This window comes from Amblyomma mixtum, chromosome 6, assembly GCF_055824585.1.
Source record: "Amblyomma mixtum isolate Tamu chromosome 6, ASM5582458v1, whole genome shotgun sequence".
Lineage (NCBI taxonomy): Eukaryota > Metazoa > Arthropoda > Arachnida > Ixodida > Ixodidae > Amblyomma > Amblyomma mixtum.
This window is the reverse complement of record NC_143017.1, coordinates 2,437,812-2,726,169: the sequence shown is the minus strand read 5'-3', so window position 1 is coordinate 2,726,169 and position 288,358 is coordinate 2,437,812. Positions and strand designations below refer to the sequence as shown.

Below are 288,358 nucleotides of genomic sequence, written 5' to 3'. Positions count from 1 at the left end.
CGTGAAGCTTTTCGTACAACACGCATGCTTCAGCAGAGCAAAAGAGATGGTTACAAAGCCTTTTAAAATGCGTTGTCATACCTGGAAACAAACAATTTGCTTGTCGTGCACAATAGTAAAACAAGAGGCCATGCATTTAGCAATTGACGCAAATGTGACTTTAAAGCATCCGACATGTGTTCAGAGTCATCCGCATAGGAATTAAACTTATCTATTGCAGGCATGCACGGTGCTTTAATATTAATAAATGTGTCACCATTTGTGTAAACTGCGTTTTATAGTTAGTGGCTCCAAGTGTCGGAAGTCACGCGGACTTAAAATGGTGCTTGCTATTAAAAGGGTCTGGAAACCATAAGTACGAGATGCTAAAAATGTAGCCGCTTAGTGCTGGTGATGCTTTATATGCCGAAAATAATTATATAGTTCAGCACGGGCCTACGTACATCCACTGGGGATTCATAATAAATAAACACCGTTCATATAGTAATCACTGCTAAAGTCATGAAAGCAGTAGCACACAAGCAACGTCTCCATGTTGGTGGGCTCAAAATTGTGCCTCTTCTCACTGAGAACAAGCTTGTAAGCTGAAAAGGAACGCTCCACACCAACAGATGTTACAGGAGTGTGCTTGTAGGAAACCATTTCGATTGAAGGGTTGAGATAATATGACATAGGAGTGACGCCAGAAGAGTGATATTCATACAAGCATCAAACATTGTTTGAGTGCATGAATGTGTTCCATATGCACGCACGACTGGCACGGCTCTCAGCTGTCCAGTGCGGCCTGCTCCAAGAAAACTGCCGCCAAAGGCTATTTGATTAGGATGACATGCAGATGAGGCACAACGAATGATCATAAGGCAGATTACCAATATGGCAAATTTTATCCAGTTAAACTTTATCCAGGCAGCTTATGGGACAATTTGAAGTCAACTTGAACCCACTGGGAATTATGTGGACGAAACTTACGTACTTCATGTACTTTCGAAAATGTAGCACCATCTGGTCAACTACCATTTTAACGGCCAGAGTTTACAAGCTGTAACTACAAAATGGCAGAAACAGGAAAAAGGTTATTTCGATATTTTTGGCTGATGTGGTTGACATTGTCTACACAGTCGGCGTTGGAGTAATGTTCACCACACCCAAGTGACGAAGTCATTTAATGTTGCCATGTGTGGGTTCAACTCGAAACCGAAATGGATTCGAAAACAAAGAGAATCTGAAAACAAAACCACAACGTATATCAGGGCCATTTTCTTCAAAATAGCGCATTTTTGGCACCAACGTTGGAAATCGGCATTTATAGGACCATCAAATGTGTATTAAACATGTCGTGAACGCCTAATTCATGCTCATATGTAAAAATGGTGCGCCTATGATGCCTTGAAAAAAATAGGCATTTGCCTAAAATCTGGTTTCTAGACATAAGGATATACCTGGCCTTGCAGCCTGATAGTATGATGCTTTGTCATCCTTGTTTTTTCATGTGTTTAAAATGTTTGCTGCTTTTAAGTGTAAAGAATAATGCACGTTCCTGTCCAACATTTATTACTCCCTCTGCTTTGTTGTTGTGGCCTAGTGTGTGTAATAAATCATGTTTGTAGATCACATCACATCACTTTATTTTCCTTAAAGACCCTTCTCCAGGGTGTTACATAAGGGGTGGGGTTTACGAAATGCAGCAATCAACAGTGCTTGAAAATGATGATGAACATGTTATGGCAGCAATATTATGGGGAAGGCCGTTCCAGTCAGCTGCTGCACGAGAGAAAAATGAGTTGGCAAAAACAGTGGTACGGCCTCGTGGACGCAAAACTTGGAAGAGAATGATCGACCGATGCGGTGGGAGCTACGTTGTGGAAGTGCGCAAATGTATGGTTCTTGTTTTAGTGGTGAATAAAAGAACTTGTGAAACAGGACAAGACTGGCTATGCGACGGCGACTAGAAAGATTAGCTAGACCTGACTACGATTTGAGGGATGATATGCTGACGTCCTACTAGTATGAGGAGTGCATGAATCTGATAGCCCTGTTTTGAACAGATTCGATAGCGTGTGTTAAATATTCTTGATAAGGGCTCCAGATGGGTGATGCATATTCAAGTTTAGTTCTAATGAATGAGATGTACTCTTGTAGTCTTACGTGTTGTGGGGCTTCCCGTAGGTGACGTTTTAAGAAACCTAGTGTTTTATTAGCAGATGATATCAGGTTAGTCACGTGCAAACGCCAAGATAAATCATTAGAAATGGTGACTCCTAAGTATTTATATGACTGGACGAGGTCAACTGGGGAATTGCAGACTGTGTATTTGAAAACAAGAGGATTTCGACGGCGGTGAAAGGACATGCACTTGCATTTGTTAGAGTTGAGCATCATCATCCACTGCGAGCACCAGTCTTGCACATGGCGCAGGTCTGCCTGAAGGGATTCTTGGTCAGAATGGTCAGTCACTGAGCGATAAATGACGCAATCATTAGCGAACAAGCGGATGTGACAGGAGACATGCTGGGGTAAATCATTAATATATATGAGGAATAACAAAGGACCGAGAACAGAACCCTGTGGGACGCCAGAGGTTACTGGAAGCGGGTTGGAAAGTTGGTTATTAATGACGACGGACTGAGAGCGATGCGTGAGGAAAGCTTTAATCCATGCAATTATGTTCGGATGTATACTTCAACTGGTAGAGTTTAAGAAGCAAGCATTGATGAGGTACTTTGTCGAATGCCTTAGCGAAATCTAGGAAAATGGAGTCAGTTTGCAGGTTAGTATCAAGGTTGCCGTGAATATCATGTAGAAAAATGGCTAGTTGAGTTTCGCAGGAGAACCCCTTGCGAAATCCATGCTGTGATGGATGGAAGAAATTATTTGAATCCAAAAATTGCATGATTTGAGAGTAAATGACATGTTCCATGATTTTGCACGGTACACTTGTTAATGAAATGGGGCGATAATTAAGAGGTGAATCAGTACTACCTGATTTGTGGACGGGAACGACCTTCCCCACTTCCCAGTCGTCTGGAATGGTACCTTCGGAGAGTGATTGCGAGAACAATCCTCAAAACCTCAAAGGCTCAAAACTGGCTGCACTTATTTTTGATGCAGCGTTACATGTTCCATGGGTGTGTTCCGGGAACCAAAATTCTGTTACTGCTGTCAATTAAGTTGCCGTATACCCTACAGTGATACGAAGAATTTTTACGCAAATGCCTTTCAAAGAAGGTCCTCCAGCCAGTGGAGCTGGCCAGTTGGTGTGATGTGATGGTTAATCCCCATTCACTTAGTGTGACATACAGGGGGCTGGGAATTAACTGCATAGGGATCATGAATCCAGCGTCAAGGAATATGTTCACTTGACATCGCGGTGCTAGGTGGGCGAGTTTAATGTTTTCAACGATACACATCGCCAGAAAGAGTGAGACTCTTTAATGAAATACATAGAATATAGCCGGCGTTTCAATATCGCTGGCATGCTACTCTGCGTAGGGAGGGGAATTTGGGAGATAAAGACTGAAGGAGAGCCGCACATGAGTTGTGCGGCTTCTCATGACAACACAGATGCCTCGAGGGGACTTCAGTGTACTCACTGCGCTTGGCTTCAACAGTCAATGCAAGTGCAGGGCGCTTTCCTGCTTGGTGAAAATTATTTAAACAGAAACGTCGCGCCATGGAAAAAAAAATATTTGCGCTGTCGTTCAGCGCGAGCAATTCGCTGCACGTCTTTGCCGCGCTTATAGCGCTGTGCGCTGCATTCAGTCACCTTAATCCCCCACTGAAAGGTGCGCTGGCGTATGAATTCCTCGTGACTACGAAAATCGGTGCGGGCACGCGCCCCCGCGTAGAATATGGGCACTGGTTTCGTTGCCCGATCGAGGAAGCTCTGGACGATCGAGCATGCATGCAGCGTCTCCACCTTGCTGAAAGGATGATCGAGGATCGAGGGAAGGCTATGCGTAGTAGAAAACGTTAATTCCGACTGGCGCAGTTCCTGGCCGGTGTATGCCGCACACAAACATGCGTACGTGTACTGGCTATCAGATAGGCAGATCTGCCCTGATAGCGGGCGGGTTCACTGCACGCGGTGCGCAGCATATGCATAACGGAAAGGTCGAACCTAATCAGTTTTGAGTATGAAGTATGATCGACGTACGTACCGATACCACATTTGCTCTACTTTTTGCGCGCAACGCGCACAAACGCGTTAAGCTATAGAATTAATTGTGCAGCTATAGCACCTTTTAAAAATTCATTCGCCTCAATATATGGTTCTCCCTAGATTAAAATTAACTGCGCATCTAACACACATTTTTTTTCACCTGGCCGTAGTTTATGCCGTGCGCCTGGAATCGTCTGCGCCGAGGACGAGTGAAGAAAAGTCAGCAAAGCCGAACAGCGGCCGGCCGTCTTTGCATGGGTGGCCATATATATGCTTCGCACGAAACGCAGAAGTACTTCAGTTATGCGAACCGCTTGGTTGTACGCATCAGTTGTCAAGTTCACTACAAGACAACGTTTACCGTACAATATTGATATATGATATGTGTACATCTTTGCCGAAAATGAGCCAGGATCGAGTGAAGCCGGCCGGATGATCCTTGAAAGCTAAGCATATGATTGAGAGCGCGAGCTCTACAGCGATTCATGGCCTCCGTGCAAAGAATTTTCAGGCACTATCGGAAGGGCGCGCAGCTCATTAATGCGTGCTTGCAAGAATCATGCAATTTGCACGAATATTGTATATGTTTGAGCATACGTACGTGTGTTTCAGATATGTCCCCGCTAATTTCGTAAGCTGCTTTCTGGCCAAATAAATCTCCACCGGTGAGCGGTTGTGCTGGTACGTGTGCTACACAAACCGATTAAAACGTACAATTAAGCTTCTTGCCAGTATTATAACTTTCCCGAAGCGATTCGCAGCTATACCGGTGACGGTCGAAGCTCGTCGCCCGCAGACAGAGCAGCGCTGCATGCAGATTTCTGCAGGACCGTCAGAGCCACGCCGGCCGGTAAACAGAGCTGCTAATGGAGATGCCTTCAGCACCGTCAGAGTCGTGCCGGTACAAACAGACGTGCTGACGGAGATCCCTTCAGCACCATCAGAGACGCGCCGGTGCAAACAGAGCTGCTGACGGAGATGCCTTCAGCGCCGTCAGAATCACGCCGGTACAAACAGAGGGGCTGACGGAGATGCCTTCAGCACCATCAGAGCCGCGCCGGTGCAAACAGAGCTGCTAATGGAGATGCCTTCAGCCCCGTCAGAGTCGCGCCATTGCAAACAGAGCATCCATGCAGATTCCTTCAGGACCATCAGGTGCATGTAGAGGTGACAGTCAAGAATCCTGTTGGCTCCCTGAAGGAACTTTGAAGGATTTTTTGACCGGGTAGGCACCGAAGTCCGCCAAGACGGCCGCACGCAGCTCATCGTATGGCCGGCAGCCGAAGGCAGAGTAGGTGAGCCGACGCAGGAGGTCGGGCGGGAGGATGTCGCAAAGGACTGCGTGTTTAAACGGCTGGATGGTGATGCCGTGCAGGTACATCGAAGCCTCTAGTTGGGCGAACCACCCGCCGACGCCTGCAGGCCGGAACACCGGGAGCGGCGGGTCGAAACTTGGGTCCTGCCAGTACGCCATTCTGATGAAATCCAGCGACCGGTCTCGGAAGCTCTTCCTTCCGGCCATCCTCCAGCTCCCCAGTCAAAAATTCCTTCAGCCTTTCGGTCTGAAGGCTGAAGGAAACCGTAATTTGGGCCTGTTGGGCCTGTTAGTGATGGGCCTGTTGGGCCTGATGGTGATGGACCTGTCGGTGTCAGACCTGTTGGTTCTAATGGCGTCGGCCTGTTGGCACAGATCCTGCTTGCAGGTATCGGGATAGTGTTAGGCCTAATGAGGGACGCCAGTCCTAATGGCACACCATAGATAGTCTGTAATGCCCTACGATATATATACTGACAACCAGATTTAGGGCAAACGAAAGCTTTATTATAAAATAAAGAAACCTGTAAAGAGAAAGATGATCAGCAGTCAGAGCCGCAGAACCGAGGCGAGGCGCGAGACGAGAAGACGACGATCGGCAGCTGAAGCAGCAGAGCCGATAGATAAGTTTTTTCATCACTCAGAAATGTGTGCTGCACATTGCGCATGATGACTTATCTTCTTCGATTAGTGCATCGTAAGCTGATGCAAAAAGGCAGCGCCTGCTACTAATATTTTAAAATTAAGCTGGCCAAAAGGGTCTGTAATGCCCTACGATATATATACTGACAACCAGATTTAGGGCAAACGAAAGCTTTATTATAAAATAAAGAAACCTGTAAAGAGAAAGATGATCAGCAGTCAGAGCCGCAGAACCGAGGCGAGGCGCGAGACGAGAAGACGACGATCGGCAGCTGAAGCAGCAGAGCCGACGCGCGGCGCGAGACGAGAGCGTGAACTGTTCCGGGACCGGACCTGTCCTTGTCCGCTCTAACCGGCCTTCACAACTGTCAATAAAGGCCCTTACATCTTGGTGGAGGTGCGGGGTAGCGGAGAGACGTCTTTTCGGGTGATTTTGTTGAGGCGCCGGTAGTCAACGCAAAAGCGGATAGAGCCGTCTTTGTTGGTGACAAGGACGACGAGGGAAGCCCAAGGACTCTGTGATGGTTGTATGATGCCACGCTGCAGCATATCATTGACCTGGGTGTCGATAACCTGGCGTTCGGTGGCCGAGACGCGATATGGGCGTTGGCGCAACGGCGAATGGGCGCCAGTGTCGATCCGATGGGTAACAGCTGAAGTGCGACCAAAACGGTGGTGAGAGAAGTCAAACGATGACCGAAACTTATCTAGCAGGGCCGCAAGCTGGGTCTTCTCCGGTGGCGAAAGATTTGTGTCGATTGAGCCCACAAAGACGGCCTCGGGAACGGGATCAGGAGACGGTGAGGAGGAAGTAAGTGAAGACACTAGCAGGCGGCAGGAGTCGTCCTCAGAAGGGTCTCAGGCGACGACGGAACGAAAGGCTGGACACATCCCAAGCATTTACCACGAAGAAGAGTGGAGGGGCACAGGAATGGATTCGTCAGGGGCAAGGCGCTGCAGCCGGCTGAGACAGTAAGCACGGCGAATGGCAGGGGTAGACAGTGGCGAGAAGCAGAGGAGTCGGACGGGATGAAGATGACAGGGCCGTTGGATCCAGAGTCGCAATTAACAGAGGCGAGCACAGCAGAGCACGGCGGGATCATGACGTCATCAGAAACAGTCAGCTTGGAGCACAAGTTAGTGGAAGCGTTCACAGAGTCGTCGCCGAAGGGAAGAAGGCCGACTTCGGAACGAGCGCAGTCGATGACAACGTCATGTTGTGAGAGAAAGTCCCAGCCTAAGATGACGTCGTGAGACGGCCAAGGGAAGACGATGAATTCAACAATATACAGAACGTCCTGAATAGTAACTCGGGCTGTACATGCCCCCAAAGGCGCAATAAGTTGCGAATTAGCGGCGCGAAGCATAAAACCATATAGCGCAGTCATCACTTTTCGTAACTGGCGGCACAATTTCTCACTTAGTACAGATAAAGCAGCACCGGTGTCAACAAGCGCGAAAGCATCGGTGCCCTCCACAGAAACCGCGATCAAATTTGTCGGAGAAAGTCGAGGTCTTGAGCTTGGCGACGAGCAAGCAGTTCTTGCCTCCGGAACTGCGGGCACTAGTTTTCCGAAGGGGAAGAGGGACGACGGCGCATCGGGGAAACCGAGCGACGACGCGGAGATGGAGCACGGCGGCAAATAGACGGCCTGAGATCGGAGGAAGCAGTGGTCTCAGAAGGCGAAGTGCGGTGAAAAGGCTGGGGAGGGGCGTAGGCGTAACCTCGAGGGTCAGTATTGGGAGCAGGGGACAACACTTGGTGGCGGCAGGGACGCATCACATGGCCAGGAATGCCGCAGACATAACAAATGGGTAGGTTGTCCTTTGTCCACCATGGACGGAAACGTTGCGGTGGTGGCCAGGCAGGACGAAATGGTGTCGACTGCGGTGGATGCTGGTACGAAACGAACGTTTCTGGGCGGGGACGTCTGACGGCTTCGGCGTAGGTAAGTGGCAAAATAAATTTATACATCATGACCTCCAATTTTTCGTTGCACGTGCCCCAGCTTCTGTGAAAGGTGCTTGCGCACGGCTTTCAGTCTCTTCTCTGCAAGCTCCTTTGGTAGCTCTCCCATGTAGACATGAAACAGAGCTGCACAATAGAACACAAAATAGGCCACATTTGAACACAACTAGATACATGATAAATGCAAAAGTGAGATTCACAATTGCGACTCTCATTGTAAAAACACAGAAACGAATGTTCACCATTAAAAGGGCCATGAGGCCTATTTTCGTGCATACCCTTGTTGTAGCATTTAATTCCCAACACATTAAATTACAATACCCAAAACCTTCAGTTGATTCCGTGCGGCAGATATCTTTAAAACGATTTTCATTTCCTTTGCGAACTGACTGCTTGTCTGGCAACCTCTGATTGCTGATGACACATGGGCCTACCCACTCCGCGTCTGCTGTGTGTTGTTGGATGCATTGAGATGCTTGCATGAAAACCAAACACAGAGATTACTCGAAACAACGGGCAATGCTATTTATACATTCTGTGCAGATATGTCAATTGCACTATCTTTGTCGCAGCAAGATCGGAGAACGCGCACAATGACTTGCCACCAGTCGTTGAGAACACTAATTTCACAACCAAATAGATAAATCAGGTTACTGCCAGAACGGATCTTAGCGAGAGCCACACAAACAGTGTGGAGATCTCTGAAAGTGCTGTGATAGAGCCTGCATGAAGAAACGTATGGGCATAACACACCTTGCAAAAACTAAACGTCACTTTTGCCCGACTTTGCAGTTTTGGCTGCAATAAGGACATTGCAGTTGTTACAAACCTCGGATACAATGAACAGGATCTGCATGACTATCACGCTTTCTGTAAGTGAGCGCGACTGTATTTGGCTGAAGCAAAGTTTGATTGCCTTGGTGTTACTCAAAGCAAAGCAAAAAAAAGCACTAGCACCTTCCAGAGGAGAGACTTTTTCCGGTGTAAGTGCCGGTTTCGCCTCTGTTCTGCCAAGAGACCGGCACTTATTTGAAAGCACGCCAGTCACGCTGCGGCTCTTCAGCTCATCAGGTGTCCAATACACCAGCACCACGGCAGAACATTGAGTCTGTTGGTGCTCTCAGGAGCATCTGCCAGGCACCAGGCTCCATCCAGAGCCCACTGCCTGCATAGACCTGCAGCAAACGTGGAGAATTTCGCATTTGTACACATTAACAGCAATGAATCAAGGGATTTTAAATATTTCATAACTTAAAACAAACAGCTGAAAAACATAAAAATTATGTAGGCATGAATGCACTCTTTTACAGCGAGCAGTGTCCAATATCAGTAGATTTTCTATTTCTAGCCTTATAATTCGAAAAAAAAGAAATTGCTTGCGTGCAGCATGAAATATATAGCACAATCTTCTGACAGTTCTAGCTTCTCTTCATTCCGAGTCAAATACCGCCAAAAGTTGAAATAATGTTCTCTGCCCTAATTCAAACAAACTTCAGAAATGAGAATAAATTTTACATACCAACAACTAGGCATACCTGACAGAACAAGGCAGCCTCCTCATGATCAAAAATTATTTGTGTACTAAGAATTTCCTCAGGACAAGAATAACTGCAGACCCATTATGGCATCGTCAGGTAATGAAGTACAAAAATGACAAATTAGAAATGCTGACCTGTGCCTTACATGATATTGTCTGAAACCACACGTCTATGCTTTGCACACTACCCTTTTCGGCACACTTACTGGGACTAGCATAAGTTTCTACTGTAAGCTAGCATCATCCTCTAAACTGTACCCATTTCACTATGTACCAGCCCCAATTTAATTAAGAATCATTCACTCACTCTACTATGGTATTTGATACACTATATGACTTAAGAGCACACACAATCACCTTTCCATCATCCCTAGCAGAACCTATGACAGTGTCCTGCCCACCAGGCAGTTGGAGCTGGTAGTCCGCGGCGGTCTCCGTCTCCTGGGCTGAGCATACTTTTTTGACAAGAAAATGAAGTACACAAATATCAATGCACCTCAGCAGCACATATAAGCAAAAAGCAAACTGAGTTCAGTTTCACATTGTGGGCTATCAAGTAAATGAAAAAAATTAAGTATTTTGCTCTCAAGGTAACAGTGAAAGCTTTGCGCAGTAGAACCTCGCTGCTGAGTTGATGGGTGCTGCATTTTCCTGGCTGCTACACATTGTAGTGGTCTAGATCTGGCATGATGATAATAGGGTTCCATGCATTATAAACCCTGCTGTTCGTTGCATTGTAACTTCGGCCACATTCCTACACAGTAATACTTGTGAAATAACACCCCATGCCAGCCTAAATTAGAAACGGTGGAGGTCATATGTTTACTTCTAAAGCGGCTTTACTTGGCCTGGCATGTCTAGCACCACTGTGTTTGGCAGACGGCATTCAGACACGCTGTGCCATCATCATCAACAGTGGTTGCACTTTTTTGAAGCAGTAGCTTCACTGCTGCAGGTGCACGGCTGAGATCGCCATGTACGCAACATGACCTTCAACTTGAATAAACAGCGCGAACGATGACGACCACAAAAGACAAGAAAATGGACGACACAGCGCTTGTCTTGTCTTTTGTGCTCGTCGTCGTTCGTGCTGTTTATTCAAGATGCTTAACCAACTAGCCCGCCATAACGTGTTAATGACCTTCAAGTCTGCCACAAATAAAATATACAAACAAATAAACCTCACAATCAGCGGGATTCAAACTCAGGTCCATTGGGCGAGAGCCAGGTGCGCTAACCACTAAGCTTCAGACCCACGGTGTGACAATTCAATAAAACTGGAGATATACAGGGTGTCCCAGCTAAAAGTAACCAAGCTTGTTAAAAAGAGGATGATCCCTAGCCGAGTGAGACCAACTGAGGGTTGTTGATAGTCGCGTGTCCTAGTCTGCAGTATTTTTTATTATGCAAACGTGATTAATTAGCAAAGACTAATTCGCTAACTTTTCAATTATTGCTTTCAGGAAGAAATTGTCAATGCAGGAGTTGTAGATCCCATAGAAAAATAATCGTCTGCCTTGTTTGCAGCTAAGTACCACTGATACAACTTCTTTTATCTGACTTAAAAGAAAGCCCGCGAAATACAAAAAGAACCACGTGATAGGGAAGCAGTCACGGCGCTCCCAAACGAGCGATCAAGCAACGACATCTGCTTATGTTTGCAACGCCGTCCCGAACAGCTTTTGGCGTCTTGAGGAGGTGGCGAGATATGCGCCAGGAACTGCTTATGCGTCATGGAAAGTGAGCGGGTGCTGCTTTCCAAGGAAGTGAAGCGCGGCTCGCATGGAGCGCTTTTTCACGCGTAACCTCGCCTCGAGTGATAGGAATGTGGCCGTGCCGCTAACTTGCACCATCACGCGCTGAAGAAACGGTCGCCCTAGCGCCGATGCGAGAGTTAATTGCGTATATCTCGCAACCATCACAATACGCCGAATCCCGTTCGGGACAACGTTGCAAAGATAAGCGAATGTCTTTGCTTGGCTGGTCGTCTGGGAGCGCTGAAACTGCTTCCCTATCACGTGGCTCTTTTTGTATTTCGCGGGCTCTCTTTTAAGTCAAATAAAAGAAGCTGTAGCAGTGGTACTTGGCTGCAAACACGGCAAACGGTTATTTTTCTAAGGGATCTACAACTCCTGCATTGACACTTTCTTCCTGTAGGCAATAATTAAAAAGTTAGCTAATTAGTTTCTGCTAATTAATCATATTTGCATAATAAAAAAATACTACAGACTAGGACACGCGACTGGCAACAACCCTCATTTGGTCTCACTCGGCTAGGGATCATCCTGTTTTTTACAAGCTTTGTTACTTTTAGCTGGGACACCCTGTATATGTGCTTCCTGTATACTAACTGCTAGGTTACACAGCCGCTCATGCAATATCATGGTAATTTGTGATTCGAGCGATTCATGATTGATCAGTGACAGGCGATTTCGAGAGGAGTTTGAAGAGGAATAACAAGAGGAAGACGAAGAATACAAAGAGGAATATTACCGCTCCACACGCAGAAAATCTAACACCACGGGTATAGGAAAAAATCAGCTGTGGTTTAGCTTCGGTTAAACCTGATGAGAAGCAGTAGTTTCACGTAGCTACGCGCGGCAAAGTCCAAAGAAACAACAATCTTTCAACAAGCCGAGAAACTAGAAACAAACAAAGCTTTGCAAAGCGCAGCCACATGAAGCTACCGCTTCTCGCCGTGTTTAATCAGAGCTAAACCACAGCTAATTTTTTCTTCACCTATCCTTGTTTCTTTGTAATTGTGCTGCTAGTGTCAGTGTGGCTGGCGCGATTGATTTTGTCCTCCGCACTTCATCACATCTTTTTGTGACTTCTGGATGCACACAGCAGTGGCAACAAAGAGGAAGAGGGCTAGCCTCCGCTGGAACCAACCATTATGTTGGCTGTAGCGGCATTAGACATTCTCAGAAAGTATGTTTGCAACGATCGCAAAAGCCACATAGCCCCGTAAATTCTGGAGAAATGAGTAGTCCTCACCGGACGTAAGAAAATGCAGCAGACAATGCTGCATGATTTTTTCAAGTGCCAGCACTGCAATAAATGTGTTTAGTTCTTCATTCCTGTCATTTTTAAATTTGTCCTACTTCCTGCCTCTAAGTTTTCCTCGCTCTTGCATTTTTTTTTGTAGCAAGAGCTATTGGTCGCAAAGTAGCATTTTCACTGCGGCGGTGGTCACGCCGTGGTCACACCGCCGTGCATGCATGAGCGTGCATGAGCTGCGCGAACAACACTGATAAGCTATCAACTTCAGTCATGGTGGTCAAGATTCAACAGTTCACAGCCATGAATGGCCATCCGTCCTTGTTAATGATTGTGAACTATTGTATCCTGACCACCATGACTGAAGTTGACAGGTTATCAGTGCTGTTTGCGCAGCTCATGCACGCTCTTGGCTGTGAAGAGAGTATATTTTATGCGTTCCTTTTCAATAAGCCTTCAGTTGCTAGTCAGCACCTGTCTCATCTTCTCTCTTGTCCCTGTTGCTGCGCTGTTTTCTTCAAGTATCCTTCTTCCCTTCTTTGGTCATGCTCCGTTGCACTGGAAAACTACAAATTTAAAGTACTGTGAACATTTGCCTGAACAATTTAGCACGTCTAAAATATACTTGTCTTCTGGTAGCCTCCAGCTGCTCACGATGATGGTCTCTTCTAATTCATGATGTGACAAGCGAAGCTGCATCCCTGCAGAAAAAAGAAAGAACCAAAAATTTCCTAATATAAGCATCTTGGTGGGCACACGTCTAATAACAAATATTTTACAATCCTCAATGAACACAGACATTGGACAGCTCTGTACAAAGAACTTATGTCCAGTCATTTGGCTCAAACCAAAATAGTGAGAAAAAAATCCGCCCTTCCCTGGCAGCGCAAGCATATTTTAACAGCCTGAGCAACAAACTGTTCTGAAAGTGGCTAAAGAATGCATTCATTACATAAAAGACATCGACTATTCATGCCACCTAAAATTCCTCAAAAGCAAGCAAATAATGTAAAAACAAAAATTCCCATTCCTGCACCTCACAGCAATGGCCAGTGCTGCTGTCTCGCTTGAATCCTGCCTTACAAGCGGACCTGCTGGTGTCAGCCATGGGGACGGCCATTCAATTGCTTAAACCCACAAGGGCGTTTGTAGATGAAGGCGTAGCCGGCTGGAGGTGGTTGCACATCACTCCCTTTGTCTTCCCTCAATTGTACCATGGCGGGTGGCCGACAAAGTAAACCGAGCGGAGAGGGCAGGCCCAGCCTATAGTCTTTTTTCAGCCTCACTGCTGTGCACAATTTGAAAGGCAAAGTTGCTAAAAGCCGATTCTTCCGGGGCTACATAAGCTAGATCACAAATTGATGATGGGTGCAGGGGTCAAGTGGATGCAGCTAGCACAGGAAAGGGCTAATTTGGGGAATATGGGAGAGGCTGTTGCCCTGCTGCGAGTATAGTCCGGCTGATGATGATGAAGGATGATTGAATACCAATGAATATTTCACTTTTCTTACCCTTGGCGCAAATCGCTGCACAGTCCCATAAATGTTGGTTATAAGAGTATATATCTGATTAAGAATGAGAGGGCAAAGACTACACTACTGGCATGATGCAGCAGCGTCAGTGTTAAGCGAAAGAATAAATTCTGGTTCCTTGCTTACAATGTCGCTGGATCTATGCTATCTTCCAGTAGAATGCATGAGAACTGGTGTAATGCCCTCGCACAATGTGCCGACGTTAAGGAACATGCACAACATGTTCTTCCAGAGAACGAAAAATTCCAAAGTAGTGGTAATGACCATCGCTCATCACTGCTGGATCACTATGCCTATGCGTCTTTAGTAATTTTGTAGAATCCGTGGGTAACTCTGGATGGTATGGCTTCAGCACTTTAACCAGGGAATGCAGGTGAGAATCAGGCAATTGGCTATTAATTGTCCACACGCGCAAGTCGAGCTCTAGACATTGAGTAGCGGAACCAGACTCAGGTGTCATCCTATCTTCATAAACCACCAACTCCTCACTGTCAGAAATCCGCGACAACTCTTACGTTGCACTTTCTATGTCAGGGATGCTGCTAGCGGTGCTAAAATCTGACAATTGAGAACTGTGGCTTTCAACTGCGTCCTCGACCGGCGCTGATAAAGAGGATAAAATAACAATATGCGATGAAAAGGCATCTTGAAACTGTTATGCTCCTGTTGCGCACAATCTGCTGCCATGATCATTATCAAGACTGACAACTGCCAAACAGGGTAGCATTTCGTGATGCGTACCCGCAAAAGCCGGTTCTCACCATCGTGGGTACCCTTGACGAAAACAGTTTTCTAGTTCGTCGTGAACAGCCTCTGCTGTTCTTCGGCGTCGTTGCCGAAAGGACACCTCGATTAGCGAACACTTCATTCTCTTCATGATACAACGAATGTAGCACTTTATCAAACTATCACGAAGGGCATGGGTAACATATATACACTACTGGCTTTGTGCCAACCAACACAGGTCACAGCACAACAATGCAAGTCTAGAAATCACTCACCATTGAGGTCATCCTCTGGGCAAGCCTTTGTTGTTTCAGCTGAATTCCAGTGAAACCACAACGAAACACAGCAGTGCGGGCACGACGACCGCCAAAAAACTGTACTAGAAGAACAAAAAACGTGAAAATCTTGCCATGACTGCCGCTGACACGCGGGTTCTCGGCGCGGCCGCGAGTAGCCGCGGTTTGGATTTGGATTTGGACCATTAGACTGCAGGGCGTCAGTGAAACCAGAACTAAACTTCTTCGGCAGTTTTAATTTTATCTGCCTGTTTAATTAAAAACAAAGTAATTCCAGTTGTTTAAAAATATTTCAGATAGAAATATATCTTTCTACCTTAGTGTCACCATTTGCATACACACCACATGCAAACTTGCACTCGAAGTAAAAATTAATAAACAAATTAATACTCTCTCGGTGAGGGGAAGTAATCTGGTACCGGCTTTTCTATTTGGGCTTCAGAAATAGCCAGAGAGGGCAGATAATTAACCTATAGCATGAATGTTATAGCAATGTATGTGGTTCAGCATTTATTCATCGTTTGACAATATTGCTGCAATGTGAAAAGACCACTTTAGAGCAACGTTATCAGCATGTTGCTTGGTAACATTGCAGCAACATTATCTAATGTTGAAGAATGTTAGCGCAACATAGTACAACATTGACAATGTTGTGGCAACGTTGCAGTAACATACTGTGCTACTAGGGAAGCAGCGAGGCTCTATGGTGCTGCTGCACCTTTCTAAGGCTACGCGCATGTTTGGCCCATTATGGGGTGTGTCCACGTTTCCTTTTGAAGATGGGATTGGCCGTGCACTGCGGCCTGTGTCAGCAGCCAAGCAGGTGCCTATGCAGGTCTCTGAGCGGTGCATAATGCAGCAGTGGTACCGAAGCTTAGAAAGAAATTTGGAGCTCCCAGCTCATTTGGCTTTTGCCAAGAAAAATATTGGCGCTCAGCACACAAACAGCTACCAGACATGTGCTCTAGGTGTGCCACACCCTGTTCCTTCATTTCCCGAGCAGCTAAAAATGATTTTCCATTCACACTTTGGCTGCATTCCTCAGATGTCTAGGTACTTTCGAGCACAAATTGGCAGCATTATTATACACAGTTCGGATTATTTGACTCCAAAAAAGACCTGCTCTTGTTATGTTAAAATGGTAGACGGCTCATATTGTTATGTACTTGGAATTTATGAGATTGCAGACTGTATATATTTTCACTCCCAAAGGCTTCTTGTTTCGCCACTTGTAATTGATGTCCTACATATCATGCAGTGTCAGCACCCACCGGCTGATCAGAATAATTGTTTGCACTCCCTTGATGATGTGTCTCTGCAATGTGTTTTCTTTAGTATTAATAATGTTTCATATTTGTGTGAAGTGCCCAACCAGAAGGAAAGAGATTGATCTGGTAGTGATGTATGATGTGCAGTTCATGAAGGTAGTTTCAGTGTATTTTTATTTTTGTATTCCTTTAAGGTAGCTCTTCAGTGTGTTTAACTTTTTTCAAACTTGTGGCCATGAAATTCATTGCAGTTAGCAGCAATTACACCAATCTTCAGATTGCAACGGGAGGTTGCTCCATATTGTCACACTGTCAAAAGTTTGTCGTCAGTTATAAATTCAGCACGGCCACAAGCGGCAGGCATTGTCTTCGACGACCGCCAAGCACGCTTGTTGCTACGCCGCTGCCGAGTCGTTCAGTTCTTTGTGGGTGTGAAAGAGCCCAACAGTGTTTTTTTGGAAGCCGTTTTGCTGTCTACCTGACTGCCAAACTGCAGCCATCACAACTACGTGACAATATTACACTAATCTCAAAGTTTCTTTTATTCTTGGAACATTTATGCTTCAAAGTATTTAGTGCAAATAATGCAAGAGAGGACACATTGCCATGTATGCTGACAAAGTCTGTTGATGGGATTTATATGACATAAGTACAGGCCGGATTTTTAGGCACCAAGAAGGCATGTTTTAGGCGCCAAAAATAGGTGGTTAAAATTTGATTTTAGGCACCTAAAAAGAAAAATAGGCACTATAAACTGCATCAAAATTGCACTTATCAGATCCGAACATTAGCACGCAATATCTGCCATATAAAGTAAAAACAGCCGGAATGATTTGAGATCTTAACCATTGTGTGCGAACCTTAGAAGCACTCTTTTTAAAGCTGTCGTGAAGCTTTTCGCACAATACGCATGCTTCAGCAGAGCAAAAGAGATGGTTACAAAGCCTTTTAAAATGCGTTGGCATACCTGGAAACAAACAATTTGCTTGTCGTGCACAATAGTAAAACAAGAGGCCATGCATTTAGCAATTGATGCAAATGTGAATTTAAAGCATCCGACATGTGTTCAGAGTCATCCTCATAGGAATTAAAGTTATCTATTGCAGGCATGCACGGTGCTTTAACATTAATAAATGTGTCGCCATTTGTGTAAACTGTGTTTTATAGTTAGTGGCTCCAAGTGTCGGAAGTCACACGGACTTAAAATGGTGCTTGCTATTGGAAGGGTCTGGAAACCATAAGTACGAGATGCTAAAAATGTAACCGCTGAGTGCTGTTGATGCTTTATATGCCGAAAATAATTATATAGTTCAGCACGGGCCTAAGTACATCCACTGGGGATTCATAATAAATAAACACCGTTCATATAGTAATCACTGCTAAAGTAATTCGATTGAAGGGTTGAGATAATTTCGATTGAAGGGTTGAGATAATATAACATAGGAGTGACGCCAAAAAAGTGATATTCATACAAGCATCAAACATTGTTTGAGTGCATGAATGTGTTCGGTATGCACGCACGACTGGCACGGCTCTCAGCTGTCCAGTGCGGCCTGCTACAAGAAAACTGCCGCCAAAGGCTATTTGATTAGGATGACATGCAGATGAGGCACAAGGAATGATTATAAGGCACATTACCAATATGGCAAATTTTATCCAGTTAAACTTTATCCAGCCAGCTTATGGAACAATTTGCAGTTGGTTTCAACTCGAACCCACTGGGAATTATGTGGACGAAACTTACGTACTTCGAGTACTTTCAAAATGTAGCACCATCTGGTCAACTACCATTTTAACGGCCAGAGTTTACAAGCTGTAACTACAACACGGCAGAAACAGGAAAAAGGTTATTTCGATATTTTTGACTGATGTGGTTGACATTGTCTACACAGTCGGCGTTGGAGTAGTGTTCACCACACCCAAGTGACGAAGTCATTTAATGTTGCCATGTGTGGGTTCAACTCGAAACCGAAATGGATTCGAAAACAAAGAGAACCTGAAAACAAAACCACAACGTATATCAGGGCCATTTTCTTCAAAATAGGGCATATTTAGGCACCAACGTTGGAAATCGGCATTTATAGGCGCTGACGCCCAAAATAGGCATTTATTGGCACCATCAAATGTGTATTAAACATGTCGTGAACGCCTAATTCATGCTCATATGTAAAAATGGTGCGCCTATGATGCCTTGAAAAAAATAGGCGTTTGCCTAAAATCTGGTCTCTAGACATAAGGATATACCTGGCCTTGCAGCCTGATAGTATGATGCTTTGTCATCCTTGTTTTTTCATGTGTTTAAAATGTTTGCTGCTTTTAAGTGTAAAGAATAATGCACGTTCCTGTCCAACATTTATTACTCCCTCTGCTTTGTTGTTGTGGCCTAGTGTGTGTAATAAATCATGTTTGTAGATCACATCTCATCACTTTATTTTCCTTAAAGACCCTTTTCCAGGGTGTTACATAAGGGGTGGGGTTTACAAAATGCAGGAATCAACAGTGCTTGAAAATGATGATGAACATGTTATGGCAGCAATATTATGGGGAAGGCTGTTCCAGTCAGCTGCTGCACGAGAAAGAAATGAGTTGGCAAAAACAGTGGTACGGCCTCGTGGAGGCAAAACTTGAAGAGAATGACCGATGCGGTGGGACCTACGTTGTGGAAGTGCGCAAATGTATGGTTCTTGTTTTAGTGGTGAATACAAGAACTTGTGAAACAGGACAAGACTGGCTATGCGACGGCGACTAGAAAGATTAGCTAGACCTGACTGCGATTTGAGGGATGATATGCTGACGTCCTACTAGTATGAGGAGTGCAGGAATCTGATAGCCCTGTTTTGAACAGATTCGATAGCGTGTGTTAAATATTCTTGATAAGGGCTCCAGATGGGTGATGCGTATTCAAGTTTAGTTCTAATGAATGAGATGTACGCTTGTAGTCATACGTGTTGTGGGGCTTCCCGTAGGTGACGTTTTAAGAAACCTAGCGTTTTATTAGCAGATGATATCAGGTTAGTCACGTGCAAACGCCAAGATAAATCATTAGAAATGGTGACTCCTAAGTATTTATATGACTGGACGAGGTCAACTGGGGAATTGCAGACTGTGTATTTGAAAACAAGAGGATTTCGACGGCGGTGAAAGGACATGCACTTGCATTTGTTAGAGTTGAGCATCATCTACCACTGGGAGCACCAGTCTTGCACATGGCGCAGGTCTGCCTGAAGGGATTCTTGGTCAGAATGGTTAGTCACTGAGCGATAAATGACGCACTCATCGGCGAACAAGCGGATGTGACAAGAGACATGCTGGGGTAAATCATTAATGTATATGAGGAATAACAAAGGACCGAGAATAGAACCCTGTGGGACACCAGAGGTTACTGGAAGCGGGTTGGAAAGTTGGTTATTAATGACGATGGACTGAGAGCGATGCGTGAGGAAAGCTTTAATCCATACAATTATGTTCGGATGTAGGTTAAACTGGGAGAGTTTAAGAAGCAAGCGTTGATGAGGCACTTTGTCGAATGCCTTAGCGAAGTCTAGGAAAATAGAGTCAGTTTGCAGGTTAGTATCAAGGTTGGCGTGAATATCATGTAGAAAAATGGCTATTTGAATTTCGCAGGAGAACCCCTTGCGAAATCCATGCTGTGATGGATGGAAGAAATTATTTGAATCCAAAAATTGCATGATTTGAGAGTAAATGACATGTTCCATGATTTTGCACGGTACACTTGTTAATGAAATGGGACGATAATTAAGAGGTGAATCAGTACTACCTGATTTGTGGACGGGAACGACCTTCCCCACTTCCCAGTCGTCTGGATTGGTACCTTCGGAGAGTGATTGCGAGAACAATCCTCAAAACCTCAAAGCCTCAAAACTGGCTGCGCTTATTTTTGATGCAGCGTTACATGCTCCATGGGTGTGTTCCGGGAACCAAAATTCTGTTACTGCTGTCAATTAAGTTGCCGTATACCCTACAGTGATACGAAGAATTTTTACGGAAATGCCTTTCAAAGAAGGTCCTCCAGCCAGTGGAGCTGGCCAATTGGTGTGATGTGATGGTTAATCCCCATTCACTTAGTGTGACGTACAGGGGGCTGGGAATTAACTGCATAGAGATCATGACTCGAGCGTCAAGGAATATGTTCACTTGACATCGCGGTGCTAGGTGGGCGAGTTTAATGTTTTAAACGATACACATCGCCAGAGAGAGAGAGACTCTTTAATGAAATACAGAGAGTTTAGCCGGCGTTTCAATATCGCTGGCATGCTACTCTGCGTAGGGAGGGGAATTTGGGAGATAAAGACTGAAGGAGAGCCGCACATGAGTTGTGCGGCTTCTCATGACAACACAGATGCCTCGAGGGTACTTCAGTGTGCTCACTGCACTTGGCTTCAACGGTCAATGCAAGTGCAGGGCGCTTTCCTGCTTGGTGAAAATTATTTAAATAGAAACGTCGCGCCATGGCCTATATAGAGCTATGGAAAAAAAAAATATTTGCGCTGTCGTTCAGCGCGAGCAATTCGCTGCACGTCTTTGCCGCGCTTATAGCGCTGTGCGCTGCATTCAGTCACCTTAATCCCCGACTGAAAGGTGCGCTGGCGTATGAATACCGCGTGACTACGAAAGTCGGTGCGGGCACGCGCCCCCGCGTAGAATATGGGCACTCGTTTCGTTGCCCTATCGAGGAAGCTCTGGACGATCGAGCATGCATGCAGCGTCGCCACCTTGCTGAAAGGATGATCGAGGATCGAGGAAAGGCTATGCGTAGTAGAAAAAGTTAATTCCGACTGGCGCAGTTCCTGGCCGATGTATGCCGCACACAAACATGCGTACGTGTACTGGCTATCAGATAGGCAAATCTGCCCTGATAGCGGGCGGGTTCACTGCACGCGGTGCGCAGCATATGCATAGCGGAAAGGTCGAACATAATCAGTTTTGAGTTTGAAGTATGATCGACGTACGTACCGATACCACATTTGCTCTACTTTTTGCGCGCAACGCGCACAAACGCGTTAAGCTAGAATTAATTGTGCCGCACCTTTTAAAAATTCATTCGCCTCAATTGATGGTTCTCCCTAGATTAAAATTAACTGCGCAGCTAACACACATTTTTTTTTTCACCTGGCCGTAGTTTATGCCGTGCGCCTGGAATCGTCTGCGCCGAGGACGAGGGAAGAAAAGTCAGCAAAGCCGAATAGCGTCCGGCCGTCTTTGCATGGGTGGCCATATATATGCTTCGCACGAAACGCAGAAGTACTTCAGTTATGCGAACCGCTTGGTTGGTACGCATCAGTTGTCAAGTTCACTACGAGACAACGTTTACCGTCCAATATTGATATATGATATGTGTACAGTTTTGGCGAAAATGAGCCAGGATCGAGTGAAGCCGGCCGGATGATCCTTGAAAGCTAAGCATATGATCGAGAGCGCGAGCTCTACAGCGATTCATGGCCTCCGTGCAAAGAATTTTCAGGCACTATCGGAAGGGCGCGCAGCTCACATATACTTAATGCGTGCTTGCAAGAATCATGCAATTTGCACGAATATTGTATGTGTTTGAGCATACGTACGTGTGTTTCAGCTATGTCCCCGTTAATTTCGTAAGCTGCTTTCTGGCCAAATAAATCTCCACCGGTGAGCGGTTGTGCTGGTACTACAAGATGTGTGCTACACAAACCGATTAAAACGTACAATTAAGCTTCTTGCCAGTATTATAACTTTCCCGAAGCGATTCGCAGCTATGCCGGTGACGGTCGAAGCTAACGTCGCCCGCAGACAGAGCAGCTGCATGCAGATTTCGGCAGGACCGTCAGAGTCACGCCGGTAAACACAGCTGCTAATGGAGATGCCTTCAGCACCGTCAGAGTCGTGCCGTTACAAACAGACGTGCTGACGGAGATCCCTTCAGCACCTTCAGAGACGCGCCGGTGCAAACAGAGCTGCTGACGGAGATGCCTTCAGCACCGTCAGAGTCGTGCCGGTACAAACAGAGGTGCTGACGGAGATCCCTTCAGCACCGTCAGAGCCGCGCCGGTGCAAACAGAGCTGCTAATGGAGATGCCTTCAGCCCCGTCAGTGTCGCGCCATTGCAAACAGAGCATCCATGCAGATTCCTTCAGGACCTTCAGGTGCATGTAGAGGTGACAGTCAAGAATCCTGTTGGCTCCCTGAAGGACCTTTGAAGGATTTTTTGACCGGGTCCTGTCGCTGCCCGGATGGCGCTTTCTGAGGCTGCCCTAAATCCACCTGCCCCGAGTGCTGCGCAGCTGAGTTATCCTGACGCCTTCGCGCCGCACCCCATTGTGGCGGCGCCTCGCACCTACGCTGAAGTTGTGGCTCGCCCAGCACCTCCCACGGAGTATGCGTATCCTTCGGCCTTCATGCGCTCGCCACGCACTGCAGGTAGAGTTGCGCTGCCTACCTCGCCATGGCGCAAATCGGACAACCGCCCGATATGTTTTGCTTGCGGCATTCCCGGACACGTCGCCCGCCGTTGTCGACGCCGCATGTCACTGTCGGGGCCTGAATATCTTGGAAGGTCCTATTCGGCGCCCTACTTCCGAGTTCCGCCGTGGCCGCCACCTGAACCTTCTGACCACCAGGCTTCCTCGTCTCGTCGCTCACCTTCGCCCCGTCGCCGCTCCATTTCGCCCATGCGCCGCCGACTTTCTTCAGCCGAGCAGGGAAACTAACCGCCGCAGTTCCCAAGCCACGAACTGCGTACTCCGCTGACCGCCAAAGTCCTCTTTTCCCTGCGAACGTTATTGACGTTATCGTGGAAGGTGTTTCGGCGCTAGCTCTTATAGACACTGGTGCCGCCGTATCTGTTATTAGCCAATAATTCTGCCGCTCTCTGCGCAATGTGAAGAGGCCTCTTTGCGGTTTGTCGCTACGTACCGCCACCACACAGCACCTCCAGCCCACAGCTCTCTGCACCGCTCTAGTAATAAATGCGAACACCGTGTATTTTTTGAATTCATCGTTCTCGCCACTTGTTCTCATGATGTCATTCTCGGCTGGGATTTATATCCCATCATCATGCCTTGATTGTCTGCGCCCGCCCTCACGTCGAACTTTCCGTGCCATGCGCTCTGCCATCCGCCGCTCCCTTTGATGACGTGGGTCCTCGTGCTGTACCGAAACTCCTTGTCGCTCAGGACACTACTATCCCACCCGTTAGCGCTGTCCTCGTTCCTCTCTCTGCCTCTTCTACCGGCGACGCCATCGTTCTCTTGCCCTCCGACGTTGCTTTCTGCCGCCACCGTTTCTCACTGCCCTTCGCAGTGCTTGACTTGAGCAAAGGTGCCAGCACACTTCTGGTCTTCAATCCCCTTTCCTACCCCGTTACGTTGCTTCGTGGAGAGTGCGTTGGCCGTTTTGAGCCTGTGGACTTACTATTTGACCTCGACTCTACCGACCGTTCATCTGCTTGCGAAGTTGATGCGTTGACCCCTGCTAATGTGGCTTCCGACCCGCCTCGGCGTGATCTTCTCGCCTGTTCTGTTGATACTGCCCTCGAGCCACGCCGCCGCGAGGAGCTTCTTGAGCTGTTGCACCATTTTTGGTCTTCATTTGACACGCCGCAAGCCTCTTTGGGCCGGACGAAGGCTGTCTCCCACCACATCGACACAGGCACTCACCCGCCTCTGCACCAGCGCCCATACCGTGTGTCACCTACAGAGCGTCGTGTCATAGCCGAACAAGTCGACGACATGGTCCACCGCGGTGTTGTTCAAGAATCAAGTAGTCCCTGGTCATCTCCCGTTGTCCTTGTCAAGAAAAAGGATGGGTCTATACGTTTCCGCGTGGATTATCGACGTCTCAACAAAATCACACGTCGGGATGCGTATCCACTCCAACGCATTGACGATGCATTGGACTGTTTGCAAGGCGCAGAATTCTTTTCTTCGCTTGACCTACGCTCCGGATATCGGCAAGTTCCCATGGCTCCAGCTGATCTCCCAAAGACCGCTTTCATAACTCCGGATGGGCTTTACGAATTCATCGTTACGCCATTCGGCCTTTGTAACGCCCCAGCAACATTTGAACGAATGATGGACAACGTGCTGCGTGGCCTCAAATGGAAGACCTGTCTGTGTTATCTGGACGACATCGTGGTCTTCTCTCCTGATTTTCACACACATTTGCATCGTCTCCGCCAGGTGCTGACCTGCCTTGCTCGTGCCGGCCTTCAACTGAATCTTAAAAAATGTCACTTCGGCGCCCGCCAACTCACCATCCTCGGCAACGTCGTGCGTAACGATGGCGTTCTCCCCGATCCTGAGGAGCTGCGCGCCGTTGCTGACTTCCCGAAACCGGCATCTCTCAAAGAGCTGCGCAGCTTCGTGGACCTATGTTCCTACTTTCGTCGTTTTGTACGTAATTTTGCTACAATCATCGCCCCACTAACAAAGCTCATGAATGGACCCGCTAACTTGTCCTCTTGGACACCGGCCTGCGACGACGCCTTCGCAAAGCTCCGCAAAGTTTTGACATCACCGCCCATACTTCGTCATTACGATCCCGATGCTCCAACGGAACTCCACACTGATGCCAGTGGTGTCGGCCTCTGTGCGGTACTCGCCCAGCGCAAGCACGGTTTTTCTGAATAGGTCGTCGCTTATGCCAGCCGCGCCCTCACGACAGCAGAGTCAAACTACTCCATTACGGAAAAAGAGTGTTTGGCGATCATCTGGGCGATCACTAAGTTCCGTCCTTACCTGTACGGACGCAGGTTCGACGTTGTTACAGACTACCACGCCCTCTGTTGGCTCGCTAAGCTCAAAGATCCGTCGGGCCGTCTCGGCCGCTGGACCTTGCGCCTTCAGCAATATGATATCCGTGTTGTGTGCCGCTCGGGCCGCAAGCATTCTGAAGCCGACGCTCTCGGTCGCCGGTGTCCCTGCCTGCCTCTGCCACACCAGACCCTCCCCTGACCGCTCTCAGTCTCAGATATGCCTTCCGAGCAGCGCCGAGATCCTTGGATTTCTGCCCTGTTCAATGTCATCAATGCCCCTACCATGGCTGCATATCCACGAGCTCTGCGCCGCCAAGCTTCCCATTTCTCGGTCCGCGACTACCTCCTTTATCGCCGAAACTACAACCCTGACGGCAGAAAATGGTTACTGGTTATCCCGCGCCATCTCCGCTCCGACGTTCGTGCCCATCATCACACTGACCCGCAAAGTGCTCACGCTGGTGTCCTCAAAACATACCACTTGCTTCGTCAACGCTACTACTGGCGTGGAATGTACAATTTTGTCCGCCGATACATTCGATCGTGCGATGCCTGTCAGCAACGAAAGGATTCACCTTGTCGCTCGGCCGGTCCCCTGCAACCTTTACCATGCCCCGCTCGCCCCTTTGAGCGCATCGGCATCGACCTTTATGGCCCACTTCCCTGCACTCCAGCCGGTAACCGATGGGTAATCGTCGCCGTCGATCACCTGCCCCGTTATGCCGAGACAGCCGCCCTTACCCCGGCGGCGGCTCGTGACGACGCTTATTTTATTCTGCACCACTTCGTCCTCCGTCACGGCGCACCTCGGGAGCTCCTCAGTGACAGGGGCCGTGTATTTTTGTCAGAGGTAGTTCAAGAGCTCCTCTCAGCATGTCAAACCATATCACCGGGCGACTACTGCCTACCATCCGCAAACAAACGGCCTCACGGAGCGATTCAATCGCACTCTGGGCGACATCCTCGCAATGTACGTTGCGTCTGACCATTCCAAATGGGATCAGGTACTTCCCTTTGTGACTTTTGAGTATAATACCGCCCATCAAGCGACGACAGGTTTCTCCCCTTTCTTCCTTTTATACGACCGTGAACCATTCTGTACCATCGACACCATTTTACCCTACCGACCCGACCCGTCTCTCCGACATTGCCCACAAGGCTGAAGAGTGCCGTCAGCTGGCCCGCACCTTTACTTCCGACACACAAGGATACCGTAAAGACGTGCACGACAATGCCAGGCCTGCTCCGACGTTCTCCACTGACTCTCTCGTTTGGCTTTGGGTTCCTGCCGACAGCAAGTTCTCCATCAAGTACCATGGCCCTTATCGCGTCATTCAACGCACGTCTCCTGTCAACTACCTCATTGAGCCAGTTACACCTTCCTCGGACCACCGCCGTCGTGGTCGCGAGGTCTTCCACGTTACCCGCCTCAAACCGTACTACAACCCGCCTGTCGTCTGTTCGCCGTAAGTCGCCAGGATGGCTATTCCTTCTCGCCGGGGCCGTTGTAAGAAGAAAAAGAGGACGTCTCCGCGGTCCCGCACTTCGTCGTCATCGCTGGTCGTTGGGGCGCGACTCTCGTGGTTTAGCTGCTTCCTTCGGCTGGTTCTGCCGTCTTGCTTCGACCGGACCGCTGCGTGCGTTGGTCGCCGTGAACCACTAAAAATCCACTGTTTAATATATATATATATATATATATATATATATATATATATATATATATATATATACACAATATATATATATATATAGGTTGCAAAAGCATGAAGTACTTGGCTGCTTACAAGAATATATAGCGAAGTATACGCTTCGTTAAAGAAACATATTTATTCGACTCGACGTTTCGATCGGAAGACCGATCTTCTTCAGGAGTGATTTTACATTGTTAATGCATCCCCTTTTATAGGGGTGGGCACAGAACAGGTAAGTGGGAATCACAAAGCACATAGCAGAAAAATACGCACAAAAAATTACTAGAGGCAGTGCGACCCACACACACGCAAAAAAAGAGAGAGAGAGAGTGCGAGGAACAGGTACTCAGTAAGAAAATACAACGTCGAGATGCGGCCTCTGCTTTGTTAAGCACCACAGGCTTGCTTATTGACAGGCGTGTCCAGCTGCGAGGTGATCGACAGGTGCGTGGCCGTGCAACAACTTTCTTAGAAGAATGCAAAAACTTGCTCCTTCTCCTGGCCGCGAGAGCAAAAAAATAAAAAAAATAAAATCTGACCCTCCAACAGAGAGAGCAGACAACAGAAAAAAAACGAGAAAATGAAAAGAGCAAGGAAGAAACCTCGAAAAAAAAAGTGAAATAGGTAAAAGAAAACCTGTAAAGTAGTGCTTTTTCTTCGCACCTAGCGATAATGCACCCACGCCCGGTTGAGGGGAAGTATTCGAAGGAATGTAAAAAATTGTAAGCTTACATAGTAAAATTAAAAAGGAAAAAAAAGAAATTGTGTGGCATTCGCGTGACCACAAGGTGAGCACACACGGGGGGGGGGGGGGGGGGACGGCACAGGTGTGGCATGCAGAAAGAGGTATGACCTCAGACGACTTAGTCAGTGGTGCTTTGTTTAATTTCGTAGGCCTCTGACCTCGGAAGAGAGGTGAGGGTGCCGTAAGTTTCATTAATGCCATTTTGCACTGTGTTATTTTAAAAGTAAAATATAATTCTCGTTGCTCGCCCTCACGAGTGTTTTTGAAGCCACTCTGTAGTATTGGTATTTGAAGTTTGTCAAACTCGTGGCCTTTCTCGCGGAGGTGTTTCGAAAGAGGGAGGTTGGGGAGGGATTGGGTATGTGAGCGGGGGTTATTAAATCTGAATCGGAAGAAATTGTCTGTTTGGCCTATGTATTGCATTCGACAGTCGCCACACTCGAGCATGTAAATCTCGTTGCTGGAATCGCAATTCAGGTCTTCCCGGATAGAATACTTGAAATTCGAATGGGTGCTTTTAGCCAGTGCCGTGGTTTCCATGTATTTGCAGACTTATCATCAGCTTTTTTTGCATGGTGTGCAAACTACAGCTCTCGGTTTATTGACTGTCGAATGGACAGCATGGTTTTGCAGATTTTTTGGTCTTCTATATGTTACTTGAGGGACCGTTGTGAAAATTTTTGAAAGACGGCCACTCTGTTCTATGATATTAAAGTGTTTTTTAGGATGTTAATGTTCGGGAGATTATTTGTGAAGGTTAGTATGAGATTACAGCGTTGTGATGTTGGCTGAGATTCCTTAATGACATCATTAATATTAGTTTCTTCTGCCTTTTTAATGCCATCGTTGATTATAGAAGACGGGTAATGTTGTTTGTTTAGAGTGTCCCGCATGCGATTAGCATTTTCGTGAAAATCTTCCGATCGTAAGCAAATTCGTTCGAAACTGATGGCCTGTGAGTATGCGATTGAAGTTTTGCAGTGGCGTGGCTGGCAGCTGTTGAAATGAAGATGCTGTTGTCTGTCTGTGGTTTTTTTATAGACACTAGTGATTAATGTACTTCCTTCTACTGGAACCAGAACATCCAGGAAGTTACCATTATTGGTTTAGTATCCCAATATCTCTTTCACACACACCTACTCAACCAATAAAGTTAACTTCCTGGATGTTCTGGTTCGAGTAGAGGGAAGTACATGAATCACTAGTGTCTATAAAAACCCACAGGCAGACAACAGTATCTTAATTTCAGCAGCTGCCACCCATGCCACTGCAAAACTTCAATCCCATACTCACAGACCATCAGATTCAAACGAATTTACTCACGATCCGAAGATTTTCACGAAAACGCTAATCGCATGCGGGACACTCTAAACAAACAACATTACCCGTCTCCTATAATCAATGATGCCAATAAAAAGGCAGAAGCAACTAATATTAATCATGTCATTAAGGAATTTCCGCCATCATCACAGCGCTGTAATCTCATATTAACCTTCACTAATAATCTCCCGAACATTAACAACATCCTAAGAAAAACACTTTAATATCATAGAACAGAGTGACCGTCTTTCAAAAATTTTCACAATGGTCCCCCAAGTAACATATAGAAGACCAAAAAATCTGCAAAACCATATTGTCCATTCGACAGTCAATAAACCGAGAGCTGTAGGTTGCACACCATGCAAAAAAGCCGATTCCAAGTCTGCAAACACAAGGAAACCACGGCACTGGCTAAAAGCACCCATTCGAATTTAAAGCATTCTATCCGGGAAGACCTGAATTGCGATTCCAGCAACGTGGTTTACATGCTCGAGTGTGGCGACTACCGAATGCAATACATAGGCCAAACAGACAATTCCTTCCGATTCAGATTTAATAACCACCGCTCACATACCCAATCCCTCCCCAACCTCCCTCTTTCGAAACACCTCCGCGAGAAAGGCCACGAGTTTGACAAACTTAAAGTAACAATACTACAGAATGGCTTCAAAAACACTCGTGAGGGCGAGCAACGAGAATTATATTTTATTTTTAAAATTAACACAGTGCAAAATGGCATTAATGAAACTTACGGCACCCTCACCTCTCTTCCGAGGTCAGAGGCCTACGAAATTAAACAAAGCACCACTGACTAAGTCGTCTGAGGTCATACCCCTTTCTGCATGCCACACTTGTGCCGTTCCCCCCCCCCCCAGGTGTGCTCACCTTGTGGTCACGCGAATGCCACACAATTTCTTTTTTTCTTTTTTCCTTTTTAATTTTACTATGTAAGCTTACATTTTTTTACATTCCCTCCAATACTTCCCCCAACAGGGCGTGGGTGCATTATCGCTGGGTGCGAAGAATAAGCACTACTTTAAAGGTTTTCTTTTACCTATTTCACTTTTTTTTCGAGGTTTCTTCCTTGCTCTTTTCATTTTCTAGTTTTTTTTCTGTTGTCTGCTCTCTCTGTTGGAGGGTCAGATTTTATTTTTTTATTTTTTTTGCTCTCGCGGCCAGGAGAAGGAACAAGTTTTCGCATTTTTCTACGAAAGTTGTTGCACGGCCACGCACTTGTCGATCACCTCGGATCACGCACCTGTCGATCACCTGTCGATCACGCCTGTCAATAAGCAAGCCTGTGGTGCTTAACAAAGCAGAGGCCGCATCTGGACGTTGTATTTTCTTACTGAGTACCTGTTCCTCTCTCTCTCTCTCTCTTTTGTGTGTGTGTGGGTCGCACTGCCTCTAGTAATTTTTATGCGTATTTTTCTGCTATGTGCTTTGTGATTCCCACTTACCTGTTCTGTGCCAACCCCTATAAAAGGGGATACATTAACAATGTAAAATCACTCCTGAAGAAGATCGGTCTTCCGATCGAAACGTCGAGTGGAATAAATGTTTTCTTTAACGAAGCGTATACATCGATATATATATATATATATATATATATATATATATATATATATATATATATATATCCGTCCAGCCTATTAATCCTTACAATGCTTTAGCTGATAATTATTTCACGTCAAACTTTACTGCTCGATTAATTATCAATCATCAAATACACTTCAATTCATTTCAGACTTTATTTTCACTACATATTTTTTTTACTATTTTTTCGCAGCCTGCTCTATTCCCCCAACTCACTATATCGACGTCCGTGCTATTTCGATCGTTCTTTGACATTTTTGGCTCTAAATAGTGAACTACTCTTCCCACTTACTTCAGATGTTTTGCGCGTCATCCCCACATCGTCCATTATCGATTACAAACCATTCGCTTGATCCTTCACTCTTCTTCCGAGAACGACGCAGCTACTGCGGACACCTTTTGGTGCCTCGACCTCGAAGACATAGCTTAGAAACGCCTCGGCATTACAAGTAGCCGGTGCACTTACCGCTTGCGCTGGATTAACTCGCTCCGCCTGATCCCGCCTCGCTGGCCTGTCACTGTTGCACGAAAATTGTGCGGTTCACTATCGCGGTTGTCTTCCGCGAAATGTCGGCGGCTGTTTCGCTCTGCAGTTGTAGCAGTCAGCTTCGGGTTTGGGTGCTAGATGAAACACTCAAGTGAAACCTAAGCAGCACGCTAGTAATGGCCCAGAACTGGTATCATAATGGGGAAAATTGCCTCTAACAAATGCCTATATTGGGTCTAACTGGTGCGCTACCAAATCCAATGCACTGCACTGGCTTTCCACTGAGCAGCCATTAATGGCATACAAGCTTTTTGAGTAGCTTCATTGGCATTCCTTGGCTATTCAGTTTAGCCATCCGAAATTCCTCATTGGCTGATCTATCAAAGGTAGTCGCCTCAGCTCACCGGTTGTCCGATGTTTCTCGCCCAAGCTTATTCACTGTTTCTTTATCACATGCGTCCAGCCACACCCACTGCCTCCCCAGTATTGTCCACCCAAGCTAATCCACTGGTTATTTGTCGCAGGCATCTAGCCACACTCACTGGCTACTGAATATTTCCCACCCAAGCTTACTCGCAAGTTCACCGCATGCATCCAAGAAAACTGACTACCAGCCATATTCCCAGTTCCCCAACATTCTGCGCTAATCATGCTTTCAGTGCGTTGCACTGACAAATCCATCTGTCACGAATGCTTCATTTTAGCAACCATTTTCTATGCAAAAACATTGTAAATGCAGCATTCTATAGTCGCATGCACTGAAGATGAGTAAACCAGCAAGTTTATTTGAAGAAAACAGCGCCAGAGCATGCAAACCACGAAAACACACGGACGAGACACAAAGCGCTATGTGTCTCGTCCTTGTCTTTTCGTGGTTTGCATGCTCTCGCGCTATTTTCTTGAAATCAAGTATGCACCAACTCGCCCAAGAAGAAGTGTTAATGCGGCAAGTTTATTGTTTGAATATTTATTAAAAACATAACAAAGAGCCGTACATCTAGGCGAGGATGTGGAGGCTGCGCGGAAGGAATTCAATAGTCCTGCAGGGTTTCATCGGGGCTCGACCGCGACGTCAAAGAATCCGCTGCTGGAGCAGGCACTGTGTTCGAGGGAGCGGGCTGCACTGAGGGCACGCTCGGGTGCTATCCCAGCCACCACCTCAGGCATGCGCCTTTTCCGGCCGCCGGTCACAAACTGCCTGCCGATGTATGGCTGGGTATCTTACACAGCTGTCTTCTTTCCAGTGACGGTATTTGCACATACAAACTGCAAACGGAAACTTTATGTCGGAAAATGCAGTTTCAACAACAGTAGCTAAGATAGCTATTAATGGCAATGAACCGGCAACCTCTGCGTCGGCACAGCACCAAGGGCATCGACATTATCGACGGAGGCGTTTTCCTTGAACCTGCCTCTCTCTGATTTCGGCAATGGGCTTGCAGGCACCGGCGCGAACAGAACAAACAAATCACTTCTCACCCTTCTCCAGGTTAATGAAAAACGTTATTACAGCAGTATTATGGACGATTGTCCTGGTTCGCTAGTGCTGACAAGCCCACATGCCCCCTTGTAGATTGCTGTTGAGTGTTGCGATGCATATCTGCCATTCTGCTGTGTTGTGGCGATATTGAAAGCAACACGGGGCCCGATACGCCGGCTTTGTTGCCAACTATTCTTGATGGACAAAACGAAATCAATACGGATATATCAGAAGTGCAGCAAAAGCTGTCTAAGATGGAAACGGTGGTATCTCATGTTACTGAATGGGCTAAAAGGCTTGAGGAGTCATAGAAAGAACTATCTAGTTTGTGTGCAAGCATAGACAGCATGTTGAGAGAGATCGACGACCTCGTGAATCCTTCTCGCCGAAACAATCTTGTCATTCACGGTATTCGTAAGGTTCCAAACGAAACGTAGGAGCAGCTAAAAAGCAGTGTAGTAAGCGGTGTTCTTCAGAAAAAACTGGGCGTTTCCGTGGCTAGCACGAGCGTATTCACAGGATAACACGACCAAGCACAGAGCGTCCCAGGCCTGTAGTTGCGCGTTTTGGCAACTACAACGAAAAGGTAAAAGTACTAAAAATACCAAGAAGTTGAAGGATACAATTTTTTTCCGTTCACGAAGATTTCTCCAAGTATCGTCAGGAACAGAAGGCAAACCCTTTGGAAGAGTGCTGCAGATAGCCGAAAGAGCGGACACAAGGTAGCTTTAAATTTTTATAAGCTGAAAATAGATGGGGCCATGCATGCATGGAATGACGTTACAAGCGAACGTTATCAGGTTCATCTGCCGCTATCAAATGCTTCCACGTCTGCCCGAGAGAGTGCTTCTCCATATATCCAAGACTGACAGACAAGCGGAATTTCATATACTAAACATAAATGCACCCAGTCTTGTTAATAAGGTAGCGGAGATGGCGCACGTTTTATTAGAGCACCAACCTGAAGTCGCAGTTGTCACGGAAAATTGGCTTCACCCCAATATCTTGGATACGGAGATATGCCCCCCTGGGAATGGCGTTATCAGATTTGACCGCAGCAGCCGAAAGGGAGGCGTAGTTATTTTCATTGACAATACAATACGGCACAAGGTTATTTCAGGCCCTCCTAACATCGAATCTGCTTTTTGCAGAGTCCATCGCGGAACACATGAAATTTTAATTGGCGCTGTGTATCGTCCTCCGGGCGCAACATCAGACGTCACTGACGCATTGAACGACTTTCTACACAACTTGCGAACTCAAAACAAAAACGCGATAACTGCGGAGGATTTTAAAGTTGCGGATGTGAAATGGGATGAAATGATGCCGGGGCAATGCGAACGAGAGCAGTGCTCGGTCTTCTCGATTTGTGCTTTTCTCATGGGCTTCAGTAGGTAGTACGAGGGTACACATGACTACAGGGTAACAGCGAATCAGTTTCAGACCTTCTTTTTCCAACTCAAGGTCTTTCGTCACAGCCGGTGGAGGTAGAAGTGTTACCTGGTCTTTCCGATCGATGTTTAGTTAGTATGGAATTTTCCTTTGCTTCTTTTCGAAATAAGACGATGGAAGTGTCATCCTACGCAGATTTTAACAGGGCCGACGACACCGCCGTACCTGACGCGCTAGATTACTGCTTTGGCCCATTTGAAGAACTAAAAGAAGTGTGTGATGAGAGGCTAGTTGGTAAGACATACTGAAGACACAAAACTACGCAGGAAACAGGACACAGAAAAGAAGCAGACAGGACGAGCGTAGACTAACAACTGATTTATTGGTCGAAAACAACCTTCCTTCAAGAGCAACGCATGCGCAACCAAACTTAACGCCCAAAGCAAAAGTACACAATCTAATCAACCCAAAAAGTCAAGTTCCTTGTGATACAGGTGAATTGATGCCTCGCTAACACATTTTTCCGCACCGTATCTAGCAATTTGCCAGGCTTCAAAGATCTCGCGTGCCTTCTTGTCCTTCGCGCAGCCTATAATCTTCGTTTGCTTGAAAAGCGGCGTACAAAATACTTGTTTCTTCTTGTCATTGATCTTACAAGACTGGCAGTGCCTTGCTAAATGCTGCCCGCCGTGCTGGCTCAAAGAGTTATTATGCTCCTGAAGGCGTTTATTAATACAGCGCCCCGTCTGCCCTACATAAACGGATTTTGAGCTCCCGGAAAGCTCTTGTTTACAGTTTTTAGACTTAAAATTGTTTTTTCATACAGGGGGCCATCTATGCTGGGCCTATTTACCAAGATCTAAGAAGGCTCTTCTACCTTATGATTCCTGCCACTCAAAGCTCGTAAAAAGGGGAATCGCAACCTCATGTTTAAGATCTTCGCTTGTCAAGTCATGCCCACACATGGTGAAACGTAGTTTTTCCAGTCAAGTAGACCGGCTTTACTCTGCGGGTTTTCCTCCTTCTCTTCTGAAAGCTGTTGCAGAATCTTTGCTGAAAACCCTACGGTTCAAGCAAAACCAACAAGAACTCACTGAAAGTGAGAGGAAGAAGTTTGAAGTCCTTCCTTATGTGCACAAGACTTCGCACGGTTTGAAGAAGGTGGGAGGGAAATTTGGTGTTAACGTGTTCTTTTCCGCCCCATGTAAACTGTCTCGTTTATGCCGATTAACCAACAATAACCTGCAAAAGAAAGTAGGGTGCGGAGTCAACCACAGACCTAAGTTTGTAGCCTGTAAGATGGGAGTTATCTACGAGATCCCATTCAGCTGTGGTTCCGTTTATGTAGGGCAGACGGGGCGCTGTATTAATAAACGCCTTCAGGAGCATAATAACTCTTTGAGCCAGCACGGCGGGCAGCATTTAGCAAGGCACTGCCAGTCTTGTAAGATCAATGACAAGAAGAAACAAGTATTTTGTACGCCGCTTTTCAGGCAAACGAAGATTATAGGCTGCGCGAAGGACAAGAAGGCACGCGAGATCTTTGAAGCCTGGCAAATTGCTAGATACGGTGCGGAAAAATGTGTTAGCGAGGCATCAATTCACCTGTATCACAAGGAACTTGACTTTTTGGGTTGATTAGATTGTGTACTTTTGCTTTGGGCGTTAAGTTTGGTTGCGCATGCGTTGCTCTTGAAGGAAGGTTGTTTTCGACCAATAAATCAGTTGTTAGTCTACGCTCGTCCTGTCTGCTTCTTTTCTGTGTCCTGTTTCCTGCGTAGTTTTGTGTCTTCAGTATGAAGAACTAAGCTGTAACTAATCCGCGTCTGTTAATGAACTATGGTTAGAATTGTTGAGGTATTAGCGGGGTCGCAGCGGAGCCCCAGACAGAGACGACCAGCGTGGCAGGCTTCTAGTTCCGGACTGCCCGTGCCGGGCGTGCGCCACGAGCACGCGCTGTCCGTCTTTATTTTCCTCTAGCGCGCGCTGTAACGCCGATCTCAGCGCCGGCGCTTTATAGCGTCGCCGGGCGCTACAGGGCCCCCCGCCTAGACGGAACGGCGAAATGTACGCGCCGACGGGGTACAGATGGAGGTCACGCGATGGAGGGAGGGTCCGGTAAGTTCATGTCAGGGTCCGGGAAGAGCTGTCGGGTGGAGTGCACGGGCTCAGGTGGACGAGCCTGGCTGCTGCGCAACGGGCGAATGAGGCAGAGTGCCGAGCTGACAAAGCATATTAGGGCAATGGAGGCCATGGTGGGGCCGTCACCGACTGTAGTGCTGCCCGCTGGCACAAGTGTCATTGGTGCTGGACCGGTGCAGCTGATGTCGGCGGGAAGCTGGCACACAGAGTACGCCGTCACAAGCAAGGGAGCGGTCGAAACGGCTCTGTGGACAGATGTGGTCTTTAGCGTGGTGTCGTGTCGCTGCTGTAGCGTCAGCTTCAAGTCGTCCAAATAGGTGGAAATGGCTGGCTTACTTGGCTCAGGTGCCCCTGATGTAGGGCGCGAGCAGTGCGGTCCGGCCACTAGGGTTGGCACAGGTGTGACCGACGAGACAACGGTGACAGCTGTGGTGATGACGGAGGAAGTTGCTGGGTTCAATTCCAGGTGCTGGGGTAAAGCGGGAGTGGCCGTCCGGAGCGACTGGCCAGTGCTGATGCGCGTGTGGGCATGGTCGGGCTTGAGAGCAAGCGCTGACACTGGGTCAGGAACTGTTTCAGGCAAAGTGGGGCTGGAGGCGATCGCCGTGCTTGTTACTGCTGTCATCGGGTTGGCTTTCTCATCCTGCTCCTGATGACGAGTAGTGCTCTGCGGACCTTCAGAGGGGCTGGGAGTGTGACAAGCAGGCTTGGTCGTTGTCGAGGGCTCTTTAGCATCAGCGGGCGACAGCTTCAACCTCACAGAAGAGGCCTGCAGAGCTGTTGGCGGTAGTGACGAGGTAGATGTAGATGCCGGAAGCCTCGGCATGGCTGCTGCCGCAGAGTCGCCCTTGGCTGCAGGAGGCTCTGGCGACAACGCCACTGAAGCGCACGGAGGCAGAGCCAGAGACGCGGGTCGGATAGTAGTGGGAGCAGGACGCGAGGCGGAGCTCGTGCGGATCCCACCTGGTATGGCGTTGAGAGAGACAGCCGGGCTGGAGACGCTGGACGGGAGTGGCGGCGATGCGGCGAGGGGCTGCTGAGGCGGGCCGGGTTCTGATGAAGGCTGCGTGGGCGCGAGCGAGGCCGGTGCAGGGCCAGAGGCTGGCGGCGGCGAAAACGGGTCCGCTGCGTCGTAGAGCGGCGGCGGAACGTAGTAGGCGCCGAAGTACGCCAAGACGGCCGCACGCAGCTCATCGTATGGCCGGCCGCCGAAAGCAGAGTAGGTGAGCCGACGCAGGAGGTCGGCCGGGAGGATGTCACAAAGGACTTGGTGTTTGAACGGCTGGATGGTGATGCCGTTCAGGTACATCACAGCCTCCAGTTGGGCGAACCACCCGCCGACGCCTGCAGGCCGGAACGCCGGGAGCGGCGGGTCGAAACTTGGGTGCTGCCAGTACGCCATGCTGGAACGCCGCTGAGATAGAAGGCACGGTTCGCCAGGTCACCACTGTTGAGGTATTAGCGGGGTCGCAGCGGAGCCCCAGACAGAGACGACCAGCGTGGCAGGCTTCTAGTTCCGGACTGCCCGTGCCGGGCGTGCGCCACGAGCACGCGCTGTCCGTCTTTATTTTCCTCTAGCGCGCGCTGTAACGCCGATCTCAGCGCCGGCGCTTTATAGCGTCGCCGGGCGCTACAGAATCAAATCTTTAGTCCATGGGTGCATAACTCGTTATGTGCTACTGATCAGAAAAAAAGAAATGTGCATGCAGTCCTTGGATAACAAGGAGAATTATTCAACTAAAAACTAAAAGGAAGAATCGGCCGGTGTAGAAAAAAGTACCGACACACACTCGATCCGCCTGCGTTGAGTGACATGCTAGCTCTAAGTAGTAATTTGAGGTCACACATAAAAGAATCGAAATTTAAGTTTTATAACGTTACATTGGAAAAACTTATACGAAAATCACCCCAAAAGTGTTGACACACTTGGCAGTACCGAAGAAAAATGTCGCTGACATAAGGGCAGAGAGCGGACCCATACGTGATGAGACTGAAATATGCGATATTTTCAATAGAGACTTTGCAAGTGTTTTCAGTGAAGACGATAACAAGCCAGCGGATACTAGGTTCGCTGTTGAAACACGCGTGATTGATGACATAAACTTATCGATTGAAGGTGTGCTGACTTCATTTTTGAGCCTAAAAACAACAAAATCAATGGGCTCTGATGATATCCCTAATAAGTATTTGAAGGAATACGCAGAATGGTCAGCTAGATACGTCGTACTAGTTTTTAGGAATTCACTATCAAGAAGCACGGCTCCAGATGATTGGAAAATTAGCAAACTAGTTCCCATTCTGAAGACTGGAGATCCTAAACCTGTCAGTAATTATCGTCACATTGTCGAAAAGCAGATTCGACAATACTTAAATGATATTGAATTCTTCAATAGGTGTCAGCAGGGTTTTTGGCAGGACATGTAATCGGTTACACAATTAATAGAGACTTTACATGATTTTAGCGAAATCATTGACCAGAAAGGGCGAATTGACATAATATTCATAGACTTTAGGAAAGCCTTCGGTCAGTTAAATCATAGAAAATTTTTAGGCAAATTTCAATCAGTACTCAGAAACTCAAATATCGCTCGTTGGCTAAAAAGTTTTCTTGTGGGCCGCAGGCAATTTGGAAGTATTGACGGGAAAGCATCCCGGGTGTGTGACGTGACATGGGGAGTACCAAAGGGCTGGGTACTCGGACCGTTATTGTTTCTTCCATATATAAACGACCGTATTGAAGATTCAGAAATCAAGCCCCGATTATTTGCAGACGACTGCATTAATTATACTATCGTTAATTGAGTTGAAGATCAAGTTAAGCATAATGGTTACCTGCTTAGTATTAGCACAAACATCAGCCACTTGAATTCGACTACTCATTGGAAGAAAACAAACTGAATCGACTATACATACCTAGTAGTGACAACTACTTCAGACCTGCGTTGGAACAAACACGTACATACATAAGATTGTTGCCAAAGCAAATCAAAGATTAGGATACATTAGGCGGTCACTTAAGCATGCTACACAGGATACTAAACTTACGGGTTTTAAGATGCTGGTACGCCCTATATAGAATATGCGTGTGAGGTGTGGGATCCCTACACTCAAACACCTGCAGCTGAATTGGAGCTAGTGCAGCGACGTGCAATTCACTTTATCTATTCTCGCTTCCGAAGACAAGATCCAGTAACCCCACTTTCCACTTTAGCGAACTTGCGCCCCGTTCACCGTCGCCGGGAGCAAAAAAGGCTCATTCTTTTCCATAAGATTATGGACAACATGGTTCATATCGATAAGCAGCAATACATTAGCGAAACTACTTGACGTATCACTGGGGGTAAGCATTGTAGACATGTAAAAGAACAAAAGCTTTCTAAGCACTGCTACCAGCATTACTTCCTTCTGTCCACAGCCAGAGAATGGAACAGACTGCCAGAGAATGTGGTGCTCGCATCGCGTGTGGATGTGTTCTCTGCTGGAGTTCGGGCTTTGTTAGTATAGTGCCTGATATAATGCGCTTTGCGTGTTGGGCATGGTCTTTTCAGATTGTTTTCTGTTTCGTTGCAGCGAGATTTTCGCGCATGTTTGTTTGTTGCGTACAGGTCAGTTCCGTTTCTTGAAATGTTAAAACTTGGCACCGACTGCATGGTGCTTGTGTTTTGTTCGTTGTGTTCCGCCTTTGGAATCTGTACTACCCTTGAGTCACTCCTACCTTGGTCCAGTCCAGACTGATAGTGTTTCTAATGAATAAATAAATAAATGAATAAATAAATTGAGTAAGGATTCCAAATAAAAACACCACCTGCAGCCCCTTTGTCGAGCCTTGTCAAAATAAATGCTCCTCGTGGAACTTGTAACAGGAAATACCATAATGACCTTCATCACACTGGCCGCAACCACTGGCAGCTTGCCGCCCCCTAGCGGGATGAGCTGCCGGCGCTGAAAACAAGAAGCAACTATGAATGGCAGTCTGAAATCACAAACACAATGTCTTCTGCGAAAAAAAAAAACTGCTTGGCTAGTTGGTCACGCATGTTGAGTCTTACAGTTCAAAAAATAAAAAAGAACGAGATTGGTGAAGCACGGCGATCCTTACTATTTTTTTCGAAAGCATGATATCTGCCTGTCTGACAAACCAGGTTCAAATAGCAGCCGCTTTCTACCGATACCCTAAGGACCACCTTGCCAGAGAGAAACACGCGGATGCAGTTTACAAAATGCCATGCTCCCTGTGCTCGGCCTCATTCATTGGCGAGACAAAAAGCCTCGGTTACAGAATCAGGCAACACAAGAATGACGTCCGGTCAATGAATTCGGAAGGTGATACCCCCACCAAGCACTGTGACCGCATTGACCACAGAATCGCCTTCGGAGATTAGCACCTTGCCCGTAAAGGGTAATCCGCTCGAGAGGAGCCACGTCGAGTCATGGAATATCCGGCTCAGAAAGGTGGCCTCGAATACGACTCTGGGAAAGCTTTTCTCCGTGTACGTTAATGCAGTTTACACATGCTAACAGAATGAAGGGGGAGGACGTTCTCTACTGCAATGCCTCGCATTTCTGTCACCCGTCAAGAAGGGACCGAGTTGGTCTCGGTATGTTCGGTTGGAAATTATTGGTTGTGTGAGTGTATTCCAGTTTTTGTTTCCTTTTAAAATTCTACTTCGACTATGCGATCATCGCACAAAACCTCTGCTCAAGGCATGCTCTGCTCCGGCGATGCCACTTTACGTACAGCTTAAAAATTACGCGCTACGTCCACCGGTGCCCAATGACCCATCGGCTTGCCGCCATTAAGAACATAAAGGTGAAACAGCAAAAATGAAGCGAACACAATTTTCACTGCAGCTCAATGTTATCTAAAGCAAAATATCATCCCCTATAGACTAATTCCTGGAATTAAATGTCACTTCCGCCGGTGCTCAGTAACCCATCGGTTTGCTGCCATCAAACAAAATCATGAGGAAAGCGATGGAATATAGGGATGAAAAATTCAACTATGCCGGAAGTTTCACCGAACTCTCACTTTCTGCAATTTTTTTTTAAATAGGCTTTTTCAGCTAGAAGAGCGCTTTTCGAATTTCGAATACGCGGTTGCCCTCGACGGTGTGGCCCAAGAAATTTTGACCGCATGGCACCAAAGTACATGAGCTGTCCAGAAGCTTGCAGCTATCCAGAAGAAGCATTTTCTCGAGCCCAAATAGCAAGATATAACCAAAATTTGTTCGGCCGCAGCGCCGAGGCCAACAACGTTTTCGAGACTCTAGAAACGTGTTTCGGCTACAAAACAGAAGGTTACGCGCCTCTCAACAATTTAAGAGCCTAACAGTAATAAATAAAAAGTGAATTATTCGATATTAGTCAACTAGCCTGCTCGCTAGCACATCTTCGCGGTGTTCTGATGTAGTACATCACTCATAATGCTATGCCGCAGAAAGCGCTCTTGTAACAAAAAAAGTCTGCTAAAAAAAATTGTGAAGGTTAGTGTGAAATGCTCTGTATAACACATTTGTTAATTATGCTTGAGTATTCCACTTCATTCTTCTCGATCGACATGATATGGTACACCTTGCCACATTGAAATTAATTACCGACAAAGGCTAGTACCTTTAACGGCGTGTATTTTGCACATTTCGGGTCGCCAGTTTTATCCACTTATAGTAGATACATCTGCTATATATAAAGTTGTATCTACTAGCGTAACAGTACCTACAATAATTAATTAAATATACAAAATGTACTCACGTATCTAGCAGATGAACCAAATGCATGGCGATTGTTTTCTTTCAAAGCGAAGTCAGTTCGTAACAGCAAATAACGTCAATTAAGATTCCTCTCCTGTTTGCTCTGGCGTGCCTCAGGGGTCCGTTCTTGGGCCCCTCCTCTTTCTCATTTATATTGTCAAGACCAGAGAGGCCGTGGAGATAGGCGTCGGGAAGAAGCCAAGACTGGGAGCCTTCTTTTAATTACAGCGCCAGGTTCCAGGACAGCGGACAGAACAAGCGCGCCTCGAGAGCCCACTGCCGCTTCGTCGTCGTCTTCGACTCAGCGCGGAGGCCGCGCGGCGCGTTAGGCGCGTGGCATTATTCCCCCCCGCGAAAGCAAACATCGTCTCGATGTGGAATGGGATATGTACAGAGAGAGGAGGAGGAGCAAAAAAAAGAAGAAAAATAGAGGTGAGGTGAACTACACAATGCGCGCTAGATGAAAGCGGGGAGAGTCAAGTTCACACGTGGGGTAAGGGAAGAAAGGTACAAAACGAAGCGTGAACACAGCGCTCAGTCACGCGCAAAGTACGGCTTTAAGCGCACTACATGCACGATTTCCGGCCGGTGACGCTGAGCGCCGGCGATCACAGTTCCATGGGGGACAACTTCATAGTTGACGCTGTTCAGGCGGCGCAGGACTCTGTACGGGCCAAAATACCTATTTAAAAGCTTTTCGCACAATCCCTTGCGGCGCACGGGTGTCCACACCCACACGTGATCGCCCGGCTCGTAGTGCACGTCCCTCTGCCGAAGGTTATAGTGTCGGGCATCGGCGGATTGCTGGTCCTTGATGTGCAAGCGGGCCAGCTGACGGGCCTGCTCTGCTTGTTCCACGAAGTGGCCTGCTTCAGGGGGGAGCTCTGCGTCGCCGTACGGCAGCATGGCGTCTAGCATCATGCGTACCTCTCTGCCATACACGAGACGGAACGGGGTGAACTGGGTGGTTTCCTGCGTCGCAGTATTATATGCGAAGGTGACGTAAGGAAAGACCTCATCCCAGGTTTTGTGTTCAACGTCGACGTACATCGAGATCATGTCCGCCAATGTTTTGCTGAGCCGTTCCGTTAGACCATTGGTTTGGGGATGATACGCTGTTGTTGGTCGATGAGCAGTATGGCTAAGCGCTAAGATGTCACGTAGGAGTCGGGCTGTAAACGCCTTGCCTCGGTCAGTAATGATGGCCGATGGGGCGCCGTGGCTAAGCACGATGTCGTGCATAAAGAAGTGGGCAACTTCGGCGGCAGTACCTCGCGCCAGGGCCTTCGTTTCAGCGTAGCGGGTCAAGTAGTCTGTGGCGACTACGATCCACTTGTGGCCGCTCGACGAGAGAGGAAATGGCCCCAGAAGGTCCATGCCAACTTTGTCGAATGGTACTTGTGGCGGCTCGATGCACTGAAGCAGTCCAGGAGGCTTGAGCGCGGGTTTTTTCCGCCGCTGGCATTGCCGGTATGTCCGGACATAATGCTTCACACTTGAAGTAAGGTTGAGCCAGTAATAGTTCTGCCGGATTCGGGACAAGGTGCGTGTAACTCCAAGGTGGCCGGAAGTTGGTTCATCATGGCAGGCAAGAAGGACTTCATCCCGTAGATCAGACGGTATGACGAGCAGGTAAGTTGTCGGACTTGAGGCAGAGTTCTTTTTATAAAGCACTCCTCTCCGCAGGCAGAACGACGACAGTCCACGAGCGAGGTATCGTGGTATTTCAGGGCACCCACCTTCGAGATGATCGATGAGCAGACGCAGCTCGGCGTCGGCACGCTGTCTGGAAACGAGCTCAGACGTACTGACCGCTCCAAGGAAGCTATCATCGTCGGTGGTGTCTTGTGGGGGAGGTTCGACGGTAGCGCGGGACAAGCTGTCAGCGTCGGTGTGTTTCCGGCCTGACTTGTAGGTGACGGTGAAATCGAATTCCTGCAGGCGTAATGCCCAACGTGTTTTTAACTGTTCGTTTTGCTGGGCTAGTTGGTTTGACATTGTGTTCAGGAAAGAAAACACAGCGCTAAATTCTACACAAACCACACAGAAAGACGGACAGGACGGGCGCTGACTCCAACTAAGTTTATTGAAAGCCACATGTAGCATATATATAGCCCGAAGAAGGTGAACGCATGCGCATTTCCCACATGGCAACAACACCCACACACACACGGACGATAACTTCTCATAATCGCGTATTTTTTAACAATCTGTGCTCACTTCCTCGTAGGGAGATAGAAGTGGTGCTGACGCACATGCCACCCTTCTCTTTGATAAAAAAGGCTTCTGCCAGTTCGCGAGCTAATCTATCTTTACTTCTGGTTAGAATTTTAATCTCTTCAAGTCGTGGTGCACAGTGCTTTCGTTTCGTTCGAAAACCTTCCCGCCCATTGCCGCTCTTGCATTGATGAAAATAAAAAGCACTGTGCACCACGACTTGAAGAGATTAAAATTCTAACCAGAAGTAAAGATAGATTAGCTCGCGAACTGGCAGAAGCCTTTTTTATCAAAGAGAGGGGTGGCATGTGCGTCAGCACCACTTCTATCTCCGTACGAGGAAGTGAGCACAGATTGTTAAAAAATACGCGATTATGAGAAGTTATCGTCCGTGTGTGTGTGGGTGTTGTTGCCATGTGAGAAATGCGCATGCGTTCACCTTCTTCGGGCTATATATATGCTACATGTGGCTTTCAATAAACTTAGTTGGAGTCAGCGCCCGTCCTGTCCGTCATGCTGTGTGGTTTGTGTAGCATTTAGCGCTGTGTTTTCTTTCATGAACCCAACGTGCTAGGCGGCCGCAAGGGTCCTTTAAATTTTTCAGCCAGCACAGCGAGTGGTGGTCGGTGACGATACAAAACGGTCTGCCATAGAGGTATGGGCGGAACTTAGCGGCGGCCCAGACTACCGCTAAACATTCTTTTTCCGTGGTAGAGTAGTTCAACTCAGCGCGCGATAGTGCGCGGCTGGCGTAGGCAATTCCTTTGTCGACACCGCATTGCCGCTGAACTAGAACGGCGCCAAGGCCGACGTTGCTCCCATCCGTGTGCACCTCTGTGTCGGCATCTTCGTCGAAATGTGCCAGGATGGGCGGTGATTCGAGTCGGCGTCGTAACTCGTCGAAGGCAGCCTGCTGTTCGTTACCCCAGGAAAATTACGTGTCATCACGGGTTAGGAGCGTCAGAGGGCTGGCGAGCTGGGCGAAATTTATAATGAAGCGGCGATAATAGGAGCACAGGCCCAGAAAGCGTCGGACTGCTTTTTTGTGGACGGGGACCGGAAAGGCAGCGACGGCAGCAAGCTTCTCTGGGTCAGCCCGGATTCCGTCAGCACTAATGACGTGCCCGAGGAACTTCAATTCGGTGAACCCAAAGTGGCATTTTTCTGGTTTGAGGGAGAGGTTGGCGGATCGAACGGCTTCGAGGACAGTCCTGAGACGGTGCAGATGTTCCATGAACGTTGCGGAAAAAATGATGACATCATCAAGATAAACAAGGCAGGTCTGCCACTTCAAACCTGTTAGAACGGTGTCCATCATTCTTTGGAACGTGGCAGGAGCACAGCAGAGCCCGAATGGGAGGACGCAAAATTCATACAGCCCGTCCGGTGTGATGAAGGCGGTTTTCTCACGGTCCCTCTCATCAACTTCTATCTGCCAATAACCACTTCTGAGGTCAACCGAAGAGAAGTACTTGGCTTGACGAAGTCGGTCGAGGGAGTCGTCGATACGCAGGAGCGGATACACGTCTTTCTTGGTCACACTGTTCAGCTTCCTGTAGTCGACACAGAATCGTAGTGTCCCGTCCTTCTTTTTCACGAGCACGACAGGAGACGACCACGGACTGCTTGACGGTTGGATGACGCCGTCTGTGATCATCTCTTCGACCTGTGTTTGGATAGCATCTGGCTCACGAGGGGACACACGATAGGGCTGCTGATGGATGGGTCGTGCTCCTTCATGCGTGATAATGCGGTGTTTAACTATTGACGTTTGTCGCACTTTAGACGACGACGTGAAACACGCACCAAACTCCCGCAAGAGGTCCTGGAGTTGTCTCTTTTCAGCGGGTGGAAGGCCTGGATTGATGTCGACGTTGGTGACCGCTTCGGTGTCACCTCCAGGTGTGCCCTCCTCGCAAGCAAAGCATTCGGCCACTTCCTGAACATAGTCGACGTAAGCGATGGCTAAGTGACCAAAAAAGATGCTGATGCTAATTGCAGAAGTTGGTGACAAGGACCTCTGTACAACCGTCATGAAGGGATCCAAGGCCCCGTGCCACCGCAACTCCCTTAGTGAGTACGAGGGAGACATTAGGCTCGACAACCCGCAGTCCCCTATGTGGCTCGTCACAGGTAACTCTTGCGAGAATGCTGGCACGTGGTGGCACCGTAACGGTATCGTCGGCAACTCGCAGGGCGGGCCGAGAACCCTGGTGCGCAGGTTCTTCTGTGGCCATTGCGGTAGAAAATGTCACCAAGCGATTCGGGAGGTCTATGATAGCACCGTGCTCGCGAAGAAAGTCGATGCCAAGGATGACATCGCGAGAACATTCGCGCAGAATGAGAAAAGTGGCAACGAATGTGCAGCCTCGGACCGTAACCCGAGCGACACAAATACCGAGCGGTGCGACAAGATGTCCGCCGGCCGTACGTATGTCGAGGCCGTCCCAGGGTGTCGTCACTTTTTTCAGGGCCGCCGCAAGCCGTCCGCTAAGGATAGAGTAATCTGCGCCCGTATCGACCAACGCGCTAACCTCGTTTGTGTCGACGAGAACAGGGATATCCAAAGAGACCCTTCCTTCAGCGCGGCCCGTCGATGGCTGTTGTGGATGACTCAGTCGGTGCGGCGGCGGAAACTGGTCGGCGACTGGGGTTGCGTCGTCGGGGCGATTCAAGCGGCGGGTTGAGGGAAACTCTTCGGCGATGCGGCGTTCGGCGTCGGGGCGATTGGGTCGGTGCGGCGGCGGAAGCGGGTCGGCGATTGGGGTCAGGGCATCGCGGCGAGTCGAAAGGCGCGTCGGGGAAAACTGCGCAGCGTTGCGGCATCCGACGTCGGGGCTATTCGGTTGCTGCAGCGGTGGAAGCTTTGCGGCGGATCGACTTCGGCGGCCTCGCCTCCAAAGGCCGCCGGAGCTAGTTTTCCCGACGAGGGCTCGAGGAACCGCGTTGTCCTGAGGCGAAACGGAGCCCAGAGGGGGAAGACCGGCGTGGAGAAGGCGATCGCGACTCGCGGCGCGGAGGAGACGGCGAACTACGCTGGCGGGTGACATACTCGGCGATGTCTTGAGGGCGCTCTCCAGGCCGTGGACGGGGGCTGTCGATAGAAAATCCGCGTATTCCCATTTCGCGATAGGGGAACCGCCGGTAGAGATGGCCGGCCTCACCACAGTGATAGCAGAGCGGTCGTTGATCCGGGGTGCGCCAGAGGTCAGTCTTCCGCGGTGCCTGGCGACGATCCGCCCAGTAAGGAGTAGGCTGAGCAGAGTGCACCGCGACCAATGGTGCGGTGTAAGGCAAAGGCCCAGGAGATGGGGCCGCGCGGCGCACGACGTCCGCATACGTGACTGGCTGGACCGGAGTCGGGTACGGCGCGGGATCGTATGGAGTCGGTTGCGGCGCCGGCACAACTGCAGCGTCTGGTGCTCTGAGGGATTGCCGGACTTCCTCGCGGATGACGCTGGTGACGGAATTGACGCGAGGGGCAAAGGTTCCTTGAAGGTGCTGCAGCTCCTCGCGGACCACTGAACGGATGAGTTCGCGAAGGGAGTCCGGATTCGTCCTGGGATCATGGTCGAATCGGTCCAACGTTGACAGTGTCGACGACGGACGCAGTTGCCGGGTGTACTGTTGGGATCTCTGCTGCAGCAATTTCTCCATGTTTACGGCCTTGGCCAGAAACTCCGCGACGGTGTTGGGCGAGTTCCGCACGAGGCCGGAAAAGAGCTGGTCTTTAACGCCACGCATGAGGTGCCTCAGCTTTTTTTCTTCAGGCATTGCCGGATCGGCGCGATGAGAAAGACGCGCCACATCCTCGACGTACATGGCAACACCCTCATTGGGGAGCTGAATTCTAGAGGACAGGATACGCTCCGCCCTCTCCCGGCGGTCGCTGTTGGCGTACGTACTCAGGAGCTGACGTCTAAAGTCCTGCCACGTCGAGAAAGTAGCCTCACGGTTCTCGAACCACGTGCGTGCAGAGTCCTCAAGGCTAAAGTACACGTTACGCAGCTTTGTAGCGGCGTCCCAGCAGTTGAAGGTCGCAATCCGTTCGTAGTGCGCCAACCAATCTTCGGCATCTTCAAACAGGTCACCGTGAAAGGGCTTAGGCGTTCGTGGGGTCTGAAGAGTGAGATAGGCGGGGCTGGCTGCAGGGACAGTCGGAGGCAGGGCGGGTATTGGCGTCGCCATGAGTGTAGTCGAGTGTAGGGTAGTCGAGGGCTCACCGACAAAAGGGAGGGCCTCGGGGGACAAGCCTCGGATCCTCCGGCTGGCACGATGGACAGGGGTGGTCACAAGAGGCGGGCGTGTCGAGTCGTCCTCAGGAGTAGGGAGCATCGGCCGCACCTCCACCAGTGTCACGACCAGAGAGGCCGTGGAGATAGGCGTCGGGAAGAAGCCAAGACTGGGAGCCTTCTTTTAATTACAGCGCCAGGTTCCAGGACACCGAACAGAACAAGCGCGCCTCGAGAGCCCACCGCCGCTTCGTCGTCGTCTTCGACTCAGCGCGGAGGCCGCGCGGCGCGTTAGGCGCGTGGCAATATAAACGACTTACCAACTAATATATCGTCTTCCATTTGTCTTTTTGCCGATGACTGTGTTATTTACCGCGAAAAATAATGTTGATAATGATGTATGTGTTCTTCAGTCAGATATTAACAAGGTACTGGATTGGTGTAACCTGTGGAATATGAGGCTAAACATTACTAAATGCAAGCATGTGCCCATTTCTCGTCTACCTAATCACCCTCTACCTACTGCATTAATGGCATCACTCTTGAAACTGTGTCGTCTTATAAATATCTGGGTGTTACGTCTCTTCTAACCTGTCTTGGAAAACTCATGTTGACTACATTACAAATAACGCCAATCGCATGCTTGGATACCTTCGCAGAAATTTTTCATGTGCACCGAGTTCATTAAAACTAATACTTTACAAAACATTGGTCCGCTCTAAATTGGAATATGCTTCATCGGTGTGGAACCCTGGGGTCGAATCTCTCATTTCTGACTTAGAATCAATTCAAAACCGCGGTTGTCGCTTCATACTTTCCAACTATCATCGTACTAGTAGTGTAACTGCCATGAAAACTAACCTTTCCCTACAGCTTCTTTCCCATCGAAGGTCAATAGCTTCATTATGTACTTTTCACAAAATTTATCATAATCCTTATCTTAAAGAGAAGTTGCTAAGAAGACCACCCTATATTTCCGCACGCATTGATCACCGTCACAAAGTTTGGATCCTTCCTTGTCGTACAAGATGTTTTCACGATTCATTCATACCCAGAACTTGTGTCAGCTGGAATCACCTTCCTCACAATATTGCTATAATTACTGATACTGCTGCATTTCGTAACGCTGTTATTAATTTTATATAAGTATGTGTCTATAACTTTGTTAATTTATTAGCTGCTGTTTTCTTTTATGTTTTGTTTTGTGTAATGCTGCCTTTTGTTTATTCTGTTATTGATTTTATACCAGTGTGTGCTGTAACTCTATTCAATTTTTCTAGCTGCTCTTTTGTTTTTGTACTTGCATATTATTCCCACTCCCCTCTGTAACGCCTAACGGCCCTGAGGGTAAATAAATAAATAAATAAATACATATGAAAATATACCAACTGCAGAAGGGAAAAACCAGGTCCAAAGGACGGCATCAAAATGAATTCAAGATTGTTTGGTCTGGTTTATTGGGGTTTAAAGTCCCAAAGCTACTCAGGCTATGAGGGACGCCGTTGAGAAGGGCTCCAGAAATTTCGACCACCTGGGGTTCTTTAACGTGCACTGACATCGCACAGCACACGGGCCTCTAGAATAAGGGAGTAATTATTCATTGGCGTCCACCCGAGCGCAGCCATACGGCCACAAAGGAAAGCTATACAGCTTTCACAGAAACTTCGGAGTTAAAAGTTAGTCAATGAGTAATTACTCCCTTATTACAAATCTACTCCACCTTGGGGGATTCCCTTAAATATTTGGTCGGGCCTCTAGAATTTCGCCTCCAACGAAATTCGGCCGCCGCGGTCGGGATCGAACTTTTGTCTTTCGAGTCAACAGCCGAGCGCCGTAATCACTGAGGCACCGCACCGGGGCTGTAGGATATTTCTTAAATTTAAAACTTTACATAGGTTTTGCTACCTGCCAACGTTGCAGGCTACTTTTTTTCGCGACGGGAGCTGAGACAAGCCACTAATAGACAACACAGAAGAAATGGACAACCAGAAATGCGTACAATCAATGAAAAAGAATATCTATGAATGAGTGAAGATAACGTCATAAAAGATCAAGTATGTAATAAAGACACTACATAAATAACCAAAAAGCAAGACTATATTTGCAGTAACATATACTGTGAGGAATTTATTAGCCTTCGTCGTCGTCGCCTCTCTTGCTGCGACTTCATTCTCCTTCACCTGAAGATACCCATCGTCATCGCTTGGGGCTGTTCGCTTGGAGCACGTCTCTGGCAGAGGGCTAGAATAAACGTCTTACGTCAAGTCTTCCCTTACAATATATACAATAACCGCTAGCATCATATGCGCAAAACTGAAGAAATATTTTGAGGACATAAAGTTAAGGGCATGATCACAGGTCCGAAGGTAAAGGAGCAGGTTGATTCAGACGGTCAGATCAAAGAAATGCAGCAGAATACTTGGAGACCGGACAACGGCAGTGGACACGCTTCAGCAGCCAAACTTATATGACGCGTTTGGAACTGTATATAACCGGATTTTCTCATTTACGGAAAAAAACGCGGTTCTTAGCGCCTGTGCGTGAATGCAGACAGCAGCATTTCTTTTTCTCTTACGATATGCCACGTAAGAGTTAATTGCAACCGGGAGCCTGTAACCACGGTCTTAAAAAACGTAGTGCCCTAGCAAGGTGTGTGAAACCAACTAGATTGGTGCCGCTGATAGCCGTGTGACTTAGTCTTCAGAACTTTTACATCCTGAAGAGTTGTTCAGTTTTCAGGCTAATTGAACAACATTTCGTACACTGGCCTGGGGTAAATTGCGTGATAGCAATAGCTACCGCCTCGAGACGCACTCTCTCTAACAACAAAATCCGCTCATTTCCGGGGCAGCGGCTTTGCGTTCGCAGTGGCCGCAAAATATGCACGAACAACCTGTTCGTGCTAGTTCTTTGAGGAGGGTAAAATAAAAGCTCCATAACTCGTGCCTTACTGAGAACATTATAGTCTGCTTCAAAATTTTCTTTTTTCCCCGGGCCAGCTTTAAGAACTAGGACTTATCAACGAAAGTAATTTTCCAGAAGGAACTGACCACAGACTATGACACACGATTCGCAGCACTACAAAGATGGTTTCTTTCGCCCAGGGCCCCGCATTTTTAAAACTTGCTAACGTTTGCCAAGCCACGCTGATAAAATTTGCTGACAGCATCAAAAAGTTCAAGAACTTTACATAATCGCTCATCCACTTTTCTTAACCACACAATAAACATCAGGTTATGGTAAAAGGATACAAAGGTGCCTCGATCATGAAGCATGCAGGGAACGCGTGATGATGGATTGCGAACTCAACGGATGAGCTTGTGTATATGATTACAACTAAAAGTGGCGCGAAAAATGCGCCACTGGTGATGTACAAACAAATCTAGTCTATAGCTTTGGCAAGGTGAAGCAAAATGACTTAGGTACCATACAGTAGCGCGAAAAGTTTGCATGGAGTAACTAAAAACTCACAGGGAAGTTTCGGGTGTGTGATGTGATCGAAATGTTCGGGCGTTCGCTGCAGTGCCAGCAGCAACATTTAAGGCTTTTACGATTTTGACACTTAAATTTTTGTTATGCAGCGATGTCGGTTTTGTGATACCTTAGTGAATTGCTGCATGCTGAGTATAATGGATCAGATAAGACATTTTAATCTTACTGCCATCCCTCCAGCCCCCATACCGTCTGAATGTTTACCACATATATCTGTCATATTGCCTCAGGTGAAAGATATCGGTCATGACTGCTAAAATCAAGCTCACGCTCACAATTGTAGAGCGGCTTGGGCCAGTGGGCGAAGAATCACAAAGGCGCTCTTGCGACAAAATTAAGTTCATTATTTACGAGACTGCATAGATTGCCGACTAAGACGCACTAACAAATCACAAAGAGAACGTCGCTTTAGAGGGCACAAGATGCTGGCGACCCAAACCGCAGAATTTGTGGCAGCGCATTCGAATGAAGCGGTCTGTCTGAACACGGTTACCCCTGGATCTGCTCTCTGCCTTCCATCGCAAAATGCGTGGAACGTGTCGCCTCGTTGGCTCTTCTCTCCTGGAGATCATCTCACCCAGCAGAGATCAGAGATCATCTCTCCATTCCCCCAGATGCAACTTTGGACAGGTCAGGCAACGGCCCCGGAATCGTTGATGTTGGGCCTAGTTCAATCCGCAAGCCATCAGACCACGTTTAGGGACAGCGGGGGAACCAGGGGTCGCTCTGCGTCATGTAGAGTGGTTGGGCCACGTGCACGCGCGCACACGGCGCTCGTTTTTCCCTAGCCTGGGGGCGGCTCAGCCAAAATCATCCCAGCGTGCGACGATCGAGAGAGGAAGAGTGAAAGATTCTGTCCTGCGGATGGCGGTGCGGCCGCCGCCGACGACGTTGACGCAAAGCTGAGGGACTGAGCAAGGAAGAGCGCACGCTCTAAGACAGCTCCTAATCAAAGACCCGAGTACATAATACCCAAAAACGACCAGATCGCATATAGCTGCCAAAAGGCTGGAGCAGCGCGGCGCTGTTTACTTTGGGAGCTCGCGCTTTGCAAGGCTCTCTCACCGTTAAATCGACGAAATTGAGAAGTGCGTTGTCAGCTGTTTTTTCCCCTTTCTAAAGGCACTGCGGCCTAACGAAAAATTACTTTGCACGGTTTATGAAGAATACTACAATACTTGGCTCCCGCGCAACCACGCGCACAGGCTAAGTAGTGCAATGTTCAACGTCGACGAGCCATCAGAACTGGTCAGACAACACTGACGAACGTATGTCGGAATGTATGCTATTTTGGCCGCGCATCGCAACAGGTAGGACAAATTTGAACCACATATGCCAGGATATACATGTTTCTTATAACCGATCGCTACTGGTGGGATAATATTGGTGAATGCACGCGAAGATCTGTGCTACTCTGGCTACACATCGGAACCGGTCAGAAAATATTTGAACTAGCAGAGCTATCGAAGTTAATAAATAAGCGCAAGGTAGCCGACATAAGAAAGTTTAACATGGAGAATGTTCTAAGGAACGGAGGTAGCCTAAAATCAGTGAGGAGAAGACTGGGCATAGGTAGAAACCAGATGTATGCGCTAAAAGACAAACAGGGCAATGTCATCAGCAATATGGATAAGACAGTTGAATTAGCCGAGTTCTACCCAAATCTATACAGTAGCGAATGTAATCAAGTTACTGCGGTGTCTCAGTGGTTACAGTGCTCGGCTGCTGACCCGAAAGACGCGGGTTCGATCCCGGCCGCGGCGGTTGAATTTCTTTGGAGGAGAAATTCTAGAGGCACGTGTACTGTGCGATGTCAGTGCACGTTAAAGAACCCCAGGTGGTCGAAATTTCCGGAGCCCTCCAATACGGCGTCTTTCATAGCCTTAGTCGCTTTGGGACGTTAAACCCCATAAACCAAACCAAACCAAGTTACTGAAGGAGGCAGTCGAGCACAGCAATGGGACATCCCGCCAGTAACGAAGGAGGAAGTAAAGAAAGCCTTAAGAGCAATGCAAAGACGGAAAGGAGCTCGTGAGTGTCAGGTAACAGCAGATTTGTTGAAGGACGGAGGAGAGATTGTGCTACAAAAACTAGCCACCCTGTATACGCAATGCCTTGTGACCTCGAGAGTACAACAAGCTTGGAAGAACGCTAACATTATCTTAATTCATAAGAAAGGAGACGTCAAGGACTTGAAGAATTACAGACCAATCAGCTTATTGTGCGTTGCCTACAAGGTATTTACTAAGGTAATCGCTAATAGAGTCAGGACAACCTCGGACTTTAGTCAAGAAAATGATCAGGCAGGCTTTCGTAAAGGATACTCGACAATAGACCACATTCACACTATCAATCAGGTGATAGTGAAATGCGCAGAATATAACCAACCCCTATATATAGCCTTCATTGATTACGAGAAAGCATTTGACTCAGTGGAAACCTCAGCTGTCATGCAGGCATTGCGGAATCAGGGTGTGGAAGAGTGTTATGTGAAAATATTGGAAGACATTTATAACGATTGCACAGCTACTAAAGTTCTCCTTAAAGTCAACAATAAAATTCCAATACGGAAAGGTGTCAGGCAGGAAGACACCATCGCGCCCATGCTCTTCACTGCCTGCTTACAGGAGGTATTCCGGGCACCGGAATGGAAACAGTTGGGGATAAGAGTTAATGAAGAATACCTGAGTAATTTGCGATTCGCTGATGACATTGCCTTGCTAAGCCACTCAGGACAAGAACTGCAAAGCATGATCAATCAGTTAGACAGGCAGAGCAGAACGGTGGGGCTAAGAATTAACATTCAGAAAGCCAAAGTAATGTTCAACAGCCTAGCAAGAGAACAGCAGTTCGCAATTGGTAGCGAGGTGCTGGAAGTAGTGAGAGAATCTGTCTACTTAGGGCAGGTAGTGACCGCATATCCGGATCATGAGAGGGAAATAACTAGTAGAATAAGAATGGGGTGGGGCGCATATGTCAGGCTCTCTCAGATCATGAATGGTAGCTTACCAATATCACTGAAGAGAAAAGTATACAACAGCTGTATCCTACCGGTACTCACCTATGGGGCAGAAACGTGGAGGTTAACAAAGAGGGTTCAGCTTAAGTTAACAACAACGCAGCGAGCTATGGAAAGGAAAATGATAGGTGTAACGTTAAGAGATCGAAAGCGGGCGGAGTGGGTGAGGGAACAAACGCGGGTTAATGACATCTTAGTTGAAATCAAGAGGAAGAAATGGGCTTGGGCAGGGCATGTAATGCGAAGGCAAGGTAACCGCTGGTCCTTAAGGGTAACGGAGTGGATTCCTAGAGAAAGCAAACGTAGCAGGGGACGGCAGAAAGTTAGGTGGGCGGATGAGATTAAGACGTTTGCGGGCATACAGTGGCGGCAACTGGCAAAGGACAGGGTTAATTGGAAATACATGGGAGAGGCCTTTGCCCTGCAGTGGGTGTAGTCAGGGTGATGATGATGATGATGTAATTTCAGAGCGGCCGCAGTAGGGACTGATATCGCGGCGGGCAAATGCTTGAGGTTTACCGTGAAAAAAAAAGACCTGCTCTACTATGCGAACTGCCGCATTCGTTCTTTTCTATGATAACTGTATGTTGTGTGAGGCAGGCGAGAAGAACGGAGCAGCGTTGTGCCTCGGTCAAACGCAGCTGGGAAACGTTTAATTCTGCTGACGCATATTGGAGAAGTGTTTCTTTCCTCGCGACAGATATTTTGCTTCTGTATTATTTTCACGATTAGACAGCGTTTTCTGGGTTGGTGATGAACGTGATATATAGGGTTTCAAAATAATTAGTCGCGGCTGAAGTGTTCGCGGCTGCTTGTGGTAGGCCGGCCTCCTCATCATCATTTTTGTTATTCTTGGCAGTCTGGCAGTCTCCATAGTTTCTCAATGCAGGATCGTTTGTTTCTGTCTGTGGGCATCGGCGTCATAATTCGCGCATACCAAATTAGGGTGTAGAAGAGTGCTATGTGAAAATATTGGAAGATATTTATAGCGATTGCACAGCTACTATAGTTCTCCATAAAGTCAGCAATAAAATTCCAATACGGAAAGGTGTCAGGCAGGGAGACACGATCTCGCCAATGCTCTTCACTGCCTGCTTACAGGAGGTATTCCGGGGAGTGGAATGGGAACAGTTGGGGATAGAGTTAATGGAGAATACCTGAGTAATTTGCGATTCGCTGATGACATTGCCTTGCTAAGCCACTCAGGACAAGAACTGCAAAGCATGATCAATCAGTTAGACAGGCACAGCAGAACGGTGGGGCTAAGAATTAACATTCAGAAAGCCAAAGTAATGTTCAACAGCCTAGCAAGAGAACAGGAGTTCGCAATTGGTAGCGAGGTGCTGGAAGTAGTGAGAGAATATGTGTACTTAGGGCAGGTAGTGACCGCAGATCCGGATCATGAGAGGGAAATAACTAGAAGAATAAGAATGGGGTGGAGGGCATATGGAAGGTTCTCTCAGATCATGAATGGTAGCTTGCCAATATCCCTGAAGAGAAAAGTATACAACAGCTGTATCCTACCGGTACTCATCTATGGGGCAGAAACTTGGAGGCTAACAAAGAGGGTTCAGCTTAAGTTAAGAACAACGCAGCGAGCTATGGAAAGGAAAATGATAGGTGTAACGTTAAGAGATCGAAAGCGGGCGGAGTGGCTGAGGGAACAAACGCGGGTTAATGGCATCTTAGTTGAAATCAAGAGGAAGAAATGGGCTTGGGCAGGGCATGTAATGCGAAGGCAAGATAACCGCTGGTCCTTAAGGGTAACGGAGTGGATTCCAAGAGAAAGCAAACGTAGCAGGGGACGGCAGAAAGTTAGGTGGGCGGATGAGATTAAGAAGTTTGTGGGGATACAGTGGCAGAAACTGACAAAGGACAGGGTTAAGGAGAGACATGGGAGAGGCCTTTGCCCTGCAGTGGGTGTAGTCAGGCTGATGATGATGATGATGATGAAATTATCTTAATGGACTGTGTATATGCCAGCTATGTGCGAATAACACATTGCCACAAATCCGTGCGTGTCTGAAACCGTGGGAGCTCAACGGCGTCCTCTGTTGTTTCCGTTTCTGTAAATGCTACCCCAATGAAGCAACTCGCGATGCACTCCGGAGTCGTTTCCTTCCTTGTCTTCTTATTAATTTTCATGTCCGAGAACAGAGAATTCTACAAGTACTTCGGCGCCTGGCCTAGTAGTTCCTGCCGGCATAACCTGTGAAGCGCAGCTGATACAACTAGAGTGGGTGAATAATTCCTATGTCCAGTGCATGGTCTTCCGCGTCGAATTTGATTTCAGAAGAGCTTGGTCACCTCAGTCAGCGGAGGTAGTACGTAGTGCTGGCCTAATTTGACGAGCACATGGTGAAACACTCTTTTCCACCTGTAGTGCTGGCAACGGACGAAACACTATGCGAGCTCTCGCGCATTATTCTTACCTCTTTCCATAACTAATGCCTATGACACACTGGACGAAAGAACAAAAGTCGTTCGTGATTAGTGTCATTCTTTGCGCGTGTTGAGTACGAGAGCATAGCTCGCAATACACTGTTCTGAGCAAATGTATTCGTCTGCATTGCATACCTCCCGCCTTTATTCTGCTTTCTCCACTCGCTATATTATTTCAAAAGGGTGGAAAATTGGGCGAGTTGGTACGGGTCCATGTTATTGAGGTCCCTCGACCTCGGCGTGCCTCGAAGGCATGGCTAGATTCTCTTCCCCGCCCTGCACCCGTCACTGCCCCTGAGGAAGTGTAAGGTTTACGAATGCGGGCCGAGGATTGTCTCGCTATAACTGATTCGCTCACTATGACTGAGTTGAGAGGCCACGAGTCTCCGTGGTGCCTGAGTCTCAGGGCCGTTGCCCTAATGGTTATACCGACTGCAACACTGCCCTTGCTTCTAATAAGCTGCGTTTCTTTTAACTGCGGGTGTCACAAGTATGCGATGCTGATAGAACCCGCGCAACCTCACTCAGACGTTCGACATGCACATGGAGTGGAACGCACGAACAAGATGTGCGACAAAAGGAAATGTAAACACAGGTGCCGGGAGGTATAAAATTTATAAAAAAGATATTAAGCGGTAAGGCAAGGAAAATGTTCAAAATGAGTTGTGTTGCGCTCAGTGTAAAAAGGTATCCAGAAAACAGCAAGTTTGAAGCACGGATGGTTGCGTATCAGACAGCAGCTTCGAGTGCGATGATGATACCAGGCCGTCTGAACTTAGTGAGAGTTCCCGAACCCAGAGCGGAACCTCGGCGCCCTGTTGGCACAGAAGTTTCATTGTTGTGCACTCGAGTGGTTTCGTTTTCGCGCTCGGTTCAAATCGTTTACTTTGTATAATGGTACATTTCGTATCTGCAGGGCGTCTGCACCATTCGAGCTTTAAAGTTGAAGGACTCTGGGAAATACAACGTTAGGTTTCCGGCATGCTTATTGCTATGATGGGGGTGCATTTCTTCCATGATTCTTTTATGTGCATTTTTGACATGAGATGCTAGCTTGCATTGGCTAAATTTCTTTCTATCTTGACTAAAATCTTCTGAAAGTCGTACTATCATCTTATAATATGGTCTTAACGGGGTCATGCGAGCAAAAAATTCAGGAAATCTCTTCTAAATAAGTATGCAGGCTGACAAAATCCGGATCTCGTTAAGAGCTTCTATCTTCTGGGATGTGCGAAAAAATGTTCAAAGCGTCAAGCACGAAACAAATGTGTTGGCTGAGACACCAGGTATATGACCATGCTGCATCACTTTGCACAAAATCACCTTTCTGACGAGCGTGAAAGGCTTGGTCTATTCGCTCCCAATATCGGGAGGCGAGGCACAGACCGGACAAATCAACCGGTCTAACAGAAAAGCATTAAACAATCACGATGTTAATATAGCAGGGTCATCACTGTGGAACTTGCGTCCTCGTTGGCGAAAACGTGAGAGTAAACAACAATGCTTCCCTTCCTTCGCGGAGGCAATAGTTTTGAAAACATTCCAGAAACTACAAGCTGGCTTACGAAATAGAGGAAACTTCCTATATTTCAGACCTCAAAGAAGCGTCCGTCAGCATGCCCTCTGGTTTGCTTCAGGATGACGTGCTCACATTTCTCTAGCGTTTCTCTAGCCTCATTATTTATTGGCTCCTTTGCAGGCTACTACGGTCGTACTTTTGCTTCATAACCTTCCTCTTAAGCTTCATTAGTCGTTATCGCTCTACGTTTTTGCAGTCAACTATTGTCTGCTAGGCTTTCGGCGTGTAAATGGTTTGATTCTACTTTTCTAATTTCAAATTCTCACGTCCGTCGTTTTTATTTTTGCTTATTCGGCGAACCTCGGAGCATCTCCATGCCTCTGTGTAATCCTCCTGTTCAAGCTACTGTGGCTGTATGTGCTCCCCACGTTTATAGTTTTTAATGCCAAAGCGTCACTGGTCCCATTACGAGAAAAGCTGGCAGCGTGTGTGTACTCGCGGGTGGTAAGGAAAATGCCAGCACTGGCTAGAAAAATAAGATTCCGTCATCAAGCAGCCGTAAGACGCGCACAGCAAGCAGAGCACAGCCATTTCAGACAATAATGTACAGTATGGTCCACTGTTAAAGGGAACTTCGCGCAGCGTGGCCGCCGCGCTGCGCGAAGCGTCCCTTTTCAGAAGTAGCGAGAATCGGCGACACCAGGCGCATGCGCAGTAACCGCGAAAAGTGCAGCAAGCCACGCGTCGTCTGCTACGGCACTCTTTCGGCGCCTGGCTTGCTGAGGTGGAAGCTCTGGAATGTGACGGCTGATTTAATCATAAAAACCAGATTTTCCTCGGAGCAACATCGTGAACGTGCTTTTCAGCAATGTATTTTTAATTTCGCATTCTTCTCAGGCAATTTTTCTGCGATGCAATGTGAAGGAGATACATCCCGAGCTCTCGTCCACTTTCTGTTCTGAACCCACGAAAGCTACCTTCTGTAGCTTCGGTGAGGCTATTAGTGCATTTGGTCCATCGCCCAATATCAATTGCCGACATGGTTGCGGTATGCATACTCCAGAACGACCAACGGTGCAGCTGTTTCGTGCAAAAAATACTTCAGGTTCGTTCTGCTCTAACAGTGAGCATAATGCAACGTCCGAGTGCCCAATCGGCGGCTCCAGGCAAATGGGCACTAAGCGTGGAACGCGCAGCCGGCCGCGTGTTGTCTGCAACAGGGCGGCGCAGCTACCCCGCCACACGCCAAGGGTGTCGTTCTTCGAACTAATTTCGTATGAAAGACTAAAATAAAGGCAGAACGCAAACTGACCTGGAGATAACCAGAAAGCCGCTGATTTCGAAAGCAGCCCGGTCGCAAAAGGGATGATGCGGCATTTCTTATATCCCAGGTGTCAGGCGGCGGTGATAAAGCGCTGTTCGGTTCACAACGGTTTCACCTTTCTGGCAGCCGTCAGTTCGAGATCGCGGCGGACGAAATGCACTAATAGCCCCGCCGCAGCTACAGGAGACTGCTTTCGTGGGTTCAGAGCAGAAAGTGGACGACAGCTAGAGATGTCTGTCCTGCACCACTATTGCATAGCGGAAAAATTGCCTAATAAGAATCGGAAATGACAAAAAATATATTGCAGAAACGCACGTCCATTATGTAGCTGCGAGAGAAATCTGGTTTTTATTTTTAATTCAGCCGTCGCGTTCCAGAGTTTCTACTTCAGCAAGCCAAGCGCCAAAGGAGCGCCGTAGCAGACGACGCGTGGCTGGCTCCACCTTCCGCGGTTACTGCGCCTGCACCTGGGGCCCGATTCTCGATATTCGCCAATCCGCCATGAGCGGGGCGTACCCGTGACGTGTGAATCGGGGCGGTGCGAAAATGCGTAACAGCAGAATAGAATGACGACATCGAAGAATAAAGAAAAAAGTACGACAAAAAAATGAAGTGTCGTCTGCTACTTGGCGCCAAGTACAAAAAACAACGCCGAGTTGCGGCGCGAAGGTGAGTTAGCACAGTAGCACCGTAGAGATGGACGGTGAAATGCGTTGCGGCGGTGGTCTCGGCGTACTCGCCGCACACATTAGCTGAGTGATGGTGCTGAATGCGACGCTAAAGACCCTGTGGCCGGTCGTCACGGAAATAAGAGCGACCGCTTACTGCCCGAAGCCATCGCGCAGCGTGTCGCGTCTCCGTACTTGAGATGCGATCAGCGTCACGGGGAGAGGAATTGGCGGAGAAACGGCTGGCTCTCGATCGTAACCTCAACGCGTCAGTGGCGTTGGAAAGCTTTACCTCACCGTGTCACTTCTTCAGGTGCATAGAACTTAACGCTACCCTTGGTTACGTTTGCAAGCGGCCGCGCACGAAACGCGACTGCGAATCGCGTCAAGTGCAACGCTATGAGCGCGTACTTGTTATTATCAAAAGCGTCAAATGCGAAAGCAAAATAGGGAGATATTGTTTCCCGCCAGTACTTAAAGAAAAAGACACAGCTAAAAGTCCACTGTCAACAGAAGCATGTATTTCACAGTGTTGGCGTTTCACTTAATCTGAATAGGACATGGCACTCATCTTTTGCTTTGTGAACATTAACTAAGTCTGCCTGCAAGCAGACTTCACGGACTTTATATAAAAGCAGCTCACGAATGCATGGCGTAGAGTGGCAGGTACATTATTCCATTCAAATAAAAAAAGGCTCTCAATAATGCTATTTAATTTCAATGTTTGAAAAGGCCCTCAATCTCTTTAATTCTGTCTAACACTGAGTACACAGCACTTACCAAGGGCATATAGGCAGCTACACCACTCGTGTGATGCAAGTACGCACCAAAATGTGAGAGGTGAAACAAAATTTGTCATGCCCATCCCTACAATTCCTTTGCTGTAGGACAACAGTAATGCATCTACAGCAGCACCAGGCAGCTCCTTTCAATGCAGCAAAATTCCTTGTAAGAGGGCAACGTATGATGTCAAGAGAGGTGAAGTCGGCTGGAAAAAGATATCTTCACATATGCTACTCAACATTGGGGAGTGGGACGAATATAGAAGAGGATAGTGAAAGTGGAGGGTGATGCCACATTACAAACAGCTAATGCAGTGTGCAAGACACTTGCTTTATTCGCTTCATGCAAGTTATTGGTCTGGTTTATTGGGGTTTAATGTCCCAAAGCAACTCAGGCTATGAGGGACGCCGTAGTGGAGGGCTCCGGAAATTTCGGCCACCTGGGGTTCTTTAACGTGCATGCAAGTTATTATCATAGGATGCACATACACGCGTATTATCTAGTGCACATGTCATATTAAGCCTGAACATGCCTCGGTGTCAGGTAAAGGAGCTGAAGGAGAATAAAAACAATGGTGAGTAAAGAAGGAAGAACAGAAACAAAACAAGAAGAGCACAAGCATTGCACAGCAGCAAGATAACACACAAAGGGGGCATGAAATGCAAGGCTAACATGGCCCACAGTATTTGAGGGAGGCAGCATCACAGACAAGCAGTGGTATTCTGGCAGAAGGTCCATTAATGCAGCATAACACTGGATAATGTGAATTGGTTTTGGCAAGCCATGTGCACTCCACGAGCAATCTACAAGAGGCCTCAGTCATGTTTCTAGCCTGATGTGCAAGTGCATGACTTTCCCTCTGTGCAAACTCCTGATCACATACATATCAGGGCCATTGTTGGTTCTCTTTGAGTGGTGGATCACAATGCCGTTAGGCAACATTTACACCATACGCTGATGCAATGAAGACCCTGTGATGCCACTATTGTGCACTACAGGAGAGTAATGCTCAATGAAATGCGTTCACTCTCAAAGTACTTTCCTTTGCTGTGAACTAAAATAGACAACCCTCTATGTACACTCAAAATATGACATCTACAGTGCAGTGAAGGGCACCATACCAGATGTAGGTGCTGAAATGTCGGCAAATGTCTGAAAGGACACTGAGGACCAATCGAAGTTGCTCTGCAAAAGTAGATTACCACATTCCAATAACAAAGGGCTTACTGAGGACAAAGCTTGTGTACAGCTCAGAGATTATTTGTTCAATGAAGCAGTTCAAAATTACTGTGGTGAAGCGCGTTGGCAGGAAGGAGCCCTTGGTTGGTAATAACTTTATTAGTCCCACTTCAGTGGATCAGGTGAGGGTGGCTGAAGGGGTGTTGAACAGGTTGGCGACGGCCCTCAGGCCACTCTAGGTGACCAGGCACTGTTTGGCTGCGGCGACCTTCAAGGCCCACACCATGATGCAATGCGCAGAGCAGCCTCCCATCGCTCCTGTGATTCCATCCCTTGGAAAGGAGGTTTCGGTTTGTTTGGGCAAGCCTGATATGTGCATTTAAAATCCGCTCTGGTGCTCGAGCATAAGTGACAGGTTGGAGATTTCTCCCTTCTATGTATGCATTACACTCCACTGCATGAAAAAAAAATACAACACTTAAAATGCCTAGTGGTGTGTGCGCATGGAGGGTAAATTGTTTTTTTTTGAGCATGATTAAGGCAGCTTGAAAAATGTCAAACAAGTTTGACTCAGAGTTTCCCCGAGGAGAGTGTTAAATTAATGAACAGAAGCTATTCATCACCAATATAATGATAGAACAGGTTGCAAAATGTTGATGAAATTGGAGTCATTGCAAGTGCCTGTGCATAAAATTTAAGCCCCCTGAAAAATTACCGTCTTGTACAGCTTTGCTGGCTAATTTCTCTTTAAGTTCTAGCAGAAGTATGAAACCAAACCAAGTCAGTTGGAAACAGGCTGCTATTCTTTTTTCACACTATAAGAATAATTTTTTTTCTGACTACCACCAAGTAATATCATTAGTGCTGTATGGTATATGATGGCATCGCAATTAGTGCTAAGAAGTTATTGGGTGCCATGTGCAACCAGAAAAGAAAGGTACAGAAAGCCTGCACGCACCACTGTCAAGGAGAGAGGCTGCGATTCTGCAGAAGACCCAGTGTTATCCAGCCGGCATTGTGTCAAAAAACGTGCTTCTCGCGTGTATGTCGGCAAGGAAAGACACTGAAAAGAGGATTTGTAATCTGAATCAAACTTCAGCACATGTCTGAAACTACTTCACTTTATAAAATAATAGATTTTACGTACAGAAAATTAATAAATTTCTGTCTGCCTTGAAATCCATGGCCCCTGGATCGCCAGCCAGGCACGCTACCAACTAGGCCATGCAGGCACATTGACTTTACTGAGGTACAAAGTGGGAGGGAGTGATGCGCGGGTGCTGTTGGCTTAATTTGAAGCCTAGCATTGTAATTACTGCAGTGAACTAGAGATGTGCCAATTAGTGAGAAAATAATTACAATAACATTATGTAGGTGAACTACAGTGTGGAAGAGTTCAAAGAAGCTGTGTTGAGGCAACTGTGATAAATGTGTGAACACGAATGAAGAACAGTGACTGTGTGTGTGAAGAGAAACCGCTGCAGGGAGCCATAAACACTGTTGTGTGATACCCATGAATGCTGAGCTTAAGTGTGGCCCTACATTTTTGGGGAGCGAGACAAGTTGCATTGCCTCTTAGGTGTTACAATTTGCTTAAAAAAAGTGAGGTGTCTTTTACATGCAGAGTGAAAAGTTTGTGGAAGCCATTATTGGCGAAATAATTTATTTCCATCACTGAACTTCATGCATCCTAGAATTCATTATGCAGCCTAACTGCGAATCATTACCTAGTGCAACAATACACATTGACGAATATGTTGCGTCTACAAAGATAAGAATTTTTTTGGGACAGACCCGTCTTTCATAACCGTTTGACAGTGGTATACATGCACATTAGTGTTGCCTAGTTCGCAAACTTAAGTAGCCAGCAGTCGCCTTTGCTAAACAGAAAAATGGCAGCACGTACACTGATATGGTCCAGTCACACTAAGGGTTCAGGGGGTGAGCAGGTTGTCTCAGATTTTTCATAAAATAACCAAACAGCATCCCCAATTTTCATGAAGCAAAAAGCAAGGAAACATGTCAATGAAAATGGGATCTAACAGAGTTTCACTGGGAGGACAGGTGGGCAGTGATCTTCCAATGCATGCATTCAAGGTTGATGGCCCAGCACAGAAAAAGAACACAGACCACAAATCCTGGAAGGAGAAAAAGATCCCAAACCTGGGAAGACCGCCTGAGTAATCCAGAAAGATCAACAAAGTTTACTACTACTACTACGACTATTATGATTCATTTCTTGTAGAATTATTGAACCGGATCATGCCCTTCCAGCTACAAAATGCCATTTGGAGCTTTATTATTGAAACACAAATTGCGTCCAGCTGCATAATTTATACCTCCATTTACCTTCAACTGAATTAATATACAAATTCTAGGTTTTCGTCACAGGTACAAATTTGAGCTAGAAGATGGGAATGGGTAGACGTGTGAAGAGGCTGGCCAGGCCTTGCATTTTCCTCTGGGAAAATGACCATGAAACAATTACTGACTTCTCCTTCAGGAAAAATAGTTCACTGCTGTATAACTACAAGCAGCTTGTGAAAGAGGCAGTCAAAAGCAAGCACACAGAGGCGACCAGATGCCATGAGACAAAGCATGCTGCGATCTTATCACACAAACAGTGCCACACAAGGCATTTTGCACCCTGAAGAACAGATGTTGTAAATGACTAGAGACACAGCGACCATGCTGTATGTTGAGGATGTTGTGGACTGCTGGCTCTCAACAAACACCAAAGCAAACAGAAAAGCACTGGTGAATGCATGTGCAGTGAACACCCTGGTGCTAGAAGGAAAACATTTTGGTGGCTTCCTGTCTTTCACTGAACTTAACCACCAAATAAAATGTGCGTTGTGTACAAGCAGAGCACATAGGGAGGCACCACTCGAAGGAAAGCACTTCTTCACAATCACCAAAGCATGTGTTGAAGCACGCACTCAGCAAGTTGGCAGACGGTAGGCTGAAAACACTTGGGACACTTCCTGACTCACAAAAAACTGCAGCACCAGAGAAAACTGATTTCTACTGTCATGGATACCACCAATATGGTCTAGTTTAATGAAGAACACCGAAATGATGAAGACTTCACCGGCTTCCTAGCAGTATGCCATCAAACTTGAAGCAGAGCAAATGTACACTGATTACTTGTGGCATAGCTACACGTGAAAACCGTGGCAGTGAGTGCAATTCCCGCACGCAGCTGCTGATCATGCACTTCCGGTCTGTCAGGCAGAACCCAAATGGTGCTGTGTCCTCCTCCTTGTTGTAGGTGTTGGTGCTCCTACTATTATCACCACTTGCCAGTGGTGTCATGGTCCTGCAGCTGAGTGTGGATGAATATGTTGGGTTGCACAATGCAAGCTGTGGTGACCTTCGCAGAGGACTCTTGATCATGCTGTACCATGGCCTTTGCAGACACCTCAGGAGCCCGGTATGGCCACCCAGCTGGTAAGCAGACCAGCTGGGAAGTGACCAAACATGAATCTGGTATCCTGGCTCCAGAGCACATGAGACCCCATGGTGAGGGTGGTCTGCCACATCTGCATAAGATGCACACCATCACCTGCACACTAATCAATGCTGTGCACTGAAATCTCCCAACGAGCTAGACATAGTGTTCAGAAATAGTCTAGTTTTACGTACAAATGTAAAATACGCTCACTGCAAAACCAATCATTAGTATCAAAGAAAACTGTTTCTATATAGCTAGAGGTACTTGATGGCAGATTTCCCAAACTGATGCACAGAAATAATTACTACAGTCTTTTTATGCTCAAGAAAACCGCTACAGAATGCACTGCAAGGAAGGGCACAAGTTTAACTGTTTATGACTACCTTGAGTTTTTTAGTATATGCATGCTTTCGCATTTTGCACCAATCGAAATGGGGCTACCTTGACATTGCGGTCACTGAGAGAAATTCAAAACCACAGAACAACACTGCGTGTCATGCATACCTATCTGCGCTGTCACCTGAAAAGTACAGACATGATTAATTTACATTATTTCCATATGTGGTTCTATTTACACTGTTCTTGCTTGCTGAATAAACTATATATATATGCAATCAGATATCATTAGCCGTATGCAATCTTACTAAAGGCAAACATGTTATCCCTTAATGCTTGCCCCAACACACTAAGCGCCTGCTCACCAGCTTGACGATTTCCATGCGGGCAGCACATGAAGAGAGATTGCACACAAACGGGTCATGGATGGATCCCTCACAGACTTCGAGTGAGCTGGAACCTTCACCAGCAGGAACAACACACCTGTAAATAAAATGTACAAGAGTCGTACATATTTGTTTTTCGCGCGCCCTAAAGAGATGATTTTTTTCACCCTCCTACGGTGATTTCCACGTGACTGCTGTGTAACTGATGATGTAGCACTGTTATGAAAATATTACCTTGAATAGTAAAATCACTTTTGTCTGCTTCACTCATAATGCTTAAGCCAGGGTATAGTATTCTTTTAGAGTTTCACGCAATTTTTTTTTCCACACTTAAGGAAACGACGCCTTCCAGCTGATTTCCCCTATGCTGCCTTTCCCATTCATCAACACCAAAAACAAAGAAATCGACCAACGTACTAGCATGCTAGACTTTGTTTTCTCAACTTGAGCCGTGTGCAAAAACTGAAAACAGTATGATGAAAAAAAAAAGCAACGCGAAATGCCGAATAAAAATCTCTGCCTCTCCCGTAACCGAGAGTAGAGTAAGCATGAAATGTTTACGGGCCTAATGTCATCTCGGTGGACACCCGAACCGCACCGTACAGGAAGGGAGGAACGCCACCACCCGTTCAGCGCGATGCCTTGCCATTTGGTTTTTTGAGGAAAGGAAATGGCGCAGTAATTCTCTGCCATCTCGGTGGACACCCGAACCGCACCGTAAAGCAAGGGAGGAACGCCACCACCCGTTCGGCGCGATGCTTTGCCCTTTGAACGCAGCGCTTCTCCCCCGGGCCCCTGTGCACCTGCGCAGCTTTGCTTCGATGCGCGAAGCCCCTAAGAGATCACGTACGACAACGAAGTGTACGTGGCATTTATGTGCTTTTTGCAGGCGTTATTAGAAATCGGAAATTATAATTCTGTGCATTATCAAACGCACAGCGCGACTGATATCTTGATAAACATTGAGAAGGCACTGGCAGCAGTTATTTTTTGTGACTCGTTTGGAGACCAACCGTTGCTTGCATGCCGGTCGCGTAGGAGGGCTTAGAGAGTCTCGTTAAATCTCGTTAAGTCTCGTACGGTGCCCGGATGTTCTCGTTTCAGAGCCCGGATGACTGGAATTCAGTGCCCGGATGACTCGATTTCAGTGCCCGGATGACTCGATTTCAGTGCCCGGATGACTCGATTTCAGTGCCCGGATGACTCCATTTCAGTGCCCGGATGACTCGATTTCAGTGCCCGGATGACTCGATTTCAGTGCCCGGATGACTCGATTTCAGTGCCCGGATGAGTGGATTTCAGTGCCCGGATGAGTGGATTTCAATGCCCGGATGAGTGGATCTCGGTCTCGGCGTGACGTCACCACACTGCCGACAACGGGGGCTAAAAGCATTTCATGCTTAAAAATTTCTGATTCGCAGCATGCATGCAAAAGGACGCTACACACACACGGATGTCTCGTCGAGAAGCCCGACACATTCCTGGAGTTTGTTGCTCGGCCGCGTGTCATCCGCTCATCACGCGCGCAAAGCCCATCCGTTCTGCGACGTTTCACAGCTGGCGATCGCCCCTCAGAGCTCGACAGTTCGGCACTGCTTCTCGCCGCAATGCATCCTTGCATAGCCACCACACCATATGCCTCGTCAGGTGATTGCACAGACGAGCTGTCTAGTCAGAGACAACTCGAAAGCATCGCGGTAACCTTGAAGGTCGCTCACCTTTCCCACTTATAGGATTTAACTATAGTGAACTAGAATACTTTAGTTTACTATAGATTTAACAAACGACGAATGAATGCAACGAGCAGTAAATCGCAGCGCCGGCACCGCCATTCGAGCAATTTTCGCGTTTCACTAACCGCACGGACCGATGATTTCTCACTGCGAGCGAAGGATTTGCAACGGGAGAGCAGTTAGCGCCCCTATGCGGCTGTACGCTTAAGCCTTCACTATTAACGCTCTCAAGGGTTGCTTATTTCAGATGTGCTCTTATAACGCCATACCATTACATTGTGCAATCAAAACAAGACTTTTGTAAGCTTAGTTTTGTCTTGAAATAAATACCCATTAAAGTGCGGCTACCTAACGCCGTATAAATCAGCATTTCACTAACTCATTTGCATGATTCGGGTAGCTTTCGCCGGGCGAAATGATGGCGGCGAATTTCAGCCATTTTTTGCAATGGCGGCACAACGTAAACGTGATGAAACGTCTTTCTGACATCACTCCAAAATGTGTGCCTATCACGTGCTTTACCTGATATTGTTCCAACCAATCAGATTCTAGGATGTTGCCATTTCCGGTGTGCAGCTATTTTCTCCAAATTGGCAAGTCGAGCGCAAGTGCTCTCGCGGCGGACCACTTGTAGCTTCTTTTCCCTTCACAATCACATATATGTACCAGCCGGGCACCAAGAATAGCGCTACGAAAATGCATTTTCAATGCCACGTCAAATTGACGTCACCGCAAAAAGTGCTCGTGTAACCGACCCTGATTGGCACGCCCATTGACGGCGATTGACACTTCTGACAGCCAATCAGAGAGGCAATATGGCGCCGACAGGCGAATGTGAATATCGAGAATCGGGCCCCTGGTGTCGCCTATTCTCGCCGCTTCTCAAAAGGGGCGCTTCGCGGAGCGCATCGGCCACCCTGCGCGAGGGTCCCTTTAACAGTGGACCATTCTGTGCATGTCGTTTGTTTATAGATACCCAGCTTTGGCCGACCTCAGTTTTCCCGACTGTATTTGTACCAAAATTGTGACGCAGTCGTTTTTTTACAGCGTTCTGTGTGGTTCCATACTTGTGCTAGTCAAGTTGGAGGCTAGCTTGCGACAGGGATTCGAACCGATGACATGCCCACTTTCAATTGCTTGCCTTCCCAGGCTGTTTGCCCCTTCCCTTAAGGAGCAGTTGAGGTGCACAAAGAGCTAGTGTGCAATTTCCTTTCTCTTGCATGCAACCGTTCGCGGTACAGCGCTCGGGGTGGTGTCAAACGCGCGCGTGTATGCGTCGGGGATGCGTGTGTAGAGGCGCTTCGATGCACCGAGAGAGACTAAGGCTTTCGCATTTCCACACATAGTAGTTTTAAATGTCTCTGTCAAATTCTTTGCTGCTTGCATACGTCTCAAAGCGAACTATGGGAGTACTTGGTTCTTTATCAGTTGTTGTCTATCGTGTTTGCTTGTGGTATCCCCATGACTACCTGCATAGGTTTGTGGCTATTTTTGGTGGATTTTTGTAGGGTTAAATATGCAGTGATAGGGTGTTCTTTATAAACAAATTTCAGCGTACGTATGTCGTAACGTATTGTACTACCATAACCTCTTAATACAGATATCGCAGTGGCAAAATATTTCAATGCACAGAAGTATTGCCTTTTCTCCCGCTCGCAACTTCTGCCAACATAAATATCCTTCCCACTCAAGGAAACCATCTTGAATTGATAATTTTGCGAACGAAGAGCTCTAAGCTACTTTTCATTTTGATGCGAAAATAAGCACGCATTTCTGCGTAGAAGCTCACTGTCCTAAAATTATTTCAAATAAATGAGAAAATACTGATTTCTTCATGCAGCAGAATATACAGCTTGACAACATCGAGAGTCAGAGTAGGCGTTATTATTTTTAAAGAAAAAAAATTATTGGCGTGAAGCACATCAAACAGCCGTGACTATTAAATGTTTTGCACCTTGTGAGGTTTGCACCTTTTACAGTGAGGCCATTTTTATAGAGTGTGAGAGATGGACATGCACTAAGGACATGAGCGCTAAGGCTTCTTTTGATAGCGCCCTACATGCCGTTCAATACATATAAATGACTCGTTTTATGTAATGTCAATGTGCATTTAAGTTTTTGTAATGGAACAAATTATTGGTCAGGAATTTGCTTTAAGCAGAGCTCCGATTTCTTCCTCCCACCGGATCGAAGGAATGCCGCCAAAAGAATCAGCGGAACGGAGCGTGCATGGAAGTTTGCAACCACCATGCCGATGCCGCTGCACAAGCTCGCCTGGGCTGTTTTTCCACCCACGCTGAAGGCGCACGACATCATCCCTGGTGTGAGTATTGACACGCATCGTGCAAAGGGGCCAGCGAATGATTTGAATCAGCTATGCCTTACATCGATTAGCGGAATTCAGTTCTCCACGCAGACCTTCTGTGTGCAGACCTTCTGTTCACAGGCTGATTTTACATACAATGATGTGACCACACTTTGGTGCAGTTTTAAAGCTATGTGCTACTTCTGTATACACGAGTTTGTGCAGAGAAAACCTCAACTAGTTCGCAGGCGGACACCGTGGATGGTGCAGGAAGTAATTCTCCTGAAGCGAAAGATGAAAAGGATATAGAAACCGCGCCTATATTTCTTTTTACTAAAACAAATAAATGAAAACCTTGCACGTGCAGTAAAGTGTTCGTAAGGTGTCAAAATTCATTATAGGACCAAAAAAAATATTTTGAGTTCTGAAAGCGAAAATAAACAAACCAGTTTCTGAACTATGTGCTTATGGTTCTATAGAAACCAAACAGCGTTACCCATCGTGCCGTTTCAACGACCACTTTCACATTGTTTTCTAGCTTTGGTATTAGTTAATAAAATGAGAACTATTTAGTCCCTCCAATGCGAATTCTATTTCACACCCTGGCGTAGCTTCTATGCTAATAATTTAAAAACCAAATCAGGATGTCGTCCTGATGACCTTCGAAACGTGTTTCCGAAGCGATATGCCGAGTTCATTGCAAAGTTTCTTGTTACTATATTTTGTATCTGATTATTTTAAAGAAAATTACCGAGTGCGTCGAAGATAGCTAGAGCCGTGGCCTTACACATTGAAGGTGGCAGGGATTTGTTAGAAAATTGCAGTCAAGTAACTTTTATATCACTGAGTTGTAAACTAATTTAACACAATATTGCTATAAGAGTATTGAAGTTATGGTTGAACACTGAGTCCTGGCTAATTTCCAGCATGGGTTCAAAAAAGGCTACTCAACAATTGCACAAATAGAGACAATAATCCATTAACTCGCATCATGCCTCGATAAGAACGGGTAGATTGATGAGCTATTTCCTAGATTTTAGCAAATCTTTCTGTAGAGTTCCGCATGACAAACTCATGCTACAACTCAGACGCATTGAACCTCTGGAAAATTCAATCACTTTAATAAATCACTATTGAACCAATCGATATCAATTTGTAGCAGGAAATGAGGGATAATCTGGCTGCCTTCCGGTCGGTTTTGGGGTCTCCCAAGGGAATGTGCAAGGACAATAATTGTTTTACTGCATGTCAACGGAATTGTAACTGTAATCGAAGTTAACGTGCAAAATAGCTTTGTTGGAAGGACGAGAAAATTGAAGAAACACACGACGAGCGCTTTCATTTTGCGCGCTGGTGCCATCATAACGAACCAATATCAAGTTGTTCGGTCTGCCTCAGTGCAAATCAGGTTGCTTGCGGATGAGTGTGCCGTTTCAGGAGATCAGTTCAGCTTAATAGTGATAAAGTCAAAGTGTTTATTCAGACAACTCTATGGTACAGTTGCCTAGGGCGCAGACTAAAAGGCACATGGGTGCCTGACAAAGTGTCCACGCCCTTCCTGCTCCCATTCGAGAGCACAAGACATTCAGCGCATGAAATAGACACAAAAACGAAATGGAAATACAGAAAGGGTTGGTTAACAGTGAGCTGCAGTAATTTCATCTTGAACATTTATGTACAGTTGGAGAAATACTAGGAGAGACAACAGAATAAAAAGGAAAAAAAAACGAAAAGAGCGGTTATGCCTGGAGTGACAACACATACATGGTGATGCAATTTTTGAACGCTTTCAATGATTTGCTTTCTTGAATGATGTTTACAGCAGGATGGTGATCGTTTAAAAAACTGGAAATTCTGTAGCTAAGTTTCTGGGCGCCGTAGTTCGTACGTATTTTTTCCTTATTATAAATTATGTGCCGTAGGTTGTACCTGTGTGCTTTAGTGAGATACTTACGACAAAAGGAGGTAGGATCAAAATGCATTTGTTGGCAAGTGGCCAACGCTATCTTTCTGTTTATAAAATTCCACAGTGCAAGCAATTGCTGTTTCCTAAACAATGGGGCAGTGTGGCTAAGGTATGGTGCATTATCTATTAGTCGCAGAAATTTCTATTGTAATAAGTATGTTTTCTATGCTTCTTTTAGATGCTGTGCCCCAAACAAGAAAACAATAGTAGAAACGCGAATGTACCAGTGTGTAATATAGTTGTTTCTTTAGCCACATAGGCAAAAGGTCCTTTAATTTATACATGATACCAATGGACCTAGAGATACCTGTGCGAACTTTTTCAATGTGAGGTGACCAGTCAAGACATTCGTGAAATATGACGCCAAGAAATTTATGAAACATTGCACGTTCGATAGGTTTATCACGAAATTAAATTTGTATTTCTTGTTTAATGCACTTGTTACGTGCACGGAATATAATGTACTTAGTTTTTTTTTAGTGTTTAACTGCAGTTCGTTAGGGCGGAGCCATGTGGATAAGTTTTGCAGCCATATATTGGTTTCTACTTGGAGGGCTTCCAGATCTTGTCCGCAGAAGAATACATTGCTATCGTCAGCGTACAGTACTATTTCTGGTGTAGAGGGCACGTTAATTACATCATTCATATAAAGAAGAAATAACAGCGGCCCAAGGATTGATCCTTGCGTAACTCCTTAATGTATCAGACCTAAGCTGGACTTTGCATTCGGAATGCTCGTGTACTGTTGACGATTTGAGAGGTAACTCTTTATTAATGTGAGAGCCGTTCCTCTAATGCCATATTTATACAACTTGTACAACAAAATCGGGTGCTTGATAGAATCGAATGTTTTTTTAAGTCAAGAAAAACACCTATTGTATATATTTACTGCTCAAAATTGTCAATTATCTTATCCTTATTTTTATTAGCTCCATTTCAGTATATTTCTCTTTCTGAAATCCATATTGCTGTTCGGCGATGATATCGTTTCGCTTGGAGAAGTTTAGTAGTCTGATGTTTATAACCTGTTCAACTACTTTCGAGAGGACTGGTAGTACCGAAATTGGTCTATAGTTATTCACATTTATTTATTTATTTATTTATACAGAATACCCCTAAAGGCCCTCGAGAGGGTATTACATAGAGGGGGGGGGCACAGGCAATTGAACAGAATAAAAAAAACACAAATATAAAACAAACAACAAAAGCACAAATAAGACACACTGGATGAAATAAGTAAGCAAAAGAATCAATCAAAAGCACAAATAAAACACTTTGCATGACATATAAGTAAGCAAAAGAATCAAAAGAATGGCAGCGCGGCAAAGAACGAAGATTACTGCATTATTAAAATTATACAAACAGAACACTAATACAATGAATATCTTTAGTAACAAACCCTGCAAAAAAAGGAAGCCATCAACAAATAAAATAACAATGTATGCGAAGAGTTAAACAGTAGTTATTGAAGATATAAGTTTAAAATATTTATCAGGATCAGTGGTGGTTGCGATATGTGAAGGCAGAGTGTTCCAGTCAGATATTGTGCGTGGTAAGAATGAATGCGCATAGATAAATGTCCTGCACGTGAAACGTCTAACTTTAAAGGGATGATCGCGGCGGTCAAAAATCGAAGTAGGCAAAGAAAAAAAGTCGTTATGAAGTGATGGATGATGATAAAGTTTATGAAAAAGTGACAGTCGTGCAATTTTACGGCGGAGACATAAATCCTGGAGACCTGCGCGTTTCTTTAAGGCTGTGACGCTGGTGTTACGTGAATAATCGGAGTAAATAAAACGAACGGCGCGGTTCTGCAATGATTCAATGTTATTTATTAGGTAAGATTGGTAAGGGTCCCAAATAGCCGAGGCATATTCAATTTTAGGTCGAATTAGAGTGGTATAGGCATGAGCACGGAGGTGAGGAGGAGCATGCTTTAGGTTATGTTTTAAGAGACCTAATGACCGATTAGCAGATGCAAGCATAAGGTTAATATGGTGGTTCCATGCTAAGTCTGAATGAAGGTGAAGTCCTAAGTACTTATACGTGGTGACTAGCTCGAGTGAGCTATTATTTAAGGAGTATGCTGTTTGAATTCGAGACATTCGGTTAGTAAAAGACATCAATTTAGTTTTTGAATGATTAAGTTGCATAAGCCAGGTTGAGCACCATGCTGTTACTGAATCCAGGTCAGATTGAAGGGATTGGCAATCGGTGTTAGAATAAATTTTGCGATAAATAACACAATCATCAGCAAAAAGTCTGATATGGGAAGAAATGGAATCCGGTAAATCGTTGATAAATATTAGGAAAAGTAAGGGGCCAAGCACACTTCCTTGTGGGACGCCAGAGTGTACTTGGCTGAAAGACGAATTGTGGTTATTGACAGTTGTAAATTGAGACCTGGAAAACAGAAAATCTTTAACCCATGCAATGACAAGAGGGTGAATATTAAGCAGTGCTAGTTTCATTAATAACCGGTTGTGAGGTACTCTGTCGAAAGCTTTAGAAAAATCAAGAAATATGGAGTCTACTTGAATGCCAGCATCAATCGATGAATGTATGTCTTGAATGAATCCGGCAAGTTGCGTTTCGCAAGAGTAGCCTTTACGGAACCCATGTTGATATTTAAAGATAATGTTATGTTCTTCAAGATAGTTAATTACCTGCGAGTGAATTACGTGTTCAAGAAGTTTGCAAACAGAGCTAGTTAATGAAATGGGTCGGTAATTTAGTGGTGAGGAACGATCGCCAGACTTGAAAATTGGCACAACTTTAGCTAGGCGCCAGTCCAGCGGAATCACGCCTGATGATAGAGATTGTGAAAAAATAGCGGACAAGATACGATGAATACCATCAGATGAATTTTTGAGTATTTTGTTATTAAAGCCAAGGTGATCTGATGCTGATGTTGTTTTAAGCTTCCCTAGTAAGGATAAGATACCGGTCTCACTGATAAATATTTCGGACATTGATGTATTAGAAGTGCTGACAGAAACAGGAGGTAGAGGGAGATCCTCACGGGTAAAAACGGATGTGAATGCGTTATTGAAAAGTTCGGCGCATTCGGCCACTGGAACACTGCTGCCTTCCTCGTTAGTAAGAGTAATGTCAGGATGATTAGCGGGGTTTATTATCTGCCAGAACTTCCGTGGATTGTTTGTTAGCATTGCCGGTAGATCGTGTGTGAAGAAGTGCCTACGTGCAGATATCAACTCAGACTGATATTCCTTATCACATAATTTGTACCGTTGCCAAGATTCGGAGTGTCTGTTCTTGTCGGCTTGTCTGTAAAGGCGCTTTTTCTTGTTATTAAGGCGACGTAGATGCCTATTAAACCAAGGTGCTGTGTTAGTGCAGGGGATACTGATGACGGGTATGAATCTGTCAATGAGAGTAGCAAGTTTCACGCTGAACAGGTTCCAGTTCGTTTCCACGGAGCGTGACGAAAAATCGTGAAGAAAATGATCAGCAAAGACTGACAACTGAGCGTTTATTTCGCCGAAGTTTGCTCGGTTGTAGCACCTTATTTGTTTAGTACGAGTTACCTTTTTATGGGGCACAAAATTCAGGTTACCCGTGATTATGGAATGGTCGGAAAGGCCTTCTAAGAGCGCAATGTTGGAGCAAAGGTGAGGATCACTTGTCAAGATAAGATCGAGAATATTGGCTGTAGTGGCGGAACGACGCGTAGGTTCAGAAATAAGTTGTTGCAAAGAGAAATCGAGACAGGACTGGAGGAAAGCCTGAGCTTCGGGATCATTGGCAGGAGCTGTTAAAGACGACCAGTTAATAGCCGGAAAGTTAAAGTCACCAAGTAAAAGTAAGCTTGAATTCGGAAAACGACAAGTAAGATCGCTTAGTAAATTAGAAAACTGACTTGCGAATGAAGAATTCATGTCCGGAGGGCGGTAAATGACGCCAATGATGGCGACCGTGGGACCACAACTCAACCGAACCCATACCGATTCTATGTACGACGTGACCTCGATAGGCGCAGCAGTGAGCACTTTACTGACAGCCAGAAGGACACCGCCACCTCTACGGCCCGTGCGGTCACAACGAAATATGTTGAATTCGGAGTCACAGGCGAAAATGACATCATCAGGAACCATGTCATTTAACCAAGTCTCGGTAAGCGCGATGACCGAGGAGCAGCATGAATCAATTAAAGAAGAAAGAGCTACGTTTTTAGAAAGAACACTCCTTATGTTAGTGTACAGAAAACTGACATCGTAATTGGAGCAACGCTGCGCGTTTGGCCGCCCGGGTGGTTTGCCAGCCACTTTACGAGAACTGGAAGGGATGCGTCAGGCAAGGGACACGCGCACTGCGCTACTGGTTTGATCATCCCAGAAATACGAGACACCATTGATAAGCAGTTTATCAAAAGACAAACGGACCTTGTCACCTTCTTTCTTTACTGATTTGGCATACTTCCACAGTTGGCTGCGTTTCTCACGAACCGTTTTCGAGTAATCTCGCGAAATGCTGAAATCGGTATTTTTGAGTTTATAGCCCTTACTCATAAGCGTTTCGACTTCTTTTTCGTTGAACAGCTTTGCAATAATGGGTCTCTTTTTTTCCTGAGAAAAACGGCCTATGCGGTGAGCACGGGCTAAGGAAGACAACGTGATACCAAGTTTGCTAGAACAGAATTCGTTCACAAGACGCTCAGAGTCTTCCCAAGTTTCAGACTCATCAGTGTCCTGAACACCATAAAAAAGAATGTTAGACCGGCGGGAACGATTTTCCAGGTCGTCAAGTTTTACTTGAATGTTGGATACATCGTGTGTACAACTCGTGGCAGATACTGTGGTAGGCACTGACTGTTTTTTAAGTTCCAGTTCCTGCACACGGGTAGCTAAAGACAGTAAGTCACTTTGAAGAACTGGAATAGACTCGATTTTAAGTTCAAGTTCATGCACACGACCGTTTAAAGTCTTCATTTCATTTTGCAAGCCAATATGAATTGTAAGAATCTTGTTAACACTTTCGAGGATATTCGTGTGGTTCATCTCAAGCCTTTGAACAGTTTCATATACCAGTTCGAGCTTTTCTTCTTGGCCCTTCGTCATAGGGCCTGGGTTTGTTTCAACGTCCCCACCCAGGACCAAAATGCGCCAAATGTACACTGCCGCCGAGCGGAAACGTTTCAGAATATGGGGTGGCCACGACACTGCTACAAGACAGACATCATCATCACGGTAACAAGAACACTCGTAATAACCAACCTGGAACAGCAGGAACGGTGAGTGGCGAGGCATTTCGTGAGCAGTGCCGTGGCCCAAGGGGGGCGGTGAAATCCGAGTGCTTTATGTAGGTGTCCTCGTCAGCTGATAATGTAGCATGTTGCCAGGCCCGACCGTGGAAAGTGTCCAAAATCGGCAGGGGTGCGCACAGATGATCGGATGAGCAGCCGCAGCCGTCCAGAAACCAGCTAGCGCCGCAAGATTGCGGAACCGGTCGGCAAGTCGGTGAAACAGGCAGGTGATAGCCGGTGAGCACCAGCACCTGGAACAGCAGGAACGGTGAGTGGCGAGGCATTTCCTGAGCAGTGCCGTGGCCCAAGGGGGCGGTGAAATCCGAGTGCTTTATGTAGGTGTCCTCGTCAGCTGATAATGTAGCATGTTGCCAGGCCCGACCGTGGAAAGTGTCCAAAATCGGCAGGGGTGCGCACAGATGATCGGATGAGCAGCCGCAGCCGTCCAGAAACCAGCTAGCGCCGCAAGATTGCGGAACCGGTCGGCAAGTCGGTGAAACAGGCAGGTGATAGCCGGTGAGCACCAGCACCTGGAACAGCAGGAACGGTGAGTGGCGAGGCATTTCGTGAGCAGTGCCGTGGCCCATTTCTATCGGTATTTCTATCGCCTCCCTTGTATATGACGGAGACATTTGCAATTTTTAATTTGTCTGGAAATATTCCGGTACTCAAAATCAGATTGCATATATGCGTAAGTGTCTGACTAATCATGTGACTAACGGATTTTATAGGTTGAACTTTAATATCATCAGCACCACATGCACTGCTGCTTTCTAATTTCTAAGATTTCTAATTCTGTAGTTGGAACATGAACATTGAGCTTTCGACGTTGGATGTGAGCTACGATGTAAAATCACAGTTACTTGCCTGAGATTTACGTGAAGCCCCTGATATGAGAAAATGCTCATTAAGTTTGTCAGCAAGCGACGCCCCTGTGCAAGGCACACGAATTACAACGAGCTCAGAGATGCCGTCTCTCTCATTTTTGGACATTAGCTTGTTTACGGTATTCCATACCTGTTTAGGGTTGTTGCAGATATCAGTAAACTTATGTTGGTAATAACTGGTCCTGGCTTTTTTTATATCAAAGCTTAACGTGTTACGAATTCGTTTATACTCAATCAAACTGTCTAGATTTTTTGTTCTTACAAAAGAGGCGAATAGTCTGCCACGATTTATAATTCTTTTCACAAGTTCAGCATTTATCCATTGTTTTCTGGCTTTTTACTTTTTTGAATTGCACTGTAGGAAAGGCTTGATTATAGAGCTCGGTAACTGTTTTAATGAAGACGTCATATGCTGTAACGGGGTCAGACAGTTGAAAAACCTCTGCCCAGCTTGTTTCTGCTACTAACTTTCTAAATATTGTGGTCTTTGCTTCATTAATGATTCTATATGTAATCGGTGCACTGATTTTGGAATTACTGTGTTGTAAAGTATGGTTTAAATAACATGAAAATAAGCCAATGGTCACTAACATCAGCTATCAGTACACCTGCTTGCACATCATCCTTTTCGTAGCTTGTGAAACACACATCTAGTAAAGTATGGCACATATCAGTCACTCTAGTTGGCATATGTATTACATTTTCACAACCAAACGAGAAAAAAATATCAACCATCATTTGCTGATTAGATTCAGGCAATAAGAGATCGATATTGAAATCACCACAAATAACTACAGGCGATTTAAATTAAATTGCATGCACTGTTCTAACATGTTTTCAAGAAATACTAAAAACATTGCCTGTGATCCAGCAGACGGCCTGTATACAACGGCAAATATGGTAGCAACACATTTTAACATGACACACTCAAAGTCCTGATCTATGACACAGAAATCTTCTATGGTGACATAAATTAGGTAGTTCATTACATAAATGGCCACACCTTCCCCTCTCTTATTACTGCGTGAAACTGATACGCATTTGTATCCTGGAAATTGTATGACATCATAATCGTTGTTAAAACAAGTTTCAGTGAAAGCTAAAAATTCAAATTTATGGTCTATTGCATTTAGGAGGGTTTCCACAGAATCCTGTTTATTCCAAAGGCTTTGCGCGTTGAGATGGAATAAAGAAAGTCGATTTTTTTCTCTTAGACGCTTGGAATGTTTGAACGAATCAGCATCATGATAAGAATATGCGAACGGGGCTGTCATTTTCAAGGGTGCTGCTATCAGTTACCGTGGTGTGGATACGGCCTGTTACTCAACGTATCTTATCCAGATCGTTTGTCATCCTAATCCTGATATCTCGGCTGCGGGGGCCACGACGAACAAACATTTTTCCATTCTTCAACCAGGCAAGCTCATAATCTTTTTCTTTGGCCGTTTTTTCATTTTCCAAAATAGGGCCTTGTTCTGTGCTGTCAGGTTTTCATTGAAGAAGATTTTAGATTTCGCTTCCTTTAGCTGTCCCTTTTTTGCAAGCCATGCGTCTCTGGTTGAACGGGATACGAAGCGTACAAGAACAGGTGTAACCTTCTTTGAACTCTCCCCGACCTCACTGTCACTACTAGCACTCTCGTTGTTAGTGCTCTCCTTGATAGACCGTGAGGGCAATCGATGAACAGCCTCAACATCTGCCTCGGAAAGCGGCAGAAGATCGAGATCAGTGGCCAAGACATTAAGCTTTTCCAGTAGGTTTTCATTTTCATGATGGGGCAGCCCGAGTATTTCTAAATTTTGGCGTATCCTGTACTGCTCTAGTTCGTTAACTTGTTGCCTTAATTCCTGGTTTTCTTGTTCTGCTACCAGAACCTCGAGTTTTTCCACTCGCTTTCCAAGGGCAGATATAGCTGCATCCTGTTGTTTCATTTTGGACAAAACTTCGTCGTATTTTGTAGACATTTCCTGCATAAACTGCTCAATACTATCCACAGTGGCCTTTATCTCTTCTAATGCGTCAATTTTCGATTTGATCTGAAGTACTTCTGTGAGCACGAGACGAACATCTCCAATTTCACTTCCAAGATTTATTTCCGGTTCCTCGCTTGTTTTTTTGCCACTGTGGTTGCTTCCAGCCTTAGCTGTTTTGCATGTTGGCATTTCCATGCTTTTTTGCAGTTTCTGCCTTTTTATTTTGTTTATTTATTTGGAACATACTGCTAGCCTCTTTCGAGGCTGTTGCAAGAATGGGTACATGTTTGTTTTCGTTTTTTTAGGCACGTCACAAAAAAAAGAAAAAAACTCACAAAGAAGGTTCACACTACTGAAATAACATTGTAAAAGGGATAATCATGGGAGACAGTTTCGAAATGGAAGACGCAGTATTAAACACAAAATAAAGCACAATGTGAAAAAATATTTTTTTCGAAAGGTACAAGCAAAGCCTTACTAAAAAGTTCAAATAAACAATTGTGACAGTTGACAAAGAAAACTACTTAGAGATTCAGAGCTAACAACATTTGCAGGTAACATATTCTATTCCCTAATCGCTTGCGGAAAAAATGAATAACGAAAGGTGTCAGTATTGAATTTATACTCTGTTAAATGCTGCGAGTGTTTCGTTCTGGTATTGCGTTTTGGTGAAGGAACTAAGTAGAGTTCAGAATCAATTTTAAGAGCACCGTTTAATAGGAAAAATACGAATTTAAGGCGTCAGATCCGGGCGCGGTTACTAATAGTGCAGAGATTCGCCTTGTTTAAGAGTTCAGTTGGAGAGTCATTACGTTTATATTTGTTAAAAATAAACATTACTGCTTTCCGATGGACGCTTTCTAACATATTTATGCATTTCTGTGTGTGCGGAAACCAACACAGGATGTTGTACTCGAGAACAGGAAGGACGAGGGAACGGTATGCCAGTAGCTTGGTGTCGGAATAGGCAGTCGGTATTCATCGCTTTAGAGAAAAGAGTGCGGAAAATGCTTTTGACGATATATATTCTACATGATTATCCCATTTCAGGTCAGAGGAGATGACAACACCGAGGTACTTGTATTTTTGGACTGATTTTAAAGGTTTATTTTCGACTTCATATGAGAAAACGAGCGGGTTCTTTTTTCTTGATACAGTCATACACACTGATTTCTCGAGATTCTGGGTCATCTGCCACTCTCGACACCATTCTGCTATTTGACCAACTGCATTGTTTAAGGTGACTTGATCGTCGTACGCTTTAATTTCTTTATAAAACTGCGAACATTCGGACTGTTGCGTTAAGGTTAACTGTTAGATCGTTGATGTAAATTAGAAATAATATGGGTGCAAATACCGTTCCCTGAGGTACTCCAGACATTACTTTGACATGGTGCGATGCGTGACCGTCATATTGCACAAACTGGTTGCGGTCTGAAAGGTAATTTTGTATCCAGTTTGTAATTTTATTACAACCAAGAAAATGTTGAAGTTTAAACATAAATTTTGGTTGTGATACACGATCGAACGCTTTCGACAAATCAAGAAATAAAACATCAATCTCGTTACGTTGGTCCAGTGCGCATGCGAGATCGTGGATCGTATCCAGCAGTTGAGTTGTAGTTGATAGCCCTTTCCTAAAGCCGTGTTGATTAGAACTCAGTAGATTATTTTCTTCAAGGAATGTTACTATGTGCTTAAGAATGATGTGTTCAAATATTTTGGATGCTACCCACGTGAGTGAAACAGGGCGATAGTTAGATACATTTGTAGTGTCCCCAGATTTATGAACAGGAACAACCTTAGCTATTTTCCAGTCTTTCGGCACTTCTGCGTTATCTAGGCACTTCTTATAAAGAAGCAGCAAATATTTCGATACCCACTCTGCGTATCTCTTGAGGAACGTGTTCGTAATATTATCTAGGCCACTAGATTTCTATGAACTAAGAACGAAAACCACGCAAAGGACGATACACAGGGAAGAAGTAGACAGGGCGAGCGCGGACTTGCAACTGTTTATTGAAACACATCTTCCTTCCATCACCAACCCTACGCATGCGCAACAAGAAATCTCTATCGAATAGAGTTCAGCAACTTCAGTTCCTTCTTGTACAGATGGACCGAAGCCTCGCTTACACACTTTTCGGGCCCATATCTATCAATCTGCCAGGCTTCGATGACTTCACGTGTTTTCTGGTCTTTGGCCCTTCCGATTATCTTTGTGCGCTCAAAGAGTGGCGTGCATTTATTGTCACACGAAGAAAGTGTTTTGGCAAATGCATGCCGCTGTGAGAGCCCAACGAATTTTTATGTTCTTGTAGGCGCTTATTAATGCAGCGTCGCGTTTGCCCCACGTAAACTGAGCCGCAACTAAGCGGGATTTCGTACACTACTCCCATTCTACAGGACACAAACTTGATTTTGTGGTTAACACGATAGCCTGCTTTTGTTCTTGATTCATTGTTAGTTAGCGCGCACAAACGGGACAGCTTACCCAAGCAGAGCCATGTATCACAAAATGTGGCCGAACAGATACGCGAAAGAGTGCGTGTGGTGTGGGGGCTACGCCACAACGTACCACGCCACCTGGGGCTGCGAAAAAAGCCGTTTACTACCAAAGGTAAATAGCCCTAGTCTAGAGCAGTGGGAGGCCCTTCTGGCTGACTCCGACCCGAGCACACAGCTTATGCTGGTGACGAGGGCCAAGGCAGCGGCGGAGGCCAACGGGATCCTGGAGTAGGGAAGACCGACCACTGAAGCTCCACATCTATCTATCCCCATCCCGCTACTCCCTACCTCTTCCTTTTGAAAAAAAAATAAATAAAAATAAATATTTTCACTACTACTACTACTACTACTACTACTACTACTACAAGGCGCCGAAAAGATTTCCACACCGAATTTCCTTGCCACTCTCTTCAGGCCATGCGAGGTCTTATGTACATAGAGCAGTACTTCAAACTTCCGCCCCTCACAAATGACAGGTTCTCGAGCACTAGAAGTTGAGACGAGGGTTTTCAACAGAGACCCGGCAGCGGCCTGCAGAAGCGACGAGGGAAACCCAGCAGAACTTAGGCGTGCAACTTGAGCGGAAAAGCTGAGTGAAATCTTGTGAAAACAGGACTTAAATAATGATGACCTCAAGCAGGATGAAGCACGTCTGTCCGCCCAGCGTTGCGGGCCTCTACGGCTTCCTCGGCTGCTCCGATGGTCACTGGAAAAGAATGGCTAAGATTTTAAGGAGCGAATGTTGGCGACACGTTCGACTACTACGGGACTGGCTGCGGTTGGTGTGCTTCACTTGGAAGGGGACAGGCTCTGCCGGCCTGAGGACATTCAAGGACTACCAGAACCTGGCTGATACTACCACTGAGTTCCTTTGGAACAAGCGACGACAAAGCCTACCTAAGGCGCCAAAGAAGCAGACAGGTGAGGTCCCTGTTATCTACCTTGGAGGGGCGACTGTTCCAACCGACATCGAAAGGGTCCTCAGGAAGGGACCTAAGTTCAGCCTGGAAGTACCGCTCAGCAAACTTGAGCTTTTGGCTTCGGTTCACAGGATCGCTGACAAGGTAGAAAGGGAAGAGAAAGGATGCTGCCTTTCGGAAGGAGTTGATTCAGTGGGCAACACCTTTCAGAAAAAGAAGGACTGCACTTCCCTGCTGAGAAGAGTGGCTGGCTCAATTTGTGATTCTGGGCTTGGGCTACGGGTTCTTTTGTCTGAAAAAGAAGGCGGCTTCGTGGTCCTACCGCAGCAACTATTCGGGGAGAAGGCACTAACAGCGATCAACAAGAACTTCCGAGTTGCGGATGTGAAGCCGACGAAGGCGAAGGCCAAAGCGGTTGCGCTTTTAGATGATTTGAAGCTTGAGCGGATGAAGAATGAAGTGATGAGTAACAAGGTGCATGTGCTCACTGTGTTTTTTAGTGCAAAGAGTCATAAGCTGGAATGCCCCTTTAGAGCAATCGTAACGGAGAGAGGAACCTGGCAAGCAGTTGTTAGCCGATACCTTCAAAGACACCTGAAGAGTCTGTCGCCTGAAGACCCCTACAAGATCACCAGCTCGGACGGAATGGTGAAAATTTTCAAAGAAGGCATGCCAGGTGTCAATTACGGCTTCTCGGTTGACATTGAGGATCTGTTTTACTCGGTTCCTCACAATGAACTGCTCATGGCGGTCAGCAACTGTATAGAGCGTTTGGGGGTTGTGGGGTTCCAAAATGCCTGCGGCATTTCGGTAGAAGGTTTCATGGAACTGTTGAATGTGTACCTCTCTTCAACGCTAGTGAGTTTTGAGGATAAATTCTATGTGCAAAAACGAGGCATTTGTATAGGGTCGAGTGTGGCACCAGTTCTCACTGAAATATATTTAGCGGAAGTTGACTGTTCACTCTCACGGGCGCTAACTGACGACCGCATCGCGCGAGTTTTCCGATACGTAGACGATTTTTTAATACTCTTAATAATGAATCCCAATGACAACCCACAAGAGGTCACTAATGAAGTTTTATCGTCTTTTAAATCCAAGGCTTCCAGTTTGAATTTTACTGTAGAATTGCCTGAGAACTCTTGCTTACAGTTTTTGGACTTGAGATTGTTTTTCAGTGAACCGGACCACTTGTGTTGGATGTACATGCCTAGAACAAAAAAGGCCCTTTTACCCTATGACTCCTGTCACTCCAAGCTTATTAAGAGAGGAATTGCTTCATCCTGCTTGAGGTCATCATTATTTAAGTCCTGTTTTCACAAGATTTCACTCAGCTTTTCCGCTTAAGTTGCACGCCTAAGTTCTGCTGGGTTTCCCTCGTCGCTTCTGCAGGCCGCTGCCGGGTCTCTGTTGAAAACCCTCGTCTCAACTTCTAGTGCTCGAGAACCTGTCATTCGTGAGAGGCGGAAGTTTGAAGTACTGCCCTATGTACATAAGACCTCGCATGGCCTGAAGAGAGTGGCAAGGAAATTCGGTGTGGAAATCTTCTTTTCGGCGCCTTGTAAGCTGTCCCGTTTGTGCGCGCTAACAATGAATCAAGAACAAAAGCAGGCTGTGGTGTTAACCACAAAATCAAGTTTGTGTCCTGTAGAATGGGAGTAGTGTATGAAATCCCGCTTAGTTGCGGCTCAGTTTACGTGGGACAAACGGGACGCTGCATTAATAAGCGCCTACAAGAACATAAAAATTCGTTGGGCCTCACAGCGGCATGCATTTGCCAAAACACTGTCTTTCGTGTGACAATAAATGCACGCCACTCTTTGAGCGCACAAAGATAATCGGAAGGGCCAAAGACCAGAAAACACGTGAGGTCATCGAAGCCTGGCAGATTGATAGATATGGGCCCGAAAAGTGTGTAAGCGAGGCTTCGGTCCATCTGTACAAGAAGGAACTGAAGTTCCTGAACTCGATTAGATAGAGATTGGTTGTTGCGCATGCGTAGGGTTGGTGATGGAAGGAAGATGTGTTTCAATAAACAGTTGCAAGTCCGCGCTCGTCCTGTCTGCTTAGTATTGAAGAAGCGTAGCTTGTTGGGCCAGTTGGTGCATGGTATGTAGAAAACCAGCGAAAAAGACGCATTCACAAGGAGGAGAAGTACACAGGACAACGCTGGAAACACAACACAACAGTTGTGTTTCCAGCGTTGTCCTGTGTACTTCTCCTCCTTGTGAATGCGTCTTTTTCGCTGGTTTTCTACATACATTCCTGTCTGCTTCTTCCCTGTGTATCGTCCTTTGCGTGGTTTTCGTTCATAGTTCATGGATTACCAACTAGCCCCCCATCGTACACTCCTCCACTAGATTTCTTCTCGTCAAGATTAAGTAAAAGGGCAAAAATTCCCTATTCAGTTATTGTTAGTTCGGGCAGGTCTAAGCTACAGTCACCTATTTGGGAATCTAGGTAAGGCACAGAATTGTCGTCAAACGTGAAAACCGATTGAAAATACTGATTGAAGTCATTAGCTATCTTTAAAGCCTCATGCGGAGTTACATGGCTTCGTTTGTGCTTACTAGAGTTCAGACATCTCCAAAATTTTTAGGGAGCGGTTTTGATAAAGTTGCTGAGGGTAACATGTGTAAATTTCAGTTTTGAAGTCCTAATTGCTTGCTTTAGATCATTTGAGAGTTTTCGAATGAGTTCAGTGCAAGTTGCCGATGATTTACGTCGTTTAAGTTTCCTCAGTCGTGACAGCTTGCGCTTCATATGTATGATGTCCCGAGTTATCCAAGGATTAAACTTTTTACAGTTTTTACTCGTGTGGGAACATAAAGGGACATGCAGTGTTCCACTTTATGCTTAAACGTCAACCATAAGTCATCACATGATACCGATGGATCGGCGTGTGAGGACTGTGCGATTGCAGGTCTTATTTTAAACAAACACAAAGGTATAAACAATAAACGAGGCGGCTTTTATAGGAAAGGAAACCAATTTCAGTATGGGAGTGAAAAAAAAGGAAAGGAACAAGAGAGCAACGCAACAACACACGGGAAAAACACACTGGGGAACAGAACAAAGTGCTTACGAAAAATACAGGAAAAAGAAAGTCAAAAAGGAAAGTCACACTACTTGTCTCTCATTCGAGCAACGAGCGGGGAGGACTGGCTGGGTGTCGGGCAGTCAAGGAGTCTCTTGGCGTTCCAGTGGCGATGCACTATTGCCGGCGTTTCTCCGTTGGCCTTCAACGCTACCGCAGCGTCAGCGTCCGTGGTCTCCCGGCACGGTTCCCAGGTCTGGTATCCCGGAAAGGTCACGTAGGCGCCAGAGGCGGCCTGTGTTGAGCAGCTGACGGATGGATGGAGAAGAGTGGCGCCTGGGCCTGGTGGTTGAGGTTCTCGACGATGGATGTCCAGGTCTTCTGGCCCGGACGTCTGCGGCTGAGGCCCAAGCCCGGAACTCGGGGAGCCAGCAGAACTCGTCCACGTCCGTCGCCCACCGCGCTCTTCTCTTCTCTGCCCGTAATCCTCTTCTACCTGTCCCGGCGTTCCCCTCCGCACGCGCTCCTCGTGCTTTGTCTTCTTCTCCTCTCGAACGACGCTGGGTGGCGCTATCTCCTTACACAAGGCCCCCTCTTCGGAAGTTTTTTCCAAGGGAAAGAACTCAACTTCAGGAGAGCGACACCAGACGCGTTCTACGATCGCAACACAGAGCACCGCACCACAGCGCGCACACTACACGCCACACATACGATGGTCGTCAATGCTCGAAGCGTCCACAGACATTCGCACACACAGCACAGAGAGCACATGGAAAGTCAACGTAAAGCGTCCATAGAGGGCGAGGAAACACGGAAGCCATAAAAAGTAGGTAGCGGACACTCAAAAACAAACATGAGCAAACACAGACAATACAAGAACAGGTGTGGGCTAAATTCTTCTGTATTCCATTCTTCACATCAAACCACTTCACCGTCCCGAGAACTTTTTCAGCTAGTACTTCCGTTTTCCTTTGTGAAACCGTTTTCTCCAAACCGACCTCGGTTTCCACCATGATTTTACATGTTCCCGTCCTACGATGTTATTCACTCTGTTCTCCCTTGCCTTCGACACAGTCTGCTGACACATATCACACGATCTGACATAACTCTTTATGTCTGCCTGTACACCGGGCCAGTAAAACTCACTGAGCACCCTAGCTATTGTTTGCCGTATTCCTTGATGGCCGGATAATGCACTCTTATGCGCCAACTTAAGAACTTGCGTGCGTAAGCCCTTCGGTACCACCGCTTGCTCAACGACTCGGCCAGGACACACTTGGTATGTTCGGAAAAGAACACCGTCATCTGTGTCAAAAGAGTGGGCGGTCTGTCCCTTGCCACGAAATATTTGCCCCAACTTCCTGCGAAACACCTCTAAGGTCGGGTCTTCTTCCTGTTTGAGGCGAAGCTCCGGCCGCGACAAGTGGAGTGTGTTAAGAGTGGGGCTTTTGCTACTCTCTGAAACCTTTGCTGTCACCGTAAGGGAAGGAACATCGACCGCACCCGTAATGGCAAGGGAAACTGCCTGATCAGTGAGAACTGGTGGGTCAACCGAGAATGGAGGTTTAGCGCCAGGGACATTGCCTATTATGATGTCGTACAGGGGTGTAGACAAGCACCGCGCGATGGCCTTACCCGAAAAGTATGGTGAAGAAATCACCACATCCGCTTCCGGAACTTCTACACGGGTCCCATTGGCCAAGAATAATGTAGCCTGTTTCCCTGTAAGTGCCGCTTCCGGTACAAGGGACTCACGCACAACAATGCCGGTGCTGCCCGTATCCCGTAATACCGAACCAGGCTGGCCGAACACCTCACCGTGCCCCACGGGCATAGCAGTTTCCACCGGGTTGGAAGGACAGACCATCTCCCCCAACTGGCCCTCTACGCGCGTTACCTCTGCAGGGTTATCGGGATGGGAATATCGAGGTGTCATGCAACAGGCGGACTCCTCACGATCTCCTGGTCTCTTAGCTTTGCATGACTAGGCATCATGTCCTACCTCGCGGCACCAGGTGCAATACAATTGCTTCGGCGTTGTCCGAAAATCCGACGCCTTGTGCCCAGTATTCTCGCAAAGAAAACATCGAAGGCGGGATTGTGAACGTGAAACCTCGTCCTTGGCTTTAACTATCGTGTGCTCACCCTCCTCTTTAAAGAGCAACAAGTTATTATGCGGCTGTGCTTCGAGAAAATGATCGGCAGCCTCCGCCAGTTTGGAAACTGTCTTGCCCTCCCGCTCACGTAAGAAAAGGGCTAAACGAGAATGACAGTTATTCAGAAATTGCTCGCTCACCACCATCTCGCGAACCACCTCAAAAGTGCGGCCTTCTCCCCGCATCTCGACCCAACAGTCAAAGAAACTAAACAACCTGGCAGCATATTGCGAGGCCGTTTCGCCATCCTGGGGCTTGCTCTGGCGAAACTTTTCTCGGTACCCTCACCGCGGTGAACTTAAACCTCTGAAGCAAGGCAAGCTTCGCTTTGTCATAGTCCACGGAATCCTCAGGCGAGAGCCGACCGAAGACCCTAAGTGCTTCGCCACCAAGGCACAAGCTCAACGCCGTTGCCCACTTTTCTTTTGGCCAGCCCTGCCCCGTGCCCACATGCTCAAACCTCTTTAAGTAGGCATGAGCCAATAGCTTGGATGCTGTATGTACGGATTGCCTTCCTTCGAAATCACTTGTTAGTTCAGCGCCCTCTTTGTCTCTTCTCTCGTTCGTCCTTCCGCTGTCAGCGCTGCACGTTCAGGATGTCAAACCATCTTGCCCAGCAACACACTCTGCTCCTGAAATATTTATTTTCAAATTTATCTTTTGGCGGCGAATGTTTCTTCTAGAACACAGGTTGGCCACACACTCATTTTGCGTCTTTGCCGTCTTTACTATGCACAGGACGTGTGAATGAAATGCGCATGTTTTAAAGATGATGCATTTTTGCATAATCGGCCGTTAATTCACCTTCTGTTTTACTCCACATAAACTGGGAGGCAGGGGAAAGTAGTAGCGTAAAGGAAATACGTCACAAGCTGGACATACCGACGACCGAGAAGCGTATTGTCACGTCGTAGTGACGGCAGTCTAGCGGTCAGGAAGACACCTACAAGACTTGCAAACGAAGCTCTTTATTTGGGCCGACTTGCGCCCGCAAAAGAACTGAATCACTCGGCGGCGGCGTAAGCAACAAACGTGCTCGTCAGTCGTCGAACTACGAATACCAGCCGCTCGCGTCATCGCACAATTTAAAGCCGGCAAGAAAACTTCGAGATAACAGGACAAGATCATCTACAGTAATCTGGAAAAACGTAGCAGCATCTCTTCATGGCTGCGATCAATCGAGATCAGTCCGGTCGCTTCTCGCGTCACGAACAAAAATGATCACACCCCTTTACTCCGGTCTTGAGCGCGAACGAACGGACAATACAATGATACGTGCTATTACCCGCCTCCCAAAGAAGCATCGCCTCGATGCTGTATAATAAAAATAAATACGGAGAATGTAATCTTCGAGTCCTTTAGCGTTCATAATACGGCTTAAGGCGTACTACATGTACGACTTCCGGGTGTGTGCGCCGTCGCTGAGATGCTGTCGTGCCGTCGGGAACGACTTCAGTCTAGGTCACCGATGCGGCGGAGAACCCTGTACGGGCCAAAGTAGCGTCGCAGCAACTTCTCACTCAATCCACGGCGGCGAATTGGTGTCCATATCCTGGCTTGTAATGCGTGTATCGTCGACGCAGATTGTAGCGTCGGGCGTAGGTGTGCTGCTGTTCTTTCATGCGAAGCCGCGCAAGTCTTCGGGCTTCTTCGGCGCGATGAAGGTAGGTGGCGACGTCGAGGTTGCCTTCGTCTGAAACGTGCGGGAGCATTGCGCCGAGTGTTGTCGTGGGCTTCCTGCCGTATACAAGCTCGAATTGGATAGACCTGGTTGTCTCCTGGACGGCAGTGTTATAGGCGAAGATCACATAGGGCAGAATGGTGTCCCACGTCTTGTGTTCCGCGTCGATGTACATGGAGAGCATGTCTGCGATGGTTTTGTTCTGACGCTCTGTGAGTCCGTTGGTTTGCGGATGATAGGCAGTTGTCCTCCGATGGCTTGTCTCACTGTAGTGTAAGATGGCTTGTGTCAGCTCCGCTGTGAACGCCGTTCCTCTCTCCGTGATGAGCTCTTCGGGGGCGCCGTGTCAGAGCACAATTCGTTCGACGAAAAATTTTGCGACCTCTGTTGCGGCACCATTAGGCAATGCTTTTGCTTCGGCGTAGCGGGTCATATAGTCGTTGCCCACGATGATCCACTTGTTACCTGATGATGAAGTCGGAAAGGGGCCGAGGAGGTCTATCCCTATTTGCTGGAAGGGCTTAGTTGGAGGTGGTATGGGGTTCAGGAGTCTGGCCGGTCTATTCGGAAGCGTTTTGTGTCGCTGACACTCACGGCACGTTTTGACGTAATGGGAAACATCAGCAGCTAGCCGCGGCCAATAGTACTTCTCCTGGATGCGGTGCAACGTGCGAGCAATGCCGAGATGCCCTGCAGTCGGCTCATCATGACATGCCAGCATAATTTCTTGCCTGAGATCTTTGGGCACGACATGAAGATGCATTGTCCTGTTGTGCGTGAAGTTCTTCTTCAGGAGGACATTATCCTGAAAGACGAAGGACGACAGTTGGCGCTTGAACCCTCGGGGAGGTGATGCGGGCTTGCCTTTTAGTTAATCAACTAAGTTTTGCAGCTCAGGATCCGAGCGCTGCTGCTGCGCGAAACTGCAGGCGCTTACCGGTCCTAAGAAAGCGTCGACGTGTTCCTCTTCTGGTGCTGCGTCTACGGGGGCTCGCGATAAGCAGTCTGCATCGGGATGTTTGCGGCCACATTTGTAGACTACAGTTATATAGAATTCTTGAAGACGCAGGCTCCAACGAGCAAGGCGGCCGGAGGGATCTTTCAAATTTGCCAGCCAGCACAGAACATGGCGATCGCTCACAACCTTGAATGGTCGGCCGTGTAGGTAGGGAAGAAATTTTGACGTGGCCCAAATAATGGCGTGACATTGTTTCTCGGTCGTTGAATAGTTGGCTTCGGCTATCGACAGTGATCGGCTAGCGTACGCGATAACTTTCTCCTGTCTGCCATTTTCCTGAACGAGGATCGCTCCTAAGCCCACACTGCTTGCATCGGTATGAATTTCGGTTTCCGCGTTTTCATCAAAGAGCCCGAGCACAGGAGGGGACTGTAAGCGGCGCTTCCGCTCGTTGAAAGCTTCCACTTGCGGCGTTTCCCATTTAAAAGGCACGCCAGCCTTGGTTAGTTGGGTCAAAGCCTCAGCGATGCGCGAAAAGTTCTTGACGAATCGCCGGTAATAAGCGCACAATACAAGAAATCTTCGTATAGCTTTCTTGTCATTACTCTGTGGAAACTCTGCGATCGCAGCCGTCTTCTGAGGGTCTGGGCGAGCCCCATCCTTGCTTACGACGTGACCAAGGAACAGCAGCTCCTCGTAGGCGAAGTGGCACTTCTCTGGTTTCAGTGTTAGTCCTGCAGACTTGATTGTTTCCAGCACTGTCCGAAGCCTCCTTAGATGGTCTTCAAAGCTTGAGGAGAAGACCACAATGTCATCTAAGTACACAAGACAGATTTGCCACTTCAAGCCTGCGAGCACCGTATCTATTACTCGCTGGAACGTAGCTGGATCAAAGCAGAGACCGAATGGCATCACCTTGAACTCGAAGAGTCCGTCTGGTGTGATGAACGCAGTCTTGTCGCGATCTCTTTCGTCGACTTCAATTTGCCAGTAGCCGCTCTTCAGGTCCATTGATGAGAAGTACTTAGCGTTGCATAGCCGATCCAATGTGTCATCGATGCGGGGGAGGGGGTAGACGTCATTCTTCGTAATGCTGTTCAGGCGGCGGTAATCGATGCAAAAGCGAAGGGTGCCGTATTTGTTTTTCACTAGGATGACTGGTGCTGCCCAAGGGCTCCTCGATGGCTGGATGTCGTCGTCAGGACGCATTTCCTCAACTTGCTTGCTAATAGTTTGGCGTTCTAGCGGCGATACGCGGTAGGGGCTCTGTCGCAGTGGTCGGGCGTGTTCGTCTGTGACAATGCGGTGCTTGGCAAGCCCCGTTCGTCACACATTCGATGCTGATGAGAAGTAGTCGCTGTACCTTTGAAGAAGACTGTGTATTTGGTCTTGTCTGCACCGGGTTAATGCTGGTTTGATATTAAACGTGGGCTGATGATGGCCTTCGTCAGATGGTTGTACGGGTTGGTCGGGTAGGGAAAATGTCTCTGATGTCTGCCAGCTCGTCGAGAAAAGCAATCGTCGTGCCTTTGTTTAGATGCCGGTATTCTTCGGTGAAGTTCGTTAGCACCACTTGTGCTTGGCCATTCCGGATTGGCCGCTTCCATTGCGACGCCCAGTCGTACCTATGCAGGCGACGACACTTGATCGGGGCGGCACGCTCAATGCTTCGTCGAGGACGTTTAAGGCAACGTTATGAGTCGCTGTCGTCGCTGCAGATATGGCTTTGTCCGTGGAAACCTTGATCGACTTTGATCGAAGGTCGATGACCGCCCGATCTTCATTCAGGAAGTCCATTCCCAAAATCAAATCTCGCGAGCAGTTCTGTAAGACCAGGAAAGTTGTAGCATGAGTTCGCCCGTTTACTGTAACTCTCGCGGTGCAGCGCCCTGACGGCGTAATAAGGTTACCACCTGATGTGCGGATCAGCGGGCCATCTCAAGTTGTTGTTACTTTCCTTAGTTGGACAGCGAGTGGCCCGCTCATGACGGAGTAGTCAGCTCCCGTGTAGACCAAGGCAGTAACCGCGTGATCGTCCACAGTAACTTCAAGATCACTTGTTCGCGTTTTCGTATTACATGTTGTCTTCGGTGTACGATCTTGGCTTCGTCGAGTAGTGTGGCTGCGGTGGGCGTACTCCGACGTTACTTCTCTGGGCAGCCGTAAAAGCTTCAAGTCTGGCCGCGTCGTCGTCGGTGTTTTCGTCGTATTTGAGGCATGGACTTGCGTTTTCGTCGATGTAGGATCTTTCTTCTTTAGCTCAAAAGAAACCTCAACTCCAGAGGCTGCTTTATTCCGTTTAACCTTCTGGGGCTGGGAGAGCGTCCACGCACTGTGTAGCCTCGGCTAGGAGATACATAGCGCGGCGACGAAGGCGACGGGGAACGTGATAGGCGGCTGGGCGGTGAGAATTCTTCCCGACGCAAAAACTCTTCGATTTCGCCTGGTCGCTGGCCGGGTCGGCGTCGTGGGGCGTCGTAAGAGAACCCTCGGATGCCCATTCTTCTATATGGGCAGTACCGGAGAATGTGGCCAGCTTCGCCACAGTGGAAGCATAGTGGGTGGCGCTGGTCGGGAGTTCTCCACTCGTCGCATTCCCTCGGCCGTGTGCGACTCTCGTAGAACGGGCTTGTCGGGGCGAGAGGGCGGCGATCCAACTTAGCTGGCTGAGGGCGATAGGGGCTTGGGTCCTGTCGTCGAGGCGCAGGACGGCGCACAGCTGCGGCGTAAGTCATGGCTGGAGGCTGCCAGAGGCTGCCTAGTTGTCGGCGTCACACCCAAGGCCTTTTGAAGCTCGTCAAGGATGACGTCTGTGAGCGATGAAAGGTGCGGCTGCGTTCGCGGTGGCATGAATCGTGAATGGGCTCGGCAGCACTGCAACGATGCCAACGTACACTCACCTACATCGCCTCTTTGTCGTGCAGATGCTGATGTTCGCGCTCGTGCCTTTCTGTCCGCTTGCTGGTGGTGTTGACGCGAGAGGAGCCATCGGCAGCACTCTTCGGCCGGGAACGTCGTCCTCTTGTCCCCGGAACTCCGACCCTCCGTCCTCCATCCCGGCCGGACCGCAGTCAGCTGGCTCGCTTGAGTCGGCACAGTGCCTTCTTCGTGCCCCCTTCAGCCGGCCTACCACGGAATACTGCTCGGACGCCAACTTTGGTTCCTGCCCGAGTACGGCGCATGCTCCAGTCTACCCGCCCACCCTCCTCCCAACGATAACCAGCATGACTACGTCACCAGAGCGTGCAAGCTACTTAAGGACTGCATCACCGCCCGCGCCGCTTAATGGGCTCGGCAGCACTGCAACGATGCCAACGTACACTCACCTACATCGCCTCTTTGTCGTGCAGGTGAGGTATGATCAATCGCTATTTGCGCGGCGTACGCGTTATGCGGCCTTGCTAGTGCTGCCGAGCCCACAGTGTTGTGTCGCAATTACCTTTGAATGTGTTGGCGTCATACGTCAACTGCTGATCTTGTCGGGTGACGTTGAGGTTAACCCGGGTCCCAACACCCGCGGCGCTGCTCCGCAAGATAACTCTGACATAATGGAGGCTTTGCAAGAACTGCGATCTGGCCAAGCATCTTTGTTGTCAGAAATGAAAACAATTCGTTGCACGTTAACTGAAAACGACAAAGCGCTGGGGGAAATAAAAACCAGACTAGCAAAGATTGAAGATGATTGCGCAACATTTGCCGCAATAAAAACCGATATCAGCGATGTTCGGGAACTTGCGGAGCACAATGCCGGTGAAATATCAAACATTATGTCTAAGCTGGTGGATTACGAAGACAGGGCGCGCCGCTCGAATTTATTATTTTTTGGATTAAAAGACACTAACCCTGAAACATGGGCCGAATCTGAAAACTTGATCACGACGGTATGCAAAGAAAAACTAGATATAACAATCAGCCCCACAGACATTGAAAGATGTCACAGATTAGGAAAATTTGATGCCAACAAAAACAGACCAATCATTGTTAACTTTGCTCACTACAAAACAAAAGAGAAAATTCTTTCCTCTGCTAGCAAACTAAAGAACAGTTCCTACAGTATTTCGGAAGATTACTCGAAAACTACCCTCTCTGCCAGGAAACAGCTACTTGCATTTGGTAAATCACAAAGTGAAAAATACAAACTCCGCTACAATAAGTTAATCATCGGCAGCACTACCTACATTTATGACCATATTTCAAACGAAGTTGTTCCCCGCACCCCATAGCTACTACGTAATCCTCCGGAAAAGCCTAAGCTCCGCCCTTTGTCCATTCTTTACACTAATATTCGCAGCCTTGTACCGAAGTTAGACTCCCTCTCAAGTCTTATACACACTACGGAGATCAACATAATTGTACTAACCGAAACATGGCTAAATTCAACAGTAGCGGACTCCGAAGTAACTTCCATGTTTCCTGATTTCAATATCTTTAGACGCGACAGAATTAATAGGCGAGGAGGAGGTGTACTAATAGGTGTTCATCATTCTTATCCTTGTTCCGAGATTAAACTTGATTCCCCTCTCGAACTCCTTTTCATTAAGTGTCATGCCTCGTTCCCTCCTGTTATCATTGGTGTTTGCTATCGGCCCCCTGATCTAACTGATTCCTTTGTTGCCCACTTACACGAAGCACTCCGCGTGATAACTACGTCCTATCAGCACATACCCATTCTTTTTTATGGTGACTTCAATTTTCCTGACATTACCTGGTCCGATCTTCCCACCATTACATCAAAAAATAACATTGTAAGTGACTTTGTTAACACGTGCCTAACCTTTGGCTTGTCTCAAGTCGTATCTGAACCTACTAGGCAAACTGATCATTCCTCCAACATTCTCGATCTCATTCTCACTTCCCACCCTGATAAAGTTTCTACGCCACTTCATTTACCCGGACTTAGTGACCACTCCATTATACTAAGCACATTTTCATTCCAAGTCCCAAGTTTGAAGAAAACCAAAAAAAACACTTACATTATACGACAAAGGTAATTACGCTGCCATGAACACAGAACTAACCGATTTTGGGGCGTGGTTCGTCCGTGACTTTTCAAGCCGGTCAGTAGAAACTAACTGGTCCCTTTTCACACACAAAATGCATCAACTAATAGATAAGCACATCCCTACTATCACGATCACAGAAAAAGCATCGTCACCGTGGTTTAACAACGATCTGAAGCGCCTTAATAACAAGAAGAAACGGCTTTTCCGTACAGCCAGACGTGTGAACACTGACTCCTCATGGAAAAAGTACCATTGTGCTGAAAAAACATTCCAATCCCTGGTAAACCAAACTAAACGTTCCTTTTTTTCATCAGTATTACCTTCTATGCTTCTCACTAATCCTAACAAGTTTTGGAAATCCATTAATCCTTCACGCAACACACCTATTACTTTACATGATGAGGACCATAATCTCATTCCGGAACATGATGTCTGTCGCGTTCTAAATTCTTTCTTCTGTTCAGTTTTTACTAACGAACCGGACGGCGAGTTACCGCACTTCCCTGTGTTCGATCATCCAGCTATGCCAGACATTTTGTTCGATAGCAATGGTATTATGAAACTAATTGAATCATTGAAAGTGTCATCGTCATCTGGCATTGATGGCTTGAACTCTAAAGTGCTAAAAAATACTAAAAACGTGGTTAGTGTCATTTTGTGCCATCTTTTTCAACAGTCATTATCATCAGGCGTGCTTCCGCAAGACTGGAAAATCGGTAAGATCGTTCCAGTCCCCAAGAAAGGTTCATCGTTTTCATGTAAAAACTACCGCCCTATTTCTCTTACGAGCATCTGTTCAAAACTAATGGAACATATTATTTATTCTCACATCGTTAAATTTTTAGTTTCGCTCAAGTTTTTTCATCCTAACCAACACGGCTTTCTAAAAGGACTTTCCTGTGACACCCAACTAGCCCTTTTTGTTAATGATCTTAGCTCTCATCTTGACCTAAACATTCCCGTTGACACGCTCTTCCTTGACTTTGAAAAAGCTTTTGATAAGGTACCCCACAAAAGATTACTACTAAAACTTTCACGTCTTAACCTTACCCCCTTGGTGTTAAAATGGCTACAAAATTTTTTGACCAACAGAGAGCAATTTGTCTACGCCAACAAATCATCGTCACCTCTTTCCCCCGTTACTTCAGGTGTACCACAAGGCACAGTGCTTGGACCCTTGCTTTTTCTAATCTACATTAACGATCTTCCCTCTAACGTCAACTCGAACATCCGATTATTTGCCGACGACTGTGTAATCTACCGCCCTATTACCAGCAGAACTGACTCTGACACCCTCCAAAATGATCTAACCCAAATCGAAACTTGGTGCAAGCATTGGCTAATGTCCCTTAATATTACTAAAACATGCATGCTTTCTTTTCATCGCAGGCAATCCCATATTCCCTCAAAATATGTTCTTTTCGGTTCTGAAGTATCATCTGTTCTTTCCTGTAAGTATCTTGGCATCACCTTAACTCATACCCTAACATGGTCTTCGCATATCACAAACATCGCTAATGACGCTAACCGCACCCTTGGCTTCCTACGTCGAAATCTTCGTTTTACTACCCCTTCTATCAAATTATTAGCTTATAAAACATTCGTCCGACCTAAACTAGAATTCGCGTCAGCAGTATGGGATCCTCATCAATCTAACCTTTCTATAATCCTTGAAAAAGTTCAAAACCGCGCTATCCGTTTTATTTATTGTGACTACTCTTACTATACTAGCGTGTCCTCTTTAAAATCCAGAGCATCCTTGCCTAACCTTGAAACTAGAAGAAAAATAAATCGACTATGCCTATTCCACAAGTTCTATCATTCTCCTTTAGGATCATCTATCATATCAACAGCTCATCGTCCTTCTAGCCGCAACAACCACATCAAGACCGTATACCCACCCGCTGCAAGAACAACATCTCATTTCCGTTCTTTTTTTGTCATATCATCTCGGGACTGGAACGATCTGCCGCCGGAAGCCGTACTCATCGTCAACTGCATCGACTTCAAAAAAAAGATTGAGGCCATCCTTATGTAATCAGCAATCTTTATGTATCCTGTAATCTTTATGTATCCTGTAATCTTTATGTATCCTGTAATCTTTATGTATCCTGATCTTTATGTACTCTGTAATCTTTATATAATCTGCATGTAATCCGCCCATCCCTCATGTAATGCCCCACAACCGGGGCCTTTGAGGTAATAAATAAATAAATAAATAAATAAATAAATAAATAAATCGTCGGCGCTCCTATCGCACAACTTGCCTTATAACTTCCCGCAGGTTATCGTTGTTAGGGGTGTCCAGGCAGCTTCCTGACAAAAAGTGTTGCTGGCGGTCACACTGGCGAGCTCAGGCATCAAGAGTTTTTTCCATCGTGGATGCCTCTTCTACGAATTCCGCGACAGTTTTCGGTGGGTTGCTGATGAAGCCGGCAAAGAAATGTTCTTTAACTCCTCGCATAAGCAACTGCACCTTCGCTTCTTCCTTCATGTTCGTGTCGGTACGCCCCAAGACACCTTTCATCTCCTCAGTATACACTGCAACGGTCTCGGTTGGGTGTTGTATGCCAGACTGTAGCAGCTGCTGGGCTCTCTCCATTCGCACGACGTTTGTGAAGGTCTTCAGAAGCTGCTTCTTGAAGGTTTCCGAATCCGTAAGGCTAGCTTCCTCATTATCAAACCAGATTCTTGCTGGTCCCTCCAAGGCGAAGAAGACGTACCTAATTTTCATGGCATCGTCCCAGTTGTTAAAGATAGCAACACGGTCGAACTGTTCCAGCCATTTTCCGGGGTCGGCGCCAGGCGAAGCGTCGAAGTTTGGTGGCACCCGGGGCTGCTGAAGAATGATTGGAGTCGTCGTCTGGGGCAAGGTCATGGTGGACGTTGCTACTGGTTTGCGCTTCCGGGTAGGTTCCGGCAGAATTCCGAACTCTGGTGCGTCCCCTTGCAGGCGTCGGCTTGCGCGGTGGACTGGACTCAGGCCCTGCGGTGAATGGATCAGAGGGCTCGCGTCACGACTTGTAGGGGGTGTCTGGAACATGAAAGGCAGCCCAGCACCTGCACCGGATGTCACGTTGTAGTGACAGGAGTCCAGCGGTCAGGAAGACACCTACAAGACTTGCAAACGAAGCTCTTTATTTGGGCTGACTTGCGCCCGCAAAAGAACAATCACTCGGCGGCGGCGCAAGCAACAAACGTGCTCGTCAGTCATCGAACTACGAATATCCGCCGCTAGCTGCATCACATAATTTAAAGCCGGCAAGGAAACTTCAAGATAACAGGACAAGATTATCTACAGTAATCTGGAAAAACGTAGAAGCAGCTCTTCATCATCATCAACAGCAGCCTGACTACACCCACTGCAGGGCAATCGCCTCTCCCATGTATCTCCAATTAACTCTGTCCTTTGTCAGTTGCCGCCACTTCAACCAAAGAAATTCAACCGCCGCGGCCGGGATCGAACCCCCGTCTTTCGGGTCAGCAGCCGAGCACTGTAACCACTGAGACACCGCAGTAACTTGGTGATTACATTCGCTACTGTATAGATTTGTGTAGAACTCCGCTAATTCAACTATCTTATCCATATTGCTGATGACATTGCCCTGTTTGTCTTTTAGCGCATAGATCTGGTTTTTACCTATGCCCAGTTTTCTCCTCACTGATTTTAGGCTAGCTCTGTTCCATAGAGCGTGCTCGATTTTCTCCATGCTAAACTTTCTTATGTCGGCTACCTTGCGCTTATTTATTAACTTCGATAGCTCTGCTAGTTCTATCCTTTCTGTGGAGTTGGACGTCCTCATGCTTTGACGTTTCTTAATCAGATCGTTAGTCTCCTAAGATACTTTGGTGGTATCCTGTCAAACCATCCTATCACCTAATTCTGCGGCGCACTCTGAAACGATAGCTGTAAGATTATCATTCATTGTTTCAACACTACGGTCGTCTTCTTCAGTTAAAGCGTAAAATCTGTTTTGCAGCGACATTCTGAATTCCTCTGCCTTCCGTCTTAATGCTAACTCGTTAATAGCCTTTCGCTTCACCAGTTTCCTACGTTCCCTCTTCAAATCTAAGCTAACGCGAGACCTTACCATTCTGTGGTCGCTACAACGGACCTTACCGAGGACCTCCACATCCTCTACGATGCCAGGGTGTGCACACAGTATGAAGTCTATTTCATTTTTAGTCTCGCCATTGGGGCTATTCCACGTCCACTTACTGTTTGCTCGTTTTCGGAAGAAGGTATTCATAATCCGTAAATTATTTTTTATGTGCGAACTCTACTATTAACTCTCCCCTAGTGTTCCTAGAACCTATGCCATAGTCACCTACCGCCTTGTCTCCAGCCTGCTTTTTACCTATCTTTGCATTAAAGTTGCCCATCAATACAGTGTACTGCGATTTTACTTTGGTCTTGCCGATTCCACATCCTCATAGAAGTTTTCAACTGTCTGGTCACCATGGCTTGATGTAGGCGCGTAGGCCTGCACCACCTTCAGCTTGTACCTCTTATTAAGACTAATTACGATAGCTGCCACTCTCTCGTTAATACTGTAAAGCTCCTCGATGTTGCCAGCTATATCCTGATTAATGAGGAATCCCACACCTAGTTCTCGCCTATCTGCTAATCCACGATAGCACAGTACATGCCCGCCCTTTAGTACTGTATATGCCTGATCTGTCCTCTTAACCTGACTGAGCCCTATGACATCCCATTGCTCTTCATGGCTGAGTTCTATCGAGATTAGTCCGGTCGCTTCTCGCGCCACGAACAAAAATGATAACACCCCTTTCTGCGGTCTTGAGCGCGAACGAACGGACATTGCAATGATACGTGGCAATATCTGTTCGGACAATCTTCCTGAGCTAGTGGTAAAGCTTCGACGTTGAGCTTCAGTGTCACGTACTGAGGACTGCGTAATGCTTTTTGAACACAAAGAGTAGCCTCGAATGACGTTCTTTTGCCAAACATAGACTATGCAGTGGCCCGTTGCAAGTCAAGAGGAAAGGAAGCCTGCCTTCTTCAAAACTGTCTGATTCAAGAGAAATATTCCCCTAAAGCTCCGCGCACTGCGCTTATTGAATGTCGACCGAGGAGAGGAACATAATAAATATTTTAACCAGCTTTGAATTGGACGGATCAAATTGTAAGCACCTTGCTGAGTTTTCGGTACAAACGTTTAGGCCATGCAGTCTAAATCGACAGCAGTGCGTTGAGAAATTGGGCGGAGCACATTGCAGAAGCTGAAAGGTGTGAAATCATGTATCGTTTATACGCTTATTTCACATGCATTAAAGAAGCAGGGATGCTTACTGGGAGCTCAGCTTTCTCATTCACTTCGCTTGTTGGTCATGCTAGTGTTCGTGCCTTTTGTGTTGCCTCTCATCTCGGGCGTGACTTTCCATAACATTCGTATTCATTACACACATTCGTACAAAGCTGTTAATCTGGCATTCCGTGTGAATACCTGGTTCCTGCTTTTTTGGGCAGATCTAAAACCAAATAGTAGTAAGCTTAGTGCCGCAGCTAGCTGAAAAAATATTCTCACGGTTTCCGTGCAGTTTTTTCTTTTTCGTTCGCATATATTGGTCGCATTCTACTGGCAACGGCTGATGAAATGGCAATAGGGGCCACCGGTTTTTAATTTTTTTTTTCAACGCTGAAAGGATTCGTTTAGGAAACACTCTCTCTGCAGAGAAGAGACGAGGCTTGGGCATGTTGGTATGACATACTTAAGTCATGAACAAAGAGCAGAGGACAGGAAAAAGAAAAAGCATAGAAGAGAGAAAGAAAAGTTGGCGGTGATACCTTACATGCATAAGGTATCACACAACCTCAAGAAGGTGGGTCAACGGTCTCATGTGAAGGTCGTGTTCACGGCTCCTGAGAGGCAGGGGAGATTGTGCAGAATGAGTTGCCCGATCAAAATGCGTAGACCCGACTGTAATATCAGACATAGAGAGACCTACGTCCATTGTCGGCTGGGGGCAGTCTACAAGATCCCCTTGTCCTGCGGTAGATTCTACATCGGGCAAACGGGCAGATGTCTCAACGTACGCCTAAAAGAGCACGCGAAGAAAGTCAGAGGTGGTGTCGACAGGCATTTGGCTTTGCATTGTAAGACATGTGACTGTGACCCTCCCTGCCGTCCAATTTTTGAAGATACTGTGATCTTGTATCATCACCGCGACCAACTTACCAGGGAGATTGTTGAAGCGTCGAACATCGTGCGCTTTGGACCGGATTGTGTCAGCGAACCTTCCGTTAATTTGTCGAAAAAAGAGCTTGCATATCTGGCACGATAAGCAGATGGCTGTCGAGGGGGTGTGTGTCTTGTTGATGTTATCTTCGATCATGTTCTTTGTTGCCTATCTGGACATGTGTATATATGCTCTCGATTTTGCAATAAACCGTCTGTTGAAAGTTAGCGCTTGTCTGTGTCTCCTCGCTTGTCCCGTCTTCTCTTGTGCGCTATTTATTTCCCTTAAGTAACTCTCTCTGCGACCGCAATAGGCTGGCTGCAGAGGTCAGGCAAAAAGTTGCTCTTTCGAAGAGGAAAGTCCCGGCTACATATGTGAATGAAAAAGACTATCACTTTTTGGGCTCCGTTGTTGTGACTTAATATGATTCATGAGGACGAGGACCTTGAAATAGGCACCCAGAGTGAGAGCGATGCCTTAGAAAATGTATTCCGAACAGCATTGAACTTGTTGCATTGAACATTGCGGACCTGTCGAGTGCAATTCATTATTTCGTTTGTGGCATGATTTCTAGATTGATGATGAAACAGGTGGGCGCCATGTTTAACCAGCGCATATTGAAAAGGCTGTTTCTTCGTGAGACGAATCCATGGCTGCATCGCAAATATTCTGCATAAATTGAGCAGATCCGCTGTTGCTGTTAGCATAAGGATTGGTAATCGTACTGTTAGCACAATGACACTTTCAAGATCGCAGTGCTTCTCTCTTGATAAGCGAAGCAAGAGTCGAAATCCAGAGATACGTCTTTCCTTTTTTGCCTACAGAGTCATCGCAGCAGCTTCCCGGAGCTAGTTGTAATAGACCTTTCCCCGTATTCCTAGTATCTTTAGCATTTTTCTTCCAAAAGCATCTCACTCAATTGAAAACACCCAAACATGCACTAGAAGCCGCTGGTACGTTCGGTTCGCATCCAACCCCAAAGAGTGGATATGGGGCTGTGCTCTAACCGCACTCTTTCAAGAAAAAGTGGCACGTAGAACGTTAGAGGAGACTCTTCGTTTCGCAGCCACGCGCTGCATGGCGCTGAGAGCGATAGCACCGCTGAGGGCTTCCACAGCGCCTTCTACAAACAGAGAAGGCTGGCACGGCGTGCTGGCACGGCAAAGATGGAGAGTGAGGGCGAGGATGTATGGCTCACGCCAGGAGGCACTGCCGTCTTACTAGCCGCCTGGAGAAGATGATACGGCGAGGGGTAGTGAGAAATCAGTCTATTAATCTACGCGAATACGGAACCACAGTGTACTCTTCTGCAAACATTCAAAGCGCATGGCACGATCTGCCCTGAGAGGAGATCGTGGAAGGCCGGCGATAATCGGAAAACCGAGCCCTGCTATGGGCACAGAGAGAGGAGGATCGGTGTATGGTGTGAAACACGCGAATACAGAAGACGCGAGGCACCCGATACAGACCAATAGATGGAATGAGTTTGGCGATTTACATGCCATATTTTAAACATTATCAAATTTTGCTAATACTGTGATCACACACAATTCGCGAGGAAAGCTGCGTGCTTCAATGTTGTTCTGTTTAATGCACTAGTGTTTTAGTCTACAGCAATCCACAGTATTTACGAATGCACAAGGATGAATAGCCGACATTCCGCCAAGAGCCTGCCTTAGTAGAACACACACAATAGCGCTGGAGGACGGGAACATTTAACAAGAAAAAGGTCATAAAATGAGATGCCACTGATAAGTAAGTAGCTGCTGTGTGAATGCGTTTCTTGTCTGCTTTGCGCGTGCAGTTGGTGAGGCAGTTTGCTGAAAACGAAGACACGGACCTCAGAGAGGCAGTCAAAAAGTTCTTTCTGTTCCTCGAAGGATACTTCCAGGAAGTTGACAATAGATATATCTCAAAATTAGGTGCGTATTGCAACAACATTTTTTGGTTTCATATTATCATAGGAAACACTTTCAATGTAATAGGAATCGCTTGGCCGCGAACTAACGCCTTATTGCCAGAGCAAAGTCGCTGCGAGGTCAAGTCGGGAATAATTTGCCTGCGCCCTGATGTTAAATCCTTTCTCCCATGTGTGAAAGTAGCGGCGCTGCGGCGACTAGTATCGCATTTCTTCCCGTCCCTGTGAGCTGGTCGCCTGTGCCAAGCATTTGTTGTTGTTTTTTTTTCATCCGCTGACTCTTCCTGCGCCAGTCGCCTGTGTGTAAGCTTAGTGTCGTCCTTCTGCATTCCAGACTTTGTGGTCGGAACCGAAGTGCAAGACAGCATCGGATTTCTGCTACTCAATTCGCCTGTCACTATAAAAGGCGTCGCCATGTGTAGCAAGGTCGCACAGCAGGTAAATGCTGAACATATCAGTGACGTTCGTCACAGTTTGACTCTCAACATACTCGCACTGCGAAAATGCGCCAAGTATGTTTCCGAACATGTACAGGAGGTGGGCGCTGCCTCTGTAATGTAGCGTAGCTCACGGTGCCAATGTGTCCATAGCGCTTGTATCTGGTTTCAGTTTCACCGATTCGCTTCTTAAAAACGCCTCTGAGTCTTTAAGAGCAAAGAACATTGCTGCATGCTGCTCTCTGGCGCGTCTGGAAAGCAATAAACTCGGCGTGGCGGTGACTGCTCTACCTGTCTCGTGGCGGCACAGTGGACGAGCAACCTGCTGCCGCAGCACGGAAAACCGAGCTGGTTGGCTTCGAGTGGCGCCCCCTATCTCTGCCGGCTGGCCTTCGCCGACGATGAAGACGGCGTGGTGAGGACTTTTGGTCTGCAGTATTCAGGTCCGTGTACCTGAGAGGCAGATTTTGAGTACTCCCTGTTTCTGAAGAGAACGAGCTCTCCGGAAGAATGTACGATATTGGCTCGAATCGATGTACGCATTCCAACTCTTCTATTCATTGTTAGCCATTGTGGTTGTGGCAGACAGTGCATCTTTTTGCAAATGACTTTGCTAAGTACAGATGAGACTCCACGACGAGCGAATAAAACTCCCCCTACAATTTGTTTTTACGCACTTCATGCAGAGTCCACTTAATTGCCGAGTAGCGGTCCCAATTACAGGAAAGGCGGGCTTCTTAACTTGGCTGCCGTTTTTACACGGTGCTGCCTGCGTACGCGCCGTCTAATGGGAGAAGTCATACAAAAGAGGCATTAAAATTTAATGAGGGTGTTAAAGATGAACAGGAATAAATCATAATGAGTGAATATTTATTTTAAAGGTTCGTTATTATTAGAGTGAGCAATCTTTTTGACTCGTTTTCCCGATTTTTTCGCTACAGCACTGTCAGCGGTGCAGTACACCAGCAAAAGCTAAAACCTGCTAACAGGCTGGGAAATTCTTAATGAATAGTTAAGTTTTGAACTGTTACTGTTAGGCTTGCTAATTGCTGAGGGCCGTGTATCCTGCAGTATGTACTATCCATATCAGTTTTTCGAATTTCGAAAACCTGGTTGAGCTTTTAGCTCTGGCACTACACATTTTGGCTATTTTGTCGCGTCAGTCCACCAGAGAAATTCCTTTGCCCGCAGTCTTCCCGAAAGCGCAATTATTTTGTCACGATGTAGCCAGTAGTTATTGGGCCATAACGCCGAGGGTAAACCCATATCCGAATTTCTAAACAATGTGTGGGATCGTCAACACCGGAGTGACGGTGTGCTAATTAGGTGGCACTTCACCCACATATCGGGGGTTCGGGCAAGCTGAGGGCACTGCCAGCGTTTGGTGCGCGCCTGCGCTCTCGCTCCGAAGGAAGGAAGGCGCAGTTATTTGAGAGTACAAGTGTTTATTACACAGACAGCTGCATTACATAACACTGCACTAATCCCCAGACCTCGGTGAAACCCATAGCCCCGGCGCCGCACCCGAAAGCGGGCCCGCGGAGCCGCGCGCGCAAAGCAGAGACTACATATACGCGCGTGACAGCACAGCTAAGTTAAGCGATCGCCTGCCGTGCGGCCAACCAAAGGGTCAAATCGCGCGCAGCGCAACACGAGGAAGGATGGGGTATACGCGGAGCACATCTTGACGACGCAGGTCGCACATCGATGGCTCATCGTGCGTCGTCACCGGCAATGGCCGGCGATGACGGAGAACCAGCCAAATCAGGCCCTACCGAATCCGGAGCGCGTCTGCGCCGCACAGGCGGGCTACACGACTCCGGAGGTTCGGGCCAGGACTCAAGCATACATACTAGATGCGCACGTTAAAGCACCCGCGCTCTTGGGCCCCGGGCAAAGGCCGAGGCACCCGGGAGCCAAACTCTACGCTTCTTTCTGCTGCCCGAGTCGGTGGCGATCTCCCCGTTCCATTTCCCGCTCGGGGCCTCTCGCCGAAACAATGCCCCCAACTGTCACTCGGCGTGACCCAATGGGGACGCGAGGTCGAAGCGGGAAGAACGGAAGAGAGGGTGATTTACTGCGGTTCTCGGTAGAGCTTCCCTTGCAAGGGACGACATGCAGCGCGGCTGCCCACATTCCGCTCGCGGAAACCCCACGGGGGGTCTCTCTAACGAACGAAACGGCGGAAGCGGGCGCAAATTCGGGCAGCCCAAGAAGCTCAATCCCCACAAATGATATCGATATTACTTACCGCAGGCTGCACTCCACTCAATAATTAACGAGCCCATAAGTAATATTCCAAAACTTATCAATTCAATGTTAGATAAAGGGTCCTCTTGTTAGCACATCGCAGCTGTTTTGTGATGTACTACAGCGTTGACGTGCTATGCTGAAAATATCGCTCTTATAACTCAAAAGGCTATGTCTTAAGCAGTCTTACGCTCCCTGTAAAATTGGCTGTGCAATAATGAATTCCGTGTACGTTTTCATTCAGTGCAGTCGCGGTTGCACTTGCTATCGCTTAGAGTTGCGAACAACTTGTCAATATACGGGCTATGCACTTGGACGCAGTCTTGTCACTAAGCTTTAACGCAAGGTCGTTTGCAGACCACCATATCTGCATATGGAGAGCAGCGGCACTACGAATAAAACATAACTGGCATCTCATGTTGTTAGTCCAGCCGTTGTCCTGTGTCGTTCTCTTCTTGTGTTTCCGTCTTTTTTTGGCTGGTTTTCTCCCTTGACATGTCTTACCAACAGGCCCACCATTCTGCCCTGCTCATGTAGCCAGACGCAAAGTTTAGGCGCATATGGGCAAAGAAAGATTTCCATTGGAACTCTGCAGAGCTTCAAGGGGGCCTATTGAGGCGTAAATACCAGCCACACATTGCAAGCCTTGCGACAATCTGAGCTCTATCTCTAAGTGGCCGAAAACATGCGAGAGACAAAGTGAACTGCGACCTGCATTCCACAGCCCTGAGTTTTCAAAGAAATCTCATTGCACCATTCTTGCGCTAATGCACACGAGCGCGCATATTTCGAACCCGGACAACTAAAACAGTTGGTAATATAGAGGACAGATCCCTTTGAAAATTGAGTGTTAGAGTATTACTCTTTTAGCTCCGGTGATTCCTTGTATTACATGGTTAAGGCAGACTACTCCTACCTATCGCTGTTTAGATAGGACGCCGGCGGCCGGCACATGGCTGGCAGTCATGCGTCGCTAGCATGGGTTCGTTATATTCTTGATTCTACGATCTCGATAAATCTTAATGAATGATTTTGCGATGGCCTTCGAGTTTATATCAGGGTTCGGCGTGCCCTCTGCCTCTACGTAACGTCTCCTCCAGTCCAAAACGACATTACAAGAAGCTCATATACCGGAAGCGGTGGCTTAGGGGATAAGGTACTCGTCGACCGAACCGGAACACCCGGGTTCGAACCCGACCGCGGCGGCCGCGTTTCGTTGGAGGCGAAGCGCAAAAGGCGGCCATGTGGTTTGCGATGTAAGTGCGCGTTAAATACCCCCAGGTGGTCGAAATTATTCCGGACATCTCCACTACAGCGCCTGTTTCTCTGTTCTTTCACTCCCATCTTCCTAACTTACAGCGCTGTTCAGGTGTCCACCGAGATGTGAGGCATTTCGTTTTCTCAAAAACCAATTTCCAACAGCAACACGCTCACAAAAATTGAGCGCTCTATAATTTGTTTTTTTTTTCTGAGTCACTGCCGGTCCTGTTCAGCTGATATACAATACCTCCGGGATACTGTTTCGTCGACAAATGCTGGCAATCTTCTGGCAACAGGTTTATCACACTCTAATCATGCTCATTGTGAAACCCACGCTCAGTTGATAGTATAGAGACCGTCCTGTGCACCACATCCCTAGTTTTCGTTACAGAAGGTGATTTCACTTGCGGCAGCTCATATTTGGGATACCGTCTTAGTGTCCAGCATGTAGACTAAAATTTCAGCCAAGCAGAAAATAGCCCTCAGAAAATTTAGGAAAGCACTTCAGCTCCGCTTCAAAAGCATGACGCAACAACATTAATTGCAATTTGCTACGGTCTTTCTTAATTACACGCCGTTTCTAATTGCGCACGCATTAGCATAAATCAGTAGGCATATCCCGTGACACGCAACAAAGCACACAACGCTTCCATTTAACCAAGTCGAAAGAACGCGCCCCATTGGCCTAGAGTTAGCGTATTACCGACCAATTACCCCAATTTTCTTTTTAGCACAATTAATTGGCATTCTTTTGTCTTAATGACACTTCAGCCGTACTACCATGTCATAGCTACGTTTTGCCTGATGTATTAACCATTCTCTTTCCACAGCTTAGCGTATGACGTCACACCCCTGTAGACCAATCCTGAATTAGTGTGGTAACGCGCACGGCTTCTCCTCGTAGCGTTCGCTCTGACGCTGCCGCACAAATAAGGTTTAATAACCGTCGCTCGCACACTAAATCTCTCCTGGGCTCCCCTCATCGAGGAGCGTTAACATTCTGGTCATGCTTGCAATTGTTTGGAAGTTACTATGCTGTAATCAAAATTCCGCACTCACCACGACAGATTAGTACGAGAGGCGAAACTTATTCATAAGATCCAAGCGGACTTTTCGAGAAGCTATTGAAAGAGTGAAAAGGTTACGTCCCTGCCTAAAGTTCAAAGCTACAATCCGTAGTGGCGAGTGTCTTAGCGATCCACGAAAGTTCCTTTCATTCTCTTATATGGCGAAACGTGTTTAGACATCGTAACTGGCTATGTATTAACCGAGCTGCACGTCTCCATCTTCTCCATTCTTGTTTATGTTCTTTTTTTAGTACGAAAACACTAATCAGGAGGTTCAGGGCCTAGCAAAATCGTTCGTTTCTTGCCGATGCATGTCTGGAGATCCGAAGCCAGCAAAAAGAAACCACAGCAATATCCACGACTGGGAATCACACCCGTGGAGGCGCGAACAGACCACTATTCTCTCGCCGCAGCCGAACACGTCTTGTTTTAAGCTGTACCACATACTCGCGTTGTGTATTGCAAAGCGCCCTCTTAACTTCTGTTTGCTCCGTCCCGCGACAATGTCCGCACATCATCGTCTTCTTCGTCGCAAAAATCTGTTCTTTCCCACTGATTTCATTGTATTAATCATTCTGAGTGGATTTTTCTTTTGCACATCGCATTCTTCACTTAATTCTCTTTACAAGTTTTCGTCTTCTCTTCTTGGTTTTTTTTCCTCACTCACATAAGAGCCTGTACGGTGTAGAAACTCTTGCCGTGTACAGATTTTTTTGGCACGTTGCACTCAAAACTGGAGGTGGACAGCGATTATCACAGGGGGCAAAGCACGCCTACTGCCTCCATCGGCAGCGATGTGAATTTCCAGATAAGCTAAGAAAACTCCTTAGAGCAGCTCTCAACTTCTCTCCGCTCCGTGCCTAACCGTATCTCCTCATGCCCTAAGGCTCGAAAATCAGTCTCACATTCGACGTTAGTTTTTTTGTTCCTTTTTTTTTCTCATGGTGAGTATGGTGTGTGGACGAAAACTAATCGGTAAACTCTGGAGAACAAGTGGACTACCTTCATAGACAACGACAAGTGCGTGGAGCTCTCGTTCCGGTCGGCTAGAACTTGTCGTCCTTCCCTTTTACACGAAGTATGAAATGCAGCGCATTGTCGACTACTGCATGGCACAAGCGCTGTACCCGTCAAGGCCACCAGTCGCGTCACTTATTTGTAACATTTAGGTATTACTGGCACCACTGTTGCGTGGTTCTTCTGTTGCGAAAGCAACACTGCGAGAGTCGCCGAGCCATGTCGGGGAGCTGAGGCAAGGCCCTACTGCGCATGCGAGAGGAGCAGTGACGTCACACGGCTCATAGCAGGCACTCCGCCGCCGTCGCTCCGCGGGTGACTAAGAGGTGCGGCCTCCGCGCTCGCCAGTTGCGCATGCGCAGTAGCGGCGCATAGCTAGCGTGCTGGGGCCGCCGCCGCTTCCGCGCGCTCTCCATCGCCTCTCTCTCTCCTCGTTCCTTTCGCAACCCGCCAGGCTCTACCATAGCTAAACCACTGCCAATTTTTTTTGTCTTGCTGATCTTTTGTTTAAGTTATTCACTCATTGGTGTTCCCTCCCGCTGTTCATCAGAAATGCGCCGAATAGCATCGCGTTCACAATAAACTAAAAATATAATAGGCTATGTTTCAATAAAGACGTGGTTCTCACTAGCACGGAAGTGAAAAAAATTCAGGCGGCATGTTGACTGTCTAGAGAGCATAGAGGCGAAAGCGTTTTCCACACCACTTTGCCTGTGTGACGCTGGTGAAGTCGCGATTGGATGACGTCACACATAATTGATGACTTATTATGGTGGCTAATTATTGATTAATGACTAAATACTAATGAACTGCTAACTAATAAAGCTTAAGCTTCGCCTTTAGGAGTGGAACGCGACGGCGTGATTGTCGCGCTGTCAGGGAGTCCACGGAACGCCACCACCCGTTCGGTGTGATGCCTTGCCCTTTGAACGCAACGCTTTTTGAGGAAAGGAAATGACGCAGTAATTCTCTGTCATCTCGGTCGACACCTGAACCACAACGTACCGGAAGGGAGGCAGTGGGAGTGAAAGAATAAAGAGAAAGGGGGGGGGGGGGCTCAAGAAACTGAAAATTATATTTGAACGAAGGAAGTTACGCAGTAACTGTCTCACATATCTCGGTGGACACTCGTCAAAAAGCGGACACATCTGTCGATATGGCTGCCGACACGCCTGCCAACACGGCTGCTGACACGGCTGCTAACGACAGTATGAGGCATTACAGGCTTTCACCTTAAAATGTCTACAAGAGTGGTCACCCATATGCGTGTCCATTTCTCCATGTGTTCCGATGACAGAGCACAGTACGCCGACACATTTCTGCATTGTGGCTTTCTGAGCGCGCCTCTTTATGCATGTGGTGGAGGGATTCACTTTGAGATTTTTATTACTGCAACTTTTATTGCGAAAGCAATACTACTTACACTTTCACGCCGTTGCGTGCCGCGGCTGGTGACCGCCATCGTGCCGCGGCCGGTGGCCACCATCGCGCCGCGGCGGTGGCCACCATTGACCTTCATTTTAACTTGATTGCATTACATTGGATTAGATTGCATTAGATTAGATTGGATTGTATTGTATTGGACTGGACTGGACTGGTCTGGATTGGATTGGATTGGATTGGATTGGATTGAATTGGATTGGATTGAATTGGATTGGATTGTATAACCGATGCATCACCAAAAGTCTAACCACAAGCACCACCACCAGCTACACTACGAGCTGTACCATGCCGTACGTACGGATATTGCTTTCGCAATTACCGGGCTTAACCAAGCTAAGCCACAGATTTTCTTTTTTTCTTTTCGACTCTTCGTTTCTTTCTTGTGTGCTCAGCGTTCGTTTCTTTCTTGTGTGCTCACTGAGCACCATTGTATCGCTTCCTTTCTATTGCCGATATAAACCCTGCAGTGTAACAGTCTGTGATGACTGTGGTCATGAGTGGTCCCTATTTCTTGGGGAGCGGTTTTATGAGTAGGTTCTCCCTGATATGTTTTGGTAGGTGAGTTTACGCGTCTCTTCACAGAGGTACGTTGATTTATTTATTTAATGATTGATTGATTGAAAACATATTTATTTGCTCAATATTCTTAGAGCGCGTGGGTGGGCCGTCTAGTCGGGTAGTCCACTGGCTGTTGCTGCTGCGCTGGCCCTCCCCACCAGCCAGTGCTGAAGGTCACTATCATCGCTGAGAAGGATAGCCTCCCACTGCTCCTCTGAGGGCTTGGAAATGGGGTCAACTAAGGGATTATATTGGCATGCCCACACTATGTGGTAGAGGTTAGCTACCTCTCCACAGTGTGGGCACTGCGGAGAGTACAGTGTAGGGTACCACTGGTGTAACTTAGCTGGCGTTGAGTGTGCGTTGGTTTGTAGTGTGTGTTGGTTGGTGTTGGGTACTGCTTCCTGGCTGTTATGTATGGCGCGAGATTGTCAGCATACACTGCTAAACCTATAGGGTCGCGGCAGCCTTCATGGTCATCACGGGGAGATGCCCGGTATAGAAGATCTCGAGCATGCCTGTGAGCGGCTTCGTTTCCTCCTAGTAGTTCCAGGTGACCGGGAAACCAGATGATTGAGGCTTGGTTGGGTGTATGCTTAGTCAGCAATGATAACCTTGACCTGTGAATTAATGCGTTATTGAAGTTGCGACAGGCGTTCTGGGAATCAGTGAGCACAACGGCGTTGGAGTTAGATGCTACAGCCAATGCAATAGCTGCCTCATCTGCATGAGTGGGGTTAGATGTTTTCATCGAGGCGCCATTCATCATCGATCCTGAAGGCGTTGAGAACACAGCAGTCATGACTCCATGCTTTAGCCCTGCTGCGTCCACGTGAAGAGTGCCTGTTTGCTGGTCCCATCTCTCCTGCAGGGCTTCCCCTCTTGCTTTCCACCTCTCGATCTTATATGCGGGATGCATATTCCGCGGAATGAGGTGCACGTTGATACGTCTTCTCACATCGCGTGGGACCTCTTCCCTTTGGTCTGTTGTATAGGGCAGATTAACATGAATCTTCTCGAGCAGTTCTCTGCCGGGTTTTGTCAGTGTCCATTCCTAGTTGGTATAGACAACATTCATCTGTGCGCAAAAGTCTAAAAAAAAAGTAAATGCGCATACCTGGCTTGCCGGATCAGTTGACACCACAAACGCGCTTCGGGCACCGTGGCGGCAGTCCGAGAAATGTGCGCTGCTAGTCTTTGCGTTGAAAAAATATTTGCAGAAATGCACCACCGGAACAATAGGCTGCCGCCTTTCATCGTGCTCTTGGCATTGGCTTTGATGACGTTGTTGACTCTTTTGAGTTTGGGAAAAAAAAAGCGCATTAATGGCTGCCTGTGCCAGTGGACACTTCAGTCGCGCTTTCAGGTAATTGCAGGTGGTGTGCAGCTGAAGAAAAAATGCTGTCATGCAATATTAGCTCCTTAGGATTAATTAACGACAGGCAATTTCCTTATTACTCACAGATATGAAAAAAAAATTCAGTTATTCCAAAAGCATTTCCTGCGGTCATCACCTGACGCCTACAATATGTGGAAAGGCCAGTAGTTCAGGGAAATTAAGTGCTCTTTAATGTTTGAAATTTTCTCATATCGCCCCACCTACGGGGCTATAACAAACGGGGTCGGGGCAAACTACGACGCTGTCCGGGAATGAAACTATAAATGATTCCTGCAAAGAATGCGCATGAACTTTTCTTCATTAACGTCTCGAAAATATTTTAGTGCCCATTAGCATGCCAGACACAGTGCAAAGAAGAACTCGACTCTGTTTCGTTGACCCACTATTGTCGGTTTAAAAACCGTGGTCTGCATATAGCTTGGTTAGACGACTTTTGCTTAATTTTCATCCTTCGACGCTTTTTTTTTGTCTGTGTTAGGGACGAATTCGCTGTTGTCTTTTTGCTCAGTTGTACTGAGCAGTCATGCGATTTGGTTGAGTTTGTACCTCCTGAACACGAGGTTTTGAGTGTGGGACCTTCAAATATAGCTTGAAGGCTTTATTAAAAAAACTGTTATAGCCTACCGCACATAGTGCAAGGCTGATATTATCATAACCTTTTGTAGTGTTCGTGCTGTCTCTATTCTCCCTTTTTTTTCTAGTGTTTCGCTATGGGCGGCGCCATGGAAAGACACTATTGATGACAGCAGCTCATCTTGCGGTTTCCAGAAATTTTTTCACCTGTTCCCTACCCTAGGCTCTTCATTCAGTGCATTTCTCTTAAATATTAAGACTTTTCTAGAGAGCAAAAGCGGAGAGGGCTTGATGGGAAGTAATGAAACTGTTACCACTTCCCATGTTGCTCCAGAGCACCTGAAAAAAGTAGCGCTTTGCGGGACGTGTTCCCAGCTGCCAAAATAAATGCCTCGTAAGACCTGAAGGCGCAAGAATTCGTAATTCTGTGGATGAGAATAGCGATAACCTAAAATAATAGCTGCATCCCAAGCAGCGCAGGTGATCAATCGGCCCAGTGCTGAAAACGTATGGTTTCACTCTACTTCTATGTAGGACTGGCATTTGCCAATACGTTCTCAATATTGAGCCGACTGCCCGCGCTGCCTTACTTACGTTAATGTAGCGCGCATGGTCGGCTGAGCTTGATGGTTGCAGGTAACGTGGCGTGTAGAGTTTTGCACCTTTCTGACCGCTTTTTCGTTCTCGAAGCCTCTTTTCGCAACTTTTATCTCTGCTTAAAAAGAACCGGAGAGATAAGCGATTGACGGAATTGCGTAAAACATAGCCACATCATAGCAGCTAAATTTCAAATGAATACGATTGCACATCGAAAAGGCTGGGAGTGCAAAGATCGAAAATATAGTGTTTTCTCTTACGTTGAGTTTCGCACCACTTGCCCGAACCTGAGACAGATACAGTAAACACGAAGGAATCAACGGTAATTTGATCGGTCTATTTTTGCTGTCATTGACATCTTGCTTCCTGTGGACCAAGGCAATATTAGCGTTCTCCCGAATTCCTGTTCGCGTCAGGCGATGAAGCATTGCGTATTGTTACTGTGTAGGATGGCGCAGGAAAACATGAACTTTCGATTCTCCTAACACACCGACTGACTGTCCTCCTATTTCACGTTCGCGCATTCAAGCGACGCGGCACGCTTCGTCTTTGTTCCTTATTTGCGGCTCGATCTCTTCCTCCTCTTATGCAGTAACAGTATACAGGGCGTCCTGTTTTTTAGAACATCTCTTCACCACCGTTCAATAGATCAGTAGTTATTTAATCCTCACAAGCGGCTTTACCCTGGTGCTTGCATTCCTTTCAAAGCATAAAGAGTTAGCGAGCGCATCGCGCACGCGTTCCATGAAAACGCCACCAACAAGCAGCAGTGTTTCCAGTCTCAAGGCCGCGCCGCAGTTGCTCCGCAAGCAGGGTTTTGAGTTTGACCCGACGCGGTGGCTCAGTCCTTAAAGAGCTTCTCTACTGAGCCGGATTACCCAGGTTCGAGCCCGGCCTCGTCGGCCACGTTTCGATTCAGGCAAAACGCAAAAGGCACCCATGTACTTTGCGATGTCAGTGCAGATTAGGATCCCCAGATGGCCTGAAATATTCTCGAGGTCTCCACTACAGCAGCTCTAGCTCTTTTCGTCTTTCGTTCTCACCTTTTTCGTTATCCTTGCGGCGCGGTTCGGGTGTCCACCGAGATAAGTGGGACAGTTACTACGCCATTCCCTTTCCTCAAAAACCAACTGTTTTTTTTTAAGCAGACAAGGAAAGGGGAATGAGGGGCTCGTTATAAATATGAGAGAAGCCAACAGCGACAGAAACCAAGGGGCACAGGGGATTTTTAAATTTTTTAATTAAGGCGCAAGCCCTTAATGTCTCATTGTTGTAAGCAGCAGTTGTCGACAGAAATGTCACGCTTTTCAGTTGGTCCAAACGGTCGTGACGTCACAGTGCGCGAATTTCAAACGGGGATAATTGTAGTTTGGCTAGTAACCAGGCAACCAATTGAAGGGATCGTATAGTGATGCTCCAAGTAAGTGGGACTGAGCTTAGTTATTTGCTTAATGACTCAATTAGCCTAATTAACTTTTATAGTCAGGCCATATAAATAAATAAAACCGAATTAGAAATTGGTCGAGGTCGGGAATCGAACCCCGGTCTTCGGAGTGTGAGACGAGCATGCTATCCACTCCGCCATGCCAGCTCGACGCTTTGGGAAGAACAAAGGTGCGTCTAGTGAATACGGTGTCTTCTCTCACTCCCATCCTCCTCCCTTCCCTTCCGGCGAGGTTTAGGTGTCCACCGAGATATGAGAGACAGATACATTTCCTTTCCTCAAAAACCAATTTATCGACGAGCAAGGCATAGAACCGAATGGGCGATGGCGTTCTATGGACTCCTGGAAGCGTTGAAAGACGCTGTCGCGTTCCACTCTTAGAGGCGAAGCTTAACATCTTAACCAAACATCAGTGACCGCACTTTATGTCAAAAAAGTGCCCCCCTGAATTTTGACGAGTGTCCACCGAGATATGTGCGACAGTCATTTCCTCAAATTTCCTCATAATTTGAGGATTTACGTAATTTCCTTTCCTCAAATAGAATTTTCATTTTCTTCATTACGGGCCATCTTTGTCTTTCTTCTCCACTGCCACTTCCTCCCTTCCACTACGGTGCGGTTCAGGTGTCCACCGAGATGACAGAGAATTACTGCGCCCTTTCCTTTCCTTTCCTCAAAAGCGTTCAAAGGGCAAGGCATCGCGCCGAACGGGTGGTGGCGTTCCGTGGACTCCCTGGCAGCGCTACAACACGCTGTCGCGTTCCACTCCTAAAGGCGAAGCTTAAGCGTCATTAATTAGCAGTTAATTAGTATTCAGGCACAAATCACTAATGAACCATTGGTTAGTGATTTGTCGTCACTTAGCAATTAGTACTCAATTACATGTGACGCCACCAGTGCCACAGAAGCAGTCAAAGTGGTGCGGAAAACGCTTTCGCCTCTACGCACTTTAGACAGTCAAAGTGCCCCCTGAATTTTTTGTGGTGTTGATCAATTTATAATATTACTGAATATGTTATCACTTAAAGCTAATTGATTAGAAAAGCAGAAGAAAAAACAACCAAATGCCGCCGGTGGGATCCGAACCCACGACCTCCGTATTACGCGTCCGGTGCTCTACCACTGAGCTACGGCGACGGCTCTCAAACCTTCTGCTTTCGGGCAAACAAGGGAAGGGGAATGAGGGGCTCGTTATAAATATGAAAGAAGCCAACAGCCACGGAAACCAAGGGGCACAGGGGATTTTTTTTTATTTATTTATTTATTTTGTGGTGTTGATCAATTTAGAATACTACTGAATATGTTTTCGATTAAAGCTAATTGATTAGAAAAACAGAAGAAAAAACAACCACATGCCGCCGGTGGGATCCGAACCCACGACCTCCGAATTACGCGTCCGGTGCTCTACCTCTGAGCTACGGCGACGGCTGTCAAATCTTCTGTTTTCGGGGGTATTTATGTTTACAAGTAACCTAACCTTGCGAGTGTTCATCAGCGCCACCCACGTTCATAAGCGGCGGACGTAGAACGTCCTGAGTTACCGCAGGTGTGACGTAGAACGTCATCGAACGGAGAGGGTGGAAGCTGCGTGAGAACCCTCTTATGCTTCCTATGGCATCAAGGCTGCCAGAACCGAGGCCCTCGCTAAGCAATCAAGCAAACAAGGGAAGGGGAATGAGGGGCTCGTTATAAATATGAAAGAAGCCAACAGCCACGGAAACCAAGGGGCACAGGGGATTTTTTTTATTTATTTATTTATTTTGTGGTGTTGATCAATTTAGAATACTACTGAATATGTTTTCGATTAAAGCTAATTGATTAGAAAAACAGAAGAAAAAACAACCACATGCCGCCGGTGGGATCCGAACCCACGACCTCCGAATTACGCGTCCGGTGCTCTACCTCTGAGCTACGGCGACGGCTGTCAAATCTTCTGTTTTCGGGGGTATTTATGTTTACAAGTAACCTAACCTTGAGAGTGTTCATCAGCGCCACCCACGTTCATAAGCGGCGGACGTAGAACGTCCTGAGTTACCGCAGGTGTGACGTAGAACGTCATCGAACGGAGAGGGTGGAAGCTGCGTGAGAACCCTCTTATGCTTCCTATGGCATCAAGGCTGCCAGAACCGAGGCCCTCGCTAAGCAATCAAGCAAACAAGGGAAGGGGAATGAGGGGCTCGTTATAAATATGAAAGAAGCCAACAGCCACGGAAACCAAGGGGCACAGGGGATTTTTTTTATTTATTTATTTATTTTGTGGTGTTGATCAATTTAGAATACTACTGAATATGTTTTCGATTAAAGCTAATTGATTAGAAAAACAGAAGAAAAAACAACCACATGCCGCCGGTGGGATCCGAACCCACGACCTCCGAATTACGCGTCCGGTGCTCTACCTCTGAGCTACGGCGACGGCTGTCAAATCTTCTGTTTTCGGGGGTATTTATGTTTACAAGTAACCTAACCTTGAGAGTGTTCATCAGCGCCACCCACGTTCATAAGCGGCGGACGTAGAACGTCCTGAGTTACCGCAGGTGTGACGTAGAACGTCATCGAACGGAGAGGGTGGAAGCTGCGTGAGAACCCTCTTATGCTTCCTATGGCATCAAGGCTGCCAGAACCGAGGCCCTCGCTAAGCAATCAAGCAAACAAGGGAAGGGGAATGAGGGGCTCGTTATAAATATGAAAGAAGCCAACAGCCACGGAAACCAAGGGGCACAGGGGATTTTTTTTTTATTTATTTATTTATTTTGTGGTGTTGATCAATTTAGAATACTACTGAATATGTTTTCGATTAAAGCTAATTGATTAGAAAAACAGAAGAAAAAACAACCACATGCCGCCGGTGGGATCCGAACCCACGACCTCCGAATTACGCGTCCGGTGCTCTACCTCTGAGCTACGGCGACGGCTGTCAAATCTTCTGTTTTCGGGGGTATTTATGTTTATGTTTATGCTTATGTTTGCTTGGGAGTGTTCACCAGCGCCACCCACGTTCTTAAGCGGCGGACGTAGCACGTCCTGAGTTACAGCTGATGTGACGTAGAACGTCATCGAACGGCGAGGGTGGAAGCTGTGTGAGAACCCTCTTATGCTTCCTAAGGCATCAAGGCAGCCAGAACCGAGGCCCTCGTAAAGCAATTAAGCAGACAAGGAAAGGGGAATGAGGGGCTCGTTATAAATATGAGAGAAACCAACAGCGACAGAAAGCAAGGGGCACAGGGGAGTTTTAATTTATTTATTTTGTGTTGTTGATCAATTTATAATATTACTGAATACGTTATCGCTTAAAGCTGATTGATTAGAAAAGCAGAAGAAAAAAACATCCACATGCCGCCACACCATCGGTGTGGTGATAAATACTTTTATTTTAACAGAGGGGTTGGGAGCAAACAGGTGCTTGGGCGCTTGCACGTTCCAGCTACATTCAAATGTTCGTGTTCGTAGGGTTAATGGCGTCCGCAGCCCGGTCCGTGGCGGTCTTCTGCCGGACCGGGTCCTCAGAGCGCAACAGGCTCTCCCAGTCCTTCCAGCCGGGGAGGCGCTCCAAGCTCCGCGGAAGAGGATCCGCCGGGGAACTGTGGCGGTGGGGTAGTTGCAGAGGGTTGAAGAGGGGCTGCTGAGCGTTTGGTTTGGTGGTTTCTTGGTAATTATCGAATGAGTGATGTGGTTGGCACAGCTGGCTCTCTCGAGGCAAAATTTTAGAGGCGTGTGTACTGCGCGATGTCAGCGCACGTCAAACAACCCCAGGTGGTCGAAATTTCTACAGACTTTCACTACGGTGTCTCTCATATCCTGTGTGGATTTGGGACGTTAAATCCCATAAGCCACACCATCTGCTAGGTAAGCCTGAGGCGGCTCACTTAATGTGTGCATGCACTGCCTGGACAAATCCGACACGGGGGCCTCCTGTGACCGCAGTATCAAGCCTCGAGCTGAGCTATCGGCGGCCTTGCTGCCGGTGTTTCTCGAGTGCTCAGGCACCCAGAGTATCTCCACGTGGCTAGGCGGGTTTGCACCGGGCGAGATCAGTATGCAAATAGTAGGGACATGAGGTCACCCCAGCGCGCAATTTAGCATTGCAGTTTTCTGATCTGTGAGAATATAACGGGCTTGCGGGTGGGCAATCGCAAGGGCGATCGCTACCTTCTCAGCTAGTTCTGAGGAGGAAATCGAGGCCAGAGGGAAAGTAACAAAGGATTGAAGGGTTTGGCCCACCACGGCCTCCGACTCTTCCTCGCACGAGCACGCGGCGTCCGCCAACAAGGCGTACTCCTTGCACTGTGAATGCCCAAGTCGCTTCCGGCAGCTTTCTAGCAATCCTCATGTGACAGAAAGAGAGAGGGAGAGAGAGGGGTAAAAAATAAAAGTGCAAGGAGACTGCTCCATTAATGTTCAGTTTATTAGTTAATGTTTGGTTTGTGCAACATCCTTTTGTGGCTGAATGGCGTGATTCCGCCACAAACGACATCGAGGTAAGCTTTAAGCCTGGGGGTCAATGTGGAAATTCACGATGGTAATATCACTGTAGGGAGTCGAACAAACATCAGTATAGATTACTGCTGCTCTGTACTGTTTTCTGTTCTCTGTGCTGTCCTATATTGTCGCGCGTGGTTCAGTACGGTTGGCACGGTTTGGTACGTCAAAGTAGGCGACTGCAGCGGACGTCGGTACCAGCCCAAAAGCGGAGCATTCGCTTGCCCCCACACTTCGGCTTCTTTCTTTTCTCAAGGCGAGCTCGCGCACATTCCGCGCTGTCGTGTTTCCACGAGAACGATGACGACAAATAGACGGTGTCTTTACTCCCCGGCAAAAATAAACATCGTCCCGATGCTGGGAGTGAGTGGAGTGGTCGGAAGGACTGAACGGTATTAGTGGGCGAGGCTACCGCTCGTGATAAGGCTTCAGGCGGACCATGTGAACCACTTCAGGGCACGGCGACCGTCGGGACTTCTGAAATCCATCGGGAATGACCTCGTAGTTGTGGTCGCTCAATGACCTGACCACGCGGTATGGTCCGAAGTAGCGATGGAGGAGTTTTTCGCTCAGTCCTCGTCGCCGAATGGGGAACCACACCCACACACGGTCGCCAGGCGCATAATGGACGTCATGACGGCGCCTATTGTGATCTGCATCTCGAAGTTGTTGCTCCTGAATTCAAACTTTGGCCAATTGGTGAGCCGCTTCGGCGCGTTCCAGGAACGTGAGGTATCAGTGTGAAGGCTAGAGTCGTCAAAATGTGGTAACATTGCGTCGAGCATCGTCGTCACTGCACGGCCGTAAACGAGGTGGAATGGGGACATCTGCGTTGTTTCTTGCACGGCCGTATTGTAGGCGAAGGTGACAGAAGGGAGCACTTCGTCCCAGGTTTTGTGTTCAATATCGACGTACATGGAAATAAAGTCAGAAAGGGTTCGGTTCAGTCTTTCAGTCAACCCGATCCCCTGTGGGTGGTACGACGTTGTTCGGCGGTGGTCGGTATGACTGTAAACCAAGATCTCCTGCAGCAGCTCAGCCATGAACGCAGGGCCTCTGTCAGTTATCAGCAGTTCAGGTGCCCCATGGCGGAGTGCGATCTGATGCACGAAGAACTTCGCGACTTCTAAAGCGGTGCCGCTGGGTAGAGCTGACGTTTCTCCGGAGCCCTCCACTACGGCGTCTCTCATAGCTTTAGTCGCTTTGGGACGTTAAACCCCATAAACCAACCAACCAACCGCTTGTGCATAGCGGGTAAGCTAGTCTGTCGCGACAATTATCCATTTGTTACCAGAGTTCGAACGTGGGAACGGATGTCCCACGTGATCCATTTGTTGCCAGCATGTCCATTCCTATTTGTTGGAAGGGCCTTGTGGGCGGTCTAATGAGCATCAAGAACCTAGCTTGTTTGGTAGACGGCACCTTGCGACGCTGACAGGCTCGGCACGTTCTGACGTAGTGAGCGACATCAGCACGGAGACGAGGCCAGTAGTAATTCTCTTGAATTTGGGCTAGCGTACGGGCTATGCCCAAATGTCCAGAAGTGGATTCGTCATAGGAGGCTTGGAGGATTTCATTGCGAGGCTAGCCGGTACGACGATTTGGTATTGCGTATTGTTTGGAGCGAAATTTTCTTGACCAGAAGACCATTGCGGATGCATAAAGATGGCAACACGCGCCTGAAAGCGCGCGGGGCGGTCGTGTTGCTGCCGTTGAGAAATTCCATTACATCTCGAAGTTCGAGGTTGGTCAGCGAGGCAGGAGGCGCTGAGAGCACTCAGTAAGATGTCCTCATCAATACAGGCGTCGGTAGAAAGATCTACTGGGGCACGGGACAGACAATCGGCGTCAGAGTGCTTGCGGCCGGATTTGTACACGATAGTGGTGTCGTATTCCTGGAGCCGCAGACTCCATCGGACGAGCCGAGCGGACGGGTCTTTGAGGCTTGCGAGCCAGCATAAGGCATGATGATCGGTCACCACCTTAAAATATTTGCCGTAAAGGTACGGTCGGAATTTCGGAGCGGCTCATACAATGGCAAGGCGTTCTTTCTCGGTAGCAGAATAGTTTGATTCGGCTGGTGACAAACACCGACTTGCGTAAGGGATGACTCGTTCTTGACCTGCTTGTATCTGGACCACGACAGCACCTAAGCCGATGTTGCTGGCATCAGTATGGAGTTTGTGAGCTCCGTGTCGTTTGTGAGCTCCGTGTCGGCGTTTACGTCGACTTCCCCACAAAGTGAAGAATTGGGCTGCACTTTAGAAACAAATGCTTTTATTAATCTCATAGAACAACCAACTCGCATAGAGCGGGATACATCTACACTCATTGAGATTTTTATCACCAATGCTACAAATGTGCCCATCAGTTCAGGTGTTGTTCAAACACACATTAGTGACCATTTACCTATATATTCAGTGCTTAGTCATAAAAAGTTCCAATTAAAAGACGCGAGACCGACTGTAAGTACATTCCGGGCGATAAATGAAGATACCCTGGGGTCTTTTCATAATTTAGTTTTACAGATATCATGGGAGAGTGTTCTTTCAAGCGCTGATGCGGAGGAGCCTTATAACATCTTCATAGACAAATTTATAAAGGTATATAATGATTGCTTTCCCTTCAAAGCTCGCAAGCGGCCACGCAAGGCACGCAAACCTTGGATTACACCTGAATGTGTCAAAGCCATAAAGCTGAAAAATGTTCTTTATCAAAAGTTTGTGAAATCCAGAAACGAAAACGATTTAGATGACTTCAAGAAACGCAGAAACAGGACGAACAGCATATTACGGAGAATTAAAAAAGAGTACTTTGAAAACCTTTTCATGCAGGACAGGAAGCAAACTCCGCAAATCATTTCGAAAGGATTAAATAAAATCCTAAATCGGCACACTGGTGCAATTGATAGCCCGATGGAGATAAGTATGAATGGCACAACTCTTGCAGGAGAAGAATTAGCTAAAGCTTTTATTGATTTCTTCACATCTGTGGGAAATAGCCCACAGATAATAATAATAATAATAATAATAACAGATAATAATGCCCCAGTGAGGGCGCTGTAGGTACTGTGTATAAATAAATATTTAAATAAATAAATCATGACCCAAGCTGCATGAACTTTATGCACCAACCAACAGAAGAGACTGCATTTTTATTCCCAGTAACTGCAGATGAGGTTGTGTCTACAATCTTATCTCTAAACAATGCTACCAGTACTGATGTAGATGGTTTGGAGATTCGGCCACTTAAACATGTTGCTACTATTATAGCCCCTGTTTTAGAGTACATCATTAATCAAATATTTTCATGAGGCCAATTTCCTCGCCGGCTCCAAGTGGCCAAAGGTACTGCCATTTTTAAAGGTGGTGAGAAATGTAACAAGTCTAACTACAGGCCAATTTCAATACTCCCTGTATTTTCCAAGGTCGTAGAGAAGCTAATACACGTACGAATGAGCTCATTCTTAACCAAGCATCAGATTATGACACCGTATCAGTTTGTGTTCACCAAAAAATGCTCTACAGAAAGCGGCTTGCTAGTGCAAAAAAAATCATTCTTAACGCCTTCGAACACCAATTGTATTCACTTGGAATTTTCATAGACTACTCAAAGGCATTTGACAAAATAAATCACGTTACACTATTAACAAATTGGAATATTATGGCATCAGAGGCTGCTTCCTTTCTCTTATTAAATCCTACCTACAATACCGCCAACAAAGGGTGCACATAAATAACTCTTGCTCCAGCTTCAAACCATTGCTACATTACGTTCCGCAGGGAAGTATTCTCGGGCCACTATGTGGAACGTATATATTAATGACCTTGTTAAAATAGATTTAAACGCATCATTTATTATTTATGCCGATGACACAAGCTTATTTTTCTCCCATCACAGTTTACCCCTGCTTGTAAAGAAAGCGAATGCAGTGCTTGATGTATTGAACACTTGGTGTCTAAATAATTCCTCAACTATAAACATCTCGAAGACAAAATCAGTTCTTTTTCGCCCTAAAAATAAACCAGTTAATTTAAATATTGTCCTGCAACATGGTCTTTCAGTCATAGAGGTGGTAACAGTAATAAAAAACTTAGGTGTTCTTTTTCATTAGAATATGCAGTGGAACGCACACACTGACCTCGTTCACTCCAAACTATCCCGAAGAGTTAGTATTCTTGCACGTTTTCGTTACTTTCTGCCTAAGCACATTAAATTACTTTTGTATAACTTCCTTTTCGCATCCACATTATCGTATTGCTACTTGATATGGGGCACAACGTACACAAACTTTTCCAAAATCTATCGACTCAGGAAAAAAGCTGTAAGATTTATTTCAAACGAACTCAATGACGCACACACAAAACCTCTTTTTGATGACCTTAATTTACAACCATTACCGAACCAGTTCAATGCACTTCTGTTAAAACGTCATCATGCCTTTCATCTAAATAATGACGCTTTCCTTGAAAACCTTGCGACCCTGTCTCCATTGGCGAAAGCACACGAAGCCGTCAGACATGGAAGATTATGATTATGATTATGATTATGATTATGATTATGATTATGATTATTATGATTATGTAAAGCCGTCGCCATATATATATTGCTTTTCTTTATATCGCTATCTCTTTTTGTCCACTGCTGTGTTGCTCTGTGAACAGGGTGCTGGCCTTTGTTAAGCCGTTACAGGCTTTTTGCTAGCACCCCGTAGCATCACGGGTTTTGTAACATCATTGTTGATGCTAAATAAATTTTAATTTGAATTTGAAAGTGAGCCAGAACGGGAGGCGCCTGCAGGAGGCTTTGAAGGCTGCGGAATGCATTTTCTTGCGCTGTTTCCCATCGGAAAGGTATGTCCGTCCTTGTTAGGCGCGTCAGCGGCTCGGCAATGCGAGCAAAATCTTTCACGAAGCGACGGCAATACGCGCACAATCCAAGAAAACGGCGGACAGCTTTCAGGTCTTGCGGCGGCGGAAAATGGGTAATAGCTGTTGTTTTTTCAGGACCAGGCTTAACACCGGCTTGATTCACAACGTGCGCTAAGAACTTCAGCTCTGTATACTCAAAGTGGCTTTTCTCATTTAGAGAATTGAGAAATGAGAAATGCCACTTCGCATATACAGAGCTGAAGTTCTTATTGCTTGTAGGACCAAGATGCTCCTGGAAAGTCGGGGCGAAGACGACCACATCGTCAAGATAGACGAGACACGTCTGCCATTTTAAATCGGCAAGGACGGTACCCATGAGGCGTTGGAAAGTTGCCGGTGCGGAGCACAGTCCAAAGGGCATGGCCGTAAATTCATACAGGCCATCTGGAGTAATTAAAGCTCTTTTTCACGGTCCCGCTCATCGACCTCAATTTGCCAGTAACCTGACTTCAGGTCCATCCAAGAAAAACATTTCGCGCTACAGAGGCGATCCAGAGCATCGTCAATCCGGGGGAGAGGATAGACATCCTTTTTGGTGATTTTGTTAAAGCGACGGTAGTCTACACAGAACCGCAATGTTCCGTCTTTCTTCATCACAAGGACTACTGGCGCTGCCCAGGGACTCCGGGAAGGACGAATTACGTCGTCGCGGAGCATTTCCTTGACTTGGCGGCCAATAGCGTCGTGTTCAGCGGGAGACACTCGGAAGGGGGACTGTCGGAGAGGGTGCACGTTATCGTCCGTAATAATGCGATGCTTCGCTAGGTGAGCTCGTCCAACACGCGATAATACTGAGAAGGTGTCGACGTAGCGCAGAAGAAGATCTTGTTGCTGCTGCGTGACTGGGCTCTGCTGTTCCAACAACGATATTGTGGAAATACTGGGTGTGCTGCTGACATGGACGATGGCATGAACGTGAGCCACAACGGTTCCCACGTTCAGATGTTGGCGTGCACCACCGAAATTTGTTATCAGCACGTCTGTTGCTTCGTTGACGAGATTAACGACTCCTCTGGCGACAGCAAGGCTCCTGGCAAAAAGCAAGATCTGGTTGCCTTCCGCGACGCCTTCGAAATTCCGCACAGTCTTGGCGCCGACAGAAACCATGAGACTTAACGAGGTGGAATGGTGACGTGGTCATCCAGGATGCAAAGTGCGGTCGGATGGTCTGAATCTCTGTGTATTGCGTTCTCTGTGGAGAAACACACGGCCTTTGACTGGAGGTCGATGACCGCTCCATTCTCGGTCAAGAAATCCATCCTGAGAATGACGTCACGTGAACAATGTTCGAGTATAACGAACGTTACCAGGTAGGTTGCGCCTGGAACTGCTACTCTTGATGTGCAAGTCCCGGTCGGTGTAACTAAGTGACCCCCCGCTGAACGAATCTGTGGGCCCATCCACGGAGTGGTGACCTTTTTCAGAGTTGCGGCGAAATTTCCACTGAGGATAGAGTAATCTGCCCCTGTGTCGACGAGCGCAGTGACGTCTGTTCCGTCAAGAGAAATGCTCAGGTTTGCTGTCGTAGACGTGGTGTGAGAGGTACGGCGCGGTGTTCGGTCACGGCTGCGGTGCGGCGCGGGTTGGCTTCGATTCGTCAGGTGGCATTTATGTCGAGTCGGCGTATCACGGTGTTGGACGGCAGTCGGTCGTGGCATCAGGTGGCCACCTAGTTGCGGCGTAGCAGGGTCTTGTATATTGAGTCAATGAGCAACCTCCCCCTCAAACATTGCTGCTTTTAGTTTTCCTGGCGGGGCCTTGGCGACCTTCCCCGCCGAAAGTCACTGTAAGACCGACGAGGAGAAGAGAAACGACGTGCGGATGGCGACCTGCGTTTCCCGCTGGCAGAATCGGCCAGATAGTCGTTGATTTCCCTGGGTCGCGGCCCAGGCTGCGGACGGGGTGCACCAGCAGGGATCCATTGCAGGCCCATCTGACGATACCTGCAATTGCGGTAAAGGTGTCCAGGCTCACCGCAGTGATAGCAGAGTGGACGGTAGTTGGGAGTGCGCCAGATGCCACTTTTACGGGGGGAATACGCTGGAGCAGGACGAGCAGGTTGTGGCGGCCGAAAAGGGGCCGGAGTTTCCGCGCGACGAGCAATAGCGGCGTATGTGATTAGCGGTGGGGCTGTAGACGGCTGAAAGGGAGCTGGTGTTATAAGCGCCTGTTGCACCTCTTCCCGAATAACCTCGGAGAGGGTAGAAGCCGTTGGCGCACGCGGCGTAGCCGGGGACAGCTTCTGGAGCTCCTCGCGAACGACAGCGCGTAAGGTTTCGCGGAGCACGTCAGTAGTATTGATTTCAGTGGCTGCCGCAGTCATGGCGAAAGGCTGACGCTCGTATTGCCGCAACCGCATATCGAGCGTCTTTTCTATGGTGGTGGCCTCCGACAGAAATTCTGCTACCGTGCTCGGTGGATTGCGAACCAGACCGGCAAAGATTTGCGCTTTTACACCTCGCATAAGGTACCGAAGTTTCTTCTGCTCGGTCATATCCGGGTCAGATCGACGAAATAACTTCGCCATCTCTTCGAAGTACACAAGCACGCCCTCATTTGGGAGCTGAATTCGAGACTGAAGGAGCAGTTCTCTTCGAAGCACCGTGGTGAAATACTTCAGGAACTGCTCTTTAAATACATTCCACGTTGTTCTGGACGACTCCCGCTTCTCAAACCACATACGAGCTGCGCCTTCCAGCAAAAAGAATACGTGTTGAAGCATGGAGTCATCTGCCCAGCTGTTGTATCGGGCCACACGTTCAAATTTCTCCAGCCAGTCTCCCGGGTCTTCGCCTGGAGAACCTTGGAAGATCGGTGGCTCCCGAGGCTGCTGCAGCACAACGGAAGGTGCACTAATCGTCGTCTGCATGCCTATTTCGGGCTGGACGGTCGTCGACGATGGCGCTGGACGAACCGATTGGGTCGAACGAGACTCCAGGAGCCCAAACTCAGGTTGAAGGCCTTGGAGCCGGCGGCTTCCGTGGTGTACAGGCGTCACCTCGATGACAGATGACCCTCGAGGACTTCAATCCCTGCTTGCTGGGGGAGTCCGAGGCATGGAATGCGTCACCCAGCACCTCCGCCAGGTCTCACGCTTGGTTCAGTACGGTTCGCACGGTTGGGTACGTCAAAGTAGGCGACAGCAGTGGACGTCGGTACCAGCCCAAAAGCGGAGCATTCGCTGGCCCCCACACTTCGGCTTCTTTCTTTTCTCAAGGCGAGCTCGCGCGCAGTCTGCGCTGTCGTGTTTCCACGAGAACGATGACGACGAATAGACGGTGTCAATATTGTTGCCTGCTCTGATAAAACCTTTAATAACTCAATGAGTTCTCCTGACAACAATCAGCCCTGCTAGAGCCAAAATCATCCAATTTAAAACGTTGGCCGAGCTTGGCCTGTACCATTCCACCATATATAAGCTGTTGTGAGCTTAGCAAGGCATTTCGCAAATTTTTTAATTATCTCAGAAAATAAGAAGGAATAGCTGTTGACATATAAAGATTTTGCTATAAATCTTCGTCTTTAGCCATGCGTTTTATTCTGAATTTTTTTTCGGAGATCCCACAACTGAGTAGAAATGCGCTAATACTGATGCTGCTAGCCATAGTGATCCTGGAAGCACTGTCTTGGTAAAAAAAATTGTTGCCAGTGACAGCGCGAATTTCTTTTTGTGGTGTCAACTAACGCCACCAAGGAGGAAAGGTTTAACTGCACAAGTAAAATTATGATCCCTTATACTGAAAAAGTATGTCTGGATGTCACAGTATATTTCTATTTTTGATATAAATTGACAGAAATGCATAATCGTGAAGGCTAACGACGCGTGCTGGCAAGCTGGCGCCCCAGATAAGCGGATAGGAATTTCGTGTCACCTTAATAGTGGGTAGAAATCTCTTTCGAGTGTTTGTATTTAGAAACATTATTTCTGTATTGTGCCTTAATTTTTTTCACTTCGGAAGTCGTCAATGCCTACAGGAAGAAGCGGCATATGCTAGTTGTCTTTTACAAGTAACGTGTTTATTTACCCACCTCACTTGAACGGACCGTCGGTGGAGCAGTTCTTTCCACTGCAGCGCGCGCATTGTGTGACATCGAAAACCTTAAGATAGTGTGTTGCAAGTCTTACTAATATGGCTGTACATATGTTTTTCCTACTCTGAGTTTTAGTAGAAAGTCAAATCTACCAGGACAGAAATTGTAGAAAGCTTTGTACATGATTCTTTACCCAAAATTTCTCCACGTGGCAGCTTTCCAAGCCGACATAGACAAATGCATAGCGAACGCCGCCACAGACGATGTCAAGGTAAGCTTTAAGCCTCTGCGACAATGTTGAAACGCACAATGGTTGGTATTTTGGTCGAGGGAAATCGACACCCTGTTCGTGGTTGTGAACGATCCGCCTGTTGGCAAGCTTTTTACGCAAGACGCAGTTTAACCGCTGTCGACGACCTAATATCTCAGTTAACCTCGTCGGCGTTCTGTAAAATCAAGTAACTATAGATTACCACTCCAGCAGTCTCAATTTCAGCCGAGAAAATCCACCGCCAAAGCAAGCTGGCTCCTAAGATGGTCACTAGTGGCCGTAGCAGTCTTTCAAATCCAAGTGATGGAAGCTGAAACAACCATTGACGCATTTCTCTCAAGCTCTCTGTCGTCGATGTCATCATATTTATTTCTGTAGCCTGGTCGGTAAATCCGACAATGTGTGCCAAGTTGTACATGTGCAGAAGCCCTTTAAAGCAATACGTATTGCTTCTAGACACCAAGACGCTTGTATAGATTTTATTTTTTATGGAAAAACGTAGTCAGAGTGGTGTTACTGGAAAACCTGCTGACGGCTTCAAAAAGCTGTACTGCTGGGTTTAACTCTGAATCAATCATGGAGAAGCTTCATTACAGACGGAAAGTGGTCCTCATTTACGGTCGAGGCCACAGTGATGAAAAAACGGAGCTTTTTTCTCCGCCACAAGTTCTTGTGTAGCGATTTTTTCTTCAGATTTCTACATAAGGTCATCATAACTGGCTTCACACACTCTTCTGAGCCCTACAGTGATCGTAAGGTTCTATATAACAGCTGCGTAGTCAAGCCCCTCGAAATCCCATTGCAAAAATAGGCGATTATGCCGGACTGCCCAGGTTCTATAATGACCTCGACCGTAAGCTGCCCGCTGTGAGGTGTTTTAAACTAACTCTGGGATTGTACAAGGAGCAGAAGTGGTCAGTTTAAGACGCGGTTAACGTATCATGGCTGATAGTCAGATATTCAACTAACCGTGGGATTGCACAAGGAGCAGAATTTGTCACCTTAAGACGCAGTTAACGTATCATGACTCAAAGCACTCTTAATACTACAAGCCTTCGCACGTGAAGTTTTCAAAAATTGCATGATGTCATTACATCACGTGATTACGTTAGAGAATTATACCACAGGAAGTGAAAAAAAGCTTCTGAAGAGGTCGTGGGCACTAACTAAAGTGTAGGGACTTCAGTTCGTCTGGGCAATGCGTTCGTCATTGGCGGGGGCACAGAGGTCCTGTGTTTTGAGAAGGAATTACCGGTAAGAGAGAGAAGGGTGTGATGTTTCAAGGGCGCTAAGATGGCGAAAGCTATATTGATAAGACTTGCCCAGGCGTGGGTACTGCGACCGAAGAGATTCGAAAAAGGACTACAGCATTAGACATGGTAAAAGTGCGATAACTACATAGCCAAGATCCGCAGAATGAAATCTGTGTTTGTCGAAAGGATGGTGAGAAAGCAAACAAGATCGTGAAAAAGCCTTTTCGCCAAGCACAGGAGACTGACAGGCACGGTAAGAGGAAGACTTGTTTATCACAAAAAACTGCAATTACCAAATCGAGCAGGACGGCGGTACCAAATGCGAGCAAATGCAAAAATAATAGAGAATGGCCGAAAACAAAAGAATAAGAAATGACACAGAAATATGTAGTTGTTTCTTAAGAATGCGGGAATAAACAAAGAAACAAGGAAAGAAATGAACAAAAAAACGTGAAATTAGGAAAAAATGGGGGATGGGGAGCCAAGGGTCACTGGGAAATGACAGCAGGAGGTACAAAATGAAAGATAAAACTATATCAATATATTTAAAACAAAAATTTTTAATAATAAAGAAAAGAAAGAATGTCTCTAAGAAAAGGACACGAATGAATCAAAATAAAACAAAGTAAAAAGGAGGAAAAGTAACAATTTATAGGTGGTTGAAAAATGAGGAAGTCCGCTGCACTGTTCGTATTCCTCTCGTGTTGTTATTTCAGTTGCAAGGACTGCGACAGAATATACCTGTAGGATTCAGAATTTCCGTTGGAGACTTTACCGCTCCTTGCTGTGAGCTTTCTAATTCGGGGATTGGGAATGTCCCTATTTTCTACCTTGGGAAGAGTTGCAGCCTGACTGGAGATTGAATACCTTTAGTTCAGCGATCTTACGACAGCTTTCATTATTTAAAGGTGTTCTTGCAGGCTCTTGGAAGCATGCAAATAACTTTAGACTACAGGCATTTAAAGACAACCGTTTGATCGAACACGAAGTCGATTCCCGTGCTTACAATTGCATTGATTTCTTTGTGAATATCTGTAGGTCTTACGTGTGTTTGTAGAGCTCGAGCTCATTGTCAGCGGGGGTATCTTATCGTGCCTAGCGTGTGCTATGAGATATCTAGGTCACTTTGACACAAGACGCTATTCTCTACCACCGTAATTATTAAGAAGACAGAGCTAACATATCTGTTAAGCCAGCTGAAAAATGCCACAGCATAGTCACCCTCAAAGCCAAAAATTACAAAAGAGGCCCACAGGCAACTCGACAACCCTTCGTACATTAAGAAATCAGATATCAACTTCACCATACCCTTCCTCCAAGTACTCTGGAGTGAAATGGAACACATATTCGCCAGAACACTAATCAGCCAACAGATTAGAACTTCTTAAATCCATCAAACAAGCTGGTCGGTTTTGCCTGCTTCATATCATACATAATATTTTTCTGAAGAATTTTGCGAAGCTTTTATCCCAGTAGTGGCTATCGTTTGAACAATTTTACGCGCACAGAAAGCAATTGTCAATATTATTGAGCTACTGCCCTGCCAACGTTCAAATTCGCCCTCATTCATTGGTACATGGCACACCGCACTTCGTTCGAATAGTAGAATCACTTGATGATAGAGGCCTTATCCTATCGGATATCTTACTGGTTACACTTGATGTCGTGCTTTCTTCGAAATATTCCCAGTATTCATTGAATCAACGGCCTCCTTAAGGCTGATATTATCAACACGCGACCACATGAAATCGAACTACTGCAAATATTTCTCATCATTAACTATGATTGCTTCGGTTTTTCTTATTACCTTGAAGTTCGTAGTACAGGGGCGGGGGGGGGGGGAGTTTGCGGGACGCGAGTTCTTGGAAAAACTCCACCTCGCTGCCCAGTCGCCTGATATTGTATGAAGGTATTAAAGGCCTAAGTGCTCCTTTCTCTGGTAACAATATCAGGCGACTGGGCACCGAGGTGGAGCTACAATAAACGTTTTTCCAAGAACTCGCGTCCCGCAATTTTTGTCCACCCCTGTACCTCTGTTTCAGTTGCATCGGTCTTTCCACATGCACAATAAGGTTACTGGGATATAAGGTAGAAAATTCTTTGCCATAAAAACCCCGCATATACCAGAGTTATACTATAGTAGTAAGGTGGGATGCTGAGCCAGTTGAGTCTGATTTATGGCGAAAATTAGCTCGAGAAAAAAAAAACGACCAAAGGAAGAGGCCAGTTACATAAACTCCCATTATATAGGAACGTGTCACAGCTAGTGAGCTCGTTTGTCTAACGCGTTAATATAACTCTTGCATTGTAGTTATTTTTCAGCAGTCTTGAACGCGTAAATTTCCACGAATGTTTATTGAAAAATCAACAGCCTAAAGCCAGGCTTCAGAGGAATTGTAAAGATCGACATCAATACTGAGATTTCACTAGCCATCATCAGATATACTGTCAGTAAAGTACAAATGCAGGAGATGCAGCGCTACTGAGAACACTACGTAGCGGCTTTAGCATCTATTTCAACAAATCTAACTTGCTATGAAACGCGTATAACAGAATTCAGTACCCCGACGTCCCGATTGTGGCTTTCGACACACTTACGAGGAGACGGCCTAGAGTGGCCTGCTGCACTTGTGACGTGATATTCGAATGCAATTCCTAACCAACAGTATTCTGTGACATCTCTAACGCTGTTAGCACAGCAGTTATCGGAAAAACTTCCGATGCACCAGGGGTGTCTTTCAGAAGAAATACAAACCTCACAGACAACAAAGTGCGCACTAGGATTACAATTCCTTTTGACAAGCCTCCATAACCATTCTTTAGGTGTTGTGGTGGATTTTATCTCGCATAGGCAACTAATGCTATCAATGCCAAGCATCTGACATGAATGTGAGTTAACCATGTCGCATAATTATGTGAGTATTGAGTAGCATTCATTATCTACGCGGAGACCTAAAGTTTAAGCTGTTGTGCGGTCATAATGCACTTAAATGCAGCCTGCGGAATTCTGCTCTTGAGGAAGAGCCTATGGAGGAACACTGCCTACAGTGTTTCCGGTGCCCTTGCTTCGTGGTGGCAGGTTTGACGTCTGCCTAGAGCAACTGGTGTATGTCGCGTAAAATAAAGAGCAAAGACCTGCTGGAGAAGAATATCCTAGTGTTTGATATAGGATCAAAGGCTTCGGATGTGGACGTTAGGCAGCCCTCCTCTCTCCGCTCGTCGTTACTTCGACTGAGCCTAGGCTCAAAGAAAGCACTGCGAATTGAAATCTTGTAGGAAACCTTCAGCAATATTTTGGCTGTCCAGCTTAGTAAAATAGTGAAAGGTCTTAAGGAATCATGCTTGATATTTCTGAAAGCCCCCAGTATAACAGAACAATTCTGATAGCCTCTACAAATTTTTGTTACTGCCCTTTTTTTAGATTCCACGGCCTATTTCATCATGCTGTAGTAAGGAAGCAGAAAGCCGAAGTTTTAGGTGAAATATTTTTTTTTGGACCTGTGGATATTCGCCGTGTAAGATGGGTACTGGGATGGTTAGAGGTACTGGGCGCCGGCGGTAGACACAGAGACACAGGCCTCGTAGACACAGAGGTCGAGCACCACGAGCACACACCCAAAGCGATGGCAATGCCGCTCAACACAACGGCCACAAGTTCGTCGCCGTCTTCGCCTAAACAGGAACTTCTTCGTCGTTACATCTGTAATGATTTTCGCGTTGAAGAGCGACACTGACAATATTCGTACTCCTAACTAAAATAGGTAACGCTAGGTAACTGGAAAAAGCAACCCTATTTTCACCGCACCTTCCGCTGTCGCAATAACCAGCTGTGCATCGCTGTTGTATGTTCCCGCAGTCTGCACACTGGAGCTCGATCCCCGAAACCTCCTCAGTACTGGCGGGAGGACAGAAAGCCTGCTAAAAGCTTCTTATTTTTTGTCTTGGCTGCCAGCTCAAAGAAGCTAGCTGGGAAAATAAAATTGTCTTTCGTTCTGGACACGGGCACTCCTCGCTTTCCGCATGGCCCACATCTCAGTCGGCGACAGCGGCACCAAGAAGGCATTAAAGGTGGGTTTAACCATATCAGGGCCCTAGTTATAGTGCTCATTGCATTTCGTTTACTGCAGAAACATATCGACGAGAAACTATTCAAGGACGATTATGGAAATGACGCCACCCTTGATATATTTTCCCCGGTAAGAACCGCCTTCTACAGTACAGCCATGCCAATTTTAGATGAGCAACCGCTTAGGAGACTGCCCGACTTACTGCAAATAAAACGGTTGTTTTCACGATGTCAGCTGCGGCACTTACCGCAACAGGTGGTGGGGATTTAACGGAGAGAAATTAGAACATTCGCAAGAAACACCTTATCAAAATTGAAAAAGGTCTAGGTTACTTGGGCAATCCTTCTGACATCATGCATTCTCCAGACTATGGAGTTTGTGTTAAACTAGAAGCAATCAACCTTTCGATGGCCGAGAACCGATCGGTGCCATGCGTCGAAGGTGGCCGACCTTTTTATCTTCAGGTATTAATGACGGAAAAAAGTCGGCATAGACACTAAAAACTCCTTACTTATGAGAAGGCGTAAGATCGCCCGCTGGCCTTTTAACGCAGTCGCCGAGCGACGTGATGTAAGTCGCTGCCACGCAGCTGGCAAATCTCCCGCGGCATGTCTCTACGTAGCCGCCTTCGTGATGCCGCAGCACCCTTTCTGATCTGCGCGCTAAATTTGTGAAGGCAGTCGCCGCCGTACCACGGACTGCGCTCCGCCTTACGGGTAGCACGGGGTAGCTAGGGAGCTTATGCCCATATGTTTTTCTCTACTTAATATTGATGGATCGCTAGGAGTCTTCTTATCACTTTTGGTGCACGCACATTTAATAGGACAACATGGCTTACGCCTTCAAAATGTTTGTTAGCGACATGCACATAAGTACAAGTTATAGTGCAGAACTTTTAGCTTTCAAGTCGTACTCGCTCGTCGTCTAGTACTCCTCTCCAGTCCAGCGTTCTAGGAGCGCAGCGCCACTGTCGCGGACCCTCCCCTTGGGCGCGCGCTTATGCTCATTCTTCTTATGTGTATTCTTCGTATGCTCATTCTATTCTTGTGCTCACGCCATAGCCTGCATCAGTACCGGAGAAACTACCCATCCCCCCCCCCCCCCCCCCCCCCCCGCGTACGGTTCCTCATTCCACTCGTCTCGCCATACCTTATTCCTTCCGTGTGAATCACCTTGAGGTTACGCAATTATTCGCTCTCCCTATACCATCTCCCTTCATATAGTCACGTTGTAGTGACGGCAATCCTGCAGTCAGGAAGAGAGCAACAGAACTTGGAAACGAAGCTCTTTATCTGGGATGACTTGCACCCGCAAAAGAACTGAATCCCTCGGCGGCGGCGAAAGCAACAAACGTGCTCGTCATCCGTGCAACTACGAATGCCCGCTGCTCGCGGCATCCTTCAATTTAAAGCCGGCAAGGAAACTTCGAGATAACAGGTCGAGATCATCTAGAGTAGTCTGGAAACACGTAGATACAGCACGGCATGGCTGTGATCAATCGAAATTAGTCCGGTCGCTTCTCGCGTCACGAACAAAAATGATAACAGCCCTTTCCTGCGGCCTTGCGCGAACGAACGGACACTGCAATGATACGTGGCATTACCCCCCTCCTAAAGAAGCATCTTCTCGATGCTTTAAAATGAAAATAAACACGGAGAATGGAAACTTCGAGTCATTTAGCGTTCATAATACAGCTTCAGGCGTACGACATGTACGACTTAAGGGCGTGTGCGGCGTCGCTGAGATGCTGTCGTGCCGTCGGAGATGACTTCATAGTCGAGGCCACCGATGCGACGGAGAACCGTATACGGGCCAAAGTAGCGTCGCAGCAACTTTTCACTCAATCCACGGCGGCGAACTGGCGTCCATATCCAAACACGATCACCTGGCTTGTAATGCGTGTCTCGACGGCGCAGATTCTAACGTCGGGCGTCGGTGTGCTGCTGGTCTTGAATGCGAAGCCGCGCAAGTCTTCGGGCTTCCTCGGCGCGATGAAGGTAGGCGGCGACGTCGCGATTGTCTTCGTCGGTAACGTGCGGGAGCAATGCGTCGAGTGTTGCCGTGGGCTTCCTGCCGTATACCAGCTGGAATTGGGTAAACCTCGTTGTCTCCTGGACGGCAGTATTATAGGCGAAGATCACGTATGGCAGAATGGAGTCCCACATCTCGTGTTCGGCGTCGATGTACATGGAGAGCATGTCTGCGATGGTCTTGTTCAGTGCCTCTGTGAGTCCGTTGGTTTGTGGATTATAGGTAGTCGTCCTCCGATGGCTTGTCCGGCTGTAGTTTGAAATGACTTGCGTCAGCTCCGCCGTAAATGTTGTTCCTCTGTCTGTGATGAGCACTTCGGGGGCGCCGTGTCGCAGGCGAATTTCTTCGACAAAAATTTTGCGACTTCTGTTGCGGTACCACTAGGCAACGCTTTTGCTTCGGCGTAGCGGGTCATGTAGTCGGTGGCCACGGTGATCCACTTGTTACCTGATGATGAAGTCGGAAAGGGGCCGAGGAGGTCCATCCCCATTTGCTGAAAAGGCTTAGTTGGCGGTGGTATGGGGTTCAGGAGTCCGGCTGGTCTAGTCGGAGGCATTTTGCGTCGCTGACACTCACGGCACGTTTTCACGTAATGTGAAACGTCGGTAGCTAGCCGCGGCCAATAGTACTTCTCCTGGATGCGGTGAAACGTGCGGGCAATCCCGAGATGCCCTGCAGTCGGCTCATCATGACATTCCTGCATAATGTCTTGCCTGAGATTTTTCGGCACGACAAGAAGATGCACTGTCCTTTTGGGCGCGAAGTTCTTCTTCAGGAGGACATTATTGTCAAAGACGAAGGACGACAGTTGGCGCTTGAACCCTTGGGGAGGCGATGTGGTCTTGCCTTTCAGATAATCAACTAGGCTTTGCAACTCAGGATCCGAGCGCTGCTGCTGCGCGAAACTGCTGGCGCTTACCGGTCCTAAGAAAGCGTCGCCGTCTTCCTCTTCCGGTGCTGCGTCGACGGGGGCTCGCGACAAGCAGTCTGCGTCGGTATGCTTGCGGCCAGTTTTGTAGACTACAGTTATGTCGAATTCTTGAAGGCGCAGGCTCCAACGAGCAAGGCGGCCGGAGGTATCTTTCAAATTGGCTAGCCAGCACAGAGCATGGTGATAGCTCACAACCTTGAATGGTCGTCCGTACAGGTAGGGGCAAAATTTCGACGTGGCCCAAATAATGGCGAGACACTCTTTTTCTAACAAAACTTCGTGCTGGTCTAGTTGGCTGGACATAGTTGAAGCTTGGTTCAGCGCGAAAGACGAACACAAAGAAAGGAAACGACACACACGGAGCGCTACTAACAAATGATTTATTGATATATGCAAGAAACACATTTATAGTCTTCACACGCATGGGTACAATCGGGCGGCTCCAGGCTACTTTAACAGTTTTAGATGGCTCACACTTATCTAAGCTCACATTATGTCACTGAAGAAAGCGCGGGAACTAGATATGAAAGATAAGTCTGAACATGAAAATGAGAAAGGAAAAAATAAGGAAGGGATATGACCAAAACATTTCGAGAATCGACAGACGAAAAAGACACGGGCCAGGAAGTTACATGACGTTGTATGACGTTGTCCAAAAACATACGCTCAGCTGAGTACAAACTCATGGAAGGGTCGCTGATGCACTGGCTAGACTTTTTATGAATATGAAAGGCCTCCAAAATGACTCTTGATGTTGTACTTTTACTCCTCCCTAAAACCTTTGCTTATTTGAACCGTGGCGCGCAGCTGCACCCCGTTAAGTGCGAAACAAGTTTCGCAAGCTTATCTTGATTGATCAAATTTTGAGCATGCTCCCTTAAACGGTCATTGATACAACGCCCTGTCTGCCCAATATAGCACTTTCCACAGGACAGGGGGATCTTGTAAACCACTCCTAAACCACATTTGACGAAGGCTTCTTCATTAACACCATCTGTCGGGCTAGTTGGTTGCGATCCATATGTATCAGCAGCGCGAACACCACACAGGAAGAAGAACGAGCGCTCTTTACTTTCTTCTCCTTCTTCCTGTGTGGTGTTCGCGTTGCTGATACATATGGCTTCTTCATTTTGCTTTTTGCAACCGCGCTCACCATCGCCGCAGGCTTCCCTTGGCCGCAGGCTTCCCTTGCTCGGTCCTTTCGGCAGTAGCCGAAACCCTCCTGAAGAAGTTTCGCCCTCGACGAAACGTGGCTGCAACTGAACGCGCAAAACGCAAACCTGAGGTGATGCCTTATATTCATAAGGTGTCACATAATCTCAAAAAAGTGGCCAGCAGGGACAAGTGCCTCTTGTATTCTCCGCGCCAAATAAGTTGGCGAAGCTGTGCCCCCGCATCTGCGGCGATGGTGAGCGCGGTTGCAAAAAGCAACATGAAGAACCCTTCGTCAAATGTGCTTTAGGAGTGGTTTACAAGATTCCCCTGTCCTGTGGAAAGCGCTATATTGGGCAGACAGGACGTTGTATCAATGACCGTTTAAGGCAGCTTGTTCAAAATATGATCACTCAAGATAAGCTTGCGAATCTTGTTTCGCACGTAATGGGGTGCAGCAGCGCGCCACGGTTCAAAGAAGCAAAAGTTTTAGGTAGGAGTAAAAGCACAACATCAAGAGTCATATTGGAGGCCTTTCATATTCATAAAAGGTCTAGCCAGTGCATCAGCGACCCTTCCATAAGTTTGTACTCAGCTGAGCGTATGTTTTTGGAGCGTATGTTTTTTCGTCTGTCGATTCACGAAATGTTTTGGTCATATCCCCTCCTTATCTTTCCTTTGTCATTTTCATGTTCAGAGTTATCTTCCTTATCTGGTTCCCGCGATTTCTTCAGTGACATAATGTGAGCTTAGATAAGTGTGAGTCATCCAAAACTGCTAAAGTAGCCTGGAGCCGCCCGATTGTGCGCATGCGTGTGAAGACTATAAATGTGTTTCTTGCATATATCAATAAATAAGTTGTTAGTAGCGCTCCGTGTGTGCCGTTTCCTTTCTCTGTGTTCGTCTTTCGCGCTGAACCAAGTTTCAACACTCTTTCTCGGTGGTTGAATAGTTGGCCTCGGCTTTCGACAGTGAACGGCTAGCGTACACGATAACTTTCTCCTGTCTTCCATTTTTCTGAACGAGGACCGCTCCTAAGCCGACACTGGTTGTATCGGTATGAATTTCGGTTTCGGCGTTTTCATCAAAGTGCCCGAGCACAGGAGTGGACTGTAAGATGCGCTTCAGCCCTTCGAAAGGTTCCGCTTGCGGCGTTTCCCATTTAAAAGAAACGTCAGCCTTGGTAAGTTGGGTCAAAGGTTCAGCGATGCAGGAAAAGTTGTTGACGAATCGCCGGTAATAAGTGCACAATGCAAGGAATCTGCATATAGCTTTCTTTTCATTAGGCTGTGGAAACTCTGCGATCGCAGCCGTCTTTGAGGGTCGGGGCGAACTCAATCCTTGCTTACGACGTGACCAAGGAACAGCAGCTCCTCGTAGGCGAAGTGGCACTTCTCTGATTTCAGTGTTAGTCCTGAAGTGTTGATTGTTTCAAGCACTATCTGAAGCCTTCTAGATGGTCTTCAAAGCTTGAGGAGAAGCCAACAACGCCATCTAAGTTAACTAGACAAATCTGCCTCTTCAAGCCTGGGAGCACAATATCCATTACTCGCTGGAACGTCGCTGGGGCAGAGCAGAGGCCGAATGGCATCACCTTGAACGCGAAGAGTCCGACTGGTGTGATGAACGCAGTCTTCTCGCGATCTCTTTCGTCGACTTCAATTTGCCAGTAGCCGCTCTTCAGGTCCATCGATGAGAAGTACTTAGCGTTGCATAGCCGATCCCATAGCCGATCTAATGTGTCGTCGTTGCGGGGGAGGGGGTAGACATCCTTCTTCGTAATGCTATTCAGGCGGCGGTAATCGACGCAGAAGCGAAGGGGGCCGTCTTACTTTCTCACTAGGACAACTGGTGCTGCCCAGGGGCTCCTGGATGGATGGATGACGTCGCCACGTAGCATTTCCTCTACTTGCTTGCAGATAGCTTTGCGTTCTATCGGCGATACGCGGTAGGGGTTCTACCGCAGTGGTCGGGCGTGTTCGTTTGTGACAATGCGGTGCTTGGCAAGCCGGGTTCGTCGCATATTCGATGCTGATGAGAAGCAATCGCTGTACCTTTGAAGAAGACTGCGTATTTGGTCTTGTCTGGTCAGGGGTAATGCAGGGTTGATGTCGATCGTGGGCTGATGGCCTTGGTGAGAGGGTTCTGCGGGTTGGTCGGGGAGGGCAAATATGTCTCTGATGTCTGGCAGCCCGTCGAGAAAGGCAATCGTAGTACCTTTGTTTAGATGCCGGTATTCTTCGGTGAAGTTGGTTAGCAGCACCTGGGCTTGGCCATTTCGGATTTCGGCGACTCCCCTTGCGACGCCCAATCCTCAATCCAGGAGTAATTGGGTGTTCCCCTCGATGACGCCTTCGGCATTTTCGATGTCTCCAGTAATTATGCAGGCGAGGACATTTGGTCGGGGTGGCGCGATCAATGCTTCGTCGACGACGTTTAAGGCAACGTGGTGAGTGGCGCTCGTCGGAACAGGTATGGCTTTGTCCGTAGAAATCTTTATCGACTTAGATCGAAGGTCTATGATCATTTGATGTTCATTCAGGAAGTCCATTCCAAAAATCACGTCTCGCGAGCTTTGCTGTGGGATCAGGAATGTTGTCGCATAGGTTCTCCCATTTACAGTAACTCTCGCGGTGCAGCGTCGTGACGGCGTAATCAGGTTGCCACCTGCGGTGCGGATCAGCGGGCCATCCCAGGTTGTTGTTACCTTCCTGAGTCGGACAGCGAATGGCCCGCTCATGACGGAGTAGTCAGCTGCCGTGTCGACCAAGGGAGTAACCGCGTGACCGTCGACCGTAACTTCAAGGTCACGTGTTCGCGTTTTGGTATTGCACGTTGTCTTTGGTGTCCGATCTCGGCTTCGTTGGGTAGTGAGGCTGCGGTGGGCGTACTCCGAAGTTACTTCTATGGGCAGAGGTAAAGGCGTCAAGTCTGGCCGCGTGGTCGTCGTCGTAGGTGTCGTCGGAGTTGTCGTCGGTGGAGGATCTTTGTCCTTGCGCTTAGAATCAACCTCACCGCCAGAGGCTGCTTTATTCAGTTTAACCTTCGGGGGCTGCGGGAGCGTCAACGCACAGAGTAGCCTCGGTTATGAGATACAAAACGTGGTGTCGATGGCGACGGGGAACGTGATAGGCGGCTGGGCGGTGAGCATTCTTCCCGACGCAATAACTCCTCGATTTCTTCTGGTCGCTGGCCGGGTCGGGGTCGTGGGGCGTCGTAATAAAACCCACGGATGCCCAATCTCCTGTATGGGCAGTAACGGAGAATATGACCGGCTTCGCCGCAGTGGAAGCATAGTGGGCGGTGCTGGTTGGGAGTTCTCCGCTCGTCGCATTTCCTTGGCTGCGCGCGTCGCGCGTAGGACGGGCGCGTTGGGGCGAGTGGGCGGCGGTCCAACGCAGCTGGCTGAGGGCGATAGGGGCTTGGGTCCCGTCGTCGAGGTGCAGGACGACGCACTGCTGCGGCGTAAGTCATGGCTGGAGGCTCCAGAGGCTGGTTGGTGGTCGGTGTCACACCCAAGGCCTGTTGCACCTCGTCCCGGATGTCGTCGGTGAGCGAAGTGAGCTGGGGCTGCATTCCTGTTGGCAGCAATCGTCGGAGCCCTTCTCGCACAATTTCACTTATAACCTCGCGCAGGCTATCGTTGTTAGCGTTGTCCATGCAGCTTGCTGACGAAAACCGCTGCTGGCGGTCATACTGGCGGGCTCTGGTATCAAGGTTTTTTTTCATCGTGGATGCCTCTTCGACGAATTCCGCGATGGTTTTGGATGGGTTCCGTACGAGGCCCGCAAAGTGTTGCTCTTTAACTCCTCGCATAAGCAGCTTGACCTTTTCATCTTCCTTCATGTTCGAGTCGGCACGCCGGAAGGGACGCTTCATCTCCTCAGTGTACATTGCAACGGTCTAGTTTGGATGTTGTATGCGAGACTGTAGCACCTGATGGGCTCTTTCCTTTCGCACGACATTCGTGAAGATCTTCAGAAGCTGCTCCTTGAAGGTTTCTCAGTTCGTGAGGCTAGCTTCCTCATTCTCAAACCAGATTCTTGCTGGTCCCTCCAAGGCGAAGAAGACGTACCTTTGTTTCGTAGCATGATCCCAGTTGTTGAAGACAGCCACACGGTCGAACTGTTCCAGCCAATCTTCGGGGTCGGCGCCAGGTGAAGCGTCGAAGGTTGGTGGCACCCGGGGCTGCTGAAGAATGATTGTAGTCGTCGCCTGGGGCAGGCTCATGGTGGACTTTGATACTGGCTTTCGCTTCCGGGTAGGGTCCGGCAGAATCCCGAACTCAGGTGCGTCCGCTAGCAGACGTCGGCTTGCGCGGTGGACTGGACTCAGGCCTTGCGGTGAATGACTCAGAGGGCTGGCGTCTCGAATTGTAGGGGGTGTCCTGAACATGGAAGGCACCCAGCACCTCCACAAGATGTCACCTTGTAGTAACGGCAATCCAGCAGTCAGGACGAGAGCAAAAGAACTGAATCACTCGGCGGCGGCGTAAGCAACAAACGTGCTCGTCAGTCGTCGAACTACGAAGGCCCGCTGCTCGCGGCATCCTTCAATTTAAAGCCGACAAGGAAACTTCGAGATAACAGGTTGAGATCATCTAGAGTAATCTGGAAACACGTAGATACAGCTCGGCATGCCTGTGATCAATCGAGATTAGTACGGTCGCTTCTCGCGTCAAGAAAAAAAATGATCACACCCCTTTCCTGCAGCCTTGCGCGAACGAACGGACGCTGCAATGATACGTGGCAATATTTCAACCACGCTATAGGTTGTTTCGGTGGCAGCCACTTTCCGGCGGCGTGCGCTGCTTTCTTATCCTTGCGTGTCTCTACTGGCAGATATGTTGCCTTTGCACTTTCCTTCCTTCTTGCGTAATTGCCCCCTTCCACGGCAAGTAACCTCCGATATATATCGCGCTAACCAGCCTCCGGTGTTGCGCATTCTTATCCTCTCGCAATGACTTTCTCGTTGCATGGTAACTACCAGCTGTATACCTGCTCCGCTAAACCATCGGTTGCGCACTACGACTGCAATGCCTGAACTTGTGAAACGGGCGGTTAGAGCGGTCGCTGTAAAACATACAATTCATATATAGAAGCCCTCCTTGACCAACATTCTTGCTACCAAATTGAGGGCAATGTCTGTGACAGTATCTTCATTTCTGGGAACTTACTGGTCTTCTGTAAGGTCGTGGTGTCCATTTGGAAGGCTTCTCTCTAATCTGCTACACTGCTTGCGTCGAACTAGGTTGTCTGTCCTCGATGTCGTGTACATCGATGTCACAGCTAACCATCTGCGTTAGAAAGCATCATTGAATCCATCAATGACTAGAGAGGAAGTGCTGTCCTTAGGTATAAAAATTCACAACTGATCAGTGTTATGATGGTGAGACTTGCAGCGTTAGCTACATCGCTGCTTTGCAAGCACAGATTAGTCATGAACTAATGTCATACGTTCCAGTGCAAGGTTTCGACTTTGGAAAGCTTCATTTAAGTTTGTTTGCAAACAGTAGTAGGCAATTACCGCACAAAAGCGAGGAAGCTGATCCTTAAGCAAATGATGGTTTGGTTTGGTTAATGGGGTTTAACGTCCCAAAGCGACTAAGGCTATGAGAGACGCCGTAGTGGAGGGCTCCGGAAATTTCGACCACCTGGGGTTCTTTAACGCGCACTGACATCGCACAGTACACGGGCCTCGAATTTCTCCTCCAAAGAAATTCAACCGCCGCGGCCGGGATCGAACCCGCGTCTTTCGGGACAGCAGCCGAGCACCATAGCCACTGAGCCACCGCGGCGGCCCCCTTAAGCAAATGAACAAAATTGTTTCAATTAATAAATTATATTTAAATTAAAGACCCATGATCCGTAGTTATAATTCTGACTGTCTAGTTTAAGAGGGGGGGGGGAATCTGACTGTGCAGCCTGCTCGTGGCCCCCCCCGCCACCGAATACGGGCCGGTGTAGTTTCGGCTACTAGGCTTTGTTTCGGTGCAATGCCAGCAGTGGGGATGGGATGGCCGGGACCCATCCTCTGGGGATGCAAACCCCCAATGGGAGTGGCAGCGACTCCCAGACGACTGTGAGGGCCAGTCGTGCACGTGAGGTCCGATGCCTGAGCGGAGGCAGGCCTGGGTTTATACTCAGGTTGGACCCACGAAATCCGGCCCGGAAGGCATGTCAAAACGCCAAAAGGTTTTCGAATACATGCTACCTTCCTTCCTCTGCGCGCGGGGGCGTGCAAGTCTGGCTACCGACGCGTCGGTTTCTGGTTACGGAGAAAGCAGGTCCGCGCGGGGGTTCATAGTGGCCAGGCTCTGAGGACCGCCGCCCCGGGGAAGCGGCCTTACGGCCGGCCGCAGGCTTAACCGCCTGCGGGATGCCGGGGGATGAGGGCTTAGTACTGCCTCGTAAGAGTCTGGCGAAAACCGAAGATGTGTGGAGTACCGGTGGAGTAGGCCCGGGTCATCTCATCCTAAGCCACGTTCTTGGTTAGTGGCCCGGTCGCCCAGCCTTGAACACTCTCTCCTCAGTAGGAGAAGAGTAAGCTAGGAGAGGAAATAAGTGCATGGATGGTTGGAGGAAGCACAGATGGGCCCCCCGGAGTCTGACCGGTTCTGAGGCCGCGAGGCCGTTGACGAACTGGGCGTCCACTGGCGTGGACAATCACACATACTTCCGGTGTCCGAAAAACCGCGAAAAACCTTCAACGGCTAGTAGCCGGCAGGTGGGAAAAGCCTTCTAGTGAGCGATGAGGAGCCCCAGGTAGCTACTGACCCCGTGTTAGGTTTTCCTGTCTCCGACGGTCGGAGCCCGTTGCGTATGGTGGGTGGTCGTGCATCCCGTGAGTGGGGCCGCACCATTGGGCAATCTCGATGCTCTCCCTGCCCTGGCCAGGCGGGCCAGTAATGGAGTCGAGATAATTGAAGGATCAGAGCAAAAATCTCGCTGTCCCCATTCCCTTCCCACGTCCCATTTCCCTTTCCGCTACTTCCCAGGGGAGGTCAGGGGAGCCTCCCCGGGCCCGCTCTCTCGGCTGTGGGTCGCTAATGTAGCATTATCCCTAATATTTTATTTTTCCACCCGCGGGTGGTCAAATTACAACTTGCCTACGGGCATCCTCTTTTATTTTCCAATTGGGTTAAGCCTGTTGTGTGTAAACGGTGCAGGCAGGGGCCTATTATTTTTATTTCCTTTTCGGTTGCCCCAACCTATTCAATGTCTAGTTTAAGAGGAGAGAGAAAAAAATTGGCGGGGTTTAGCTTTGGTTAAACCTGGTAGGTTGCGAAGGAAAAAGCGCAGCTCCTCCAACTGAAGGAACGCAGTGCGTCGCGTCTACAGGTCACGCCTGGCTACCGGCCGCCGCTGCGCGACGACTCAAAGCGTATTCCGTAATTTTTTATAGTTTGTTTTTTTTTGTGTTGTTGCGACTGAGAGAAAGAAAACATAATTTACAGCTGGTATAACGTCACAGCGGCAGCAGCGCCACAGGTGCGCAGCGCGGCAAACACACACCGTAACTCCAGCTGGGCTCTCTGAAGGAGGGAGTTTGTCGCCCATAATTTACAGCTGGTATGACGTCACAGCGGCGGTAGCGCCACAGGTGCGCGGCGCGGCGTAACTGCTGCCGGGATATCTGAAGGAGCGAGTTTGTCGCCCATATTCACTCCGATAAAGGTCAAACGTAACTGCGGCAGGGTCACGCTAAGGCTTTAAAGTGCGAGTAGTATTGCCTTCGCAATAAAATTAATGTGAAAAATGAAGTTGGGCTACGCTGTGTCTCTGGACCACTGCGCCGAAACGTTCATATTTCTTTTCGTCATAAAGTCGACAGCATGATCACCGCAGGGAGCTGCGATGTCGGATTCGGTCATGATGGCAGGACCTTTCAGTCCCCCCAACTTCAGATAGCGGGCAATACCTTCGGGTGAGGATCAGTAGGGCAGCCAAAAAGCATGTGGAAAACTGTGGCGTGAAGGTCACCGCCTAAAGAGCCTGTAGGATAGCTTCCAGGATAGTGATACAGGAGCTTACAGCATGAGAAAGAGCCATTTAGAGCAGATATCCGGCTACTGGTCAGTCTGAAGAAGTGCACTGTTACGACGGTTGTTCTTGCAGGCTCTGCCCAAGGAAAAACTTCAGGCATTTCTGGGGGCCTGCTACGAAACCGTCAAACTGGTGAGAACATTCGGGGCACAAAAGAAGCTAATATGGAAGGAACCGTAAGTATGCCAGTCTCTATTTTTCAGCGCCCTCAAAATTTGCAGCATGCACAGCCGGAGCAAACTGGCATCTGAATTACGTCAGTTGTTTAGTTAGCCTGAACTTTCAGCGAAGGGCTTTAACTCTTGTCTCAGAAGAAAGTAGAAGTGCGTACGAAGTTTTATATGGAACTGAGCGGTGCCGTAGTGGAGGGCTCTCGATAAGCTTCGAAGAATCAATGTTTTCTAACGCACAATAAACGGAGCTCCAAAGCGTTCTATTCCCTTGATGTCCATACAATGATCAATATGCCAGCTATTAAAAAGTGCACCTTTCTAATCGCAAGTACCTAAGTTGCAAGTACCTTTCAAGGACCGCGGCAGCTTTGACCCGTGGCATGTAAGACAGCCACGTATTTCACCACTCGCAGTCAATATGTTCTGTTCGGTGAAGACCGGTACGCGTGTATATTAAACCCGAAGACATCTTCCTTTTATTTGCAACACTTGCTTTGTAATATTTATGCCAGTTATCAGCATCATTATAAGCCTAATTAAGTCCACTGCAGGACAAAGGCCTCTTCAATATCACTCCAAGTTATGATGTCCTAAGCATCTGCAAAAGTTATTACCTTCCGACATTAGGAGAAAGTATTTCCCTTTGTCGAAGCTTGGGCCATTCTGCAAGCATTATGGAACAAGCTGAATGAGATGCATATGTGAGGATGCTACTAAAATTTCCGAGGACAATATGGCAAATAAAGTGTTGAGAGGCGAAAGCTGAGGACATTATGCAGTGACGACTTTCGTTGAATGTAACGTCACACCGTTCCCGTGGCTATATCGATAACCAAATTGTACATCTTTCGGGGATCTTAAGAGTTAATTACGCTTAATTACACATTTGTCCATCTAATTTGGCGCAAATGTGGTGTTTTCCCGACTATTCTGTGACAGTTTTCACTATGCCGTAAGGACTAATGGTGGATGTGACGTCACACCGTTCCTACGGTTATATCAACGTCTGCGTTATTTCGATGCAATTTTGACATTCTTGATTATAATTAAATAACTAATTACTCTACAGTCATCATACGTGGCTTCTAAGTTCATTTTTTTCTGTCTGTATCTGAAGCAAGCATTTCTTTTCTCCTATTTGTTTAGTGCGCGATTTAACACGTTGCCGAAGGTGTCAAACCTATTGCTAACGGACGACAGTATGAGCCCTTTAAGGATTTCGCCTTAATATATTGTTACGCCCGTTAAATCACAAGGTACAAAGCCTCCCCGGCTCAACAGGCAAGGAACACGCGGCAAAGCTGCATGTTCGAAGTAAAAAACAGTACATCGGATGCATAGATATTTTCATCTATAGCGAAAGCAATCAAACTTCACTGACGTAAGGTATTAAGAGATCTGCGTTAGGAACGGCTGGTGATAGAAGGCAATCTGGATTTCCTGATGACGTTGCCTTGGCAAGTAACACAGGTGAAGGATTGGAGAGCATATTTGAGGAAGTAGCGTAGAAAAAAACTGATGGGCCTGAATACAATTTGCACAAAACTAAGTAATGCTTGAGATTCTCGGAACGAAAAAGCATTCTTGGATAGGCATCAATCATTTGAAGTGGGGTGCGAATGCATGTACTTAAGGCACGTAATGGCATCAGATCCGGATCACGACAGTGAAGTGTAAGAATACGTCGCTGCCTCATTTCACTCCCCGCCATGAATACTTGAAAAAAAAAACGGAGACTAAGGTGATTGGCCTGTGCTTTTTAAAGTCCTTGACCTAAGTTTTCTTGTGGATTGAGATCAATACAGCACTGTTCCAACACTCTGATGATCACGAAGTATGAGGGTTGCGTATACACAGTGGCAAGTTTTTTGCGACAAAGGCCCCACCGCAAATCTGGAGTTACCTTACCCTGACTTGCCTCTTTTCCCCTTTTTATTGGTTGCATAGATTTTCTCGCTTTCCCCTTTGCTAACTAGCCTAGCAGTGGTGTTCGGAGAAATAACGTATAATTAATGGGCTGTCAAGATAGGAGGAACGGAGCATTTAAGTGTTAAGCGGGCGGACGTATGCTTTGCGGTCATTTTTTACAGGATTCGCAGAAACTGTATGTGAGATTCCTGAATAGTTAGGATATAGCTGGCAAACAGAGGAGTTCTACAGCAATAGCCAGAGGATCACTGTTACCGTAGTGAAGATAAATATACACGCAAATGTGCGGCTGTAGGGGCCCATGCACTTGCATCCAGTCCTGATATCCCGGTAGTTGGCAGGTTTCATGAACACAAGCAAATCGCAATGAGTTGAGTAAAAAGCGCCACATGGTACTGACGCTGACTTGATTGAAATGCTAGACGAGAAGCAGGCAGGCGACCAGAGAGTCGGGTCTTTGGCATTCGTTTCATGAATTGCAACCGGCAGTTATTGAACTCACGAACTGAAATTCTTCTGCGGTAATGAATACTTTCGTCAGTCAGCGGCATAATCAGAAGTGGCTTTGCAGAAGCCAGAACGGAGAAAATAAAAGTGAGACTTCGTATCGTGCAAGAATCCTGGCATAGTGGTGCTCTGCTGTGTTGGGTTTAGAGGCGCATGGCCATCTACGGGTATCATGCAGCAACTAAGGGTATAGGAAATTCCCTTGTGTAGGATTTGGTAGAATAGCTTTTAGGCAATGGAGGTTTAGAGGCCCTAAAATTTAATGTTACTGCATAGTGACAGCACAGGAGCGAAATATTTCAAATATATAAAAGTACAAACTTGCAACAGGGTCAGCTAACCTTATCAAGCTTCATGGCTCTGCAAAGATCTCGAGGCTCCCGGCAAACCAAATAAGGACCTCAGACTTCTAAGGAATGGCAAGGTGTCTGAGGTGTATCAAGTGAAGCATCATCTTCAGTAGCAGGATCCTGATTGCGCGCACTGCACGACAAATGCTTATTCGATATCCCTCCAGTTAACCCTGTCTTGTGCGATCGGCGTCCACCCTATCCCTGCGCTCTCCTTAATCTCAAATCCTTACCTAACTTTCTGCCGCACCCTGCTACAATTCCGTTCGATTCCTTTCACGCGAAAGTTTACTCTCTTGTTGCCTTTAATTCCGATACGATTCGGGACCCGGCCCAGTTAAGTTTTCTCCTTGAGCTCTGGCAGTATTATGTTGTCTATGAGGTCACCAAGTAGCGGAGTAATTGTATTTATAATGTGAAGACCTATGAATATGCTTATGAAGTTTGTGCAAATAATATTCATCGTGAGTTTGACGTTTTCTATTTTTCCTACTGCCACTCAAACAATGTAACATTCTGCACTGAAGAAAGATGCGCACATTTGAAATCCTGATGTTTCTCCCCAATTCCTTTCTATCAGTGCAATTCCTGCGTAAACATCTGGTTTTGAACCCGGATCAGAAGAGTCCGTAAGCTACTGTATTTCTATCAGGTGCAAGGAATTCTTTTACGATCTTTTATCGTCGAGTTTGCTTTTTGCGGAGCCGCGCAAGAGTGAACTCGCAGATTTCAGGAAAATTGCACCATGGTGGTAGTGGATCGTATCTTTGGGACATGTCAGGTAATGTGGCCTGTGTATCGAGATTCTGGAACATCTCTGAATCGCAAGACCAGTGGCCTGTAGCTTGAGGTCTGTTGTTGAATAGTATTTGAGAAGGACAACTCATGACTACGATGTGGTAGTGGCCTCACTTTAAGGATATGTGCTCTCAAGTAAGAGCAGTTCTAATTTCAAATGATGGTCCATTTGTTTGTTCACAGAGGTGGACTATGGAAGATGTCCTGTATACATCGCACTGAAGGCGCAGGCCTGAGTTTTGCATTATGTCTAATTTTGTTATGTGCGATGGTCTTGCTGAGCCGTACAGAACGCGCCAATCGTCTGAGAAGAATGGTATCAAAAAGGGATGAAAATGCAGAACACATCTTCTGTCAGACCCCAAATGTTCACGTGAGAGCATTTCAAGTATGTTCAGATATTGAGAGGCTTTATTTTTCAGCTTCTTCATGTGCGGTAGGGATGCGAGTTTCCTTTCAAATTTTGCGGGAAAAAATAGATCTTCTTATTTTATTGGAAGAAAGGGTTCATTAAAGTGTGGCATTATTCTGCAATGCTCGTTTGAGCAAAAAAGAACATCTACTGTTTTTTGCAAGAATTTAAACTGATTTCTATCTGCTCAACTTGCTGAACTGTTTAATATATGCTGTATCTGTCTCTCATAGAATAATAAGCTGGAACAGGTGCACGCAATTCGAAGTTCGCCGCCGCGGTGGCTCAGTGGCTATGGTGCTCGACTGCTGACCCAAAAGACGCAGGTTCGATCCCGGCTGCGGCGGTTGAATTTCTTTGGAGGAGAAATTCTAGAGGCCCGTGTACTGTGCGATGTCAGTGCACGTTAAAGAACCCCAGGTGGTCGAAATTTCCGGAGCCCTCCACTACGGCGTCTCTCATAGCCTTAGTCGCTTTGGGACGTTAAACCCCATAAAACCAAACCAATTCGAAGTTCATAGACATACACGGAATACATCATGGAATTTGGAATTATTTGTTCCCTGGTTTTTACGTTTTAAGGCGGTCAAGATGGTCACTTATTGAACATGCTCTTTTAAATCCATATTGGTGGACGTCCCGAAGCTAGCAGGATTCGAGGATAAACAGTCGCCTAATATTGAATAGACTTTTGGAAAAGTTTGCAGAACAAGTTGCGACAGCTATCGGCGTACAGCTATCGGGTTGGAGGTTTTTCAGGTTTCAGGAGTCGCAAAATAGCTGCTTTCTTCAAGCCTCCGGGATATTTCCCAGCGTCGTATTGTAAAAGATCTGCAGAGTGCCCCTACGGCCGGTACTGAGAGATGGGCCAGCATTTCATTATATATCTCTACAAGGCCGGGTTCAGTCTGTTTAGCGGCGTACAGTACTCTGTGCATTTCTTGGAGTGTAATTGTGGATTTCTTGAAGCGTGATTGGGTTATGGCAAATTCTTTTGTACTGCTATTTGTCCAATGTGTGTTTCTCGGCTGTATTCTTGAGCTATAATTAAAAGTGACGTGTTTAGTGTTACGAACTGTAAACTGCACGATATGTTAGTATGTCTGCCTGGTCATGATTTCTTCTTTGGGTATTAGGGCTCTTCAGAAAAGTTATTGTGAATGGGAAGAATGTTTCATTTAGTTTGCGAAATTGCTCCCACAATTCTTTAGATGTGACTGTAATATTTATGGATTAGATAAAGTTCTGCCAGGCAGTTTTCTCAGCATTGCGACATGTATGCCGTGATTTTGCTCTGGTCTTTTATCATTTGTAAGCATTTCCTGTGTTGGGTATTGTCGAAAAATTCCTCAGCCTTTATCATGTCCAGTTTTTGCTTCTCTACGATGTTGTCTATGTCAAAATTTCTGGTTTTGCGTGAAAATTTATTAGGACGGCGTAAGCGCTCGGCGCGTTGAAGGCTGTGAATATTCCATTGAGTTTGAGGACGCTGGCAATGCAAGAAAATATTTTACCACGGCTGGTATTTTCTCGAAACAGTGACCTGCCGGATCAGTGCAGCTTCCAATGGCGAGGTTTACTTGGAATGATTGATGGTGGAGATCAAAAGTTAATTACCACACGTAGGTGATTCCTTGTGGCTTGGGATGACTATCTCATTTAAAATCAGTAAAGAGCAGAGAATGAGCTACAGACAGGTCTGTGCCGCTCATTCTTACAGAGCTTGGAGAGCAGTACGTGGGGTTCCCTGTATTTAGCAGGCAGACGTGACTGGACACACTGAGGTTCTAAAATACGACTCTAGTGCCCGTTTCCTCACTTCCCCAAATACCAGCAGGGGATTGATTTCCCCAGCTAGCCGTTATGGCTCTGGCAGACGTTCTGAATGTTCTTCTAAAGGGTGGCACCACGTGTACAGAACATAATGCGATTGTTTCAAAGCGAAGGATGGCGACTGCAACAGCTCCACACTTGTCATGCAGTTTGATTTCGCGAGCTGCAGTGCCCTTCCTAACCACGACAGAAGCACCTCCAGAGCACCTACACTCTTCCTCAAGGTTGCAACGAAAGGCTATATACTTTTCAGAATGTTTATGTGCTGTTGTCCTAAACTGGTATAAAACAAAAAAACACCGTGAAAGTTAGTTAATAAAATCTGTTACATCACTGTAGCTTCTTTATAAGACAGCTACAATTTTTACTGGATTAAAATTGCCATTTTCTTTCTTTTTGTTTGAAACGTTTATCAGAAAACTGTTTGTCTTCTAGGGGGTCTGTTATTCTGGGCCTTACTTTGGTTCAACTCTCGAGTGAGCTGCGCTACCCTAGTGGGGCGGAGGTGGTCGAAGCGCACGAGTAAAGCGCGCATATGCAGGTTTTGAAGCCTGCCTGGAGGGGTAGCTATCCGTAGACTCAAGGGACGGCCAAACCATCTTAAGCCCGACCCACATGGAGCGATTTCCTCGCGAAAAACCTGCGAACGGCCGCCCGGCGGCGGCCGCTTGGCCGCCGGCGGCCGTTCGCCGCCGACCAAGCAGTGCTAGATTTGTTCGCCCGGCGGTCAGCCGCTCCCCGGAAGCGGCGAATGCTAGCTGTCAGCGCGGACCAATGAGGGCGCTCTCTTCCCTCATCTAGCTTCCGCCCGCGCGCGGCGACAAACATGGCGGCGCCCTACGAAGCCGGACCCCTCTCTTTGGACTGAATTCTCGTTGTTGCAGCCTTTTTCAGAGCGTTCACTGGCCGTAAATGGAGCACCGGTATTTCGCTTCGTCTCACCTTGCCTATAAGAAAACGTATAAGTGATAAATTCGGTTTATTTTTTTATTCAGAGTGACAGTTCTCCCACTTCTAGGAGAAGAGTCGGTTTGTTTGGTTCCTGTCCTGAGAACCAGATGGCGCCACTATAGGCTGAGTTTATTTTTGCGTCTCTGCTAGCATACGCTCAACTAAAAGTGGGAATGCGCCTCCGTTTAGCGTACGTAAGCATGCATACGCGAATGGTACGTAGACAGAGTAAATTTATGTTCTTTTCTCACTGTATCTGTGTACGCCGCAAGCGGCGACGTGGTGTAGAAAAGCGAGAAACAGCAGCGGCGCGACGGTTCCGCCTCGCCCGCGCGTCGGCGTATGAGAACAGGTACAGAGGGTAAAACGCTTGTCTAGAACGACCGAATTGTATGCTCCGCAGCTCCCAAAGCCGCCGCGACGACGAAGGAACAAAATGACGGTGAAGTCGTATGAGTTTAAATGCACATGCTTACATCAAAACAACTTTTAACCAAATATTATCGCTAGATACCAGGCGTTAAAGGGAAGCTGAAGAGATTTTCGAATTCATTAAGATGCTTACGTATGGATGTGAGAACCTTAAAAATCATGCGGGTGAAATTTTTTTGCAGATTCATCGCTTAGGAGCGACGTAATCGCCGTTTAAAATTGCGCCGTAGCTCCGCCCCCCGCTGTCCGCCGAGCGCTGCTGATGACACTGACGATGCGAGCCGAAACCGGAAACCGTGGGGTGGTGACGTAAACACTGGTGTTCCGTCGCCTCGCACCCTCCGCGACCGCGCTTGTTTCTGCGTGCGTGCCATCGTAAGCTGCTTCGATCTGCCGTGTGTTCCTGTATTTGTGCGTTTTTATGTTCGTGGTGACGTACAGAAACGTGTGCAGCATCGAGTGAAGCGGTGGATTATCATGCCGGCGTTCTGCGCAGCCTTCGGCTGCACTAACACCAGCGGCCGCGACGATGTGGTCTTTCATTATTTCCCACAAGATAAGAAGCTTTCCGCGAGGTGGGCCGCTGCTGTGAAGCGAAGGGATTTCAAGCCCTCAAAGACTACAGTGCTATGCTCTGACCACTTTCGTGATGAAGACTATAACCAGAGCCTGTCGATAATGCGTTCATTGGGACTGTCAACAAAGTCAGCCCGACTGAAACCCGGCGCAATACCGTCTGTCTTCGCGCACAGGAGCTCTTCACCGCCACCGAGGCCAGCTTTCGCGAAAAGGAGGAAGCTCGAGGTAAGAATTTGTGTATTAACTCTATGAGAACTTGACTGCGCGAACCGATGTTCTGTATAGTGTATGGCGCGTAATTTCGTGGATGCAAGACTTTCGGTAGTAGTGAGATGAACGGCGCTGGAATGAGAATATCAGGACGGCAGCAAACTGCAGCTTACAAAATAAGTGCTTAGCTGTTATGCTTGCAGGCATGCATCATTCATCTCGTACAGCATTACTCATATCAGAGCTCGGCCTTAAATTTTTTGGCTGAATAAAAATCTTAAACTGCTACTAATACTGCAAGAGGTGGAGCGACGCGAAGTGCGCCTCACAACCGGAGACTGCGCGCCGCGCGTAAGCAGAGAACTTCGTTCGGTGAGCACGTGAAAAGACGTTATATGCAGACTCTTTACTCAATTATGTTGGAGCTCAAATATTCTAGGATTCATGCGTAGCCCTCAGTGGCGAGAACATAGGAAGTAGTACGCGGCACATTTTTCTTCGTGCTCGGAGCGCCGAGAAAACTGTTTGCAGATGTTTCTGGTATACGGGCGCGCTGCGTTTCGTTTTCAATTTGGTTTCGCCTGGGACCTCGCTGATAGCCGCTTCGTCAGCGCCCAATGTACGCAGTCATGGCGCTTGCAGTCCGGCCCCAAAGCGTACACTTTCTTTTAGTGATCTACGTCGGACGCGCCCGCTGGCGCTGTGTTAGCGCGTGAAGTTGACTGTCAGGGTGTAAGTTTTTAAAGAGAACTTTTTTGCTTGGCTATAGTATTTGCAGGAGGTGCTCCAAATCTGCAAATACAACATAATATGAAAATAAAAATTTAATTAAGATATGCAGTTTAGGGAGCTAATGGAAGCCTTCTGCCTATTACTGGTGTCTGCCATATCCCCCAATATAGCCCCAGGGATAAAATTAATGCAAGGTTAGTTACCCGTTTTTTAAAATAAATTTTGGACCTTTTAAAGAAACACTTGGTATATAATAAATGATCTCACTTTGCACGGAGCTCGCCAATAAACAAAATGGTTTATGAAATAAACCAGAAGATTTTGCTCATACTGAAGCACAATTTTGTTCTGTTTGCAACAATAACATCATATGGCTTATGCCTTTCAGGTTCTTGGCGAACTGCTGCAAGATCAGGACTGCACACCAGACGATAGTGCAAATCAAGTGTGCATGGAAAATGACACCACACCTGGAGGCTGCACACCAGACAGTCAAGAATGCACACCAAACAGCAATATAAATCAGGACTGTGCAACAAGTCGAATGCCACTGGCAGATGCTGCTGAGGATCCTGCATCTAACTTTTCTAAAAGTGATGACAAGGCTGACAAGTCTGTTCAAGTTCTAATGCAGCCAATACCAGTAAAGTGTTCTAAAGCGTCACAAACAAACATGAAAAAAAGAGTGGTGTCAAAAGCAGTGCAGACGTAGCCTTGTGGTGTTTCTATAGGTATGTTCTCATTAATTTGGCATGCCTTTTCCATGATGTCCTAGGCATATGCTTTCTTTCAGTACAGAAAACAAATATGCACACTGTTGAGAGAACTGTTGGGCTCACATCATACACAACAAACATTTTAATTTCAGTAAAAACAGCTTGAGGACACTACTGCTTGAATGAAACAAATGTCATTCAGTTTTAATAACTGCTGCATGTACCTCAATGTTTTTTTCAGGTATTCAGGTTGGTGCCTCCATGATCAGCACAGCCAGCCAAGTTAATCTGTGCACCACCGTGCGTGAAGAAGGCTGGGGTGACCATGATGATGATGAGCTGTGTGACGATGGTAGTGGTGACTCGTTCAGCCGTGATGATGACTACTGCCCCTTGGATGACTGGGATCATGGGTATATTATATTACTGCTGTTAAAGAATGCCAATATTTCAGAACCAAAAATCAGAGTAGCTGCAGTAGTTTTACATGTTTTTGTGTTTGTTTGCGGTGTGTAACTTAGCTGAAAGGTTGCTATTTCTTCCAGGAGTGTCGAGTCTGATGAAGAAAACTGCAGTGAGAACTGTGATCAGGACTGCAACGACAACACTGAGAAGGAGAGAATTATCTTAGTCGAAGAGAAGCATCTTGAGGTGCTCTTCAATTTGTGCCGCAAGTGTTTTGCACCTTGCACAAGCCATGTGGACTGCAAAGGCACTCTCTTCCGTGTGCGTACAGTCTGTAAATCAGGCCAAATTTTTTTTGTGGCAAAATCAAGACTGCATTCAACAGCTGCCTGTCATAAACCTACGGCTTTCCTCAGCAATACTGTTCAGTGGGTGCAACCCAACCGCTACACTTAGAATGCTTTCTCTTATTGGTGTGCAAGTTTTTGGAGAAAGGACATTTTTTAACATCCAACGTTCTCACCTCTGGCCTGCCATTGAGACAGTAAGCAAATTTCTTATAACATTGTTTTAAGTAATTGACTGCAAGTGCTTATTGCTCCTGGAATTTTTCTTTTAAGGTATGGAAAAAAGAACAGGAAGTTTTGCTTGCGGGTGTAACTGAGCAAGGTGTCAAACTTGCTGGTGATGGCCGGGCCGATTCACCTGGATTCAGCGCAAAGTTTGGCACTTACTCCTTGATGGATCTTGAGCGCAACAAAATATTACATTTTGAGCTTGTGCAGGTTTGTTTCAACTTCAGCATGTTTTTTATAGCATGCTGTTTATGTAACTAGCAGCGCAACAAGACAGTTTTGTGCAGCAAATGGTCACTTCACTTTCATTCTGTCTCCACAGTATGTGCAATTATAATATATAAATACGAGTACTGAATCTTTTCACATTTTACAGTCCAATGAAGTTGGTGGAAGTAGCCACATGGAGCTGGAAGGGCTGAAACGTGGCCTTGAATTTCTCCATGATCACCAGGTTCAGATAGCATCTATTGTGGCGGACCGGCAGGCACAAATAAAATGTTTTCTTCGAAAGGAGAAGGCGGACATCATGCATGAATTCGATGTATGGCATGTCGTGAAAGGTATCGTGCAGGCTATTTTTTGATGGATCAGAATACGTTAACTTCTGTTATATATCCTTGCAAGGAATGTGTGCTTCACTTGTCTTTTAATATTTCTGTCAGGCGTTCGCAAGAAGTTGCTTGCTGTGGCCAAAAGGGACGACTGTAAAGAGCTCACGGCATGGACGCAGGCTGTCGGCAACCACCTCTACTGGTCAGCTGCCTCAAGCGAGGGCCACAAAGAACTAATTGTTCCAAAGTGGAAGTCTCTTCTAAATCATATAAGAGACATTCACAGCCACGAAGATCAGCTCTTCCCATTCTGCCTCCATGAAGACATTGAACCAAGGGAGTGGCTGAGTGCAGGTACGCTGCCTATTTGATAGAAATCTGAAGTACATCAGTGCAATTTTTTTCAGCTGTACCAAACAGTGGCACACTATACTCTTGGAGAGCTTTCTGGGGCTCTACAGTAAAGTCTGTGCAAGAAAGGGAAGGAGATGGTACTTTGTTCCTGTGCCATGGTGTGTGGTCTTCCTCAGCACCAGCAAATCCTCGTCCTCTTTCCAGCTTCCCCGTTAACCCCTGCACCCATAAGCCGTACAATGAACTGCTACCCTCAGCATAGGGATAGAGACCATCCATTGCTTTGCCTTTTGCTGCAGAGGCACAAAAAGCTGTCCAGGAGTATGGTGTACTGTGACTGACCATCTAGGACAGTTTTGTAACTTGTTTTCAGTTGAAGTCCTATTTTGGGCTGTGATGAATGATCTGATGTTTTCTCTGGTCACTTTTTATGTCATTGCGTCTCCTGTAGCATGGATAGTTATTTTTTTCAAATTTCAGAAGTAGCAACTTGAACTACAGCTCCGTTTCTAGCCACACAGTCAGTCTAACGACAAGTAGTATATTGCTTTGCTTGGTACTCAAAAATGTAATGTTACTACCCTAAGTGGAATAATACAAGAGCAGGAACTGCTTGCTTATGACGAGTTGTACATTTTTTAATAAGAAAGCTGGTGCTTCTGTACTTCTTCATTCAGAGTCCAAGGCTTTCCAGAAGCTGAAGGAAGTAGCAACTGCCAAGGTCCTCCTAAGAGACTTACCACAGCTGGCAACAAAGTTCCAAACCTATGGTTTAGAAGCGTTTCACAGCGTTCTGCTCCACTTTGCACCTAAGTTGTGCCAGTACTCCTTCTAAGGCATGGTGGCAAGGTAAGTGTTGAGTTTTATAGTTATATCTTGACAAAATATTTAAACCAAGCTGATGCGTATTTTGGTGCAGAAAATTTCTTCTGGGAGATTGGTATGTAAGCAAAATAAGAAATAAAAAGCATACTCATGCCACAGTGAGCATTGAACATTTTTTTACACATTCATGGAGGACATATTTTTATGAAATGGCAGCTTAGTATGAGTTAAGCCACGGTCTAAGCATTGTGCAACACGCAGTGGTTTATGTTATTACTAACGTTTTAACTTTCCATATTGTATTCTGCATCTTATGGGTGCACAAAATTGTTCTTGCATGTCCTCTGCAATTGTTCTCTGCAATAAAATAGCTCTGCATGACAAATGCAATGAGTTATGTAACTGTTTCCAGGACTCGACTAGCAGCCATGCATTACAATGAAAATGGTGAAAGAAGGCAGGCATGCACACAGGATGTAAAAGACAGGTGGCTTGTCAAATACCCGAAAGCCACAGGAGGGAATCCTGTTGCCTGTCCTGTAAAGGAGCAGCCCACTCATGGTAAGCTGATGTACTCCACTTTATTTGTGCAGATAACATCGTTTTGTTACATCCTCATGCAGGCTATGTCAAGAGACTGCTAGAGCTGGTTATGTCCGAGGCTCCAACGGTGTTGCGGACAAGAAGGACGACAAATGTGGAGATTCCGCCACCTCTCAGCAGCCGCTTTCTGAAGACACCAAAAGAAGAACTTGTAAAGCAGCGAAAAACAAGGTTCAACAAGTAGTGAATTGAACATGGTTTCGTGGCAGAACCTGGATGACGTAGACGACAGCTGTGTAAATATGCTTGTAATTACGTATGTATGTATGTACGTATGTATGTATGTATGTATGTATGTATGTATGTATGTATGTATGTATGTATGTATGTATGTATGTATGTATGTATGTATGTATGTATGTATGTATGTATGTATGTATGTATGTATGTATGTATGTATGTATGTATGTATGTATGTATGTATGTATGTATGTATGTATGTATGTATGTATGTATGTATGTATGTATGTATGTATGTATGTATGTATGTATGTATGTATGTATGTGCTAGTAGTAACTATGTTTTACTTTGAGTGTGTATGGCAACATAGCAAAATGATATGAAATAAAAGGTATTCAATTGTGTGCTTCACATTCACACTTCTTTGTGTCAGACATTTACTACATGCATCAAAGTTGTGAAGGGTGCAAACACTCACTCTAGATTAACTTCAAAAATGTTTGAACCCTGTGTAGACTCCATTTTCAGACGGATATTTCTTGCGGATAGCATCCAGGACACAACTTGGCAGGATACGCCTCTTGTGCTTCCCCATTCTTTTCCATACGAGATATGCGAATTGCCGATATGCAGCATATCTCAACTGCCTATGGAAGTGAAAGTAAATTACATTATTGTACATATACTCTCTTAGCTACACCTGCTTTCTCACCTGTTTTTGGAGTTCTTGTCTCCTTTTGCAGATAGAATGGTTCCTCGTTGTGCAAGAGCCACTTCAAGCACAGTCCTGTTGAGACAAGCATCTTTGAATTTTTTTGTGCTTGTAATGCACTGTGGATTCTTCTGCTTTCTGGCAATATCATTAACTTCCTGGCAGCAGCAGCAATCTTCCTCCTTTTCCATTGCAATGCAGCGATCGCAGGAACACCTGTTTTGGAGGTACAGTGTTTACAATGGCATCAGTCAACTGCCAGGGATACATTTATTATAACACATGTAGTCGAAAAAAATTGCCGAATGCAGCATGGCTTCATACATTAATAATATTATATAATTGTGCGCCACGTGTTCTACAGCCAGCCTTGCGATTCGCTTGCTCTGTTGCAGCACGAGGCCATCGAGTTAGTGAAAAAAATCACTTGTCGCTTGATCTGAGAACAGCACGACAAAGGCGGCCGCAAACGGATGGAGATATTCCTACAAGGGCTTGCAGTATGAAGCAACTCGCCGAAACAAGGATTTTAATTTACTGCCAGATCCCATCTTGGCACGCAGAACGGAAGGCGCACGTTTGCCACCTCGACGAGTTCTGCCGCAAAGCGCCGCGAACTTGTTTTACGCGTGTGTTATGAATCGAGCCGGCACGCAGCGACCATGAAGCGATGCCAGCATAAAATTTGCGAGCAAAAAGAGCCTCATAACTTCTTGCGCATGTCAGTGGTCTGTGTGGATTACAAGGAGATTTGCGGCAGCACCGACAAGCGGCAAGACAACAATGCCGACGATCGCATCCCGCTTACATTGCATTTGGAAAGTTTCGTGGAGCAGTGCTATACTACATTTGCTCGCTTCAAAATTAATTCATTGTATCTCTGAATGAAGTTTGGCTAGAAAAGTGTGCTTACCAAATGACATTTCCAACACATGGAGATGCTGACGCCTCGCTTTCATCCAAGCCAGAAGCACCGCTTGCGCCAGCATCGTTGCTTCCTTGGAGCGGTTTGCTTTTTGCGATTGGTTCGTACATGTAGGGGACGACGCCAAGATCCTCCTGGTAATTTTCTATGCCTTCCATCGTGATATAAGCATCAAACCAACAGCCACGAACCACCGCGCGCCGCGCTTCATGTGCTACATCGGCGGCGACCGAGCAGGGCTCACCGAGCCAACACCAGTGTTTACGTCACGAGGCGCCCAACCAATCACCGGCGGCAACGAGGCGCGCGAGCTGGCCCGAGGCCGCTGCTGCACTTTTCGCCAAAATAAAATAGGTTTGTGCTTTCCTTTGCCTAATTTCGATGAGAAATTCGAATTCCGAGCGTGGAAAACTGTAAAGTGCATCTCTTCACTCAATTTTTCTGGGAAACCTTTCAGCATCCCTTTAAGCCCGAAACACGCCCATAACATGTTCTAGACAAGTGTTTTGCCATCTGCACTAGTTTTTGCGGTGACCGGATCCGCTACGGATTTTTAAACAAGTGTGAGCGCCTACTCTAGCCTACGGTCTGATAAGTGAAGACAAAATTGATAAAATTGAGACAAATATAAATAATAATTTGTTTCATTTGCCGCCCTCTAATAAACAATGGCTTTATAGTACGCTTAAAAATCGTTTTTTGTTGCAGTTCACTAAGATTAAGATCCCGTGGTCAGCAACACTGAAGTCGAGACGGCTGCGGTCTGGCGGCGGTCGCCAGTTTTTCGCCGTATGTGGTGCAGCACGGCGGCAGCGCGTCGGCGTTCCGCCGCGCCGCATGAAATTCGCAGCGTCTGTTCGCTCCATGTGGGTCGGCCTTTGGGTGATGAGAAGGCAGCTTTCGCTGTTGTCGCATTCGGACAGCGCCGCTGGTGACCCGGCAAACCGGGCCCTGGGCAAGAGGTGGATCGCAGTGTGATAAAGGCGATGCATTAGAAAGTGAAAATCTTTTCGGTGAATCTTCGAATGAAATACTGTGCTTTGTGTTCAGTGTTATTATTTCGCTTTCCATCTTCCGTGATGGGCAAGACCTGGAATAAGCAGGTTGTTCGACTGCGTAGTTTGTGCAGTGCGGAGATGCTTCTGAGTTCTCTGATTTGTGTTATCTTTTGATGCACATTTAGCGCATGTTTGGCGGCCGCAGCATCTATGGGAGCCAAGGCCAAAACCCACGGCAATTAAAACACTTACGGGGGCTTGGAATGTAGGTATGGTCGCATATTTCATCATAGTCAACTTCAATAGATTCATGGAGGGTGCTGCAGAGGAAAATGAGTAGAAGGTATTTGCTATTTTTCTGTCATCTTTTCGCGTTTTATCCGGTGTACGTTTTCGACATTTTTTCAGTGTGGCCCTATGGCATGGCTTTTGCGTAAGCGGGACAAAATCTGTGAAATTACGTGGCATACTGTATACAAGGATGGGTGCGCGATGTAAAGAATGTGCCCGGTGGATCCAAAATTTGGGAGTTCTGCATGATGCGTGCTAACTTTGAATTCGGCAATAGGTCACCACTTCCTAGTTTCGTTACCTCCCAAGCGAGGCCCAAGGCATCTCTCAGAGTCTTTGAGGCTGCAAACAAGGATATCTTTCTTTCTGGTTGCTCCGTTATTTCACGGTGAATCACATGGTATTTTTGAAACGTTTCTCGTTTTCACGTGATTAACTGAGCTGTTACTTCGGTTTGTCATTTTTTGGGAGAGCGATCGCTTTGTGGAAAAAGGATAGTCACAAATATATGTATCGTTCGGCCATGGGGCCAGCCCAATAAGAGAACGGGACAAGAACTTGCTAGCAAGTCCTGCACCCACCAGCTGTATGCGACTACTATAACTAGATAGGGGCTAACTCAGGCTAGCTACTCCGCACAAGCTTAACTCCAGCTGCCAGAAAATCAAGCAATGACCAAGGAGGCGGAGAGGATAAAAATGTCGTGAGAAAGGGATAGGGAATTGAGAGTCTCGACAGCCAATTTCTCCCTGTCGGGTAAGCCGGCATGCGTCGCTTACAAAAATCTAGGGCCAAATTGGTGCGTTGCCTCCACCAAGGGGCAGTAAAAGTCCAAGCACTCGGTATCTGCTCAACCACCAGGATTCTTTTTTCCGGAGTCGGCGGTGCCACGCATGGGTAAGTGTGGGTGCACAGGTCCGTGGTGGCGCACGGCTCATCAGCATCATCAGCATCACTGCGCGTGCTTGGGAAACCGTGGAATCACAACTCACCACAATCTGCTTCCTGCAGATGCCCCTGCAGTGCGACATAGTGGAGGAGAGGAAAGTGCAAGCATTTGACGGGAAGGTGACATGTTTTCGCTTGACTTTCATTAGAACAAAGTATACTTGAATTTTAAGAAATGGGCAGTCCGCATAAACATTTTTGCGGAACACTTCAAGCTGCCGAGGAACAATCCAGTGCTAGAAACCAGGCTTCAGGGAGAATTTAACATTCTCTTTTTTCTCTCATTATTTCTTTACGAAAACTTCTAGCAGAAAGACAATCACCATTTATTTACATTACGTGTGGAGAACGTATAACATTACAGCGGCAAGGGCACTTTGGCCACCTCTGGGCTCGAACATGACACCTAAAAAGAACCCGACTCACAAGGCTGCAGACTCCTGTAGACACGCATATTATGGTTGGTTTAAAAGTCGACTCCTGACCGATTCCTTACGCAAGTTACCATTAGCAGTTCTCTTCTAGATCGCCCCCAGATTTGAACGCGACCAGTCCAGAACTTGTGGGACAATACGGGGGCCCAGCATGTTTGCGGTGAAAATGCGTCACCGGGCAAGATATTGTATCGTCTCCCGGGGAGTGTATGTAAGGCAAGCCAAGTATCTCTCTTGTCGAATCACTTCCTCTTTGCTCACGTCAATTTCTGTCAGCAGTTTCTTTGTGGCGTCATCTTTCTCGTTGAAGTTGCGCTTTCATTGTCACAGGCAGCTTCACTCATAAAACCTCGGCGCTTTCTCAGGGATGGGCTCCTTGTGCTTATCGCTTATAGCCCCGTCAGCCATTATTTCTGCTGATGGCAACTTACAGCAGCCTCACCCAGTGAAGCCAACTAGTGGACTTTTAAACCCGAAGGGAATATATTTTTAATGTACTAAATGCGTAAATTATGTGCATGTTTAATGTAGCGTAAACTATTACTTGGATATTTTTACTGGGATGTCTTGTATAATAAATAAACTGAGTGGTCAAAAGCTGTATTTTTGACATATTTGTAAGAGTGTTCAAAATGTTACTGGTAGCTTAGTTTGAAAGCGTTCGCATTAGAATTCGAGCCTAGGGACGAAAATGAAAAATTAATATGAAATTAACAGAATGTTCTCAACTTGTTTTTCCACAGCCTTCTTTGCTAAGGGATTGCGGAAAAAGGGTTGTAATGAAACTGCTTTCCAAAAACAATAATGAACAATTCTTGCAACATTACAAATCATTACTGCACACTAGCGTTTTAGATAGAGTTATCAAAAGCCTCTGAATACGTTATCATAGTACACTCTTAATAATTACTTATGGTGTGCCGTCGGCCGCAAAAGTTTGGAGGATCTGCGATGCACGGAGGAGCGAAGGAAAACCGCATTGCTGCGCCGCCTGCTGTCACAAAGCGCGATGTCGAGGCTCACGACACGCCTGGTGCGGCATTGCCGCGTGTGAGCGTCCGCAGCCCGCACTCTGAGGGCAGATTGCGCAGCAATGCATTTTTTCTTTGCTTCGCCATGCATCGCAGATCCCACAGACTGTTGCGGGCGACAGTACATCGCGTTGCAAATAGCATTTATTTCTTTAGAATGCCAAAAGGAATACGCTCCACAAAATTAATATTCATGAAATCTGAAGCACAGGCGCACTGCGTGAAAGTATTTTAGGACCGCTTCTTTTCTCTTTGCGCATAAATTATTTACGGACTCGAAACCGCAAATATATCGTTTCTGTTGCGCACGTGGGAGCACTTTGTTGCAGTTATTTTTATAAACGTTTAAAAATTAGGCGGAGAAACATTATACCTGTTTTTAGTGTAGACGAAGGCAAATGGCCTGAGAAAGGAACAGTTACTGTGCCTGGGATCTCTGTTGGCACAGGAAGGATATAAAGAGTTGACTAAGTTTTAGAAGCGAAATTCTTAAACAATTTAATTAGGGGCCACCAGGTAAATTGAATCCATAGGAAACTTTTCAGAACCACAGGCGTACTAAGCAAACATAAATACCGCTATTCAAACCCAGAAAACTGTTATTCTATAATTCGGCTATTCTAGTCGAGTTCATTTACGGGTATTTAGTGTGGAGAACATGTGCTAGAAAATTTAGATAAGCTATTGTTACTACACACAGATAATCATGATTCCGATTGTTCACTTCTTTTACCATGCTACAGAGCATTTTCAAAGATGCTGAATAATTAAAATAGTCTGTATTTGAACGTCATTTAGAGTGGTAATTTTGCCAGTCTACAAGGGAGAATAAGAATTTCCAAATGATTTAGACATTTAAAAAGATAGCGATAGTTTGTTCCGGCAGCCCCTAGCTCTAAATTAGAATCTACTAGTGACACTTCCCCGACGCTTTTGAATAAGTTAGACGTGAGCGGGACTGTTGAAAGATAAATGTCTGAATAAGTTGACAAGCTGCTGTCATCCTTGCGTGTTTTTCCTTATGTGCAGTTTCATTGTGTTCAGTGAGCTAATTTTTTTTCTCTTTCGTTTGTTCTTGAAAAGCGTTCGCGCATTTCCTATACTTTTACTCGATCTGCATTTATACTTGCGACCGGCTGCCGTGGTGGCTCAGTGGTTATGTTGCTGGGCTGCTGGCCCGAAAGGTGCGGGTTCGATCCCGGCCGCGGCGGTCGAATTTCGGTGGACGCAAAATTCTAGACGCCCGTGTACTGTGGGATGTCATTGCACGTTAAAGAGCCCCTGGTGGTCGAAATTTCCGGAGCCCTTCATTACGGCGTCTCTCATAGCATCGAAACCCCATAAACCAACCAACCTATACTTGTGGCCTGCAAATCCCTGTAAACGAGATTTATTTATCCCTCTACGCTGTACACGGTCGGCCAAATCTAGCCTGAACACTGCTTCAGGCAGCCGGCACTCCGCGCAGCAGCTCTCTCTGGCGTCTGAGGAACTGGCGCGCAGGCGCAGTGGAAACAATAGGCGTGGCTTTCGCCGCGTGGTCTGCTACAGAGCGCCAGCACTGCAGGATTGAGCTCGCCTTGCTGTGAAGTTCCTTTTCGCATTGAGCGCGCAAAGCGCCCGGGTGATACAGTTTCCCGTACAAAAAGCTTAGAAACACAGCAATCCCGCGTTCTTGACAGCTGCATCCACGGGGGCACAGGCTTATCGTTTCTTCTTGCAATCAACACGTAATAAAAGGCTGATACGGAGAAAAACTTCGTCCAAGTGGGAGTTCGAGCTGTTTGTTTACTCGGAGTCTACCACAATTACTTAGCTGCAAAACTCTATAATCTATTCTCTCAATACTCCATAATAGCCGTGTACAATCTAGCAGTGGACGACCGTATAAATGTGCATTTGTGAACAGCTTGTAACCATGATTTGATTTATTTGCATAATGACCGCACGTGGTAATTAAACCAAAAATATGGAACTGACTGTATGCGAAACCCAATGCTAACGAAAGGTGGGCAGTCGCCCCGTTAAGCTCCTTTACCGGAATCTTTTTGCAGCTGTCTCCGTCCTTTGCAAAAAAGCGAGAGAGAAAAAAAAATTAATTTGATTCATGTGGCAGTTGTAGTTACCTGAGAAAGTTTAATTCTGGCTGATCTCAACTGGAGGATATTTATTTCTTTCAATTAAATATAATGAATTCGTTCGCACTGATGAGCTCATTCTAGCATCAACAGCTAATGTCCCATAGAAACTGAAAAAAAAAAACATTTCACATAATAATCAGAGGTGGTCTCCCATTCGCATACTGCTTTTTCATTTTGGGCATTGAACAGAATACGTGCGTGTTAAATAAATTTTCATGAGCCTATGATTAATTGGACACCTATTCTTCTCTGTCGTATAACAGGAAAGCCACCGCAGTGCTAGTAGCCACTAACGCCGTCAGCAGCACTCTGAAGCTGAAGACACCCGACGGGTTCAATGTGTCCTGGCTTGACGCTACGAAACGTAAGAATCATAACAGCTTCCTATTATGGTGGCAATGACTTAGTAGACTATTGAAGCTTTCGTATTCTTAGTATTAAACGTCAAACTGCGCCTGGTGTTGGTTCCGCAGTCGTCGTCGATACGGAACCATGTGTAATTACTGCTACTTGTAGAGAAACTGATTTTCTTAAAGCCCCGCGCCATAATTCTGCTGCTCCACACTTAAAGGGACACTGAGGAGAGCACTATTAATATTTTTTATAGTAAAATCCGATAGTTCGGCATGTCCTGGCTTTGTTGCCACTTGGCAGGCAGCGAGAGATGCATTTATTTCTAAGAAATTTGGATTCGAAGTTGAAAAAGTTTTTCCCGCCGCTCTGATTCAAACTTGGGATTCGTCTATGACGACAGAGGACTAAGAGACGTGAAACATGACGTGCACATGACGTAACGCAGACTCCGTGATTTCTGGCTGCCAGCAGTGCGGCCTAACAGCAGCCGAAAATAAAGCTACCGCCGGCCGCACGTTGAAGGCATCTATCGGCTTTTGCGGCCGTCGCTACAGTCGCTTCGATTACGTTTGAACTGGCGTTTTGCCAGCGTTACGATGGATCTCGTGTTCGAAGTCGTCAACGAAGTTCTCGCAAATAGACACCTTTAGCATACCGTGTACCTTGTTACCGCTAGCGGAATACCGGGAGCCCGCCTACCGCCGGAAAACAGGCGCTGATTTGTCCCGATGCTTCAGGAGCGCGCGTAGCAGCCGGGCATGTGGCGCCATCTGGCGACGTCAAGGAGATTTGCGCATGCATTGGCTGCGCCTCAGTGATGCATGGTTTCTCGGTTCCTGGTGTTGCTAGAACCATTCATTCTAGCAACACTGTTTTGTTCTATGATCTCATCACGCTTGTACTTGCGAGTTTGGCCTGTGGCGGCGATACCTGTATTTTGGTTCTTGCTCTTTTTTACGTTACAAGAGCTTTGTTGTCAGTATGAGTGGCGTTTTTGTAATCAGGAGCTGGTATTCTGTCGATACAAGCCAACTTCAATTTCTCCTCAGTGTCCCTTTAAAGCTGGCAGTGTAGGTTCTTTAACCTCGATTGTATTGACCTGAGGAACCTTCTGCTGCTTTCGTCGCACAATTCACAGCGAGGTAAAAAAACATGCAGGTTTGACGAAAATTGTGCTCAAAAAGAGAAGTGTCATGAATTTTCGATTTCCCTGCGGCATAAAAACATTGGAACTCCGTGTCTCTTAGGGCGACCTTACTGCAGCAAATCAAGTGTGCTGTCACTATTTAGGAGCTTGCGAAGACATCCCTGCCTACCAGGTAGAAGGGATTGGCTCTTTCTTTCTCGTAATGGGTGTCCCTGTTTCGGCTAGAGATGAAAACAAATGTGTGCAGCCTGTAAGATTTCCAAATGAGTGGCGTATAATAGAATCAGCCAGTGAGTGGCAGTCCTACTCGTAAGGCCAGGGTCGAGTTGTGGAACCGGCAATAGCACACCACGGGAGCCATGCAGCCATTCAAAACAGGTCCTAAGGGGGCACAGTGTGGAGTGCGCATTGGGCCAGTACGCACTAAGGTAGGCTACGGAAACCTCACTAAGGAAGGCAAAGAAAAGCTCGGAAATTATGGCTGACTTAGCAGCACTGCCGCTGATGGACCGCGGCAGATATCGGTGGCTCAGTGGTTATGGTGCTCGGCTGCTGACCCAAAAAACGCGGGTTCGATCCCGGCCGCGGCGGCTGGAATTTGTTTGGAGGAGAAATTCTTGAGGCCCTTGTACTGTGCGATGTCAGTGCACGTTAAAGAACTCCACGTGGTCGAAATTTCCGGAGCCCTTCACTACGGCCTCTCTCATAGCCTGAGTCGCTTTGGGACGTTAAACCCCATAAACCAGATATAAGGCCACTCGCGGTATGGCGTACATAGGCTAATATTTAGAGAACAAACAGCGCTTACAGACAAAGGACCAGAACAAGAAGAACACACAACTGCGCTGACTAACAACTTTTATTTGGGAAGGGAGCCGATCCGCACCTTTTATACAGAACTGGAGGGAGTGAAGCGCATGCGCAAAGATCAGGAAAGTGGGAGCACGGAAAGTGCCAACACATAGACCAAGTATTCTTATCGTCACTGATAACCAATAACGCAGCAAAAAACAAGCGAGAAAAGCAGGGGAGACAAAGGCAGGGAGCGTTAAGAAACAATTCTAAAAAATCTAAAAGATCCTGAAGAAGCCAACAACCAAAACGGCTAAACGAATGACGATGAAAGGTGACAAAGATAAAGGCACTAAAAACTGAACAGACTGAAGCATAAAAGGTGCAGGAAAAGCCTGCGGAAGATGTAAAAAATCGGCACGGCTGAAAGATGACGGAATTAAAAGCGTTAAAACAGATAAAAGCAAAAACCTGAGAAGCCGATGAGAATAAAAACAAGCAGGAAATGTGGTCACTAAAAAAAAAAATGAAATTGAACAGACAACAGATCTCTAAAGACAAGCAATGAATCGTAAAAACGTGCGGGCGATAAAACCTAAGGTGAGATAACAGAAAACTTTTTACAGAAATGTTTAGGATAAAAAACATCGTAATAAAAAAACACGGGATAAAACCAAAATAATGCGTTGAATCAAATCGAAGCAGAGAGACTCATTCTGGTCCTTTGTCTGTAAGCGCTGTTTGTTCTCAAGATGTTCCCCAACCAACTCGCCCAGCAACACACCTTGCTAATATTTAGCCCGCAGCGTCCTCTGCACTCATCGTACGTTTCTACTCGAAAGCGACAGCTGTCATGATCGAATGGTCGTGCAGAGAAGTTGTTAAAAGAGGACTGCAGTGGTTGGTAGCCTTAGCGCTAGTCCGCACGACCAGCCCGGACCAGTCGGCTGCGCACCCACTAGCAAGCCACTTGGTGGACTCCGTCCGAAACTCCAGCAGCCAATGCCAATCGAAAGCGCAGAGGACGGATGGCAGCACGTAGCGTGTAACAACAGAGTACTGAGCGAATACTTTATACAGCAGCCACATGTCCTGCGTCAACACGTGCTCAGCGGTGCTCAAGTGCTTTCGCAGGAGACACGCTCGTGTCAAAAGACATGTTCGAAAGGCGGAGAACATGTCTGTCTGCTCGCAGTCTCCTAGTCGAGCTGTGAGCCAACAAACGACAGATTTGGCGATGCCTGAAAGAGTGATTCTGCAAGGCAGCTTCCTAACCCTATTTCCTCCGTTTTCAGGCTTGCCTGGTCGTTATTTTGCCTCAATATGCCTTCATCGCATCATTGGAGCGTCCGACTCCCGAGTTTCTAACTTTCTATATATTACGTATTATCTTTTCCGGTGGTTGACGATTCCCGCGGAATGAACTACTACGTGAGCTGCCTGCTTGCCCACCGCGATTGCAGTGATCTCAGACGTTCCACCTTCAAACAAGCAGATGATTTCATCGGGTAGGCCACCGCTTAAAATTCGAAAGCACAGCGCCACAGGCACTGGCTGTGCGATTTAAGCCAGGGCAAGCGATAATGTCTGCGTGGAATTGTCGCTATCATTAACCGCTGCGAGCGAAGCATACTGCTGGCGTAAATAGCACAGCCAGAGCCTGTCGCTGTCCTGTCGCATTTTAATCGGTAGCACACCCGTTTAAATCTTCTATTCGTTTATAGAGTGCACAACTGAGAGCACTGCAACCCTTTTGCGAAAGCGGGTATATCGCGCTTTTTTGTATTTCAAAGGCATCTCCAGTGAGCGGAATAAACTGATGTGTAATGTATAGAAAATCAAGAACTGTTGGGTCTCACCTTTTGTCGACCGCTCTAGAACTGTCTATTTGAAATGTTTTGTCGAACTTCATTGCTTGCCAATTTGGTTAATTTATATCTACTTATTACGCAATTAACATGAATGCAACAATATTGTGACTTGCTCCAAGCAATAGCCAGCAATTTGAGTTCGGTCGCGTCGTCTCAGAGTGCCTCATTATATTTTTAAACCATGGACAAAGTTAGCTGGCTACCCACTATAATAAGACCAACAAATTGGATAACACAAACGACGATAAACTTTTCGTGTATCGTATATTTGAGACTGAATATACAAAAATGCACAAGGTGAGCCAGAGTGAAAATTAAAGAAATCAGTAAGCTACGAGGAAACAAGGCCGCCAGCAACGGCCATACACTCGGTAGGTAAAATGTGCCGTCATGGGCAAGGTTTCTTTTCTACCGGTGCTCTGTGTAGATCTCCTGTGGTCGGAGATATTCCGGACACCGCTGTTCTCGCGCCAATGTCATTCATCCTCTCACTCCCTCCTTCCTCCTTTGACTCACAGCGCAGTTAAGTAGTTCACCTGTTATTAAGACGTGCGTCAGAATGAAGCCGACAGTCATCGAAACTAGGGTGAACCGGGTGAAATCTATGAAGGTTAGGTTACCTGCAACATAAACCCCTTCGGAAGCAGAGATGGGACAGCCGACACCCCAGCTCAAAGGGCAAAGCATGCTAGGAGAAATTCTCAGGTTGAGGATTCGGATCTCAGTAGCGACGCGTGGTTGTTCGTCTTCCACAATGTAACCAATTATCTTTGAGCCTCATGGCACATTAATACTTTTCTGCTGATTAACACTGCAAATTAAAAAGATAGCAACAATTCTCTGCGCATTCCTGAGATTCATTGACTATTGGTGTCCTTCTTATGAGTGTCATTACGAGCCCCACATTTCCCCGCCCTTTTCTCTTAAACAAATGTACACACATTTGCTGCACCTTCATCTTCTTGTAGGCAACTTCATTTGTAATTTTAAGCCACTAGCGTGCTCGGCTAGTGGCTACTGAGCGTAAGGTCACGACGTAATACCTGCGCAGCAGTAGTGATTTCACGGCACAAACGCAGAAGCCGTCGCTGTACTATGCCATGGCACTGCCGGATAATGAAGCGCAGCCTGCAGAAAGAATTCAGCAACCATCCACTATGGTGCCTATTGCTTTTTATCTTCTTTTACATCGTTCTCAGACATATCCTCACAATTGTTTCGTCACACATGCATTTCGAGTGTCCCCCAATTATTGAGACAGCTACGGCGCCCCTTCTTGTTTTCGGAGCCAATTTTTAAATTTCTCCATATAGCCCCTAAGCAGGGCATAGAATAATGATTCGAGCATAAAACAGAGTAAAAGGAGAGAAACCGGTGGAGTAGAGGGGTGTGGGATAATTTCAATTACCCGCCTTCCTTTAACATACTCACAACACACAGGAGGCGGGTGCTTTTGCCCCCGCCTCCTGGTTTGGGTGGGTAGGTGGGTAGGTGGGTAGGTGGGTGGGTGGGTGGGTGGGTGGATGGATGGATGGATGGATGGATGGATGGATGGATGGATGGATGGATGGATGGATGGATGGATGGATGGATGATTGGGTGGGTGGGTGGGCGGGTGGGTGGGTGGGTGGGTGGGTGGGTGGGTGGATGGATGGATGGATGGATGGATGCGAATTTACCGTCGCCTGTATTCACGACTACAACACAGCTCGAATGTGTTTTCATGCTCCTGTGTCAGCTTTGTCGCCTTCACTTCCACAGAACTGATGATGCGTGGGGCAGGGCTGTAATGGCCTGTGATGGCTAACTATCGGCTGTCGCGGTGGTGTTGTATGTAGATCAAGCCATTATGCTCAGCTCAGCTTACTTGCCCGTTGTCGCGTTTGCTTTGCGATTGAAAGTGGAGATCGTTTGGGCCACTCGTAATAACCTTCTTTGGGAAACCTCAGATACTTACGCTGAACTTCAGCGTGGGAGATTTTTTAGTTACCAGCCAGGTGGGAGATATGTGAGAGGAGTACACCGAATGACACACAATACAAAAGCAGCTCTTATATCGTGAAGGTGGGGCCAGCATTGCGTGACCGCTATGAAGTGTAAGCGGTCTTTCGACAAGAGCACAAAAATCCTCTCCATCACAATGAACAGCGTTAGTCGCAAAGATAGCTCCACTTTAAGGATAATACGTGATAACTTTAAAATAAATTTGTCACTCCTAACTTTACAGCCGTATGTTCCTAGGAGTCCTCATACCATTCCTCGCATAGTAGTACAGCAGTCACGCCATCCGCCCCTGTCCTGCGATGACAGGTGCCGCCATAGGTGGGTCTTTTACGAATCAAGTGTATTTTTTATTTATTTATTGTTTCCTCAAGGGCCCACAGGAGACATTACATGAGGGGTGGCCAGACAAAAGAGTCAATATGAACACAGATGGTGTTCAATGGTGGTTTTGAATGCAATAGGATTGATGATGGTCGCTACTTTGGATGGAATGTCATTCCAGTCATTGGCGGTTTGAAGAAAAAATGACTATTTATATGTTTTAGTGCGGGCCCGTTCAGGGTAGACAGCGTTAGGGTGACTATTACGAGAAAAGCGATGAGCGCATGTTATCGGGGCAGTTTGATGATCGGAAGTGTGATAAAATTTATGATACAGCGAAAGACGGGCGATTTTACGCCGACTGGCCAGTGTTGGAAGATTAAGCTGAGCTTTTAGTGCTTCAGTAAAACGGCGAGTTGAGCGAGTTGGTTCATCTTGAGAAAAAAAAACAGCGCTGGAACAGGGACACAAGAAAAGAAGACGACGGTACAGGCGCTGACTAGCAACTGAAGGTTTATTGCACGGAACACGCTCAGTTACCGTCCAGTTGCTCAGTTACCGTTCTGGCCATTCCAAGGTAGTGAAATGTGGTATAGCCGTCCCTTCTTTAGGTTCTGCGATTAACAAGTCTTGCGTGCATGCTATTTGTCACAGTTTTAGTCAACAAATTCAGAGGCTGAGGTCAGCAGGCTTTCCGGATGATGCTATAATACTGGTATGCAGTAAAATACTTTAAAAAATTAAGTCCTCTTGTAGGCACAAGACACCGGAGCCTTCAGGTCAGGTTAAAAAGAAATTTGCTATCGTGCCCTACGTTCACGAGTTGTCCCACCGTTTAAAGCAGGTAGGCCGCAGATATGGGGTAAGTGTGCTTCTTTCAGCACCTAATAAGCTGGGCAAAATTTGCACCAGGTTTGATAGGGAAAGCAGAGAAGAAAAACAAAAAAGACAAAAAACAAAAACAAAAAAAGAGTGTGAAGTTAATCATGATTTAAAGTTCGTCCCTTGTGCCAGGGGTGTGGTGTACAGGGTTCCCTTCACGTACGGCAAGAACTATATAGGCCAGACGGGACGGTGCCCAAATTCCCGCCTGCGTGAACATAACACCTCTTTGAAAGGGGCCCCTTCCTCGAACCTAGCCTTCCACTACAAAGAATGTAATAGGAACACCTCCGCACCTGTTGCCCAACAATATTTTCCACTTTTTAACGACACAAAGGTCTTATACAATAACAAAGATAGATTAACTAGGGAAATTAGCGAAGCATTTCATATTCATAGAAACCACGACACATGCGTAAGCACTCCATCCGTCCTCGTTCATGACTGTGAGATATCGTTTCTTGAAGATCATGGCTGATTGTAACATCTAATCAGTGTTGTTGGCGTCCATCATGCGTGCTCCTGGTGGTTTGTATATTTTTTCGTGTTGCGTGCAATAAACTTTCAGTTGCTAGTCAGCGCCTGTCCCGTCGTCTTCTTTTCTTGTGTCCCTGTTCCTGTCTGTTTTTTTTTCTCATTTTAGTGCTGTAACGCTAGAATAATGAGTGTAGTCTGAGCAAATGAATATGGCGGCGCGGTTTTGGACTGCTTCGAGCGTGGTGATTTTGTTAGTATAGTGGGGATCATATGCAGCACATGCGTAATCAAGCTTAGGACGTATGAAAGGTATGTAAGCAAGAAGCTTAATTGGTGGGGGAGCTAAGGATCGGTTACGGCGCAAATACCCTAGAACTTGATTAGCTGAATTGGTGACGTGGGAACGTGATGCGACCAGCTTAAATCTTTACTTAAATGGATACCAAGATACTTGTATGAGTCAACGGACGAAATAGGATTGTTGAGATTTGTATAAGTATTTTCACAGTGGTTGCGCCGGCGATGGAAAGAAATAATTGATGTTTTACTGCTATTTAGGGACATGAGCCAGGTACTACACCATTCTTCAACGCGTGGAAGATTTTCTTGAAGAATGGCGGCGTCGGAGGAATTATGTATTAGGCGGTAGATAACGCAATCATCCGCAAAGAGTCGGACATTAGATCTGATGTTAAAGGGTAAATCATTTATGTAGATAAGGGAGAGAAGAGGGCCTAAAACGGTCCCCTGAGGGACGCCAGACAAGACAGTGGAGAGGGATGACCTGTGTGAGTTAGCATGAACAAATTGATAACTATCAGTAAGGAAGGCTCGAATAAAATCCAGAACTAGGGGATGAAGGTGTAGGCGTGACAGTTTAAGAATTAGGCGCGCGTGTGGGACTTTATCAAATGCTTTTTCGAAATCCAGAAATATTGCATCCGTGGGAATGTTACGATCTAGGCATGCGTATATACCATGCAGAAAAAGAACAAGTTGCGTGTCACAGGAATGGTCTTTACGAAAGCCGTGTTGGTTAGAATGAAAAAAGTTACGAGATGATAAAAACTTGGCAGTATGAGAATATATGATGTTCCATAATTTTACAACAAACACAGGGTAATTAGATTGGCCTATAGTTAAGTGGTGAAGATCTGTTACCTTTCTTGTAGACCGGAATGACCTTCCCAATGCGCCAGTCCCGTCGTAATGAGCACGAAGAATATGGCTGCGGAAAAATCAGAGACAATATGATACTGGAGAGGTCTTTGGTGTTTTTGAGGATTTTGGCATTGATGCCGTCATTACCGGCAGATGAAGAATTTTTTAGTTTATCGATGACCATGGAGATGCCGCGCGGTTCAAATGCAATGTTATCCATAGGCGTGTGAAGAAAACTGGGTGCATCAGGGTGGTTATTATGTGGTTCGTTTGTGAATATAGAACAAAATGCGTCATTTAGGATATTTGGAACCTCTGATTCGGAAGAGGAAACACCAGAATTATCAGTCAGAGAAATTCTGCTAGAAGTGGAGGGGCAAATAGTTTTCCAGACACGTTTCGGGTTTTCATGCAGCATGTAAGGCAAGGTAGATGAGTAGAAGTTATTCTTAGTTTTGATGACCTCGGTATCGTAATTTGTAGCGGCAGTATAATATTTCTCCCAGGCGGTAGCCGTGCCTGTAGTTTTAGATGAACGAAATAATCGCTTCTTTTTGTTATTTAATCTTTTAAGTGTTTTGTTATACCATGGGGAACCAGGACGTTCTGTTACGGTTATGGTCGGAATATGTAAATTTATTAGGCGTTGCATTTCGGAATTAAAAGAGTTAGATTCAAGAGAGCGTAGTGAAAAACCAGACGAAAAGTTATCAAGGAAAGCAGCAAAATCGCGATTAAAGCCAACGTAGTTGCCTTTATTGTAGAGCGTAAGCGTTTCCTTGATTTTTTTCGCGTGTCGTAAATCACAAGAAAATGTAGCATGAATGGCCATGTGGTCGCTGAGCCCTTTAATGTAAGTGATGGGTGAGAAGCTATTAGGTTGTGATGCCAACACAAGGTCCAGAATATTAGCAGAATGATCTGTTAAACGAGTTGGACAGTCGATTATTTGATCTAATCCAAACGTGAGGCAGGTGTGAACAAATTCGCACTCAGGGTTAGATTTTGAAAGCGTGGAGGCAAGATCAGACCAGATGATAGATGGAAAGTTTAAGTCGCCACACAATAAAATTGGAGTATTGGTATAAAGGGTCGTTAGCGTGTTTAGGGCGTCATGAAACAAGGAATTAAATAAAACACCGTGGTTTGGGGGGCGATAGAATATACGAATGAGAACACGTGGATAACATGCATTACAACAGAGCCAAACCATTTCCAATCTGCTTGAAATTGTCACACGTGAGCAACGTAATGATCGATCAGTGGCAATGAGACGCCCCCCCGCCCCTCATTTCGCTACGATCCGTTCGAAATATATCAAAATTCGGAAGGGAGGGTAATATCTCAGTGTCGCAAACAGCAGAGGTAAGCCAAGTTTCGGTTAACCGAATTACGTTAGCAGAACATGATTCAACGAGGTTGCATAAAGCATCGCGTTTTGGGATCACACTACGGATGTTAGTGAATAAGAATGCTAATGGGGAACGGTAAGTCTGCTTCGCAGTGTGTTTTTTTTGAGGTGATTGCTATTGGTTTGTGTTCAACTACATGATTAGTGGTGCGGTCAAATACATAAGTCTTACTTCCGGATATCAAATTGTCGTGGCGCAATTTAAAATTGAGCCCTTCATCTTTACCATAGTCATAGAGGCGTTTCCGCGTGAGACGGGTGTTCGGAGAATAATCCTCGGAGACACTGAAGCCAGCACCTTTGAATTTGCTATTCATCGATAGTACATGCTGCTTGTCTTTAAAATGAGCCAATTTGACGATAATCGGCCGGTTTTTATTTGGTTAATAAGTGCCTAGTCGGTGGGCACGTTAAATGCTGCGAGGTTCGAGAGATACGTTTAGGTACTGGCTGCAGTGCTCAGTGACTATTTTTTCTGAATCTTGCCATAATTCATTGTCGGAATCTTTTATACCATAAAATACTAGATTGTCTCTTCGTGCTCGGTTTTCCATATCGTCCAGTCGGGCAGTCAGTGGGCAGTCAGGAAGTTGCCTTTCCCGAGCAACCTTGCGCGCTGGGCCATTTTTTAATTGCCCCTGCCAGGATGGTTAGCTCGCCCACTTTCCGGTGGGTCGGTTGCCCTTAGCGAAAAAGAGGATGTGCTAAAAATGCATTTCAAACGTATTGTATTAATTTCATATTTATTTCGCATTTTTTTGTCCCTATGCTTAAACTGCAATACGAATGCGTTCTAAGTATACTAGGAATAATATTTTGAACGTTCTTAAAAATACGTGAAAAGTACATTTTTGCCCGCTTAGCATATTTATAATGCATTAAAAATATAATAAAAATATACATTAGAAATATACTAAAAATATACATTTAATACATTAAAAATATGTTTACTCGGGCTTAAAAAAAGTCAACTAGGCGGCTCCATGGAATGACACGGGTTAATTCTTCAACTGGAGAACAAATCGTACACGGGTATTTATCATTAATCAACATGAGTCTGATATTATAAGGTCACGTGATTGAATGGGAACGGCAGATACCTACACACAGCATACCGAGGCGACAGCGACACAGCAAACAACAAATCCTACGACAACCGCTATACTTGGCTTGCCGTATATATACCCAGCGAAAGCGACGCACTATTTTGCACGGTGAGGCCTTTTTTTGCGCAAATACTGTGGGCTGCCAAATTATCGCAGAAGTACCCTACTGGTCGCGTTCGAATCTGGGGTTAATTGAGAACGGAATTGCTAGTCGAAACTTGCGTCAGGCACAGGTCAGGAGTCGAACTGTCAACTAACAGATACAAGGGCGTGTAAGGGAGCCGGTCTGCCCTGCCAGACGGGGTCCTTTCCGCTGGCTTATTCGGACCCAGAAGTACCCAAGGCGCTTTTGCTGGTATAATGCTATCACGTTCTCACACGGAAATGTTCGAATGACATTGAGTGGAATGACATTCGAGAATAGGAATGACATTCGGACTCGACGGACTGCCGCGGTGCTGCACGACACTTTCGAAACGCATTCGAAAGCCTCAGCTCGTTTTCAGTGTACAGCGGCGACGACGACGACGGCGGTCACACTAGTCCGACAACGACAGTATATATCACGCTGAACAACAGCATGTAATTATAGTGAAATATCCAGTTTACTATAATATGATCTAGAGGGACACGTTTTTCAGTCCAACGACACCGACGAATCCGGTCGGCGGACGGTCAGCCTTGTCGGCGGCTGAGCGAGAGCACGGTGATGAGGCGGCGATGTGTATATGCTCGCGCTTCTAAATGAGCGAAACGAACGGCTATATTTCACATGTGCACACCTGAACACTCACCAGCGATAAGCGCTTGCCAAATCAATTTCAGTCGACGACGGCTCTGTTCCCTTCCGCGACGACTAGGCCCAGCGAGTTCGCAGGGTTGGATCTGTGATTTCGGCGGTTGTGAAGAGCGAATCACAAGCTTTAGCGAATGCAAATAGTCACCAGGTGTAGTTTTGGCAACAGTGACCTGAAATCAACTATTGCTTAGATCGCAGGGCACGCGTACGATGAACGGGAATCGCCGGTGTGACCCAGACTGCCGAGCCGTGCTTTACGGCCAGCAGCAGTCGTCGCCGTTGCTAGCTTGTGGATAACCGTCGCCAGACATACTTCTGGATAAAGTAGTTTAAAAAAAGTACTGGTCACGTCGGAGAAAGCCGGGACAAGAAGCGAGAAGCGCCAGTCCTGCGCGATGCCAACAACCCGGCTTTCTCAGGCGTGCGATCGCATCATCGCTTCCCACACATTTTCGCATTGCGTAAACAAGCACGAGTACAACCAGTAAAAAAGAAAACAGATTGTTTAATAGAACGAAAGCGCAGATTGCGTTTTATGTTATGTAAACAAGCGATGTAAACAACAGTATGAGTGCAGTCGTCCTCATCGGCGCACTCCCGGGGAAATTTCATGCTGACGCGGTTAATATTCATTGGCGTAATATTATCTTCAAGCACTTCCTTAGACAGAACACGTGTAGCATCGTTATATTACACTCGGTTGGAAGGCATTCGAAGCGCCCGTGTAGCAGGGGTATAAGTGGTGATCGCCTTCCTGCTAGAAGTTACCATAAACGAAAGGATGACAAGAAAGGGAAAGTTTTCACTCTTCGCTGAAACGTAATTTCGAGCCCTAGATTGTTCCACGGTAGCTTGAAGTGTAATGCAAATATGTTTACGCGGACAACCCATTTGTTAGAATTTAAATATACTTCAGACGGATTAATTGCGTATTTACGAAAGTACACTTTAAAGATGGCCAGCACCAAAATGCGATCCCGAAATTCGATTTTGAGCATTAGATTGTTCAACGACAGCTTGTAGTGTGCTGCAAACATGCTAATGCGGACTGCCAATTTGCTAGAATTTCAGTGTTCTTTGGACGAATTAATTGCGTATTTACGGAAGTACACTTCAAATACATTGACGACACGCAAATGCCATTTCCCGAAACGCGATTTCGAGCACTCGACTGTTCAACGGCAGCTCGAAGTGTGCAAAGACGTTTAAAAGGACTGCCCGTTTGTTAGAATTGAAGTATTATTCGGATGAATTCATTTCATATTTACGAAAGTTCACATTTAATACACTGACAAGATGCTAAAACTACATACATATACGTTTACAAGGGCTGCCCGTTTTCTAGAATTGAAGTATACTTTCGATGAATTAATTTCATATTTCCGAAAATACACTTTTAATACACTGACAAGATTCTAAAACTGCATACATATTTTTTCACGTATTGGAAAAGTGCTCGAAGTTTGCTTTAAGTGAGGTATTTTTGGCACATTTTAAAAATATATTTCGAATACCAAGCATAAAATTTCAGGAACGTATTTCCTACATATTTTTAGTGCATTCATGAATACAAAATATGTTTAAAATACAATTTAAATAGCCCACCGTATATTCCAAACGTATTAGTTTTTGCTAAGGGTGTTGACACCCCCCTAGGCCGCCCCACCCAGCTTGCCGGTATAGGCTGCTTCTCCGGGGCGGATTCCCTCATCCATCGATTTGTCGCTCACAACGCTTACAAAGCCGATAACGCCGACTTTTCTGCGTGGCGGGACCTTGAACGCTATCGAGTTAGAACAAAAATAAAAACAGGACCGTGAAAATACGCCAAGAATGCAAAAATGCCTCGAAAATTTTCCCTACCTGAAACAAAAAAATTAAGCTCCTGCCCTCAATAGCGATCATCTCCAAACAGCTGCATTGTAATAACACATCACAAAGTTTAGAAGTCGTGCTCTGAGCTTTATCTCAGCTTAGAAGCGGAAATTTTGGGAACAGAAGAGACTCTTGGAATGGGACAAAAATTGTGCAGGACTGAAGATGTAGCGACGTTCCTGGCGCCCACCATGACGGATTAAATGCTTTTGTGTGGTCGATTATTTTGACAGGATATACTAGCAAAATAAAAACCGCGAGACAAGTTTTGCTTATCTAATGATATGATAATCGTCAGTCGCTTCACCTGCCTCCTAGTTGGCCTAAATTACTTGAGGTAATTTTTTAGTGTAGCTTAGAGCTTATTCTTTTGGTTGATTCATCATTCGTGTACATTAACGGCCTATTTAAACGAAACTTTGCTTACACTCGAACGGCTCGTAGTAGGCTAGATATGTGATAACACTAATGGTGCGAAAGTTTGAATCTTGTTTGAGAAATAGTTCAGTTACAGGCTTTGTAAAACCTCTTCTGGTTGATACGTGTGTCCTTAACTGAGTGCTGCTTCTTATGTTTACCCATGCCACACTTGCACAAGAAATGGCAGCAAATGCTTAAAGCCCTGAGTTCATTAATGCCATTATTTTTGAGAATTCGTGCTAACCGTCCACATCTGATGTCAGTATATTCATGTCAAGATGACGATAACGCTTTCTTGGCACTCCTAAGTTTCACCTGAATAGAAACAGTGAAATGGCCGCATTATCTCTGGTGCAATGTTGAAATGTAGCATAACAATTAATTTCCAGAAAATACGGCTCTTCTTCCTTTTACAAGTCAAAAAGTAGCTATGAACTCGCATGTTAGCACACAAGTCGAGAGTACCTGTCAGAAGTTACGGTAAAAATGGGGCCCACCGCATCAAAAGGGCCGTAGACATGACTCATAGGGTTTAATGTTATGAGCTGACCATTTGCAACTTGTTTGAAGTGTACCACTAATAAAGCTGCGTGCGTTTCTACGTCTGGAATGGCGATGAGAGTACCCATTTCAGGGGCGAATTAGTTGTAAGTTGTAGCGAACTGAGTAGGTCGCAAATAGCAGCGACGCTAATGGCATGACATTTATTAATGCCTAGCTGACGAATTACATCAATATTTGAGGCGGCAATCCCTTAATGGCACTGAATTTGCCGGTGTGGCGCAGGTATAGCTTACCGGATGTGACCCGATGCAACGACTATTCCACTGCAACATTATATACCGTATTCTCTGAAAACGAAAAGCTGAAGTCTTACAGCACAGAATGGAAATTCTGGCTACTCTGTCATCGTTTTTCGAACTTGAAGGCGCGAGAACCGCTGTAAATTATGTGTTTCTGAGGGCAACGCGTAAGCTCACCTCGCTCGTAAACTAAGCCGGCATGCACTCCCAATGCACTCAATGCGGGATAACGATGCGCGCATTATTGCGATGTGCTTTCGTGCGCCTGGCGCTGCGATATAGTTCGTCCCTGAATTCGATGATGGGACGGCGTCGCCAAAATGAGCGGCTATGGGCTGCGCTTGCAAAGAAACCACTGCATGCAAACTTCTGCTGCGTGTGCGTTACGCGCGGTTCTGATTGATAGCGGCCAATCTCAGCACTGTGTAAATGAAATGGGCAAGCGAAATGCGTTTCCGTCTGATCTTTTTATTGTGAAATTTCTTAGTGGAACACTTCAGCTTACCTGCTCGATTTTAATCAGCATTTTTGCACTCGTCCCTGAAACACATCAGAAATCCATTTACTAACATTAATAAGCACTGAGCGAAATATCTCGGTGCCCCTTTAGGAGAGAAAGCTCGGTTGAACAGACAGCTGTGCCACGTGTGCAGCTGACACCCAGCTTGTGCTCGCCGACGATGAGAGCCTATTCGTGAATCCCGGCGTCATGGCTTGCTATGGTGTCGAGTTGGACAACATAACCTGGGCTCTGGCCGGCCGCAGGATGGAAATGGTGAGTGTATTTGCCAGTCTCGGTAGCGCAGGAGGGTCGATAAATCTTGCCGGCTGACCTGTCTTGTATATAAAAAAAATTCAGAATGAGAGAGAGAGAGAGAGATAAAGAGAGGGGGAAAGGCAGGGATGTTAACCAGAAAGGTTTCCGGTTGGCTATCCTGCACTGGGGAAGGGAATGAGGGGATAAAAAGGGAAGAGAAGAGAGAAGGAACGAGAGACAAAGTCTAGCAAGCAAGCAAGGCAGTCTCTCGGAAAGACAAAACATTGTCTTATGAGCCTTGATGGTAGTCGGCTGTTGTGGCCACGGGCCGAGGATCTTGGGCTCTGTGAAAGGGCGGGGATAATCGTAAAATGTTGGGCAAATTCAGAATGAATAGTTCAAAGTAGAAAGCAGGATGGAGTTGAGGAAATGGTGCGCCGAACTGGTAAAATCACTGAATCACTCTTGGTGGTAGTTGTGAAGAAGCAACAGCTTGATAGGGAGAGCCGCCTCTCCTGCCTGTGACAAAAAGCAAGCGACTACAAAAGCTCTCAATGTCTAAACCTCCTGTTTCTTTGGTTAAAAAAGTACTCTCTCTCACCTTTGTAATAGAGGCTGGATTTTATGAGGTTAATGTCCCAAAGCGGCTCAGGCTATGAGGGACGACGTAGTGGAGAGCTCTGAGTAATTTCTACCCCTTGCGCTACTTTAACCTCCGCTGATATTTTATTTATTTATTTATTTAAAATACCCTCAGGCCCACACGCAATTGCAGAGGATAGTTGTTATACGAAGCCACAAAACATAGCAATATGAGCATAATTTTACAGAAGGTGGCTAAGTATAGAATGTTAGCTGATGCATTCTTGACATAAACGGTTGTCATTAACCAGTGTCAGTGGTGCGGGAAGGTTATTCCAGCCGAGGGATGCCCGGGGCAACAATGAATGAAAGTAGGTTTTCGTTCTGTAGAATGGTATTCTAACCACCTTGTGAGCGTGATCCATCCGTGGTGACACGTAATGTTGGGTGAGATATGTTTTTCGTGCAGGTAAGAACGGTGGAAAAGTTTATGAAAAGGGCGGAGACGACGTATTCTTCGACGAGATGAAAGGGATGGCAGGCCGAAACTGTGGTGTCAAGCGAAGCGCGAGTGACGTCACATTGATGGCCCGTCGCTGAGCTCTATATAAGCGCTGCGTTCCACTGGCGTTCGGCATTCTCGGCTGGGCACGGGTGTGCCAATAAAGCGTCTACGTTGCTCGTCACGCTGAGCCTGTGTCAAGCCAAGATTTACATGAGGTTAAGATGGAGTCGAGGACGGATTGAGGCATTAGCTTGTCGCCATCGCATGTTATTTCCCTGAATATTAAGCAGTCATCGGCGAATAGGTGAATGTGAGGTGAAATGCTGGAGGGTAGGTCGTTAACCCATTAGGGGCCAAGAAAAATCTAGCAGAGAGATTTCCTTCATTTTTAGCACATAATACTTTCATATAAAGGAAAAGAGATTGCTGAAATTTCGTCACGATTGCTTTATTCCTTCCAGAGGTTACAGAGGTGTACTTTTTATAGTACACTGGGTCTTCCCTGTAGCACATGTGGCTACTTCACTGCATTCCTATTGGTGGCGTGAATTTTGTTATTATGTCTGCGATTTTTACTCAGGGTGATATAACGCTTCTTGCAGGCCTACATGAATATTTTCTGGCTATACTGGCACCGCAGTTATTCTACTTTGCACGGAAAGCTTTCTCCTTTTCAAAGAAGCATCAGATACGATTGAGCCAGAGTGTCTGCGAACCGCTGGTTACTGCATGTCAAGGTGTAGATAATAATGAGTAACATTCTTACCAAAGCAAAAATAGTCAGCAGGCTCGTCTATAGCAATCTGGTATATTGTTCAGGCTTTCACAATTGCAAAGTTGAGCTTTGATGTCAACAACCGCTATCACTTTTTGTCCCTGATGCTGATATACTGGCAGTAGACGGTTTGATGCGAAAGGTCAACACCTGCCATACCACTGTTGTAAAAGAAAAAGAGTTTTGGCTTTAAAAAAATCTGTTTTTCTTGTGCTGTAGGCAACCACCACTCTACAAAACACGTAGGCTCACTGCTGTTATAGTTGCAAGCCATAGTTACTATACTGTTGATCGTAGACTTCAATAAAGGCATGTAACCTATACTACTGAAGCAAGAATCGATGTTTCATGGCTGGTTCTATTTCATCGCTTTCTTTGGCCCGAGTGGACACTTCCTACACCTGTTTTGGCGAACGGTTCCTCTAGACCTAAATTCCTCCCAGTGGAGCGTTACAAGAATGTCTTGAGAGGTAAAAAAATTTAAAAAAAAGATGAAATGGTCACTAAGGGTTTAAATCACCTCAGGTGACGACAGGACAACACGCGCTTCCAAAAGTTTCATTTCTGAACTCAAGTACTTTGCGCAGACGGTGTGAATGGCATAACAGTAACTGCCTGCTCGGCAGAACCTTCAGTTCTTATAACCAAACTTTATTACAACCAATTAAAATCATACCATCATCAAACTCAAGACCGCTAGCTGCAAGTACAGCAGCCTCCGAGGCCTTGCTGAGCAGACAAAGTGATTTTTTCCGAAAAATTGGAAGTAACTATAAGATCTATGAACTGGAATAAATAGGCGCCGTTCTGCACACAGGAAGACCCAGTGTACTATAGAAAGTACAGCAGTATATAAATCATCACAGAGCAAAAAATGCTAAAGGTGCAGGACATTCAAAGCATCCGTTGTTTACTTTCGTCTTTCGTGCTGCTCTATACTTGAAACTAGCGTAATACGTACATGAATGCGGCCGTGAGAAAATTATAAGCAAGCAACTACCGGTGCACTTCGTGGGAAACAAACATCCTGAAGTTTCACCACGGAAAGCTAACATACTGAGCAGAGGAAGTGCGCCAAATTAGTTAAGGTGGTTGGCCAATCCCCTGTTGACAAAAGCATGCCCTACTTGAAAAGAAAATTGCAGTCTTTGGTGGTGAAATTATAAAAAAATTAAGTGTACTTTTAAAAGTACACTGGGCGCTAATGGGTTAATGTAAATAAGGAAAAGAAGCGGCCCGAGCACAGAGCCTTGCGAAGCACCGGAGTGAACCACACTCAGGTCCGAGGAAAGGTCAATAATAGAAGTCAACTGCTGACGATGTGTAAGAAAAGCATCAAGCCAGGCTAGACTCTTTAGTTCGAGGTTTAGTTGCTGCAATTTGTATAGTAGTAAGCTATGGCGTGCTTTATCAAACGTTTTCGCGAAGTCTGTGAACACACAGTCAGCTAGTGAATTACGACCGAGAATAACTTGGAACTTGTTAGTAAAGAATTTGAAACTTGTCAGTAAAGAAATTTCGTTTTCTCTATGTGCATAATTTTTTGATAGATCTACTTCCCTACCGGTTATGATAATGCCGCAGGACAGCATTCTCCGTAAATATAAACATAAATAACAGAGTAAATACGTAATAATAAATCTACAGCTAATGAAAAGGGCGTCCCACTGACGAACAACGTTCTCACAAAGGAAAAAAAGATTACAAATCGGCTGTTAAGTGGAGCTGTCAATACAAGCGAGTCGTATGTACAGTCTCTGTTGTCGTCCTTTTTCTCCGTAAGGAGTTCCAGTGTCACATTTTGAAAGAGCTGGAGTGACTCAGTGTGCACCTTCGGAGAGTTTGTCTTGAGTGACTCAAGAAGCCCCAATCACCAGCCACTTCCATCTCCGCAAGCCCGTAGCTAGGTGCTCCGCACCCGTCCATCACCGCCCTGAATCCACCGGCCGAACCCCGCTCCCCCCAAACCTTCACCGCCCGCAAACGCCATCCACCATATAACGAAACGCAAACAAAACTACACCCTTGAGAAGCGCTGCCCCCCACCAAGTCATCTGCTTCCAGCCTTCACAAGGCCCCCACCCAGTAAATTGCTCCGGAGACAAGGAGCAAAAAAAAGGTGGACTCGAACTGAAAGACACACTAGAAAAGCCAGCTACGCTTCAGACGAACAAATAAATAATCCTCACTTTTACCCTAGTTCCCTAATTTGAGGGTGAGCCCCAAACCTGGGGGCTGCCCCCCCCCCCCCCCCCCCACTTACCGCCCTCGACAGACCAGTCCCCGCCATACTCCTTCAGAAATATTTTGGGGCGTCTGTGAACCGTTGGCTGTGTTGAAACACTGTGCTCATCTGTGTTGCTGCTTTGGAGGATCTTGATCTTCATGTAGCATTTTTTACATATCCTTCACGCCACTGGCACAAACTCTAGGGGAGTACTACAGAGAATGCATAGCATTTACGGGAGTGGGCCCATTCACGAGAAGCAGCAGGCTGACATGGAAGCATGATGGGGCCGGAAGACAGAGGTTGTCGCCGAAAAGCAGGCAGTATATGCCGCGATCGTGAGCGAGTACGAACCGGAAAATCGCGCTAGTTTTCTGCTCCAATTTTTCATAGTTTCAAATTGTTGTTCGGGAGGACAGAAAGTGTAATTACCACTAACTGCCTCTAATGCTTTGCTGTCCAACTAATGCTGATATTCTAATGTACTGCTGATCATCCTGACACATTTCTGTTTGGCGCTCCACGAATTGAACTGACATTCTTCGATTTATGCCGGCAAAAAAAAAAAACACCTTTATGTAGGACAGGGGTGGGCAGGCAATTACTCCTTTCCTCGTTACCAACGCGAATAATGGCTGGGCCTGCACCACTTGCGTCGCAGCGAACACGTATGGGGTACGTTTGAAGATGCAGGAACAGACCACTATTGATTGCTGGTGGCATTAAATGTGTGTGTAGGTGGAAAACCGAACGCCAACGGAAGTATGCCAAATATCTTTAAAGTTGTTATAGCATCAGCTCAGGCATGTAGCCCTGAGTTCTATCGTGGAGTGTGTAGCATGCTCTGCAGTTAAGCGCCCGCTGTAGAATGTTTCTCTCAGCTAAACTAGTGCATTGTCGAGTTCAAATTTCGCACGGAAATTGTATTTGGTTGGCAAGAATTGTGAAAGGAAGTGCGTGTGACGAAGGTGGAGGAATATGCAACAAGAGGGAGGTTCCATGTCGGAATGCAAGGGTATATGACTAAGCCAAAGAAAGGAATGCGCAGTGAGCGAAATGCAACGGGCATGGATCTGGCAAGTTTTTTTCGAGAGAGCAACTCACAAGGCAGTTGCGCCACCTACGACACGTGACTTTGAAGCGTCATGACAATCTTTCCAGCAAGTAGTGAGCAGCCGACCATTGCGGCAGGCGACGGTTAAATTAATGATTGATGCTGGCGAAGAGCAATCTGGGCCGCACAAGGGCCACCACTGCGGGCACTTGCAATCGCAGGGCAGTGGCGAGTCTCTTAATCGCTGCACCATAACGCCGGGAGGGGTATGAGCACTCTTAGGGATCTAGGTATGTAAAGTAAAGACTGAACATGCGCATGTATGAAAATTAACCCACTACGCTATGAGATCCCTCCCTTGAGGCAGAGAATAAGTGTCTCCTAAAATTTTTTTTCTGACTTTAAGAGCATCCAGACAGCGTGTAATAGAGCGGAAGTAGAAATTTATTTTATATTGGAGCAATTAAAAAGGGGGGACATTAGCGGTGGGCATCTTGCTGCGAACTGGCAACCCATGCGCTACCAGAGTGGTCGAGTGCAAACTTTGAGAAGCAAAAATTAGGCGTGGTTTAGCTCTGGCTAAGCCTGGTCAGTTGCGTTAGTAACAGCCGCATGGCTACGCTTGTAGTTTAGGCTTGTGGTGTAACTAGGCGCGTCGTTCGCGCTTGGTTTCATTTCGACGATCTTGGGAACTCATTCCGGAATCTTCCGGAGTCGTCAGCCTGGCGTCACTCTCAGAAGTGGAACGACTCCTAGCCGCATCTTGGTTACGACGCCTTTCGAGTCGTGCAGCGCGTTCTTCTTCTGTCCCTAGAGCGCATTGTCTCTTTCTAGCTCGGTCCTGTCGCCGTTTCTTCTCTTCAGCGCTCTCCATAACGACGATTCCACCGAGGCGAAGCGCGCATATACCCCTCCGAAGCGCCACCTCCTCGCCCTCTACCTCAGCGGAGAGCACGAACCTGGCGGGAGCGAGCGACTACGCGCGTGGCAGAGCTCGGCTGAAACGGTTGCTGGGCAACGGCTGTTCAAGGCCATTCGTGCCTACCGGCCACCGGCTGCGCGAAGACGCGAAAGCCTGGCGCAGTGTTGCTAACGAAACAAAAACATCAAGATTGGTTGCAAGGGAGATGGACTGATCGGCTTGGAAAATAGGCTAGAACTTATTGATCTCTTTTAATTAGATCTCTTTAGATTAGTAGATTCGAGGTTTCTTAGGACACTCTGTAAATGCCACATGCATGTGCTCCACTTATGACAAGATCTCAGGTGTTTTTTGCTTATTGCAGGAGAAGGCCCACGTCTTGAACGCGCGGTATCTGCTGAGTCAAGCTTCAAACCAGTACGCCAACGTGTAAGTACACACAAAATTTAGGGTGACCGTCCTTTCTCGAATATTTTAGGATTTCCTAAATAACACTTGCGGGAGGTCAGTGTGCAGTAAATAACACTTTTATGAGGTCAGTGTGCAGTAAACTTCAAGAGAAGCTAAATTGCAAGCCTCTGATGAAGCCACACGCAACCGATATCTCACCGATACACAGCCTGAGGCTGTATTTTGCATTATAATGAGATTTTCATGGCACCCGGACTCCGCTATTGCTCTGCTCCATGACACTGGAAAGTCCTTTGCAAGTCGTCCAGTAAGGTGTCCTACTACAAGGCAAACCTCCGGCCTATTCTTCGCCGTACAACGTTTCTTTACTCAAAGTTTGTTCGAAAAGGGTGAAAGCTCCCTTGTCCCTCGAGAGAGTTGCATACGTTGAAAGATTGCATCAGCAGTCAAAAGTTCTATGAAATCAAGAGACGGTGATCGCTGTCGCGGAGGAAGTCTGCAGGACGTAGGCAAAGCAGATTTCCCCGTTCGCTTCCGTGTCTACAAAGAGTATCATCACTTTTCATGTGCAAGTCAGAGCACCTGCCTTCGACTTTCACTCTGACCTATTTCTTAGAGTGTTGTGGTACAACAGAGGTGCCGGCTTTGACGGCTGTAAGGTGCCAAGTAGTTATACTTGTTCTTTGTGACAAGTTGTGTGTGCGATTTTAATAGGCGAGATGGGTACGTTCTCCTCGCCTAACAGCGGCTGACACAATTGAAAACCGCCGCGACCCCAGCCAGTGATCACGCACGCTACGGAGCGCCCGCCGACCACGGCGGGCCCTGTTCTGTGGGAACAAAGAGACAGCATTCTGGCTGACACAAACAGGGCTACAAAAATAAAGCCAGGCTAGCAACAAAATACGCTAGGGATTCGAGGATGTCCGGCTCACCAGCAATGTTACGAGCGAATGTTCGCCCACGCTAGGGCGCAGGATACTCTGCGGTCGGACGAAATGCGGGAGAACTTTCCTGCCCACGGGGCCTCGCCCCGTTAGCCGAAAGCAAAGCGTCGCACCTGAACATCAGCGCGCGTCCTTCCCCGCGCGCTGCAGTCACGCCACTCGTGGCGCTGTGACGCCGGCGCAGCTAACCAATCTAGGAAGGGTGCATCGCGGGGAAGCCGACCACAGGAGACCAGGTGGTCAGGCCCCAGCGAGTGATGATAATAACGAGGCGCAAGGCGCTCCGTCATCTTTACGGTGTTTTGTTAGCACCGCGTATAGTGTTTATTACTCGGGAGCAGACGTACCATTCATCAACACGCCTTGGAAAATATAAATATCGCTCACTTCGGCGCGGCTGTTGTGATATCACTTTGGGAGAGTTGGGATCACGTGACGTGTTAAGCTGCGAGAAAACTGCAACAACGTAAGCTTGACGGTGACAGAATAAAACGGCAACTGAACACAGAAACAATGCGGACTGGAGCCTGAAATGCCTTTTTATGTCACAGAGTGAACACTGCCTTCGAGTAATTATGAAGAAGCGGACTTGTGATACATACGTGCCCCGCGCATTCTGAGTGCTTGCACACTTTTGGCGGCGTCTGCATAACGTCGCCCATGTACAGTCGCGCTCAATAAGAGTTGCAACGCGCGGTCAACGACCGGAGCTAGTTCCGTGGTGTCCGTCCTCGCAGCAGTCGCTCGGAATTCTGAGAGAAACAGCCATTCCAGGCAACCAACGCAACCCCTCTCAGAAAAAGCTTGCTGTAATTGAAACGCATGCTGTTTGGCTGTACACTGTTAGAAAAGTGTGTAAATCTACACGAAAAGTTGAACGGCTCTCGGTCCGCACGTCAGCACGATCGCAAAATTATAGTTCTTGTTTCGAAAGGGGAACTGCTGCGCAATCTAGAAATGCGCAACTTAAGCGCAAAAGCCTTTGTATGTCCGTGCCATTATGCTCGGCGCTACGTAGAGCGACTGTACGCTTATTAGAAGCGTCACACACATGTAGGCTGTTCGCAGACGGAAATGGCGTTTTATATTCTTCGGGAGATTGAGGAGTAATACCACCCTGGACCCGCTGCACGCAGCTCGGAGTGCCGCATAACGCGGCTGCTCATACCAAGTGGTAGGGCGCGCAGAACACATTGTCCGGAGGCGACTGCAAATTCAAGGGCTGCAACTGTGTAGCAAGCAACGCAGCATCTCTTGGACAGACGACGGAGATGCTGCTCGTTTTCAAGGTATGTATACCTTCATCTCTTATCAGCGGTGTCATTATCAGCGGTGTCATATCTTATCAGCGGTGTCATTATCAGCGGTCGCGGGGAACAACACACTGTACGCATTGACTAGGTCGAAAAAAAGAACAATAAGAAACCCGAAGAACCAGCTATAGTAGTGTGGCGTGAAGTGAAAAGAAAAGAAAAAGCGTGCGCCAAAGCGGTCCTGGCATCGGCGTATCGGTAACACGGCCATGCGAGGCGCGGGCGCACGTAGTTTCGATCCGCGGCATTGAACTGATAAGGTAATGGGCAGATGATAGGGAGGCGTGTTACTCGTGCCTGTTTTGTGGTCAAGTGTTCAAACGCACGAAGTGATGGCAGATGTCCTCAGGAATAGCAGCGCCTTTAACCGAGCTCATGACAAATGCGTCATGTGATGCCGTTGCCGTCAAAACATTTATTTTGCTCTCCACGAGGAACGCAGTACTTTTTGATTACGGTTGCAGGCAGCACAAACAAGAAAAATAGCTCTGACAGCGTTGCACCTGAACCATGAAACGCAGTGTGTGACCGTTTTTTTTATATTCACATTGATTTATGGCTTTTAACAAACTAAATTGTACTTGCTATCCCCATCTTGCAGTTTTTATTTCTTCATACATCGCTGTCCTATGCAAAAGTCATTTTTCTTTTGCTTGTCAATGTAAAAATATATATTGCATGGCAATGTAGTCGTTACATAGAGTGAGGTCGAAGGTTTGATTCCTGGCCATAGCAGTCAAATGTGAAATGGACAAAATAGAAAAGTACCTGTATGCTGTGGGATGCCAATAGACGTAAAAGTTCATTATGTGGTCACAAACTATGTGAAGCTCTCCACCACAACGTTTAACATATTTTAGGTGAAGATTTGGAACAATAAGCCCCACAAAAAGCAACATTAAGGCTGAAAATAACTTTTCCACCACATGAAGTTCAACTCGGCAACACACACATTTATCAGTGTTATGTTCTGTTAAAACGCGTATGGTATTGGTGCCTCTTAGCTAAAAGCATTTTTAATTTTGCAAGCATAGGTCAGAGCCACCCATCTTGTTCGAAGTGAAACGCATATACTTGCCCAATGGTTCATCCTGCTGCCCCCCTGCTAAACTGGCACTCGTGTATATGCAGTACCTCGCAACAATAATTTTTCAGAATCTTGGAAGAACACACCTTCGTAAGGAAGGAGCCATCAAGGAATTGAAGATTTACATACCAATCAGCTTGCTATCTGCTGTTTACAAGATATGGACTAAGGTGATCGCTAATGGAATTAGATCAACCTTAGGCTTAAGTCAACCAAAAGACAAGGCTGGCTTTTGCAAAGAGTGCTCTACATTGGACCATACTCACACTATGTATGAGATCATATAGAAGAGTGTAAAATTTTAACAACTCCTGTATTACGTCAATGACAAAATATTTGACCCAGTCAAAACCTCAGCAGCCATGCAGGCATCACACAAACGGCGGGTAGAAGAGGCTTATAAGCATAGTGGAAAATATCTATCCCTCCATGTGCAAAGAGACAAAACACCACTTAGTACGGGTCTCAGACAGGGAGACACTATCTGCCCCAGCAAGCTAACTTTACCATGCACATGTCACAGTCCTGTTAGAGATGGTAGCTGGAATCATAATCCGCTGCTTGAACCCTGCTAGTGAAGCTGTAGAATTGTGGTTTGTGGGCTACAATATCACCTTCAGAGTCATCTTTTTAAAATATCACATGCATTGCCATTCATTTATCTGCTCTTGTTCATTGCTTTATAAATAGCTTGAGCATCTACCATTAGGATGCTGCATAGAGCTGCGGACAATAATTTTTTTAGCTGTGCTTACATGAGTAGCTATGTGCGAAATATTTGTATGCCTTATGTTCATATTATCATGCCAAAAATTATTCTTCCGAGATGTAGCATTAAAAAAAAACAAAATTACTCCACAATTGATAACATCTAATCCGAAATGACTTTATGGCACTAAAGGAGATTTTCTTTTCAGGCCCAAGCATCTTTGATTGCACATGCATTGTGACATTGAATGCAGCAAGGTGCTTTGAAGCCTGAGCTTTCTGGCCACCATGGATATCTTTTTAGCTGCATACTTTTGTGTCAACATGAAATACAGTCAAGTCCAAGCCACATTGCAGTTCATTCAGCGGTGAGCAAAACATTTTTCTCTATTTTATAGAGAAGTTTTTACCATGTCTATCTCTTTACGACTATTGCAGTAGCCGTATGTGCTCAGCAACACGTGACAGAAAAACTGCATATAAACTGCATAAGCCTGGCATCCCTCCCGCGACATCTCAGGCATTTTTTCGATTCAATGCGCATGTGCATTTTATGCATGGTTTGACAGCCTTAACAATACGAACTGATGGGCGAGTTGGTCTAACATTACGGCGAAACAGCGCAGTGGCACATGGACACAGAAATGACGCAAATGATTATCTTAACTATTAGGCTGGATGGCACATTCTCTCATACGGGCTGATCCTGCGTGAAGCTACTAGGAGTTTGATGGCTTGTCTTTGAAGTCGCGAGTCCACTATGCTTCCCAGTACATGCAACCACGGCTTCCATTCTTTCGTTACAGTTTTTTATGCCATTCTCTTCTGGCAACTGCTGTTGTCACAAATAAATAAGAAATACGAACGCAAGAATTCCGAGCAATGCTTGGTGAGCCCTGCAGTTTCAGAGAAGGCCAGTAAAATAGCGGGCAGGGCTTAATTAAGCCCGCAATCTAACAAGGGACCTAGTGAACAATATTTATTTTCACATTCTGAACATCATTCACCCCTCCTCCAGAGATCAGTTGTAATTTAATGTGCTGTAGTTCAAAGCCAGTCCTGTGATAGATGCTAGTCTCTTTCTATTCTCCAAAACCACGAAGAGTTGTGCTAAAAGGCGACATGCACACATGTGCGCTCAACCTGTCTGTTTACTGTGTATCGTCCTTTTCGGCAGTTCTTCATGGCCTCACAAAAGTCTTGAAGGCTAGCGTTTATGTGGCTGTGGCTGATGTTGATAACTTTCTTCAGCTATTTCAATCATTCGGCTGAGTAATAAGATGAGATCGTGACTGCATTGTCTAGTCATGTGTAAGATCCCTAGTTTTTTACAGAAAAACGATGATTTCAGCATTTTTGAGCAATAGTGTGCTAGGAGCCACATTATCTTATTTTGGACGATAGTGTGCCAGTACAAGTCAGTATGATGACAGAACAGTAGGCATGTGATAGATTTCAGCATATTTGAGCAATAGTACGCTAGCAGCCACATTATCTTATTTTGGACGATAGTGTATCAGTGGAAGTCATAATGATGACAGAACAGAAGGAATGTGATTGTTTTTCATGTGAATTATCACGAAGGGTCCAGCGTGGTAATTTATTTATTTATTTTTTTTACATATACCTTACAGGCCTCCAGTGAGGCATTGTGTAAGGGGGAGCAATAAATAAGTACAACGGTAGCTAGAAAAAACCAAAAATGCGCAGAAACAAACACTGTTATGTTTAAATGCTGATTACAAACTATCACGACTGTACAAAATACATGCAGAAAAACATTGGATCAAAAGAAGTAAAATATAAATAACACATAATAGTAACGGGGGGGGAGAACATGAGCAAACACACAGGAAGGCAAATAGTCTGATAAACAGGGTGTTACAACAGAAAAACAAGGCATGACTCGGGCAAAGAAGAAAACGTGCTAGGTGTTGTCGATATAATGTTTGACCAGATGATTATGAAACCTGCTGTGGTTTCGCTGCGATGCAATGCAGTTTGGAAGATCATTCCATAGACATATAGCACGTGGGAGCGGAGAAAAGTTAAAGGCGTGAGTACTGCCATAAATGCGTGTGTAGCTGAGGTTATTGTGCGATCTGGTTGATGAATAAGAGGATCGTTGCAGGTGCGATAAAGGTGAACGAGTGGCATGGATTAATTTGTGAAACAGAGATAAAAGGGCTATGTCTCGACGAGTTCTTAATGGAAGGAAAGTTCTAGCTTCATTTGAGTAACTCTTGATTGAAAACTAAAATTTCGTGAAATAAATCGACTAGCCCTATTTTCGATTGCTTCTAGTATGTCAATTAAGTACTTCTGATGAGCAGACCAAATACAAGACGCATGCTCGAACTGAGATCTAACAAAAGTTAAATAGGCTTGTTCACGCACATTAGCAGTAGTGCTTTGTAAGTTGCGGCGCAGGAAACCTAATGATCGTGAAGCATTGGCAGCAATGGTGGTTATGTGAGCAGTCCACGAAAGGTTTGGTGAGAAGTGAACACCTAAGTATTTTTATTGAGTAGACCGACCCAGTATGTTGTTACTAATGTGGTAAGGGAAGTAAGAGTTTGCTGATTTTCGAGAAAAAAAGATTTTTTTACACTTGGAAACATTTAGGGTCCTTAGCCATGTTCTACACCAATCTTGAATTAAATCCAGGAAACTTTGATGTGAAATGTGGTCGTCAGTACTCCTTATGGATCGGTATACAATACAATCGTCAATACAATACAATGTAATGAACAAAGTCCTGCTGATGCCCTGGTATGTTTGCTACTATTCTGCTCATGCAAGCCAGCACAAGTGCTGCGGCTCCGGCAGAAACGCTCTCACACGTTTGTAAGAGAAATTTGCAGTACGGGCACCTACCAAAAGCAGTAGTACCATATATGCATGAATGTAGAATAAGTTTTTTTAAAAATCATATGATTGAGAAAGCACACCACGTTATATCGGAGCTAACATACGAATACAGAGCAATTTTTTTTCTCACTACGACAGGCTCATGAGCTGCGAGAAAGCCAACATTTGATGGCCAGAAACGCGGAAAGAATACATGCAGACTATTGAGAAATAAGATAAGGGACTGGAAGAACCTTGAGTAGTAGGGAAAGTAAAGATGGTGAATAAGCAGAGAACTGTGCTGTACTGACCACAAAGCTTTAAGACAGGAAGCGATGGCATGCGAGCCATTGCTGCACGTAAGGCCGTGTACATGAACGTGTGGGATCCTCCCTCCAGAATATTGAAGATTCTTCATTTTAAAGTCACAGAACCGAACTTTTTGGCCAAAAGTTTTAACCAAGGTATATGGCAGTAACATCACTGTGCTTTACGCGCAAGGCATATCTCTCGTTACAGAAATCTGTAGTGTAAACAACATCAAATCAGAATGCACTGAGTAACTGCAGTGGCTGGAACAAGTTACGTTGCCTGCCTAGTACTGGAGATATGTGTTTTCTTGGCATCACTGCGTGGTCACTGTGTATGCTTTTATTGCACTGCGTTGCTTTGTTTTGCTTGAAAAGCTAGTATAACCTTGTAAATGACGTTCATATGAACCGTTGTTTCCACAGAAGTGGCGCTAAGAGCATTGCACTGCTGGGAATCCAACTCAACCTAACGGCAGTACTAACAAAGGCCGCACTAACGACATTTAGACTAGCCCTAAAATTCTGCAGGTCTAATTGGGATGAGCTAGCTTCTAAATGTGTCTTTCTTTTCAGGCACCAGGTGGGCATGAATCCAGAGGAAGGAAGCCGGCGGTTGTCCCGGAAGATAACCTCAGTCCACCCAAAAGTGCACAGCGCCCTTCAGGAGCTTGACGAATTAAAAAAAAGTGGCAGTATTACATGGCTCAGATTTAATGTGCTTATGAACTCGCATATCGGAACGTAGATGTTAGATTTTTGCGCAGAAAAATTTAGTGTGTTCATGAACTCCTGATTTCGGATTAGATATTGGATTTAGTAGCTTTTTCAGGCAACTGTTTTATTTATAATATTCACCGTACATTCTCCGTATAGCTTGTTTTTGCTACTTTTTTAACCTTTTTGTGTTTATAATTAAAACTTTCCCAGGCTATTTCATTTCTATGCAATATTTGTTCCTAGATTGCGTTTCTACCTCCACATTTCTGAAGGGGATTGCAAAATACTAGATAGAGCGAAATATTCACCTTTCACAGTATGTTCATTTTGATGTGTAATCTGTGTGGAAAAAAAATGTGTAGGAATGCCAGGATGTGAATTCTAGCTTGTACACTTCTTCAGATACCTACACTTTTTTCTTTTCTATTCACATGTATGTAATACTAGTAACAAGCATAGAAGCCACCACATTTTTCTGCCAAAGATTTTAGTCATGTGTGCATTCTGTGCACTAAGACCAAATTTATTCAGTGTAAACTTCGAGAGCCACATGAACCATATTTAGTTGGGTAGGTGGCCATGAGAATAGTATCCTTTTGTTTAAATATGTAATTCTTGCGCTTTCGTTTCTCTGCATGATTTCAGTGGAAAACCTCAGGTGGCAGTTTTTAATACTGCAAGCACATTCGTGAGATCCTTTCCATGATAATGAATTATATTTGCGTTTTTACTATCAATGCCTAATTCTTACTACACTGGGTTATTTTTTTTTTGAAACTTTGTAGGTTTTCATGTTATAAACCTTCAGAGGTACGTCTGTGCGCATGGATCGTATTGCCCTGTATATCTGATAGAACTTAGCCAAAATACAAGTAACGCAAATCAGCTAATCATCTTATTAATATTTGTTTTTTTTCTGGGTTCTCACGTTATCGTGGGTACAAGCGAGTACAAGCGAGTAAGAAAGAAACGACACTGGCAGCGGCAGCGGCACGGGAAAGGCACCATCTTAAGAAGTTTTTCTCTGCAATTGCAGATATGAAGTTTTGACATCGACTACAACCGTCTGCGTGCACGTGTGCTGGTTGCTGCGGAAGATAACGTCATCCAGGACTGCATCGCTACCGGCCAGCGGACACGCCCACCCATCGGACGAGGCTATAAAGAAAGCCCAGAGACCTGCGGCTGTCACACTGGCAGCGGCAGCGGCACGGGAAAGGCACCATCTTAAGAAGTTTTTCTCTGCAATTGCAGATATGAAGTTTTGACATCGACTACAACCGTCTGCGTGCACGTGTGCTGGTTGCTGCGGAAGATAACGTCATCCAGGACTGCATCGCTACCGGCCAGCGGACACGCCCACCCATCGGACGAGGCTATAAAGAAAGCCCAGAGACCTGCGGCTGTCACACTGGCAGCGGCAGCGGCACGGGAAAGGCACCATCTTAAGAAGTTTTTCTCTGCAATTGCAGGTTAGTTGCTGCTCTGTTAATATATTTTCCCGCTGTCTTCTTTTACTGCTGCTGCTGCTGCTGCTGCCAGAAGTGTCGCTATGCCCCTTGATGAACAGTGTGGGTCATGTGATATGCAACTCGAGGAACTTGATTCCAAAATCGACTGTAGTGACTGTAGATCTGTCTATCACACGGGAAAATGTGCAGGAATTTCAGATGCTACTATCAAGTCAAAAGGGGAGCAGTATCGCAGTGCGTGGCGTTGCTCAAATTGCAGGCGTTCGAAAGGTCGTGCTCCACAACTCGATAGATCCAGCATTGATACGGATGACCAAGATGTTCGTGCACTGCTGAAATCAATCAATGAAAAGCTGGAGTACCTTTTACCGCTAAAAGAAACAGTTGACAGCGTCGAAGACACAGTTCAGTACATGAGTGACCAGTACGATGAGCTTCTAACTCGGATAGAAAAGAACGAACGTGAAGTCAAGGACCTGAAACACAGGGTAGATAAGATTGAGAAGCAAGACGATGAAATAACGCAGCTGAAAAACGAAATGGACTGTTTGGAATGGAGAAGCCGAAAGCTCAACCTTGAATTCCATGGAATTAAAGCAATGAAGGATGAAAACCTGATTGATGAGATAAATAAGCTGGCAACTCTAAACAACCTGCCACAGCTTCAGGAAAGTGACATAGTGTCCACTCATCGCCTGCCCTCAAAGCAAGATAAGATACCTGGCATTATCTGTCGTTTCGCCAAACAATCAGTAAGAGACAAATGGTGGCAAAACAGGAAAACACTGTGCCAAGGAAATGACAGCATTTTTGTGTTAGAAAACCTGACAAAAAGGACACGTACTCTGCTTACCGAAACAAAGCTCTGGGCCAAGACAAATAACTACAAATACGTATGGCACAACAACAACAAGGTCTTGGTCCGGAAAGCTGATGGGCAAAACGCGGTGGTCATTTCCTGCTCTAGTGACCGCGACAAACTTAAGCAACAGATCAGCTGAACACTAAGAACACTATGGCACCTACTCACTCGTATGTATTGCCACACACTTTCAACCATCACTTAGGTACAGCGTTTTCGAAGGCTTTCAAATGTTTTCACTTAAACATACGTTCTTTTACTCGCAAGGAACATGACTTACAACTCTTTTTTGAGCAAACAAAGCAATCCTTTGACGTCATTATGCTGACAGAGACTTGGTGTGTTGACGATGTGAACATCTTTCGGCTTCCATTGTACAATACTTTCTACCTGAATCGACCAACAGGTCGTGGTGGCGGAATATGCACCTTGGTTAAAAAGCCGTCTGCATGTGAAATATTGAACCAGTTTTCAGTAATAACTCATGACTATGAATTTTTATCAGTGATACAAAACAATACTGTTTTCGCTGTTTGCTATCGCCCGCCGAATGGTTCCGTTACATCATTTTTGGAGTTCTTAGAAACTTTTCTCGTCTTTATAAATAAAAACAATTTCAATTTAATTTATGGCGGAGACATTAACATTAACATGATGAAGAATGATTCACCAAAACTTAGGTTAGATACTCTCTTGGAGATGAATGCGTGTTGGAATACTATCAGTCTTCCTACCAGAGTGACCGAGAATTCGTCATCTTTAATTGACGTATTTATTACGAATTTAAGTTCTGAAGTCATTAATGCTGGCGTCTTCGCATCGAATCTCAGTGATCACTTGCCGATATATTTATGTTTCAAGGGTCACGTACGAAACAAGGAAACAAAGACAAACCATTTCATTCAACTAATAACAGATCAGACTCTTTCTATTTTTCGTGAGAAGATAGCTCAGACATGTTGGGATACTGTATACGATCTTAAAGACGCAAATTTGGCTTACGAGGCTTTTTTCAGCCTATTGAAAGAAAGTTATGACATTAGCTTTCCTTTTAAGTGCATTAAACAAAAAAAGAAAATACGTAAACCATGGATTAGTGCAGAGCTATCTGCCAGAATACGGAGAAAGAATGCATTATACAGTGAATTTATAAAGACAAGAGACCCCGAAATATTTCAGGCTTTTAAAAAAATTAGGAATCGTTTAGACAAAGATATAAAAAAGGCCAGGCGAGATTACTATACACTTTCTTTTAATTCACTGGTTCCACGTACGGCCACAATGTGGAAAAAACTGAACTCTTTGTTGAATTGCAATATTCCTGAGGAAAGGATACAGAGCTTAAAAATAAATGGTCTTGAGTTAGAGGGAAAAGCACTTGCTGACGCTTTTAACGAACACTTTGTAAAAATTGGAAGTAACAACGCACCAGACAATGATCTTGATGGTATTCCATACAACTCTAGCTCTATATTTTTGTATCCAGTAAATGAGGGAGAGATAATTAGCACAATTCACAGTCTAAATAATAGTGCCGCTAAAGATATCGATGGTATCCAAATAAAACCCATCAAATATGTTGCTGACCTTCTCTCTCCTTGTCTTACATATATCTTTAATATCTGTATAAGCGAAGGCACGTTTCCTCGAACGATGCAGATAGCGCGAGTCGCTGCGCTCTTTAAAAAAGGCGATAAAAACGACTTAGGAAACTATCGACCGTTATCAATCCTTCCCGTCTTTTCAAAAGTCTTCGAAAAAGTTATTTTAAAGCGACTATCCGAATTTGAGCAGAAACATTGCCTGCTGACTGATTGCCAGTATGGCTTCCGTAAGGGTTTAGGCACACAACTCGCATTGCTACAACAAAAAGAGCACATACTAAATCAGTTTGAAGAAGGAAGACTTGTGTTAGGAATTTTTATTGACCTGTCAAAAGCATTTGACTCCATTAGTCATCAACTTTTAATTAAGAAACTCCAACACTATGGCTTTCGTGGTAAAGCCGCATCTCTTTTATGCTCCTACTTGGAATTTCGTAGACAAATAGTCGTCATAAACAACCACAGTTCTAACCCATTATCTATTTCAGCAGGCGTCCCACAGGGCAGTATATTAGGACCTTTTTTATTTAATATGTACGTGAATGATATTGTGAATATTGATGCAACCGTGAAATTTATCATGTACGCGGATGATACCAGCATATTATTAACCGGTAAAACTAGTGACGACCTTGTTGATGCTGCTAATTTAACACTAATAAAACTAGACGAATGGACGCGTAAAAACAGCCTGACGATTAATGCAAACAAAACAAAAGCTGTATTCTTTCGAAGTAAAAACAAAAACCTAACAATACAAAAGTCTATCTACTTAAATGCCACTCCTCTCGAAATAACTTCCAGTATTAAGACATTAGGTGTTATCTTTCAGCAGAATATGTCATGGGATGTCCACGTGGACAGTATGCTTATTAAGCTGGCACAGGTAATTGGGCTAGTATACCGCAATCGCAATTTACTACCACCAAAAATCTTACTGTTAATTTATAATACCCTATTCTCCTCCCGACTCAACTATTGTCACTTAGTTTGGTCTACGACAACTTACGGAAATTTGCAGAAGCTTCACAAGTTGCAGAAAAGGTTTGTAAGAGTAATAGAAAATCTGCCGTTTTATTCACATACGTATCATCTATTTCCCAAATACAACATAATTCCTGTTACCAAGCTGTTTGATTATATCCTTTGCAAGGCAATTAAGAATGAAAACGCCAGCAACAGTTCATTTCTACATCGTCTAGCCAGGTTACAACAAAACGCTACTACACGCCAGACACGTTACACGGAGCTCTGGAAAGTAAGGACGTTTCGCACAACATACGGCCTACAAACACTACAGAATAAATTACCCCGGTTACTAAATGATTTAAATCATAAACATATCCAACTTGAAAAGGTAACGTTCAAAACACTCCGCCGGTATTTCAACATGTACTAGGACACTTCGCTTGCCATTCCTGTTTACTCTGTCACATTGTTGTTTACCCTGACTGTACCGCTTGTCTGTATTCACTTTGATTTGAATTTTATTTGAAGCAAAAATGTGCTTAATTTATCTGTTACTTTCGCTAAACTCTTTGCCATCGCACATGAATGTTCCATTGCTTTTGTAAGTGCTTTCTAGCTTCATTCTAACACATTTTCTGTATAATTTTATGTAGTTCTTATGAGTGATTGTAATTGCAGATGTTTTCATGTTTTGTTCTATTTTCTTTTTGGATGAGACATGCCGTTTCATTGCGCCTATGATGCTGTCAAGTGTATAGGGGGGCCTCCGGCTTTGTCAAGCTGTCGCTTGTGACAGCTTTTACTGCGGGTCTCCCGCGCCATGTATTAATTTGGCGCAAATAAAACCATTATTATTATTATTATTATAAAAGAGTACAAGCGAGTGGGGAGAACCGCTGGCTTAGCTGCGGTGTGGCAAGGTCCGGTCGCACGAAGCGTCGGGCTGCAGATGCACGCGGGGCTGATCAGGTGCCGCGGCTACGGGTGAACTTGGACCACGCGTCTTCGGGGCCGCCGTCGCCGCGCTCTACGCGCCAGGCACCAGTCTTAGTTCGCTTGCCGACCACTTCCCTGGCTGACCTCACACACTTCCGCACGCACCGAAATCTCCAAGCCAACTCTACAGCTCGCGGTTTTCCCGCCGCCGCGTTCTCGTGGCGAACCTACCAATAAACAAAAACTCAAGGCACAGAGCGCCAACGATTTGAAGATGTTGGAAAAGGCGGGGTGGGGGAACACGTAGAAATTGAGAAGGGATGCGAGGGAAGGCCACGGTGCTAACGAGGAGCGATGCTAGCTTGCGAAGGTCGGGACGGTGCCCCAACCCCACAACGGGTCAGCTCTCGCTACACGGCGATAATACGAGGAGAGGGCGCAGTGGCCATGACCCTCCAGTGTCGCGAGGGGCCAACCGTCCACGCGGGGGAGACAAAATCATCGCCGCCGCAACGCGACATGCTTGCGAACAACCGGCGCCGTGGCTGCCTCGCCCACTAAAAAAAAAGAAACGCAAGGCATGCACGAACTTTGTTACACAATCCCCACGAAAAGAATGTTATTCCTAATAAGGTTCACAAACAAAGCACACAAATACATGCATGCACCTACACGGCTTGTAAGGAAGCAAACGAAGATGAAGTTGCGCGCACTTCACTGGCACGAGCGCGCGCCACTTCCTCGTCGCACCACCAGTTTTCCACGAAGGCTCGCCCAGTCGCGCACTGCACAACACTTCACGCAGTCACGTCCAAGTCACTTCAGACTGTTTCACGCGGCACTCTCAAAAGAAACAATTGAACACTGCACGCAACATACGCGCATCTAGCGTTGCTGAACATTCTAGATCAATGGAAAAAGCACAAAATATGAACACAAAGAAAAGGATTGACCACCTAGGTGGAAAGGAGATTCGCAGCACGTGATCGCCTAGGTACCGGCTAATATAATAAGTGCCGGCCTCGGGTCTCCTTTTACTACAGCACTGGGCGGGACTTCGCCGTACCTCTTGGTGCGGAACTTTCCGCCCAAAAATTTTCTCCCGCCTACTTCAGCGCTGAGGCAGTTGGAGCGAGAGATCGCTTGAGCGTCGACAAGAGGCCGCTTCAACCGCGATGTTCTAATGCGAGAACGTCTCTGCTCGCCTTGCTTTTTCAACAGTTTTGTGGAACCCAGGCTGACCAAGCGCGTCTTTTCTTTTTAGCGCTACGCTTGTCCGTCTCCATCTAGCTGCACAGAGCCAGAATGTCGCAACTAGGCCTCACGTGAGAATAACCCCATTGGCGGAAAGTTACTAACTGGACGTCATTTGTCGGTTGTGCGTTTGGCTGTGCGGACACCGCCATCTCGCAGCAACCGGATTGCCCTCCCCCCCCCTCCCCCCGTATGCCTGTACACCTATGTGCACTTCTGGCTGCTGCTCCGAAAACAGGTCATCCGTCAATGCGACCGACCCTGTATCGGCTGTTTGCTAAGGTTGTATTCGCGCGAGAACTGCGGCATCATCGCGACCCCATGGTTCCCCTATGAAGCACAACTGTGCTCCATGCCCCCGGTCAGGCTCTACGGCCAAAGCGTCTGAGCAATGCTCCTCTACTCCTATCGCTCCGTCGAGCTCGGTCTTTGGTTCTTCCAAATCATGAGGGCCGGGACATTCCACAGCTCGTTTCTCGATCAGTCGCTCGGGAGCCGCGGCATCGCCGGGATCATTACGTTTCGCCGGGATGCGCGCGGATTGGACCACGCGTCTTCTGGGCCGCCGTAGCCGCGCTCTACGCGTCAGGCACCCGCCTTAGCTCGCTTGCCGACCACTTCCCTGGCTGACCTCACAGACTTCTGCACGCACCGATGTCTCCAAGCCAACTTCTTCGCTCGCGGTTTTCCCGCCGCCGCGTTCTCGTGGCAAACCAATAAATAAAAAAAAACTCAAGGCAGAGAGCGCCAATGATTTCTAGGTGTTGAAAAAGGGGGGGGGGAGAAACATGTAGAAACTGACAAGGGACGCGAGGGAAGGGCACGGTCCTAACGAGGAGCGATGCTATCTTGCGAAGGTCGGGACGGTGCCCGGGCATTGAACCGAGAGCGCCCCAACCCCACAACTGGCCAGCGCTCGCTACACAGCGATAATACGAGGAGAGGGCGAAGTGGCCAGGACCCTCCAGTGTCGCGAGGGGTCAACCGTCCACACGGGGGAGGCAGAATCATCGCCGCCGCGTCGCGACATGCTTACGAACAACCGGCGCCGTGGCCACCTCGCCCGAAAAATATATAGAAACGCAAGCCATGCACGAACTTTGTGAAACTCTGCCGGCGCCACCTGGAAGCCGAACCTTGTCTCCCAGCGCGTGGCCGAGCGTCTTCTTTGTCTTGAATGAGCTTGGCGGTTCGGCGAGCCTCGTCCTAGAAAACGGCTGTGCTTTACGCTTCCTGTTGCGTTTGTCGGTGACATTTGGTGGAGGTGCTGGTTACCATCAGATGTACGCTGACCCTGACGACAGCCGTGACGCTTCTCCTTAATGCGCGGAGGCCACACCCGTCCACAAAGCGAGCCGCCGCCTGCGAGGCCTGCAACCCGAGTTTGAGCCACTGACAAGGCCTGTGAGAGCTATGACGTCCTCCCACTTGTAGCCAGACAGGTGCGTTCGTCCTTCTCGCACCTCGGTCGCCACCATCCTTCCACGGCGACCGGCTCGAGGATGTAGAGGATTGGTTGGCCAGTTTTGACCGTGTGGCCGCATTAAACCAGTGGGACGACGAGCGCAAACTGATGAATGTGTATTTTGCACTGCTCGACTCTGCGAAAACTTGGTTTGAGAACCACGAGGCGTCCTTCTCCAACTGCGCAACTTTTCGCTGCGAGTTGCTCGCCACCTTCAGCTCGAGCGAACGGAAGGAAAATGCTGAGATTGCCCTTCACTCCAGGACTCAGCAGTCCAACGAGAACTTGGCCTTGTTCATAGAGGACACGACACGCCTCTTCAATAGGGCCTACCCTGCCATGCCTGAAGCTACAAAGGTGCGGCACTTTATGCGTGGGGTGAAGGAGCAGCTGTTCGCTAGCCTCATTCGCGACCCTCCGCTAACCGTCGCCGCCTTCGCCAAGGAAGCTTCGAGAGCATGGTGCGGTCATCGATCTTCGGGAGCTCATGGTATCTTTTTCCTTCCAGCGAGCCGTTGACACCAACAGCGAGCACAGTAGAGTAGTGTTGCGCCTATGTGTCGACCACATAACGATCCCTCCGCGAGCCAGCAAATTCGTCACAGTCGAGTGTGATGGCAGCACCGGCACCCTTGTCATCACTGAAGCGAACATGTCGCTGCTACTCGCTCGGCAAGTTTGTGTAGCCCGAGGCCTAGTAGAACTCGCCAACGGTCGTACCGTCATCTTAGTCACCAATTTTACCCGTGAACCGCAGCATCTAACGAAGACAGAGGTCGTCGCTTACTTTGACGAGCTCAGAGAGTGTACCAGGCAGTGCTCTTTCTCCACGACGTCAGACCTCGACGACGCGACGGCTACAGCCATCCCGACCGACGTAAACCCACACCTCTTGGCCAGTCGGAAACGCTTCGTAGAAAATCTCATCTATTCCTTCCATGACTGTTTCCATCAACTCCCAAGGTGCGAAAGACGCCGCTTACCAAGCACCGAATTATTGTTGCTGACTACCAACGACCACTATGCCAGTGCCCTTATCGTGTGTCTTCAAAAGAACGTGACGCCATCCGCCGCCAAGTTACACAGATGCTCCAAGACGACGTCATACAACCGTCCACGAGCCCCTGGGCACCGCCTGTTGTCCTCGTCACGAAGAAAGATGGCACCCCCCGGTTCTGCGTAGATTACAGGCGCCTTAATAACGTCACGAAAAAGGATGTGTACCCTCTGCACCGCATTGATGATTCCCTAGACCGCCTGCGCCATGCCACCTACTTTTCGTCCCCTGATCTCCGCAGTGGGTATTGGCAAATAGAGGCGGACGAAGGCTACCGAGAGAAGACCGCCTTCATTACCCCTGACGGTTTATATCAGTTTAAGGTGCTCCCTTTTGGCGTGTGCTCGGCTCCTGCCACATTCCAACGAATGATGGACACCGTGCTGTCTGGCCTGAAGTGGCAGTCGTGCCTCGTATATCTCGACGATGTCGTGATCTTCTCCGACACGTTCGATGAGCACCTGAAACGTTTGCGTGCTGTTTTCGAAGCCGTATGTTCCGCTGGTCTCTCACTCAAACCGGAAAATGTCACTTTGCGTTTCATGAGCTGAAGTTTCTTGGGCACATTGTCAGCCCTCGAGGTCTTAGCCCAGACCCCTAAAGGCCGGCCGCCTTAGCTGCCTTCCCCAAGCCCACAGACAAACGGAGCCTACGTCGTTTCTTGGGCCTCTGCGCATACTATCGCCGGTTTGTTCACAATTTCTCGAAGCTAGCTGAGCCTCTGACCCGCCTGACGAAAGACGCTGAGCCCTTCTTGGGCCAGGACCAAGAAAGAGCCTTCACGGAACTCAAGTCCCGTCTCCAATGTACGCCTGTACTTGGCCACTTCGACGAGGAGGCTGACACGGAACTACACACTGACGCCAGTAGAGTTGGTCTCGGTGCGGTTCTTGTTCAGTGGCAAGATGTCCTAGAACGCGTGATTGCTTATGCCAGTCGCACTTTATCGCGTTCCGAAGTCAACTATTCCACCACGGAAAAGGAATGTCTGGCTGTGCTGTGGGCCGTTACGAAATTTCGTCCGTACTTGTATTGCCGCCCATTTCGGGCTGTGAGCGAGCATCATTCACTGTGTTGGCTGGCGAATCTGAAAGATCCCTCGGGGAAGCTCTCTCGATGGAGCCTTCGGTTGCAAGAATTCGATGTCACCATCGTGCACAAGCCCGGGCAGAAACACAGCGATGCTGACTGTCTGTACCGCGCTCCTATTCCCTGCCCCGCGGACGAGACCGACGACGATTCCGCTTTCCTCGGTGCTGTCACCGCGTCCACTCTTGTCCGCCAACAGAGGGCTGACTCCGAACTGCTTCCCCTCATCGAGTACCTCGAAGGAACCGCTTCATCTCCTTCTCGACTCTTCAAGCGCGGACTGCCATCGTTTTGCTTGCGTGATGGTGTCCTTTACAAAAAGAATTACGACCCAACGGACACAGTCACAGCGCTTCGTGACGAAGTTCTGCGTGTGTGCCACGACGACCTTCCTTCGGGCCACCTCGGGTTTTGTCGCACGTTGGAGCGCATAAGTCACAAGTACTACTGGCCCAGGCTTGCCGCGGTCGTCCACCGCTAGACAAAACCAGCCGGGCTGCTGCAGCCTATTGATCCCCCGCGCCTCCCATTTCAACAGGTCGGCATGGACTTACTCGGCCCATTTCCGGCGTCTTCCTTGAGTAACGGGTATATTGCTGTTGCCACTGACTATCTTAGCCGCTACTGGGAGACCAAAGCCCTTCCCCGTGGTACCGCAGTCGAAGTTGCACATTTCTTCATTCACAACATTGTGCTTCGTCACGGAGCCCGTGCAGTCGTATTAACTGACAGGGGAACAGCGTTTACGTCGGCACTCACGAGCGAAGTTCTACTTCGTCTCAGTGGCATCAGGCATCGGAAGACTACAGCCTGCCATCCGCAAACGAAAGGACTGACTGAGCAGCTTAACAAGACAATTGCCGATATGATTTCGATGAATGTCGACGATGACCATGGAAACTGGGACCGGATACTGCCTTACATCACGTTCGCGTACAATACTGCGCTGCACGAAACGGCACGCTTCACTCCGTTCAATTTGGTGCACGGTCGCGAAGCCTCGACCATGCCGGACGCCATGCTTCTCGCGGACCCTGCTCCTTCTACTGTAGTGGCCGCTGACCAATTTGTTCGTGACGGCGAAGCCGCTCGCCATGTTGCTCGACAACGAATCCGGCGCTAACAAAAACGTGACATCAAGCATTACAACCTCCGCCGCAGCGAGACCTGGTGACCAAGTCTGGGTGTGGAGCCCGATCCGTTTGCTAGGGCACTCTGAGAAGCTTCTTCGCCGTTACTTTGGTCCTTACTAGGTGTTACGCCGCCTCAGCGCGGTGACCTACGAGGTGCTCCCTCAAAGAACCGTCCGGTCCTCTCGACAATGACAACCTACGTCCGAAGTCGTCAACGTGGCGCGAATGAAGCCGTATTACTCCCGTTACCCCCTCTTCACGGAGGAACTCGCGCGGTTAACTTTACGCCTTACCTTTATTACTTTTTTTCCTCACCCGTGCGGCATCGAGACGATGCCTCTTGGAGGGGAGAGGGGCAATGCCACACGGCTGGCACTCTGCCGGCGCCACCTGGTAGCCGTACCTTGTCTCCAAGAGCGTGGCCGAGCGTCTTCTTTGTCTTGAATGAGCTTGGCGGTTCGGCGAGCCTCGTCCTAGAAAACGGCTGTGCTTCACGCTTCCTGCTGCGTTTGTCGGGGATTAATCAGAAATTAAAGGCTCTATTTATCACAGGTGAGCTGTTTTTAGATTTTCTTAATCAGCATTTGGATATGAAATCTTGAAGGTGAAAAATGCACCTTTGAAGTCTTGTTAAGTTGACTTTCCCATGGTGCGAATTGTTAACTTCACACCACTCGCATTTCTAATGCAGTAAATAAGGTAATGCGATTTCAGTAACACTACGACCCACATTGATGCCGCTTTATTAATGCGCTATGCAGGAAAGCCAACTCAGTGAGGTTTCAAAAGCCTATATTTTCGACATTCGATATTTCAAACCCACATGCCGAATCAGTAAGTTTAAAAACTGATTTCACTTTTTATGCTGATAGATATTGATCTCAATTAATCCTGCGCCATATGATTAAAGTTTTAAAGTATTGTACCTTAATTTACCCTATTTCACCTCTTGGTTTTTAAATTAAAATTTTGGTAAGGCTAAAAATCACGCTTTACGATGCCTGTCTTGGCAACCTGGAGTCATATATGACTTCTATAGGCACATGTATATATATGTGCATATTTTGTGGATTTTCTAGTTTTGTACGCAGAGATGTATTATTGCGTCAACCACAAGTGACAGGCTACAGACATGACACATTTACCATGCATAGCATGCCTCTGATGTGAACGTGGGCCTTGCCACGATCAGAAAATATGCAAGTGTTACATTGCGTATTATGGCGTATTATGTGCTATAAAGCGTTGAAAAGCATGTGCTCAATCAACTTTCAAAACTGGCCATGGACTGCTCGTGAATGCTATGGGACATGCATATGTTAGCACTTTTACTATGTAATGCACAGTGCAGCGTAAGAACAGAACATGGGATGAAGTCGTATAAAGAGATCATGTCATGTTAACTTAGTTACAGCACAAATGCTCTATATTATTATGACGGTTGGTATAACGTTAGCATAAAAGAGCGCATAAACCGTGGTAGACACAACATTTGACGTCATAATAGAATACGTAGTATGTGTGCGCTTACCTTGCCACTGAACGCATCGCATTAGTTCTCCACGGGGCACGTGCACAACGGAGCGGTACAGCACATGTTGCGGCAAAACATTTAGCGGCCACATGCTAGGTACTTTTGGTGGATTTTTTTTACACTGTACCATTCTAATGTCCATGATTTCAACAGCGCGAACTACAAGGGACAAGAAAAGAAGGGACACAGGACGAGCGCTGACTCGCAACTAAAAGGTTTATTCACTGAAACCTTCTTATATGAAGAAACAATCAAAGGGAAGAAACAACACAAAAAAACCAAAAAGCATGAAACGCAACATTCGTCAGGTGCTCCCAAGAAAATTCATCTCCCTATCGCAAAGGAAAACAGATGGTTTGCTGACGCAATTCAGTTGCCCTGCGATGTGAAAAGCCTCGACAACTTCTCGTGTCGTCTGATCACTGTGGGTGTATAGTACACGTGTTTGATTGAATAATGCAGTGCATTTTTTCTTTTTCTTTTTCATGACTTTACATTCTAGACAATGTTTGACCAAATGTGAAAGGTCATCACCATTGTTTAAGTTCTTCCTGTGCTCTTGTAGGCGCTTGTTAAGGCAACGCCCTGTCTGACCAATGTAACGCGATCCACAGGAAAGGGGTACACTGTATACAACACATGTTTTACAGGCCACAATCTTATCCCTGTGCGCAACGCCACATCCTTCTTTTTCTTCTTGGCCTCTTTCTTTCTTTCAATGGCAGGGCATAACTGTTTGAGCTTGACGGGGGCTGAAAGGAACACGCCAACTTTGTACCTACTTGCTACGTTCTTTAGTCCGTGGGAGACGCGGTGAACATATGGCAAAACGGCAAATTTCTTCTTTTCAGGCTGGACGACTGTCGTAAGCGGAGTGGCCTGACGCTTTAATGACTGAATTAAACGAGAACACGCCCCTGCTATCATCTGGTCCTGATATCCAGCAAACTTAACCCTAGACAACTGGGTCTGGAAGCTATCTTGAATGGCTTGATGACAGGATTTGGTCAAAGCACTTCGCAAGCATGAACTGATTATGCTATTTTTTACCAATTTGGAATGACCGGAGTGAGAATTAAGAAGTGTCTTTGACGACCTCGGGTTATACTTCCAGCAAACATGGTTCTGCTCGAAATGCAGCCGCAGGTCTAAAAACTGCAGTTCGTCGTTAACTGGTGCCTCAAAAGTGAACTATAACCCCGACCCACACTCCCTGAACACTTTTAGAATGTCAACCATTCGATCCGGAAAAACGCCCACGTTCTACAAAAATAAGATGGTCATCGACATATCTGACCGTCTTGAGATGTAGGCCAGACAGGTTCTTTTCCAGATCCCTGTCAACGTACAACAGAAAAATGTCACTTAAGACAGGGGCGACGCTGGACCCGATGCACACTCCTGATTTCTGCGCAAATAGCTTGCCTTGCCACCCTATGAAAGTGGAATGCAAATAAAACCGTAGCAATTCTAGGAAGTTTTCCACAGACATCCCGCATTGTGTTACGAACGCCACTTCGTCATTATCTTCTGTAATGTACCTTTTCACACGCTTTAACAGGCAGTCATGTGGAAGGCTATAATACAGGTCTGTGACATCGATAATGAAGGCGGCACAGGCGCTCGGGTTGTTCTCCTTTAAGAAGGACACGAGGGCGTCGGAGTTGGGGATCTTCAGAGGGTCGAATGCATCCAAGGACGAAAGATGCCGTTGCAAAAATTTTGACACGTGGTGTTGCCATGTGCTCCTTTCCGACACAATCGCTCTGAAGGGTACGTCAACTTTATGTGTCTTCGCGGTGAAAAAGATGTCCAGGTGCAATTTCTTGCACTGCCCAACCTGCTTGGCCAAGCGTTCGAGGCCGAGAGTGCTTAGAAGGGAGACGCCTTGCTCCTGGACCTTGGCCTCTTTCAGCGGAGACATCTCGAAGTTCTTCATGACCGCGGCCAGGGCTTTTTCTTGGAATTGGCTTTCAGAAAAGATGGTAAAACAGCCTTCCTTGTCAGACAACAGGACCCTTAGGTCCTTTGAACACATCCACTTCGCTATGGTGCCGACTGGATTGCGTTTGGCTGCTTTTGTCTTGGTGCGCTCTAGGACTTCGACGCACTCTGTAATGCAACGGGGCCTATCATTTTCTTCCACCTTTTTGGCTATTGATCTTGATAGCGTGAGCTTTTCCGCCTTGTCTAGTGTGGGTTCAAAGGCATGCTTCGGGCCTAGCTTGAGTACCCTGCTGATGCTCTCGGGAATCTGTTGGTCAACAAAAGAGAAAACCTTGCCTTCTTGAAAGCCGCTCTTCTTATTCTTGGTCGGTAGTCGAGGACGAACATTGTTCCAGAGGAACTCGGTGAGATGATCCGATGTGGCACACCAACCACGGTAGGCACGTCCCATGCGCTGACTACCGTAGATGCGCCCGCAGGAAACACTCAGACAGTCCTTGAAGTGACGGACTTGTCTCCACGACTCCGAGGCCAGGGTGCGGCACAACCTTCGGCTGTGTCCTGCGGACGGCTGAAGGAACCCAAAGGCAACCACGAGTTCCGGAGGTGTTGAGCCGAGTCTCGCATACCACGATGCCTTCCTTGCTTGGCATACACAAATGGCTATGAGCGGCGCGAGCACCGCGGAGTTGTAAAAAGAAATGTTAGGACAGTGATAAGAGCCCGTTGCATATGAAATATGGTTTAGCAAAACGTTCAGCAAAACGTATGGTTTAGCAAAACATAGCCATTTGTGTATGCCAAGCAAGGAAGGCATCGTGGTATGCGGGACTCGGCTCAACACCTCCGGATCTCGTGGTTGCCTTGGGGCTCCTTCAGCCGTCCGCAGGACACAGCCGAAGGTTGTGCCGCATCCTGGCCTCGGAGTCGTGGAGACAAGTCCGTCACTTCAAGGACTGTCTGAGTGTTTCCTGCGGGCGCATCTACGGTAGTCAGCGCATGGGACGTGCCTACCGTGGTTGGTATGCCACATCGGATCATCTCACCGAGTTCCTCTGGAACAATGTTCGTCCTCGACTACCGACCAAGAATAAGAAGAGCGGCTTACAAGAAGGCAAGGTTTTCTCTTTTGTTGACCAACAGATTCCCGAGAGCATCAGCAGCCTACTCAAGCTAGGCCCGAAGCATGCCTTTGAACCCACACAAGACAAGGCAGAAAAGCTCACGCTATCAAGATCAATAGCCAAAAAGGTGGAAGAAAATGATAGGCCCCGTTGCATTACAGAGTGCGTCGAAGTCCTAGAGCGCACCAAGACAAAAGCAGCCAAACGCAATCCAGTCGGCACCATAGCGAAGTGGATGTGTTCAAAGGACCTAAGGGTCCTGTTGTCTGACAAGGAAGGCTGTTTTACCATCTTTTCTGAAAGCCAATTCCAAGAAAAAGCCCTGGCCGCGGTCATGAAGAACTTCGAGATGTCTCCGCTGAAAGAGGCCAAGGTCAAGGAGCAAGGCGTCTCCCTTCTAAGCACTCTCGGCCTCGAACGCTTGGCCAAGCAGGTTGGGCAGTGCAAGAAATTGCACCTGGACATCTTTTTCACCGCGAAGACACATAAAGTTGACGTACCCTTCAGAGCGATTGTATCGGAAAGGAGCACATGGCAACACCACGTGTCAAAATTTTTGCAACGGCATCTTTCGTCCTTGGATGCATTCGACCCTCTGAAGATCCCCAACTCCGACGCCCTCGTGTCCTTCTTAAAGGAGAACAACCCGAGTGCCTGTGCCGCCTTCAGTATCGATGTCACAGACCTGTATTATAGCATTCCACATGACTGCCTGTTAAAGCGTGTGAAAAGGTACATTACAGAAGATAATGACGAAGTGGCGTTCATAACACAATGCGGGATGTCTGTGGAAAACTTCCTAGAGTTGCTACGGTTTTATTTGCATTCCACTTTCATAGGGTGGCAAGGCAAGCTATTTGCGCAGAAATCAGGAGTGTGCATCGGGTCCAGCGTCGGCCCTGTCTTAAGTGACATTTTTCTGTTGTACGTTGACAGGGATCTGGAAAAGAACCTGTCTGGCCTACATCTCAAGACGGTCAGATATGTCGATGACCATCTTATTTTTGTAGAACGTGGGCGTTTTTCCGGATCGAATGGTTGACATTCTAAAAGTGTTCAGGGAGTGTGGGTCGGGGTTACAGTTCACTTTTGAGGCACCAGTTAACGACGAACTGCAGTTTTTAGACCTGCGGCTGCATTTCGAGCAGAACCATGTTTGCTGGAAGTATAACCCGAGGTCGTCAAAGACACTTCTTAATTCTCACTCCGGTCATTCCAAATTGGTAAAAAATAGCATAATCAGTTCCTGCTTGCGAAGTGCTTTGACCAAATCCTGTCATCACGCCATTCAAGATAGCTTCCAGACCCAGTTGTCTGGAGTTAAGTTTGCTGGATATCAGGACCAGATGATAGCAGGGGCGTGTTCTCGTTTAATTCAGTCATTAAAGCGTCAGGCCACTCCGCTTACGACAGTCGTCCAGCCTGAAAAGAATAAATTTGCCGTTTTGCCATATGTTCACCGCGTCTCCCACGGACTAAAGAACGTAGCAAGTAGGTACAAAGTTGGCGTGTTCCTTTCAGCCCCCGTCAAGCTCAAACAGTTATGCCCTGCCATTGAAAGAAAGAAAGAGGCCAAGAAGAAAAAAGAACGATGTGGCGTTGCGCACAGCGACAAGTTTGTGGCCTGTAAAACATGTGTTGTATACAGTGTACCCCTTTCCTGTGGATCGCGTTACATTGGTCAGACAGGGCGTTGCCTTAACAAGCGCCTACAAGAGCACAGGAACAACTTAAACAATGGTGATGACCTTTCACATTTGGTCAAACATTGTCTAGAATGTAAAGTCATGAAAAAGAAAAAGAAAAATGCACTGCATTATTCAATCAAACACGTGTACTATACACCCACAGTGATCAGACGACACGAGAAGTTGTCGAGGCTTTTCACATCGCAGGGCAACTGAATTGCGTCAGCAAACCATCTGTTTTCCCTTGCGATAGGGAGATGAATTTTCTCGGGAGCACCTGACGAATGTTGCTTTTCATGCTTTTTGGTTTTTTTGTGTTGTTTCTTCCCTTTGATTGTTTCTTCATATAAGAAGGTTTCAGTGAATAAACCTTTTAGTTGCGAGTCAGCGCTCGTCCTGTGTCCCTTCTTTTCTTGTCCCTTGTAGTTCGCGCTGTTCAAATTATGAATATCTACCAACTCGCCCAACTGAACGTTTTGCTAAACCATTCTAATGTATCGCAAAAGCTCTCCATATGTTCCCTATAAATTTCCGGCTAGTGCCTCAATTAAACATGCCAGAAAATTAGTTGTAATTGAATTTAATTGCATGCAAAATAAATGAATTAGGCGATCATGTTTTTTGTAGTGAAACCTTTTACAACGCTGTCATGATGCAATCAAACGAACTGATTTCGGAGCCCTCGGCCAGTACGACTGCCATGCGTTTGCATGAGGTATTCACTAGTGATTCTCGTGACGTGACCATGCTGAAGTATAGCGAATTATTTTTCTACCTGAGAATGACTCATATCAAACAAAATGGTTTTTGTAGGCCTGCTTGGCTATAACAGTAGTGAAACCTCATGGCCAAGTGATTAGTGACCATAGTAACATGACCACGTTCGAGCGTAGTACATTATTTTCCTTTCGAGGCATGTTGCATATCAAAGGGAACGAGTATTAAACATTTTTTCGGGTACCGGGAGGATGTGCTGGCACGTTTAAATTATGAGCGATACGGGTCACGTGCCGAGGTTCTAAAACAGTGAACCCTTTTTGGACCCAGGTTTGATGCATATCAAACGAAATATTTTTCCAAGCCCTGCTCGGCTTTCGCAGTAAGAAGACCACATGACGAAGTCACTAGTGGCTATGGCCACTTGAGAACGTTCTAGCATGGTGCATAATTTTTTCCCCGAGCATACTGCATATGAAACAGTACGGGTCGTAAAGGTCTTTTCCGCTACAGGGGTGACGAGCTCGCATGAAGAAGTCACCGGTGATTATGGTCACATAACCATGTGCGAGTATAGTGAACTCTTTTTGTAACCAGGCATGATGCATATCAGAAGAAATGTTTTTCCAAACCTTACTCGGCCCTCCCCTTAGCGAAAAAGAGGATGTGCTTAAAATGCATTTCAAACATATTGTATTAGTTTCATATTTATTTCGCATTTTTTGTCCCTATGCTTAAACTGCAATACGAATGCTTTCTAGGTATGCTACGAATAATGTATTGATCGTTCGTTAAAATACGGGAAAGGTACATTTTTGCCCGCTTAGCATATTTATGTTGCATTAAAAGTATACTAAAAATACCTTTAAACACATTAGATTAAATTAGAAATACACTAAAATATACATTTAATACATTACAAATATATTCACTTCGGCTTATAAAAAGTGAACATCACAGAATGGTAACGGTTAATGCTTCACCTTCTAAACGAATTGCATAAGCGCAATTATCCTCAATTAGAATGTAACACGAGATTATAAGGTAACGCGACGGCATGGGAACGGCAAAGGTACCTACACAGCAAACCATGGCGGAAGGGCGCAGCAAACAACAAATGCTCCGACAAGCATCATACTTGGCTTGCCTTATATATACCCACCGAGAGCGACCCACTATCTTCCCGGTGATGCGTTTATTTGCGCAAAGACTGTGGGCCCGAATATTATCCGAGAAGTTCCTTACTGGCCGCGTTCGAATCGCAAGGCGATCTAAACCAGAATTACTAGTGTAAACTTGCGTCAAAGATAGGTCAGGAGCCGAACTGTCAACCAACAGATACACGGGCGTCTATGGGAGCCGGTCGGCCTTGCCGGTCGTGGTCCTTTTCGCTGGCATATTCGGGCCCGGAAATACCCAAGGCGCCTTTGCCGGTATCATGCTATCACGTTCTCCGCGCGTAGTGTAAATATGTGGTGATTACCTTCCTGCTAGAAGTTACCATAAACGAAAGGACTTCAAAACAGAAAAGGCTTGGGCACGTTTGTAATTCATTACAACACAGTAATCATAGCGCGTGAACAACGCAGGCGTTCTCGTCCGGTCTCGTCTTTGTCCTGCGTTGTTCCTGCGCTATGATTACTGTGTTGCAACGAAAGGACGAGAGGAAAGGGAGAGTTTTCACTGTTCCCTGAAACGTCATTTCGAGCTCTAGATCACGGCCGCTCAATGGAGGTGCACGTCCATTGAGTGCCAGTGTCTATATTGTTCCACGGTAGCTTGAAGTGTAATGCAAATATGTTTACGCGGACTGCCCATTTGTTCGAATCGAAATATACTTGGAACGAATAATTGTGTATTTACGAAAGTACACTTTAAAAACATTGCCAACACCAAAATGCGATTTCCATAAACTCGATTTCGAGCATTAGGTTGTTCAAAGGCACCTCGAAGTGTGCTGCAGATATGCTAAGGCGGACTGCCAATTTGCTAGAATTTAAGGATTCTTTGGACGAATTAATTGGGACGTTAAACCCCATAAACCAAACCAAATTGCGTATTTACGGAAGTGCACTTCAAACACTCTGACAACACGGAAATGCCTTTTCCCGAAACGCGATTTCGAGAACTCGACTGTTGAACGGCAGCTTAAGTGTGCTGCAAATCCGTTTAAAAGGACTGCCCGTTTGTTAGGTTTGAAGTATACTTCGGATGAATTAATTTGATATTTGCGAAAGTACACTTTTAATACATTAAAAAAAACGCTAAAACTGCATACATATACGTTTACAAGTGTTGGACTCAGACGCAGTGAAGTCAAGTATTTATTCGGGCAGCAACACGACCCAACAGACAGAAACAATTCAGTGTTTTCGCCTTATAAAGACAGCCTGGGTGCAACCGAGGCATGCCATTGGCCAGCGATACAATTGCACACGTGGACAGTAATCGCGAACATCAGATACACGGCGCACAGTAGCAAAGTGCAGCACACTTGATAAGCGCTGCACCCATACAACACTTCCCCTCGGACAAGATCAGAAACTATCATACATCAGACGATCCGGCTTCCGCCTTTCACGCGTGCTGCGCCTGGGTAGCACCGGCGAACAGGCATCGCTCTGTTCTGATGTTGACGCACTTTGGGCTTCAGTTTCGAGTGGGAAACCATCACTCCCATCCAACACTTGTGGAGTTGAGGCGGGTCCAAGGGAACACTCACTTTCCAACTTATCACTAGCAAGTGGTAAAGATATCTCACTTTCTTTAACAACAGCAGGCTTCACACAAGAACGTCGCAAATGGTCCGCATGCACAAACCGAGTCTGTCCATCCACCACGACAAGATACGTCACAGCAGATTTCAAATCCACAACCTTGCCTGGACGCCATTTCACCTGTTCCCCACGTACTGAACGCACAAACAAACTATCTCCAACAGAAAATGCTTTAGGTGAACTCCTCCGCTTGTTTGCACTGCGAACATTCCTCTCCGATTTTGCATTGATTGCATCTTGTAGTCTTGGTTTCAATAACGACAATCTAGTGCGCAACTTCCTTTTCATGAAGAGTTCAGCTGGTGTTTGGCCGGTGAATGTGTGCGGCTTTGTTCTATAAGCGAACAGAAAATTATCGATTCTGTGCTGCATTGACCTGGAACTTTTATTCCTCTGGTCTTCGAGTAATTGCTTCAACAGCGACTGCTTTACTGTTTGAATCGCGCGTTCGGCCGAACCGTTTAACTGAGGATGATATGACCGCTATGACCGATATGACCGAGGATGACCGCTCTTCTTCGGTCCTCTAAAAGGCGTTACTATGCTAGCCAGTTTCGCAATTGCCACCATGACGTGGCCAAAACTTGGGCTATCGTGAACGAACTGCGCGGGCGTCAGCGTAGACCGGTCAAGGACGCAATAGAGCATAGTTTTGGTCACTTGACATCCTCTTTGGCAAATGATTTTAATAACTTTTTTTCTAAAGAACAGCGCATTGCCCATGCCACATCACGTTCGCCGTTACTTCCTTCTTCTGTGATTGACTCAGCATTTCTTCCACACATAACAGAGCCAGATCTTTTCAGCATAATCTCCAGTCTACGGCATAACAAATCGGCTGGAATTGATGGAATATTTATCAGCGACCTTTCCAGAAACTTCCAAAGCTTGAAGTGTGTCCTTCTTTTTATGCTAAATGATATGATTGAAAGTGGCTTCTTACCATGCTCTCTTAAACAAGCGCGTGTTATACCACTTTACAAGGGTGGCAAAAGAAATGATATCACGAATTATCGCCCAATATCTATCGTGTCGTGTATATCACAAATTTTAGAAAAACACGTCTTATGTACAATGTCAGCATTTTTGCTGAGGCATAACGTGCTTAGCCCACATCAATACGGATTTGTTGCTGGTTCTGGTACCCAAACGTTATTAGAAAAGATGTCGGATTCCGTTCATTCTAGTTTTGATCAAAATGAAGTGGCATTTGGTCTCTTTCTTGATGTCAGGAAGGCATTTAATACTGTTCACCATGATATTCTCTGTGAAAAGTTGTTTTGCTATGGTTTTCGTGGTCCTTTTCAAATGTTACTAAGAAATTATGTGTCTCAGCGATCTCAAATGGTGGAACTTGGACCTGTGCAAAGCAGAACTATAGACTTATATAGTGGTGTTCCCCAGGGATCCATCTTATCACCCCTCTTATTTAATCTCTATGTTAATGACCTCCCCAGCATTATAACTTCATCACAGATTTATCAATATGCAGATGACACCCTCCTCATCTCATCTAATACAGATTTTTCTTGCGCACTCCGTCAACTTCAACAGGACGCTACTAATCTATATGATTGGTTTCAATGTAACCTGATTGATATAAACCCCCAAAAAACTCATCTAGTGTGCTTTAAAAATGCACACAAGCCAATCCCGAAAAACGCTGCGGTTTTTTTGCACAGCTCCAGTTGCACTGCATGTTCTTGCTACCCCATTACATGTGTTCCGTCCGTGAAATACCTTGGCATTTACTTTGACAGTGATTTATCCTGGAACACGCACATGGCACACCTCAGTAAGAAGCTTAGAGGCGTCGCATGCTTGCTCTATGCTCTAAGGGCCTACCTGCCATTTGCCATAAGACGTTTAATTGCACAGTCTTTGGGGTATTCTCTGCTGAGATATGGCATGTGCTGTTTCTTCAACTGTTCTGCAACATGGAAAAATAGGATAAACCGTATTCTCAAGAATATGGCTAAGAGTGTCATCTATTCAATACCCCATAAACAGCAAAGTGTATTCCTTTCTTCAGGTCTGCCTTCCTTTGACATTGTGTTCAAACAAGTCACTGTACTCAGATATTTCTGGAACTCTGAATTTCGGTTCCACAACGTTAAACCAATCCCATTAAGAAAAGTTTCTCGATATATTGTCCCTGCAGTGCGAACTCATTTTGGTATGTCTATGAGGTCATATTATATCCCATGTATATTCAATGAGATGCCTGATAATGTTTTCAACTTGAACACTCGCAGACAGTTACGTGATGCTATTGCCGAGCTTGAACAGCTCTAGTGCATATGTTTTAATGTAGTACACAAAACAATGAATTGATTTGGTAACACAGGTTGTTGCTGCTGCCGGACGGCGCCCTACAAGCCCAATTGAGGCTTTGGCGCGTCCGCGTCTTGTATTGTTTCTTTGGTGTGAATAAAGTATTTATTATTATTATTATATGGCGGAGTAAGGGTGTGCTTAACCCCGTTTGCCAAAAGGAATTCCTCAAAATCTTTTGCACGAAACTGCGTTCCGTTATCTGTGACTATCTCAGTCGGTAAGCCATGACTTGCAAACAACGAGCGCACTGTTTCGATGGTGCTTTGCGCAGTCGTTGACGTCATGATCTTGATTTCCAACCATTTGGGATAGGAATCGACAGCTAAAAGAAACATCTTGTTTTCTTTTTCAGCATAATCAAGATGTACCCTCTCCCAACTGTTTGTGCATTATTTCCAAGATGAAAGCGGTGCTAGTGGCCCGAGAGATTTTGTGCTTTGACAAATTTCGCACTGCTTCGCAGCTTGTTCCAGGCAGTTGTCTATCTGTGGCCACCAAACCATTGACCTTGCAAGTGCTTTCATCTTAGTAATGCCAATGTGTTGTTCATGTAACGAACACATAACTTCACTTTGAAGCGACTGGGGTATCACGACTCTGTTGTTCCACACCAAACAACCGCAATCCACAGTCAGCTCAAATCGCCTCACGAAGAAAGGTTGATAAAGAGCGTCAACAGCGCGCGGCCATCCATGCCATACCATTTCACGAACAGAGCTGAGCACTGGATCTTTCACAGTTTCTCGCTCGATATCTTTAGCTGTAACGGGGAGTTTGTTGACAGGCGAAAAATAAAAAAATTTCTTCTGCCTCGTCACCGGTTTCCGGCAGTGGAAGGCGTGATAGTCCGTCTGCATTGGCTATCTTTGTTCCTGGTCGGTGCGAAATGCGAAAGTTACAGTTTGCAAGAAAAATTCCCCAGCGGTGTACACGAGCTGCAGCTACTGCATTTGTGTGATGCTTTGCCTCAAAAAGGACGGTAAGGGACTGGTGATCAGTGACTACATTGAAGCTGCGCCCGTAGAGATATTTATTAAACTTCCGCACTCCATAAACAACTGCAAGAGCTTTTTCCACTTGCGCGTAGTTACGCTCGGCAGGAGTCATTGTCCGTGATGCGAACGCAATCGGTCGTTCTACACCTTCAACCACGTGCGATAGCACTGCGCCTAAGCCGTAAGCAGAAGCGTCACATGTCAACTGTATTTCCTTCCTTACATCGTATAGTTCCAAGACCATGTCTTCAATGATCAAAATCTTACAGCGACTGAAACATGCATCGCACTGGCTCGACCATTTCCATGTGCTGCCCTTGCGCAACAGTTGGTGCAGAGGCTCTAGCACATCTGCTAGATCAGGCAAAAATTTGGCATAGTAGTTTATTAGGCCCAAAAATGCCTTTAGCTGAGTCACGTTACTTGGTTTTGGCGCGTTTCAAATTGCCTTCACTTTTTCCGCTGCTGGGTGTACGCCGTTCTTGTCTATCTCGTGCCCTAAGTAACGCACACTTTCTTCGAAAAATTTGCATTTCCCAACGTTGACACGAATGCCGTGCTCACTGAGTGCTTGTAGCACCTGCTCGGAACGGCGGTAGCACTCTGTCAGGTCTTTACCTGCTATTAACACATCATCCAGGTAACAGGCGGTCCCAGGGATGCTTCGCAAAACCTGATCCATCACGGCCTGAAACATTGCGGGCGCGCTTGCCACTCCGTAGGGCAATCGTCTAAACCTGAAAAGCCCTAGGTGCGTATTCACCGTCAGCAATTCCTGTGCCTGCTCATCCAGCTCAAGTTGCAGGTACGCCTTTGACAAATCGAGCAAAGTGATCACGGTTCCCCCAGGCAGTGACGCGAATATGTCTTCTGGCAGAGGCAGCGGATAGTGGTCGAGTTCAATATCCCTATTGACTGTGACTCGGTAGTCTCCACATATCCTAATCTCTTTTCCAGCTTTCTTGGGTACAATCACGAGCGGTGTAGCCCAACTACTATGTCTGACTCTGTACACCACACCAGCTTTCTCAAGGTCACGCAATTCATTTTTCACTTGTTCGCGCAAAACATATGGTACTGGTCTCGCCTTACAAAAGGTTGGATGCTCATCGCTTTTCATTTGGATGCTACCAGTGAATCCCTTGATAGAACCATAGCCTGGCTCAAACACATCACCGTACAGCTATTTTAACCTCTTCTCGGATTCCGCTGCTACCATCTGCCTGCCGTACTGTACGTTATCTATGTCATGCTGCAACTGCTGCACAGCATTCTGCAAGTCAACTTTTAGTGTCGTAATCCAATCGCGACCTAAAAGCCTCGGCATGCGAGCTTGAGTTTCTTGCTTTGCAATTATCAGAGGCAGATCGTAACTTCGGTTCCGATAAGACACACTCACGTTCGCTACACCCTTTACTTTGAGTGCAGTGCCATTATACACTCCTAGACGTACAGTCGCGGTCAAAAATACGCAGCCCACGGCTCCGGCGCAAGGAGCGGCTGTCGGGCCGCATCGCGGCGCTGCTGTCTACGTCCGGCTCTTGCTGCGAGGGTGCATCGGGTGACGATAAAACTTCGCCTTCACTCTCTTTTGGGCGCGTCACACGACTGGTGAACTTCAAGTGCGCCATTCAGCTGTTTCGCGGCTGACGGTTAGTACGAAGGAGCGCGCCTCCACTTTGCCTCATTTGCCGCGCGGCTGTACTGAAGGGGAGTGCGCACAGTTCACTGTTGCCGCCTCGATACTGCTTCACTCTTGTATGTACTGCGCTCCCACGAACGATGAGCCTTGGTGCACGGTGCATGGGCATTAGGGCGCTCAATAAATAGGGCAGAAGTAGTTATTGTCGCGTCAAGACCCGCTCTCTGAACTCGGTGAAGCCTTGTTTTGTTCGTGGTCGTGTATTAGTGCATTCTATTGCAGCCGGAGCGCGCTTTGATTTTTGTAACTTTGAATACACGATCTTAAAGGAAAGAGCTCTTAACTTCCGGCTGTTATTAAGGGCTAGCCACACACTACTGCGCATTGGATGTGTATTTTATGCGGGATCACGTGCAGAAAAGCGAGTGCGATACACTGTTGGTAAATTAACATTAAATGGTTTTCCTGCTTTCCCAGCAATCCCCCGCAACTAATGACGGTGATTCGTGCCAGAAACCATCTTTATAGTCAGCGTGACTATGCCCACTGTAAAACAAACGTCCCTTCCGTAATTCTCCAGTTACCCACTCTTGTGCCAGCTCCAACCGCTTTGTACCTATAAACCTCCTAAACTCATCCGCCCAACAAACATTTTGCCGCCTTGAGAGAAATATTGTAGGCTCTAACGCGCTGTAAAATTGTAGCAGCAAGTCAAGGCCGAAGGGGTCCTTGACGGAGGACTGCTCTCAAGTTTCTCACGACTTATCACACTTTGTCAATAAAGCCTTATTCACGCACTCACTTGAGAGCCTCAACGCACGCGTGTGCCAACCGCCCAAGCGCCGGGCACTGGAGCGCGGCGCACACGGACGCGAGACACGCGTAAATGTCGAACGCGAACTGAACTCGTAAACTTCGCAACAGCACGCGCCATAGCTGGTCTGCACATGGGGAAAACGAGATATTCGAGCAGGCACTGGCGCGGCGCCGAAAGTCGCACGCAGCGTGAATTGCAGAGCCCTCTTTCTTATTGAGCTCAGCCATGCTCAGCCGTGAAACAGCGGAACGCCGCACTTGAAATTCATCAGTCGTGTGACGTGCCCAGGAGAGAGGGTGGGCGAAGCTTTGTCGTCACTCTGTGCACCCTCGCAGCGAGCGCCCCACGGAGATAGCAGCGCCGCGGTGCGGCCCCGCAGCCGCTCCTTGCGCCGGAGCCGTGGGCCGTGTATTTTTGACCGCGACTGTACGTCGTCATTGGAACATGGGTAGTTTGGGAAATTTGCATCGAAGTCTCTTTCAGACATTACTGTCACAGCGGCTCCCGTTTCTAATTCCATTGCGATATCCTTGCCGTTTACCTTTACATTAAGCACAATGGGCGGAGAGCTATGAAGCTTGTTTGTAGCACAAACCGTAAGCAACTCAGGAGTTTCCGACAAGGTTTCCTCAACTTTGTGAACGACCTTTGTTTTGCACATTTTCGCTACATGACCTGCCTTCGAACATTTGAAGCATGTACCTTTGAGAAAAGGACAACTCACTGGCTCGTGTAGTCCGCCACACCTATGACAGGAGCGAACAGTGTCTTTCCCACGTTGCTTTCTTGGACCGTTTTGGGGGGCACGTTGCACGTTGCTCGCGGGCTTTTCCTTAGTCGAGTGTCTTCCGCCTTGCGTGGTAGGCTCCCGATGCCAGTAAACGTCGGCAGGACTGGCGGTTGACCCCTCAGGTAGCATTTCCCGGGTGTCCTTCTGGGCAGTTTCCAAGGCGGTGGCGATTTTGCAGACTCGCTCCCAGGTGACTTCGTCATCCGACAGGGCAAGAAGGCGGCATCGAATCGAATCCGTACGGATTCCAGCAATCAGTCGATCTCGAAGCGCTTCTTCCAAGAATGTTCCAAACAAGCACGTAGCAGCCAGCCTCTTGAGCTCGACGATAAACTGTTTCAGGCTTTCGTTCGGCTCTTGATTTCGCTGATAGAAGTGATACCGTTCGGTAACCACAGACCGTTTTGGAGCATAGTGCTTTCGAAGAACTTCTGCAGCTTCTTCGTACTTGACCTCTGTTGGCTTTTTCGGCAGCAATAGGCTACGCAGAGTCACGTAACCCTTTTCACCCAGGATGGTTAGGAAGACTTGCAACTTCTTACTTGCGTCTATACCGTTGGCGGTTGCGTACAGGTCGAACCTTTCCAGGTAAACGTCGATATTGCCAGAGTCTGGGCAGAACTCTGCCGAAGATCCCAGTGTGGTGGTCATCTCTGATGTCCTCGCTTGCCGTGGCGTCTTCGTCGGTTGTGCAGGATGGATCAATACTTCTGCACGAACTATCCCATCCTCATCGCCATGTTGGACTCAGACGCCGTGAAGTCAAGTATTTATTCGGGCAGCAACACGACACAACAGACAGAAACAATTCAGTGGCTTCGCCTTATAAAGACAGCCTGGGTGCAACCGAGGCATGCCATTGGCCAGCGATACAATTGCACACGTGGACAGTAATCACGAACATCATATACGCGGCGCACAGTACCAAAGTGCAGCACACTTGATAAGCGCTGCGCCGATACAACAACAAGGACTGCCCGTTTTTCAGAATTGAAGTATACTTTGGATGAATTAATTTCATATTTACGAAAATACACTTTTAATACACTGACAAGATGCTAAAACTGCATACATTTTTTTAACGTATTTGAAAAATGCTCGAAGTATGCGTTAAGTGAGGTATTTCTGACATATTTTAAGAATATATTTCGAATACCAAGCATACTCACTTAACGGCATACTTCGGACGCCGGCGTCCTCAAATACGGCGTCTCTCATAGCCTTAGTCGCTTTGGGACGTTCTAAGAGGATTTGGTGTGGGCGAGTTGGTTCATGCTTAATAAACAGATTCACAACAGAGCTACGGAACGAGGACAGAAGGAACACGAAAAACACAGGACGGGCGCTGACTACCAACTCTTTATTGCGTGAAAAACCAGCACAGATTTATACTCTTTCCTGGACCACGTGATGCACTGTAAGCCACGGGACACAGCGAAGGAACGCCTCACACGTTTGGGGAGTCATCACACAGCTCGACAGAACTCATAAAACGTGCGTGAACTATCAAAATATAGCATTACCAAGCTAATGATAAAGGGACTAACAGATACAAAGATGTGCATGACCCAGCTACAGCCTATGACAACTACAGCTCAGATAGGCAAGAAAATGAGTACTGCAAAGCAAAGCGGAATCTTTGGGCTACGTAAAAACATTCAAGAGAGCGAGAAGGCGTAAAAGCATGAGAAAAGCATGAGCAAAATGGCGATGAACAAAAGGGCATGAAAAAATAAAAGTTGCTAGGCAATAGGCACAGTCAGCAGGCTAAAAGCGAAAACAAGAAACCGACACCAACAAATAACACGGTAAAAGTAACAATCGTTAAAAAGAGAAACTAAAAGAAAGAAGAAAAACATGAACCCCCACCGGCCAAGCAATGAAGACGGTAAAATCACTAAAAGTCTTTAAAAGACAGAGGAGCAAAGTTCCGCATAAGGTCAACAAACAAAACAACGCAAAATAAAACACTATAAGGTGAGATGCGGGAAAAACTAGCGCACTTCATGCGTCACTAACAAAAAGTTGCGAGCACATGGCTGATTACAGCTTTGATAACCAGGTTGAACGCCTTCTTTTAGCTGGCTACTCACCTTTCCTCATAGCAGGCCTGTGCGAAGCCTTACTACAGAAAATGAAGCTAGGAGAGGGAAGGAGAGAGCCCAGGGAAAGGAAACGTGTTGCCGTAATTCCTTATATCCATAAGCTATCGCACAATGTTAAAAAGGTTGCAGCCAGGTACGATGTGAACGTTGTGTTTTCTGCCCCATGTAAGTTGGCAAGAGTGTGTCCGATGGTAAACCGGAAGAAGCGGGCGACCTTCTCAGTAAAACATTCCCGTCAGTACACCGAATGTCGATCCGCAGTTGTCTACCAGATTCCCCTCACTGGTGGAAAAGTATACATCGGGCAGACCGGACGCTGCTTCAATGACAGAGCAAGCGAACACTTCCTCAACGTAAAAAACAAGTCTGGAAGCCACATGGCACTACACTGTAACCAACCCCGTCACGTTTGTCGACTTACGTTTTCACACACCAAGTTTCTGGCGACCGCAAGGAGTAGAATAGAAAGGGAGATTATTGAAGGTTTTTTGATTCAAAAGGCTGGGGACGAGTGCATCAGCAGCTCATCTGTCTGTTTACAGGAGAAAGAAAGGTCCTTTCTTGAACGGACGCGATTCTTGCGTTTTAACTGCTAGACATCCTGAGAAACGGTTTTTCCCGCATCTCACCTTATAGTGTTTTATTTTGCGTTGTTTTGTTTGTTGACCTTATGCGGAACTTTGCTCCTCTGTCTTTTAAAGACTTTTAGTGGTTTTACCGTCTTCATTGCTTGGCCGGTGGGGGTTCATGTTTTTCTTCTTTCTTTTAGTTTCTCTTTTTAACGATTGTTACTTTTACCGTGTTATTTGTTGGTGTCTGTTTCTTGTTTTCGCTTTTAGCCTGCTGACTGTGCCTATTGCCTAGCAACTTTTATTTTTTCATGCCCTTTTTTTCATCGCCATTTTGCTCATGCTTTTCTCATGCTTTTACGCCTTCTCGCTCTCTTTAATGTTTTTACGTAGCCCAAAGATTCCGCTTTGCTTTGCAGTACTCATTTTCTTGCCTATCTGAGCTGTAGTTGTCATAGGCTGTAGCTGGGTCATGCACATCTTTGTATCGGTTAGTCTCTTTATCATTAGCTTGGTAATGCTATATTTTGATAGTGCACGCACGTTTTATGAGTTCTGTCGAGCTGTGTGATTACTCCCCTAACGTGTGAGGCGTTCCTTCGCTGTGTCCCGTGGCTGACAGTGCATCACGTGGTCCAGGAAAGAGTATAAATCTGTGCTGGTTTTTCACGCAATAAAGAGTTGGTAGTCAGCGCCCGTCCTGTGTTTTTCGTGTTCTTTCTGTCCTCGTTCCGTAGCGCTCTTGTGAATCTGTTTATTAAATCTGTTTGGGACGTTAAACCCGATAAACCAAGCAACCATTTCCGACACATTTTTAGTGCATTCATGAATACAAAATATGTTTAAAATACAATTTAAATAGCCCGCCGTATATTCCAAACGAGCTCGCGCAATGAAATCACTAGTGATTCGGGTCACGTGACCACATTCGAGTGGTGATTTTTTCATCCAGGCATGATTCATACCAAACAAAATTGTTTGGAAAGCCCTGCTCAGCTATTACAATTGTGGGGCTACATGGCCTAGTCACTAGTGACTGTAGCCACACGACCACGTTCGAGCACGGTGCAATACTTTTCTACCCAGGCATGTTGCATTTCAATACCACATTTTTTATCAAATACCTTTTAGGCTATCACTATAAACAGACCACATGACTTAGCCCATAGTGATTGTGGTCACGCTACTACGTTCGATTGCTCATCATTTTTTATTCTACGCAGGCACGATGCATATCAAATGACATGCTTTTTAAAGTCCCCTTTAGTTATGTGCGACCAGCTAATCTGTTGAAGTAATTAGTGATTCTAGTCAGGTGACTATACTCGACATTAAGACTTTGTCTCTGTGTACCCAGGCAGGTTGCTGATTAAACGGAGATTTTTTTGGAAACTGTTCAGCTATCAATTCGGCAAGCTCGCGCTATTATGTCACGTGTCGACACTCGAGCATAGGCAACTCTTTTTACTCTCCCATCGCTGCCCTCGAGCCACATCCGCCCAGCTTCCCCCCACAGATGAATCCTATGGATTGTTTGAAGCCTTGAATTCAGGTAAAATTATTAGTTTGAGAAAAACCACCAAACTAAGTATCGCGACTCATTTCAACTATTTTCGCCTAATTGTCGACTCAGGTTCAAGGTCAATTTACATATATTGCCAAGGCGGAGCGGGGATCCGGTCTTAGAACCAAGCGCCTGGGACATCAATTAGATCAAATTAGGCTCCTGGGGAGGTGTCTCCATGGATGCGGGTTTGAGGCAATGCAAGGAGACTACCTCTTCACTACCATCCAGCAGGATGGTCGCCGACTTCGTCGCCTCGTTGAGGACGCAGTGGGACTGGGAGAATGTGTTTAATGCAGTCGTGAAGGCGTTGAAAGTACTGCAGGGGATGGGAAGAGGGAGCCGAATGAACGAACAAGTCTGCGCGAAGCCGCAGGGGTGCACCGGAAACGAGTTCGGCCGCCAAACAGCCAAGTGCACGACGAAGAACGGCGCGTAGGCCAAGAAGCACTATAGAAAGGTGGGCAGCCCAGTGCTAGCGATCCGGACGAGCAGTGTGGGCAGTCTCGAGCTCACGATGGAGCGGCTGGGCCATGCCATTGGCACAGGGATGGTATGCTGTGGCTCAGCAGTGTTTAGTGCCAAGCCTACGGGTGAGGGAAGGGAAGAGGCTGCATTCGAACTATCGGCCGCGATCCGTGGTACAATGCCGGGACAGCCGAAGCGGGAAGCCCATGCTGAAACGAAAGATTTGGCAACTGTTTCCGCAGTAATGTCCGGAATGGGCAGTGACTCGGGCTGAAGTGTGAAGTGGTTGGTCATGGTCAGAATGTACCGGCAGCGATGAGAGGGATATAGCGGTCCAACCAAAGTCAAGATGAACGTGGTCAAAGCGACAACCAGCTGGCAGGAAAGACTGGGGTGCAGTCTTTGTATGGCGGGTCACTTGGGCAAGCAAGGCATGAGCGGCCCATTGGAGAACGTTGGGTGTTAATGTTCGGCCAGACATACCGCTCGGTAACGAGGCGCCGTATGGCTCTGATGTTTGGATGTCAAATGTCATGAATTGAATGGAAAATGGCACGAAGAAAGACCTCCGGGAGGAATGGACATGGTAGAGCCGACGACACGTCGTTAGCAGTGCAATCCGGGCACAAGCGGATGAAGCATGCGGTGCTGACAGAGGCTTGAAGATCAGGGTCTTCTAGCTGCGCCTGGGCCAAACATTCCCAGTCCACAGCTGATGTAGGCACGCCAGAGGAGGTAATGCGTGAAAGTGCATGAGCTGCTTTATTGTCGATGCCTTTTAAGTGCCGGATAGCTGTTGTGAACTCCGATATGTAGACCATTGACGAAGTTCGCGGGCGGCGTACTTGGAAGATTTCGTACGGATCACATACATCAGAGGCTTATGATCCATTAGAACGCCAAATGGCTGTCTCTCCAAGAAGTGGCAGTAAAAATTACGAGGAACTTTAGCGGCTAAAGTGGTGAAAGGCGAAAGCCTGAGTGCTGCATTATGCTACGCGATTGTTCACTTCACATTCTGTTGGTGCATTAATTAACTGCCGATTAATGGCGCTTAATCTTCGCCTTTAGTAGTGAAACGCGACAGCGTGTTGTAGCGCTGCCACGGAGTCCATTGAACGCCACCACCCGTTCGGCGCGACGCGTAGCCCTTTGAAGGAGAGCGATCGCCGGCCGCGTCTCGAGCGGACGCGCCTCATTTCGGCTCCGACAATTTTCGTCCGGATTACCGAAAAATTCCCTGCGACCGCGAAAATTTTGCTTGTGCTCGACGATTAACATCACCCGGCACCCGAAGACATCGCTCTCGACCGGGTGGGCCAATTTTTGGGCCTTTTAGGCCCATTTATGTCTTCATCCCGTGGGAGCCCTAGCCAGGCCTAAAGCCAAGCAGCCTGTCTCCAGCGTTCTCCGCGGACGCCATGGCGGCCTCCCCTCTCCGCGGGTACGATCCCGAGACGATGGCATGGACTGAACTCGTCGCAGAAGCCCCGTCTTCTCCTGAAACCTCCACTCCGACGCAGGAGATCGTGGATGAAGGCCTTTTCTCGTTGGTGGCACTTCGCAAACGCCAGCAGCGCCTGAACACCTCGGCAGTGGACGGACCCTCCGTGAGTGCCCCTGCTTCTGTGCATCAAAATAATTCAAGTTCAAACCATCAGCTCTCGCAAACAGCTGGATCGACGAAATGGCGGCCTACCGCTGTGCCTCGACTCCGCAAAGAAGATTGCACGATCGTCATCAAGCCCAGAATGACGGTCTCCCTGAAGACGGTTCTGCAGAACGGTGAGCTTGGTGCTTTGCTCTCTGCCTATGTTAATGCCTCCTCGGTGGACACTCTTAGTATCTGGCCCATCTGGGACCAGAATATCGTTATCGCCACCACTCAAGACGTGAATGCGGCGAACGCGCTCGCTCGTGAATTTACTCTGAAAGCTTCCAAAGGCTCCATCCCGATGGTCGGTCACGCCAAAGTTAACGGTGAAGTCTGCAGGGGGATCATTACCGTCCATGAGCAGGAAACTTCTACCACCTTGAAATCGAAAGTCCAGTGGCGCGGAGGAGAGATAGCCTTCATCCGCAAGCTGGGGAAGTCGACGATTGCCCTGCTCACCTTCGTGGGGCATAAAGTGCCACGTTACGTGCACTATAACAGTGTGGTGACCTTGGTACGCGAATACAAGCGGACTATTCCCGCGTGTTTCCGATGCGGCACCATCGGCCACCGTGTGGACTTATGCCCGGATCCTCAACGCAATCGCTGCGGACACTGCGGCCAAACGGTCGCAGTCCTCGAAGACGGCGACTTGGAGACCCACGAGTGCACCCCTTCCTGCATCGTCTGCGGTGGCGGCCACCTTACGGGCTCGCAAGACTGCAAAGCGAAATTCCGGAGGCTCCAACGACCGGGAAACCCAACCGGTCAACGAAAGCAGCGTCAGTGTGCAGTGCCCCCAGGAGCTGACACCACTCCAAAAGTTCCCCCGCCTGGCAACAAGCTGGTGCAAGGCACATCCGGACCAGCGCCACCGGCGGGCGCGTTGCCCGGGCGTGTCTCCAAGTCCCCTCCATCAACAAGCCAAAAGTCGTCACGTGGTCCAGGCGCACCCGTATTCCAGAACGGAGATTTTCCGCCTCTCGAGGGCCGTCCGCTTGGCACACCAAAGAAGACATCACAGCCAAAGGTAGGCAGCCGAGACGGGCCTCCTCCGTCCCCCCGCACTCCCCTACCTTCTTCCCCACCAACCCTTCCTCCTCCTCCCCCCCTTAACTCTGAGGTTGCGGACCTCCGCCGTGAGCTCGAGACCCTCCGGGCTCAAAATGCTCAACTCCAGGCCAAAATTCATGCGCTAGAAACGGCTCGGTCCTCCCCGCCTATTGCCCAGGTAGCTCCGGAACCGATGCAACAAGTGCCGGTGGACCCGACATCATCTAGCTCTGACGCGCGTTTCACCGCCCTCGAAAACGCCCTTGCCGCATTAGCGACTCAGATGTCAAATTTCGGCCAAATTCAAGAAAACCTGTTCAAGTCAGTCAGGGCCACGGTTACGGCCACCGTGACGGCCAATATTAAGACGTGGTTGGAGTCAAACCCCAGGCTTCTACGCCGAATGGGGCCCCTCAAAGACGCAAACCGCCCATCAATATTCAACCGCCCCATCGATCTAACCGAACTCAAGGAAGAGCCGGAACCGATCCAGCCGCAGGTGACGGAACCTGTGCCGGCTCTCCAAGGCAGTCTCCCTTCAAATCAACATGGCTGCGTCCCCTCCCAACCAACACCCTAAAGGGCGCCGCCCCCCGCAAAGACAGCAGGTTTTTTCCCTTGTGCAATGGAATTGTCGGGGTTTCAAAAACAGGACCAAACGCGCCCACTTAAGGGCGTACATTGACAACCTTGAACACCCCGCCGCAGTCCTTGCATTGCAAGAAACCGGAGATGCGATTAAGCTCACGGGCTATAACGCTTTTCAACGAGACCCGTTCACCTGTATCCTAGTCCATAAGGGTTGCACAGCGCAGGAGGTTGATCTCGATCTAAATTTGGAATATTCGTACGTGATGGTCTCTGTCCTCCCCCTGCGGCGAGCAGATAGCCCCGCACACATACTTAATATCTACTGCCCCCCGAAACTCAAAAACATCACTTTTTCTAACATCTTTAGCGCAGCGCTAAGGATCGCGGGTCGCGACCCCCTCATGATAGTGGGCGATTTTAACGCGCCCTGTCTCATGTGGGGCTATTGCAAGGAAGAGACGCGTGGTCGTAAGTTGGCGGAACTTATGTCTACGCTGGGCATCACTCTTCTAACCGACCCGGTCCACCCAACACGTGTAGGGAACTCCGTCACTCGGGACACTTGCCCCGACCTTACCCTCGTGAAACACATCCAACACGCAGAGTGGATCAACACCGAGGACACCCTCGGTAGCGACCACTGCATACTGAACACTGTCATTTACACTCGGCCCTTACGTCGCCCCCTTGCGCAAGCCAAACTTCCCGACTGGAACGCTTTCCGCCAGGCCCTCCCAGTATCTTCTCTCATGGAACAGGACTACTCCACTTGGGCACAAGGACTCATGCAAACACTCCGTTCGCACGAAAACCATATCCAGCTTACGGAGCGTGCACCTGACGTGGATAACCACCTGATGCACCTCTGGGAAGCTCTCCGCAGCCTCACTAAGCGATGGCGGCGGCAGAAACACAACCGTAAACTCCGCGCTCGCATCTCTGACCTCACCCAGCAAGCTGCCGAGTATGCTGCCCAGCTCGCAGACACTAACTGGGTAGATCGATGCAACAGCGCAGCAAGACATATGTCCAGCCGCAACACTTGGCGGCTCTTCAGGACTCTCATAGACCCCACACAAACACGCTCGGAAACACAGAAACACATCAATCGCGCGATACACAACTTTCAAGGAAACACGAAGCAGCTGGCGAACACCTTGCGCTCGCAATACCTCAATCAGGATCAAGACCCGCGTGGGCAGGATTATTCGTATGCAGGCTGCGATAATCCGGAACTGGATCAACTTTTCCAGCTTCACGACCTTCGCGCGGCTCTTGCCAAAATGCGCAGGGGGACGGCGCCCGGGAGGGATAAGGTCAGTCAAATTATTGGCGAACCTTCCTGATCGGGCATACGAAACCCTACTCGAATATATTAACGCCATTTGGACCGGGGACACTTCGTTGCCACCGGATTGGAAGACATCATTGGTAACCTTTATCCCAAAGGCGGGGAAACCGGTAAACACAGACAACCTCCGGCCCATCTCCGTTCATGCGTAGGAAAACTGATGGAAACGATGGTCCGTGACCGCCTCTCAGAATATCTCGAGAGCAAGAACTCCTTTGCCGACACCATGTTCGGTTTCCGACCCAGTAAGTCCGCACAAGACATCCTTTTACAGCTTCATCACGAGGTTCTCGAACCCATAGAACACCCACACAACAACAAAATAGTCCTAGCACTCGATCTCAAGGGTGCGTTTGACAATGTTAAACACGGCGTCATACTAAAACACCTTAGCGAGATTAACTGTGGTCCTCGTACATTCAATTACATCAAAGATTTCTTAACAGACCGCTTGGCCTATATACGTATACAAGAGACCGAGTACGGCCCGTTTGAGATGGGAACGCGTGGCACACCACAAGGCGCTGTGTTGTCCCCGCTTCTCTTTAACATTGCTATGATGTATCTCCCGGCACAGCTGGCGGCTGTCGGCGGTGTTCAGCATGCGCTGTACGCCGATGACATCACCATCTGGGCCACTACGGGAAATATAGGAGAGATGGAGGAATGCCTGCAAGCAGCGGCGAGCATAGCTGACCACTATGCCACGTACTGCGGCCTCCAGTGCTCCCCGTCCAAGTCTGAATTTGTGCATATTCGATCTTCTCCGAAATGCAAAATCTCCGTTCAGCTTTCTCTCGCAAGCGGCCCCATCCGTGAAGCGAAGGAGCTACGAATACTCGGTCTCTTCATTAATCAACATCGTAAGGCAGACACAACTCTTGCCAAACTCCGCAAAGTCGGCGACCAGGTGGGCCGAATGGTTCGCCGCGTTTCTAACAAGCGAGGAGGGTTGCGAAGTAAGGATGCGATGCGGCTCGCGCATGCCTTCGTAACAAGTCGAGTACTGTACTCGACTCCTTACCTCCGCTTACGGAAACATGACGAAGATCACTTGGAGATTGTACTCCGCAAAATTTTCAAGAGATCCCTCGACCTCCCGATATCCACTTCCAACGCGCGACTTCTCGCGTTGGGGGTGGTGAACACCTATCGAGAACTCCGCGAGGCGCATCTCGTTAACCAATACACGCGTCTCGCCCAGACCGTGTCCGGTCGCCGCCTCTTGGACCGGTTACATATCAGACATGATCACCACACCATGGAACGGGTTCGAGTGCCAGAACTGTGGAGAAGCGCCCTCTACGTTCGACCCCTTCCGACTAAGATGAACAAGGAGGACCATAATGGCCGGCGCCAGGCGCGGGCGAATGCCCTACACCGCCACTATGGCTCAAAGAAACACGTCTTCTACGTCGACATTGCAGGCCCCTACCGCTCCAGGGGGGAATGGTACACGGCTGCAGTCATACACGAGGGAAAACAGGTGGACGGCCTCTCGTTCAGAGCGCCCAACTCAACGCATGCGGAGGAGGTGGCGATCGCCCTCGCAGCCTCCCATCCCGACTCTAAATTCATCCTCACAGACTCTCGCGGAGCCTGTCGTAACTTTGAGTTCGGTTGGATCACTCCACTCGCTCACCAAATTTTACACCGCAGTACTCGCGACGGCGATCCAACTCATCGCTCAATCATATGTCCCCGGCCACCAAGGCATGCCAGGTAACGAAGCCGCCCATGAGGCAGCCCGCGCACTTACTCACCGGGCACCAGGCGTCCCTTGGGAGGAGCTTAACCCAGATCACAGCCCTCTCCTTTATTTTAAAGAAATTACTGAGCACTATCGTGCCGAACACCGGCGATACCCAGTTCCTATGAAAGGACTGGGTAAAGCTGGCGAACGAATTCTCCTCAGGCTCTTTACAAACACCCTGCTGTGCCCGGCGGTTCTCAAGCACTTTAATCCTTCTTTTGACGGCCGCTGCTCATTCTGTGGGGAGGTGGCCGACACCTTCCACATGGTTTGGGCATGCAGAAAAAATCCTTCTCTCCCCCCAATCACCCCTTCCCCTACCCGAGAGGACTGGGAGGCGGCCCTACTCAGCTGCCTGGAACTATCGGCCCAGCAGGCCCTGGTTCGGCGGACTTGTGTAGCGGTCTCGACCAAGGGGATCCCGGAATGAGGGACTCCGACTAGTATTGTAAGGGGTGAGACCCACTAGGGGCCTTTCCCCGAGCACCTCTCTGTACATTACTAAATAAATGCTTTTCTCCTCCTCCTAGCCCTTTGAACGCAACGCTTTTTAAGGAAAGGAAATGGCGCAGTAATTCTCTGTCGTCTCGGTGGACACCTGAGCCGCACTGTACAGGAAGGGAGGAAGTGGAGTGAAAGAAGAGGGGCCGTAGTGAAGAAAATGCAAATTGTATTTGCGGAAAGGAAATTACGCATTAACTGTCTCGCATATCTCAGTAGGCACTAGTCGAAAATTGTATTTGAGGAAAGGAAGTTGCGCAGTAACTGTCTCACATATTTCGGTGGACACCCGTCAAAATTCGCGCGTAGTGACCACACGACAATTTGGACCAATCAGAAACGCGGACAAATACGCCTTGCTCGTCAGTAAATTGGTTTTTGAGGAAAGGAAGTGTATCTGTCTCTCATATCTCGGTGCACACCTGAACCTCGCCGTAACGGGAAGGGAGGAAGATGGGAGTGAACGAAGACACCGTATTCACTAGACGCACCTTTGTTCATTCCAGACCATCGAGCTGGCATGGCGGAGTGGTAGCGTGCTCGACTCGCACTCTGGAGACCGGGGTTCGATTCCTATGCTCGGCGAATTTCTTACTCGGTTTTATTTATTTATCTGGTCTGACTAGAAAGGTTAATTGGACTAATTGGTTAAGTAAGCAATTAATTAAACTCAGTCAAACTTACTTGGAGCATCACTATACGATCCCTTTAACCCATTAGCGCCCAGCGTACTTTTAAAAGTACAGTTAATTTTTTATAATTTCACCACCAAAGACTGGAATTTTCTTTTCAAGTGGGGCATGCTTTTGTCAACAGGGGATTGGCCAACCACCCTTAACTAATTTGGCGCACTTCCTCTGCTCAGTATGTCAGCTTTCAGTGCTGAAACTTCAGGATGTTTGTTTCCCACGAACTGCACCGGTAGTTGCTTGCTTATAATTTTCTCACGGCGGCATTTATGTACATATTACGCTAGTTTCAAGTATAGAGCAGCACGAAAGACGAAAGTAAACAACGGTTGCTTTGAATGTCCCGCATCTTTGGCGTTTTTTGCTCTGTGATGATTTATATACTGCTGTACTTTCTATAGTACACTGGGTCTTCCTGTGTGCAGAACGGCGCCTATTTATTCCAGTTCATAGATCTGATGGTGCCTTCCAATTGTTCGGAAAAAATCACTTTGTCTGCTCAGCAAGGCCTCGGAGGCTGCTGTACCTACCGCTAGCGGTCTTGAGTATGATGATGGTATGATTTTAATTGGTTGTAATAAAGTTTGGTGATAAGAACTGAAGGTTCTGCAGAGCAAACAGTTACTGTTATGCCATTCACACCGTCTGCGGAAAGTACTTGAGTTCAGAAATGAAACTTTTGGAAGCGCGTGTTGTCCTGTCGTCACCTGAGGTGATTTCAACGCTTAGTGACCATTTCATCTTCTTTTGTAATTTTTTTACCTCTCAAGACATTCTTGTAACGCTCCACTGGGAGGAATTTAGGGCTAGAGGAACCGTTCGCCAAAACGGGTTTAGGAAGTGTCCACTCGGGCCAAAGAAAGCGATGAAATAGAAGCAGCCATGAAACATCGATTCTTGCTTCAGTAGTATAGGTTACATGCCATTATTGAAGTCTACGATCAACAGTATAGTAACTATGGCTTGCAACTATAACAGCAGTGAGCCTACGTGTTCTGTAGAGTGGTGGTTGCCTATAGCACAAGAAAAACAGATTTTTAAAGCCAAAATTCCCTTCCTTTTACAACAGTGGTATGGCAGGTGTTGACCTTTCGCATCAAGCCATCCACTGCCAGTATATCAGCATCAGGGACAAAAAGTGATAGTGGTCGTTGACACCAAAGCTCAACTTTGCAAATGTGAAAGCCTGAACAATCTGCCAAATTGCTAGAGACGAGCCTGCTGACTATTTTTTGCTTTGGTAAGAACGTTACTCATTATTATCTACCCCTTGACATGCAGTAACCAGCGGTTCGCTGACACTCTGGCTCAATCGTATCTGATGCTTCTTTGTAAAGGAGAAAGCTTTCCGTGCAACGTAGGATAAAAGCGGTGCCAGTATGGCCAGAAAATATTCATAAGGGCCTGCAAGAAGTGTTATATCACCCTGCGTAAAAATCGCAGACATAATAACAAAAGTCGCGCCACCAATAGCAATGCAGTGAAGTAGCCACATGTGCTATGGGGAAGACCCAGTGTACTATAAAAAGTACACCTGTGCAACCTCTGGAAGGAATAAAGCAATCGTGACGAAATTTCAGCAATCTCGTTTTCTTTATATGAGAGTATTATGTGCTAAAAATGAATAAAATCCCTCGGTTAGATTTTTCTTGGTCCCTAATGGGTTAATTGGTTGCATGTTTAGTAGCCAAAGTACAATTGGCCCCGTTTGAAATTCGCGCACTGTGACGTCACGACCGTTTCGACCAACTGAAAAGCGTGACATTTCTGTCGACAGCTCCTGCTTACAACGATGAGGCATTAAAGGCTTCCGCCTTAATACTGGAGGCGGAGTAGATGGCGAGGAGCTCACGGCCAAATAAGCTGTAGCGAGTCTCGTCAGGTTGGAGCTTCCGATAGAAGAAACCCAGTGGGTGCCACTCGGAGTTGATTTTGTGGTGGAGAATAGCACCAATGGCCATGCTTGAAGCATCCACCACGATACGAGTGAGCACCGAAGCTCTAGGGTGGATGAGGAGGATCAAATCGGTGAGGCTTTGTTTTGCAGCCGTGAGAGCAGCTGAGCTTCTGGAGACCAAGAAATTGCGGAGGAGGAGGATTTAGTTTTGCGAAGAATGTCGGTCAGGGGGTAAAGAAGCTCGGCGCAGTGCGGGATGAAGCACGAGAAAAAAATTCACTATGCCCAGGAAGCCACTCAGTTCGCATACGGTAGTGGGAACTGGGAAGTCTTTAACAACTTTGGCTTGAGAAGGCAATGGATGAATTCCCTGCGCCCAGATGTGGTGGTCCAGGCTCAGAGCAGCCAAAGACACACTTCTGGGTGTTGATGACAAAGCCAAATTCTTGGAGGTGTATAACGAGTTTCCGGAGGTGTCGCTCGTGATCTTGGGCAGTAAGGCACACGAGGAGGATGTCGTCGATATGGGCAAATACAGCCGGGAGTTTGGGTGCATAGCGCAGAGGGCATGCGCACGTGCTCAAACAGGCCGGAGGGTGTAGTGATGGCCGTCCTCGGGATATCGCTCAGTTCAACGGGGATTTGATGGTACGCTTTGACAAGGTTCACTTGCATCCCTCCAGATGTACAGCGTAGTCTTGGATGCGCGAAAGGAGTGCCTGTCGTGAACTGTGTGAGCTTTGAGAGCCATGTAGTCGCCACATGAGTGCCAGACATCTGGTTCTTTCTCGGGCACCAGACGGAGCCGCGTGGCCGAAGAGCTAGAGGAAGGGCGAATAATACCCAGCTAGAGCGTGTGGTCGAATTCTCGTTTCGTAATCGCCAGATGCTCACCGAAGAGGCGGCGCGGATGAGCTGCGACCGTAGACCACGTGTCACAATATGGCCGATTATACCATGCTTTGGGGGCTGGTGACGACTACAAGGCCTCGTGGCCTCGGGAAATTCTGCGAGGACTTGGGCGTACGGGCAGCATGGAATCAGTGTGCGGAAGCCAGTGGAAGCGATAGCCGTTATAACGCCAGCGATGGAAATGTGCGTCGGACGTTCGATGACACGATGGCGAAGCATGCTGACGTCGAGACCAAAATGCGTCAGGAAGTCGGATCCGAGGAAAGGGCTAACGGACGACGGTGACGATGAAGACCCTTCGAACCATCGAAACGTGCGCCGCAAGCCAAGGTCCAGTCTGAGGGGCTGGAGACAATACGTGGTGATGGAGTTTGAGTTGGCCGCACAGAGAGTAAGTCCACGGGACTTGCGAGTACGCTCTGTCTTGTAGGACGGCACTACGCTGGCTTTAGCACCAGTGTCGACGAGGAAACGATGGCCGAAAATGCAATCCATGACTACGAAAAGGTCCCCACGGTGAGGGGCGAGGTAACATGCCGCCGTCAATGATTTCGTGGCGCGTTTCCCGACCATTTGCATGCTGGAGCGCATTGGTGGGCGCGGTGTTGAAAAGTGCGGTTACAGCTGCAAATACGCTGACTGCGAAGACTGGAAGAGCGCGAACCTCTCGGCAAATGCGGACGGCGGTGAGGACTTGTGGATAAAACGCGCGGGGCATGAGAGGACGTCCGAAGGGCATCGCGAGAAACGACCAGCTCTTCGATCCGGGTCTCTAATCGTGAGATGGCAGAGAACACTGGTGGACAGGAGAGTGCGGCGACAGAAGAAGTCGCGTCGTGGACTCGATCAGCACGCTGGGCGAGGCGGTCAAAGTTCAAGTCTCCCGCAGCAGTCAAGACGAGGCGGGTAGGCTGCAGCAAACAGTGCAGGAATAGGTCTCTCCACAGTGCGCCGTTCGAGCCAGCGTTTCTTTCGCGCAGGAGCTGCCGCCTGTTAGTGAGTAGCTGGGAGGGGCGGCGGTTTCTAAGCTCTTCGCAGGTGAGCAGCTGCTGGAGACGTGCTGTCTCAGACACCGTGGTGTGGTCCAGAATCCACTGCTGAAGTCGCTGGTGCAGAGTTTTGCACAAGGGTCTAACGACTGCATCTGCCGCTTCTTGATCCCTTTCAGGAGGCAGGTTGGAAAAGAAATGATGAAACGGAGATGCCTTCGAGGGGACGTGGTGCAGATATAAGATGGCTCCGACCTGGGGGAAGCAGATCTGCGGATGCTTGGGCCAGAATGTCGGTAGGCAGGGCTGGATAGCTGCGACGTCACATGGGTGCAAGGTAGCGTCACGCGCAAGGTCGCTGAGGCCGGTAGGTTGCTGGGGTCGGTCATTTCATTGGCCGGAGTCACCACAGTAGAGAATTTATGGGGTCGCTGCAGAGCACCAGAACAAGAGGTCCAGCGTGTGCAGTCTTCTCGAACCTCACAGCCCGTGCCGTGATTGCGCATTGAGCACGCTCTGTTCCACTTCTTTCGCCGGCTGGGAACGACGATCTTAGCGCCTCCGCTCTACAGCGTCGCTGTGTGCTTCAAGTTCACTACACCCGAATGTAGTCACGTTAGCAGAATCACTAGTGACTTCTTCACGTGAGCTCGTCATCTCAATAACTCACGACAGCTTTAAGACCCTAGTGGTTTCATATGCAACATGCCTGGACAGAAAAATAACGGCCTGTGATCGAATGTGGTCAGGTGTCTATAGTCACTAGTTACTTGGTCATGTGGCCTTGTTATAGTGACGGCCTACCAGGGCTTCGAAAAACAGCTGGATTGATATGCATCATTCCTGGTTACGTACAGAGTTCACTGCAGACGAACGTGATCAGGTGATCCGAATCACTTGTGATTCAGTCATGCCAGGAAGTCATGCAGATAGCCGAAGAAAGCTGTACACCCGATTCGTTTGATATGCAACATGCCTTGGAGAAAAACAACGATCCGTGCTCGAACTTGATCACATGGCTATACTGACTAGTGACTTGGTCATGTGGCATCTTTACGCTGACAACCGAGGAGCGCTTGGAAAAATATTTCGTTTGATATGCAACATGCCTGGTTAAAAAAGTGTTCATTATACCCAAAAAGGGTCTCGTAACTGGAATCACAATGACTTCTTCGTGCGCGCTCGTCACCCCGGTACCCAAAAACAGCGTTATTACCCATACGGTTTGATATGCAACATGCCTGGGCAGAAAAATAATGCACCATGTTCGGAAGTGGTCACGTGGCTATAGCGACTAGTGACTTCGTCATGCGGCCTTCTTATTGCAGCAGCCGAGAAGGGCATGGAAAAACATTTCTTTTGATGTGCACCATACCTGGATGCAAAAAGAGTTTGCTGCTCTCGAACGTGTTCACGTGACCCAGCATCACTCGTGATATCCTGGTACGAGCTTGTCCTCCCAATAGCCGAAGATATGTTTAAGACCCGTTCGGTTTTATATGCAACATGCCTGGGTAGAAAAATAATGCAATGTGCTGGAGTGTGGTGATATAAATATAGCAAGTAATGACTTGGCCAATGGGTGTCGCTATCGTGATAGCCGACCAGGCCTACAGAAACCATTTTGTTTGGTATGAGTCATTCCCAGGTTGAAAAATTATTTGCTATGCTACAGCATGGTCACGTGACGAAAATCACAGGTGAGTACCTAGCAGGGCTCTGGATTTGGCGTTATCTAAGGGGTTGCAGCGATTGCGTGGGGTAGAGCATCCAGCCCGCGTGCAAGAGGACCGGGTCTCGGAACCCGGTTTTTGCGCACTTCTCCTTTGTAAATAAAATAAAATCCGCGTGTTGATGGAATCGCCAACCAGGCCAGAGTTGTGTCCTGGTATCGGTGACCGGAACCAACAAAGCACTCAACATAACATGATTTGGGCACCCTGGTGTAGTACACGGCCCGAACGTTCCATGAACAAACCGGTTACCCCTCTGTCCTTAGTCGCCAGCGGCTGCGGTGAACAGACCAAGGCGGTGCTCAGACCTGCGACGCCGCGGAGGGTGCTAAGAATGTCTGGCTCCTAGCAGGCTGCTATTGGATACTGAAAGTGGTTACGTTTAATCGCTAGAACCTTATGTAATGACGTAGCACTACAGTCCTGTTCGAGAAGCCAGGGGCTGATAATGTGGGATGTCACAGGGTTTACTGAGGTTAGAAGAACAGATGAGGCATATGCAGTAGTGAGGAGCGTGCAGTTACCGTGCTATTGTGGATTAGCGGTGAGAAGAGAACTAGGTGTGGGATTTCTCATCCACAAGAATATAGCTCTCAACTTAAAGGTATTATATAGTATTAACGATAGGGTGGCGACCACAGTAATTAAGCTTAATAAGAGCTACGCCCACAAGTTGATGCAGGCCTACACTTCTAAATCCAAACATGATAACCAGGTAGCTGAGAGCTTCGATGAAGGCGCTGAATCGGCAACGAAGCAAGTGAAATCATGGTACACAGCACGGATCTGGGACTTGAACGCAGAGGTAGGCATCTCGATTTTTTTTCTTCTTGTCTATGTTATTTGATCTTTATGTTTGACGTTTAGTGGTAGAGGGTGGGTTTCCTGAGTGTCTCTGGGGACGTACTTCGCGACTGGTGATTTCAGAGAGGTGTGCGGGCCTTCTTATAAGTTGGCAAGACACTTCGAAGACTTTCCTTAAGAAGTTACTTATTACAATGCGTACACTGTTGGTTTACACATGCCGAAAGGTGTCAGCAGCTGCGCTCTAGCTAAAAAATGGAACCTTAAACCTCAACGAGTCCCGACCAAGGCCGGCCACCATACGGTTAACCTGTCCAGCCGCCGCTCAAGGAATTCGCGTCTCAACTCCCCGTCCCTGGGACCACCACCGGCCTCACACAACTGCTCTATTCGGCTCTGGCAGCACCTACAGTGCGCCCACACATCCTGTTTGGGCGTTTTGAGTCTTTCCCCGCTAACGGTGTACCCCCCCGTTGCCTTTCGGCGATGCTCCTCACGCTTTACCGCGACGCACGCAAGTTGCGCTGTGAGATTTCCCCCTTCTCCCCTCTTTCCTTTTTTTTTTGAGCGCCAGTTCCGGAAAAAAGCATGCTTCTGCTTTGGACTGCCTGAAGACGTTGCGCGTCTCGCTAGTGTGAAGATGCATTAAATCTTTCACCAAGCTGCACTAATAAGCATGTAGATACAGTCTGCAGAAAGGAATAAGGCCTACACATACATGAGAGCGACATACAGTTCTACGCACCGCGCCATACTCCACAGAATGACATAGTTCAAGTCGGGGTAAATTATACTAGAATCAAGCACCAAAAGAAAAAAGCAACAACATCAGACCATTAATGGGAGCCTCGAAGATCTCTGCTCTCATGCTCCATGCTCAGAGATTCGTTTTGTTGGCCAGGTCATTACACTCACTAACTGTCAACAAGCAGTTACTTTCGCTCGCCAACTCCTCTGTCGCTGCGCACAACATGACATGTGGGCCCTTCCGATTAACTCTTAGTGGCACATACGCCAGCTTAGCTTCAAGCTAGCTTCCGAAGGCTACACTCTACGCTTATTTCCCTCGTTCGTCTACCTGTTCCTGCAGAAACAGGCACTTCCTGACCACTGTGAGATCAGTGCCCGTAGTCACTCGTGCCAAGATGACAGATTCGCTCGAACACAGGGAAACATCGGCCACCTTGTTTGTGTCCGCCCACTGAGTGCTTGCCTTTGACTCCGAATTCTGGCAAATATTTGAAGCCTTATGAGTATTCACGATTCTATCCCTCTGGCGGCAATCTTCCTAGCCTCTCTCTCTTGGCACTCTACTGGCGTACGCCCTGTACGGCCGCAGCGCTAACACTGAGGCGAACCCATCACACGGTATGACACTGATGTGCGTCGCAGGGTGCCGACCAAAGATACAGACAAGAAAAACATCACAAATTTCAACGCCACGAAAAACGTGACAAAGTTCTTCAGCTCGCTAAAAAGAAACAACTAACAAATACTAACCTAGACCTTACTTCAGATGAGCCCATTTTCATAAACGAACACCTATGCCCATCTATGAAAAAACTGTTAGGCATGGCTTTTGGCCGAAAGCACGAAAAGGAAGTTCGTGTGGACACGAAAGGGTTCCATGTTTGCTCGGTGCACTGCTTCATCCCAAGTCATTCCAGTTACTCGAGAAGCTGATCTAGACAAGATCAGCAGTGAGGCGCAGGACACTGTCGCCAGCAGTCGTCCCGAGCAGCGATGCTTCCGAGTAGGAAAGTCTTCGGATACTTATCGATGTTAATATCAGAAATGGTCATTGCTTTCACTTGTCCCGAAAACATCACTAAACTTATCAAACAAAACAACACAGTCAAGTCCCTTAAACTGCTGCATTTGAAAACGACATCATTCGAGTCAAAAAATGATGACACCTGGGCATTGCAACTTTGAGGTCTTTTTTTACGGGGACGAGGCACATCCAAAACTCTGAATACGTCGCGTTACAGGAATATCTCCATTTCTGTTTGAATCGCATATACAGGAGAGGAGGCGGCGTGTCAATACTAACGTTGTATCACATTGCGAAATTTGAAATGAATATAGTCTTATTACAAACGACTACAAAATACGTATCGAGAAAAAGGATAAAAATTTATTCGCAGTGGTGCAGTGCCCTCCCGCAGGTAATGTTCGCTTATTCTTCGAGTTCTTTGAACACTACTTTTCTTACACAAATGACTCGGCATATACATTAACAATTGAAGGGGATTTTAATATCGATCTATCCAAACTGTCTACACAAGGCATACAATTTCAATCCCTACTCGAGTGCAACGGTTTTTATATTGTCACTTCAGTGCCAACATGAGTCACTTCATCATCGCCATCATTACTTGACTCGTTCATTACACACTCATTTGATAAGATTGTAAATCAGGAGCTCTAAGACGCGAAATTAGTGACCACCTCCCCATACTTCTGTTCTTACGCCGCAAAGAGCCCACGTATAAACAGACACAGATGAGCATGTATCGTTCCATATCACTTGAATCATTACAATATTTTAAGTAAATGATTAGGCAGACTGACTGCATGGATATTTTTCAAATGTTAGATACCAACACAGCATATGAAAAATTTTAAGCCAGATTGTAAGTGATATTGCTACGAAGAAGACGAAGCTGGCAGTGGCGCGGGACGGAGCGCTCGCGCTAGGCGAGCGGCCATTCAGTCATCTCTTATCCACCGTTCATCTCGCCTCGTTCTTCGATTCGCCGCCACGTAATATTTGGTGGAGGTGCGGAGGTCCCTTCATCGCCATCCTGGTCAAGCAGCTCCGGCGTCCTGCGCATGCCGTGGACGTCGGCCGTGAGTACCTGGTCCGCCCCGCCCGGCCGTACCCCAGCCCGACCGGCCTGAACCGACCTCGCCGCTCTACCCAGCCCCGTCCCCCCGCCCGGACCACAAGACACGACGAACTGATGAGGTTGCCGCGACCGCAATGACCCGATCGACCCCAGACCCTGCCCACAAATGAGGACACCGCCCCTCGGCCCCTGCCGTTCGGTGCGTCCACGGACCTCGGCCGTCCGCTCCTGGCACCCTACGGCCCGGATGCTTCGTGGAGCGGCACTCATCCGCCTATCATCTCATCCACCGTGGCGACCAGCACTTCATCACCTTGCCACTTGATTTCTGCCTGGACGCCGTCGCTGAATCACGCATCCCTTCGTTCATGTCTTCTTCAGTTTACGATCGGGACGATCGCTCAGTGGTTCCTGGTAATGTTACGAAGAAGACGAAGCTGGCAGTGGCGCGGGACGGAGCGCTCGCGCTAGGCCAGCGGCCATTAAATCATCTCTTATCCATCGTTCATCACGCCTCATTCTTCGGCTGGCCGCCACGTAACATTATATGCTGATTGTTTCCCTATTAAATATTTTTGCCAACCTAGCAAGTCTCAAAACCCATGGATTACACGGGAGCTGATGGGGAAAATTAACCAGGACAAACATTATCAGCGTTTCATAGAAACAGACAATCTGGTAAAGCGGCTGTAATATAAAGCTTCTCGTAATAAATTAAGCAGCAATAAATCGAAATAAAAAAGCACAACTACCTCTCTATTTTTGGAGCAGAATGTCAACATAAGTAACAAGTGAAGGCGGGCTGGTTGGTGGTTGACAATGGAGTGCATAATGCAACCGCGCAAAAACGACGCAGGACAAGAAAGGAAAGCACAGGACAAGACGCGGAACTTCAACGCGGAACTTCAACTTGAGTTGAAGTTCCTTGTCCTGTGCGCTCCTTTCTTGTCCTGCGTCGTTTTTGCGTGGTTGCATTATGCACTCCATTGTCAACAGAAGAGCGAGAAAGTATGGAAGAAATTAAACAATTAAACCCAACGAGCCCCCCGCGCATTGTAAACCTTATTATAAATGACGAAGAGACATATGGAACAGAACTTTCTTACTGCTTTAACAATTTATTTGCCGAAATAGGTGGAATTATATGGTGTAGCAGATCAGCCACTCAAATACCAATAAATCTTAAAATCAACATAGTTCTTCAGCCAACCTCTGCAAGCGAAGTCAGTACTGACTTAACAAATGTAGCGTGGACGCAGATGATTTACAGATAAGGCCTATTAAATATGCAAATGAACATATTGTACCTTTGCTAGCACATATATTTAATTCAGAACTCTCAGCAGGTGTATTTCCGAAGAGCATGCAATTAGCGCGCGTTATCGTAATTCATAAGGGAAGTGCCAGAAAGAATATAACTAACTACCGTCCAATTTCCATTTTACCAACATTTTATAAAGGGCTAGAAAAAACAATTAATATTCGAATGGATAATTTTTCTCAAGAACAGTCTGTTAACTGAATGTCAGCTTGGATTCAGGAAAGGGCGTTCCACAGAAAGTGCTCTGCTGAACCAAAAATACATTATCTTGGAAAGTAAAGAGAAAAAAAACTAATGACTTCGGGAATCTTTATATATTTCAGCAAAGCCTTTGGTCTTGTTAATCTCAATCTATTTAAGAGACAACCTAGAAAAATACGGTTCCCGTGTTATGTGCACCCGACTAACCCGTTCGAGTTTATCCTCATGCTCGCAGTTCGTTGAAATTAATGACCATAAGTCACAAATCCGATCTGTACAAAGCGGTGTGCCACATGGCAGTATCCTTGTCGCTTCCTTTTTCTATTTTATAGAAATGATGTAGTGCTAACTGATAATTTGTCCAAATTTGTGGTCTACGCTGATGATGGTAACATATCGTTTAGTGGAATTAATCGAACCGATCTTCTACCACTGAAAAGTTCAGTTTGTTTTCGGTTGCAGGAGTAGTCTGAGAATAACAACCTCTTATTAAATGAATCAAAAACAAAATTTGCTCTGTTCGGTGCACCCAGTAAATGCGTGGAAAAGCCTGAAGGCTTTATCATTGGTCCATATAAAATTAATAGATAGATATCTGCGAAAACACTTGCAGTTGTTTTCTCTGAACACACGCTTTGGAACGACCATGTCGATCATCTTTGCTGAAATGCGCGAAAGGTAGTTCTCAGTAAAATCTCAGCGAACGATGAACAGAAAAATCTGCATGATGAAGGCGAAAGGGTTAGACTGTGCGGTTGCGCAGCCACCGAGCCCACTATAACTATATTCGATTACCGGAGTTTTGTCACGCTATCGCAGCATTCTTCCCCGGAAGACAAAGCTACACATCTGTCAAGTATTGTATGGCTGCCATTTATTTTGTTGCACCTTAGTTTGGTGTACAACAACAAACGGAAATTTAAACAGACATATCATGGTTAAAAACCTCATGATTCGCCATACTGGAAATATGGAGCCTATGGCCACTACAATAAATGCTTTTAGGCTGTTCGAAATTGTTCCCATAAACACGTTTATGAATTCCATCTGCTAAAGATATTGTATTTTCCCTTTGCTGTAGTTGCTAACCACACAGCCTCATTGGCTGCTTTAAAGCCCCGAACGACTAATATACCCACTAGAAATATGAATCTATGAGAAATTCCTCGTTATCGTACATTTCGCAAATGCCAATCTTGGGCTCACAATCATCCAGTATTGCTCAACAAATTCATGCAAAGAGCAGGCTTGCTGCGAAGAGAGCTCAGGTCTTCGCTTCTTGAACTGTAGGAAGCTCTATGTTCGCTTATGTGTATTCACTGTTAATCATGCAATTACTTGACTTTATTTAGATATTTTCATTTGTAATGCTCAATGTTAATCAGTTTTTTTTTCGAGCTAAAAGACCATTACGTTGTCGCGTATGTTTACTGTTTTAGAATGTAATTACTAGATTTTGATCCAGTTATTTCCGTTCGTACTGTCCAAAGTTTATTTCATGTTTTGAATTTTTTGTCAACTATTTATTTGATGAATATTGGGGCTATATCTACTGCTGATGTAGCTGTGCGTTCTATTTGACTGCTACTGTCTTGTAGTGCTCTCTTGGGCCTCAGTCAGGCTGCTTGAGCACCTTTTAGCCCAGGAGACCATCCAGCTTTTTTTCTGTAAAAATAGAAAGGATTGATTGATTAATCAATTGATTGATTGATTGATTGATTGATTGATTGATTGATTGATTGAAGTGGTGGCCTCAGACCAGTGTGAGGGTCTTCTGATGGTGAGAGACTTGGAAGGCTTTCCCTAAGAAGTTATTTATTACAATATGTACACAACTGGCTTACATATGCCGCAAGATTTAAGCCTCTCGGCTTTAGCTAAAAAGAAAACCTCAAACTTCCCCGGCTCCGGGCCACCGTCGGCCACCACACGGCCAACCTGTCCGGCTACCCCTCAAGGAAATCGAGTCTCCAACTCTGCGGCTCCGGAACCACCACCGGCCGCGCACGACCGATCTGCTCGGCTGTCACACCACCAGTCTCGTGCGCATCTCCTCTGCACGCACACGTCCTGTTGCATTCCCTTCAAAACTTCATCCTAAGCCAATGCACAATTCTTCCGTCAAGACTTACTCTTTAGTATATACATGACGGTTCCGCCATCTTTCCAGCTTAAGGTATCACATAGAAGAAGAAACTTGCGCAGTATACAATGCGCGCATCAATGTAAGCCGCCGTGGCAAGGTCGTAAATACTTCAACGAGAAGAGGCAAACGCACTCGAAAACAAGCGTCGCTTTTCGCCGCTCTGGCAAGCTAGCAGGAAGGATAAAAAACAACGCACAGCGCCAGTCTACCCGAGCCGTCCTGTCGTCGTTTCCTTTTTCGGGCCGACTACGAAAGACAAACCGTTGCTCACTTGTTCTGCGGAGGAACACAAAACTCGCGTGTGGGGCGCCGCTTTGAGAGTCTCATACTTTGTTGGCACATTTTTCTGCTCCCCTTCGGCCCCACTCCTCATGCTTTACTGCGACGTACGCTAGCTGCGTCGTAAAAAGGGGCCAGAAGCAGGATGGAAGCCAGGTGGTAAGGGATTATGGCATAAGCTCCCGTAGTAGAAAAAGTAGTAGATCTAGTAAAAGGCTCTAGGAATAGCAAAAACAGAATAGACCATATTATGCACTCACCCTGACATCGTGCACGATATGTAGTTGATCGGAAAGGTACGATGGTAGCAACCACAATATGGTTAGGTCTCGAATTAGCTTGCACTTGTCTAGGGAAAGGGAGAAACTCGAGAAGTGGAAGCCCATTAACGAGTTAGCGGTAAGAGGGAAGCAAAGAAGTTGCAGATATCGGCAGATAACAGATATTCACTTTTAACAGGACAGGACCATTTCAATGATCTCCAATGAGGATAATCTAGACGCTATCCTTACTGAGTTCACAGTAGAAGTAGCAGGCAGCATGGTTCAACTGGATATCTGAAAATTATCTCAGCAGTGGGAAGATGATTCAGAAATGACTACCATAAAAGCGAAGTGCTCAGTGCCCCCGCCCGCCAGTAGGGTCCTTGAGCGAAGAAAGGCAGCATATGGCTTTATGATCCGTTATAACCGAGAAAGGGTGCCCAAACTAGTAAGGGCGGAATTTGGCAATTGCACAAATTTGAGCGATGCATTCCCGCACTGTGCAATAATAGATGCGATCTCACTCAGAAAGCAGGCGACTGGCGTACACAATCACGCAAATCTAAGAGCCTTGCCGCTCAGCAAGTAGTGCACAAATGCCATGTCTGGTCGCGTCGGTCTGAAGTTCTATTTGCGCTGAAGGATTGAAGTGATTCAAGACAGGCAGATCGGTGAAGGCACTGATAGGGGTTCTGAACGCTGCAGTTTGGCTAGGCCCCAAGTGAATGGGACATCTTTCTTGGGCGACGCGGCAGGAGGGCGGACGATTTCCACATAGTTCTCGATTAACCACATTATAAATATTGCCGCTAATCTTTGTAGTGTTTTTGTTTATTCTTGAGAACTGCCAGCGCACCGCTTTATCACTTTGATTGTGATGCAAGAAGCGACCAGATTTATCTGGATTGATCGCATCCAGGCGGAGCCGCTTCTACGTTGTCGCAGAATGCTCTAGTAACTTTTCATGCTTTATCTCGAAAGTTCGTTATCAGCTTTAGATTCAGCACGGCTGAGAGCGGCGATTATTCGGTTCGACGACCACCGTGCATTCTTTTTGCTACAGTGCCGCCGACTAGTTAAGTTTGCGGGCACAATTCAGCCCAAAAATCAGAGATCACTGCGGCAACCTGCACTAGAAGAATGCGAAAGCAATGATGCCTCCTGGGCACTCATCGCCTATGTTTGCCTCCCTCGCCCCCAAATTTCGCCATTTCGTTCATTTCTTCTCTCATCCACTTAGACTGCATAGATCACCTATTGTTTATGACTTGTGAATTATTTGTCAATTACTGAACAGTAATCAATTATCATCGCTTATCGATTAATTGTCGAGTATCAATAGATGAATTATAAATTGCAAGTTAATTATCGCTCATGAATTAATTATCACTTATCGCTCGGTTATTTTTATTTACCAATTGCCAAAATTTTATCGCTTTTCGATCTACCATCAGCTTTTAATCAAGTATAAATTACCCATAAATTATCAACCATCAGTTATCAATTATAGGCCGCTTATCTCCTATTGATCACTTATCAATTATCCATCAATTACGCATTCACAATCAATGAGTTTATTTTTTAGTCGTCAATTTTATTGCTGGTGCATTTTTCGATTAAGTGACCTTTCTTATTGATTGGTTTTAGATTGCATCATCTATATCTCTCCTATCCCAATCGCCCATTTCCTAATTTGGCGCTACGCTTCCCGTCCACTCACTATTTCGTCACCGCGATATTTTGATGTTTTTTGATGTTTGGCTCTAATTAATTGAGTATTCATCTTATCGACATTGAATTTTTCGCGCATCATCTTCACATCATTCTCTATCGATTAGAATCACTCGCATGGCGATATTTCTTCTGAGAGAGACAGAAATTCTGCCCACACCTTTTGCGGGACTAAACTGCCAACATAGCCTAGTAGTGCTTTCGCATTAATAACAAGTTTTGTTTAGAAGCCATTTTCGCCATCTTCCTGCTGTCCGGACAACACTCAACACTACGCGACATCTGGTGGAGGTTCTCACCTGCTATCCTGCTATGGCTTCCACGATGGAACCTGGTGCACAGTCAACGCCCATCCTGCTTCGTTAGCCCCCTGAGCCACCAACTTTCCATGGAGAACTAAGCGAAGATGCAGAAGACTAACTGGACCATAAGACCGAGTGGCGGCGCTGAACGCCTGGAACGCCAGCCTTCGAAATGTTTATTTTGCACTGGACGGCGCTGCCCGAACGCGGTTCGAAAAGCACGAATCTTCTCTAACGACCTAGGACGTCCTTCAAGAAGCAGCTACTGAGTGCGTTCACTAGCGTCGTACGGAAAGAAAGAGCAGATGCGCAGCTGCAGTCCAGAAGTGTACACCCAAACCAGACCGTGACCGCGTGTGTGGAAGAAATGAAACTTCTTTCAGCCGCTCCAATCCTAACACGACTGAAGAAAAGACACTCACCTTTCTGATGCGTGGCGTACAGGAGCAACTATTCTCTGGCCTGATCCGGAATCCTCCAAAAACCATCGATGCTTCCACCATCGAAAACGCCCTTTGCGCCGGGGCCCGTCACTAAACTGACCACTTCAAGTGCTGACGGCAAGCCCTCCACAAGATTCCCCTGTAAGCGGGGATAACCTGTGAGATCTGATATGCGAAATTGCTCGCGAAGAACTTCGACGACTGCTGACGTTTCCAACACAGAAGACGAAGCAGACTCAGGTGGCGTCGATCACGCACACCATCCAAGAAGCACAGCATGCACTTGGCTCCCCATCGCCGGCGACACCAACGGAAGCTGAACCCCTTGCGTACGCCGCTGCCTTGCGCAGCCCTCCGCACCGACGAGACACCCAACCCTCTTCGATGAGCACCAACTCTACAACAAAGACGACACCTAGTTCCCGCACGACCGCCTTACGAGCGACGCTACAGCTCTCAGAGATGCAACGAGTGGAGGAGTCCCGACAACCGCCCACTGTGTAGGCACGCCGGGCACGTACTTCGCAACTGGCCGTACAGACGTATCGGCCTGCGGGGATTCGCTATCGACGCCCAACGACCGCTCCCCGCCCAACGACCACGGGAAATCGACGACTACCTGCCCAGAGGGGAGTACGTCAAGCCGTCTCTACCGCTCCCCGCCGCCATCCACCACAAGTTTTGCATCAGCTACGCCGCCGCTGTGCGAGGAAGGTCCCCTAGCCCCCGTAGGGGAAACTAAAGAAAGCAACCTGTGGAAGTAAGGTTGCTTGCTGACGAAACGACGGAGATCCTCCATCTACCACGCTGTATCAAGACACCGCACACATTAGGCCGACACCGCACACGATGACAACCTCGACCACGACGCGAAACGCCTTGGAAACGACGCCGCCAAGAAAAGCTTCGGCCACAAGCCCCACGCGCGATTCACATACCCTACGAAGCCGTGACCTGACACCGATGACAATGTGCAACACCAGAGCCAGGACATGCGACTTAAAAGGGGTTATCGACGGCTTTAAATTTAGCGCTGTAGCCGACACAGCAGACGATTATTTGGTGATGAATGGAACAATCGCTGCGCACCTGATTAAATAACAACCGCTTGGGACAGCCCAAAAATTCTAGTTCCAGGGGGTCACCCCATTACGCCATTTGGACAATGCACAACGCGAGTGACTGCGAAGGGACTAGCCCGCGACCTTCGTTGTGCTACGGCAATGTTCCCGCGAAATAATCTTGGGCATGTATTTCCTTAATGAACATCAGGCGATCAATAACCTGCGATCCAAGACGATAACGCTTTCGACGAACGACGCCATCCCTTCGATGAGAACTCCGGAATATCACGTTGCGCTTTTATCCTGGCAGAACAAGTGAATGTCCCACCTCGCTCAAGCCTTACATCGTTTTCGCCTACAACACAGCTGTATAGGAGACCACCGAGATGGAAGACCACCGAGGACGGCAAGCCGGCTTGCCGTCCTGGTTAGCTCAAGTGGTAGAGCGACTGTTCCGGTGAAGCGGTGGTCCTGGGTTCGAACCCCGGACCAGGACGAATTTTTCTTTACCTACGAAGTTCCTGAGAAAGCTGTATAGCTTTCCTTTGTAGCCGTATGGCTGCGCTCGGCTGGATGCCAATGAGTAATTACTCCCTTATTACAAATCTACTCCACCTTGGGGGATTCCCCTAAACATTTGACCAACACAGTTCCCACTTCGAGTTATTGATCAATTCGCTCTCGTCCTACCATAAGCTTGCCGTCCTGGTTAGCTCAATTGGTAGAGAGACTGCTCCGGTGAAGCGATGTCCTGGGTTCGAACCCCGGACCAGGACGAATTTTTCTTTACCTACGAAGTTTCTGAGAAAGCTGTATAGCTTTCCTTTGTAGCCGTATGGCTGCGCTCGGGTGGATCCCAATGAGTAATTACTCCCTTATTACTTATTTAGCTGACAACCTGAATGGTTTTATATATTAAACTTTTTCTTTTCGTTGCTTGAACGTTGTTACCACTAAGGCGGCAGTGCAGCTTGGCTAGCTTGACCATGGCGAAGTCGAAGCGCTAGCCAAGCCCGCAGTCGGAACGATGCGCGGAGTATGTGTGGTGTTGAGTGAACAGGTGCTTGGGAACGGGTTTGGTCTTCTGTGTTCGCTGCTTGCGTCCTGCCCGTTGTATTGTCGTTTTTGTGTGTGTATGTGTGCGGCGCGTACACCGCATTGGAGTGTACAACCGCTTGCTGTCCCATGCGGCATCGATGCATATAAAACGATCATGAGAAGGTGCATTACGATGCCAGTGGCCCTGCACGAAAGAGGAGACTTGAAGCCGACGGAAAAGCTGGTCACCCTCCTGGGGCTGCAAGAACCTGGCGAGGAACAGTGGAGGCGTGTTTCGGTGGATGACTGCGTTTATCAAGCCAAAAAATTCAGCACTGGCCAATCGCACTGATGAGCTGCTGCTGCGTCATGATAAACACCTGTCTAATGTTTGTTACAAGCTTCTTGGATGTGAACTGTGCCATGAGTGACATTCGTCGAGCAGCGGCCTTCAGGAGGTGGAAACACTCGACACCTGAAGACGATCACTGCTTGCCCGCGCCCTGGCGCCTCACATCCAACCGCATGCGTTGGCGTTTATTATTTGTATCGGAATTTCACACGTAGTTGAACTATCGCAAATATTACAACCGCATGGTTCAAACGTGCCGTCTGTAGAGTACACTTTTTCATACTTTTTTGAGGGAGGGAGGGAGCTTATTTTCTAAATATGTGCCAGGGTGGCCCATTCTTGCATCTTGGTTGCACTGTAATCTATGCATTTATTGGGCAGAAATTTCTTTGCTGTTTTATTGGCACATGATTCATGATTCTCATTGTACTGTGGCGACATATCATTGTATACACTCCTTGCAGAATGTCTAATGGGGTAATAAATTACTGAGCAGAGAGTATGCACTTTGATAAATGCGAGGAACGTTACTGATTTACTTCACACTTGACATGTTCTGTTGTCGTTAGTGGCTACGTATCCCTTGGGGCCTATGCTTTCCAGTGTAGGGGCGAGAGACATGTCAAGCTCCATTTAGCGGCTTTTTTCCCTCCACTCTCTACCGGTCTCGTGGTAAAATAAAATGAGCATAATGCATGCTTTCTCAGTCTTAGCCTAGACTACATTTCATTTATTTACTCTCAGGGCCTATCGGCGCCAGAGAAAGGAGTAGGTGGCTTACAAAAATACATATGTAATAAGCAGAATAGTTAAGATGATGATACAAAGCATACCTGAAGGCAGTGATGGACACGACAAAGGCTGAGACGATGTGGCAGTTGGAAACGTAAAAAAGTAGAGATCTGCGTGAGTTGATAGATGGCTTATGCTGAACACTAGCATAAAACTACGAAAGTGCAGTGGACTCAGGCCAGAGTTAGAACTAGTTTAACGCAGAAAATCACCTCCCAGCAATCCAAAATGAGGACATGCAAGCAGCTACGTGAACACAGAACATGGAAAATAACATCCTTTTTGGACGGAAGAAAAGGCAAGGCACATTGCTCATATGTTGCTTAAAAAGTTGGTGTCTTGTTGTTCACCTTTACATCTGGTCCTTCCACACCTAGCAGTTGAAATGCTATCAAGAAGAATCTTCTCCAATCACTCTAATTACATGAAAGGTACACATCTCCAGCTGTCCGAGGCTTGGCGTCTCATCTTACAGACTAGATAGTTTGGTAGACATAAACATTACCGCATGTAAGCGGCATGTGGTAGCCTTGAAGGGGGTGTATTTTGTGTCTTACAGATGTTGTGCAGTGCTGGCATGTTTCATTATTAACATCGCATTAATATGTTAGCACAGGCTATAAAGTTTGTAGCTGAGCGGAAAAAAACAATATTCATGCCTTGTCTTAGCAACATTCTTAGTACCGTATAAAAGATAGCGTATTACGAAACTCCTCATTTTTTTGTCAATTTTTTCTCTCTGAGCACTGGTCTTTTGCAAGTTAGCAGGGTTCTACAGTCTTCTGTGGCTGTCGACTGGCCCACATGTTTGTCAAAGCTGCCGAGTTCATGATGGGTCGTGTCGGTGCAAGCTAAATGAAAGGTGGATAGGAAATTCATGCTTCCAGAGTACATTCCAGAAAAAAAACAGCTATTATTTCCTACTCAGGATGAGGGAACAGCACCGACAGTGCACATCCTCCTTGTCACTACAGCAATTATGGCTGCTCGCTGCTTTTTGGCAGCGTTTGATTTATCTGCCGGAAGACCAGGAATGAATGGCAGGCAATAGGTACCTAATAAATTGAACATTGCAATGAGCAATATTTTGTTGTGCCTGTGATTATGTTATCCGTGAAGGAGTTAGCGTTTTTGATTGATGGTTGTGTAGCAAAGATGTGACTGCTACATTGCACTGCGTTCACAGATTTGTTTGCCCAAGCTTTTGGCTTTATCAGTGGTTCGTTTCCTTACCAAACGACACATGGAAATTCGGTGTTCAACTTGTGCACTTTATTCATGTTTGTAATGTATTATCAGCTGGCGTTCAGTTTCAAGTTGGAAAAGTTCTCAAACATTTTCTGTGTCTGTGATTTTTTTTAAACTGTTGATCTCATTACGCTGCATTTCTGAGTTATTAAATGCATTTAATAATTGTTACCTTGTCATGTGGATAGCAACATGGTGAAAACATTTTTTTTATGAAGTCAACGTTCTTATTTTAAAGTTATAGCAAAGTAAGGCCTTTGTTATTTAACGTTGCTAACAATTTGTCGCAATCTCTCAGCGTTGAAGCAATATTATGCGTCACTTGGGTCTAGTTCGATTATCACCCCACCTCGGATCTTCACCTTTGCACATGTGGTTAATCTTATTAGACAAGCTCAAGCTTGTTTGCCATGCTAGTTTGCGGACATTGTTGAACAAGAGTACACCATACAGATCGGAAATGGGACGTCATGTGGTGCCTAGTCCGGGGGCCAACACTTAAGGCGTGTAATACGTTTCAGAAAAAGCATAATGCGGCCGGCCACCTTCACGAATGTGTTACGGACGATCCACTGATTTTAGATGCAACAGAGCAAGCGTTTCTTCTGTTATAGAGAGTTTGTACGTAACACTTGCGGATTTTTTTTTTTTTGCAGTGTAGGCCGTGCGGGCTAGGCAACTTCATTTTTTATTTCTTTTTCATTCGCCCAAACTATTTTCTGCACTGCGCGCTCACAGACTCAATGCACGTGCACCTGCGGCTGTAAGTTCTATGCAGCACCTTTGGATTTGACGGTTACAGGGTTGCTGTCGGCCCTGGCGAAGCGCGAAGGATTCTGGGTACTTTAAATCTGTGGCAGAAATGCGCTGAGTAAAAAGGAGACGGACAGGACTGGACGAAGCGCTCGTTTTTACAAAGCGCATTGCTCCCACAGATTTAAGGATGAAACACCAACTAGCCCCTCTTGTCGCGTTGTTAGTTCTGGGTACTACTGGGGAAAAAGGAGTCCGGGACGCGTAACCGCAATCTTGGCGCATATGTGCAACGTGTGCCAACGATTCGCTGATTTCACTAGCACACATTAGAGAACATAGAAGTAACTTTAGCCTCCCCAAGTGTGGCTTCCTACCACTGGCTGACAACAAAGCTGCACCCGTTGGTTCCTCCTCCAAGTGTCCTGGGTAATTTTTTCCCCGATAGTAACTCTTACCTGTTCGTCAGAAGTCAATCCGGCGCACCCGTTTAAGTTGTCTTTCAAAAATGCTTATTTGATGACACTTGATAGTTGTGCGTACATGCACGGAATGGAATATTCGGTGCCGCCGTCCACACCACTGTCAAATGACCATTGAATATTCAGGTCCAATTGCAAAAGCCCGGCCGCCGTGGTGGCTCAGTGGTTATGGTGCTCGGCTGCTGACCCTGAAAGACGCGGCTTCGGTCCCGGCCGCGGCGGTGGAATTTGTTTGGAGGAGAAATTCTAGAGGCCCGTGTATTGTGCGATGTCAGTGCACGTTAAAGAACCCCAGGTGGTCGAAATTTCCAGAGCCCTCCACTACGGCGTCTCTCATAGCCTTAGTCGCTTTGGGACGTTAAACCCCATAAACCAAACCAAACCAAACAAATTGCATAAGCAGTATCATTCAGCACTATAATGGAAACGCAGCGCCCATTACACATCACCGTAATGTTTTTATTGCAACAACAGACGCTTCCCCTTCTATAATGGCCCAACCATTGTCCCTATTAATGCGAAACAGGCTTCCCGCATTATCACTTCTCTTCTGCATCGGTCAAACCAGACAGCAAAGTTATGGCCGCACCACTATGCTGCCACCTGCCCACCACCGTTTCTGTCTCGTCCGTTCAGCTTGCAGAACATTAGCGCCAGCATCCTCATGGTCGGCTCATGGTCAGCATTCTCATGGTCAGACGGTTTCATGTGACCGACTAACGGCTGGGGCAAAAAATAACAAATTAAATACTTGAAAGCGATTGGAAACTCCTGAACCTCTCGCAAGGCTGATAGTTGGGAGGGCCTGCTATTCTCGTGTTTTTCGTTTTCGTGATCCGGAGTTCCCAGAGTGGAGGTTATTAATTCCTTAGCAGAAGAAGGGTCACTGCGAAGGAATGCAGGTGGCGCTGCCTGACTGAAATGCAGGCAAGCGGGCGCAAGTGCAGCGAAGTATTGAGGAACGGTTGTGTGGAAGGATGGACGATGACGGAGACAGCGAAGGACTCGAAAGCCTGTGTGCGGCAGAACGTTGTGCAAGTGCAAAGTACAGAAATCGGAAAGGTAGGAAAAAAGATAGTAAGAACGAAAAAAAAAAGCGGGAGCGACGCGTGAGTAGGCATGCTCGTCCGTTCAGGTTGTCCGCGTCTAGTGCCTTGACTTGGCTTGGTGATGTGGATGGAGCCGGTTCCTTCTGATTGAAGATGTGCAGGAGAAGGTCGACGATACAAAAAGGCTGAAATGCGTGCCCAAGCAGCACAAAATAATATGACTTGAGAGCGGAGTAATGGAGGCGAAAATTGGCATAATTATCGGTCCTACATTGGCTTCTAGCGAATCCGAGACTTTGTCCAACAACCACAGACCATTCATGCCAAGACAGGGCCCATTCTCAGCCAGTATAACTATCGGCTTGGCCTATGCTCAGCCGGTATGTAAACAATGGCCCGCCGTTCGCCCCGCGATCAGCCTATGCATAAAGGCCTGACATTGGTGTGAAGACTATGCCCATATTCAGCTACACACGCCTAAATGTGCGCGCGAAATACGATGCGCCACTGGGGTGTTCATGAAAACGCGGCTATAGAGAAGTGGGCGATGTGTTAGAGCGCCTTAGTTTTCAGCCACATAATTATATTCAAGCTACAGCAATTCTAATGCCCCTTAATCGCCATTTTTCAGAAAAACTGCCGCCTTAGCTTGGCGCCTTGAGAGCGGGGATCAAGGATTTTTAGTGTATGTAACCCATCCATTTTCGCGCTCCAAGACTGATCTCCGCGTCTTAGGCAGCGTGACTCGGTTTTTAAGGCATCAAATGCGCATCAAAGGGTAAACGGGGGGTTGTCTCGGCTTATTTGTGGTAAAACTATGCACCCCTTCGTTCCCAACGTATCATTTTAGTAATAGCGACTGCATGAGCTGTGCGTGCCATTTAGGCAATGGCTGTGTATCTTTAAGCGGCAGCCAACGATGTTGATCTGTTACGTTCTGGTGCCGGTTGAAATTGGTTTTTATAGTGCAGCGCGGCATGCGAAGTATTGCGCGCAGTGTTTGATAAGACGCAGGCGTAGGTGACGAGCCGTAATTCGATACTCGTATTTTTCTCTGAGGTAACTTCTTGAACGAAAAACGCACCCTTTTCGAACGGGAAGTGTTCTGGGGGCAATTCGCAGGGTTGCTAGAACAAAAGACGTTTGGCAAGCCCGTGCATAGAAATAACTACTACATTAACTGTACATGCCACTCTGCGATCCTGGCGGCATGTTGGTCTGTAGGTTGTGGTGTCAGTCATGTGGAGATTTCTTCCAGCTATTTGAATCCGTTGTCCACTTTTGCCTCTCTTCCTTGGTGCAAACGGAATTTTATCTAAATAGAAGGTTTGTGCACATGCATATTCATTGTTACAATAGAAGTAAAAACCGTAAAGAAAGCGTTTTGTTCCTTGTAACGTAGTTTATGCAATGAGAAAGAACTCTTTTATGTAACCTTCATGAAATAAAAATATTATTTTTTCAAGCATCTCTTTTCGATTGAATTATAAAAATTTCAACCAATTTAGATCTAATTTTCAACCATACACTACAAAGAAAGATTATTGATTCACTCTGCATATACAAAGGAAATTTAACTGTCAGGTGACATCACGAACTGAAGGAATGCTACTAGCAATTAGCTTGAATGGAAAAGAACAAAGAATGGAACAAAGTGATGCACCTTCCACAAACACGAAAAGGATCCTTTTTCTGCTTTTCTCGAGAGCCCTGTCGGAGGACGATTCGAAAAGAAGTTTCTTTGCCCCCTACAGTACATAGCATAATGACAAAAGACGTCGCTTTTCGAAAATGTTGCCTTGGGGAATAAACCTAACCTCTGCTTATTTTTCGATCACTCAGCATGTTTACATCGAGTTTTCAGTAAGTTCACGTCAATGTTTCACGTTGTTATTCATGAAACAAGTTAAGTAATTGATAACAACAAAACAAGCGCAAATATCGAAGAGATTGACAAAAATCGCCATTGAAAATAGCAGGCACATCGTTGGATGTGTCATGGAGTGGCAGTGCGAATACAAGCAAAACCGCGGACAACTGCAGCCATCGTCGGAGCTGTAATGAGGCGGTATTGCTAGAATAAGGAAAGCAGCGGAGCAGTAGGGCCATCGTTGGGGGTGTAATAAAGAGGCATTGCGAATATGGGGGCTACAGTGGACAATTAGGGCCATATTTGGAGGTGTAATGAAGCGGCATTGCGAATGTGAAGACAACAGCGGACGTTTAGGGCCATAGTTGGAGATGCTATAAACGGACATTGACAAAATGGGCAAAACAAAGCACAAGTTGTGCGTGCCAATGTAGGGACAATGAAGTCAGCACTAGCCATACTAAGGGCCGGACATAGCAACTCTCGCAATATTGAGGCAATGGCTTGTGCTGCCTCGGTGGTTATCAACAAACAATGAGAAAGTCGTTTGAGTGCAGAGCAGAAGCGAGGCCAAAAAAGCGTCATTCTGCGCGAGGAAGAGATTCAAAACTGACGGTGCATGGACATCAGAGAAGCAAAAGAATCCGATTACGCTTCTTTGTGATGCAATTTTTCAGCGAAGCTGCTGTGGCACTCGAACCGTGGCGACAGCATACGAACACGCAGTGCCGAATGAAGGCTGCTCTGGGTTTCTACTTAAACGTTCCGCCGCCGATGAACCTCTCCAGAGGCGAAAGGCCAGGACGTTCGCCGTGCATGCCACTCAGGTGCCGCGTGCCACGCAGCTTGATTTCCTGCTAGTGCCGTACCGTCGTCCCCCGCATTCCTCCTCGCACTCGCTGCGCTCGGTGACACCGACGGCGAGGAAGGTCGCTTCACTCAGTGACGGGAGGGGCGCCCCTCAAAGAGGAGAAAAAAATGAAATGTTGCAATAAATGCGGGAACAAGGTAATCGTGGGGATAACCTTTGGAGAGGAAATTCAATGGAGAAAGCCATTGAATGTAATGGCAAATCAATTACCTGATGATCGCTTTTTTTCGCACCAGTCATAGATCACATGTGGTAATATGTTTTGATCTTGTCTGCACAGGAGTGAAGGAACGTTGGCAGGCAGTGGGAATGGCGTGAGATCTGTTTTGAAATCCTATCGAACGGCGCATGCCCTTTGCCCAAGTCTGAACACTGCGCCCTCCCTACCATGCTGTCCAGAAAGCTCTCGCGTTCATGTCGAACACGGCCCTTTTTACTGCACTGCAGACGCGCTAACCAGGTGCTTCGCTCACGATGGCACTAGCCGCATATACTCCCTAAAACACTGCACAGCAAACACGCAACAGAAAAATCGGAGAGCGGGGTTGGCATTTCCAAGTCGGCAAGAGGGTTAACACGAGTGCCCCGTTTCATCACTCCACCTCCATGTTAGAAGTCTTGCTACCGCTCCTGTATAATGCGGACTTCTGCTGACTACTGTACATTATTCTCTTAACCTACACCAAGGCAGCAACGAATTACAGCACATATATCATGGTTGGTTTGTCAAAAGGGCAAAGAAATTTAGAATCTATTTCATATAACAAAACTAGAGGGGGCACGTCAACTATGCCCTATGAGTAGGATGCGCAAGCGTTAAAGGTTAAATGCCAAAGCCAAATTGCTATTCAGGAATTGACCATTCTCTACTTCACATGCATAGATCGCAGAGATTTGCCGTACTAATCCTGGCGGAGTGGTGAAAGAGTTAAAAGAATCGCCACTGCCCTGGCAGGTAGCTTTTCCAAGAAAAGCCACCTATGGCGCTTGAGAGACCCGAGTTGCTATTCGTGAGCAAACTCTGCAGATTTCTTCAAGGATTTTTGCTCACGTCTGTGACGACGCAAGGTTTTCCGCTTAACGAGCCCACAACGCCATAGTGGTAATAAAAAAAAATCGGCGGTGCGAAGTGGTCATTTCGCGGCGGTAAGCGGTGACAGCATAAGCACGTACCATAGGTATACGTTGTGAGGTGTGCAGTTTTGGCATTACACTTTAAAACTGAAGACACAATGGTGCAGAATAGAGCTTGAGAAGAGTGGATATTCGCGGCAGGCGCCTATAGATGGTAGTCTCCGAGAGTTATGCATTTGGAACTTGCAACAAGTTAGCACGGAATGCGGCTGTTACAGCTGCTTTAGACCCACCGTTTCTATCAAAGGAAGCTAAAGGCTTGTGGTGTTCCGGCGTCTACTGCAGGGACTTGTAGATGATGGCCGTATCTAGCGATCCTTTAAACCTGCACAAAAACTTGGCGACGAAGACAAAATCAACATGCTATCATACTTGCTGAGATAAATCTGCCACGACATCTAGATTTGCGCTATAGGTGCCACTTTATAGGAGGGACCGCATATTTGACGTGCGCTCTGCCAGCAAAAGCGCTGCTGCTGCGGTACCCTTGCTGCCACGGCATCTCTGCAATTGTGAAACAAGGTTGAGAGAACGGGACGGGACTCGACATAACCCACATCAGCGCGCTTTAAAAGTAGGAGCCGAATAAAACAGATGTGACGCGAGCGCTATTGCGGAACCGGCATTCCCGTTAACGTGGCCTGAGAAGTAATCAGGGCGCAGTACACAAGCACAACGTACCCTCCTCGCGTCGGAAATTGCGTGCAATGAAGCCTTCGCCCACCATAAACGATTATTCGTTTTTTCATTGCTAGTGGCGCGCATGCCGCTGGGGGGCTGGGGAACTGAAATTACGATGCCGCGCAGCTACTTTGATAAAAGTCATCATAAGTGTATAGCAAGAAAACAGGAAATGCAGGACTTGCGCTTTCAGACTTGCGGATTCTGCGTTTATTCAATGTCCCTTTTAGTGCCAAAGCTTAAATACATGATGTCGAACCGGCTCGCCGGGTTTGTATGAAGTTAGGTCTTGATGTTTACCTGCGCCAAACCAGTAAAATAATATTGTTGCGACCGGGACTCGAACCCGTCGCGGTGCGAACAGATCTTCGTTGCTGCAACTACACGAGAGCTGAATGGTATCGCCGCAGCCGCCCGCACCTCGGTTATGCTGCAGTACTATCTTCCGCTGTGCCTTGAACATCTCCGTCTTCGTCGGCTAATACTACTACAGAGCCAATATACGCGCTCTCGTGCTGGGTATTGGATATTGTTGTCTTAATGAACTAATACTACTATCGAACTAATAGTGTCGCCAGATATCCTGACCACACACAAAATCAAAAACGTCAGCCAACTAGACTAAACACGTATTCCAGCGCGTCTACTCATTAAAACTACCTCAAAACCCCATGAAATGTTTTTCACGCTGCCTTCAATAAATTGAGGACTGACCGGGCCACACTCAAACTTTGTTTCAATACCTTCCACTTTATCCCACAGCTCATGGCCCCACGACATCGGAGGATTCTTCTGGGCCTGTGGAGTCCTGAAGAGCGGAGACACAGAGCTATGGGACCACTATGCCAAGCAGTTTAGTGACTTTGAATATCATGCAAACACGATGCTTGTGCTGACGCCCGACCTTGAGAAAGCATACAAGGTACACCAGTTTGGCATTATAAGAAACCTTAGCAATGCCTTAAATTACCGTTTTTACTAGAAATAGGTAAATTCTCACCCGAATGTGTGAAAAATGCAATGTCCAGAGAACTTATTGATTGCTTTAACGCCTATTTACATGCTGATGCGTACTGCGCGATACGGCTACGTTAAATTACGTAGTGCACTACAGTGCTGGGAACGATTTCCTCTTATACTTTGACTTTTATATAAAACCGAACAAAACAACTCTAAAAGAAGAAATTTGCACTCATATTTTCTTTAGAGACGCGTGCAAGAGCTCATCGAAGAAAGGATAAACTCCATCAACTCCACCACTGACCTTCAACCTCCGTCTGAAAAGTGAGTGCTAAAACTGTAAAGCTTATATCTCAGCAAATGCCGCTGCCTTAACATGGCCGCCTGCTGGTTTTCGCTAGGATACTGGTAAATGTTTAACGTTTTTTAAGAAAACAAAACAGAAAAAGCCGAGTTTATCTAGGAGGAACATGTCAAGCTTGCTTCGCTATAGCTGCGGATTCATCAAAAGTGTCTACGTCAGTGTTTAGTACTGTTCTCCCTATCGTTTCAATAATGTTTCCTCGAAAGTACCGCAAGGAAGCCTAACTAAATCTGCATGTGTGAAAATTATTTTCTTTCGCACAGTTTATACACCAAACAGACGATACAGAGGATTTCACAATGACTCGTGAAACTACCAAAAATACTCTTGCGTCCATTCATCCATCATCGAAGTCGTAACACCAAAGCTGCACCAACGAGAGTTAAGAAAAAAACAAGGAACACGGTGTTTATTCTTTCATTTCACTTTTCACTAACTGGATCTGTCCCTTCAGGCTAAGACGCAGACAAATAAATGCAGGAAATGGCGGATAGGCATTTTTCATGGCTGCTGGATTTAGCGTCCCAGAAGGGATACAGTGGTGCTTGTTCTCTCCTGGCAGGGACTCTACAGCTGTGCTTCTGGCGAACGTGGCGTGTTTCGTCGGCAGCGCGAAGTGCGCAGAATTCACCGCTGGACTAGAAGGCCTCGCTCTTAACCGCGAGTTCAAAACGTAAGTCTTCGTATTGCCATAAACGCTGCTTGACATGCATAGCAGCATAATGTTCGTGTTTACTGCTGCTACTTTATTTACTACAGCACCTCGTACTGGGACCGGCAATAATGCCGGGTACTCGTTTTGTTTTTGCTGCACCAACGGCATCATGCTGTATTAAACCACGAATGATAAATGCCGCTCTGTAGAGCTTTGCGTCTGCTGAAAGCTCCTCGAAAGCTATCTGCAGGCTTGTCTTTGCTTAGAGGAGCCGTGTTAAAATACGCCGGTTTCTCATAGCAAAAGCTGTCACAAATTATATGTCAGCATGCTGGTCACCCTCTTTTTTGTTATCTGTAATGGTTTCCTTCCGGTGCGCTTCAAATAGTTTGCGAGAAAACATGTATTATCTTTTCTATGCGCAGCCTCCCTATCGAGTGATGCCCCCGAAGTGCGCCGATGAGGGAACGCTTTGTAACATCTGGGTTACGTGCACACAAGTCTTGAGTATATAAGTAGCGTCACGCCAACGCCTGCAAGATTTCACCACGACTAGAATTCCGGCGTGCTTCAGGCTAAGGCTCAAAATTAAAGCGATTGGCGCGGCAAGCAAACATAATGAAATCGTGTAGAAATCTGCGAAGCTGCAGCTTCCTTGCAGGAGGAAGCCGTCATTATCTGCAGGGAAAGTGTTTGCCTTCTGTAGTAGGCATCTTCGTATTGAAAGGAGCTTGGTCCGAAGCTTCGCTTCCAGTCAAATCTCTGAACTCTGGAAAAAGATGTCTACAGCATCATCCAAACCGAGAGAATCTCACATGAAGTAGCGTTCCAAGTGCATTGTGTAGTATGCAGACTCCATGAGAAGATCAAATCAAATCAAATCGTCTTTATTTTCTCTCTCAAGAAGAAAAGGGGGTGACGGGTAAAAGCCGCATAGCTGCGGCTTGACAAAGCCCGCCAACCTCTATGTACAGTTCGGCAGTAGTGCTCGTACAGATTATACAGGATTCAATGTCACACTTCATCTCACAGACCTAAAATTTGCACCATACAGAATAAAAACACTCCAAATGAAAGCACATGCAGTCAGACGTTAGTCCTTAGCGGAAATGTCCTACACTGTAAAAAAAAATGCTCCTCAGTACAGAGAAACCCGCTGGTAATGCGTTGCCGGAGGGTTTTCCGCAACATGAATACAGCGACTCCGTCCGACGGTTGTCACATTCTTGGTAACGGAAAGTTACGCTATGCTATGAACGAGAATGAAATCGTTTCTTTGCAACGAATGCTTCTGTTGTGTTCTTATTAAAGGTCCCGTAATGTGTATGCATACTTCCTCCGTTCACTTGGAAGTCATCTGATCTAGAACGGAAATAATCTGCATTGTAATTATGTACTATCGAGAGCATAAATAACAGACCCCTGCCAGCGCGTGCCGATCCGCGCCAAACTGCATGCGAGCACCGCCTGACGAAGCGCTCCTAGTGCCGAGACCAGCGCAGTGGCGTGCGCCCATCTCGAGGAGCGCTACGCATTGCGTGCCACTGCGCTCGTCTCAGCATCTGGAGTGCTTCGTCAAGCGGCGCTTGCATGCAGTTTGGCACAGATCGGCCCGCGCTGGCAGGGGTCTGTTATTTTTGCTCTCGATAATACTTTCAGTAGTACATGCACATGCATCTGTGTATAGCTTCTGCCCAGAACGTTCACTGCAGATATAGCAGTCCAGAGGCCGAGGAAATAAGTATTATGTACAAGACTTTCATGCATTTTATGTATTGCACACGTACAAAGAATGCAACTTAGAATGAAAGAGTAGCAAGTGTTTGGTTGAGTACAAGTACATACGTTTTATTTTCATGACAAATTGCACACATTGTACCTCTAAAAATTGCTTTCGGATCCATCTGAAAAGATAAAAAAATCCTCATTTAGTAGCCACACAACACCTATTATAAATTTCACAAATACATTTGAACCATCCGCTATTGAGCAATCGGCTTTCGTAGAAGCTTGTAAAAGCCATTTACTGAGAACCAAACCAACATGATTCATTGCCTAAAATTTATTTCTCATAACAGTAAACAGCAGAAACCACAGGGCCAGGAAGAAGCAGACAAAATGCGCTTACTCGGACACCACTGTGTGCATGAAAGTCTTTACGGTTGTCTACAATTTTGTGCAAATATAAAGTAGCTAAGGATGGGTGCCAAATACAATTCAATAATAATAATAATAATAAATACTTTATTCACACCAAAGAAACAATACAAGACGCGGACGCGCCAAAGCCTCAATTGGGCTTGTAGGGCGCCGTCCGGCAGCAGCAACAACCTGTGTTACCAAATCTATTCATTGTTTTGTGTACTACATTAAAACATATGCACTAGAGCTGTTCAAGCTCGGCAATAGCATCACGTAACTGTCTGCGAGTGTTCAAGTTGAAAACATTATCAGGCATCTCATTGAATATACATGGGATATAATATGACCTCATAGACATACCAAAATGAGTTCGCACTGCAGGGACAATATATCGAGAAACTTTTCTTAATGGGATTGGTTTAACGTTGTGGAACCGAAATTCAGAGTTCCAGAAATATCTGAGTACAGTGACTTGTTTGAACACAATGTCAAAGGAAGGCAGACCTGAAGAAAGGAATACACTTTGCTGTTTATGGGGTATTGAATAGATGACACTCTTAGCCATATTCTTGAGAATACGGTTTATCCTATTTTTCCATGTTGCAGAACAGTTGAAGAAACAGCACATGCCATATCTCAGCAGAGAATACCCCAAAGACTGTGCAATTAAACGTCTTATGGCAAATGGCAGGTAGGCCCTTAGAGCATAGAGCAAGCATGCGACGCCTCTAAGCTTCTTACTGAGGTGTGCCATGTGCGTGTTCCAGGATAAATCACTGTCAAAGTAAATGCCAAGGTATTTCACGGACGGAACACATGTAATGGGGTAGCAAGAACATGCAGTGCAACTGGAGCTGTGCAAAAAAACCGCAGCGTTTTTCGGGATTGGCTTGTGTGCATTTTTAAAGCACACTAGATGAGTTTTTTGGGGGTTTATATCAATCAGGTTACATTGAAACCAATCATATAGATTAGTAGCGTCCTGTTGAAGTTGACGGAGTGCGCAAGAAAAATCTGTATTAGATGAGATGAGGAGGGTGTCATCTGCATATTGATAAATCTGTGATGAAGTTATAATGCTGGGGAGGTCATTAACATAGAGATTAAATAAGAGGGGTGATAAGATGGATCCCTGGGGAACACCACTATATAAGTCTATAGTTCTGCTTTGCACAGGTCCAAGTTCCACCATTTGAGATCGCTGAGACACATAATTTCTTAGTAACATTTGAAAAGGACCACGAAAACCATAGCAAAACAACTTTTCACAGAGAATATCATGGTGAACAGTATTAAATGCCTTCCTGACATCAAGAAAGAGACCAAATGCCACTTCATTTTGATCAAAACTAGAATGAACGGAATCCGACATCTTTTCTAATAACGTTTGGGTACCAGAACCAGCAACAAATCCGTATTGATGTGGGCTAAGCACGTTATGCCTCAGCAAAAATGCTGACATTGTACATAAGACGTGTTTTTCTAAAATTTGTGATATACACGACACGATAGATATTGGGCGATAATTCGTGATATCATTTCTTTTGCCACCCTTGTAAAGTGGTATAACACGCGCTTGTTTAAGAGAGCATGGTAAGAAGCCACTTTCAATCATATCATTTAGCATAAAAAGAAGGACACACTTCAAGCTTTGGAAGTTTCTGGAAAGGTCGCTGATAAATATTCCATCAATTCCAGCCGATTTGTTATGCCGTAGACTGGAGATTATGCTGAAAAGATCTGGCTCTGTTATGTGTGGAAGAAATGCTGAGTCAATCACAGAAGAAGGAAGTAACGGCGAACGTGATGTGGCACGGGCAATGCGCTGTTCTTTAGAAAAAAAGTTATTAAAATCATTTGCCAAAGAGGATGTCAAGTGACCAAAACTATGCTCTATTGCGTCCTTGACCGGTCTACGCTGACGCCCGCGCAGTTCGTTCACGATAGCCCAAGTTTTGGCCACGTCATGGTGGCAATTGCGAAACTGGCTAGCATAGTAACGCCTTTTAGAGGACCGAAGAAGAGCGGTTACTTTGTTCCTAGCAGCCCGAAATTCATTTCGTAAGTTTGCATTTTTTGGTGAAGCGCGACATTTTGACCACAGCGCTTCTTTGCATCTAATGGCTGCGAGAATGTCAGCTGTAAGCCAGAAGCAATTATTATTTCGTTTTTTGGCAATGATACTTTTTTTGCAGGATTCTTTTAAATTTTTAAGAACCAAAACAAAGTTATCGTAGGCGGTATCTTTGTTATTTCGTGATATAAATGAGTTCCAGTCGAAGGATGACACCTTACTGTCAAATAGTTTTCGATCTAGTATAGTCATAACACACCTGCTATCATTAGGTTTCTGTGCAGAATCGACCTTAGCAAAGTGGCATAGCGTAAAGTAATGATCCGCTAATTTCTTTCGAATGACAGCTGCCATAACATAAGACAAGTCCGACGCGCGTACGTTAACGTGGTCTATGCAAGTTTTACACAAACTGTTGTTTACGATCTCTTCTCTAGTAGGATCTGAAAGTAGTGTTTCTATACCATGATCCGCAAGGGCATTTAGGTAGCTTTGTGCAGATGCTCTCTCAGGCTTTAACAGATCAATATTCAAGTCACCCATTATGCATAGGTTACAAAGGCATGCAGATGCCTTTCATTACATAGTACCCAATGCACAACTTAGTGAGCAAGGAACATTGGTAACATCTGAAAAAGGCCAGACACTTGCCCACAAGCATGATGATGATTGATTTTTGATGGCGCGAGGGAATCTGAGGACAAAGAGCACCATGGCACAAGGTATTTTCTTCATCTCAAGGTGGGGCAACGAACCATTTGGCAGGCATTTCACCCTAAAGGAGACGAGCACCAGGTGAGGAGAAAGCTTGTACCCATTGGATTGGTGGTTACCCAGCACTTGCCCACAAGCAATCAGGAAGCATACTTCCCCGAAACCTTATGCTTTCAGTCATAGTTTCCATTATCTCAGCATCTGCACGAAAATGTACTAATCTCTGATGTCAGTGAAAATGCAGCCACAGGTGCTGGTTGCAGCTCACTAAGGTATTCAAATATCTCTGCAGTGCGCCTCACGAGGAACAGATGCTTAAGTTTCCACAAAGGGCTCCTTGCAGAAATTTAACCGAAGGCCGCTGCCATGTTAACCTTTTCAAAATGATGGCCCAGAAAGACAAAGTGTAGTCATGTGTCTGATGTAGAAAAAGGATGAAGGCATGAATCTTTCAGCTTCTTCAACAGCTGTGATGTGTTTGTAACTGGTATCGCTTGGTTTGGTTATTAGGGTTTAACGTCCTAAAGCAACTCAGGCTATGAGGGACGCCGTGTTGAAGGGCTCCGGAAATTTCGACCACCTGGGGTTTTTTAACGTGCACTGACATCGCACAGCACACGGGCCTCTAGAATTTCTCCTCCATCGAAACTTGGCCGCCGCGGCCGGGATCGAACCCACGTCTTTCGGGTCAGCAGCCGGGCGCCGTAACCACTGAGCCACCGCGGCAGGGCTGTTGCTGGTATTGCTTCGCACAGCTTCAGTCTTCCCTTTGACATTTCGTGAAATCATTCCATATCTGTGAAAGATCTCGCTCGCAAACATTTTGGTTCTAATGAAGGAGCAAAAAAGACCCATGTCGTAGGCCTTTTTTTGTGACACTAAAGGAAGGCTCGCTTTTAGGGTCATTATTACGAAGAGGTCCATGTGGCAACAAACTTTGAAACAATTTCTGCAAGAGCTGAGTGTTCTGAAGCCTAAGAATTTCTCATGAGGCGCCCTGTAGATGCATCAGAACACCTCACTAAGCTGTTACTGGGTCCTGTAAGTGCTATGTCATTTGACATTAAGGGTATGTACTTTTCCTCGACACATGCAGTGATGATGTATATGTCGAGTGAAAGCATAAAAGACTTCGAAGAGTTGCGCTTCCAGATTGCTTGCGGAGGTAAGCACAAGAGTCTGGCCATGCTCAGCTGTTACCTTTGCTTCTTTTTTGTTGAGTTCTGCAGTGAGTACTACGTAATGACAGAAGGTATCTGCATCGACTCATGTTTAACATCTGTCTGTGCGACCTCCATCTTGCACGACACGACAGGCAACTTAATGCCCTTCATGCACCGAGTGTCAGTGTGTTCTGTCAGCTTCCTGGTCCTGTATTTTCTGTTCTTAAAGTTATTACTGCCTTCATTCTCCACTCCATGAAGCCTGAATGTGCTACACTGGGTTGCTCCACGCGTCATGCAGTAACCTGGCCATTTTTTTCATACATCGGAGGCACTCAGGTCGCAAGCCATGCTTACTATATTCAGCAGATAAGTGTACATGTGAGACATATCATTTATAACCAATTTTAACAGTGGTATTTCGTGCAAGAATATCTAAATGCTACTCAATTTTTGCTCAAATTTTCAGATACACACTCTTATTCAGATTAAAAACATAATTTGGCTACTGTGCTCTCGTGATGCCACGTCTTGAGTTTGCATCAGTAGCTTAGAATAGTGCCTCTGTTACCTCTGGCGATGAAATCGAAAATGTTCAGCAGAAGATTGTATGCATCCTTTGTGATAGATATATTGAGCGCTGTCGTTTCTAAGACCACGACTTTCTTCTAGCAGACCTTGGTATGTCTACTCTTTATGACATGGATTTTCTACATAAAGTTGTGCTCGGCTCTATTGACTGTGAGCCGTTATTGATGTCACTGCGATTTCGTGTGCCTCAGGGAAAAACCACCAAATGCTATGATAGATTTCATCCTGACATGCATGCCATTTCACCAATGACTCGTTTGCAAATAACACAATTCAACTTTTTATGACACAGAAATATTTGCCTAATTTGCTTTTTCATTGTTTATTCATTATGCTTGTTTTTCTTTACTATTATTATCATCGTATTAGTGACCATTTTTCTGTATTATGTCTGTTCACGTCATGGTGTTTGTATTGACTTAGTGTGCACTCGTTTAGGCCAATTGGCTGTTCAGGCACATTTAAAATAAAATATCTACCTATCTATTTAAGCAGAAGCACAGCACCAAGGTACTCACCAACTGTTTGAAGCACTGTGCGCAAGCTCTCGTGCCGACATGAATACAGGTACTTTGGAATGCACATTGTCCAAGTCTTCATCATGCCATGCCACTCCGACTCTCTGGTAGCAAAATTTTCCACTAAAAAAAAGAGCAATTTTGTTTATGTTAGACTAGTAATATTAAATTTTACTATATACTAGGTACTTCTCATCATTCTACCCCAGACTAAACCATACACCAGTGATCATCATGTTTTAATTTTGTTGTATATGATCACAAAATGTGGTATAATTAACATGTTAGAAATTCTGGTCAAAATAAATCTGACAAAGTATTGTTTAAAAAAATCTGGGCACAAGAAAGAAGGAAGCTAGCCAGATAGCCTGGACGAATGTTTTCAGTTTCATGCAAGCATCAGTACCCTTGCACACAAAATGTACAATTTAGTGGGTTTACCCTTCCAGAATGGAATTTCATGCTGCAACCATCTAGCAATGCGAAAAAAGTTTTAACTTCCATTCCAGACAAAGGAAAGAAAATTCCTCTGGTTTTTCTTCACAAGCCTCTGCAAGTATACAATTCAGTGAATCTACTCTGCAAGTACGTGAACCTACCAGCACGAGACAATGACAAGAAAGGAGACAAAGCAGGCGCTGACTCGCAATTGAAGTTTATTGAAGTAAACAGGGAGTACATAGAAAAGCCAAACAACACCACAAACCACACAGTTACAGATATGCTATACAACAACATGAGTAAAAGATCGCTCTTAACTTTCCTCTCATCTAGATAGTCCAACTCGTTGCATATGAACACGATGGACAGCACACTCACAGATTTGTCACCGAGTCATAAGATGTGTCTAGCCTCGATAATTTTCCGGTTAATCTGCTCCGAATGTATCGCCAAAATGAGTGTTGCCAAAAGGAATGGCTAGCAGCCTTCACATTCCTTGCGATATACAGATAAGTTAGAACCCCTACCAATATCCAAATATCTCTTGTGCTCCCGTAGTCTTACATTCACACACCTTCGAGTTTGACCAACATAAACCCAACCCCAAGATAACAGTATCCGATACACCACATACATTTTACAAGGCACATATGCTTTTCCCGGACCAAATTCACAAAATTATTCTTAACAATTTTACAGTTTGTAGACAACTTATTAGGGACCAAAAGCACCATTTCTGCGTCATACATTGTGACCAAATTTTTCAAATTGTGCGACAATCTACGTATGTACAGTAACACAGTCGATCTTTTGGTATCTCGATGGCTGGCCCTGGCCGTATCCTGCCAATCCCTGTGAAAGGGTTTTAGCTTTAACATGCTAAAGGGAAGAATGGCGCAGCATCAAGTAATAAGGACAGCAGGACAACAAGCACACGCACAAGTGCCAACCTTGGAGTGTATACAGAATCCAAGAGCACGTGCTTGACAATCAGCACTGGCAGTCAAGGAAATGAGAAAACACTGATTTGAACATTCAAGTTTGAATGAGCCCGACCCTTGACTGCCAACGCTGAATGTCAAGCACATGCTCTTGGATTCTGTATCTGCTCCAAGGTTGGCACTAATGCGTGTGTGCTCTCCTGCTGTCCTCGTTACATGCTATGCCATTCTTACCTTTAGCATGTCTGACCAACTTGATCAATCTTATACGCTCAGCTTTAACAATTTATCACACACTCCTGCAATAGCATGGTTGGGGAATAATGCTTTCGTAAGCCTCAAAATCTGCTCATGGAGACCACTTGTCATGCTGTGAAAGCATCACTTCATCAATACCGAGCCTAGCCTAGATGACGCAATGATATCTTTCACTAGCTTAGAATAGTTCGGCCAATAGTCAAGTAGCTGCTTGACACTCCTGGGTGAATATCGGCAGCATACATGGCATGTGCAGAACATCAAGGTGAAGCCCAGAAACCACAGCTCTTTTTGATGGGACATTTCCTCTAAGGAAATGCTAAGTTAAAGAAAGGCCTTGCTCCTTAAACAACTTGACAATATGCACAGGTCCCACACTATCGCAACCTTTTGTAAAAGACCAGAAAATCAGACGCAGTGAAAGATTTTCCCCCAGCCCATGCAAGTTCTTGGCAATCACTCCATCCACCCTGCTTAAGAGAATATTACTTAGCACAGAGGCATTCAATCGATACATATACTAGACTTTTGAACATATGCCGCACAGCCATACTCCAGAAACATGCTCTTCAAATAAAAGGAAGTAAGTCCAAAAAAAGACTACTACGCACCTGTTCCTAAACACAAGCTCATCATTGTGCTCCGATATACACATTCACAAGCTTTTCATAAGGTCCTCATACGGGATGGAATAAAATAGTTCTACATCGACACTAACCACCAGACAATCTGCTGGATTGCCATTCTTCAGATACTCAACCACGCTGCGAATTGAGTACAAGAAACCGATCTTCAAGATGCGAAGTAGACAAATGCTTTTGCAAATAACCAGACAAAATTTTGCAAGAACCCTTTTCTGAAATTCATCTGAAGAGCATGCTAGTGAATAGCATTTATTTTAAGAGCATGGCTGTAGAGTACTGCAGTGTGGTATGTGTTCAAAAATCTGGTATATGTAGTGGTTCGAAGATGGGCCTTGTGCTAAGAGATATTTTAAGTAGGGTGTATAGAATGATTGTCAAGGACTTGCATGGACTGGGGGAAAAAATCTTTTGCTATGTTGATGATTTTCTGGTCTTTTACAAATGTTCTGATAATTTGGGATGTGAACATATTCTCAATCTGTTTAAGGAGCAAGGCCTTTGTCTTAGGTTTACCTTGGAGCAAATGTCGCCACAAAAGGAGCTGTGGTTTCTGGACCTTACCTTGATAAGTTGATCTGCACACACCATGTGTGCTGGTGATATTCACCCAGGAGTGTTAAGCTGCTACTTGGACACAGGTTGGCTATTACAAGCTAGTGAAAGATAGCATTGGACTGTCAAGCCTGGACTCAGAATTGATGAAGTCATGCTTTCTTAGCATGACGACTAGTTTCCAAGAGTACATTTTAGGTTAATGAACACAGGATTTCCTAACCATGTTATTTGCAAGAGCATACAACAAATTGTTAAGGAAGCCGAAAGCTTTTCACGGCGACCGGCGCAATCAGGCCGGGGCCAGCCAGCGAGATGCCAAAAGACCGGTTGTGTTACCGTACATACATAGATTGTCGCACAAATTGAAAAATGCGGCCAGAAGGTATGATGGAAAAGCGATTTTCTTGGCCCCTAATAAGTTGTTTAAAATATGTAAAATTGTTAAGAATAATTCTGTGAATGTGGCTAGAGAAAAGTACACATGTGGAGTGAAATGTATATGTACCTTGTAAAATGAACATGGTATCAGACCCTGTATCTTGTGGTCGGGTCTATATAGGTCAAACTGGAAGGTGTATCAATGTAAGATTACAGGAGCACAAGAGGGTAGGGGTTCTAACTTTTCTGTATATTGCAAGGGATGTGAAGGCTGCTACCCTTTTCTTTTGGCAGCACACATTTTGGCAGTAAATTCAGAGAAGATTAAATGGTAGATTATTGAGGCTAGACACACCTTACGACTCGGTGACTAATGTGCAAGTGTGTTGTCTATCGCACTAACACGCAATGAATTGGACTATCTCGATCAGGGGAATGTTCAGGGGCATTGACTCATGTTGTCATGTATGCTTATTTGTAATTGTGTGGTTTGTGGTGTTGCTTGGCTTCTTCATGTATTCCCTATTCACTTCAATAAACTATGGCCGCGACTCAGCGGCTGTCTTGTCTCTTGTATAGTCTTTCGCACTGGTAGATTCACCATGATGTCTCACCTGTGCAGAAATCCAACACGACATTTTCCTCTTCACACTTGAGGTTCAGTGCATAATAAGGCCAACGCCAGTCATCCGCAAGAAAAGTTCATGGCTCCATTAACACCGCCTCCTGCTTACAAGACACAGTGCGGCATTCATTGTAGATTCTACCTGCAACACAGAACGCAAAGTTTTAGTTTGAGTGGACTAAGGTAGGAAAGCAGCACAAAATATCGACAGCCAAACGGCCGAGCTGAAAGAAATAGAGGGTAGCGTAATAGTGAATATACTGATATAGTTTTGTGTAACATCTTCTATTCATATAAAATGTACACTTTTTTTTTCTTATGTTGACGCCTGGGTACACTATATTGTGCACTTATTGCATGGGCCCGAACTAGCAGCTTGCTAAGGGCCCAGATGCTTTTATCACCCTGTTTGTATAACCTTCATCCAAAGTGAATAAACTGATACTGATATTGCATGCAAGATATATGCATGATATATTGTGATATTCAACACTGCTACCATTGGCTTAGCCAACTATTTATGCATAACAAAAATGCAGTATCACATAAATACTGATACAGTACTATTAGCGTTAATATTAGCAGTGCAGGTTCAATGAAAAAAAAGGGGGCCTAGTGCTAGCTGCCATTCCCACAGCAGGCTTGTGACCAATCGCCAGTTTAAAGGAAAAAGGAATGACTGAAAAGGGAGAGAGCCAGTAGGAAGGAAGACGGGCATAAAATGACTTAGGATACAATAGGCAGGCAAAGTTATTTAGACAGCAACCACAAAAGAAACATTAACACCCAAGTAAAGATGTACAAGACCAACCATACCATTGTGCACAGTGGATAACTTGTTAACCTCATTTAGCCCAAAATATATTTTCATATATACTTGTCCTATTAAGTGATTACATTCATTAATAGCATAATTAACCTCATTTAGCCCAAAATATATTTTCATATATACTTGTCCTATAAAGTGATTACATTCCTTAATAGCATAACTGACCGACTGAAACCAAAACAGGGGTGAAGGGCGGTGAATGAGCCCTAGGCGTGATGCTTTTGCCTTCCTAGTGGGACACAGAAGGATCATTCAGTCGAACATCGGGTCTTTGAGATTAATATGTAGTTTAATATTAGCAGAAAAATAGAACAACAAAGCAAGCAATGTAGCTGATCATTGTTCTATGCACATGAGAAAAAAAAGCATTATGAATAACCAAGTATGCAATGTTTGTAGCTGCACATTTCTTCACACACGTGTCTAAAACATATGCGCATGATTTTCCACAAGACAGTGTCTCGTTTAGATAGGGTACCTGCTATGGCAGTAGTGCACAATCAGGCTGGAATGAAATGCAAACAGCGCCTATGAACAACACAAAATATTTCACCTGTGTGATTTCAGCTTGAGTATGCAGCTAGCCTGATTCCTGTTTCTGGTTAAGAGATCTACCTAATACACATATATGAACCCTTTCTAAATGTATACCTCGCTGCAAAGTAGAAAAGTACTGCACATGTATGTTCGCAGTTCGTTCCGGCCTAACTGTAAATGCATAATGTGTGTCTAATGCTCATCATTATCAGTCAAGGCTGTCACTTCCAACACCAAGCAGATACATGAAACCTGCAAAAACTCCTTGAAGGCAAGAGTCTGGAGACAAGCTTCTAGACCCACTCTGAAGGATGTAGATTTGGTGTTTAGTGTGGCATATAATTACTTCTGCATTAATAGCGAGCATGTAAGGCCAATACAAGGTGCTTCTGAATTTGGTCGCCTAAAATTTGCTTGGGAGAACGCAAAATAATGCTAAAGAGCAATCTATAGACACAATATTGCATGCTGAATAAACAACAAGAAAAAAAGAAGGCAATGCTCTGGAAGCACCTTCAGTCATTCAAGACAAAAATGATGAGGCATGCTGACGCTGCTGCTTGAACAATAGAAAAAAGCCACTACTGCTTACTTACAATAAACGCTTTCTCTGAGCAAGCAATGAAAGAGAGCTGTAACTCATGAAACCTCTCGTCATTCTTTTTACAAAAAAGGAATTTAAAATGTTGCAATGCAAGAATCCCTGCCATAATAGTATTCTCCTCACACTTGGGTTACACAAGCCGAGGCTTTTAACAGCATGGGTTTTTGCATGTGTTCATTCTGAAGCATTACCCGGTTGAAGCGACACAAAATATTTACTTCCCCATGAACCTGTGCGTGTAGCATAATCACAGAAAATATTTTTTACACTGGACAGAAATACAACAGCATAGTGGCGTAACTGACACACAACAGGCTTCGGGGACAGTGCAAGACAATGATCTGAAATCCTACACAACAGACCTGCGACATTACAATGGCTAAATCCTTGATAGTAGTATTTAACAGCCATCTAAATGCTCGTGCGCAACAGGTGGGAGCACTATACTGCGAAGCAACAGTAAACCTTTGCCACTAGTCTAAACAAAAGTGCGCCTCATTGCGACTTCCACTAACCTTTTTTGCTCCCAGTGCAACAAAGCAAGTACACAGGGGGCTCGAATGGCAACGATACGATGTGTTAGGCTATCATGTCATCATCTTAACATAAACAATGCATGTGGTCTCTGTTCCGGACTGCCAATCAGCCTCGAGAAGACAAAGATGCTTATAAAAAAAGAACAAAGCAACAAGCTCTCAAACCTCACAGTGAACATAGAAGTAGCAGAACCATGTAACCTAGCCAGTAGTTCGAAGCTAAGCAGCAGAAGAAAATATGTTAAGGCCAGGACTGAGCAAACAGAAAATCATGGAGGAAACCTAAAAGCAGCAATAAGCAATGAGAGTGGAGTTGCCTTGATGTTCATTGTCAATACCTACTGCTCAAAGTAAAGGAAACCAGGGTATAAGAAATACAGGATTTCATATTATGCTTTGAGCAAATGCAGTGAGAATGAAACAGGGTAGAGATTTGTCTTACAACATTTTCACTCTTTACTTTGCACCTGAGGAAAATAAATTTGTGTGCAGTTCACCTACTGCTTGGCACTGTCCTAGAAGGAATGAATCCAGGTCTCGAAAAGTCTACAGAGAGAATACTGATGCTGCATGTGCATTTCTCTCTAGACTCCCTCGTTTATTCCTTCCCTTAGGTTCAGGAGTCCACCGAGAGAAGTGAGACAGTTACTGCCCCATTTTCTTTCCTCAAAAACCAATTTTCATTTCATTTCTCTGAACTGTCCTGAAATGTGTATAAGTTACCAATTTTTTTAGTGCCCAATTACATACTGTAATTTTTGCAAGGAATATGAGGTTGATGAACAGAAAAAAAAAAATGTCTGGAATGGTACCTTTGGTAACTTAGCACCTGGACAAACAGCTGACCCACTGGGCGTCCCCAGGGGCTCTGCTGCGAGGCGTCCCTTGCAACAGTAGCCGGTAGTCCAGATCCAAAGGAACCATGCGAATGATTACCGAAAAGTTTAAGGACAGCAGATGCATGAACACAAAACAGCTTTTCAGCACTGTTGCAGTGGGATGAACGGTTCCAAATCTCTAGACTATACCTGGTAATAAATAAATTACCAGAAGACCATCTCGAGCGCAGAATGATCTCAAATAGAGTTCAGTAAAGCAGAAAGTTGGGCTAGTTGGTATCGATCCATCTAAAAACGGAGCACAGAAAAACACAAAGAACACAGGGAGAGCGGACAGGACAAGCACATTCAACACGCACTACCAACATGGACAGCTTGTGCTTAATTGAATCGAAAAGTTTACGCTGACCGACCAATGTTACTTCAAATAGAGACAGAAAGCGCATGCACGTTGTGCTGATGTTACCGTGAACATAACATGCGACGAGACACAGGGTTACAATACAAACAAAAAACCGCTTTCAAAATTTGAGAACAAATTGCTCACCTTCTCACAAGTTCACGAAACCGGAGACGATGCCGTGTGGCTGCCGCCAGTCACTCGTGATGCAATGCAATGCCGCTGACTTTCCTTGAGCAATTTTCAGTCGATTAAACTTCGAACTGTTCGCACCGACCACCGTTCACCTCACCAAGCATGTGTGCACGGAGGAAGTAAAATTCATGCGGGCAAGTCAGCCGCGCAAAACTCCGAGCACGATGCCATTTGCAGAGCTATGGTGTCTAGCAGAGCTGCACGGGAAATTCATAGCCCCATTCGCGTATTCGCGTCCGCAAAAGCGCACCACCTTGAAAACATATCAGATGTATTTAATTTTACCGTAGCTTTTTTAGCTGACAAATTGAATGGTTTTACATATTAAAATTTTCTTTTCGTTTCATGAGCGTTGTTACCACAAGAGCGCAGTGCATGCAGCTTGGCCATGACGAGTCGAAGCGCTAGCCAAGCCCGCAGTCGGAACCATGCGCGGAATTGCGGAGTATGTGTGGTGTTGAGTGAACAGGTGCTTTAGAACGGTTTTTGTTCTTCCGTGTTCGCTGCGTGCGTCCTGCGCGCTGTATTGTCGTTACGGTGTGTGTATGTGTGCGGCCCGGTGTTGAGTGAACAGGTGCTTTAGAACGGTTTTTGTTCTTCCGTGTTCGCTGCGTGCGTCCTGCGCGCTGTATTGTCGTTACGGTGTGTGTATGTGTGCGGCCCGTACGCCGCATTGGAGTGTACGACCGCTTGCTGTCCCATGCGGCACCGATGCATAGTAAAACGACCGTGCAGAATGTGCGTCACAATGACAGTGGCCCTGCACTAAAGAGGAGACGAAGCCGGCGGAAAAGCTGCTCACCCTCGTGGGACTGCAAGAATCTGGCGAGGAACGGTCGACACGCGTTTCGGTGGATGATTTCGTTTATCAAGCTAAAAAATTCAGCACTGGCCAATAGCACTGATGAGCTGCTGCTGCGTCATGATAAACACCTGTCTAATGTTTATTACAAGCTTGTTGGATGTGAACGTGGCCATGAGTGGTATTCGTCGAGCAGCGGCCCTCAGGAGGTGGAACCAGTCGACACCTGAAGACGATTACTGTTTGCCCGCGCCCTGGCGCCTCGCTTCAAACCGCATGCGTTGGCGTTATTTATATCTGATTTTCACACGTAGTGGAACTGTCGCAAACATTACAGCCGCATCTTTCAAACGTGCCGTGTGAAGAGGACCATTTTTCATATTTTTTTGAGGGAGGGGGTGGGGGGAATGAGCGGCTGCTCAAATGTCATTCTTTATTATTTTGAGCTTATTTTCCATAAATGTGCCAGGTTGTCCCATTCTTGCCTCTTGGTTGCATGTAAGCAGTGCATTTATTGGGCATAAATTTCTTTGCTGTTGTATTTGCACAGGGTTAATGATTTTCATTGTATTGTGGTGACACATCATTGTATACACTCCTTGCAGAATGTCTAAGGGGGTAATAAATTACTGAGCAGAGAGTATGCCCTGTGATAAATGCGAGGAACATTACTGATTTACTTCACACTTGGCATGTTCTGTTGTCGTTAGTGGTTATGTATGCCTTGCCTGCTGCTTTCCAGTGTAGGGGCGAGAGGCATGTCAAGCTCCACTTAGCAGCTTTTTTCCGTCCACTCTTTACTGGTAAACATGGTAAAATAAACTGAACATAATGCATGCTTGCTGAGACTTAGCTTAGACTACAATTCATTTATTTACTCTCAGGGCCTATCAGCGCCACATAGAGGAGTGGGTGGCTAACAAAAATACATGTGTAATAGGCAGATTAGTTAAGGTGATTATACACAGTATACTTGAAAGCGTCGGATGCAGTGATGGACATGACAAAGGCAGAGAAGACGTGACAGTTGGAAACGTAGAAAAGTAGAGATCTGCGTGAGCTTACACATGACTTAAGGTGAACACTAGCAAAAAATTAAGAAGGTGCAGAAGACTGAGGCCAGAGTTAAAGCTAGTTTAACAAAGAAAAGAACCTCTCAGCAAGCCAAAATGAGCACATGCAAGCAGTTACGTAAACATGGAACATAAAACTTTTTGGATGGAAGAAAAGCCAAGGCACATTGCTCATTGTGACGTTGCTTAAAAAGTGGGTGTCTAGTTGTTCACCTTCATATCTGGTCCTTCCACACCTAGCAACTGAAATGCCATCAATGAGGAGCATCTCCAATCACTCTAATTGCATGGGAGGTACACATCTCCAGATGTCAGAGGCTTGGTGTCTCATTTTAGTCTAGATAGTTTGGTAGATATAAACATTGCCACATCTAAGAGGCATGTGGTAGCCTTGTAGGGGGTGTATTTTGTAAGTCTTACAGCATGTTGTGCAATGCTGGCATGTTTCATTATTTACATTGCAGTAATATGTTAGCACAGGCGAGAAAGTTTGTAACTGAGCAGAAAAAAACAATATCCATGCCATGTCTTAGCCGCATTCTTAGTACCATATAAAACATAGTGCGTGTAAGGAACTCCTCATTTTTTTATAATTTTTCTTTCTGAGCACTGGTTTTTTTGTAAGTTAGCAGGGTTCTACAGTCTTCTGTGGCTGTCGACTGGCCCGCATGTTTGTCAAAGCTGCAGAGTTCATGATGGGTCGTGTCAGTGCAAGCTAAATAAAGGTGGATAGGGGTGCTCGGCTGCTGACCCAAAAGACGCGGGTTCGATCCCGGCCGCGGCGGCTGGAATTTCTTTGGAGGAGAAATTCTAGAGGCCCGTGTACTGTGCGATGTCAGTGCACGTTAAAGAACCCCAGGTGGTCGAAATTTCCGGAGCCCTCCACTACGGCGTCTCTCATAGCCTTAGTCGCTTTGGGACGTTAAACCCCATAAACCAAACCAAACCAAAGGTGGATAGGAAATTCATGCTTCCAGAGTACATTCCAGAAAAAACAGCTATTATTTCCTAGTCAGGATGAGGGAACAGCACCAACGGTGCACATCCTCCTTGTCACTGCAGCAATTATGGCTGCTCACTGCTTTTTTGCAGCGTTTCATTTATCCGCAGGAAGACCAGGCATGAATGGCCGGCTATAGGTACCTAATAAATTGAACATTGCAATTAGCAATATTTTGTTGCGCCTGTGCTTTTGTTATCCGTGAAGGAGTTAGCGTTTTTGATTGATGGTTGTGTAGCAAAGATGTGACTGCTACATTGCACTGCATTCACAAATTTGTTTGCCCATGCTTTGGGCTTTCTCAGTGGTTCGTTTCCTTATCAAACGGCAGACGGAAATTCGGCTTTCACCTTGTGCACTTTCATCATGTTTGTAATGTATTTTCAGCTGGTGTTCAGTTTCAATTTAGAGAAGTTGTCTAACCATTGTCTGTGTCTAAATTTTTTTATATCTCTTGACCTCATTAAGCTGCATTTCTAAATTATTTATTAATTGCATTTATTAATTGTTACCCTGTCATGTGGTTAGCAACATGGTGAAAATATTTTTTTATGAAGTCAACGTTCTTCTTTTAAAGTTATAGCAAAGTAAGTCCTTTGTTATTTAATGTTGCTTACAATTTGTAGCAATCCCTCAACGTTGAAACAACATTATGCGTCACTTGGGTCTCATTTGATTATCACCCCCCCTTGGATCTTCACCTTTGCACATGGGGTTAATCTCATTTTCGCCATGCTAGTTTGTGGACATTGTTGAACAAGAGTAAACCACACAGATCGGAAATGGGACGTCATGTGGTGCCTAGTCCGGGGGCCAACAGTTACGGCGAGTAATACGTTTCAGAAAATGCATAATACGGCCAGCCACCTTCACGAATATGTTACGGATGGACCCTCCATTTCAGATGCAACAGAGCAAGCGTTCGTTCTGTTATGGAGAGTTTGTACGTAACATTCACGGAATTTTTTTGCAGTGTAGGTCCCTTTTAAAAGATTTTCTCAGTTTTGGCGTCCACCCGGTGATCCTGTAGGAGA

General features: G+C 46.7%; 6 protein-coding genes and 2 long non-coding RNA genes across 9 annotated transcripts; 5 read left to right on the top strand and 3 right to left on the bottom strand.

The window, feature by feature from the left end:
• Positions 1 to 84,117: 84,117 nt before the first annotated feature.
• Positions 84,118 to 85,832, top strand: LOC149338098 (uncharacterized). The gene is made up of 2 exons (XM_089550094.1): positions 84,118 to 85,591; positions 85,789 to 85,832. Exons 1-2 carry the CDS (start codon positions 84,118 to 84,120, stop codon positions 85,830 to 85,832), a joined length of 1,518 nt encoding a protein of 505 aa, XP_089406220.1.
• Positions 85,833 to 105,764: 19,932 nt separating this feature from the next.
• LOC149338093 (uncharacterized) lies at positions 105,765 to 269,487 on the top strand. The gene is made up of 13 exons (XM_089550269.1): positions 105,765 to 105,788; positions 106,098 to 106,199; positions 114,749 to 114,758; positions 131,050 to 131,104; positions 136,360 to 136,426; positions 136,486 to 136,554; positions 148,657 to 148,760; positions 169,447 to 169,547; positions 185,260 to 185,381; positions 191,793 to 191,857; positions 268,249 to 268,408; positions 268,694 to 268,770; positions 269,373 to 269,487. Exons 1-13 carry the CDS (start codon positions 105,765 to 105,767, stop codon positions 269,485 to 269,487), a joined length of 1,071 nt encoding a protein of 356 aa, XP_089406395.1.
• Positions 160,918 to 161,706, top strand: LOC149338097 (uncharacterized). Its single transcript, XM_089550268.1, has 3 exons — positions 160,918 to 160,943; positions 161,332 to 161,480; positions 161,543 to 161,706. Exons 1-3 carry the CDS (start codon positions 160,933 to 160,935, stop codon positions 161,704 to 161,706), a joined length of 324 nt encoding a protein of 107 aa, XP_089406394.1. The 5' UTR covers positions 160,918 to 160,932.
• Positions 162,194 to 163,498, bottom strand: LOC149338096 (P2X purinoceptor 7-like). The gene is made up of 3 exons (XM_089550267.1): positions 163,329 to 163,498; positions 162,416 to 162,631; positions 162,194 to 162,350 (listed from the first exon to the last, which is right to left on the bottom strand). Exons 1-3 carry the CDS (start codon positions 163,496 to 163,498, stop codon positions 162,194 to 162,196), a joined length of 543 nt encoding a protein of 180 aa, XP_089406393.1.
• LOC149338095 (uncharacterized) lies at positions 201,271 to 202,464 on the top strand. Its single transcript, XM_089550265.1, has one exon. The coding sequence runs from the start codon at positions 201,325 to 201,327 to the stop codon at positions 202,243 to 202,245; it is 921 nt and encodes a 306-aa protein (XP_089406391.1). The 5' UTR covers positions 201,271 to 201,324; the 3' UTR covers positions 202,246 to 202,464.
• Positions 227,173 to 228,632, bottom strand: LOC149338094 (uncharacterized). Its single transcript, XM_089549976.1, has 2 exons — positions 227,999 to 228,632; positions 227,173 to 227,315 (listed from the first exon to the last, which is right to left on the bottom strand). The coding sequence occupies exons 1-2, from the start codon at positions 228,630 to 228,632 to the stop codon at positions 227,173 to 227,175; spliced, it is 777 nt and encodes a 258-aa protein (XP_089406102.1).
• Positions 269,488 to 271,287: 1,800 nt separating the features above from the next.
• On the bottom strand, positions 271,288 to 284,726 carry LOC149338092 (uncharacterized). 2 transcript variants are annotated; one of them, XR_016283378.1, is made up of 4 exons: positions 284,402 to 284,725; positions 280,499 to 280,651; positions 276,668 to 276,790; positions 271,288 to 271,369 (listed from the first exon to the last, which is right to left on the bottom strand). It is a non-coding gene; the product is annotated as an uncharacterized LOC149338092 (long non-coding RNA). The 2 variants fall into 2 exon arrangements; XR_016283379.1 differs by lacking the exon at positions 271,288 to 271,369 and adding an exon at positions 274,258 to 274,456 and having other exon boundaries at positions 284,402 to 284,726.
• A 1,510-nt stretch (positions 284,727 to 286,236) lies between these two features.
• Positions 286,237 to 287,746, top strand: LOC149338091 (uncharacterized). The gene is made up of 2 exons (XR_016283377.1): positions 286,237 to 287,049; positions 287,277 to 287,746. It is a non-coding gene; the product is annotated as an uncharacterized LOC149338091 (long non-coding RNA).
• The last annotated feature ends 612 nt before the right edge of the window (positions 287,747 to 288,358 follow it).

Bases quoted from the DNA above. Each gene is read 5' to 3' on its own strand.
- LOC149338095 (XM_089550265.1), top strand. From the start codon at position 201,325: ATGCCCCTTGATGAACAGTGTGGGTCATGTGATATGCAACTCGAGGAA.
- LOC149338096 (XM_089550267.1), bottom strand. From the start codon at position 163,498: ATGGAAGGCATAGAAAATTACCAGGAGGATCTTGGCGTCGTCCCCTAC. The intron at 162,632-163,328 runs GTAAGCACACTT...CCTCCAAAACAG, and splicing joins TGTGTTGGAAATGTCATTTG to GTGTTCCTGCGATCGCTGCA. The intron at 162,351-162,415 runs GTGAGAAAGCAG...TCACTTCCATAG, and splicing joins GACAAGAACTCCAAAAACAG to GCAGTTGAGATATGCTGCAT.
- LOC149338093 (XM_089550269.1), top strand. From the start codon at position 105,765: ATGTGTAGCAAGGTCGCACAGCAG. The intron at 105,789-106,097 runs GTAAATGCTGAA...GTGGCGGCACAG, and splicing joins GTAGCAAGGTCGCACAGCAG to TGGACGAGCAACCTGCTGCC. The intron at 136,427-136,485 runs GTGGGTTTAACC...CGTTTACTGCAG, and splicing joins GCACCAAGAAGGCATTAAAG to AAACATATCGACGAGAAACT.
- LOC149338098 (XM_089550094.1), top strand. From the start codon at position 84,118: ATGAAGCACGTCTGTCCGCCCAGCGTTGCGGGCCTCTACGGCTTCCTC. The intron at 85,592-85,788 runs GTTGGATGTACA...TCGCTTCTGCAG, and splicing joins CAGTGAACCGGACCACTTGT to GCCGCTGCCGGGTCTCTGTT.
- LOC149338097 (XM_089550268.1), top strand. The intron at 161,481-161,542 runs GTAAGCTGATGT...ATCCTCATGCAG, and splicing joins AAAGGAGCAGCCCACTCATG to GCTATGTCAAGAGACTGCTA.
- LOC149338094 (XM_089549976.1), bottom strand. From the start codon at position 228,632: ATGACCACCACACTGGGATCTTCGGCAGAGTTCTGCCCAGACTCTGGC. The intron at 227,316-227,998 runs GTGCCCCCCAAA...CCCCATGTGCAG, and splicing joins GCCCGCGAGCAACGTGCAAC to ACCAGCTATGGCGCGTGCTG.